This window comes from Lacerta agilis, chromosome 13 (assembly GCF_009819535.1).
Source record: "Lacerta agilis isolate rLacAgi1 chromosome 13, rLacAgi1.pri, whole genome shotgun sequence".
Lineage (NCBI taxonomy): Eukaryota > Metazoa > Chordata > Lepidosauria > Squamata > Lacertidae > Lacerta > Lacerta agilis.
The window spans coordinates 43,581,121-43,867,190 of record NC_046324.1 but is presented as its reverse complement, the minus strand read 5'-3'; the positions used below and the strand labels follow the sequence as shown (position 1 = coordinate 43,867,190).

Sequence of the window (286,070 nt, the reverse complement as noted above, 5' to 3'; positions counted from 1 at the left end):
CAACAATCAATTGTCACTGTTTTTGTTGTTGTTGTTGTCGGATATATGCTGTATGGTAATTTATGGACCTAATAGGTATCTAAAGACATTTGCACATAACAGTCCATGCAGAATGTAGGCACCCTATATATAGAAATGAGCAAACCAGTGATATTTTAGGGAGCAGCCTAGCAAGCGGGGCCCAATACTTACACCATAAAGGTAAAGGGACCCCTGACCATCAGGTCCAGTCGTGTCCAACTCTGGGGTTGCAGCGCTCATCTCGCTCTTATAGGCCGAGGGAGCCGGCGTTTGTCCACAGACAGCTTCCGGAGGTCATGTGGCCAGCATGACAAAGCCACTTCTAGTGAACCAGAGCAGCGCACGGAAACACCGTTTACCTTCCCGCTGGAGTGGTCCCTATTTATCTACTTGCACTTTGACATGCTTTTGAACTGCTAGGTGGGCAGGAGCTGGGACCGAGCAACGGGAGCTCACCCCGTCTCGGGGATTCGAACCGCCGACCTTCTGATCGGCAAGCCCTAGGCTCTGTGGTTTAACCCACAGCGCCACCTGGGTCCCTTACACCATAGGAGCCTACAAAACACAAAACACTCTTGCTGTATGAAGGTTTTATTTTATTTGTTTTTATCTTATATTTTGGAAATGTACTGTACATCCAGGTTTTTTTCCTTTAATTTTTTTGGGGGCCCCCCAAGAGAGTGGGGCCCTAAGCTATAGCTTGTTTAGCTTATACACAAATCCAGCACTGTCTTGCACCCTGGGGAGGTCACCTCAGTGCTGCTAATACAGCGGTATGACTTCACACCCAGAGGTGCACTCCATTGTCTCTCCAGAAAGACGGGTGTCAACATTTGGCTAGTTTCTACACACAGAGACCTTTCCATCCTGCATCCAGACAGGTAAGAGGCATTATCCGAGTTCAAGGATGCGACACAGCGAGACAAAAACACTCGTGGAGGGTGAAGAGCAGAACTGGTAAGGGGTTTGGCCTGAGAAAAAGGTTGTGTGCGACTGGGGAGGTTCTCAAGGGCTGGATAATAAGAGGCTTGGCTCCTGTGCGCCTGAGGTCCCCCACCCTGGAATAAATGATGCCACACTCCCTTATTACGTATATAACAACTGGCCAGAGGCTCTTAGGCGGTGCACAAATCATACATTTAAAATGCATGACTTTCCCCCCAAATAATCCTGGGTACCGTAGTTTAAGGGTGCTGGGAACTGTAGCTCTTTGTGGGGGCAAGCTACAATTTCCAGGATTCTTTGGGGGAAAGGCAAGTGCTTTAAGGAAGATTTAAATCTGTGTATATACAGGATTGGTTCAAAATTGGGAAAGGAGTACGACAAGGCTGTATATTGTCTCCCTGTTTATTTAACTTATATGCAGAATTCATCATGCAAAAGGCTGGACTGGATGAATCCCAAACCGGAATTAAGATTGCCGGAAAAAATATCAACAACCTCAGATATGCTGATGATACTACCTTGATGGCAGAAAGTGAGGAGGAATTAAAGAACCCTTTAATGAGGGTGAAACAGGAGAGCGCAAAATATGGTCTGAAGCTCAACATCAAAAAAACTAAGATCATGGCCACTGGTCCCATCACCTCCTGGCAAATAGAAGGGGGGGAAATGGAGGCAGTGAGAGATTTCACTTTCTTGGGTTCCATGATCACTGCAGATGGTGACAGCAGTCACGAAATTAGAAGATGCCTGCTTCTTGGGAGAAAAGCAATGACAAACCTAGACAGCATCTTAAAAAGCAAAGACATCACCTTGCCGACAAAGGTCCGTATAGTTAAAGCTATGGTTTTCCCAGTAGTAATGTACGGAAGTGAGAGCTGGACCATAAAGAAGGCTGATCGCCGAAGAATTGATGCTTTCGAATTATGGTGCTGGAGGAGACTCTTGAGAGTCCCATGGACTGCAAGAAGATCAAACCTATCCATTCTCAAAGAAATCAGCCCTGAGTGCTCACTAGGACAGATCCTGAAGTTGAGGCTCCAGTACTTTGGCCACCTCATGAGAAGAGAAGACTCCCTAGAAAAGACCCTGATGTTGGGAAAGATGGAGGGCACAAGGAGAAGGGGACGACAGAGGATGAGATGGTTGGACAGTGTTCTCGAAGCTACTAACATGAGTTTGGCCAAACTGCGAGAGGCAGTGAAGGATAGGCGTACCTGGCATGCTCTGGTCCATGGGGTCACAAAGAGTCGGACACGACTGAACGACTGAACAACAACAAATATACAGGATATATATAGTATAGTTAAAGCTATGGTTTTCCCAGTAGTAATGTATGGAAGTGAGAGCTGGACCATCAAGAAGGCTGATCGCCAAAAAATTGATGCTTTTGAATTATGGTGCTGGAGGAGACTCTTGAGAGTCCCATGGACTGCAAGAAGATCAAACTTATCCATCCTTAAAGAAATCAGCCCTGAGTGCTCACTAGAAGGACAGATCCTGAAGTTGAGGCTCCAATACTTTGGCCACTTCATGAGAAGAGAAGACTCCCTGGAAAAGACCCTGATGTTGGGAAAGATGGAGGGCGCAAGGAGAAGGGGACGACAGAGGATGAGATGGTTGGACAGTGTTCTCGAAGCTATCAACATGAGTCTGACCGAACTGCGGGAGGCAGTGGAGGATAGGGGTGCCTGCCGTGCTGTGGTCCATGGGGTCACGAAGAGTCGGACACGACTGAACGACAACAATATACAGGAGCAATTGGTTTTTTTTTTTAAAAAAAAAATGGCTTCTGTAAAGTTCTGAAACAATATACCTATGTGGAGGCTACATCTGCAATTACGTACAAAGTACCAGCCCAAGACATCTTACATCTCACCCAAGACTGATCAAGTTACTTATTTTACCTGAGGCAGAAAATCCCATACTGTATGTGGCCTCCCTGGCAGTAAAAATGCTGTGGCAATAAATTGAATGACTATCAATTTGCTTTTTTATTTTGTGACAAGCAGCTGCCTGAGCCCATCTGCCTAATGACAGGGCAGACCCTGAATAGAGGCCTACCTTGCAGGGTTGTTGTGAGGCTTACTGAATAATGCATGAGTTTTTCTTTTTATGTAAAATACTGTTGTGAGTTGCCAGGGTGTGTGTGTATGTGTGTCTACATGACGCCCGAGTCCCTTCTAATTCCTGCGGCCCAAGATCCAGCAAGGGGTAAAATCAACGTCCCGCACGCGTTTACTCAGAATCAAGGCCTGCTATGTTCAATGAGGCTTACTCCCGTGTAATCTGTCTTGAAGTGTGTGCAGTGCAGCCAAGTTGGGCTGGAGGTCATTCGCATTCTGTCGGGTACACGACGCTTTAGAACCGCTCGACTAACATCAGCACTTTTGATCTAGAAAAGTAAGGCGGCAGAAGGACAGAATTCGGATTACTGCCCCCGGTTCCACCTTCTCCTTTCTGCTTTGATCTGGGCCGTTTCCCAAGCCCCGCCCCCCCACACGTCAGTCAAAACATTCCATTGAGAGGGAGGGAAGGAGGGAGGAATCAAAGGGGGAGAGAAGAGGCACAAAAGTTTCAACGTTCCAAGAGCCGCGTTCCACCGGCGCTGATTGGAGGAGCCCGGCGGAGCCGCGTGACACGGCAGCCAATGGGAGTCCGCGCAGAGCCTGGTTGTAATGTTTCGGATCGGGCAAACGGGGCGAGCCGGTGCGAGGACTTTGCAGCCTGTTTTTTTTTTTTGATCCAGAGCGGAACCGGAGCAGGAAGGCGGGCGGAGGCTGTTGCTGCCGGCGCGACTCTGCTTAAGTGGAAAAAAGAGAGAAAAGACAAGGTGAGCCAAGGGCTGGCTGGAGCTTTTGCCCGCAGTCGCTTGGACCCCCGAAAGAGCAGGAGGAAAGGGAAGTTTGGAGTGGAACAGAAACCCCCGCGGGGGGGTGGGGGAGAGCTGAGACGCTCTGAAGGGGGCGCGGGTCCCTTAAAGATCGAGAGGAAGCCAGCAGATCTGCTCCCCCCCCCGCCTTTTACTATGGATCCACTTTCTGAGCCACTTTTGTAGCCTCTGAGAGCTCCCAGTTGTTTTCGGGGTGGGTGGGAGGGAGGTCATTTAAACATACAAGAAAGAAGCTTAGCTTTCACCCCCTCCCCTCCTCCTCCACACTCGCGGCGGGGGGGGGGGGTTGTTTCCCCACTGCCATTTGTACTCCCCGGTGGACAGAAATACATAATTCTTATTTTTTTGCATTTATTTTTCACTATTTTTTTTCCTTCCAAGAAGCCCAAGGGTGGCGTACGTGATCCCTCCCCACAATATCTATTCCCCCACAACAGCCCTGCGAGGTAGATTAGGCTGAGAGGCAGATGCTGGTCACACAAGCCAGAGAGAACTTCATGGCCAGGGAAGGATTGGACCCTGAGGAGTCCCACCCACACTCTAAACCCTGCCTTTCTCAACCTTGAATCCTCGGGTGGGTTTTTTGGGGGGACTACAATTCCCATCATGACCTAGTGAGAAGAGCCAGCGGTCAGGGATGATGGGAGTTGTAGTCCCAACAACACCTGGGGGCTCTGGGCGGAGAAAGACTGCTCTAACCACTACACCACACTGCTGTAGAGCAGCTTTCTCTGTGGTCGTTTGCACTTGGAGAGGATCGGTACACTACCTCTCCCCATAAGCGTGTAGTTTTGCTCGTAAGTGGTTTCCTTTACTCTTCTCCTCCTGCATTTAATAATAATAATACTTTATCGCTATCCCAGAAATAGCTTTGATCGGTGCATAGTTAAAATAAGGGCTCTTCCCTCCCACCAAAAAACCCCCCGTCCAGTTACGTCTAGCAAAAAGTTCTGTATAACTGGAGAGTCTTTTCATCAGATATCAACAATATCCTCCCCAGATCATCTTTTAATATTGCATGCTGGGCTTCCTCTGATGAAGTGCAAAGTAGATTTTTGGCCTGGTCTGCCCTGTATGCTTAAAGCAGAATCATGCCATTTTAAGCAGCCCTGGCATCCCCCAAAGGATTCTGGGAGTTGTAGTTTGTTATGGGCGCTGGAAGTTGAGAGACCCTTGTTCCCCTCCCAAGAGTTTCCTAGGAAGAGGAATGGACTGGGAGTTGTAGTTTTGGGAAGGGGACAGGGGTCTCCTAATACTTCTCGGCATCCATACCAAACTACAGCTCCCAGGATTATTATTTGGGGGGCGGGGGGCAGCCACGAGTGTTTAAAGTGGTGTGATACCACTTTGCATGTATTGAGGCATTAAAGTAAAAGTGGGTCTCATTTTGGGGACGACGACAAGGGACCCCATAACCTGTTGGTGGGCTTCTGAACGAAAATTATTATAGACTACCCTTTTAAGCACCTCACGGGGATTGAAGCTGGCAGATTGACAAGGAAATGCAAATTCCCTCACAGTGCAAAACTACCCCACGCTGCCGGAGGGCTCTAAATATCAATTTTGGGGGTCGCAGGTGAGAAAGATGCTCCGCTCTGCTTGCAGACTTCCACTGTGAGAACAGAACGCTTGGCCTGCTGGGCTGATCTCATCTAATCCTCTGTTGTCCCCTTCTCCTTGTGCCCTCCATCTTTCCCAACATCAGGGTCTTTTCCAGGGAGTCTTCTCTTCTCATGAGGTGGCCAAAGTATTGGAGCCTCAGCTTCAGGATCTGTCCTTCCAGTGAGCACTCAGGGCTGATTTCCTTCAGAATAGAGAGGTTTGATTTTCTTGCAGTCCATGGGACTCTCAAGAGTCTCCTCCAGCACCATAATTCAAAAGCATCAATTCTCCGGCGATCAGACTTCTTTATGGTCCAGCTCTCACTTCCATACAAGCAAGGTGTTGTCTCTGCTTTTTAAGATGCTGTCTAGGTTTGTCATCGCTTTTCTCCCAAGAAGCAGGCGTCTTCTAATTTCGTGACTGCTGTCACCATCTGCAGTGATCATGGAGCCCAAGAAAGCAAAATCTCTCACTGCCTCCATTTCTTCCCCTTCTATTTGCCAGGAGGTGATGGGACCAGTGGCCGTGATCTTAGTTTTTTTTATGTTGAGCTTGTACAACCTTACATTTGTCCCTATTGAAATTCATTTTGCTCATTTGGGCCCAGTTTGAAATAATACAGAAGAGAGGAGAAAGGAGACTGGAGCGGCAAGATCCATTTTAAACTGGTTACGCTTCCTGAATCAGAGTCCTTCAACTCCTGCAACTGTATGCTGTTATTTTCATCTGTTTATCTTAAAGAAGTATAGGCCATCCTATTAAAAAAAATAATCTGAGCAACTTAACACACTAACTAGGAATATACAGGTAGAAACAAATAATAGACTTTTAAAAATGTTGGGGTGGGATTTGCTCGTCCGATGCCGTCTGTCACTAAACCAGCTACGACTCGGATCAGACCCGTAGAATTTAATGAGCCTATGTTGAGTATGTTCATTAGCTTCAATGAGTCTACGGTGAGTAGGGCTAGCATTGGCTCCAATCCTAAACATCCCTGCAGCTGTTGCGTTGGGTGCTTTTAAAAAGCGCTCTGCAAATATTTAAAAAGTAATTGTTTTGGATAGGAAGTTGGTTTGGAGAAGTCCAGAGTATGCTTAGTGGGATGTAGAAAGCAAGCTGACGTTGTTTCTCTCCCTGCAACCTTCTGGCTTGCGGTCTCCACCCACCAAAACTCCCAGTTCCTCTGTGACTCAGGCTTTGTTTTGTAATGTTTACGACCAGCTGTTCTACTTAAAGAAAGGAAGTGTCTCCTGGCTGTCTGCCTCCTGGATCCATCTGTGTCTGAGTCTCTTTACGTCGATGTCAATAGCAGAAGTTACTTGGTGTTAGTTGTGGGTCGGTCGCCATTTTTATTTGGAACATTTTGTCACGTTCACACCCTACAGAGGTACCTTGGTTCTCAAACGCCTTGGTACTCAAACACCTTGGAACCCAAACACCGCAAACCCAGAAGTAAGTGTTCCAGTTTGCGAACTTTTTTCGGAAGCCAAACATGCTCTATTTTGAGTGGTACGCTTCCGTTTTGAGTGTTACACTGAGGTCTGTCTTTTTGCTATTTATTTTGCGTTTTTGTGGCTCTCGTTGTTGTTGTGACTGTGTGGAACCCAGTTCAGCTGCTGATTAATTGATTGATTGTGCGTGTGGCTGCAGTACATAGTTTATTGCTTTCATTTTATGGTCTCGTTAGAGAGTAAAATCCATGTTAAATTGCTGTTCTAGGGGTTGTTTTTAAAAGTCTGGAACGGATCAGCCCAGTTTGCATTACTTTCTATGGGAAAGCGCGCCTTGGTTTTGGAACGCTTTGGTTTTGGAACGGACTTCCGGAACGGATTAAGTTTGGGAACCAAGGTTCCACTGTACATTTGAAGCAGGTGGAGGATAAATTTACTAAATAAATGCATTTGTAGAGAATGGTCCTGTTCCCGCCAAGGATTTTCGCCACTGCTGTGCCGCGTTACCTTTGCAACAACCCTGCGAGGTGGCCCAGGCTGAGTGGGGATTTGCAGCAGTGCCTTAATGTAGCTGCTTCTGCCTGGATTAGCACGAAGCCTCTGCCAACTAATTACAAAGGGAGCTTGTAATCGGATTTGGGAGAGTCCATGGAAGGTAACGAGCTTCGTGGATAATGAAGGGCTCCCGCTGTCACCCCAGGTTAGACAGGTGTCACCCACGGTGCCCGGGTAGCAAACAGCAAAAGCTGGTGTCCTGGCTCATTTTGATGCAGTTTGTTAAGACTCTTGCCAGCACTGCTGGGTTGGCGTTGGTTGAGTTGGGCCTCTAATAAACAAAAAATCTCGATATTATTACAACAGGCCCATTGCACTCTCTCCGCGGTCCTTCTGTATGTACGTGGCAGCCACATGTTCTCGCTTTCTATTTTTAACCTATGATGTTTATTTTAAGTGTTGTTTTTTTTTAAAAAAAAAAACACTTATTTTTAGAAATATCCAAGTTGTCCTTTAATCTTGCAATGCAGCGACTTTGGGCAGGGGGTATTGTTACTGTGTTTGTTATTGTGGTACGTATTCTTGTGTTTTTATGCTGCGATCCTCGGGATATAAATTTAGGAAATAAAATGAGCACCTAGATCAGGTTAAATGGCCAAAAATGAATATAGTGTTGTTTTTTAATATGCTTTTTTTTACTTAACGAACACGCACAAGAAATTAACAATAATAACAGAATAATAACAGCAGAAAAAAACATACATGCATCCACAGGTCCCTAAGTTGAATGGCAAAAAATAAATTTAGCTTCGTGGCTTTTTCCCCACTCTGAAGTTTATTTGGAAATAACATAGCTATACGGGGGTAGCTCAGTCGGTAGAGCATGAGATTCTTAATCTCAGGACCATGGGTTCGAGCCCCACGTTGGGCAAAAGATTCCTGCATTGCGGCGGGGTTGGACTAGATGACCCTCAGGGGTCCCTTTCAATACTACTATTCTGTGATTTTATAGCAACAGAGGAAGCTGCTTTATATAGAGGCAAATCATTGGTCCATCAGCGCGCCGGGGTTTCAGACCGAAGTCTCTCCCAGCCCAACTTTGAGATGTCAGAGATTTGAACCCGGGGGCTTTGGCATGCAAGGCAGATTCTCTGCCCCTGAGCTACGGACCTCCCCCAAGAAGCCTCCTTCAGTTCAGTGGGTCTTGCTCCTTTTGGGGTTGCTGCATGAAGCTCTGCAATGATTATCTGCACGCATAATTTTTTTAAAAAAACCAGCATCTTTCATTTATGCCTGCAACTGGACATTGCATGAAGATTCGGTCGGCTATAGAAAAGTCTTTGGGTGGGGGGAAATTCTCATTCCTATCTTGTACCCCTGCACCCCCCCTTTGTAGGAAACGATGCTAGAGAACCTCTACGATGAACGACGCTGAAAAGAAACAGTTTGGCTCAGTGGAAGAAGAAAGGAACTACTGGAAGGAGCTGGCTGTGAAATACAAGCAGTGGTAATGCATTCAGATGTCCTTCTGTGATATGGGCAGGGTGGGGGACTTTGCAGGCCCGAAATGCTCACTTCTGTGGCATTGCTGTGATTGTAAGCCCCTCAGGGCAGGGACCAGTTTCATTATTATCACCTGATTCCCTATCCACAGCAGCTCAGGCCCCATCTGAATTATACATTTATTATACCGCTTTAAGCAATCATGGCTTCCCACATAGAATTTTGGGAACCGTAGTTTGCTCAGGGTGCAAAGAGTTGTTAAGGAGAACCCCCTGTTCCTCCTCATAGTGCTACAGTTCCCAGAGTGTTTAGCAATCAATCCCTCTTTTCCAGACCAATGGCTAGAGCCAAATTGAACTTGGCCTTTGTATACATCAGGAACCCAGAGGGGAGTGAAGCCTTTAAATTTGAAATTAGCAAGTTGTCCCCGTCTCCCGTCCCCCCATGGCTGTGGGTATGTGTTTTGAAAGCGGTGTGAGGCGCTGTCCTCGAAATCTCCGGAGCCAAGCAAGATTCGCAGCGGTTATGGGTGGGGACCATTTTGCGAAACACAGCCGGGCTCCTTGATTTAGCCGGTCGCGGAATCCCATCTGCTCTCGGCGCGGAATCTGGGTTGCGGAATTTGTAACGGCGAGGAGGGCGCTGACTCTGAGCCTGGCTTTGTCCCCCCCCCCCGTTCCCCTCCAGCGCAGAGAACGCCCAGGAGGAGCTTCGCGAGTTTCAGGAAGGGAGCCGGGAGTATGAGGCGGAGCTCGAGGCGCAGCTGCAGCAGGTGGAGTCGCGGAACAAAGACCTCCTCTCGGAAAACAGCAGGCTGAGGATGGAGATCGAGTCGGTCAAGGTGAGACACCGGGAGCCTCCAGGCTCAGCAGCAGTATACCACTGGTACCGGTTTTCTAGTGGGCAGAAACGGTGGTGGAGGAACCGTCTCCGGCGCCCAGGGTGGGGACGCCGAGGGGCGGGGCAAACCGCCCAGTGACACATGCGCGACGTCCGTATGGACTGCGCATGTGCGGCGTCCCGTATGGACGGCGCACGAGAGTGGCAGCCCGTACGGTCGCCGTGCGAGAGCGGTCCCCTTACGGACTGTGTGTGCCCTTGGCCGCTCTACAGCTGGGGGGAGGCAGGGGCCATCTTGTCACACACACCCCCAGAGTGTTACCCGGGACGGCCTGCCCCACACTTCGTACGCCCCTGGGCACGAGGGGTGTGTGTGTGTGGATTCCTGCCTTCCTGCGGACATCCGGGTGGCATCAGATATCGTTTTACACTGGGGAGCACGATGCTGGTCTAGCCAGACCTTCAGTCTGGATTCTGTTAGCTCAGCTGGTTAGATAGTGCCAAGGTTGCAGGTTCGATCCCTACACGGGGCAATATTCCTGCATTGCAGGGGGCGATGATTCTGCAGGGATGTTATGTTATACTTTCATGGGGGGCAGAAATTGGGCAATGCCCAGTTTGGTATTGGAGGCTAAAATAAACTGTACCTTTAAAATTCAACGGGGGAGGGGGGAGAGAGAGAGAGAGAGAAAGACAATACCCGAACATAAGCCGCTCCCTTAAAATTCTGCAGGCTCTCGCACCCAAAAATGGCAAATGTAGAAGAAAATCCTACAGCGATATCGTAAAGCCAGTTTTTGTGAGGTCGTGAATTTAAGCTGCACTTTAAATTTTGCAAAAAAAAAAAAGTGTGGCTTTAATTCGGGACAATATGGTGTGTGTGTGTGTGTGTGTGTGTGTATAGTCATTCTTTTTCTTCTTACTTATTTGATTTCTTTTTTTTTTTAAATTAATTTGGTTTTTCAAATTAGTTTTACCATCCCATATCCAACATATAACTTAAAAACAAGATTCCCTAGGATAGCCTGGACTTTGCTCCTCCCCTTTGTGGTTCCTATTCATTTCCTCCTGCATCTTTTATAATAATCCAGATCTTTCATATCTCTATTATATCCAAAATTCACCATTAAACCACAAGTGATATTCCATCCCCACTAAAAATTGTAACTTGTTTACAATGGTGTTTTTTTTAAAAAAAAATATGAATTATAAATTTCCCCCAGAAATCAGGAAAACCAAAATTTTAATAAAGGGGGGGGAGGCAGATCTTTCCTTCAAGACCTTAATCTGTAAGCTTCCCAGAGACAGTTGTGCTTTTCACTACAGCTCACGCTTTCGTGAATGAGAGCCTGCTTTGGCACATGAGTGAAGTCGCTTGCACGGGGCCTCTGGACGTGCGTACGCACATGAATGCCGAAGGAGGAAGTGCTGGGAAGCGGGGAAATACCTTTACAGAGGGATGCTTTCGTTGAGGTTCCTGCTCTGCCGGGGGTTGGACTGGATGACCTTTGGGGTTCCCTTCCTGCCTTAGCGATCTGGTTGGCTGCTTTTGAAAATGGGGTTCGTGGGCTGTTGGGCCTTTCAGACTGGTCCAGGAGAACCCCGGGACATTTCTTGCAGGCGGGCCAGTTGGCGGCTACAAACCACCGCTGCGAGGAATGGAACTTCCATGTTCAGAGGCAGTCTACCACTTGAGCGCCAGTTTCTAGAGGACAAACAGTGGGGGTGGGGGTGGGTGGGCAGCAGGGGTGCTGCTTTCTTCCAGCCCTGTTTGTGGAGTTCCCATTGGACACCTTCTTTGGAGAGAGACAATATGGGCGAGATTAGTGAATGCAGATATTTTTTTAGACGGGCTGAGTTCTGTGTGGGGTTCAGAGTGTGGGTTTGGTCCAGCCAGGTCCCTAACCCTCCTGCTTTGCAGCTGGCAGTCCGACCTGCTATAAAAAGAGACAGTATGGCGTAGTGGTTAGAGTGTTGGACTAGGACCCAGGAGGGACCAGGGTTCAGATTCTCTCTTAGCCTTGGGCCAGTCGCTGCCTCTCAGCCTGATCTACCTCGCAGGGTTAAATCCTGCACACCCCCTTGAGCTCCTTGGAGAAAAACAGTGGGGCAGGAATGCAATAAATAAATGAAATCCTAGGGGGTGGGTGGGGTGGGGGATGGATGTGGCTTATCCCCGCCTTGCCCCAAGGCCTTTTGGCAGAAATGCATTTCCCGCGGGAGGCATAACTCTCCTGACAATTGGCCCATTCATCCATCCGAGCCAAAGAACAGCATCATCGCCCAGGAAGGGAAAGGACAGAGGGGCTATTGATGCTCCGACCAGCTGGTGGCCGGCTCCAGCTGGGTGGCAGAGCAGGCCAGGTGCCGGGTGCGAATCCCGAGTTCAAGGGTCGGCCTCCTCCAGCAACGGGCACCGAGGAAGCGAGCCAAAATCTGGGTAGCCACCCGAGAGCCTGCCAGGCCACCCAAGTGTGTGTGTTTCTCAGGACTGACCGCAGAGTTTGCGACCTCTGAAGAGTAGCAGCTAGAGGAGTATGGGGCAAAGGAGTGTTTTTCCTGCAGAAACCCCATTGTCACCACGTAGGGACTCGCTGTTGAGCAGGGGCCCAAAACAGACAGCCTTCCCTACTTCGTTTTTCTCTCTTGTTTCTGTGAGGCTGAGGGTTTTGGGGTTTTTGACTTGGAAGAGACTGTAAATTCCTTTTTTGGTGATAAAAATTCATTTGCCCGTTGCTCATTACCTTACGTTTTGTACTGGCGTTGCAAAAGGCGTTGCATTTGGCTCAATCTAAAAAGCACGAAGGGTTGAAAACGCTGTCAGCGTTAAGATAACTTCCAACAGTGTAAATAAGTTTTGGTGCATGTAATAATGGAACACCGAATGGTTCGGTTTTGTGAAATACAGTGGTAACTCGGTTTATGAACTTAATCCATTCCAGAAGTCCGTTCTTAAACTGAAACCGTTCATAAACCGAGGCGCACTTTCCCTAATGAAACCTCCCGCCGCCGGTGCCCTTCCACTGTTCGGATTCCGTTCTTAAACCGAGGTAAATTTCTCAAACCGGGACACTACTTCCAGTTTTGCAGAGTTCGTAAACCGAATCGTTCGTAAACAGGGCTGTTCTTAAACCGAGGCACTACTGTATGCAGGGATTTATGATATGTAAAATCATGGGTAGACAAAGTAAGGCCCAGGGGCCGGATCCGGCCCATTCGCCTTCTAAATCCGGCCCCCGGACAGTCCAGGAATCAGCATGTTTTTACATTAGTAGAATGTGTCCTTTTATTTAAAATGCATCTCTGGGTTATTTGTGGGGCATAGGAATTCGTTCATTCCCCCCCCCCAAAAAAAAACATATAGTCCGGCCCTCCACAAGGTCTGAGGGACAGTGGACCGGCCCCCTGCTGAAAAAAGTTTGCTGACCCCTGTGTAAAATGAACCATGGAATGAGAAGAAGGGAAGTCATTGCTGTATAAGGAGAAGAAGAGAAGAAGAGTTTGGATTTGATATCCCGCTTTATCACTACCCGAAGGAGTCTCAAAGCGGCTAACATTCTCCTTTCCCTTCCTCCCCCACAACAAACACTCTGTGAGGTGAGTGGGGCTGAGAGACTTCAGAGAAGTGTGACTGGCCCAAGGTCACCCAACAACTGCATGTGGAGGAGCGGGGAAGCGAACCCGGTTCACCAGATTACGAGTCCACTGCTCTTAACCACTACACCACATATAAAGGATACTTTCAATTGTAAAACAGAAAATTTAATTAAAAACTATCTATCTATCTATCTATCTATCTATCTATCTATCTATCTATCTATCTATGAAATTCCCTCTGCATTTTCCCGCAGAGGACTTTCTGGGAGCTAGCAAGGGCCGCGCTGGAGGCCAGGTTCCTGCAGTGAACGGGATGCCCTTACATTTGCTAAAGCTAAGCAGGGTCTGGCGTGGTTTCAGATTAGAAGGGGGAGCCACGCGTTGAAATTCCTCCGTCGCAGGGGGTTGGGCTAGATGACCCTCGGGTCCCTTCCCAACTCTGCCAATTCTGTGATTCTGCCATTAGGAAAAGATCACGACCCAGCACTCCGAAGGCTACCAGCAGATCTCCACCCTGGAGGAAGAGCTCGCCCAGACAAGGGCTGTCAAAGAACAGCTGCAGAAGTACATCCGGGAGCTGGAGCAATCCAACGACGACCTGGAAAGAGCCAAGAGGTGCTGACCCAAAGGGGGGTTCCCTTGTGGTGGGTGGCGAAGCCCAGCCCCCCCCCCCAACAGGGTTTGGACTGGAGTGGGGCTAGGGGACCTTCTGGGGGCCGGATGCGAGGTGGTTCAAAGTGAAAGCTGGCGGCTTACCGGATTGGAATTTGAACCCAAGTCTACTCGGCCTGACCTCTGTTGCTTTATTAGTTTGCTGAGTTTTTTCCGTTCCAGCACAGTCTTTCTCCTCCCTTGCAGAGCCACAATAATGTCTCTGGAAGACTTTGAGCAGCGCATGAACCAGGCCATTGAGCGTAACGCCTTCCTGGAGAGCGAGCTGGACGAGAAGGAAAACCTCTTGGAATCGGTGCAGCGGCTGAAAGATGAAGCCAGAGGTTAGGAAAGGGCTGCGTGGTCTTTCGCCTCCTCTCTTTTTCTTTATTAAAAAAAAAAGAAATTTATTTATTTGGTTTTTCAGATTGAAATTTTGCAATCACATATCCAACATACAGCATAAAAACTAGATTCCAAGGAATCTCCTCCCCTTTGTGGGTCCTGCTGTTATTCATTTCCTCCTGCATCTTTTATAATAATCCAGATCTTTTATCTCTCCATTGTATCCAAGATTCACCGTAAAACTACAAGTGATATTCCAACCCTACTAACGATTTTAACTGTTTACAATGGTCTTTAGCAGGGGTGGCCAACTCCCAAGAGACTGAGATCTACTCACAGAGTTAAAAACTGGCAGTGATCTACCCCCCTTTTTGGGGTTCAGGTCAAAGTTGTTGAGCTTATTTTAGGAAGGAGGAAGGCCCATTTTAGAGGGGTTTGGGTCAAAGTTGTTTAGTTTTTTCAGGGAGGAGGTGAAATGTTGAGCTTTTTTAAGGAGAGCCACAGTTGTTCAGCATCTTTGGGGGGAGCCAATGATCTACCAGTGATCTACTGCAGACGTCCAGTGATCTACCGGTAGATCACGATCTACCTGTTGGACGTGCCTGGTCTTTAGGATAAGTTAAAAATTTTCCCCAACCCTCTCTTTGGCTTAAGGCAAAAAATTCGTCTCAAGCCCCTTTCTCCCGAGTCGCGCCATTGGTCTGTCCAGCTCAGGGTTGCCTGCACTGACTCGCAGCCTCTCTCCCTGCTTCCAGGCAGGGAGTCTCTTCCCAGCCCTGCTGGGAGTCGAACCTCCTGCCTCCAAAGCGGACTCTCGGCCTGCAGTTCCGTTTTTATCCAACCTTTTCTTGCTGCCAAGGAGCTCAAGGGGGCGGACGTGGTTCTCCCCTACCCGCCCTGCCCCCATTTCATCATCACAACAACCCTAGGCTGAGAAGACTGTGTCAGCCCAAGGTCACAAGGCGACCTGTGCAGCCAAGCAGGGATTCGAACTCGGGTCCTAGTCCGACACTCGAACCCTTTGCTGGCTCTCCTTTGCGCTAGGAGGGAAGAGGCTCCTGGGGACTCCTTTCCAACGTAGAGGGATGGATCCCTCAAAAAGAACTGCCGTTGCTGTTCATTTCCCCCCTTACAAGAGAGAAAAGGGAAGGTGGGTCTCCCCCCAGGTGCAACCATCACATTTGTGATTTCGGGGTGTCCTCCGTTTTTTAACCTAACGGTGCCGAACGAATGGGAAGGGAACAGTGGCTATCGCTGTCCGTCATGCCCCTCTCCCCTTCCCTTCCAGATTTACGCCAAGAGCTGGCTGTGCAGCAGAAGGAGAAACCCCGGGCCGCTGTAGAGGATTCGCTGGAAGTAGATCGGATGGACACAGCCGTCCAGGCCACTTCCTCTGTGCCTTCAACTCCTGTAAGCCATCGGGGCCTTAGCTCTGGGATGAGCACCCCAGGAACACCCAGAAGAGGTATGTTTTTATTTATTTATTCATTTATTTTATATACCCTGTTTTAAGACGTAACTCCCTTTTTTAGCCATCGGTTCTTCTAATATCAGGGCCGAATTGTGCAACAGCTCCCCCTTGTGGGCACTTGAAGCAGCAGCCGCCCACAGTGCGTTTCAGTATACTTTAATGTGGACCAATTAACTCTACAGTCGTACCTTGGAAGTCGAACGGAATCCGTTCCGGAAGTCCGTTCGACTTCCGAAACGTTTGGAAACCAAAGCGCGGCTTCCGATGGGCTGCAGGAAACTCCTGCAGCCAACCGGGACCCGCGCCGGCTTCCGAAAACCCATCGGAAACCGTAACGCTCACTTCTGGGCTTCGATCGTTTGGGAGCCGATTTGTTTGGGAGCCGAAGGAGTTTGAGATCCGAGGTACGGCTGTAATAAGACTGGGAATTAGGCCAGGGTGTAAACGGTTGCTGAAGAAGCACTGCAAGTTAAGGAGTGGAAAGGAATTAAGATTTCACCTGGATGTGGCCCTTCAACTCCGTCTAAGGATGCTGTGGCCCTCCAGATTCTGTTGGAGGTCCACTGGTGCTTCAACATCTTCTGAAAATAGGATTCTTGGTGTGTTAGTGGTCAGCAAGAGTAGAATGGCTTCTGAGCCTTCTTACACTTGAAAACCTATACCTGTACACCCTTGTGCAAATTAATTGAAACAAACCATGTATTTTATTGTACAAAACTCACATATACGTATATTAGCAATGGATATGACCTCCGCTATTTTTAAGCAGCATTTGAACACGGTTTGGCATGGAGTCTACTAGTTTCGAACAGTCACTGTTGATTTTCGGGTCCCTGTATCACACTTGAATCAGCGCCTGAAGGAGCTTCTCCATAGTCGTACAGTCTACAGCACGGAGGCGACTTTTGCATATAGCCCACAATTTCTCAATGGGATTTACGTCCTGGGAATTCCCTGGCCAATCAAGTACCTGTATTTGCTGCTCTGTCATGAATTTCTTCACCACTTTCGATGTGTGACGGGGGCTGGGTCCTGCTGCAATATCCCAGTACCATCAGGATACAATATCCCAGTACCATCTTTTCCAGCTCTGGAATAACTCTTTCGTAGAACCTCAGCACCGTATTTTTCGTTCCATAAGACGCACCTGAACATAAGACGTGCCTAGTTTTTAGAGGAGGAAAGGGGGAAAGCCCTGTTTTTTTTGAGGATCAGCTGAAAGTGGTGCACCTTTTTTTTGCAAAGGGAAGATCCCTGCTTTTTTGAGGATCAGCTGAAAGTGGTGCACCTTTTTTGCAAAGGGAAGATCCCTGCTTTTTTGAGGATCAGCTGAAAGTGGTGCAGCTTCTTTTTCAAAGAGGAAAAGCCCTGTTTTTATGGGGTTCAACTCACAGTTCTGCAGCTTCTAGTCCTACAGCCATTTCTACAGTTTCCAGGCAGATAATCTAATCAGCCAGTCACATGTCGCTGGGGAAACAAACAGCCTCCCTCTGCATTCAACAATGGAGGCCTGGGCAAGGGGGCGGGGCTGGAAAGGGAGCCTTATCTCTCTCCCGATCACTTGCTGAACAGCTGTTCAGCGGCTTCCTTTCAACACCCCCTTCTCTCTTTGTAAAAAAAAAAAGAGCACGATCTGCTTTCGGCCCCTAGGCAATTCGGATCCAGGGACCATGCATCCGCTCCATAAGACGCACAGACATTTCCCCTGACTTTTTAGGAAGAAAAAAGTGCGTCTTATGGAGCGAAAAATACGGTATATTGTGGCGAGCGCATCATTCCTCCTCTTGGCTGCAGGCTTCCGACACCATAATGATCAACTGACTTTTCACGTTTGTTTTGGGTAGGGGATTCCGGGTAAGATAGAAAACATCCTTTGTTTCGATTAATTTGCACAAGGGTGTAGCATTGAGGGCTAGTCACTTGCTGAGCCAGCTTACGTTCCAAGGGTGCGGAATTTCTGCCTGGCGCTATTTGTACCTTGTGAATGAAGATATCCTCTCCTAAAGGTCTTGAGGACGGCTACAGCACAACTCCGCTTACACCAGCTGCCCGAATATCTGTGCTCAACATTGTGGGAGATCTCCTCCGGAAAGTTGGGGTGAGTACTCTGGGCCTTGTTCGCCCTGGCCCCGTGTGGAATACAGAGCCAAGTGAAGGCCGTAGAATGAAGGACATGCTAAGAAATCAACTCGGCCCTTCCAAGATCACTATGTATTTATTTCTGGCAATTATATCGCACCTTTTGTGCCCTGCAGGGAGCTCAAGGTAGCACTCCCTGGCCCCTACATCCCTTGTCAGCAACTAGATTTGCACCAACAGCTTTCTTCTGGCCTTTTTTAAAAATAAGAATGTTGCTGGGACAGCCACGGGTCTGTTTTGTGGGGCGAAAGCTGGCAGATCCCCCCCCCACACACACACACAGGTGTGAGTTTCCAATGTACAGGTGAAACTCAAAAAATCAGAATATCGTGGAAAGGTTGATTTCTTTCAGTAATTCAACTTAAAAGGTGAAACTAATATATGAGATAGACTCATGACGTGCAAAGCGAGATATGTGTCAAGCCTTTATTTGTTATCATTGTGATGATTATGGCATACAGCTGATGAGAACCCCAAATTAACAATTTCAACTTTGGGGTTCTCATCAGCTGTACGCCATAATCATCACAATTATAACAAGCAAAGGCTTGACATATCTCGCTTTGCATGTCATGAGTCTATCTCATATATTAAACTCCGGTAGCCACTGAAAACAATTGCTTACATAAATGGACTTTTCCACCATATTCTAATTTTTCGAGTTTCACCTGTACTCTCCTTCCATGTACCCCCCCCCCCCAAAAAAACCCAGTGTGCTCAGATAGTTCATTCAAGTGTCGTGGGTTCGAGCCCCACTTTGGGCAAAAGTTTCCTTCATTGTCAGGAGTCCCTTCCAACTCTACAATTCTGTGAAAACTGATTTGCTCATGAGCCATTCAGACCTGTAACCCTGTTTCCCCAACTGACCTGGTCCGTGCCGGATAACGGATATGCTCTCTGTCTCCCCCTCTCTCTTTCGTTGGGCTTCCGAACTGAAACTTAACTTTGCATTTGCTTCTAGGCTCTGGAATCCAAGCTGGCTTCGTGTCAGAACTTGGTGTACGACCGGGCTCCGTACCGAAGCCCCGCACCCCCCCAGGTCCACATGGTACATGATAGGCGGCTGAGTGGCCCCTACGGCCCCCCGGGGTGAGTGTTTGCTTTCATGTCTTCGGAGAGTCTTAAGTCAGGGCTTGACCGGGGGGTCGGGTTCGAGAGAGGAGGTCGACGTGATTTTTCCGGTTGTGGCGTCGAGGTTACAGGGAAACGGCCGAGAGCTCGATGAGCTGGGAGGGGAAACCTTGGAAGGTTCAAGACAGGCAGAAGGAAGTCCTCCGTGCAGCGTGGAGTTAAGCCGTGGAACTCCCTGCCACAGGAGGCCGCAATGGCCGCCAACCTTGAGAAGAGGATTAGACAGATTAACGGCGGGAAGGCTCTCAGACTATGCTCTGCCTCGGTTGCTGGAGGCAGCAGTGCTCCTGAATATCAGTTGCTAGAAGCCACAGGAGCAGGATCTTGTGTTCAAATCCTGCTTGCCTGCATCGCAGGAGCATCTGGTTGGCCGCTGTGAGAGCAGCATGTTGGGACTAGATGGGTGGGATCCAGCAGGCGGCTCTTAAGTTCCTCGGGTTTAGCAGAGCATCTATTGTGTTCACAAGTGGAAGCTGGCACCCATTAGGGACCAGTAAGGTGGCAGGCAGGGACGCCCTGGTCTCCCAGTTCTCCCAGTACATGGCAACCACAGTGGTGCTCACGCAGGGGAGAGAGAAAAGGGAAGACTGTGTTTTCAGCCAGTCTGCACAAAGGCTTTCTAAAGCCCTTTTAAATGTGTTGTGGAAGCGGGAATTAATTGGGTTGCTTTTGTTTGTATTCTGTATTTTGTCTTTTGTATACAGTCGACGCTCGGGTTGCGAACGCCATCTGTGTGGGAGGCGCGTTCTCAACCCGCAGTGTCCGTAACCCGCAGCATCGCGTCTGTGCACACGCGGGTTGCGATTTGCCACTTCTGCGCATGCGCGAAGAGCGATTTAGTGCTTTTGCGCATGCACAGAGCGCCAAACCTGGAAGTAACCTGTTCCGGTACTTCCGGGTTCGGCGCGTTCGTATGACTGTATTTTATGTTGTGAACTGCCCTGAGATTTACGGGTATAGGGCGGTATACAGAATATTATTATTATTACTATTATTATTTATTAATATGCTGTGGAAGTGCCAAATATGGTAGCTGGTGAGATAAAACTGCCCCTTAGATGTGTAACAAAATAGAAAATTCTTTCCAGTAGCACCTTAGAGACCAACTGAGTTTGTTCTTGGTATGAGCTTTCGTGTGCATGCACACTTCTTCAGATACACTGAAACGGAAGTCACCAGATCCTTAAATATAGTGAGGGAGTGGGGAGGGGTATTACTCAGAAGGGTGGTGGGAATGGGTGATCAGCTGATAGGTGTGGAAAACCTGTTGACGACTCTTAAAGGCTGCAATTAGTCTTGCAGGGAAAGGCAAGGGGTGAGATGGCTAAAGATAGCTTTGTTATGTATAATGAGATAAGAATCCAATGTCTTTGTTCAGACCAGGTTTCTCCATGGTTTTAAGTTTGGTGATTAGTTGCAATTCAGCCACTTCTCTTTCCGGTCTATTTCTGAAATTTCTTTGTATTAAGACAGCTACTTTGAGATCTTTTATAGAATGTCCTGGGAGATTCCTTAGAGGTGTGTTTGCTGTGGCAGCTTATTCCTGGAACTACCTCTACAGAGGTGTGGGGTCATCTGGTGTTTGAGCTTTAGCCAGCGATACTTTACTATTTTAACTTGCTTTCGGATGAGCCGAGGTTCACAGCTGTGGCCCCCTCGGCTCAGGTGGGGAGGGGAATATACCATGCGTAGGATTCTGGGACAGGTTGCCTCTCCTTCTCCGCAGCTGGAATTTGGAAGTGGTCAGCCAAAAAGCTTTAAACTTGCTTGCTTGCCTTTGAATAATGTTCACTCTTCCCAGCGCAAGCCTTGGGCCTGGATCTGCCCAGCAGAGTGTGTCCATCCGGGTGATGCAGGCTGAGAGTTTCCTATTTTGCTCGCTTGCTCGTTATGTCAGCAGGAAGAGAAGGCAGTGTTGTGTAACTGGGCTGGGCCCGTTTTTAAATGTTTTCAGCGCATTATATAACCTAAATTGCCCAGGCTTCCTCTCCTGTTCGGCTGAGATCTCCAATACATCTACAGGTGAAACTCGAAAAATTAGAATATCGTGGAAAAGTCCATTTATGTAAGCAATTGTTTTCATTAGCTGCTGGAGTTTAATATATGAGATAGACTCATGACATGCAAAGCGAGATATGTCAAGCTGATGAAAACCCCAAAAGTTGAAATTGTTAATTAGGGGTTCTCATCAGCCGTACGCCATAATCATCACAATTATAACAAATAAAGGCTTGGCATATCTCGCTTTGCGTGTCATGAGTCTTATCTCATATATTAGTTTCACCTTTTAAGTTGAATTACTGAAATAAATGAACCTTTCCACAATATTCTAATTTTTCGAGTTTCACCAGTGTGGTGTAGTGGTTAAGAGCGGTGGACTCGTAATCTGGTGAACCGGGTTCGCGTCTCCGCTCCTCCACATGCAGCTGCTGGGTGACCTTGGGCTAGTCACACTTCTTTGAAGTCTCTCAGCCCCACTCACTTCACAGAGTGTTTGTTGTGGGGGAGGAAGAGAAAGGAGAATGTTAGCCGCTTTGAGACTCCTTTGGGTAGTGAAAAGCGGGGTATCAAATCCAAACTCTTCTTCTTCTTCTTCTTCACCTGTACTTGCCTGAATACTTTAATTTAGGCAAGGGGGTCAGATGGCACCTGTGGGTGCAATGACGGTTTTAAGGTCTTCTCCTGGTGCCCATAACACATTTGGGGTGCCTGCCCCTTTGGCCACAGGGTAGCAAGTTCGTGAAGGGCCCCTTTTCTCCCTTGGAAAGGACATAGAGCCGAAGGAGTTAGAAGAGGGACGCTCTTTCCCACTTCCTTCTTCAGCTCTATGTCCTTGTCGAGGTTCAGTTTGCTTCTTCTGGATTCAACCTCCCCCCAGATTCCTTGGGGAAGCCTAATTTGTGTGCATGCTTTTCTCTCTCTCTGATTCTTGGGGAAAGGAAGAGAGGAAAGTGACCCGAGACTGCCCACAGCACTCACTCAAAAAATACAAATGTGCCCATGGACCTAAAAGGGTTGGTGGCGGCCCCTGACGTGGGGCAATTCCAACATTTAATATTGGACATTTAATATGGAGCCTCCATGTCGGGGTGCAGTCTACCAGCGAAAGAGCAAACCTGTTGGCGCACAGCAGAACTGGGGGCTCTTTCCTTCAGGTTCTGGCTGGTAATGGGATGCTAGATTAGATGGGACCTCCGATGAAGCCGAGCCTTTCCCAGGCTCTGTTCCCCTCCAAATATTTGGTGGACGACACTTCCCATCATCGCTGACCACTGGCCATGCGGGCTGCCGTTTCTGGGAGTTGGAAGTCCAAAATATCTGGAGGTCCACAGGTTGGGAAGAGTTGCTGGGCTGCTTCAGTGTGGTGTGTGTTCGTGAAGCAAGCCACTAGAACATGGGTAGACAAACTAAGGCCCGGTGGCCGGATCCGGCCCATTTGCCTTCTAAAGCTGGCCCCCGGACAGTCTGGGAATCAGCGTGTTTTTACATGAGTAGAATGTGCCCTTTTATTTAAAATGCATCTCTGGGTTATTTGTGGGGCATAGGAATTCATTCACCCCCCTCCAAAAAATAGTCCAGCCTTCCCACAAGGTCTTAGGGACAGTGGACCGGCCCCCTGCTGAAAAAGTTTGCTGACCCCTGCACTAGAAGCATGGGTAAAACCCATTCCTGCTTGATCAGTCACTTTTGCCATCAAAACAATGAGACTGGCAGCTTGGCTGTTGAAACCTAATTATTTCCTCCTACCTGTCACAAATTCTGGTGCTTCCTTGCTGTATTTCCCCCCCGGCTGCTATAAGTCATAACCCCTCTTGTGTTTGTATGCTTAATGCCTTTTCCACCCCACCCCACCCCTGTTTCAACAGGATGGTTAAGAGGCTGGATTTAGGGACGCGGCCATCAAATCTCGCAAGGCCAATAGGCCTTCCTCCGCAAGGAGTAGTTCAGATGCTTCTCTGAGGAACCACCAGCCCAGAGTGCCCTCCTCCTGCGTGGTGGAAACCTTGGTCCCCCCCCCTTGTGTTTAATGGGAATACTAACACTCGCTTTTGGCCACTTACTTGGGATAGGAGACTTGTAGAAACACAGGTGTACCCAGAGACCATTAACCGCATCTTGTTCCACCAGACTGGGGCTCGTCCCCACCACACAAGCCTGGCGGTTTCTGTGATGCAGTAGATCCCTAGATCCACACACAGAAGACTTCCTTGGAAGATCCATCACAAAGACCCGAGCTGAGGCCCTGGCTGGGACGAATGACACCAGGAACTGCAAGTCCCAGAACGTTAGATGGAGCCACATCCCATTGCACCAATGGAAAGATGAACTGAACTTCTTCAGTCTAGCACATAATGCTGTGTCTTCTGCTAGAAGATGATGGATAGTACCCGTGTCGCATCAGAGCCAATTTTCCACCGGAACGCAGCATTGCTGGGCCACAAATCTTAATAACAAATCCAGCTGGTGAAGGAAAACGGCTGCTTAGGAGAAGATTTCTGAAGGGGGCAAGATGTTTCCATCCCTTTTTGTCTGCCCATACTTGGACCTGGTGTAATGTGAGGCTGTGCTCAGCTGGGAGAGCCCCGCCAGGAACCATTTCCCTTGACTAGAGGATTTAAAACTTGGTTTGACAGCCGAGCCATCTCAGCTCGTCAAACGCCTTTTGTTAAGTGCTTTCTGCCATTGGAGCAAAGTCACACCACCTCTTACTTTGCCAGTGGTGTTTGGGGACGATGGTATTTTTTTTTTAAAAAAAAAACCACACACCTACAAACAGCCCTTAAAGCCAGCTGCACGTTTGGAAGAGGAAATAAGAGGTCCTGCATTTTTAGGGGGGAAATGTGCTTAAGAATTTGAAATCTGATACATTGATGTTGCATCGTTGTTTATAAAGTTTGGGAATTCAAGGTCTCAGTTGTGTTTGTAAAGAAGCAGTGTTTGCATTGCATGGAATCTAGGGGGGGGACCAACATTGTTGGGTTACAATTTCCCATTAGTTTTTGTTCCAGTAACTGAACTCGTTGACAGATGTGCAACCCACATCTTTTCAGAAGCCTTGGGATTTGGGGCTGTGGAGAGAAATCTCAGATTGTACCCTTGGAGTATGCAATATTGTTGACTGCATAATTTAAATGTGTCGGAAAGCTATTTGGGTGATGGGAACTGGCTGTATGAGGAGGGTGGTGTTTTATGGCATTGGAGGGGTACAAATTTAACAACTTTTTGCCCCCTGTGTGTTCCCAGCCCTCCCCTGCCATAACGGCATTCCACCACCAGTTAGAGCCTCTTAAATCTTTTAAAAACTTACTTTTGGAAACGTGTTATTTTTTGAGTACACATTTTACAGCTTAGTGTTCAGTAGGCAACACTGCGCTGTCAGAAGCACACCCAAATAAACACCAGTCAGAAGTGGATTCCATATTGGGAGCACGCTTGCCCCATGAGGTTTCCTGTGACTGTTTTAAAACGGAGCAAGTTTCTAGTCCTCTTTGCAGGCGGGCTAAAGTTTCCTGCCCTTTCCCTCTGCTCACACCTGGCTGACAAAACTCGAGAGCAGCCCCAGTGATTTTATAAACCTTTATTAGTGTGTATTTAAGCACAGAATTCATCTAGAACAATAACAGTTTATTTTTAGTACTCTTCATTCCTCCCACCCCCCCACCCCCCCAAAAAAAGTGATGAAGAAAGGCACTTTGATCTTGTGAACTGGGTGGAGGGAGCTGGAAAAGGGGGGGTGCACAATCTGAGTGGGGGAAACAGTACCAGAAACTTGACCAAGGGGAAGAAGGAAGTGGGCAGCGAGATTAGGAAAGAGGCCAGAGGCCCAATAGATTTTTTGTCTTGCTGTTGTTCTATAATAAAGGGGGGGACGTTTTCGGTCACCCCACCCTGTTGCATTAGTCCCTCGGTGAAGTACATTCGCTCTGGGATGGTGCCTGGCAGCGGGCAAAAGAACAGCAATTCTGCAACAGCTAGGAGGGTTGGTGTGTACATTGGAGTAAAAGGCAGCTGTGCTCTCATCAAGGCCTCGAGGGAGGTGTCCTCTCTTTATACCCCCCCCCCTTTTTGGTGCAGAGTTAAAATCAGCAAGCGTGTCTTTTAAAACATTTTTTTTTAAAAAAAAATCGTTATTATTCACTGGCTTTCGTTCCGTTGAAATCCCCATCCCGGGCGTCTGCTTCATCCTCCGAACCTTCGGCGTTTTCGATCACACGCCGGCCGCCGCCGCCACCCCCAGATCGGCGCGAGGGGCCGAAGGAGGACGGCTCGTTTCCACGCCTGCGGTTAAAGGAAAGCGGGGAAGAAAAAAAGAGGGAGGAAGAAATGGGAATCCAGCAGCTCGTTGAACTTTTCCACCACCCCTGGCCCTTAGAAGCAGGGAAAGGTTGGAGGTATAAGCCAGGGGTTGCCAACATGGCCGTGCGCGAACAATATGTCTGCAAGGATGCCCTTCTCTCCCCCCCCCCCCCCACTGTAAGGATTCTTGAAAGCAGCAGTCTGTGATGGTGTGTCTCCCCCCGCCCCGGTTTGCAAGTGCACCACAAAAAAGTTGGCAACCCCTGCTTTTAGCAGGCTGTAATTTGCAAGGCAGCTCTACCCACTAGGTCGTTCTGCTCCCTGGGGGGGTGGAGGGTTAGTTGGTTGGCTGCGAACAGGATTAAAAAAGCATCGTTCTTGGATCAGGTGTGGGGCTACGTGCTCAACTTTTATTCTGACACAGACAGGTGGGCTGCAGCAATGCAGGTAAAGAACGTTATATACAAGACCATGAGGTCTAGCAACTTTCTGCTTGGAGCGATGGTGCCAGATGACTAGGCGAAGCCGGGAATGGGGTGGGGCTGGGGCTGAAGGCAAGACTATACCTTCGCTTTCTGGTGGCAGGCCACCACCTCTGACTCCAGAGACTTGCCTAACCTTTCTCAGCTTCAAAACAAAGCTGACCCCCAACATCTCGAGGTGGGGTTTTAAGCAGCGGTTGGACGGCCGTTTGTCATTGATGCTCAAGTTAAGATTCCTGCATTGCAGGGGTTTGGAAGGGACCCCCCCCCACCCTCCAATTCTGCCATCTTGCAGCAGACAGTTCCATAAATTCATTATGCGTTACGTGAATCTACCGCAAGCCGGTTTAATTTAGCTGACCCACGCTTTCCTAGCATTGCTCTTTCATCTGCTTTCTCCCAGATACTCCTCATTCTTCAAAACCTCCACTGAGTCACCCCTTTGTCAACTTCCCCCCACTGCAAAAAAAAAACCAACCTACAAGACCCCAAATGTTCTTAGGTTGGGGCAAGCCTGTTCTTAGGTTGGGGCAAGTTTTCCAATGCCCTGATCATTTCGGTTACGTTTTGTCCCATCCCTGCAATATATACAGGAAGGGGGGTATGGGTGCGAATGAATGGTCGTGTCCACACCCCTGTGCCTATCGGGAAGAGGAAGAGGACGGGGACCAGACAGCTAAGCAAAGCATGACATGTTTCCTTGCAAAAAGAGAGTCTACAAATATTACAGAATGCAAGCGGTTTTCCCGGGCTGTCCGTCAGTGATTGGCATCGGAAGGAGCTCGGCGCACCTGAGCAAGTTCCAGCACTGAGCAATTGAGCGGATCAATACTGCTAGGAAGGTCCCTAGCTGTGGTTGGGGGTGTGCATATCCCTAGCTCAGCGCTTCACCGTTTTCTGTGCAGAAAGGGTGCAGGTGACACAGAACTCAGCGGCGAGTTTCTAGTCTTTAAGGCGGGGCAGTGCGTTTTGTTTTGGTGCCAAGTGAATGCACACGGTGGTCGGTTAACAGTACAGGTGAAACTTGAAAAATCAGAATATCATGGAAAAGTCCATTTATGTAAGCAATTGTTTTCATTAGCTACTGGAGTTTAATATATGAGATAGACTCATGACATGCAAAGCGAGGTATGTCAAGCCTTTGTTTGTTATGATTGTGATGATTATGGCGTACAGCTGATGAAAACCCCAAAGTTGAAATTGTTAATTTGGGGTTCTCATCAGCTGTACACCACAATCATCACAATGATAACAAATAAAGGCTTGACTTATCTTGCTTTGCATGTCATGAGTCTATCTCCTATATTAGTTTCACCTTTTAAGTTGAATTACTGAAAGAAATGAACCTTTCCATGATATTCTAATTTTTCGAGTTTCACCTGTACTGCACCCCCAGATTCTCAGGCAACCAAATTCCTACAGAAAGGGAGCCCAGAGGCAGGAAGCTCTGGCATCGCAATACGTGACTGTTGCCTGGAATGCAGTGTGCCACTCTCCTCACACCCGGAAGATGGCTGGCGCTTGTGGTTTTGCAAAGGCGGCAAGCGTTAAACGTGATCGTCTGAGAGAGGAGAAAGTAGGGAAGGAAGGCTAGGCCAGACTGGCATTTTGTGAAACGGAGCACAGATTTGCAGATGTTCACGAAAGAAGGGAAGTAGGCAACAAAGCAAAAAAAAAAATCTGTAATATTTGTCTCTTTTGCTACAAGACATTGACATCTAGATATCCAAGCCTTCAGAGTTTGCAGAAATCTCACATGGGTTTTATTGGGGACAAAAAGAAAAGAAGCTGGGGGACTGGGATTTGATTTGTTTGATTTGATTTGATTTTTTTTACAAAACACAAGGGGACTGCAAAGATGAAGGCATGGTACCTGCTCAGTCACTGCGAAGGTTCTGGGTTCCCTCTGAAAGAGAGAGAAGGCATCCCAAGCAGTTAGCTGAAGGAGACACTCAACATCTGTTTGCAGGAAGGGTTATTTTCAAGTCACTGGTTTTTGTTTTTGTTTCTTTAAAAAAAATCACTCTGTTCATGCTATGCCGGAACAGCAGTCGGAGCCTCTGGTCCACAGGCCTAATTAGCCTTATTAGGAATCTAGTTTGGGCCTCGTGGTTGAAACCATGGAGCCTAGGGCTTGCCGATCAGGTGGTTGGCGGTTTGAGTCCCCATGACGGGGTGAGCTCCCGTTGCTCGGTCCCTGCTCCTAGCAGTTCGAAAGCACGTCAAAGTGCAAGTAGATAAATGGGTACCGCTCCGGCGGAAAGGTAAACGGCGTTTCCGTGCACTGCTCTGGTTTCGCCAGAAGCGGCTTAGTCATGCTGTCCACATGACCCGGAAGCTGTACGCCAGCTCCCTCAGCCAGTAAAGCGAGATGAGCACCACAACCCCGGAGTCTACCGCTCTTAACCACTACACCACACTGGTGCACAGCTGCAGGCTGTGGCAGCTATGGCATCCTAACTGAGCCTTATGGGCCAGCTCTCTCATATGTGCCAGGCTCCATCTGTGGGCAGGGAACAGAGCACACAAATGGGAGTTGACAAACACTATAAGTGGGCGATTCCACTTCATACCCCACAGTCAACACCCATCAGAGAGGCAGGACCTTTTTCCGGCAGAGGGCCGCGTTCCCACATGGGCAACCTTGGGGGGGGGGTGTATGTCAATGGTGCATTCTCCATGGTGGTGTAGTGGTTAAGAGTGATAGACTTGTAATCTGGTGAACCGGGTTCGCGTCTCTGCTCCTCCACATGCAGCTGCTGGGTGACCTTGGGCTAGTCACACTTCTCTGAAGTCTCTCAGCCCCACTCACCTCACAGAGTGTTTGTTGTGGGGGGAGGAGGGGAAAGGAGAATGTTAGCCGCTTTGGGACTCCTTCGGGTAGTGATAAAACGGGATATCAAATCCAAACTCCTCTTCTTACCCTCTGCTCTATGGTGCTACTGCAAACGGGAGGAGGTTGTGGAAGGAAGCACTCACCTGAGTTTGCTCTTCAAGGCGGTCACCTCCCGCCCCATGGCCTCGTTGCTTTCGGTGGCTTCGTCCAGCTCCCGCTGCAGCTTCCTGCGGTTTGCGTTGATGCGCTGGGACTCCTCCTCGGCCTCCTCCAGCTGCCTTTTCAGCTGCTTGACGCGAGAGTTGGCCTTGTCAGCCTAAAAGGAAGACAGCAAGGCAAGGAGGGTGTGGGATGGAAGCCCAGAGTTTGTGGCGCCCTCGGCCAGCCTTCTGGGTGCTCAAGCTTTCCTGTATACCTGAAGCCCTATATACCTGAAGGAGCATCTCCACCCCCATCGTTCAGCCCCGATGCTGAGGTCCAGCTCCGAGGGACTTCTGGCGGCTCCCTCACTGGGAGAAGTGAGGTTACTGGGAACCAGGCAAAGGGCCTTCTCGGTGGTGGCGCCCGCCCTGTGGAACGCCCTCCCGTCAGACGTTAAACAGATAAATAACTATATGACTTTCAGAAGACATATGAAAGCAGCCCTGTATCAGGAAGTTTTTTAAGGGTTGGTATTTTGCCGTGTTTTTGTATTCTGCTGGAAGCTGCCCAGAGTGGCTGGGGCCACACAGTCGGGTAGGGTACAAATAATAACATTAATTATTATCATCATCATATTTACTCTAATGTAACGTGCACCTTTTTGGGCCTAATTACGTCATGAAAATTTTTATTTTGTTTTGACTATGGCAGACCAACACTGCTACCCACCTGTAAATGAAAATTAGGGTGCATTTACACTTGCCAGAAAACGCTTTTTGTTTGTTTGTTTGTTTCAGGGTTTTGAAAATTGAGATGCGCTTGGAAATTGAGATGCAGGAGGAAAAGGTTAATTTATAAGGACCCACAAAGTGGAGGAGGGAAGTTCAGGAGATTCTTTGGAATGTTGTTTTTATGGTGGTTGTTGGATAATCTATTGTAAAATTTTAAAGCCTGAAAAACTAAATTTTCCAAAAAAATTAGAAAAAAAATTGAGATGCGCATTAGATTTGGAAAAATATGGTATTTTTCCCTTTCAACCTTCCAGCAAATCCTTCAGATCAAGCCCTCTTCCCACACCGCCTTCCAGTTTGACTTCTCAGCTAGCCCATGCCACCTGACACATCGACACACCTGGTCTTTGTACTGTTCTGCTTGCTTCCTCTCATCCTCAACCTGCAGCAGGACTTCCTTGAGCTTCTTGTCTTTCTGGCGGAGGGTCTTTGTTGCTGTTTGCTTTTCTCTGTGGAGCAACGGAATTGAACGGGAAGGTTAAAGGTACTAGTCCCCATGGAGGAAAGTTGTGGCTGGGAAGATGCACACGTGGGAAGGGAGTCAGAGGGAAACTGAGCAGGATTCAAGGGCAGAAAATGCAGTTAAAATCTTTTTGGCTTCCATTAGGGATGAAATTGCTTTGGATTTTTCTGCAATATCAGTAACTGATTCTGCAAATGAGCCCTCCCAATAATGCCTAAAAGGAAAAGGGGGAAAGGCACACCACAATTCGCACTCCTGCAGGAATATTTTTTTTAAAATAATAATAAATGGTGGAAAACCCCCACAAAGTATGTTTATGTATGTGTGTGCACACATATATGGTAATGCACAAAGAATTTCTTTTTTTAACCATTTTGGATATATTTATAAAACCGTTCAAAAGTATTTCCCAGAAGTTAAAGCAGTTCGTGTTGTTTAAAAGCACGCTGCTTATATTTGCATAGAACTGTGTCTTTTAAATTTCATTCAGACATTCACAAACACACCTGCTGAGCGGTAACATATTATGACATATTTACATCCAAATTCCAGCACACACACCTCCTGTCAGCAATCTGCTGGGAACTTTTGTCCCTCTACAACAGGGAAGGGGGAGCCTAGTTTTAGCTAGACTACAACTCCCCTCATCCCGGAGTACTGGGCCAAGCTGGCTGGGGCTGATGTGAACTGGCATCTGACTAACCTCGGCTGCTTGTGTCCAGAAACAGCCCAGAAACCTGTATTCTCCAATATGTGGCTGAGCCTATTCTCTTTGAGCATGTGCTCTGGGACGGGATTTGGGATGCAGAATCCCACAGACGTCCTTCTTTCTGAAGCACGTGGATAACCCCCAGCTGCCAGTACCTAGATTCCTGTTCCAGCTGTTCTTCCAGCTGCCCGATCTTGGCTTCCAGGGCTGTGATCGTGGCCTTGAACTTGGATTTGACTGCTCCCTCCATCTCCTGCAGTTTGGACTTCAGCTCCTTGTTCTGCCTCTCCAGCTGCTGCCGGGCGCTCTCGTTCTTCTGCGCCGCTGTGCGCTCGGAGGCCAGCTCGTTGTTCACCTGTTCCGACTGGAACCAATCGATGGGGAAGATCAATCAAAGCGGGGCAGGGAAAACAAGACTGATTCGGGGTGGCCACGCCTGTCCTGTACAGTTGCTCTCTGGCCCCGTCTGCGCCAAACATTTCAAGCAGTGTCACACCACTTTAAGCAGCCACCAAAGAACCCTGGGAACTGTAGTTTGTTGACGGTACTGAGAGCCATGAGGAGACCCAGAGCTACAGTTCCCGAACTTCCCAGGGAAAAGGGATTGTCTGAGAACTGTAACTCTGTGAGGGGAATATAGGGGCCTCCTAACAACTCTCAGCACCCTTTAAAAAAAAAACTACATCTCCCAGGATTCCTAGAGGGGAAACTGGTTGCTTAAAGTAGTATGATTCCGCTTTAAATGTATCGTGCAGATGAGAACTCAGTTTCCCATTTTCCCAATCTTTTGCTCCATTTCCAAAATCAGGTTGCTTTCTCTTTTTTCATAAGAGACCGCATGAAATTCCCTAGCAATCTTTGCGTGCCTTTGTCCAAACACACCTGTTTTTGCAAGCAAGTGAGCAAAACTGCATGCATTGGGGTAAGTGCACACACCAAAATGCTTACAAATATTCAGGGGGCCTCCCTTATATCATTAACCCCAGTTGGTGCGCATACAGGCATACCCTGGGAGATCACTGTGAGTCCAGTTCCAGACCGTTGCAATAAAGCGAGTTGCATAATTCTTTTTTTGTTTCCCAGTGCATAATCAAAGTTATGTCTGCGCTATACTATAGCCTGTTAACCCGCATCCTCACAAGGAGCAATATCTGTGGGGTGCAATAAAGCAAAGCACAACAAAACGGTATGCCTGTATTGGGTTTGAACTACATAATCATAGAATCATAGAGTTGGAAGAGACCACAAGGGCCATCCAGTCCAACCCCCTGCCAAGCAGGAAACACCATCAAAGCATTCCTGACAGATGGCTGTCAAGCCTCCGCTTAAAGACCTCCAAAGAAGGAGACTCCACCACACTCCTTGGCAGCAAATTCCACTGCCGAACAGCTCTCACTGTCAGGAAGTTCTTCCTAATGTTTAGGTGGAATCTTCTTTCTTGTAGTTTGAATCCATTGCCCCGTGTCCGCTTCTCTGGAGCAGCAGAAAACAACCTTTCTCCCTCCTCTATATGACATCCTTTGATATATTTGAACATGGCTATCATATCACCCCTTAACCTTCTCTTCTCCAGGCTAAACATACCCAGCTCCCTAAGCCGTTCCTCATAAGGCATCGTTTCCAGGCCTTTGACCATTTTGGTTGCCCTCTTCTGGACACGTTCCAGCTTTTAACTGTCTACAGGTGAAACTCGAAAAATTAGAATATCGTGGGGAAAGGTTCATTTCTTTCAGTAATTCAACTTAAAAGGTGAAACTAATATGAGATAGACTCATGACATGCAAAGCGAGATATGTCCAGCCTTTATTTGTTATAATTGTGATGATTATGGCGTACAGCTGATGAGAACCCCAAATTAACAATCTCAACTTTGGGGTTTTCATCAGCTGTACGCCATAATCATCACAATTATAACAAGCAAAGGCTTGACGTATCTCGCTTTGCATGTCATGAGTCTATCTCATATATTAAACTCCAGTAGCTAATGAAAACAATTGCTTACATAAATGAACTTTTCCACGATATTCTAATTTTTCAAGTTTCACCTGTATATGATTGCAATATTCATATGTATGTTTTTTTTATTGAGTTGTGAAATCGTTTTTGGGATGCTTCATGGGAAGCAGTTCACAAATGAAATAAATAAAAATGTGGGCCTGTTTTGGCTTAAAGGCTTTTACAAAGAAAACACCCCGTCGTCTGGATTAATACTACAAGAAATGGTTCAAAACTTTTCCCGCAATTGGATAGTAATCCATCAAGTCATCCATTTTATAAGTAGCACAGAAATCCGCAAACAAGGGACAAAGTCACCAACTGCATTTGAAAACATTTTATATGCCACAGACCCAAGAGGTAAAGGTCTAATTGCTTTAATCTATATAGCGATTGTAAATTTCTCAACCTCAAAGCCCTCCATGTTGAAGACTAGATGGGAGAAGAAATGGGTGATGGTTTGTGGGAAGGAATGTGGCATAAAGCGCCCTTTTGAGCTGTTTCTGCCCGAATAAGAGAAAACACCTTAAAGCAAACCCACAGGTGATACTTGCATCCCACAAAAATATTTCTCCACATTGCTGGAGAAATTGTGGGAATGAAGGAACATTTATACACATGTGGTGGAAATGCCCATTGATTAAAAACTTCTGGTTAAAAATATTTCAGGAAATGGAACAAATTACATCTCAATCGATCAATTTAGATCCCAAAATAGCATTGCTTTCTCTATTTGCAGATGAAGCACAAAATCTTAAGAGACAAAGTCTTAATTGTGCATCTTATTACTGCAGCACGTCTTGCTGTTGCTAGACACTGGAGGACATTAAACGTGAACCTATATGAAGTTCGGTATGCTTATGTCTGGGAATTAATTTTGATGGAAAAGTTAACAGAAAGGGTACGTGAAAGAAAACAACGTGAGAAACTACATAATTTTTACATAACGTGGTCCTCCTTTATTACATATGCATCAAAGGAAGAACATGCATTTAAACCACCTATAACACATGGGAGCATGTGGAATGATACTTTTTAAACCAGCAACTGTAGAAATATTTTTTCAGTTGATTACATTACTAATGTAATTACCTGGATGTAAGTTGGGGCTGGTTTTTTTGGGGGGGGTAGGGGAAAACTGTCTTTGATTGCTTGTATTTGATTATATGTTGTTCTTATATTCAACAAATAAAATATTTAAAAAACAAATTAAATAAATGTCTATAGATTATATTTTAAGACATTTTTTGGTACGTCATTTTCAACAATCCGCACATTTTTGTGCACGCTTTCCTCTCCTATGTGCTTTATTATAGTATGCATTATTTTGGTTGGAGAAATGCACTGCAAAATTTGGAGAGAAGCGTGGATTTTGAAGGATAGCTGCATTTTGGTTTGGGAAGTTGCTGAGTGGGGAATCTCTTCTATTTCTCATTTGAAGGAGCTGCGAATAGCATGCAAAATTATTTTTTGCTTTACTTGCAACTCCCATCCTCCTTGCAGAAATCAAGGTGTCTGCAACGTACCTGCTGGACAGCCTTGCGGAAGCGGTCGCTCATAGCTTCCATGTTGCTCTGCTCCTCTTCCAGCTCCTCCTCTAGCTGGGAGATCCTTGCTTCAAGGCGCCTCTTCTCATCCTGGAGGCTGGTCCTACAATCATACGATGTCAGGGGCTGGTCAGAATCGGATGCCAGAGACTGCTCTGACTCCAAAGATGGGGGAATGCAGACACAGACAGAGCAGTCTCTAATAGAGAGGGGAGAATTCGCCCCCCCCTTCCTTCAGTGTTCCCAGCAGCCGATTCAGAGGCAGACCGCACAGTCAGGGGAAGAGTTGGACAGCTTTGAGATAGCAGCTAGGCAACCAGGAGGGAGGGAGCGTTTGAGAGACACTTCATTCGAGAGCGGCGGGGAATTCCCCCCCTCCCCTCGAACTCTGAGGTCTGAAAGGGTTAAGAAACAACGGAAGCACAGGGGAGGGAGAGCTGGATGTGGGTGCGCTTCTTGCTGCGGAAGGGAATTCAGAGTGAACAACTGATATCCTTGTGGAGGGTGGCCCAATGCTGCTCTCTGTATGTTGTTGTAAATAAAACGGACTATAAACCTGTCAGAAGCTTGTTAATTCTTATCGGAAGCTCCCAGAGAGAAGGGGAAACTCCTGTGCCAGCCAAAAGATGCACCAAGTCCTCTATTTAATTTTCATTTCTTTGAAATTTTGACACCAACTTTTCATCCCCAAAAAGAGGATGACAAAAACCCAGTCAAATGAGCAGGGTATCATCATCATCATCATCTTTGGAGAAGGTACTGTGTAAGGCACCTTTTATACTTCTTGTTTGTTTGGACAAAATAGCAGCAGTGAGTGGAATTGGGCAAATGGTTCTAGTAGCCTCCGAATCCCGGCCGGGAACTCTTACCTCCCAGTAGCAGTACTTGCCAGCTCTTCAGCCAGATCGTCCTTCTCCTGCTCGGCTTGTTTCCGTGCCCGTTCCGCAGCTGCCAAATCCTGCCAAAGGAGGCAAAATTGAGCCCCTCACTCGACAAAACAAACACAGCCACTCTAGATCCAAGGCTGGGCGGAAGTTAGATCTACTCATAGACCTCTGGGAGATTTGCAGTAGATCGGCAAGAGCTTCCAACTTGCAAATAGCAACTAGCAATAGCAAAAACTAAAATAAATTATACCCACCTTAGATTAGGTTGTTGAAAAAGAACACCTGGCGGGGGACAGAAACCAGGAGTGGCTTTTTATTGTGGTACGGGTCACAAATTCCCTGGCTGAACAAGGGCTCCCCTGTTCCTTGGAGCAGGAGAGGTCACACGTGTAACAAATGGTTGTCCTCATAACTTGAGTTTTGTGTTTTTTTTACATGTGGTGAACTCTGGCTGAACACATGAAACACAGTTCCTTGGGCCGCATCAAATGTTCTCTGCCCACTAGCGCAAGGGCCCCATCTACTAGTGGATGGCAGTGCTTAAACGTTTGCAACGGAGAAATAAAGTGCAACGCTTGTGTTAGTGGAAGTCTGCTGGTTCCTGTTTTGCAATCTGTTGCACAACCTTCGGCATAGCTGTCAAGTTTCGGATTTGAAAATAAGGGATCAGCAGCCTCACCTATCCTGGGGACAATCACATGGCAGTGGTGGGCGGAGCCAGAAGCAAAAGTGGGCGGCACTGGTGTGAACGCGCGCAGTAGGCTTACTGTATTTTGGAAACGCTGCCCGTGGGCTACGACGCCTGTAAGCGCAGGAAATGGCTCCCGCTTGCTTTGAGGCTGCAAGGAGGCGAGGTCTTCCCAGTCCCTGGCCAGCAGGGGGAGGGAGAGGAGCTGCTTCCTTTGAAAAAATGGGAAATTAAAGGGATATAAAAAATAAGGGATAGCAGCGGGAAACTGCTTGAAATAAGGGAGATTCCCAGGGAAAACGGGATACTTGACAGCACTGACCTTCGGTAATGCACTTGTGTTTTCCCTTCCACAAGTGCAAGTTTAAAGGGCCTTTAACTTAGCAGCGCTACATTGGATACACCCCGTGTTTTGAGAGTAAACCACCCTTAACTGTAGCCCTTGGGCCAGGGCGTAGGCAACCTAAGGCCCGTGGGCCGGATGCGGCCCAATTGCCTTCTTAATGCAGCCTGCGGACGGTTCGGGAATCTGTGTTTTTACATGAGTAGAATGTGTGCTTTTATTTAAAATGCATCTCTGGGTTATTTGTGGGGCATAGGAATTCATTCATCCCCCCCCCAAAAAAATATATAGTCCAGCCCACTACACGGTCTGAGGGATAGTGGACCGACCCACGGCTGAAAAAGGTTGCTGACCCCTGCCTTGGGCAGACGCTGAACTACACCATCGCTTGAGGGCTAGCCAGGACCCAGATTCTCCAATTTACCTCTTGAACCTGCATCAGCTCAGCCTCCAGATTTTTGGCTTTCTTCTCGTTTTCTCGGGCTGTTGCAAATACTTCTTCCCGGGCAGCCCGGGCATCGTCCAGTTCACGCTGGAAGTCCTTCATCTGAGCCTGGGTGAAAGTAAGAAACTGATTTAGGATGGAGCCTCATCCGCATTCAGGTTCAAATCTTTCTCAGCATCGCCCTCCACCTGATGGGATGTTTCAAGGATCAAAGAAAAGAGTCTGAAGTTTAAGAAAAAGGTGACTAGGGCATGATAATGGTTTATAATAGGATGTGCGGTGTTGAGTAGGGATCACACCGATCTATCCAGTTCTCTCAGTTTCTGCACAAACAGACAGAGGGCCTTCTCGGTAGTGGCACCCGCCCTGTGGAACACTCTCCCACCAGATGTCATAGAGAAAACCAACTACCAGACTTTTAGGAGACACCTGAAGGCAGCCCTGTTTAGGGAAGCTTTTAATGTTTAATAGATTATTGTATTTTAACATTCTGTTGGAAGCTGCCCAGAGTGGCTGGGGAATAAATTAATTATTATTATTATTATTATTATTATTATTATTATTATTATTATTATTATTATTTTATTAAATATGCATTTTTTAAAAAAAAAGTCCTCATGAAAATCCACCATTTTGGATACAATTTCTTTTAAAATATGCATTTGTGTGCTATTTCCCCTCCAGATCTACAAATTTTTCGCAAAGGGATCTCTCCTAATATAACACTCCTTTAGTACTGTTGTACCTCAGATTCCGAACGCCTTGCCTCCCGAACAATCGAAACCCAGAAGTGAGTGTTCCGGTTTTTGAACGATTTTCGGAAGCTGAACGTCCGGCACAGCTTCCGATTGCTACCAGAAGCCGTGCATTAGTTTCCAAACGTTTTGGAAGTCAAACGGACTTCTGGAACGGATTCCATTCGACTTCCAAGGTACGACCGTATATTATTTCTACTAATATGTGCGTTTTGATGCACACTTCATCCTAGCACATGCATTTGTGGCACACATTACTTGGCTGAAGAAGTGCATTGCAAAAAATTGGAGAAATGAGAATTTAATAGGGTGGCTCCGTTTCGGTCCATGGATCGTTTCAGAAAGCAAGAATTAGACATGCTTGATTTTAAAGGCGAACCGAACTGAAATTATCCATCTCACTGGGTTTGGAGGTCCCTTGGGCAAGAAGAAGAAGAAGAGTTTGGATTTGATATCCCGCTTTATCACTACCCGAAGGAGTCTCAAAGCGGCTAACATTCTCCTTTCCCTTCCTCCCCCACAACAAACACTCTGTGAGGTGAGTGGGGCTGAGAGACTTCCAAGAAGTGTGACTAGCCCAAGGTCACCCAGCAGCTGCATGTGGAGGAGCGGAGACACGAACCCGGTTCACCAGATTACAAGTCTACTGCTCTTAACCACTGCACGACACTGGCTCTCAAGACACCCTCCACCCGCCCACCCGCCTCAGAGAGTCTCTCTCGCCTCACTGCAGTGGATCTAGGAGGCTCTTGTCCTTTGGGCTCCTGGCAGATGCCCAACCCTCCTGGGTGAAAGCAAGTGGGTTGCCCTGACCTGGAGCTTCCGCAGCTGCTTGATGGCTTCGTCCCGGGACTTGTTGGCGAAGTCCAGCTGGCCCTCCATGTCCTTGATGTCCACCTCCAGCTTCTTCTTGGAGGCGGCGGCCAAGCCCCGTTGCTTGCGCTCGTCTTCCAGTTCCACTTCCATCTCATGGAGCTAAGTAGCAGCAGGGAAGCAATTGGGAAAAGGTTCAGACGTGCGCAGCGGGTTGGACTAGATGACCCTCGGGGTCCCTTCCAACTCTACGATTCTGTGAAAGGCATTGCTCAGTGACTAGCGGCTAAATTTGTGGACTGCTCACAGCACTTTCTCAAACGGTAAACATGCTAGGGGGAGAGAGCGGGGGCAGTCTTTGACAAGGTCCTATTCTTCAACTATTTTTCGGGAATATCTATTTATTTAAGAGCTGTACAATGGAGAGGTGGTTGTGAGCGATTAGGTTTCCCCCAAAGGCCTTTGGGTTGTAGTTGCTGTCCAGCTAAGTTCATTCATTCATTCGTTCGTTCGTTCTTTCTTTCAGAAGCATTTATAACATGCTCTTTAGCCAGAAAAGCTCACAAGCAGTTTTACACATCAAGAGAAAATAACATGGTCCTTGCCCTCAGGTCTACATCTGATAAAGGAGATGACACAAAAGGAAACAAGTATGGGGAGGGAAGAGGAAATGAGCACAGGCAGGCCCCAAATATCTTAACATTTAAGCGGCTTTTATAATGCTGAGCTTGGATGGAAACAGTTTTTTAAAAAGCAGTTCACCGGAGCTGCAAAACTGCAGCCACCTGTTCGTTTTGCTGGTTAAGTCCATGCTGAAGAACTATGTTGTCCTCCCCTGTCCACACACACATCCATATTGAGTTCTGCTCAGTAGGTAGTAGCTGTCAGAAGCCATTCATGTTCGCATATCTTCCAGCCATCAAATGGAGGAGGCGTGTTTAGGTATTGGACAGCCCAACGCCTAGATTCTATGCTGGCCATCCTCAAGCTGGTGCCCTCCAGCTGTGGTCCAAAACAGCTGGAGGGCACAAGGTTGAGGAAGGCTGTTCTAGAACACTCCAGGCCCTGTGGGGGAAAGGTCTCCTTACTCTCTGAAGCTACAAGAAGATAGGAGGTGAAATGGAAGCTCATACCTGCTTCTGCAACTGCCTCCTCTTCTCTTCGTTCTGCTCATCCCTGGCTTGCAGGTCTCTTTCGAACTGTCCTTTCAGTGCTTGCATGTTCACCTCCAGCCTCAGCTTTGCGTCCTCCGTCGCCTGGAGCTCGTCCTCCAGCTCCTCCAACTGGGTCTTCATCTCTTCCACCTGCTGCTCCAGCGCCCGTTTGGATTTCTCCAGGTCATGGACCTGTTCGGAGGAGGAGGCGAAAAGGCAGGCTGAGTGACTAGAGAGGATTGAGGGAGGGAAACTCACCAGCGGTGAATGAATGAATAAATAAATAAGGCTGAAGCAAAACCTGAATATGTGATTGCTGGGCTCACTTGGAAAGAAAAGTCGCTGCAAACCGACAATCAACTGGCAAAACAACAGCTTGCATGTAAACGAATTGGATCAGGAGACCCTTCGAGGGAACTTACGTTCTTGCCGACGTCATCTTTGGAGCTCACGAGATCTTCCATCTCCGCTTTCAACAGCTTGTTGGTTCGCTCAAGTTCCTCCTTTGCTTCCAGGGCCTCCTCCAGAGCCCGGGAAAGCGACAGAGCCTTCGTCTCCTTCTCCCGAGCTTCAGCCTCCGCGCGGTCTCTTTCTTCGGCGTATTTGGAAGAGATGGTCTTCTCCTCTGCTAGCATCTGCCAAGGAACAAGATGCTGGTGAGCTTCGGGTCTCGGCAAGGAGGCCATCGCTTCGAATCAGTGGCAAGAGGGGGGTTTCCAACAGCAAAACGGCTCAGAGAAGCTGACTGCTTAAGGGGTAATATAAAGGAGGAAATCATCATCAAAGCCCAAGCTGCACTGGACAGGAAGCAATAAAGGAAAGCTGCAAGGAGGAAGCATTTAATTAACATTGCAGGGGGGATTTCCTAAACAGGACCTATTTGTCAAGTGAATAACATGGAAGGGTTTCTTGTCTTAGGAACAGGCATTGCTGGCTAAGATAGCACTATATTAATCTTAAGATTTAGTGTCAGGAGTATAACGTATTCCTGGACACCGCAGAGTTAGACGCAGACTTTTCTGGAAGCTTCTGGCTGTTGTGAAATTGACTAGACAGCTCAACGCAGGAACTCAGCAACTCACTGGATAACTATATACAGTATTTATTGATTGAAGCAACTAGCATCCATAAGTTACTATTTTCAGACTTTACAAAACAAAAGAAACAAAACATAAAATCTTTCCTCTCTGTCTCTCTCTCTCTCTACACTGACCACTTTCTCTGCTCCACACACTAACCACACAGCTCTCACACAGAGCTCACCTTATCAGGAACTCATTGACCAATCACAGGTCGTTGCTAAGGGTCTGAGAGAGAGCAGATCTGGGCTTTCTGCCAACTAGCTAATTGCTTAATTGCTTGGAGATAGACAGCTGCATTTCTGCACGTAGGCAACTCTGAAATCTCAAACAATTAAGTGCTGTGCAAAACTTCAGTAAGCAATAAAGGAAACGAAAGCTGCGAGGAAGAAGCATTTAATTAACATCACAGGTGTCCCTTTCCTAAACAGGACCTGTTTGTGAGTGAGCAACATGGGAGGGAGTTTGCCGTGGGAAAGGTTATTGCTGGATAAGGGCCACTCCAATGGCAACCCAATCCTATTAATGTTTCGGTCATGCTGGGCACAGTGGACAGCCTAGAAAGAGAGCATGCAGGGAGCTGGGCTCTTGCCTGGTCGAACTTCTTCTGCTTCTTCTCCAAGTTGGAGACCATCTGGCGCTGGTTGTCCAAGTCAACCACCAGGTCGTCCAGCTCCTGCTGAAGCCGGTTCTTTGTTTTTTCCAGTTTGTCGTACGAAGCTGCTTTCTCCTCGAACTGCTGCGTCAGGCCTTCGATTTCCTTCTGCAGCTTCTTCTTCCCTTCCTCCATGCCCTCGATGGTGCTGACGTACTCCTGGAGCTTCCGCTTGGAGTCGGAGAGCTGCAGGTTGGGGGTTGAGAGAAAGGTAAGCCCTTGAGGCAGCCAGCGCCCCAACCAACGCAGGTGCAAGCACCTACCCCGCGAATCAGCTGATCCAACAGTATTGTGGGAATGTAGAGATGGGTCCATGTCACCCACCCAGCTCCCTCCTATTGGGCCTTTGTTTGGGGTTTCTAACAAAGATGGGGAAGTTGTGGCTCTCCAGAAGTTGTTGGGACTACAATTCCCATCATCCCTGATCACTGGGCTCCCATTATCCCTGAGAGCATGATCAAAGTCATGGATCCTGGGAGTTGTCGTCAGGGGCGCGTACCCAGAGCTTAGGCTGTGGGCGACGTGAATGTGAGCCCAACCTTGCCTTGGGTTTTCTGGGCAGTGAGCCATGATCTTTCAGTCTGGAAAATGGGAATTTAAAACAGCCTGCCGCACAGCGGGTAAGAAACCAAAAGGGTTCTGTTTTGGTCTTTAACGCCCAAAGGGGATAAATTCAATCGCAATTATCAGCAATGGTCAGAACCTGCACGGTCAACGTTGAAATGTGCCTCTCCAGGTTCTGCTTCGCTTCCATCTCTTCATCCAGCTGGTCCTGGATGCTGTTCTTCTCGTCCTCCATCTGGCGAAGCTTTGTGGACAAGTTGAGCTTCTGGCGGGTCTCCTCCTGGAGCAGCTCCTGCGGGGGGGGGGCGGCAAGAAAGCAGAAGACTTTGCTGGTGTGTCTTCCCCCAAGAACCTCCCTGAAAGCCTCAGTTTTGGCTTTGCGGTGGTACTTACCTGAGTGTCCTGCAGCTGAGACCCCAGAGTCGCCACGTCCTTCGTCAACTTGATGGTCTTGCTCTCTGCTTCGTTCAGTAGCCCTGTCACGTTCTCAACCTCCACCTGGAAGGGAGAGGAAGATCAAAACAAAGCAGTGTTTGGATCCACACTCTTCTCACAGGAAATAAATAAATAAATAATAATAATAATAATAATAATAATAATAATAATAATAATAATTTGCAGAAATGAAAAAGGGACACTGCTTTGTCACCTGCAGCTTGTGGACTTTTTCGTTCAGTTCTGTCCGGACCCGCTCCCCGTCTGAAAACCTGGACTGCAGCTCCTGCAGCTGCACTTCCAGCTTCTTCTTCTTGTTCTCCACCTCCTGCTTGGCCTGGTTGAGCGACCGGACCTCGATGCTCAGGTCGGCGTTGTCCTTCTCCAGAGTCTGCTTGGTCTTGTCCAGGTTCACTTTGGCCTGAAAGCACAGAGGACATTCGGCGTTTACGTACGCAAGAAGGGACCCAGAGTTGACAAGTCTCCCAGCAGTGTGGCAGCCATTGATCTCTTGTATTGGTCAATTTCACCGCCATCCGATCACACGTCTTTAATCTGACCTTTGACACACCGGGTCAGTGCGTCTGGCTATAAAGCAGAAGGTTGGTGGTTCAATCCCGTCCTGTGGGCAGGATTCTTGCAGGGGTCCTTTCAAATGCTACAATTCTCTGCTTCTATGATTTTATGAATGTTTTGGGGACCCGTCCTATTCTTGTGACCGGGGTTTGCTTTAGACTGTTTAAATACAGTCATATCTTGGTTCCGGAATGCCATGTGACTCGAATGTTTGAACACCGCGAACCCGGAAGTGAGTGTTCGGGTTTGCTAACATTTTTCGGAAGCCGAATGTACGATGCGGCTTCCACGGCTTCTGCTTGAGTGCGGGAAGCTCCTGCAGCCAATTGGAAGCCATGCGTTGGTTTTCAAACATTTTCAGAAGTCGAAGAGACTTCTGGAACGGATACTGTTCAATAACCAAGGAACGACTGTACAGTGGTACCTCAGGTTAAGAATTTAATTCGTTCTGTAGTTCCGTTCTTAACCTGAAACTGTTCTTAACCTGAGGTACCACTTTAGCTAATGGGGCCTCCCACTGCCGCCGCACAATTTCTGTTCTCATCCTGAGGTAAAGTTCTTAACCTGAAGCGTTATTTCTGGGTTAGCGGAGTCTGTAACCTGAAGCGTCTATAACCCGAGGTACTACTGTATTGTGCTTTAAATTGTTCTAACCTTCCTGGGGATTATAAGAAAGGGTATGGAAATAATATGTCAGCAGCAGCTTTTTAATTATTTTTTACTCTTTGACATCCAATATCATTAACTCTCACACTTGAGACAAAAATGTGCAGGGTAAGGTAAACTAAAGCATGCGTAGATTATGTTGTTATCAAACCTGTGACCAGAAAACACTTAGGAATTATGTCTGCCTATTCATTCTGCCTGTCCTGAATTTTGCAACATTCAGGCCACTTCTGCATTTATAAAACTATGCCCAGAATGCCTAGATTTGCAGCGGGTGCTGAGAGTTGTTAGGAGACGCCCACCCACACCCCTCACAGAACTACAATTCCCAGAGTTCCATGGGAGGGAAAGGGTTGATTGCTAAACCACTCTAGTATAAAAGGGTGCTTTGAAATGCACAGCACGGGCGTGACCTCCGCTGCATCGGGTGGCCCCGAGTTCTAGTCTCCTCATAGGAGTCCCAGCGGTTCGCAAATTCTGGCTCTGAAAGGGCACAGCCACCCCCCAAAGCAATGCCCTGCATTTATTTATATATTCGCACGCTGGCTTGTTACCCGTTTGAATTGTTCCAGCTGCTCCGTGAGCTCCTCCACGGCCTGCGTGTGTTTCTGCCTCATTTCCTGGACCTGAGCCTCGTGGGTGCGGGTCTCCTCGTCCAGAGCTCTCTTCAAGATGGTGACCTCCTGCTCACGCTTTGCTCTGAAAACAACAGCACAGGCGTGTTTTTTTTGGGGGGGGGGGGTCCTTATTCGTCTTTTGCCATCCCAAACCACATTATTTGGGGATACAGCCGGCTCTGCCGTCGCTGGGACGTTGCAAATGCATTCCAGGAAATTTAAAGAGGATTTGAAGTGCTCTTGCACCCTATTGCATGGAGGAAGAACCATACGCGGCCCTCAAGTCCCTTCTATGTGGCCCTCAGAAGCTCCACCCAGCTATACATGTCGCTGGTCTCACTTTGCTCCTAGAATGCTTTCGTAAATAAAGGTGAGTCACTTTGGACTCACAGCTTGTTCATGGAGGCGCAGGTCAATTCTGTGTCCAGGGCAGCTGTCTACCAGCTCCATCTGGTATGCAGGATGAGACCCTACCTGCCCACGGACTGTCTCACCAGAGTGGGGCATGCTCTGGTTATCTCCCGCTTGGACTACTGCATCGTACTCAACGTGGGGCTACATTTGAAGGTGACCCGGAAACTGCAATTAATCCAGAACGCGGCAGCTAGACTGGTGACTGGGAGCGGCCGCTGAGAACACATAACACCGGTCCTGAAAGACCTACATTGGCTCCCAGTACGTTTCCGAGCACAATTCAAAGTGTTGATGTTGACCTTTAAAGCCCTAAACGGCCTTGGCCTGGTATACCTGAAGGAGCGTCTCCACCCCCATCGTTCTGCCCGGACACTGAGGTCCAGCTCCGAGGGCCTTCTGGCGGTTCCCTCATAGAGAGAAGTGAGGTTACAGGGAACCAGGCAGAGGGCCTTCTCGGTAGTGGCACCCACCCTGTGGAACGCATCAGATGTCAAGGAAATAAACAGCTATCTGACTTTTAGAAGACATCTGAAGGCAGCCCTGTTTTGGGAAGTTTTAATGTTTGATGTTTTATTGTGTTTCTAATGTTGTTGTTCAGTCGTTCAGTCGTGTCCGACTCTTCGTGACCCCATGGACCAGAGCACGCCAGGCACGCCTATCCTTCACTGCCTCCCGCAGTTTGGCCAAACTCATGTTAGTAGCTTCGAGAACACTGTCCAACCATCTCATCCTCTGTCGTCCCCTTCTCCTTGTTTTTAATATTCTGTTGGAAACCCAGCTGGATGGGCGGGGTATTAGTAATAAAATTATTATTATTATTATTATTATTATTAATAATAATAATAATTATGGTGAGCTGGCAGAAGGCAGACTGAACTTGGCGGGGCAGCACCCCATCCACTGCAGGGATGGCGTCCACTGGCCGCTCCTCTTCCGTCCTAACCTGAGCTCCTGCTGGGTGGCAGTGCTGTCCAGGGTGTCTTCCAGCTCTGTCTTGAGAGCCTCCAGCTCCTCGCCCAAGTCCCGCTTCTGCTTCTCGGCTTTGTTCCTTGCGGCTCGCTCAGAATCCAGGTCCTCCTGGAGGTCGGAGATGTGCGCTTCCAGCTCGCGGATTTTCTTCAGGGCGTTGTTTTTCTGGCCCGTTTCGTCTTCAAGCCTGGGAGGATGGGATTTTTAGAAGACTTTTTTTTAAAACAAAAATAATAATAAAGGAACCAACTTACTTAGCGGCAGATATAGTTTGTCATTAAGGCACAGGTTGCTCAATCCGGTCACTACAAACTCCCACGTGTCTCCCAGAACAAGAAGAGGCATGAAAAGGGAAGAGAAGAGGTTGGCAATGTGCAGGCCCAGTCTCCAATTGCTGGGGGGGTGGGGGGTTGAACGTGGAGAGGCAGGGATTAGTCTTGGCAACTGATTAATGGGGCAAGACCTACCAGAGATGAGTTGCTGTGTTCATTAGGCCCGACACTCCTGTGCAGAACATGTTTTTGCTAATACAGTGGTACCTTGGTTCTCAAACGCCTTGGTACTCAAACAACTTGGAACCCGAACACTGCAAACCTGGAACTAAGTGTTCCAGTTTGCGAACTTTTTTCGGAAGCTGAACGTGCTCCGTTTTGAGTGTTACGCTGAAGTCTGTCTGTTTTTGTTACTTATTTTGCGTTTTTGTTTTTGCCGCTCTTTTTGTTTTGTTTTTGTGACTGTGTGGAACCCAGTTCAGCTACTGACTGATTGAATGTGTGACTGCAGTACGTTGCTTATTGCTTTCATTTTATGGATCGATGGTCTCGTTACCTAGTAAAATCCATGATAAAATTGCTATTTTTGGGGTTGTTTTCAGAAGTCTGGAACAGATTAATCCATTTTGTATTACTTTCTATGGGAAAGCGCGCCTTGGTTTTGGAACGCTTTGGTTTTGGAACGGACTTCCAGAACGGATTAAGTTTGAGAACCAAGGTAGAAGAAGAAGAAGAAGAAGAAGAAGAAGAGTTTGGATTTGATATCCCGCTTTTCACTACCCGAAGGAGTCTCAAAGCGGCTAACATTCTCCTTTCCCTTCCTCCCCCACAACAAACACTCTGTGAGGCGAGTGGGGCTGAGAGACTTCAGAGAAGTGTGACTAGCCCAAGGTCACCCAGCAGCTGCATGTGGAGGAGTGGAGACGCGAACCCAGTTCACCAGATAACGAGTCTACCGCTCTTAACCACTACACCACACTGGCACCATACAGGTACCACTGTAAAGGGCTAACTCCAGCTTGCACGGTGTGGTTTACTGCTGGCTTGCTCCTGACAATGTGGCCTTTGGGATGAATAAAATATTTCCCACCCCAGGTTTAACTACAGACACCAGCGATCTAACCTGGGACTTTCTAGGTGCTCCGCTACCACTGGGCTATTGCAGGAGTGTGAATCACGCTCCTGGGGGCTCGTTTTTTGGCTTTCCCCAGGAGGGTAACAGAAGCATGCAGTGGTTTCAGCAGAGAGGACGGTGTCCCACTAGCAACATTGCCAGCTCTTTAGCAAATCCGTTCAGTCCTAAATTAGCAGCCGTCAGCTGGGGTGCCTCAGGGACTTGTCCCCACCTGGCCAGGGCTGCCTGGAGCTCCTCTTCCTTTTTGGCCAGCTGCATCTTCAGCTCCGCAATCTGGGCTTGGAGATCGGCGATCTGCTCGTGGAGGTCGCTCGAGTCGCCCTCCAGCTTCCTTTTCATCTTCTCCAGTTCTTGCCGGCACTTCTCTTCTTTCTTCAGGCGGACTTCCAGTTCCGAGATCATCGACTCGTGCTTGTTCTTCAGCTTGGTCAGGTTCTTGGCTTTCTCTTCCTCTTCTGCAAGGTTGGTGGTCAAGTCGCTTATCCTCTCCTCGAGAAGTTTCCTTTCCTATGAAGAAGAAGAAGAAAGGGAGGCACAATGACAAAAAATAAATAAATCTGGAATTGCATTTACCGTATTTTTTGCTCCATAACACGCACCTTTTTCCTCCTAAAAAGTAAGGGGAAATATCTGTGCGTCTTATGGAGCAAATGGTGGTCCCTGGAGCCGAATTGCCCAGGTGCCAAAAGAGGATCGTGCTTTTTATTTTACAAAGAGAAAAGGGGGTGTTGAAAGGACCCCGCTCAGCAGCTGATCAGCAAGAGATTGGGAGAGAGATAAGAGTCCCCGGCTCCCTTTCAGCCCCGCCCTCCTTTGTTGAATGTGCTGCAGAGGGAGATTGTTTGTTTCCCCAGCGACATGTGACTGGCTGATTAGATTATCTGTCTGGACACTGTAGAAAAAGGCTCCCTTTCCTTCAGAAGCTGCAGAAATGTGAGTTGAACCCCATAAAAACGGGGCTTTTCCCTCTTTGCTTTTCTCCCTTTGCAAAAGGAGCTTTGCTTTTCCCCCTTAGCAAAAAAAGCTGCAAAACTTTTAGTTGATCCTCAAAAAAACAGAGCTTTTAGAGGAGGAAAACCAGAAAAATATTTTTTTCCTTGTTTCCTCCTCTAAAAACGAGGTGCGCCCTATGGTCCGGTGCGCCCTATGGAGCGAAAAATACGGTAGTTTGCATGAACTTACTAAGAAAAAAAACTGGCATTGCTAAATATTACTCGTTCTGCATTTGTGAGATACAGTAAGACCTCCACGAATGTGTGCCCCATCGAGCATCCATTTTAGCGAACGTCTGCAGCAAACCCAGAAGTACCAGAACAGGTTACTTCCGGGTTTGCCTCTCATGCATGCACAGAAGCGCTAAATCGCACTTCGCGCATGCACAGAAGTGCAAACCACCCCACGCACATGCGCAGAGCGGTGCTTTGTCAAGCATCCCTTTCGTTGAGTGTCTGGGGCTCCGGAACAGATCCCGGACCCAAAACAAGGCATCACTGTACTGTTGAACTCCCTGCCTATTGACATCAGGTAGCCACTTCCACTGCACTCTTCAGTGCCTGCTTAAAACCATTTTGTTTAGGCAAGTCTACCCAGACATGGATGCCTCTATCCATCCATTAGTCCTTTATTTAAGATATTGTCTCACTCGCCTTCCCTTCACCACAAGATCCCAGGGTGGGTTGCAGCCAGACGTATCGCACAAGGTTAAAATCCCCATTTCAATCAAACCAAAGAACATTGTGTGCGACAGCGGAGGTGCGCTGGCAAAAACGACACGCAAGTCTTAATCGTCAAATGCCAAAGAGGAGCTTCTTCAGCAAAGGGCGGGAACTATGAGGGGTATTCAACGAATCCGTACTTCTGGCTGTGCGACAGAACATCGCCGCCTTCTCCTCCCCCCCCCTAAATCTTCTATCAAAGGTTGGGGGGGGGAACCCTCTACAAATTTAGGAGGTTCACAGGGAAGAGTTCAGCTGGGCAGCCCAGAGTGCTTGCACTTGCAGAACCTTTTAGCTGGATACAGCTCTTTGTAATGAAGGTGCTTGGCGAGCCTCTGCGGGGAGGGAGTTCCACGTTTTGGGAGCTGCCATGGAGAATGCCCTCTCCCAGTCTGCCAGCCCCCATGTTTCCGTGGCTGGCAGAGCCACCAAGAGGGCACCCTCTGCCCCTCTCGGCAGCCGAGAGGGGTTGCTTAGGATTGCAGCGGGTCTTTCCCTCACTGCTGCCTTTGCACTGGCTTTGAAGAACAGGGCATGGTTTGCTCAGCAGCACGGACCTTGGTGAGTTTGTTGTTCTGATCGTCCATCACCAGGATATCGTCCTCCATCTTTTTGATCTTGGCCTCCGCGGTTACTTTCTCCAGCTGCAGCTTCTGTCTGGCAGCTTCCTCTTCTTCCAGCTGATCCTCAAGTTCCTGTTTGGGGGTTCATGGGAGGTGGGTGGTAAAAAAAAGGGGGGGTGCGTGTGTTAAGATTATGTATTCATTTGCTTCTGCAGATATTTTAAGCAAGCATGTGAAATGTATGGCAATTGGGGCTGGATTGCATTGAAAATATTAGGGTGCCCCCCTCAATATGTAATCCTCTCTCCCTCTCCCTCTCCCTCCCCCCCCCCCTCTCTCTCTCTATATATATATATATACACAGATGAAACTCGAAAAATTAGAATATCTTGGAAGGTTCATTTCTTTCAGTAATTCAACTTAAAAGGTGAAACTAACATATGAGATAGACTCATGACATGCAAAGCGAGATATGTCAAGCCTTTATTTGTTATAATTGTGATGATTGTGGCGTACAGCTGATGAGAACCCCAAATTAACAATTTCAACTTTGCAAGTAGATAAATAGGTACCGCTCCGGCGGGAAGGTAAACGGCGTTTCCGTGCGCTGCTCTGGTTCGCCAGAAGCGGCTTAGTCATGCTGGCCACATGACCCGGAAGCTGTACGCCGGCTCCCTCGGCCAGTAACGCGAGATGAGCACCACAACCCCAAAGTCGTCCATGACTGGACCTAACGGTCAGGGGTCCCTTTACCTTTACCTTTAAAGTTTCTACATCTCTCCCTTCCCTGCCCCTCAGCAGCCCGCTCTTCCTCTCCATTCTCCAGCCAAGCCCATTTCTTTGGAGCAATGCTTTTAAGTCTCCCTCTGATCTCCCAGGATGAGAACCCAGTGGTGGTATAATGGTTAGAGTGCCAGACTAGGACCTGGGAGAGACCAGGGTTCAAATCCCTGCTCAATTCAGTCACTACAAACTCACCCCTCCCCACGTCTCCCAGAACCAGAAGAGGCATGAAAAGGGCAGAGGTTGGCAATGAGCAGGCCCAGTCTCCAATTGCTTGGGGGGGGGAGAGAACGTGGAGAGGAGGGACTTAGGCAGCTGTGGGGAGGCTGCCTCTCAACCTAACCTACCTCACAGGGTTGTTGTGGGGGATTAAATGAGGAGGGGAGGTCCATGTATACCACCCTTGAGCTTCTTGGAAAGGGGAAACGGTGTGATATAAATAAATATATAAATGATGCTGATGATAATAAATTATAAGCTTGGGTACCAGCATTTGCTGCTGCATCTTCTTCTTCTCGGCCTGCAGCTGCTGCCCGCGTTCTTCCTCCTCCTCGATCCTGGCCTCCATCTCATGGAGGATCTCCTCCAGCTCCTGCTTCTTGGCAGCCAGTCGGATACGCATCTCCTCAGCTTCTGCGTAGAGCTCTGTCTCGGCCTGGAGCTGCTCCTGAAGCTGGTTCTTTTCTTCAGACAGCTGGCAAAGGACAACAGCAAATGTTAAAATTCGGGCAAAGTGGTTTCTTTACCCGAGGGCGAACTCGTTTTATCCCGAACTGGCAGTCATGCACCCAGCGTTGCTCAGGAATTTGAAGGGATGGGGGGAAATTAGCGGAGTTTTGAAAGAAGTGGTTGAAATCAGTGCAATTTTGGAAGCCTCAGGGCACTATCTTGCTTGAAAATGGCTATCCAGGAATAGCCAAAAATGGCTCCTTGATCTCAAAAGCCATCACACCACAACTGGGCTGAAATCAGCGCAGGTGTGAAAGGTTCAATCCATCGTCTTGATTCGAACCTCTGCTTGCATTTGCCTGTCCTGGAGCAGCACCAGTTCTGGGGACCACAATTTAAGAAGGATATTGATAAGCTAGAATGGGCGCAAAGGAGGGTGGCCAAGAAAACCAAAGGCCTGCAAACCAAGCCTTATGATGGACAGCCTAGGGAGTCGGGTTTGTTTAGCCTGGATAAGAGGAGACTGAGAGCAGGTATGTTAGCCACCTTCAAATATCCAAAGGGCTGTCCCAAGGAAGATGGAGCAAGCTTGTTTTCTCCTACTCCGGAGGGTAGGGTCAGAACCAATGACTTCCAGTTACAAGAAAGGAGATTCTCACTAAATACCTGGAAGAACTTTATGATGCTAGGAGCCGTTCAACAGTGGCACTGTCTCTCTCGAGAGGCAATGGACTCTCCCTCCCTGGAGGTTTTTAAGCAGAGGGTGCTTTAGCTGAGATTCCTACATTGCAGTGGGTTGGACTAGATGACACTCGGGGTCCCTTCCAAAACTTTGATGATGTGAGCACCTAACCTGGCAAGGAAGGATCCGGGCCCTTTGGGTTGAAAGGTCAAGAAACCCTGCAAACTCTATTTGAAGCAGAATCAGTGTATACAAGTGGCTTTAGTTATAAGATGTTAGGTAAAAATGGTATATTAGAATTAATGTTTATGAAAGATTTATGTTAATAAATGCAGCAATAAGATATATGAGATAAGTTAGTTATTTGAAATTGTAATAAGAATAATGATGAATGATGGGAAAATAGTTACAAAGTTACTAAAGTAAATTAGTATTGAATGCAGTTGAGAGAACGGGGGAAGTCCCCATATAAGATTTGAAACTAGATTTTAACATTAAGCCTATATTGTTCCAGTGTTCGTGTTTTAGGTATGTATAAGTTTTCTTTCTTTTAAATGTTTATTTTTTATTTTTAGTTTTTTATTGTATTTGTCGTGTCTGTGTGATTTATTGTGATTGTTGTTTAATGTGGAAAACTAATAAATTCTTTATAAAAAAGAAAGAAAGAAAGAAACCCTGCAAGCTCACCTGGCTGTGCTTTTGTTCCAGTTCTTTCAATTCGCTCTCGGCCTTGATCTGCCTTTCCTTCACCGACTTGAGCTCTTCATCTTTCGCCTGCATCTCTTCCTCTTGGCGGGTGACCTGTAGCAGCGGCTTCACCTGAAAGCCGAGAATTTCTACGGTCACTTCAGGAAACACCCTGCCTGACCCCTCCACACAAACACCCGAAAAAGAACACAGCCTGCCTTTCCTAGCCTCTCCTCCAGGGAACCTTTTAATGGGAGCAGGCTGGGAGGGCTATAGTCCTCAGAGAGCAGCCTTTTGGAGGAAGGCTGTTCTAGAGCATAGCTGTCAACTTTTCCCTTTTTTAAAAGGGAAATCCCCTTATTCCGAATAGGATTCCTCGCAAAAAAAGGGAAAAGTTGACAGCTATGTTCTAGAGCACTTGGCGAGGGCAGCCCCAGCAAGGGGCTGTTAGGAGTCACTTTCTGCAAAGAAACAGAAAAGATGGTTGTAACTTTTAAGAACTGCTTCTGTGAGTTCTGGGTGCGAGTTCTGGGCTTCTGGGCTGATTAGATACAACTGGCGATGAGTACAAAAGGAGGAGAAGTTGCAGTTTGAATTTGCCTGCCGAGGAGAACAACACCCACATGCTTTTATGTTTTCAGGGTTGTAAATAAAACTCTTGCTTGAGTATTTTACACTTGTCTCGCGGTTCTGTCGCCTGCTGCCAGGAAGATGCAGCTCCAATGGGGGCAGCCCAGGAAGGCACCTACTTTGGTGAAGAGTCTCCACCACTGCCAGTTCCTCAGCTTCAGGTAAGCGGCACAATTCCTTTGGATGACCTTCATGGCGGTTAACTGCTGCTGCCTCTTGGCAAAAGCCCTGGTCAGAAAGAGAAATACACAGTCAAACCTCAGTTTTTGAACTCATCCGCTGACATACATTTCGGTTTCCGAACGTCGCAAACCCGGAAGTAAATGCTTCGGTTTTCGAACGTTTCTCAGAACCCGAACGTGTGACGCAGCTTCCGCTAATCTCAGGAGCTTCTGCTGAATGCAAGATCCCAAGGCCTAGCAGGGCACCTGCGCGTCACGGAGGTGATATTTGGGCTTATTTGGGCTAGATTTTTTTGGTTTTATTTTGGTTTATTTGGAGATCTCTTACAACCAATTTGATTTTGTGACTGTGTGGAACCCAGTGCTGAGTGAAATGGATACAAGCTGCAAAGCCAAGAGAATTGTTAACAGAACAACATTAGATAGTATCATTAGATAGTAAAAAATTATGTCAAGTTGCTGTTTTAGGGGTTGATTTTAAAGGCCTGGAACCGATTAATCCATTTTGCGTTACTTTATATGGGAAATCGCACCTCGGTTTTCAAATGTTTCAGAACTCAAACGTTCTTCCGGAACTGATTACGTTCAAAAACCAAGGTTCCACTGAATATATTTATTAAAGCACAAAGCAGCTGTCACAGTTGCACATGGCTTGCCTGTAAAAATATGAGCACCATTTTCCAGACACCTGTATGTCACCTGCAATTTATCCGGCAAGACCTGTATTTGTGTGTGTGTTTTTTAGAGGAAAGGGAACCTCACTAGGACAGCAGCTGGATGGTTTGGGGGGGGGGCAGAAGATACTTAATGCTTTGCACAGCAAAATACTAGGCCAAGCCAGAATTGACTGCCTCAAGAGGTGATGGACCATATTTTAAGGCAGCACCCAGCACTGCAGCATAGAACACCTCGTTTACAGGATTCGCCCTGGGTGCCCCTTCACTAGACGGCCAAGTTCAAGGTTTCAGGTACTAACAGATAAAGCTCAGATCCAGGTTACTTGAGGGGACGCAGGTGGCGCTGTGGGTTAAACCACAGAGCCTAGGGCTTGCTGATCAGAAGGTCGGCGGTTCGAATCCCCGTGACGGGGTGAGCTCCCGTTGCTTGATCCCTGCTCCTGCCAACCTAGCAGTTCGAAAGCACATCAAAGTGCAAGTAGATAAATAGGTACCACTCCAGCGGGAAGGTAAACGGCGTTTCCGTGTGCTGCTCTGGTTTGCCAGAAGCAGCTTAGTCATGCTGGCCACGTGACCCGGAAGCTGTACGCCGGCTCCCTTGGACAGTAACGCAAGATGAGCGCCGCAACCCCAAAGTCGTCTGCGACTGGACCTAATGGTCAGGGGTCCCTTTACCTTTACCTTTAGATTACTTGAAAGACCTCGCTACCCGCTACATAACCAATAGGGCACTGAAGTCTGCAGGTTGGGATAATTTATCCTGCAAGTTCCAAAGACCTCAGAAACCTGCTCTGCAGTAACTCGGAACAGGACTTTTGGTGTGGCTGCCCCTGTTTTGTGGAACAGCATCCCTATTGAGATATATGACAGGCACTGTCTTCACTTTTTGGAAACAGCTGCAGACATTTTTGCTGCAGCAAGTTTTCCCAGCTGGATGGATAGGTGTCTGCAACGAGTGCCTGCTTTCATTTTCAGTTCAATTGCTGTTATTTTCTGTGCTGCTTTTAACAGTTTTTTTTTTATTTTTAAAATGTTTCTTATTATATTGTGGAAAGTGAATCATAGCAGCAACGATAACCAAGAGTTTGACAAACAACCAGCCAGCCATCTGCAAGTAGCAACTGGTACGACACGTGGACGCCAGATATATTATACCCTCACAAAATATGTTGGCATGGGGCAGTCTTAGCATTGTGTCCAATGCAGTCCTGCTCAAAGGAAACTCCCCAAATTAATGGGCCAATGCCCATTCATTTCAGTGGGTCTGCTCTGAAGATGACTAGCACTGAATACAACCCTTAATCATCCATGTAAAACACCCTACCCAGCTTCGTATAGGGAAGGGCAATTTTGATCAGCAAAATGACCAGTAAAGGGGACTTGACTTGGGACTTCTGGTTACAGGAACACACCCATCAGGAGTCTGCAAATGCATTTTGCAAATAGTCTGCCCTGGAGCAGGAGCTGAAGTGGGAGGAGCCTGGTAGTTTTGCAGACTCTCCCTTCTAACAATGCCCTGCTCCTTGCAGACTGGCTCGCTTGCATGAGCTGTTCAAAAGCTCTCTGTCCTTTCGGAGGGCCCATTACACAGGGCACCTGGTCCAGCAAAGTCACACCACTTGTGGGAGTGACCATGCTTGATGCTTCTGATTCCACACCTACCACCCATCTTAAGCTCCCCCCTTTTTTTGGGTTGCCCCTTGGGAAACAACCGTACTTTCTTGCCAGGTAGCCTCGGGATTGAGCCTGGAAAGTAATGATGACGTCTGTGATCTTCAGGTCCCTCTCCTCCTCCAAATGAGCCAAGACGCCGGTTCTGAAGAAGATCTTGCTCTGCCCGATCCTGTACAGGTTGGGGTCAAGTTCCAAGGCTTTGATCTATAGGGGAGGGAGGAGACACCAACTTGTAATGTTCGATTAAAAACCAGATATAAGCTAACAATCCACGGAAGCTTTGTGTAAGCGAATCAGGACGAATGTTCAATAATCGGATCATCTGGGGGAGGCTGCAGAGCAACTCAGTGTGTATTTTCTTAAATGGCATGTATTTATTAATACAGCATTAGAGCACCACTGTATAAATGAATTCTGGAATACGGGGTGTATTTAAAAGATACGTCCCAAAACACAGAATTGGTCCGCAGTGGAGAAAATAAAACATCTTAAGGGAAACCCTGGAATGCAGAGAAAAAGAAGGAAGAAGAGAGGTGAAAGGAAGTCTGGTCATGTTGGAATGTGGAACAGGAAAACAAGAGTCATGCAAACAGGGACATATTGCAAAAGGTGAAAAGGCTTTGCTCACCATAAGTATACATGCTTGCTTTCCATCCATAAATCCTTTCGGAATGGCATTTGCAGCAAGAATTTCATAGCTATGGGCAAAGCATATTGAAAATAGCATTGAATTCTGCAACATCTGAATATAGGCATGATCCAAATCATGTCCATCCTCGGGTATGAATTGTGTGCCATCGAATAAAATGTATAGTCTCTCTCGCTTCTGAATTACAATTTATCCGTGAATCTATTAATGTCCATATTTCGATATTTATTTATTTATTTATTGGCACATTTTTTGGGAAGAATCCCTGCTAATTTACTTCTTCCATTAGCTTACGATTTATCTAATTTGGGTTTTGCAACTCCATTCATATATCCAGCCGATATAAGAGAAATACAGATTAGGTAAAAATTTAATCAAAGTATATTAGACAAAAATGGGTAAATTGGGAGAAAAGCACACTAAAATGCTGATGAATTCTTAATAAAGTAAAAAAAAAAAGTAAAAACGTGGCGAACTGGAAGAAGGAGAAATTGAGGGAAATAAAAACTGACGGATTTGCTCATTCCTATTTAAACCCTTCGATAACAATCCTGAGCTCCGATCCATGGAACAAACTGATAGCAACAGTGCTCTTGCACAATTCCCATTCCTTTCAAAAGAGATGAACTTGGTAAATTGGAGCCTACAGTTTCATTTTGTGACCATCCATACTCCTGTAGCTCCTGTAAGCCAAGCAACTTGCTCCTGCTCATGTTCAAATCATGCAGCCCAGTCACTGAGATGCCTAGACTCAGGCCTGATTTGGGGGGACTCTTGCACAACATTTCCCCCCCCCCTGCAAAATCCCTATCGCTCCTTGCAAACCTCTTACCGCTGGCGGAATTCCTGGAAGACGATTCTGTTAGGGAAACCCTGGCGACAGATCCGGATCCCTTCCAAAACACCGTTGCACCTCAGTTGCTCCAAGACCAAGTGAGCATCTAGCTTCCCGGACTGTAAAACAGGGAGACGTAAATAGTTTGCACCAATAAAACTATTTAAAAAGAAGCAACGGAATCGGCCGATTACTCATGGGCAACTAACCGAGAACCTTACAATTGTTGTTGTTGTTATTATTTTATTAGGCTTCAGGTTTCATTTTTATTTTGGCAGATTACATGGCTGCTTTCTAGTTGCCATCTTTTCTATTTTGAAAATCATTTGGTTTAATATTAGCGTTGTGGTTTGAGTTTCTTGCTATGGGGGCTTCTCTGAAGCATAAACAAATACAGTGGAACCTCTGTTTTCGAATGTCTCCGTTGATGAACATTTTGGTTTTTGAATGCCGTAAGCCCGGAAGTAAATGCTTCGGTTTTCGTACACACCTCAGAAGTTGAACATGCCATGCGGCTTCTGCTGAGTGCAAGATCCTGAGGCCCAGTTGTTGGCTATTGAGTTTTCGGTTTTCAAACGTTTCAGAACTCCAATGGTCTTCCAGAACGGATTACAGCGGTACCTTGGTTCTTAAACTTAATCCATTCCGGGAGTCCATCCGACTCCCAAAACTGTTCGAAAACCAAGGCACGGCTTCCAATTGGCTGCAGGAGCTTCCTGCACTCAAGCAAGAAGCCGCATCGGACATTCGGCTTCCGAAAAACATTCGCAAACCGGAACACTCACTTCCAGGTTTGCAGCGTTCAGGAGCTGATTTGTTCGGGAGCCAGACCGTTCAAGTACCAAAGTACCAGTGTACATTCGAAAACCGAGCTACCACTGTACTTGGAAAAGGAGTGGATGTGCTCACTCTCGGTGCCGGCGGAGTACAGTGGTACCTCTGGTTACAAACGGGATCCGTTCCAGAGCCCCGTTCATAACCCGTGGTGTCCGTATCATGAAGTGCCGCATCTGTGCATGCGCGTGATGTGATTCGGTGCTTCTGTGCATGCGTGTGATGTCATTTGACACATTTGCGCATGCGCGAACTGCAGAACCCAGAAGTAACTCATTCTGGGTCACCACGGTGCATAACCCGATCGTACGCATCTTGCAGCGTACGTAACATGAGGTATGACTGTACTCACCCTTTTTTCATGATTCGGGATGATGCAGCGGACAAAGTTGGGGCTCGTGTTCCTCAAGGTGGTCATGAGCTTCGTCAGCTGCTCCTTGTATAGCTGCCCAACTGTCCGGAACATGCCCTTCTTCGTCTTGGAAGCACTTGGGAGGGAACTCTCCGTCATCTTGGCCATCTGGTCCAGCCCCACGATGCGGTCCACTGAAACAAAGCCGAGACTATAAATTCAGCCTTTAGGGGCACAGCAGCTGCTTGGCATGAAGAACGGCCTATGCTCAATAGACAGGGTTGCATGCTTCATGTCCTTACCATCTTTCCAGAGATCTGCCACAAACTTCTCGGAGGATTGGTTTAGTAAGGACGTCACGTTGTCGTTCAAGGGATCCATGTTCTTGGTCAGCCAGGCGGTGGCATTGTAGTTAACCTTCCAGGAAAAACAAAAAACCCAGCATGTGTGAGTCACTGCAAGTTGTCACATGGCAAATTCCAGCAGGGGCAGATCTGGGTAATATGGCACCCTGTAAAATGCGAAAAATTGATGCTCCCCCCAGCCCTTCCCTCTGTGAGTCTACCTCAGAGGTTGGCAACCTAAGGCCCATGGGCCGTAAGCGGCCCATGAGGGTCACTTAACCTGTACATGAGCCACCCCCAAATTGAGCCACCTGCTCAGCGAGTCCCCACGCACTGCGCCGGAAATAGCTATTGCGCATGGCCAGATGCCAGAAATTGCTTGTACGCAGGTGCAATTTCCGGTGCCGCGGTGCGCCAGTCCGGCCCATGGAAGATCTCCACAGGAGTGATCTGGCCCATGTCCGATAAGCTTTGCTGACCCCTGGTCTATCTCCTCTCTGCCACTGTTGCCAACTGCGGATGCTCCTCTGCCCCATCACTGCTACCAGACAGAGTCATTGAGCAAGCAGGCAGCAGGAGCTGACTCTTCCGCCTTCTCACCTCTGCCGTTCTTTGCTTGCTCATTACCCTCCAGGCCAGAGCAAGAGGTAGGTGAACAAGCAAGTTGCAACAGTGAAGAGGAAGAGCAGGTATAGGGGAATCGTAGGGGGGTGGGCCCACAGCAATGGCCTGCCCATGCCAACCCTTTGCGCTGTCCCCGAGTGCTTCAGCCTGCAGGCAGGGAGGGTGCAGCATGTGTAGGGCTGCCATATGCTAAAAAACCTGAAGCCTTTTTACTAGGTATTATAGGTACAGACATTGAAAAACAGGATGTTAAACTTTTCCAATACGCAGTGACTGCAGCTAGGATTTTGCTAGCACAAAGGTGGAAACAAGAAGAAATACCGACAAAAGAAGAGTGGACAGTGAAATTAATGGAATATGCAGAACCGGACAAAATGACGGGAAGAGTGGGACCAGAAATTCATCAAAGACTGGTTAAAGTTTACAAACTATTTGAGAAATAATTCGCAGTTGAATACGCTAATAGGACTTCAGGAAGCTTTGTAGTTAATGTGTAGAAATATTATTGTAATTATGGTAGATAGAGTGAGTAAGAGACTTATGATAATGTAAGCAATGGTAGATCAAAGAAGTATAATATTAAGATATAATTCTGAATGCCATGTGGAAGGTCTGAGGGAAGTCACGGCTATGATAGCCAAAACTGGAAAAAGAATGTGAATGTATATTTTATTTTTTGTAGTAATGTAGTATAAAATAATAATAAAAATATTTTTTTTTTAAAAAAGAAATTAATAAAAATTATATGGGGGGGAGGCAATATTCAAATTTGAACCAAAGGAAGTCGAATAGTGGTAGAGGGAAGTCATGGGGGTATGTAGGGTTTGTGTTTGTAGTATAGGGGGTACATGTATTTTTTTTCTTTTTGTATCAGTATATGTTAGCTTATTATATTTTCATTTTTTGTATCATTTATTAAGAATAAATAAAAAATTATTTTAAAAAAAGGAAGGAAGAAATTGTCTATTCGGATGCCCCTGTGCTGCTCCTTACCTTTCCTGCGTAATGGATGATAGAGAACTCTGTTTTGTCCTTGAGTTGCTTCTGCTTTTGGAACTTGGGGTGGTTGCCTTGTTCGTTACCCAACTTCTCCACGAAGGAGGTGTCCGTGGCCTTGGGGAACCAGCACTCCTCATCCAGCAAAGCCAGGACGCCAGGGGGGTTATTCTGAAATGGAGAAGAACAGAACGCCATCAAATCACCTCTCGGAAGAAACCTTTCTAACATACTGGGTGTTGACTGCTGAAATTTACTGCCGTGCTGGTATCCATTTGGTAAAGAGCTGGAAAGAAAATGGTGTTCATTTGTTTAGAGGAGGAGTGGGGAGTCTTGGGGGGGACAGATCATTGTATCCTCAAGCCCGGTCAAATTTGACTGGTGGGCAGCGTCGCCATCTATCATTAATGATATCAGGTGATGCTGCGCTTTGAAGGACCGATTCTTGGGACCTCAAAGTGCAGCGCAGGGCTGTTGGAAAGCCCTTTTGCAAACAGCCCTGCACTGCTCTTTGAACCTCCTAAACCAGCTGGTTTTAGGGTGGTTAAAGAGCAGCGTGGGGTTGCTTGCAAAGGGGCTTTCAAACAGGCCCACACTGGGCCTAGAAACTCCAGTTTTAGAGGTTCAAAGAGCAGCATAGGGCTCTTAGATACTCCTTTTGCAGACAGCCCTGCGCTGCTCTTTAAACTCGTTTTCTGTTAATTCGTGGCCACAGAGATAAAAATTAACCTAGGAAATTAAGAGCAGCCCTCCTGGGTCAGGCGAAAGGCCCATCTAGTCCAGCATTCTGTTCTCACCACTGCCAAACAGATGGCTCTGGAAAGTTTGCCATAACTGATTAAAATTAGCCTCTGGTTGCCAAACGCTTCCAGTGATCAATTGATGGATTATACCAGGGGTAGCCAATCCTCTGTGATACAATGCTAAGGTGTCAGTGTGGTATAGTGGTTAGAGGGGTGGAATAGTGCCTGGAGAGCAGCACCATTCCTTAGCCCAACCTACCTCAAAGGGCTGTTGTGAGGACAAAATGGGGAGAGGGTAAGAACTTTGTATCCCACCTTAAGCACCTTGAAGGAAACTACCGTATATACATTTTGTGTGTATGTTAAAAATAAGAAGTCAGAATTCAATACTGAGAAATTTAGCAAGTCACACTTGATGCAATAGTTTAAACTTAATGAATTGCTTCATGTAATTTAGACCTGACCAGAAGCCTGACCAGACTGTAAGAAATTCTGAAGATGGTTATATTGGGTGACTAGCCAACCAGATGTTCTAGACAAAGCAATCTTACTGGTCTTTCGATCAGCTCAATGCAGGGCTGCAGATCCAGTCCAAAATCAATGAAGTTCCACTCGATGCCCTCCCTCTGGTACTCTTCTTGCTCAAGGATGAACATTGTGTGGTTGAAGAGCTGCTGGAGCTTCTCGTTGGTGTAATTGATGCACAGCTGCTCAAAAGAATTGACCTGCCGGGGGTGGGGGGGGTGGAGAGTGTTAGGATCTCCTACACATGAGTAGGACCCTGGCAGAGACACATGCCCAGCTGGCATGTTCTCTCCCTCCTGGTCTGTCGTTCGGGAGCTTCAAAAGCTTTCTTCAGCCCAAACATCACAATGACTGATGCCAAGAAACATCAGCACACTTAGGGATCCGCAGTGTTTGCGCAATTGCGTACAGACCTCAGCAACTCAGCATTTTGGCTAATCTACTTTATTTATGTATAAATGGAGCACTGCAACATGACTCCCTCTCTCTCTAGTATCAGACAGCAAAGAGAAAGGACAAAGGACAATAGTCCCTCTTCAGGAAACACAGTAACACAAACTTCCTGTCTTTGTCACATCCCACTGTGAAATGAAAACACTGTCATGTGATAGATAATAATCCCATGACAGCAGACACGGGGAATGAATCTCCAACAGAGAGAAGGCAGGGGTGAAGCAGCGGCCATATGCAGGGTTAATCTTCTTAAATCAAGATAAGACCAAAACATTTGGGGCTTTTTAACCTTAATAAACAAGGACTACTTGTCTCTCTATAAACCTACAAGTTCATAAACTTTATAAAACTGACAAGCTTATAAACCCACAAACGGTATGGACAGGACCAGCCCTATCATTAGGCAGAGTGAGGCGCACGCCTCAGGGTTGCTGGAGGATGGCAGTGAAGTGTTGGAGGGCAGAGCGGCCTGCCTGCCCCCCTCTGAGTGAAGCCCACCGCCATCATCTGCTGCAGACGATGCTGCCCCATTGGACCAGCATCGAACAAGGTTCAGCTCCAGTCCAGTTGGCTTCTGTACAGGAAACTGGGGACAATACATCATGCCCTTCACCTCAGGTGGCAAAATGCCTTGGACCACATTCAGGGCCAGATTTAGGTTTGATGAGGCCCTAAGCGACTGAAGTTAATGGGGCCCTTTATATGTCCAGCAGTCCTTTGTCAACAACAAATTGTTGCTGTTTTTGGTGTTGAATATATGCTATCTGGTAATTATGGAACTAATAGGTATCTAAATGCAGAATGTAGGCACCCTATATATAGAAAGGAGCAAACCAGTGATATTTTAGGGAGCAGGCTAGCAGGCGGGGCCCATTACTTCCATCATAGGAGCCTACACAACACAAAACACTGTTGCTGGATGTAGGTTTTATTTGTTTTTTATCTTATATTTTGGAAATGTACATCCAGTTTTTTCCCTTTAAATTTTTTGGGGGCCCCCAAGAGAGTGGGGCCCTAAGCTTTAGCTTGTTTAGCTTATATGTAAATCTAGCACTGACCATGGAACACAAGAAAATGAGCTGGCCTTGATTGAGGTCAGCTGTTGGAGTTACCTTGGGCTGAATAAAGGGGGCATACCTCAAAAATCTCAAACCCAGCAATGTCGAGGATTCCCAGGAAGGATGCTCCTTGCCTCTTGGTCTTGTCGAGGGCTTTGTTCACCCGGCTCAGAATCCAAAGGAAGAGGCGTTCATACGTTGCTTTGGCTAAGGCCTCTATTGCAAAATCAGCCTGTTGAAAAAGTTAAAACGGAAGCAAGACCATAATAAATGAAGGAACCACAGCCAGCTTTTATTACATGGCAATCATTGGTGTCTGGGGGAAATTTCCATTGTCTGGGTGTCGGATTTTTTGGAGAGCATGACCAGAACTGAGGAAACAAGAGAAAGAAGGCCATTACCTGTTCCTTGGTCTGAGCTTTCTGAACAACATCTCGTCCAACCTTGATTCTTGGGGTGAGTATTGCCCGGGTGAAATCTGTCACATTGATACCCATAAGGTGACACACTTTTTGTGCAGCTGGAATAGAAGAGATTTGAAATGTCATTTTATACTAGGGACCATGGAGAAATTCAATTTTGGTTGCATTTTAATGAGAAGCTACCCAATTTGCACTTTTCGGACCAAACGGGACGAAAACACAACTACCCGTCAAAATTCGCCGTCCCCTGAATTTTGCAATGCAGTCCCTCCAATCAACGTGTACAAAAAAAATGCACATATTGGTGAAAACAATATACCAAGATGCATTATATTAGGAAAACCCGTTTGTGAAAATGTGTAGGTCGGTCAAAACTCCATACAAAAATGTGTTTGTTAGGGAGAGTTCTCACCCAAATGCTGGCGAATTTTCAGGGGGGTTCTTTAAAAACAAACCCCCCCCCACACCAAAACCGCTGCAGAAATGTGGAGAAAGGAATTTAAGACAGGGGGGATGGGAAATGTGGAGAAACCAAAACCGACTGATTTCTGCACCCACTATTTCATACAGCATCTTCCCCCCCCATTTGAGTCACAAGTAAGAGAAGTCAGATGTACTATCAGAAAGGCAGAGTTTCGTTTTCCATGAGCAGCTGCTGCTGAATATTGATATACAAGTTTCTGCTGTTGGATACTGGCCATGTGCACATGACTGCTAGTAAGCTGCACATGGTCCATTTTTGCAAGGGGGGGGGGGCGGGACTCACAACGAGGGCAGAAATCTGAATGCTGCACAGTTCTCTGTCCTACCTGTGTTGTCTGGCATTGAAGCTTGGTCTGTGTTCCTCTCCTTCTTGAAGACGATATTACCAAGCTGGAGAACGGATGAGACGACTCTCAGCATCGCTGTGCGGGTGTAAAGGAGACATCTTTAAGAAGCTTGAACATATACACAGATTCATACAAGAAAAGAGTTTTAGCTACACCACAGTCTGATGGAAAGGTCCGTTTTACACTTCGTACCCAGGATGAATCCCTAAGCTTCCAAGTCCCAAAGATGAGCAAGTATCAATTGGGTTAATCTCTCTCATACTCAGAATTCCAGGTTACAACCCTATGGCCTGTTAAATGCTGTGCATTATGTTTTCATTATTATACAGCGTGAATCAGGTTCATAATGTTATACACCATCCTGGGATCTTTGGATAAAGGGTGGTCTATAAACTGAATAAATAATTAATAATAATACTAATAATACGTTCACAAGTAAAATTAGTTTATGTTAGGGTTGTTATATTTCAAAAAGTAAAAGCCAGGACACCCCAAAAGTTGCTGAACTCTTTTCAGACAGCCCCCAAATTTGTTGAGCTTACCCAGAGTTCGCCCTGCCCACAATTTATTTTTGAGTTGTTTACTCTCGCATCTTTTATCTCAAGATGGGTTAAAGGTAACCCCTGACTGTTAGGTCCAGTCGCGGACGAATCTGGGGTTGTGGTGCTCATCTCGCTCTATAGGCTGAGGGAGCTGGCATTTGTCTGCAGACAGCTTCCGGGTCATGTGGCCAGCATGACAAAGCCGCTTCTGGCAAACCAGAGCAGCGCACGGAAACGCCGTTTACCTTCCCGCCAGAGCGATACCTATTTATCTACTCACACTTTGACGCGCTTTCGAACTGCTAGGTTGGCAGGAGCAGGGACAGAGCAATGGGAGCTCACTCCGTCACGGGGATTCGAACCGCCAACCTTCTGATCGGCAAGCCCTAAGCTCAGTGGTTTAGACCACAGTGCCACCCGCGTCCCCAAGATGGGTTACACACACTTTAAAGTCTGTCTGGAGGATACTGCAGACAGCAGTAAAATTTCTGGGCCAGTAGGTGTCACCAGACTGAAAAACTATAGACACCCTCTTCCCTTAGGCACCAAATGCTGTCAGAGACCCTTAAAGAAAAGAGGAAGAGCATTTGGAAAACAACCACGGCAAACAATTCATCTGACTGATGTGTCCTCTTCTTCCAGTCATAAAACATTTTCAACACAGCTGCTGCTTCTCTTTATTTACAAAAATAAAAAAAATTAAATCCCAATCCGAAACTCCCATGTCCCGATCTCCTTGCAGAGCTCTCTGCTTGGACGTCAGTGCTAGGAGGCCCCCTAAATCCTAGCTTTAAATGGTCATCTGTCTGGTACTTCCTGGCTGAAGTTCAAATCCCTTCTGCTGAGTTTGTGCAGAGTCCTGTCACAGGAATGCTTAAAAAGTTTATCTTTCCCTCTCCGCATCTCAAACATTCAGAGCCCAGGTTTCCAGCTACTGCTCTGTGCTGAAAAATTTATCAACGGTGTTGAATCTGCAGAAAAACTGCCTTTAAAAAACAACAATACTAATTCATCCTCGATGGTGATCGTACATGATCCGGGTAGGGCTGGGAGAGGCTCCAAACCCTGCAGGAGCTGCTGCCAGTCTGTGTAGACAGTACCAAGTTAGATGGATCAACAGTCCGACATGTTCTGTTCAAAAAACCCATTCATTCAGGACAAGTTACCGGTCAGAGCTGCGCAAATGATCCGCAGTGGACGAGAAATCAATGGCAATCAAATCCATTTCTCAGTTGCAATCTAATGCACAGGTGCAGATCATAAGTTTCTGATGTGACTGGGCGGTAATGGAAACAGTTTCTGAGTTCTAGACGTTTGAAGCTTGGCGCTGTGGTCTAAACCACTGAGCCTCTTGGGCTTGTTGATCAGAAGGTCGGAGGTTTGAATCCCCCCGATGGGGTGAGCTCCCGTTGCTCTGTCCCAGCTCCTGCCAACCTAGCAGTTCGAAAGCATGCCAGTGCGAATAGATAAATAGGTACCGTTACGACACAAAGGTAAACGGTGTTTCCGTGCGCACTGGCACTCGTCACGGTCCTCCGTGCGCCAGTAGCGATTTAGTCATGCTGGCCACATGACCCGGAAAACTGTCTGTGGACAAATGCCGGCTCCCTCGGCCCAAAAGTGAGATGAGCGCCTCAACCCCATAGTCGCCTTTGACTGGACTTAAACGTCCAGGGGTCCTTTACCTTTTACCTTAGGCCATCAGTTCATCTAGCACAGGGATGGGGAATGGGGTAGCCGTCCAGACCAGTGGCGTAGCATGAGGGAGAAGGGGTGGTTGCCCGAGGCACAAAATTTCAATGCCTAGTGCTGCCTCAATACAGCTGCATGCTTGTGTCACTGGGCTCCATTGAAAGCGGCTTCTCCATACGAACCAGGAAATGACCTCTCCAGACAACGGAACAACTCTTATTTTCTTAACTCTGTGGCTGCAATCTCTTGGGTGATGCAGACACCATTAGGCAGTTGAATGCATTGCACATGCGTACTATGTCTGTTTCCCTCCCATGCAGCCCTGGGTGCTGGCAACCCATGCTACGACACTGCTCCAGATATTGTTGACCTTCAGGTCCCATCAACCCTAGCCAGTGTTGTGGATGGACAGGGATGATGGGAGTTGGTGTCTGATAACATCTGGAGAGCCACATAATTCCCATCCCTGATCTAACCCAGTATTTTCTGTACCAGATATAGCCAACCTGGTGCCCTCCCAATGTGAATGGGACCACAGGTCCTATCCCCCCCCCCCGCCTTTGGTCATGCTCACGGGAGCTGTAGTTCAACAATGTCTGAAAGAAGAGAAGAAGAGGAGTTTGGATTTGATATCCCACTTTATCACTACCTGAAGGAGTCTCAAAGCGGCTAACATTCTCCTTTCCCTTCCTCCCCCACAACAAACACTCTGTGAGGTGAGTGGGGCTGAGAGACTTCAGAGAAGTGTGACGAGCCCAAGGTCACCCAGCAGCTGCATGTGGAAGAGCGGGGACGCGAACCCAGTTCCCCAGATAACGAGTCTACCGCTCTTAACCACTACACCACACTGGCACTATGTCCTTGGTCCTCAACCTTCAACTGATATGAGCTGGGTTGTGACAGCGGCACTATCACCAAGTGAATAGATGGTAAAATATAGAGAAGCCGGTTTCCAAATCTGGGTTAAAGCTGGGTCCCATATCTGAAAAGGATGGAGACTGGTCTAGGTTGACCTCTTCAGGAGAAGTCTTTAAAATCACTACTTAAAACTTTTTCAGCTTTTTCAAGCAGCATGTGTCTGCCGAGGCAATTCCCCTTCTGCTTTCAGCTTCTTAAAGCAGGCCTTTCTGCAGAAGGCACTGCAATTGCACACTTCGCACAACATCTATGCCCCTTTCCCTTCCTTCTAAATAGCTGATAATCAGTAAGAAGAAACCCAGAGGCTCCGTGGAATCTAGTTGCAGACCCCAAATCTGTGGGTTGGCGGTTCCTCCCCTCCTCAATCTAGGCCTCCATTAACAAAACAAATCTCCCATATTGCACACAATTCCCCGCTACCTGCAAACTACCCAACATTTCGCAGGTGAAAACAAGGACATGGTCATAATAGAGAAGACAGTAAATTGCGAGCATAATTCTGGTGAACAAAAATCCCCCCCAACGGTTACTAGGATAGTTGCTAAAATAAACACTCTCGGGCATTGAAGGAGTGCAGAGGAAGCTTGAGAAGGCAAAGATAAATACTGCAAACCTAACGTTGGAAAACACTATCCTTTCCTCTTCAATTTTGCTTCAAGGTATCTGAAACTAATCTTGCACCAAAGCTAATTTAAGCCTGGACGCTCAATGCATATAACTGGACCGCTCTCAATGCCAGCTTTGCTAGAAGGCTCTTTTTCAAATGCCTTCCTGCAAAACCTGGATCCAAATGCCACTATTCCTAGGAAATCCAAGACCAAAAACAAAAAGATGCAATTCACCAGACTAAATCAGGATAGTTTTAAACATCCACCACCACTCACTTAAATATTCGTCCTGCACTGGGTGACAGATTGTTGTTGTTTTCGGGATACAGAAAGAAAAGAAATGGATAAAGCACATTTGCTTTTTTCCTTACCAACTTGCTCTTCCTCATTGAAGCCCATAATACCCATAGCTTCCAGGGTCTCCTGGAACATCTCATCGTCCTGCTGAGAGGGAATGGGCACGTAGCCATTCGACAGGAAAGTGTAGTTGTTGAAACCTTCGAGCAGCAGCTCATCTAGAGAGTGAACAGTAGCAGAATCGAGATGTGTCAGTGCTAGGAAAGAAAACTGCAGGTTTTTATGCCTCTTATAACAAATTCTGCGTGTTTTAATGTAATTTATGTCCTCCTCGTCATACTGCAAGCGGCTTTGTGTGGGTTATAACCTCAAAAGGCAGCCCATGAAGTACTTTCAGGAAGAAGAAGAAGAAGAAGAAGAAGAAGAAGAAGAAGAAGAAGAAGAAGAAGAAGAAGAAGTAGTAGTAGTAGTTTGGATTTGATATCCCGCTTTATCACTACCCAAAGAAGTCTCCAAGCGGCTAACATTCTCCTGTGAGGTGAGTGGGGCTGAGAGACTTCAGAGAAGTGTGACTGGCCCAAGGTCACCCAGCAGCTGCATGTGGAGGAGCGGAGACGCGAACCCGGTTCACCAGATTACAAGTCTATCGCTCTTAACCACTACACCACACTAGCTCTCAAGGTAGGGCTGTAGCCAACTCAGTCCAGCTCAGAGTAGAGCCATTGAAATGAATGAACCGAACACGGTCCTTTTGGCCCCATATATGCTCCTGTAACATTCACCCTGTAGCCCAACCTTTTCCAACCAGGTAGCCCCCACCCCAAAGCCCACCCTGCCCCCATTATGCCCTTGCCCTGCCCCTTCTGGGTTGCCGCAATGCGTGCATGTGCGGTTTCACATCAATTGGATGTGTGTTAATCAGTCGTTGCCTGCACCAAGTCAGAACCAATCTTCCACCCAGCTCAGTTATTTCTGCACTGGCCATAGCTGTCAACTTTCCCCCCTTTTTAAGGGAAATTCCCTTATTCCAAATAGGATTCCTCGCAAGAAATGGGAAAAGTTGACAGCTATGCACTGACTGGCAGAGGCTCTCCAGGGGTTCAGGCAGGGAGTTTTCCCCAGTCTTGCTTACAGATGCCACTGGGAACTTCTACAAAGCTACAGCCCCTGCCCTGCTCCCCGACGGTTCAAAACAGAAGCTGTCACTGCCAGTGCCTTACTCTTCATGTGTTCCGTGGCTCCAGCGAGCAGATAATAAAATATGTGGAAGGTCCTTTCATCTCGGGCTTGCCGGATAGCCCGGGACTTTTCCAGCAAATCTGTCGGCAAGTGTTAAGCAAGCAAATAAGCAAGAAAGAAAGAAAGCAAAACGTCGGGAGCTTTTAAATATTGGCTCTGATGTTTTCACTACTTGCCGTAGTATCTCTTGCATAGGTTCTAAATGGTTTTAATTGTGCACAATTGATTGTTGTTGTTGTTGCTGTCATCATTAGATCTCCACCTTAAGTGCTAATTTCATACAGTGGTACCTTGGTTCTCAAACTTAATCCGTTCCGGAAGTCCGTTCCAAAACCAAAGCGTTCCAAAACCAAGTTGCGCTTTCCCATAGAAAGTAATGCAAAATGGATTGATCTGCTCCAGGCTTTTGAAAACAAGGCCTAAAACAGCAATTTAACATGTACGGGTGAAACTCGAAAAATTAGAATATCGTGGAAAAGTCCATTTATGTAAGCAATTGTTTTCATTAGCTACTGGAGTTTAATATATGAGATAGACTCACGACATGCAAAGCGAGATATGTCAAGCCTTTGCTTGTTATAATTGTGGTGATTATGGCGCACTGCTGATGAAAACCCCAAAGTTGAAATTGTTAATTTGGGGTTCTCATCAGCTGTATGCCATAATCAATACAATTATAACAAATAAAGGCTTGATATATCTCGCTTTGCATGTCATGAGTCTATCTCATATATTAGTTTCACCTTTTAAGTTGAATCACTGAAAGAAATGAACCTTTCCACGATATTCTAATTTTTCGAGTTTCTCCTGTATTTTACTCTCTCACGAGACTACTGACCCATAAAATGAAAGCAATAAACAATGTACTGCAGTCACACAACCAACCAACCAATCAATCAGTAGCTGAACTGGGTTCCACACAGTCACAAAAACCACAAAAAATGAGCCACAAAAACGCAAAATAAATAGCAAAAATAGACAGACCTCAGCGTAACACTCAAAACGGAAGTGTGACACTCAAAATGGAGCACGTTCGGCTTCTGAAAAAAGTTCGCAAACCGGAACACTTTCTTCCGGGTTTGCAGTGTTTGGGTTCCAAGTTGTTTGAGTACCAAGGTGTTTGAGAACCAAGGGGCCACTGTAGTGGAAAGCTGGGGTATGTTACCTAATAAAATTATTTTAATAAAGAGCCCCATGGAAGGCCAGCTGTATCTGGCCTCCTGTCCCCTCAGCTGTCAACTGGGGGCAGCCATTCCATCAGACCATCTCAGTGGGAGAGATGGGAATCAGAAGACTCACTCCATCACTTCCCCCCCCCCCCCGAAAGCCCATCTCCATCTGGCACCTCCCGGTCCCTGAACTGTGACAGCTGTTTCATTCATTATAAGAACTGCTTAAGAATCGCTGGCCGAGTTTGATTTCTCTACCTCCCCTTTCCTCCCTGACCCTTTCCCTTGTGCGTCATGTTTATTTAGACCAGGCTTTTCCCAAACTTGGCCCTCCAGCTGTTTGGGGACTACAACTCCCATCATCCATAGGTAGCAGGACCAGTGGTCAAGGATGATGGGAACTGTAGTCCAAAAACAGTTTGGGAAACTCTGGTCTAGACTGTGGGCAAGGACTGTATTAATAGGTTCTATGTGGGAGCTCTATAAATGCTCTATATTTATATATTACAGCAGCATCTTTCAGAATCTAAGCCAGAGAGAAAGATTTCCCATTCGTGCCAACCTGAATTTATTTTAATTGAATGTCCCTGGAGCAGAACACAGGACCATCTGTATGGGAAGAGGAAGTCTTTCCCCAGCGACATTACCCCTCCTCTTTCGAAGACATACCCTGCATGGGTTTAGGAAGACCACTTAAAAGTCCTTTCTGGGGATGTCATTGGCAGGAGTGGAGAACCTCGATATATGGCCCTTGGGACTTTCCCAAAACCATCTCCCTCATCGACTCTGCTCCACGCCCTCCTTAAGCACTTTTGCCTTGCTGGGATGTGCCTCTTTCTTGCCAGGATAGTGGATGGAGAGGGTGGGGGTGAGCTTATCTGGTTTTTACATGGCTGGAGTCTCATCTAGTGACCTCCTACATTTGTCTCTGGCCATGCCCAGCACCCATAAGTTTCCCCGTGACAGAATGCAGCCCTCAGGTTCCCTGGTCTATTGCAATATCTTGTAGCAATGAGTTCCACAGGTAAGATGTTGGTCCCGCTTCTGGCTTTCTGCTTCGCTTCAGCTGCGATGAAGTTAGTGAGTTTCTTCCTGGTGTTCCTCATTTTCTTCCGTCTTCCCCCTGCAGATATTTAAGCCTTCCTGTATAAGGGAGATGCTCCTTTCCTGTGTCTCTCTCCTCCAGCTCTGCAGAAGTTTCGGCTTTGCCAACGACTTCACTCATTTGCTTTCGATATTTATGCAGAGGATGACTACGGGGATGAATCCGCTCATTTGTTTGTTTCTCTGTTTAAACAAAGCGCTTTTGCACAAACACCGCCCCAAGGAAAACAGCTGCTGGCAGCCACTTGTGCACGAAAAGCAAATTTTTACTGGAAATGTTGACATTTCAGCTTGGAGACTGGGAGCGACCGCCGAGACCACACAACACCGCTCTTGAAAGACCTACATTGGCTCCCAGTACATTTTCGGGCACAATTCAAAGTGTTGGTGCGGACCTTGAAAGCCCTAAACGGCCTCGGTCCAGTATACCTGAAGGAGCGTCTCCACCCCCCTCGTTCTGCCTGGACACTGAAGTCCAGCTCCAAGGGCCTTCTGGCGGTTCCCTCACTGTGTGAAGTGAAGTTACTGGGAACCAGGCAGAGGGCCTTCTCAGTAGTGGCGCCCACCCTGTGGAACACTCTCCCATCTGATGTTTAGAAGACATCTGGGGAAGTTTTTAATGACTGATGTTTTAATGTATTTTTAATCTCCTGTTGGAAATATAGTTCGCCCCCCCCCAAGGTCTGAGGGACAGTGGACCGGCCCCCTGCTGAAAAGGTTTGCTGACCCCTGTCCTAGCCTATTCTCTCCTGTGGCTTAGTGCCCCCACTCTGGGTGGCCAGAAGGAGCTATTGCTGCTCCTCTGGAGCCAGCTGACCTGAGGAACCACGCTGGGTCCAACACATGGGCCTAAAAATCTGCTGCTTCTGGGGTGCCTCCTCTTCCTGACCTGGGGATGAGGAAGAAATATCGGTGTTTCGATTCACACTTTAATGAGAACCTAGCTAATTCTCGCCCTCCCCAAAGCGACGCACAAACCCAAGCGGCAGCCATTCAACATCTGCACCAGGGCCGTCTTAAGCTTATCTGGCGCCGTGGTGCAAAGATCCCTTCGGTGCCCTACACCCCCACGTTTCCCTCCAGGTGGCTCTTCCGGCGGGACGGAGGCTCCAGCCACGGTGCAGCATGGTGGAGGTGGGCAAGGGCGGAGCTGCCGGAGGGGCTGGAGGGTGGCTCCTCTGGCAGGGAGGAGACTCCGGGCGCAGCATGGCATGGTGGAGGTGGATGAGGGCGGCGAGTTGATGCCAGGAGGTGCCACATCCAACCTCTGCCTCTTCCCTGGCGCCCTCCAGAACGTGGCACTGTGGTTCCCGCACCACTAGCCTCTGTGGCTAAGACGGCCCTGATCTGCACCATGAACGAAGGCCGGGATCAGCCCCAAACAGAGACACCCACATCATCCTCCTGCCTCCTCTCGCCACCCGGCCTTGGAAATGTTTGCCTTTCTCAAGCACAACTCTGAGCTCTGAGTACAACTTTCTCGTACTCCTCCAAGTTCCATCCCACGTGCCGAAAAAGGATACAGGTTTCTATGTTTGCTCCCACGATGTAGCCAGTTACGTCAAAGTTGATGCGGATGAATTTGCCCTGTCGGTGATAAGAGAAGACGGCTTTTGATACCTGCTAGCACACCATGAGAATTAATAGGCTTCCCCAGTCAACAACCAGAATGGAATTGGACGGGGGTTAGTTGGAAGGGACTCTGCGCAGAGATATAGTTAAAAAACCATTTTTAGACACATGGGTAGATCTGAATTTTTGAGGGCCACCCCCTCCGGTCACTCAGCTTGCCCCTCTCCTAGATCAGGTCCCCCAGGGATCTGTGTATAAAAGTTGGATCCAGTGGAACTGAGCCTCGAAAAGAGCACAGAGCTGAAAGAGGAAGTCGGAAAGAGCATCATTCTTCCAACTTGCTCCTCCGGCTCTATGTACTTTCCGAGCGAGAAATTAGTAGCTCTCACCACCTCATGACCAAGGGGGCAGTGAAGGGGGCTCACTGGTTTCGTGGGTACCAAAGGAAGACCTTAAGGGAGCACCAAGGAGCGGGCACACTGGTAACCCCTCTCGTAGCTGATGAGAATTGTGATTGCAGCTGTTTTCTGGATTCAAGCAGGGATCTCCTGCTCCAATTGTGCCTATTTTCCAGAGGCCGTCCCAGATTTACAGAAGCCATCCCGATTTCTGATTTGAGTCAGGGACGTCCTACTTTTCCTTAGGACATCCCTATTTTCATCGGAGACATGCCGGAGGGTATGGGACAATGGATATGCTTTAAAGCACTGTGTCGTTGAGATCCATACACCTCGTAGCTTAGTTTCCCCAGAGGCAAATGAATGCACTGGGCCTAGAAAATCCTGTTGGCACCCCATAGCTCATAGTCAGGTCCCACTTGGTCTATACATTTAAAGCAGCATTCTGCCACTTTCAACTTACGAATCGGGAAGAGTTGTCGTTCTTCACGGTTTTGGCATTCCCGAAAGCTTCGAGGATGGGGTTTGCCTGCAGCAGCTGTTTCTCCAGCTCACCCTAAAACGGATTCAAACGCCATTATCCTCAGGAAGCGGACAAGTCTCTCCGCCGTAAACAGTCACGCGTAAGATGCATACAGAGGCTTCGGTCAAGGCGGGTCCAGCCTTGATTCCCTCCCCTGCAGATAAATAATCTCTGTCTTTTTTTAAAATGCATGTATATTGTAATGCATAACGGGCAGGGCTTTCTTTTGCTATGGGCACCGCAATCAGGATTCTACTACAATGCACACAGCGTAGAGGGGGTGTGAAACACAACACAGGGTATTTTATACCGGGGGACAGACATCTAGCCCTCCTTACATTGCTGGACTCCAACTCCCATCATCCCTGGCTATTGGGACTGATGGGAGTTGGAGTCCAAGAACATCTGGGGAGGCCACAGGTGTCCCATCACCCGTGCCTCGCACATTCCAGTCTACATGCATTTTGGAGATTATCTCTGCAAGGGATGGAAATGAGAAGCCTGAAGCGGCCCACAGTAAATGTTGAGCTCTCTGTTTCTTCCTGCCCCTTGTTTAGCCTGCCGCTATCCACCAGCGATCCTTTGGATGTACAAGGCAGCTGGTTGCTGCAGATGAAATCATTTCTTCGGGTGGCCGCAACAGAGGGCAACGCATCTCTTTTCACTGTGTGTCCACTGCTCCATCAAAGGCTGGTGGCGATTTTTTCTGGAACTACCTGCTAAGAACCCCTCCCTCTCCCTCAAACCCCAGACCTAGAGTGTTGAAGCGTTTACTTAGCGAGGGGACAACGCTGTAAATTAGGCAAGGGGAAGAAATGGCCAAAAAAATAAAAATCTGTATGGTAATGCAGCACAAAGCAGATTACGCCACATCTATTAATCATGTTAAATGCAGGGCTTTTGGAAAGGTTGAATATGACAATGCATTATTTTGGGGTTTTTTAAAAAATATCCAGATTCCCCACCCCCTGTGCAAATGCATGCATGCAGTTACACACGGTTGATGATGATGATGATGAAGAGCACACACACACACACACACACACAAGCCATGCAATGCATCCAGGCAGACACTAATTAAGCAAATTCCGAAAGCAGTGACAACAGGCCAGTAAACGGATTTAGGTCAAAGAAAGAGGAAGGCGGAATATCGGAGGCGAATATCTTTCCACAAGAGGAATACTTTGCTTTGGGCTTCTAAACAGTCTCCTCCACTGATCACCTGTGGTGATTATGCATCAGCTCCAGGCGACTAGATAGCAAAACGTCCGTGAACTGGAAGAGAACGGTTTCCTTTTTTTTTTTTCCTTTCAAGCTGTCAATATGGGCAAATAACTACGTTTCATTTCTTCGCCACTAGGCCAGTTGTTTGGGGAGGGGTGGACAGAGGGACTAGTAGCATCTGTAGACTCAGCCGCCAAGCTATGTTGCGCCTAACAGCTGTTCAACTGGCACTTCGCTTCTGGAGTTTTATTCCAGTCGTTCTCTGCCAAGAGCTGAAGGAATACTGGATCCTTTTTGAAACCGGAACTGGACTTTCAAAATTCCTGATGGACAAGGAGCCCCACATGTGAGGTTTCCATTGTCCTTGGGGGGTGGGGGTGGGGTGGACAGCATCAATCAAAAAGGAGAAAAGGCTTCTGAAACCTTGGAGATCAGAATCAGAACCCAAAAAAGGATTCAGGGAACTGTAGTTTGTTGAGGATGCAAAGAGCTACCATTTCTAGAACCCTTAACGGACTCCCATTCTCAGGGTCCTTTTGCAGGAGAGGGAATGCGATCCAAATGTATGGTTTGTACGCAGGCTAGAGGTCTCTGCCGTGTCTCACTCAGCTACTCTTTCCTGCACAACTGGTGCCTATCGCTGCTGCGAAACTGCCCAGTCTGTATTAAATAAATTCCCAAAGTTTAACGCTTAATTCTTTTTTTTCATGGCGATGGTTATAACCTGGCCACTCTGAAGGCATGCAGAAGGAGGTCTGTTGCAGGCGTAGCACAGGGCAGGCAGCAAGCAATGTAAAAAAAAAAACGACCAGCATGCAAGCAAACCGGGATGAACTCAATCGGCTACCACACTGTGATCCTTGGCACACTTTCAAAAGCGGTCCAGTTTGAAGCGCATCACTGCTCGGGGCTACTTCCTCTCGAAACGACACCTCTGGCCACAAGTTTGCTCTTCCGAGATGTGTTGGAAAGAGGAAATTATTCCAGTGCGTGGAACTGAGCAGTGCTACTGGGAAAAGCAACTCTCGTGGCCTCAGTTCTCATGAAGACTGTGATCCCAAGCACACTTTTTTTTCCTGGGAGCAAGACCTGCTGAAATCCGGACCGCTGACTCCCGACGATGGTGCGTTTGAGATCAGGGCATTGGGGGAACGTACACGTGAACACTGGGTGCTATTGTTGCCCTGGGCCATGTGGGATCTTGTCACATCGAACCATTGGGTGACTTCTTCTAGAAGGTGGAGTGCAACAACACCATGCAGATCTACACTCCGTGCCTTTGTAGATATATATATACACACACAACACACACACACACACCAAATAATCCAGTTTACTCACGTAAGCAAAAGATGGACCTTGCTGCAGTCAGATAACACGGCATAAAACAGTTGTCAGTATCATTCCCGTCACATCCCAAAGTACTTTTTTAAAAAAAGGTGTTTCCACCTGAATTCACAATCCATGGCGGCAGGTGTTTATATGTATGTATGCATGTATATTATACATGCAAATAGACACACAACACACCTCCTCAAGGAAAATAAAGGCAGAAGGGCCAACCTGTGGATCTGCACTGGTAGGTTTAGAAATGACCTAAATCCAAACAAATAAATGTTTTGCTCGGGGGCGTGGGGGGGGGGGGAGAGATAGGTGATAGATTAGTCTTAAATTGAGTTCTCCGCTTTTCCACATCAATCTGCCACTGTTCTTTTAAGTCCTCGTGAAAATTCATCAGAATCTGAGTGCGGATTTCTTCTAACAGGTGCATTTTTTTAAAAAACACTTCTGCCAAATACAACATATGCTGGGATCTTACTGTCACCAATATAGGCACTTATATGCATGTTTTACGTTTACAGAACGCATTGCGGCACACGGGAGTTGGCTAGAGAGCTGCACTGCGAAATTTGGGGAAGTGCAGATTTCGGAGGGCGTCTGGTTCGCATATTGTTTTGGGAAATGACGATTGGGCGGGTCCACGTTAAAATATGTAAGCTGAATTGAATTTCTACCTGGTCCCTAACTCCCAACCACTGACCACTGGCCTGACCACTGGCCATATTGGCTGGGGGCTGATGGGAGATGGAGTCCCGCATCATCTGGAGAGCCACAGGTTCCCCCGCAGGCCAGGTGTAAGGAAAGGATCCAGCCCAGGCTCACCCATAGGCTTTAAAGATGGGGAGGGGACTTCCAGATTTCCCCAGCATCAGCAACTCCCCGGGGGGGGGCGCATATGGAAAGCTATGCGCTCTTCTCATGCCTGCTTGCGCTTAAGGAGGGGGTGTCAAACAAAGAGCCCATTTTCCATAAACACACAGGGGTTGTGACATAACTGCGTCTTCTCAGTAATATGTCAGCAATCTGGCAACGAAAGGGGTGCAGAAAATGGCCTGAGCTGCAAAGCGGCCGGCCTGGTCTAGGTACCATAGTTCGCTAAAGACTATATCGGTGCTCCCTAGGAGATACCGTATTTTCCGGCGTATAGGACGACTGGGCGTATAAGACGACCCCCAACTTTTCCAGTTAAAATACAGAGTTTGAGATATACTCGACCGCAGATTCTCCACCCAGCGTATAAGACGACCCCAAACTTTTGAGAAGATTTTCCTGAATTAAAAAGTAGTCTTATACGCCAGAATATACAGTAATTCATGTTGTTTTTGTTTGTCGAAACATAACAGGCTGCTCCATAGAATGCTTACCGTGATGCTGGTGTCCTTCTTGCCCTTGTGAGAGGAGGCCACGACAGCCAGATACTGAATGACTTTCTTGGTGTTTTCCGTTTTGCCAGCACCAGATTCCCCTCTAAGAAGAAGAAGAAGAGTTTGGATTTGATATCCCGCTTTATCACTACCCGAAGGAGTCTCAAAGCGACTCACATTCTCCATTCCCTTCCTCCCCTACAACGAACACTCTGTGAGGTGAGTGGGGCTGAGAGACTTAAAAAAAGTGTGACTAGCCCAAGGGTCACCCAGCAGCTGCATGTGGAGGAGCGGAGACGCGAACCCGGTTCCCCAGATTACGAGTCTACTGCTCTTAACCACTACACCACACTGGAGGAAAGGAGAGGAGAGGGGAAGATAGCATTGCATTTCTCTCCCACCACTTAGCAATCAGGGAAAGGGAAAAGGGAAAGGAACCCTAGATGTTTAAGTCCAGTCAAAGGTGACTATGGGGTTGCAGCGCTCATCTCACTTTCAGGCCAAGGGAGCCGGTGTTTGTCCACAGACAGCTTTCCGGGTCATGTGGCCAGCATGACTAAACTACTTCTGGCACAACAGGACACTGTGATGGAAGCCAGAGCACACCGAAACACCATTTCCCTTCCCGCCACGGCGGTACCTATTTATCTACTTGCACTGGTGTGCTTTTGAACTGCTAGGTTGGCAGGAGCTGGGACAGGGCAATGGGCTTGTGCATTGAAGGGATTCGAACCGCCGACCTTCTGATCGGCAAGCCCAAGAGGCTCAGTGGTTTAGACCATAGCGCCACAAGCTGAGTGTTATTCTGCTTCCACTAGGGGAGAGGGAAGGAGGGAGGGAGGGAGAGACTAGACCCAGCCAAAACAAAGCCCATTCATTCTGACCTCTGCTGGCCTCCAGAGAAATACTAGATTAAACTTCCTACAACATACTCCATAAATTTGCACAGCAATGGACCTACTGCCTTTCTGCTCTGCCTCTGAGAACTCATGCGACACCACGCACGCCAAACTGTGAGACCTAGCAACAAACCTTTCTAGGTCCCGTGCAACATGCGTGTGGAAGCTCAGGCCCATGTGCAGAAACTGCCTTCTTGACCACTGGACCCACTCTCGGTCTCATCCGCTCACTCCGCCAGAGCCTGTCTTCGCATGCAGGTAAAAGGTAAAGGTAAAGGGACCCCTGACCATTAGGTCCAGTCGCGGGCGACTCTGTGGTTGTGGCACTCATCTTGCTTTATTGGCCAAGGGAGCCGGCGTACAGCTTCTGGGTCATTTGGCCAGCATGACAAAGCCGCTCCTGGAGAACCAGAACAGCGCACGGAAACGCAATTTTCCTTCCTGCCGGAGCGGCACCTATTTATCTACTTGCACTTTGTCGTGCTTTCGAACTGGTAGGTTGGCAGGAGCAGGGACTGAGCAACAGCTCACCCCGTTGTGGGGATTCGAACCGCCGACCTTCTGATCGGCAAGCCCTAGGGCCTAGGCTCTGTGGTTTAACCCACAGCGCCACCTGCTGTTGTTTAACCCACAGCGTCTTCGCATGCAGGGGAAGTCCCTAACTCATTGAGGGTTTGAGACCCATCGGCTACCCTCACCTGGTTCAGCCGGCCAGTCGAAGCCGTTCCCTGGGATTGTGGCTGCTGTCACCTGCTGACAGCTTCTAGGAGCCACAGGTGAGAGCTGAGTTTTGTGTTCCATTCCACCTTTTGTCCAAGGAGCTCAAGCAACACTTCTGCTGCTCTCCATTTTATCCTCTCAGCAACCCTGCGAGGTAGGCTAGACTGAGAGACAGCAGCTGCCCCAGAGTCACCCAGTAGACTTTTGTGGCTAAGCAAAGGACCTAGTTTAGCACTCTAACCACTATTCCACACAGGCTTTCATGCTGCTTGCCACCTATCCAATATTAAACTGAGAGGTGTCAGGAGTCCTTAAGGGCTGAAGAGCTTTCTGCCTTGATTCCAAGTTCCTTTAGACTTGAACGCACATCTTTAAAAAAAAATTGGGGGAAGGTTGTGGAAACAACACGAAGAGATAGATAGCTATCGCAGGAGTGCATAACCAAGCCTTAAAACTTACTCATTTGTCTGGGATGCCGTCCAGGGGTTTGGAAATATCCACCGCTGGGCGTTTGGGCTTTTAAACTTCCAAATATTATTTCGCATTCTCTCCAACCTGGCCCTCAGTCCCTGTCTGGCCCTTGATTCTCTCCCTAGGGCTACATATCCTTCGCAAGCCCTGCTTTGCACCTTCCTTGAATGTTTTTGCCTGACTGGAATGTGCCCTTCAACTCTGAAAATGTCTCTCGCTTGCCTGGATGGAGGACCGAGGGGACAGGGTGTATAGAAAGTAGCCAACTGAACAAAGGCAATATTTACATCTGTTGCTGTCCCTGTTCTCGCCTCTGCCCCCGCCCACCATTGTCATATGGCCCCCAGAAGCTTTCACAGAAGGGAACGTGGTCCTCAGGCTGGGAAAAAAAGTTCCCCGTTCCTGTCATAAAAGCAGGGGCAAGACGGTTGCATCCGGGATAACGGTCCCCAATTAATTTGCCTCCCAAACATCCTCTTGTATTCCTGAAGTGAAGACACAAACACATGAAGAAGAAAAAGAAGAAGAAGAAGAAGAAGAAGAAGAGTTTGGATTTGATATCCCGCTTTTCACTACCCGAAGGAGTCTCAAAGCGGCTAACATTCTCCTTTCCCTTCCTCCCCCACAACAAACACTAGCCCAAGGTCACCCAGCAGCTGCATGTGGAGGAGTGGGGACACGAACCCGGTTCCCCAGATTACGAGTATACCACTCTTAACCACTACACCACACTTGGAAGCAAGTCCTTTATGTGTAGGGTGACAGGGAGAGTGCTAAGGGAATTGATGCATTTTCTTTTTTAAAAAAGAAAAAGAAAAAGGAAGGACATTTGCAAAGGAGTTAAGAGTGGATCTGCCTGAGGTTCCTTTGATCTTGGAGCCGTTCCACCAACTTCGCTCTGCTCAATTCCTTTTCCTAATTAGGAGGTGCCTTTTCTTCAAACGCCAGCCCGCAGATAAATGTCCATGCGACAGCCCCACATGCGCACCCAAGAGGAGGGTGCTTTGCGTTGGCACCAAGCCTTAAGAAGACTAGGCGCTGTTTCTTCCTAGGGTGCTGCTCCTTGGGGGAAGCCACGACTGTTCAAAGTGCTACAAGCCTACTTTAAGTTCGGTTTGTTAAGGGTGCTGTGAGCTGTCCGGAGACCCTCCACGGAGCTACAATTCCCAGAGCTCCCAGGGAAGGAGGGCTGACTGTTAAACCACTGTGGGAATTGTAGCTCTGTAGCAAACTACTGCCCCTAGTAGGAAAGCTGTGGCTTCTAAATATATGGTGAGTATGTTGCTTAACTGGTGCCTGGCTACAGCATAGCCATTCCTCCCAAACAAACTAAGGGAAAACCCCACAAGACTAAACAGGTTCACACAGACCATGCTTAAAGCATCGAAAGGAGAAGTAAGTCAACTGTCCCCCGTCCCCACTAATTCCCCTGGCATACCACCCAACCATTCCACCACGTACCACAAAACCTCCAGATAAAAACCTGGCAAGCCAAAGGCCTTATACCGCCTAGCAGACTTCTACAAAAATACCAAAGCCATATCAACACAAAGAAATACAAGACAAACTAGGGGGGCACCCAAACGCCCTGGCTAACACACCACCAACTGGTGCCTGGCCGTCGCTGTTAATGAGGCCAGATGGACCATCGGTCAGATCCGGCAAGCCAATGCTCCTGTGTTCTTAAGGGTGGATGTGTGAGCTCTCTGTCCAAGCCCCAGTGAAGTGAACAGCTCTGGTGCAGGATAAACTCTGCCTAAGGACCCAGCCTCTTTCTTCTTCTTCTTCTTCTTCTTCTTCTTCTTCTTCGTTAATAATTTTTGTTGATTAATTTTGTTTAACAAAAAAGAACATCTTAATCCAACTGTTATTGTGTAACGTCACACAATAAAATTTACATACAGCATTATCTTGTCTGTGTTTTGTTTTTACTATCTTGAATATTATCAAAATTTTATATATATATATATATATATATATATATATGTGTGTGTGTGTGTGTGTGTGTGATGGAAAGTTGGGAAATGTTGGGAAAGATGGAGGGCACAAGGAGAAGGGGATGACAGAGGATGAGATGGTTGGACAGTGTCAAAAGCTGGCATGGAAGCAAAGCTGTTATTATATGTTTGCACATATAATCTCGTGTATATATATCCCATTTTCCGACAAATTTCTGCTTGGAATTTCCTCTAAGATTATTAGTTAATAGGGCCATTTCAGCGAATTCTTGTAATTTACTCTGCCATTCTGAAATTTTTAGCAGTTCCTGATCTTTCCATCCTTTTGCTACCAATGTTCGGGCCGCTGCTATTGCATACAGAAACACTTCTCTTGATTTGTTTGGGATTTCTTTGCCCACCATACTTAACAGAAATATCTCAGGTCTTTTAGCCTCTTTCTTCAAATGGATTCTTTGGGCGGAATGATGAACCCTGATCTCGCACAGTTTCAAGTCGGCCTGCAGCTTCGCATGGGGCCCGAAGCTGAAATATGTGCATGTTTTATTGATAAAAATTAAGTGTTCTGGGAACGGCTCCAGACTAAACATGCCAGTTTGAAGACATTTGCGTAAAAGGCTTTCGCATAAATCTACTTTACATCCTTGCTTTTTGGGAAGACCAAAAGCGTGCTTTTTAAAAAATACATTAACTTCACTTATCATACTTTAGCCATCCTCCTTCTTCCACTGAATTTCCTTTGCCCGAGGGCAGGGAAGTTTGCCGGAGACCCTATTCCCCCCCCCCCACTCCCCAGTTCTGAAATCAGAAATCTGCTAGGCAGACTGAACTGCCTACCCTGCAACATCACAGCAAGGATCCCCTTGTTGGATCCCGCTGCAAAAGCCCATCTAATCCAGTATCCTGTTTCTTAAAGGGGGGGTGGAGAACAACTAGATACCTCTAGCAAAGCCAAAAAGCATGGCACGAGAGCATGCATTTTAATATTCTGCTGGAAGCTGCCCAGAGTGGCTGGGGAAACCCAGCCATGTGGGCGGGTGTAAATAAATTATTATTATTATTATTATTATTATTATTATTATTATTAAAGACAGCCAAGCAACTGCTGCTCAGATATACACTGCCTTTAAACATGGAGGCTCCACAGCCAATCCTTTCTGCTGTGTCATGGGGGTGTCTTGGCTGTCTGCCCTCGCAGACTACGCAGTTTGGAAGGGCGTCAAATGTGGGCGCTTACAGACCGCTGCTATTTCCGAGTGACAGCCAATCGCATGATGGCCTATTTAAATTGCACAATCACGGTTGACAAGCCAACATTCCCACTCCCCCCCCCCAAAAAAACCCCAGACTTTTTGCAGTAAGGAAAGTGATGCAGAAAATGCACTGGAATGTGTGGAATGAGGCTTACCGGTACTTTGCACAGTGCCCTCCTGCCTCCCAGCAAACAAATCAAGGTGAATGTTTAGCAAACAGGTAATCTGGAAGAGGCTGGCATCTTAAAATCTCCATGCGGTTAGCCCCACCCCCACCCCCACCCCAAGGGCTGCCAATAATATTTAAATATTGCATCGTAAATGTCACAGCTCTGTGCCATTGCCCAGACTTCGCATGAAAAAGATCTCTGGTTTGATCCTCAGCGTCTGCATTGAAAGGGGCAGGTGGAAGTTGATGCTACCGGAGAGCTGGGGAGATCTGCTGCCCATCAGTCAGCAGTACAGGACTCAACGGACAACTAACCTGCTCTAAAGCAACTGTCAGGAGTGCCTGCAGGAGCCAGGCCCCGTGACCAGCAGGGCTTCGCAGGACTGGGGCCTTCCTAAGTTTGTTCTGGAGAGGCAAGGCGCGGCCGCACAGGTGAGGCCACTTGGTAACTCACTGCACCTGGTGTCAAGAGCCGGGAAGGGATATTTCCCTTCAGCTCTTTGCCACAGCAACACGCTTCTTGCCTTGCTGCGTCTGGCCTCTTGATTCCTGCCTCCTGCTTCCTGATCCTCGGACCTCGGCTTCTGGACTCCTTGCTTCTCGACCCTCGGACCTTCGCCTTCGTGACTCCTTGCTTCTCGACCCCCAGACCTTTGACTTTCTGCTTCCTGGCCCTCGGACCCCTGGTTTCTGGACTCGCATTCCTGCTCCCACCCCGCCATCTTGCCCCCGGGTCCTGATGTCCTCTGCCGGGACTTCGTTCACCCGTAGACCGGACCGTGACAGCAACTTCCTCCATTCCTAAGTTAATTAACCGAAGTGTTCTGTGAGCCCGAAGTAGCCACTTGCTAGAGAGGTTGGCCACTGTCCCTCTGGGTGAGTCAGTACTCTGGCCTATCCAAAAGCACACCCAGACTCGGCGCTTCTTTTCTGGGGGGTATGCAGGCAGGGGTATGCATACCCCTAAACATTTTGTCAATCTTTGTACTTTGGTCCATTTACTGTATTTATTTTTCCCAATTTGAACTATAAAATGGTGATTTTCTTGAGTAGCTCTAAACATTTTTTCTAGGGGGAAAAAAGCACTGCCCAGACAAGAGACTCACAGAGAAAACACTCCTTTGAAAGCAGATGTTTCCTTTAAAACAAAAAACCAACCTATTACTGCTAGCGAATCTACTTTTAGCTGCAAGAGTGAGGAAGTGGAGGTGTCTCCCATTTTAGTTCCCAAACATCAAAGCACCTTGGAGTTTGGAGCAGCTGGCGCCGAGCATTTCTGGCAAGCTATACCTGGAGCTTGTGGTCAATCACTTGGCAGCAAAGGGTTTGCTATCCAACATGTAATAAAATCTTCCCTGGCTCACTGATAATGCCCCAGACCGCAGCGTCACCCTGCACACCTCCCGTTCGCACCAGTCCATTAAAACGGAAGGTAAATACAGGGCATGGGTGAATCTGTCAATACTGGTTTCTCAATTTTTCAGTCTTAAATTCAATTATCCATGTTTCCACATCAGCTTGCATTTTTAAAATAAAAAAGTCCCCATGAAAATTCATCAGTGTGATTTTCTCCTAATATCTTCCTATAGAAATAAAAACGTAATGCTGTCATCAGGCAGCCTGCCCTGGAGGATGTGTAGGGCCGCATCACAGTCTTGGATTAGCAGGAAGTCAGAGCACAGCCACCGTTGGAGGATTTGTAATGCAGCTCCCAGAGTGGTTTAACAGTCAATCCCTCTCCCCATGGAACTCTGGGAATTGTAGCTCAGTGATGTGGAGAATAGGGGTCTCCTGACAACTCTCAGCACAAACTACAGCTCCCAGAACCCTTTGGGGGAAGCCACAGCTGCCTAAAGTAAGGTTACTAGACGTCCCCGTTTCCCGGGGACAGTCCCTGGATTTACAAATCAGTCCCCTGACAAAATCCATCTATTTAGTAGGAGGTTGAAAAGTGTCCCCAGATTCATTGAAAAAAATCTGGTAACCTTAGCCTAAAGTGGCCTGATACTTTGAACGTATAGTGCAAATACAAACATATTTCAGTTACAGGTGGGTAGCCGTGTTGGTCTGCCATAGTCAAAACAAAATAGAAAATTCTTTCCAGTAGCACCTTAGAGACCAACTAAGTTTGTTCTTGGTATGAGCTTTCATGTGCATGCACACTTCTTCAGATACACTGAATATATCTTTCCAGTCTATTTCTGAAATTTCTTTGTATTAAGACAGCTACTTTGAGATCTTTTATAGAATGTCTATAAAAGAAAGAGAAGTGGCTGAATTGCAACTAATCACCAAACTTAAAACCATGGAGAAACCTGGTCTGAACAAAGACATCGGATTCTTATCTCATTATACATGACAAAGCTATCTTTAGCCATCTCACCCCTTGCCTTTCCCTGCAAGACTAATTGCAGCCGTTAGGAGTCGTCAACAGGTTTTCCACGCCTATCAGCTGATCACCCATTCCCACCACCCTTCTGAGTAATACCCCTCCCCACTCCCTCACTGTATATAAGGGTCTGGTGACTTCTGTTTCAGTGTATCTGAAGAAGTGTGCATGCACACGAAAGCTCATACCAAGAACAAACTCAGTTGGTCTCTAAGGTGCTACTGGAAAGAATTTTTTATTTTGTTTTGACACATATTTCAATCATCCATCCAGGCAAGCCAGGGGGCAATATCACAGTTCGGCGACAAATTCCAGCCAGGCAAAAGTATTCAAGGATGGCGAGAAGTGCCTGGGGAGAATCCTGACGACGATTCAGAGAAGACGGAAGGACAACGTTTGGTAACTGACCTGCAGTTCCCCACCCGTCTCAGTGCCATGAGAGTGCACAGTGCTACACACATAGCAGCTATACAAAAAAGGAAGCAATTTTTCAAAAGGGGGGGATTAACAAGCTCCCACAAAATGGAGCTTACAAGCTTAAAATGGGAAGGACAACAAAGGGAGGTGAGTTGGGTAGACAGGGCTGCCTTTAAAAACAATTCCGAACCTACAGGTTTTGGTCCAGAACACGGTATTCAGTCTAAGGGCTACACATACGTCAACTGATAATATCAGTTGTAGCTACTCTCCGCAAGTGAAAATGTAAGCAGAAATAGAGAGGTGTGCACGATCAAACGGGTTCTACTTACGTGCAAAGAATGGACTGGTCTTCTCGATCTGTAGATAAAGAGAAAACAGGTATTAAGTCTGGGGTATTCAAGAGTATGGTGAGTTATTTGGGCTTGGTGTATACGGACCTATCATTTCATATAGAAACGAGATCTGAATGTCACAGAATCCCAGTAATGCAGGAATCTTCAGAAGAGTTTATTAAACATCTACTAGCAACCTCATACTGGGCATTGCTTAGGAATTCAAAGGAACTTCCAAAAAAAAGTGCATTTTTGAAAGGTTCAGCCCACCATCTTCATTCAAAATGGCATCCCACTGTATCCAAGCACAGGCCAAATCCTGCTCCTTGATCTCAAGAGCCGCCACACCAAACTTGACAGCAATGTCTTAAGAGGTGCCAAAATGTGTAGCGAGCAAACACCTTTTCCAAAATATAACGTTGGTTATTTATTGCACAGAAGCAGGAAGGAAGCCATTTTGGCCAAACCATGCCCATGTGTCCTATATGGAACATCATATACGATGTGAGGTGTGGTGCAAGTAAAGAGACGGCTGGGCTAAAGGGATTTACAGGTACACCGATCAGCTGGTTGCTGGCACTTTAAAAAAATCAACTCTGGCGATCAATGGGGAGCAGCCAGATCGCCCACACATCTCCTAGGCGCCGTGGCTTTCCCAATCACCAAAGTCATGTTAAAAACTAGGTTATGGGACATAGAGCGTCAGGAACTAATTTTAGCTGCGGAAAAAACATTTTGCCCTCTTTATTTTCGACTCTCTTGGGCGCAAGAACCTAATCCCAATTATCTACAATTTCTGTTTAACCCGCAAGAAAGAAGGGCTTTTTCACTGGCTAGGTTCAATTCTAATCCCTCTAAACTCCTCTGGGGTAGGTTCGCGGGGAAGGCAGAAGGAGATAGGATCTGCCCATGTGATGCCCACCTGGTGGAAACTCCAGCTCACATGGTCCTCAAATGCAAAATGTATGATGATCTCTGCCAACAATACCTAGACCAACTACAGGTGAAACTCGAAAAATTAGAATATCGTGGAAAAGTCCATTTATATAAGCAATTGTTTTCATTAGCTACTGGAGTTTAATATATGAGATAGACTCATGACATGCAAAGCGAGATATGTCAAGCCTTTGCTTGTTATCATTGTGATGATTATGGCGCGCAGCTGGTGAAATTGTTAATTTGGGGTTTTCATCAGCTGTACGCCATAATCATCACAATTATAACAAATAAAAGCTTGACATATCTCGCTTTGCATGTCATGAGTCTATCTCATATATTAGTTTCACCTTTTAAGTTGAATTACTGAAAGAAATGAACCTTTCCACGATATTCTAATTTTTTGAGTTTCACCTGTATGTATCCCAAAATAGAAACTGGAGATAGAGGTTATACGCTTCCTATTACAGGAGAGAGACCAGGAGCTCACCAAGACAGTAGCTAAGTTCCTCTATTTGATCTTTTGCAGCCAAAGTACATTACAGGACCCTGCCCTTGTTGGAGACCCACAGAGCTGAAATAGATTGCTGGCCTCCTCTTCCCTTTGGCAAGTGACTCTACTGATAATATGGCGACGAGATTGTACTGGCCTATTTATTTTGAATGTTTGTAAGTGATGCCAATAAAGGCTTTGATACGGATACTTTTAAAAAAATCTCCCTGCGCTGCGCTTTGTAAGCAACAATCAACTGAGTGGCCATGCGGGGACACCTGATGTCATTTGTGGCATCTGGTGATTGGCATGTGGGCAGCCACGCCCACCTGTCAATCTTGGCCTATGGGGGACGGATGGGAGAGATAAGGATTCCGATCCAATCCCCCGCCCCTGTGCTAAGTGGAGATGCCAACAGTGGAACTGAAGACCTCCTGGCACCCATTGGGACTGTTAGGGCAAAAAGCAGGGAGGCCAACGGTAGGTGGCACCAGAGAGCCCATGACGAGCAGAGGCGTCTGATTCTAGTTCTGTTCCCACCCTCCTCTCTGCTGAGTTCTACAAGTGGCAACACTGAGACTAAAGAGGAAGAGGAGGATGCTGAGAAGCAGGGGCACTCCCTGGACCAGTTGGAAGTCAGGTGGCAGGCGAGAGGGAGCTTTTCGTGGGACAGTGACACATTTGTCCTAATGGACCAGTCATCACGGGCAAAGCCAGTGACCTAGCACTGAATTTCTGCTTCCCATGACTTCTGAACATCTGGACAAGTCTCTGTGTCACTTGCCAATCCTGTGCACCGGGGGATCAGCAGAAAACCGGAGGCGCCCACAATGCACGCACAATACTTTAATTTTTATCACACTCCCTAGGTTAGCAACAATGGACATCTTGTTTTTTGTCCTCCGGGACAACTCTGAAGACAAAAGGTTAAAGATTCAAGTTGTTTCTATTTCAAAAATAGAAACGGACAAGTTCCCAATAGAACGGTGGTTCTTTAAACGGGGGTCCACAGCGGATGTGATGTTTTTGGACAGTTCCCGGCGCTGCCACAAAAAGCAAGAGGGAGGAAACTTAACGTTGGCAGAGATTTAGGCCAGACCGCAATCCCTCTCTCCTTCTACACTCTGGGGTTGCATATACACAGCACATTCTCCCCTGCCCCCAAGGATCCTGGGAACTGTAGTTTACTTCTCACACAATCCCCAGCATCTTCATTTTAATTTAAAAAAAAACTACAGTTCCCAGGATTCTTTGCAGGTGTGTTCTAAAAGTATGCAGCTGGAATGGCCATGCATGGAACAGAGAGCAAAAGGGGAAGCATCGTTTTGTAGCAGAAAGGTATACACCACATCTATCAACTGACAAACCTCATAGGAGCATGGAGCACACACAGATCTGGTTATATATCTTCGGGGCGCATCCGAAGCTCTGTATGCTTCTGGAAGGAAATCTCTGTGATCAAACTACAGTCGTACCTTGGTTTTCGAACAGCTCAGCTCTCAAACGTTTTGGCTCCCGAATGCCGCACTATTTTTGTTTGCGAACTATTTTTGGAAGCCGAACATCTGACGGGGCTTCCGATCGGCTGCAGGACCTTCCTGCAGCCCATCCGAAGCAGCGCTTTGGTTTCCGAATGTTTTGGAAGTTGAATGGACTTCCAGAACAGATTCCGTTTGACTACCAAGGTACGACTGCATACGTTTTTGCACACACTTGAATTTACTCCAGTTGGCAACCTCGGAGAGAGTCCTCATTAAGTTTTTTCCTCAGCTCCAGGCTCAAAGTTCTGCTCTCTTCCTTTTAATCCTGCTAATCACCCCTGCTGACAAATTTAATTGGGTGCACTTAGCAGAGAACGAATTCCACTCGGGCTGAGCTATGCCGATGGTCAACACTAGAAAGGAGAACGGCCCGGGAAATTAAACAGGGGCATGTCAAAACTTCCGACAACACAGTTGGAGGACGGGGACAAAAGCCATGGCCATCCCTTCTCCTCCACAGTCTCGTTCCCAGGTGCCCCCCGAGTGTTTTATGCACCCCATGATCCAGGGTCTGCTTGCCGCTTGCTCCATCATATGACATCATTGGGTGGACATTTTTTTGGGGGGGGGGGGTCCTGGGCTGGACCTCAGCCCCAAATGACTATCTATACAGCAGAGGAGACATCCAACACAGTCTCTTTTTCCTCCCCAGGTGAAGACTGGGCTAAATGGGGCCGCTTTGAAAGCACACAAGCTTTCCCCCAGCATCCCAGGCTTCCTTCTTCGAAAACAACATCGTTCTTTTGGACCACCCCCCCTTCCTCCTCCTCCTCCAGCCTCTGTTTGCGCCCCCGCTTCCCTCCCAGAGGACCAGCTTGCTCTGCTTAATCGCAGCCTTGAATCGGATGGTTTATCACAAGGAAGCGACTCTGAGCTGGCAGCTTGACCATAAAAGGAGAAAGCAACTGAATCGGGCATCCTGGCCTGCAGCTTCTTGACATTTTATTATGAGCTGGTCTCCCTGCAGGGTTTGTGCATGTTTCCAGCACAGTCGGGGGGGGGGGGAGAGAGAGAGGACGGCAGGAAGAAGACCTCTTACAGCTGCTGCCATTTGACTACCAACCAGGGATAGATGAACCCATCAATTTTGGTCCCTACTAGCCTCTCCAATCTTAAGCTTGGCTCTCCACGTTTCCCCAGCTAGAAGCTTCTGCATTTTGTGAAAAGTCGTTATGAAAAATTCACGAGCATTTAGTCAGATTTACCCAAGCTTATCCATCCTTAAGGGACCCAGGTGGCGTTGTGAGTTAAACCACTGAGCCTAGGGCTTGCTGATCAGAAGGTCGCCGGTTCAAATCCCTGCCACGGGGTGAGCTCCCGTTGCTCGGTCCCAGCTCCTGCCCACCTAGCAGTTCGAAAGCATGTCAAAGTGCAAGTAGATAAATAGGGACCGCTCCAGCGGGAAGGTAAACGGCGTTTCCGTGCGCTGCCCTGGTTCGCCAGAAGCAGCTTTGTCATGCTGGCCACATGACCCGGAAGCTGTCTACGGACAAACGCCGGCTCCCTCGGCCTATAGAGCGAGATGAGCGCCGCAACCCCAGAGTCGGACACGACTGGACCTGATGGTCAGGGGTCCCTTTACCTTTACCTTTATCCATCCTTAAAGAAATCAGGCCTGAGTGCTCACTGGAAGGACAGATCCTAAAGCTGAGGCTCCAAGACTTTGGCCACCTCATGAGAAGAGAAGACTCCCTAGAAAAGACCCTGATGTTGGGAAAGATGGAGGGCACAAGGAGAAGGGGACGACAGAGGACGAGATGGTTGGACAGTGTTCTCGAAGCTACCAACATGAGTTTGACCAAACTGCAGGAGGCAGTGGAGGACAGGAGTGCCTGGCGTGCTCTGGTCCATGGGGTCATGAAGAGTCGGACATGACTGAACGACTGAACAACAACAACAACAACCCAAGTATACAGACGTTTGTAAGCAACTTTGTCTCATATACAAATGCATGCAAAGCCATTATACCAGCCCCAATGCATTTTTTTTTGTACGTTACCTTCGCTAATACAGGTTTATGCTTTTTTAGGCACACTGCGGGATGTGCACTTTTACACCCCCTTACTTGGCCGGAGAGCCACATTAGAACGTTCAAAAAAAGTGTCCATTTCGAAGGATGGCTGTTTCTTGAGTCCACATATCGTTTTGTGAAGTTCAATTAGGTCAGGTTCACCTTTAAATTGAATTTCTGCCGCATCCCAACTTACCATGTCAACAGCGGGATGGAGAGGGAAGAAGGAAAGGGACACAAGGGAGTTTTCCAGGCTCTTTCTGTTTTCAGGTGGGATTCAATCGCACAGCTGCGTTTCAGGTTGCCCAATAAAAGCTGAGCGGTCTCTTGAGCAAGAATTCCACTTCCCCTCCTCACCCTCTCCCAAAAATCATTTCCCCCCCCCAAATAAAGAAAGTGATGGGAAAATGCACTAGGAAAAAGGTGGTCACAACTGTGTGGCACAATGTCTCATAATTTTCCTGTAAACAAATCAGAATGAATGCTCCATAGATGGCCAAAGTTGTCTAATCTCCCAACAAACTCCGAGCAAATGAATCAGGACGAGCAGGCCATCACTATATGAGCACACCAGGCAGATATTTTTATGAGAGGGAAATACATCTATAAATAAATAAATCTGGAAGGTCATCTAAAATGGCCCTGGAAACACTGGGCAGTGGCTGGGTGCGGGATTCAAGGGCATACCATAAATTTTGGGTTGGGCAAATAAAATCTGTGCTCTTTTGAGCCTGTATGACAAATCCCCCTTGTTGTGGTTTGGAAAGTGACAGGTATAGGCATTGCAAAGCATGGCATGGAAGATTAACAGAAAGACATTATAAACTCTGCACAAGCAAATCAGGACGGATGTTTGTTGTTGCATGACCTCCCCCGGAAAGAAATCTGAATGAATAAAGGCCATAGTCTAACCTCTGCATAAGCTTTGTGCAGGCAAATCAGGATGAACCCTCAATAAACAATCTGCCTGGAGAAAGACAGCCTTATCCTCCTCTATAAATCCGTCTAATCCCCTCTTAAAGCCGTTCGAATTGTTGGCATTCAAAACATTTTGTGAGAGAAAATCCCATAGTTTAACTACGCCCTGGGTGAAGATGTCTGTCCCAAGTCTCCCAATCATTCCGTTTTCACAGGATAGCCCCACTGGGTACTGGTATCACGAGAGAGTGAGGGTCTGGAGGCAGTTGGCTAACAGATTGAGGTTGAATCCTGACAAGACAGAAGTACTGTTTTGGGGGGGACAGGAGGTGGGTGAGTGTGGAGGACTCCCTGGTCCTGAATGGTGTAACTGTGCCCCTGAAGGACCAGGTGCGTAGCCTGGGAGTCATTTTGGACTCACAGCTGTCCATGAAGGCGCAGGTCAATTCTGTGTTCAGGGCAGCTGTCTACCAGCTCCATCTGGTATGCAGGCTGAGACCCTACCTGCCGATGGACTGTCTCGCCAGAGCGGTGCATGCTCTGGTTATCTCCCGCTTGGACTACTGTAATGTGCTCTACATGCAACTACCTTTGAAGGTGACCTGCAAATTGCAACTAATCCAGAATGTGGCAGCTAGACTGGTGACTGGGAGCGGCTGCCGAGACCACATAACACCGGTCCTAAAGGATCTTCACTGGCTCCCAGTACATTTCTGAGCACAATTCAAAGTGTTGGTGCTGACCTTTAAAACGGCCTCGGCCCAGTATACCTGAAAGAGTGTCTCCACCACCATCGTTCAGCCCGGACACTGAGGTTCAGCTCCGAGGGCCTTCTGGCGGTTTCCTCAGTGCGAGAAGCGAAGTTACAGGGAACCAGGCAGAGGGCCTTCTTGGTAGTGGCACCCTCCCTTCAGATGTCAAGGAGATAAAGAACTATGCAACTTTTAGAAGACATCTGAAGGCAGCCCTGTATCAGGAGGTTTTCAATACTTGATGTTTTTATTATGTTTTTAGATATGCTGTAAGCCGCCAAGAGTGGCTGGGGAAACCCAACCAGATGGGCGGGGTATAATTATCATCATCATCATCATCATCATTCCCCTTTCCCTGTCCCCTTTCTCTACACCTAAGGTAATTTTAGACACCTCTACATGTCCATGTCCATTGTTCACTCCCCCCCCCCAAAAAAACCCCAAGTGATTTCCCCATAAGGCAGCTTTTCTAGACCAGTGGCGTAGCATGGGGCGTGGGTCACAGGCCACGCTACGCCACTGCTCCAGACCCCTGATCCTTTGTATCTAAGCATTTCCTGTATTCTACAGGATCCTTTTCTGAGCAGAACTGTACCCAGTATTCCAAATGTGGTCACATCATATAGGTAAAAAGGTAAAGGACCCCTGGGCGGCTAAGTCCAGTCAAAGCCGACTATGGGGTTGTGGCGCTCATCTCGCTTTCAGGCCGAGGGAGCCGGCATTTGTCCACAGAAAGCTTTCCAGGTCATGTGGCCAGCAGGACTAAACCGCTTCTGGCACAACTGAACACCGTGACGGAAACTAGAGCGCACGGAAACGCCGTTTACCTTCCCGCCACAGCGGTACCTATTTATCTACTTGTGCTGGTGTGCTTTTGAACTGCTAGGTTGGCCGGAGCTGGGACAAAGCAACGGGAGCTTACTCCGTCGCAGGTATTGGAACCGCTGACTTTCTGATCGGCAAGCCCAAGAGGCTCAGTGGTTTAGACCACAGCGCCACCCACATCCCATCATTTATTACATCCAGGGCAATAGTCCCCATTTGCCTGGATCCCTCTCTTCCTGCACTTCCATATTAAGAACATGCAGATATAGAAAGCTGCCTTGTGCTTGGCTAGGACATTGGTGAATTTAGCTCAGTACTGTTTACACTGACTGGCAGCAATGGCTGTCCAGGGTTTCAGGCAGGGGACGTTCCCAACCCTATCTGGAGATGTTGGGGATTGAACCTGGGACATGCAAGGAAGATACAGTACTCTACAGTTGAGCTACACTCCTTCCCCAACTGCTCTCTGGAGGCAAAGAGGCTGCATTCAACACACAAACTCCGGAGACCACTTCAACTAGGAGGAAGTTATGTGTTTACTCACGGAGCAGCAACATTTGCTTCGTCTGAACAAAAAGACCTAACTTTAAAACAATGCTTCTGAGCATCGTGCTGGAGACTCACACAGCTGTATATTTTTAGCTGTTTAATTAGACTTCTGTGTTTTATACTCATTCGGATCCTTTAAAACCTTCCAGTTGTATATAGCGGTTGTTAGTATATCTTGGCAGTAAATCTATGTGAAGGATATATTAAAAAAAATTAAACCGAGTGAAAATTACAACCGTAATTCCGACACGCATAGGAGGGAGCTGGGCAGAGGAAGCAAAACAGCCCCAGTTCGGAAGCTCAAATGTGCTCAACCTGTTTGTCCGTTTTGAAGCACCCAAATGATGACAAAATGATGAAACAATCCAGATGTAGGCAGGGAAAGAAGGGACAATGCAGAGAGGATGGGGGGGGGAGAGTGGAAGATGGAGATGGACAGGCAGAAGCAAAACAGAGACTGCCCATTTTCTGGCAAGTTTATTTCCTCTTGGCCAAATCAAGACCCATTCTACAGGAGCAAGCTTCCCAAACATCCAAAAGATGAAACGCATTTGCTATTGTGAAAGTTGCCCTGCACTTGGAGGTGGGGTTGGGGGAGAAATTCGGTTTCGATCGCATTTTAACGAGAAACGGCCTAATTTGCACTTCTTGAACCAATACGTGAGCTGAAACACAGCTCTCCTTTGACATTCACAATTCTCCAGCCAAACAACGTGCATTATATCAGGCGGGAAGTATGTATAAAAACACATGGGTTAGTGAAGGTGACACAGAGATGCATTAGGGGAAATTCGCTCCACCAAAAAAAAAAACCCATGCATCTCAGTTAAAATTGCATGCAATGTCTTTATCGGGAGAAACACGCAAGAAAACTCTGACAATTTATCATGAAGATGTTTTTGATTTTTAAAAACAAATTGCATACTGCTGCAGAAATGTGGAGAACTAGATTTAAGGTGGGGGGGGGATCAGAGAAACTGAAATGGGCAACTTCATCCTTCCCCAGTTGGAAGGGGAATTACTTGAAGAAATATCTACATTAGTCAAAATGGAATAGGAGAAATTTGTCATTTTTCTAAACTGAAAAAGGCCCATATGCTGTAGCATAGGGGTAGGCAACCTGAGGCCCGTGGGCTGGATGCGGCCCAATCGCCTTCTAAATCCAGCCCACGGATGGTCCGGGAATCAGCTTGTTTTTACCTGAGTAGAATGTGTCCTTTTATTTAAAATGCATCTCTGGGTTATTTGTGGGGCATAGGAATTTGTTCATATATTTTTTTCAAAATATAGTCCCACCCCCCCCCCAAAAGGTCTGAGGGACGGTGGACCGGCCCATGGCTGAAAAATTTTGCTGACCCCTGTGTGTGGCATTTCCTAGATGGGGAGTGGCTCCACCCCCCACCCCACCGATCGTTTTGGCTGCCCTTTCCCGAACATTATTCCAGCTCTGCGGCATCCCTTTTGAGATGAGGCCGTATGCAGCATTCCAAATGTGGCCACCCAATAGATTTGTACATGAGGGTGGCAACTTTCAGTTTGAGTTAAGGGCTCCAAAAGAATTTCTGAAGAGATCCTTACAAAAGATTCGGCTGCATTTTAAATTATAAGCCCCTCCGCAGATGAGCACCACCGGAAGGGAACCGTTTCTGTACGCACAAAGGCTACGGCCTCATCTGCACCATTTATTTAAAGCAGAATCATACCCGCTTCGAGCAGTTTTTTACGGCTTCCCCCAAAGCATCCTGGGAACTGAAGTTTGTTAAGTAAGTGCTGGGAGGTGTTTGGAGACACACACACCCCCCTCTTCCCCTCACAGAGCTATAGTTCTCAGAGTGGTAAAACAAGTCCATCCGTTCCAGCGGAAAAACAACACAATCCCAACAAAGGATGAATGGTTATTAAAAAATAAGAGAATCCCTTGAATTGGCGAAACTAACAGAAATAGTAAGACATCAACCAAGTGAAAAAAAATCAGGAGAGGATGCGACGTTTTTACAAATTATATGAAGGAGGTCAGCTCCCGAAATTATGATCATGACTGGCTTAGTCTAGATTAAAACTCCACGGGTAAACAAACTGCATCTCCACAAAGTTCAAAATGATTACAGATAACCAAAGACAAAAGAATAAAAGAACAGACTTCCGGAACGGATGATGTTTGAGAACCAAGGTACCACTGTATAGCAAGCCTTTCCAGTTTAAGGGTGGGGGGGGGGTGTAAACACAGTAAATAAAAAATAAAATAAAATAACTTTTGCAATTCATCAGGGAGTCACATAAGGAGGAAACACTTGCTTGGTAACCTCAGCAGCAACCTGGGTGCCAGATGCAGGGGCGTAGCAAGGGGGCGGGGGGGGCCGCCCCGGGTTCCATAATGGAGGGGGTGACAAATTATCAAGGAACATTTTTTTTTAAATTGCCTGCTCCGAAGGTCTTATCTTCCTATACTAGGGATGATATAGCTATATATGAAATTCCATGCATATTGGTTAATATCTTGACCCTCCTCCACCAAAATAGCTGTTCACTTGTCTGTTTTCCTATGTCATGAAGACTGAAATTTCAGTTCAGAGAACACTTACTGTTCCCAGCCCTAACCCTGTGGAAAGCCATCTAATTAGACTTTAATTCGATTCTGAGATGTTTTTAGGAGGTAATTTAATTATTGTTTGATTTTATACCAATGTTATGTATCTGATGTTAGGCACCCTGAGCCCGACTTCGGCCAGGGAGGGAGGGATATAAATAAAAGTTTATTATTATTATTATTATTACTTGTTATTATTCCTTTGTAAGAAAATGTGAAATAACGTAAAACCATTTTTCGGGGGGGGGGGGATCAATGGGGAGGTTGACAAGAAATTTTCCGCACCGGGTACCACCTGACCTTCCCATGCCTGGGGGGGGGAACAAAAAATTTTTTGCCCCCGGGTACCAATATACCTTGCTACGCCCCTGGCCAGATGCCACAGTCCCAATGGCTCAAGTTCTGAACTTTGTCATCCCTGCAGTCCAGCACGGGCAGCTCTGACTGGCAGCAGCTGCCTTATATGTTAGGCAGGAGTCTAGAAAGATGAAATTCACAAATGCACCAGAGGGGAGGCCGGCAAATGTGAGTATTCTGCGGACTTCTAGCCACTGGGAAAGGCCGTAGTTCAGTGGCAGAGCATCTGGTTTGCATGCAGAAGATCCCAGGTTCAGTCCCTGACATCTCTGGTCTGAAACCCCGGATAATTGCTGCCAGTCAGAGTGGACAATATGGAGCTTGATGGACCAATGGTCTCAACTCAGTATAAGGCAGCGTCTGATACTCCCATGTTCCCAGACAGCGGAGTGGCTGCCTCCAACAGTCCACAGGGAGCACCTCTCCATGCCCCTATTTGCCAAAACTATTTGTAACGCATTAGACCCTGCCCACACGCCTGGCCCAGATGGGCAAAGGAAGAGGAGCGTTCCCTTTTTGAGTCAGATTGTGGGTGGCAGACAGTGCCAAAGGATTCCTAGGAATGTTTTTGCAAGCCCGCCTAGCCCCCAAGTCATGAAGCAAAGACAGGAGCTAGGGCTGGCCCATTACGGTGCTCTTAGGCAAACCTCAGGAACTGGCACAAGGACTAGGAACAGACGGATCTGGCAATTTCAGTTTCTCATTTTTCCAGTCCTAAATTAAGTTCTCCACATTGCTACACCTGCTTCCAGTTTCTTTTTTTAATAAACCACAGGAAAAATTCTCATTTTCTCTAATATTCACATTTATGCAAGCAATTTCTGCTAATATAGAGCATTTCCTGTGTTACTATCAATAATATATGCACTTTCCAAGAATACACACATTTTGCTCACTTTACCAGTACAGTCGGACCTTGGAAGTCGAATGGAATCTGTTCCAGAAGTCCATTCGATTTCCAAAACGTTTGAAAACCAAATCGCCGCTTCTGATTGGCTGCAGGAAGCTCCTGCAGCCAATCAGAAGCCACAGAAGCCCATCGGACGCTCGGGTTCCAAAAGAACGTCCGCGAACCGGAACACTCACTTCCGGATTTGCAGCATTCGGGAGCCAAAACGTCCAAGTTCAAGGGCGTTCAGGATCCAAGGTACGACTGTATTGTTTACTCCAATTGGCAACAGGCTGAGAGAGATCCTTTCCCACTCTGCTACCTCCTGAGATCCCTTTCAATGTGATCATCATCAGAGGCCATTCCCCATGTGCTACCTCCAAGGGAGGTCTGGAGAGTGGCAATTTGTGCATGGGCTTTTTAGTGGTGGCTCCCCATTTGTGGATTGCTCTACCCAGGGAAGCATACCTGGCACCATCATAGTCAGCTTTTAGGGATGAAACTAAGACATTCTTGTCTGTCCAGGCTTTTCCTCCTTACCTTGGACCACACTGTAGTGTGATTTCTGGCCTGTTTTATGGCGGTTATCTACCTAAGCGCAGGATTTGTCCTTGTTATTGTTGGATGAGCGCTTTTCAAGAATTTTGCTCCGCTGTATTTTTCCAATGTATTTCAGGGTTCTTTTTTTTTTTTGGCATGCTGTTCCGTATTTCATGGGCTCGTAAGTCCCTTTGAAATATCATCTTGCAGAAAGCGAGGAATAAATGCAAATAATCATGGGACCTGGAACTTTCTGAATGTAAGACATGTTCTCTATGACTATGCTATGGGTCCATCGGTGTCAGAGACCTTATACCACAGCCAGACCACTGCTCCATGTAGCCCAGTGCTGTCTGCTCTGACTGGCAGCGTCTCCCTTGAAGAGAAGGACCTCTGGCGAATGCCAAAAACCGAATCTAAGACCCTCTGCAGGGGCTCCACCGAAGTCCCATCACTTTCTGTGGCCTACTTTTGGCCAGAGAAAACTGGCACAACATTTTCCACATGGTTTTTTTGTGTGACTGCTCAAGTTACCCAGCTGTTGTAACGTGGGGGTCGTGATTCAGCAAGTGATTTCAGCTCTGACAGAGCAGGCAGGAGACAGCTTCTTCATGTAACACTCTTTATTCAGACAAACAAGACTGGGGAACTGAGGAGAGGGATGCTACATTTATAGGGACAGAAAGAATGGCTAGAAAGGATACATTTTGCAGGGAACAATCTCAAGCAATCACAAAGCTGCCTTTTGGTGGAAACCAATAAGACTGAGGATCCGAATGAACCAATAGTAGCTGTTCCTTCTGGAACAGGAAGGCATTTACTTTCCCCTAATGTGAATACAGACAATAGTAATACAGATATTATAACCCTTGAATCAATACACAACACCAGCCTTACCTTGCATCATACTCCTGTAGGCTGTGTCAGCGATGGCATAAATATGTGGGGGCATCTCGTGACGTTTCTTCCCTTTGTACATGTCGATAATCTTCTCTGAATAGATCGGCAGTTGCTTGTACGGGTTTACCACCACGCAGAAGAGACCTGAGTAAGTCTGTAAAGGGGGTAAACGTACCAAGAATGTGACGTGGGGTTTTGTTTTTTTAGAAGCCCCCTACATTCCCTTAACAGTCCTTTCCTCTCCCCCCCCCCAACAGAGCTGCAGTTCTGTGAGGGGAGGTAAAGAATCGCTAGCAATATTCGCCACCAAATTACAGTACCCAGAATCCTTTGGGGGGAGCCATGACAGTTATGGGGATATGAAATTGGTCTAAGTTAAGAGTTTGTGTGGGAGAAAAGCAATGAAAAACCTAGACAGCATCTTAAAAAGCAAAGACATCACCTTGCCGACAAAGGTCCATATACCGTAATTAAAGCTATAGTTTTCCCAGTAGTAATGTACGGAAGTGAGAGCTGGACCATAAAGAAGGCTGATCGTCGAAGAATTGATGCTTTTGAATTATGGTGCTGGAGGAGACTCTTGAGAGTCCCATGGACTGCAAGAAGATCAAACCTATCCATTCTTAAAGAAATCAGCCCCGGGTGCTCACTAGAAGGACAGATCCTGAAGTTGAGGTTACAGTACTTTGGCCACCTCATGAGAAGAGAAGACTCCCTAGAAAAAACCCTGATGTTGGGAAAGATGGAGGGCACAAGGAGAAGGGGACGACAGAGGACGAGATGGTTGGACAATGTTCTCGAAGCTACCGACATGAGTTTGGCCAAACTGCGGGAGGCAGTGAAGGATAGGTGTGCCTGGCGTGCTCTGGTCCATGGGGTCACGAAGAGTTGGACACAACTGAACGACTGAACAACAACAACAAAGAGTTTGTGGGGTCAACCAAAATGATCAAGAGGATGGAACAACTGCTCCCCTACAAGCGAAGGCTGCAGTGTTGGGGACATTTTAGTTTAGAGGAAAGGTGTGTAAGATGTGACATGAAAGCAGACCCTCCAAGCGTCCCTATTTTCCAAGGACAATCCCGGATTTACAGAAGCCATCCCGGTTTCTGATTTGATCGCGGAATGTCCCGCTTTTCCTTAGGACGTCCCTGTTTTCATTGGAGAAATGTTGAAGAGCATGGGGCTATGAAACCCCCGAGCCAAGGAGATAAGTAACTCTACAACCTTTAGGAGACATCCAAAGGCAGCCCTGTGTAGAGGGAAGTTTCTTAATGTTTAATGTTTTATTGTGTTTTCATATACGTTGGAAGCCGCCCAGAGTGGCTGCGGCAATCCAGTCAGATGGGAGGGGAAGAAGGAAGAAGGAAGGAAGGAAGGGAAGAAGAAGGAGAAGGAGAAGGAGGAGGAGGAGGAGGAGGAGGAGGAGGAGGAGGAGGAGAAGGAGAAGAAGAAGAAGAAGAAGAAGAAGAAGAAGAAGAAGAAGAAGAAGAAGAAGAAGTCCTTATTTTCATCGGAGAAACTTTGGAGGGAATGTTATAGAAATTTATAAAATTACTCATGATGCAAAGAAAAGAAAGTTTTCTCCCTCTCTCATAACACTAGAACCAGAATGTTAGAAGATTTGGGACAGACAAAAAGTACATTTTCACACACTGCATAGTTAAACGATGGTGGGGTTGCCATATATCCAGGAAAACCTGATCATGTCCTCCTTTGGGGAGGCAACACGCCCATCCAGGCAGATTTTTACATTTTAAAGGAAATGTCCATTTTGGGGAGCTCAAGCTCGGCCTGCGCACCCACACCTGCATATACACGCCTTTTTCCACAGCTCAAGCTGGCAGCGGTTCGGGCTGTCCTACTTTTTGCTCTTCAAGATAGGGCAACCCTATTTGTGGAACTCTCACCCGCAGGAGGCAACCATGGCTGGCCACGAACCTGGCTGACGTTGAAAAAGGATTGGACAAATTTGTGGAGAATAAGCAATCGGTGGCTAGTAGCCAGGATGGCTAAACCCTGCCTCCGCCATCAGAGGTGTGATGCTTCTGAATGGCAGTTGTTGGAAACCACAGGAGGGGAGACTTCGTCTTGTGTTCGAATCCTGCCTGTGGGTTTCCACACTGGCCACTGTGGGAACAGGATGCTGGACCAGATGGGCCATTGGCCTGATCCAGCAAACCTCTTCACGTGTGTGTATTTGACTGAGTCAATCTGTATAGTATCTCAAATTTTAAACTTTTAGGTTCTCACGTGTTTAGGCATTTAACTTAATTTTAAGTCTTAAGCTGTTTGCTGTATATTGTTTAAAATGCATATTTTACTTCTGTGGAAGCTGTCCTGGATGTGCCTTTTGAGCTGGTTTATAACCGTAATAAACAAATGAATGAATGAGTTGACAATCGCATTGTCGCCCACTTACTGCAGTTCAGTCAGCAAAGGGCTCTTGCAGGTGGAGGCTCAATAAACCTCTTTCGTTTTTTTCATATCGCAGCAATTATGCACAGCGGCAAATAACTTGATACCTGCACCTACAAGACATAGGGGTAGCGAAGCAGTGGCCCCTCCAAAGGTTCTTGGGCTCAAACTCCCAGCAGCTCCAGCCAGCAGTGTCAATGGTCAGGGGTGATGGGAACCGTAGCCTAACAATGTCTAGAGTGCACAGGTTAGCCAACAAAGGCCTGTCCCATTCCCCTCAACGGCCAACTGTTCAAGCAGAATGTGAGGGCTACGGTTCTCTTTTCCCATGGCTCCATTTAGACACGATGGCTAGCCTTGCCCTCTGCGAATCTGTCTGATCCCCCTAATAAAATGGGCTGCCGCCATCACTTATTTCTTGTGGCAGGGAGTTCCATAGTTCAACTACATGAAGCAGCGTCTGCCCTGAATTTCCTATCGTTCAGCTTCGTTGGAGGACCCTGGTTGGTTCCAGGGAGGGAGTTCTATCATGTCTTTCTCCCACAGTAGAATTTTACCATCACACATGTCAGGAACAACACAGGCCTGTGTCTCAATGTGGGATGCTTAAGATCATTGCCAACTGTAAGAGCACGGATACTGTTCTAGGATAACCATGCAGGTTTTTTATTGTGTACTACTTCACACATTTTTTTTCAGGGATGACCCCTGCCATTTCTCTCCCCCCCCCCTCAATCTTCCTCCCTTCTCCCTCTCTTCTTCACCAAGCATCTGTGCAAAATTTGGGATCAGAGCACCTGGTTCATGCACCCACCTAGGGCGTTTCTGCAAAAAACTTCCAATTCCCTCCACCACCACCACCCCCAGTTTCCTAATCTCTTATTAAAGCTCCCAAGTATGTAATTATACAAAAACCATCCGAGGCTGACCTTTTAAATCACCTCGCTATGTCCTTGAGCACAGATTTGAAGCCTGGGGTATCCCTTTCTTGACCATATTAGGAGACGGCCCAAACTTTTCACACAAACTAAACACTTTATATGGCATGAAAGCAAATGCAGAAATATCTGTTGGCAGAGCTGAGGACCAGAACAGCTCAGATGCCCTGGGCTGAACTGCATAGGTTCAGTAAGTCCGTAGCAACTCATTCTTCAAGGCTCTGTTTTGGCACTGAATGGGGGTTTGCTTTTTTCTCTCTCCAGAGGATCAGAGCACATCCTACCCCCCCCCCCCCAAGGGCTGTCAGCCTACCCTGGGCCGCACAGCCTGTTTACAGAATCAATCCAGCCTGGGCAATCGTCACAGCTAAATCCACAATGGCAGGTGATGAGGGCTTTAGCTCGCCTTACTTGCAAACATCCCAGAAATATCTTGCTGGCTGCTCCGACTACACTAGACAGACCTCTTGGTCCAATCCACAGGGGGTTGGACTAGATGATCCTCAGGTCCCTTCCAATTCTACAATTCTATGATGGTTGGATACTCCCATTCTATGTGTACATTCTATGTGTATAATAATAAATTATTAGACAGCACCTTAAAAAGAGATACAGGTGGGTAGCCGTGTTGGTCTGCCATAGTCAAAACAAAATAAAAAATTCTTTCCAGTAGCACCTTAGAGACCAACTAAGTTTGTTCTTGGTATGAGCTTTCGTGTGCATGCACACTTCTTCAGATACACTCATGTACATGCACACTATCTGAAGAAGTGTGCATGCACACGAAAGCTCATACCAAGAACAAACTTAGTTGGTCTCTAAGGTGCTACTGGAAAGAATTTTTTATTTTGTTTTGACTATGGCAGAGACATCACCTTGCCGACAAAGGTCCGTATAGTTAAAGCTATAGTTTTCCCAGTAGTGATGTATGGAAGTGAGAGCTGGACCATGAAGAAGGCTGATCGCCGAAGAATTGATGCTTTTGAATTATGGTGCTGGAGGAGACTCTTGAGAGTCCCATGGACTGCAAGAAGATCAAACCTATCCGTTCTGAAGGAAATCAGCCCTGAGTGCTCACTGGAAGGACAGATCCTGAAGCTCAGGCTCCAGTACTTTGGCCACCTCATGAGAAGAGAAGACTCCCTGGAAAAGACCCCGATGCTGGGAAAGATGGAGGGCACAAGGAGAAGGGGACGACAGAGGATGAGGTGGTTGGACAGTGTTCTCAAAGCTACCAACACCTCTTTTGAGACCAACTGAGTTTGTTCCTGGTATGAGCTTTCGTGTGCATGCACACTTCTATCTGAAGAAGTGTGCATGCACACAAAAGCTCATACCAGGAACAAACTCAGTTGGTCTCTAAGGTGCTACTGGAAAGAATTTTTGATTTTGTTTTGACTATGGCAGACCAACACGGCTACCCACCTGTAACCAACACCTCTTTTGGACACTTGAGATCTGTATTTTCAGGACCCACCTTACCATTATGATTTAAAGCAGTCATTAACAGTCGTCAACAGGTTTTCCACACCTATCAGCTGATCACCCATTCCCACCACCCTTCTGAGTAATACCCCTCCCCACTCCCTCACTATATTTAAGGGTCTGGTGACTTCCATTTCAGTGTATCTGAAGAAGTGTGCATGCACACGAAAGCTCATACCAAGAACAAACTTAGTTGGTCTCTAAGGTGCTACTGGAAGGAATTTCTTAATTTTATTTTGTTTTGACTGTGGCAGACCAACACGGCTACCTACCTGTAACTGTTTTAAACTGTTTTAGATACCTTGTTGTGACCCACCTCAAGGCGAAGGGCAAGTGACAATTCGCCACCACGGTAGGCGGAGCATGCAGCCCACGGACCAAAAGCAGACTTACGTAAATGAGGCCGGAGAAGTATCTCTCTCTGAGGTTGTGCAGGACGGAGGCTTCGTTGAGGCAGGTCAGCTCGGCCATGTCTTCCACCTTGGAGAACTTGGGGGGGTTCATCTTCTGGATGTCGTCCTTACTGCAAGTCACCTTCCTCCCATTCTCCGCCAGCTCCACCAGCACCTCGTCCCCTTTCTCCTCCTTGATGCTCGCCGCCTCGAACCCATGCTTCTCTGACGGGATCCACACGAGCTTTTTGGCCGACCAGTCCGCCTGGGCCACCGTGCTGTTGAGGACGTTCTTGTCCACAAAGAGGAACTTCTCGTCATCGCTCAGCTGGCCTTTCTGTGCCATTTTGACTTAATGGGCACCTGAGAGAAAGGTTGTTTAAAAAAATGTTTTAAAATTATTATTATTATTATTATTATTATTATTATTATTATTATTATTATTATTATTTGAATTTATATACCACCCTATACCCGGGGGTTTCAAGGCAGTTCACAGAATAAAATCAAGATATAAAACCACAAAATACATAATAAAAACGACAACCCAATAGCCCCCCCCCCAAAAAAGAAAACCATATTTTAAAAAGGGCATAGGATGTAAATCAGATCAACCCAAAGGCCTGGTTAATTTTTGCCTGGTGCCTAAAGGTGTATAATGAAGGAGCCAGGTGAACTTCCCTGGGGAGAGCATTCCACAGATGGGGAGCCACTGCAGAGAAGGCCCCGTTCTCGTGTTGCCAGCCTCCAGACCTCTCAAGGAGGGGGCACACGAAGGAGGGCTTCAGGAGGCGATCTCAGGGTCCGGGTAGGCTCATATGGAAAGAGGCGGTTCTTGAGGTATTGAGGTCCTGGTTTGTTTAAGGCTTTATAGGTCAAAACCAGCACTTTGAATTGGGGCCCAGAAACAAATTGGTAGCCGGCGCAATCGGACCAGGATTGGCGCAATAGGCTCAAACTGTCTTGCTCCAGCAACAAAAAATAATTTTGCACAACTTAGTTCACCAACCGGGTGCACCCTCCAGGTGCTTATGACTACAACTCCCACTACTGTAGCTGGGATGGCTCAATCGGCAGAGCATGAGTCTCTTAATCTCAGGGTCATGGGTTTGAGCCCCGTGTTGGGCAAAAGATTCCTGCATTACAGGAGGGGTTGGTCCAGATGACCCTGGTGCATAGCTGTTAACTTTTCCCTTTTTTAAAGGGAAATTCCCTTATTCCGAATAGGATTCCTTGCAAGAAAAGGGAAAAGTTGACAGCTATGCCCTGGTGGTCCCTTCCAATTCTATGATATTCTTATTTTATGTTTATTACGTGTTTGGAGGAAAAAAACCTGATAGACATTTCAGCCCATCGGGACTGAAAACAATCACAATGAACTACGGAGGAGCATTAAGACATTTAACACGGAAGAGCCTACCCATTTCAAACCATTCAATCTCTCCAAAGGTTTCTGTGTATTTGTGAGTTCGGTCCTCCCTAAGAGGAAAAGGTTGCCAAGAGGCAACAGAAGGATAATGGGTTGGATTTCTCTTTGGCGGCACGTAATTGAGACGTCTGCTTTTCTGCTAGTCCAACAGTTCAAACACAGGCATACCCATCTTAAGTCTTTATGGGGTACCCCCTTCTTTTTGAGATAGCAGCACATTGTTGAGAGGGAGGGTGCCTTATGTGATGTGGCCTTCACGGCCACGAGCGCCCTTCAGTATATTTTGAAATTTATTTGCTTCATTAATTAAATCCGCAGCCTGCGCATGGGCTTTCCTCTCTTGAAAGTAGGACCTACACCACACAAACTGTCGCCGAACGAAGTGGGAAGGGGGGGGTGGCCGAAAGAGATCGTCCGACCTCCTTCCTTTTAAGCTGACCGAGCTTCAAAGGCGAACCCAGATCCCCGTAGCTAAAGAGTCCAAGGCGTTTGCAAAGCTCCCTGGATCTGTTTGCAAGAGGTCCATGTAGGCTACCATATATGGGCACGTTCTGCTCATTACTAGCCGATCGGCCAAAAAAGAAAAAAGGAAGAAAAAAAAGGAAATCCAATGATAACAAGTTCAAAACAAATACCTTTTAGGGAATAACGAAAGTCCTTTGCCATGTCGGACAATTAAAAAAAATGGTACCGTTCGTGTCTGAGAGAGCGTGGCTGCGGCAGCAGCATCCGAGCCAGCTGATGAGTCTAATCAGACAAGTCGATATTTTGAGGAGGACAGGACCTGAGGGGGCCACCGTCAAAAAGACACTGGGAATTTATGCATCACCTCGACTTGCATATTTGGCACCGAGTTAGTGAAAGAGAGGCATCTTTCGGGCGGATGGTTTTTGCCCTCTTCCCATGGTTTTTTGAGGTTCTTTTCTCTCACAGATCTGTCCTCCCTTGCAGGGTGGGTGTTGCCAGGTGCTTCAAGCAAGCGCCCGGAGCGGGTGGGGTGATCCTGAGGCAAATTTGCATATGCTAAGGTATGCTAATTCGCCTCTGGGCAAATTAAGATGGCGGACAGCTGGGGACTCGCCAGCACGGGGCTTTGCAAGTGCACCCAGCCGCCCCGTAAACAAAGTATTAAAAAAGAGAGAGAGAGTTTTTACAAAAGAGAGGAGAAAGAGAAGGAGAACATGCCTTGGCCCTCTGAGTAAGTGCTCTGAGGCACTGTTTAATAAAGGGCACATCAGCCGTTATGGAATTTATTTAAAGGAATATCCTAGCATTTAAATAGTTATGGTTTCCCCAGCCCAAAGGATCCTGTAGTTTGTTGTGGGTGCTGAGAGTTGATCGGAGGCCCCTATTCCATACACATCCCGGCTACAAATCCCACAGTGTTTTCACAATTAATCACTCTTCGAGGGGAACCCGGGGAACTGTAGCACTGTGGGAGGAACAGGAATCTCCCGACAATTCTCAGCGCCCTTAACAAACTACGGCTCCCAGGTTTCTTTGTGGGAAGCCATGACAGTTAAAGTGGCATCACAGAGCTTCAAATTTTTAGTGTGGATGTAGCGGAGGATTACACAAAATGAATCTTTTAGGTGTGCGTCAGGTGCTATACTTTTCAGGTGTTCAACCTAAAAAGAATATAATGAACGAAGGAGAAAAACACACACTAGTTTGTTTCCGGGCCCCAATCCAAGGTGCTCACGTTAACATTTAAAGCCCCAAGCAGCTCAGGCCCTGAATACCTGAAAGACATACCCTCCAACATTTCTCTGATGAAAATAGGGACGTCCCATTCCCTAATGATAATTTATACCCCGCACATATTACTGGGTTGCCCCAAGCCACTCTGGTCAGCTTCCAACATATATAAAAGCATAAAACATTATTATTATTATTATTATTATTATTAATAATAATAATAATAATAATAACTTCCCTAAACAGGGCTGCCTTCAGACGGCTCAGGGGTTAGATAACTCCACACCCTCCAACATTTCTCCAATTTCTCTAATGAAAATAGGGACTCCCAGTAGTAATGTATGGAAGTGAGAGCTGGACCATAAAGAAGACTGATCGCCAAAGAATTGATGCTTTTGAATTATGGTGCTGGAGGAGACTCTGGAGAGTCCCATGGACAGCAAAAAGATCAAACTTATCCATCCTTAAAGAAATCAGCCCTGAGTGCTCACTGGAAGGGCAGATCCTGAAGTTGAGGCTCCAGTACTTTAGCCACCTCATGAGAAGAGAAGACTCCCTGGAAAAGACCCTGATGTTGGGAAAGATGGAGGACACAAGGAGAAGGGGACGAGAGAGGACGAGATGGTTGGACAGTGTTCTCGAAGCGACTGGCATGAGTTTGGCCAAACTGCGGGAGGCAGTGGAGGATAGGGGTGCCTGGCGTGCTCTGGTCCATGGGGTCACGAAGAGTCGGACACGACTGAACGACTGAACAACAACAAGGAAAAGCGGGACATTCCAGGGTCAAATCAGACACCAGGACTTCTTCTCTAAATCAGGGACATCTCTGGGAAATAGGGATACTTGGAGGGTATGCCCGAAAGACCACCTCCTTCCCTACAGACCCTCTTGGGTATTAAGATTGGCAGAGCTGGGTAGTTCAGGAGGGGTAGCAGCATCCAGCACCATTACACAGCTTTCAACACAAACTGAAGGTGCACCTCTGGCTTTTGACACCTGACACCTGAAATGCACATTTTTAGGGCCCACCCCTAGTCCGATTGTAAATGGCTTTATCTGATTTTAATCTCGCATTTTCACATTGCTGTAAGCTGATTGTGGAGGAGGAGGAGGAGGATGGTGATGATAAGAATAAGAATATAGCCACAGAGCTAAGAGGGAGACCTGGGTTCAAATCCCTGCTCAGCCATGAAGCTCCCTGGGTGACCAGTCACTGTGCCTCTCAGCCTGCCCTGCCTCACAGGGTTGTTGTGGGGGTTATATGAGGAGGGGGAGAACCACATAGGCCACCTTGGGGGCCCCACTGAGCAAAAGGAGAGCTATCCATGCAGTAAATATATAACAAAGAATGGCTGCGGCTTCCTGTCAACGGGGAGCTCGTCCCCGCTGTGGCCATGTAACAGCGTGTGGAATCGCCCTTGTGTCGAGCTAGCGCATCGAAGGCTTGTGAGCATCATCCAGCTACGACCCCCCCAACGCTGTCGCTTTCCTTTACTGCCATCTACTGACTTTCCCCTTACTTTGATTTGAAGCTTTAAAATTCTCCTTCGCCTTATTTGTCCTTCTGAGGATGAAACAAAACAAACCAGTAACCAAATGTCGCCAGAAAAAAAAAGGACGCCCTCGGAGCTGCCCCGCCAGCTGCTTCGGGACAGATCTGACTTTTTTAACCTTTTGAAAACCAAAAAAGAAAAAAGAAGAAGCCGGTTTTTGCTTGATTACGACCACCTCTCCTGTAAGGTAGGGCCTTATCATGCATGACAATGAAGGGATGGGGAGCAGGGAGAGAAAGCCAATTCAGTTTACATTTAAAGGCGACCTTAAATGCACATTTTCCTAAACCAAAAGCAAACAGAGGGACAGCCACTGATCAAAACCCTCACCCTTCTGAGTTTTGCAGTGCAGTCTTCCAACCAAGCAGTGTTAGGATAAAGTATGCACCTATTAGTGAATATTATGTCGGAAAGGTGTATATTTGTCAACGCTGCATGCAAGAAATCTGTTTATTCTGAAAAATCGGCACTAAAAGGCTGGGGGTTTGGTTTTTTTAAGGCTGCAAATTGTTGCAGAGGCTCAGAGAACTGAATTTAGGGGGGGAATGAGAAACTGAGAAAACTGAAAATTGAAGCTCTCATGCCTGCTGACAGCCTTCCCCAACTTGTTGCCTGCCAGATTTTATTGGACTCCAACTCCCACCGGTCCCAGCCTTCATGTCCGATGGTTAAGGAGGCTGGGAGTTGTAGTCCAACAACCTCTGGAGAGCAACAGGTCAAGGAAAAGCTGGTATTTATCCCGCAATCCAAGATCAAACGAGTAGATGGCTTGAGTACATTTGCACCAACATCTCCAATTCATTAGGGGAATTGAACCATCCGTGGGACTCATTCATCACTGTAATAACCGGCAACAAATCCTTTCTCATGTCAGTCGCTTGTTAAAAGGCAATTTGCCGAGATGAAAAATGTCAGAATTCAGTTACCTGCCACGAATGATTTCTCACCGTAATTTTCAACAAAGCTGCAGCTGAATCTCTGCTTCTTAAAGCCTCGCATAACATACTGTAATTAACTCCGCAAAGATTTTCATTCTTAAGCTTGTTCCTATACATGAAAGGCACACTTTACACACCTTGCCTCTGAGTGGTTTTGGTAAGAACAATTTTACTTAGCCATTTAAGAATATTACATCCTTCCTCCTTACAAACTGCAGTATCAAATCTCCAGGAAGCTCAGCACACTGGGAATCCCACCTGCTAAAGAAAGTTCTTATATGCCCAAGCCATGGCGGTTTCTACATCTGCCCCAAAGGAAACCTCCTAACTGCATCTTACAAAGAGGAGCAATTAATTCAGACTGATAGCACAGCTCGCTCTGAACTCACAGCAGCGCCGGCTTGAGCCGGAGAATTACTTTTCTGTCCAAAAAGTACTTACAGGGGTCCAATTGGGAAAGCAGAAAAATGTCTTGGGAGAGTCCGGAACTGATGCTGCTAGCAGCTGGGGTCAGACCAAGGCTGCTCTCCCTTTGCAACCTCCCTATATAGAGGCGGACTGACTCCCATGGGGAGGGTCCCAAGAGACCGCCCCCTGCTGGAAAACCCTGACACTACCGGGGGGGGGGGGAAGATAACAAATAAAGAAACTCTCTGTACGTTCTTAGGTTCAGTTTTAAGCTGTGGCTAGAAGACCTCTCACACTACCACCTACCTGATGCTGTAAATTGGGGTTTCTGTCTTCTTTTGTTTGTCAAGTTTGTGTGATGTCTCAGAAATTATCAAGAGTCCTCTTTCACGCAAACTTTTTAATAAGCCATTTCCCAGAAATGGAAGGGGGTTTATTTGGTCTGCAAAGCAGGAATATGACCCTTCTTAACCCCTTCCTGATTTCTCATGTCTCTGGGTTTACAGCGAGAGAGAGAGAGAGAGAGAGAGAGAGAGAGAGAGAGAGAGAAGTTAGGAAGGATTAAGAGTGGAGACTCCCAAAAATTTTCCCTTGCCATAAAAACGGTGTTATCTCTAATCAGCCTTTTGATGTCCGGCTCAAAACATAAGATCTTGCAAAGTACAGTATGCTCATTTCCATGAGAAGGGTCTTTTGCATGGAACTGGGAGGGGGGGATGAAAGGTCCCTCTTCCCAAGCCAAACCGAGCCCTGGAAGGAGAGGTCCCCTCCACATCTCCCACGTGTTTATGTAACATTTGGGAACCTTGGGCCGTTTTAAGCCCGGCCTGTCTCTGGGGAGCGAAAGGGTCGTTTTCTTCCCAGCTCCTGCCCCAGCCAACTCTCCGCCGAAGCGGCTGCTTTGCAGGGAATCCCAGCCTCCTGAGAAAGCACTGCACATAATTTATATATATAAATACCTCCCTCTGTCCTTAAATGGGAAAAGATAACTGTTAAATGGCTTGTGGCATTAAAGCGCGGGGTGGGGTGGGGGGAGAGCAGGAGGGGAAGAGGGAGGGAGGGAGGATGGAAATGGGTGCCTGTGGTCTTGTGGATAGAAGAGGCAGGTCCACCAGCTGGCAGAGAGGGGACGAAGGACAGAGGTGCCTGCAGCCAGCTTTGGGGAGGGAGCAATCTGGTCCTCATCAAGGCCGGCAGAAGTTTCAAAAACAAAACAAAATTCTATGCATTCAGACTTCCATACTCTCTCTCTCTCTCTCTCTCTCTCTGCATCTCCCTTGCCTGGGCCTGGGCTTCTCAGACATCCCAAAAAGGGAACGCGAGGATCCTCCAGGAATTCCCATCAACATACCGGATACAAAATGCCCCACATGCTGCAGCAGAAGCCTAAATATGGAGCCCCATGTCAAAAGCAGAGGACCGATGGACGGTGAGGGGGGTGGTGGATGGGCAAGGAGACGGCAGAGAGTTTTGCAGGAACCAAAGGTGGAGGAGTTCTTGAGACGCAGCAAAGCTTGCTAACTTATGCAGGAAGTTGCCGTGGACCACCAGGCCAGGACCGCGTCTACACTAAGCAGAAGCGGTTCCTGAGTTTTCACAGCAAAGGATCTTTCCAAAGTCCTACTTGCAGGTAATTCCTTGGTGCATCTGGGGCAAGTCACTTGCCCTATACTCATCTGGGCCCAAAGAAACAACCCTTCTCTCCCCCCATTTGACCCTGAACTTCTTCTCAACATCACCACAGCGATCCTTTATTTAATAGCACAGCAATGTTATCGACAACCGCCACGGTCCTATCCCTTTGCTTTTCTGTTAATGCATTTGCGAAATATTTGTTCGTAAAAAGTATTTTTTGAAAGAGTCCATCTAGCTCAGTACTGTCCACACGCACCGGCAGCAGCTCTCCAGGCAGAGAATCTTAGCCTCAGCTGGAGAGATCAGGGAACGAAGATGGTACTATGGGCATGCAAAGCAGGGGCTCTGCCACTCCCTGCCAAAATAAAGTTAAGATTCTAGTCTAGATTCATAGAGTTGTAAAGGGACCCCCCGAGGGTCATCTAGTCCAACCCCCCTGCAATGCAGGAATCACAACTAAAGAATCCGTGACAGATGGCCATCCAACTTCTGCTTAAAAACCGCCAAGGAAGGAGAGCCTACCATCTCCTGAGGGACTTTGTTCCACTGTCAAACGGCTCTTACTGTCAGAAAGATGGTTAGCCGGAGCCTCCTTCCTTGTAACTTGAATCCATTGTTTTTCGGGTCCAACCCTGGTCCAAAGAGACCAGGGTTATGTAGACCTGGATTGGCAGCATGGTGCCTAGAGACACCACAAGGTGTTCCCAGTGCCCCTTCCCCTCTACACATACAGACACTGAAATTAGGCATGGGGGAAAGCCTTCTATTGTCTCCAACTCAAGGCTTTTCTCAAGCCTAACAGATGCGGAGGGGGGACTGGCCTTCCTGCAATTCTCGCCTCTCCCCTACTCTTTCCAAGTAGATCATTCCCCCCGCCCCCAACCTTAGGGTTTTGAAAACTTGAAACACTTTTTTCAAACTAAATAGCTGGCTGGGGATGGAGTGTGAGCATGTAAATCAGGGGTCAGCAAACTTTTTTCAGCAGGGGGCCGGTCGACTGTCCCTCAGACCTTGTGGGGGGCCAGACTATATTTTGAAAAAAAAAAAATGAATGAATTCCTATGCCCCACAAATAACCCAGAGATGCATTTTAAATAAAAGGGCACATTCTACTCATGTAAAAACACGCTGATTCCCGGACTGTGCACGGGCTGGATTTAGAAGGTGATTGGGCCGCATCCAGCCCCCGGGCCTTAGTTTGGGGACCCCTGATGTACATGAACGATGCCCACAACACTCCCTTTGGTTTTCAGGTGTGTTCACGGGCCCTGCAAAAGGTTGAAGACCCCTAATCCACACTGACCCACTTCAACCCTCCGGGTTTTCAGACTGAAGTTTTTCCCTGGAGATAGCAGGGCTCTGGACCCAATGTTCTCTGCTACTGAGCTATGGGCCATTCCATTCTGTGGTGCTACCCTCAACGATGGCTAATGGAAGGTCCTTCCCAAGGCCAGAGAGCTCTGCTGTCCTGGTCTTCTCTTCCTAAAAGAGGCCAGGTGTTTAGAGGTGATGGACATCACCGCTGAGACACGCTGCCAGGAAGGATGTACAAAACTGGGCTGGGTGGAATCACAGAATTGTAGAGTGGGAAGGGACCCCGAAGGTCATCTGGTCCAACACCCTACAATGCAGGAATATGCAGGTGGCCCATATGGGAATCGAACCCGTGACCTTGGGGTTATCAGCACCACGCTTTCACCAACTGAGCTAACTGGCTCCACACTGCATCTTCTGAAGCAGTATTGGATGTCGCCAAAGCCCGGAACTGCAAAGAGAAACGAGGGACTCAAAAAACAAAACAAAACACCCTCCATTTATGCAAACTAGGAGAAAGCACCTTATGGCCAAGTTTTCAAGTTATTGCTTTGTAAAGCTGAATACCCCCTTCGAAAAAGCACGCAGCCAGACTGTAACAGCCACCTAGAAAACCAACAACAACAAAAAAAGGCTCTGTGGTGCTCTCCCTGGAAGAGTTTATAAAGCTTGTTTCGTAACTATCTGCACCTCTCAATGGTCGTAGCTTAAAAAGGAGTGGAAATTCTTTCCCATTCTTTGCGTTCACGTACATCCAGAGGCTGCTGGCAGACATGTACGCCTAACAGAACAAAGAGTGGCAGATGATTTATAGGGCGATACGGAGCTGAGCTGGAAAGCTTGAGGACGATTCATCGCAGGGCAGGGGCTGAGGGCATGCAGGTCCACAGTGAAGGAGAAGTGGAACGCAAGTGCGCTAAATTAAAAAAACCAATGCATTCAGCTGTGGCCTGGAAGCTGAGCTCACTTACCTGTGTGTGGACCGTCTAGTTGATGCTGGAGTCTATGGGACTAGGACAGTCTATGGAACTAGGACAGTCAGGCAGCTTAGGGAGATGGCAAGCTGTGCCATCGGAGCAGAACACCAAGCAGAGCCGAGTAGCAATTGCCAAGGTCAAGCGATTCCGCCCTCAGATGCCAGCTCTTGTTCAGACGGGCAGCTGAAAAGTGCGGCTGGGCGATTTGAAAGCATCAAGTGTCAATGCTTTACTGAGGCTTGCTGCTGCTAACGGGGCCTGAAATCTCTCAGAAGAGGGCCTCTCACTGCTGGCATCAGAGGGGAAACCCCTTGCCCAGTTCTGCAGACAGGATGGTGCATAGAACAGGCAGAGGACATTCCTCCTCACCATGTCTGCACAGATCCAAGATGGGTGGGCAGTACAAGGGGCTTCTGCAGACCAGTGTTCTTCAGCAGATGCTCTTGGTCTAAACCAAAAGTATTGTTCTGCTTCCCTTTGGGCCACACCAGTGTGGCCAAGGGAGGGTCTTCTCTTCTGGGCAGCCCAGGACCTCCAGACGCACTGCCCAGGCTTGTGCCCTGGGGAGGTCACTTCAGTGCTGCTAACACAGCGCTTTGACTGTCTCAAGACAGACAGATGCCAACAGCAATTCCCATCAGCCCCAGCCAGCTTAGCCATTGATCAGGGATGATGGGAGTTGTAGTCCAACAGCATCTGACTGCAGATCCAAGGTTGAAGAACCCTAAAACCACAACTACTCATGACATCAGCTACTGTAGCATAGGATGGCTCCTCCTGAACAACCGCCTCCTGGCAATTATGACATTGATATCACATCTTTCCTCCCAAGGAGCCAAGGCTGGCACACGTGGTCCTTGTCCTCCCACCTGATTTTATCCTTGCAACAAACCAGGGAGGCCAAGATACAGGGGAGCCAGCCTCCTGGGGAGCTTCATGGCTGAGGGGGGATTTGAATCCAGATCTCCCAGTTTGCAACGTGTTCAGTGTGCAGAAGCCAGCCTGACTGGCAGCTGAAACTTAACTTTTGCTACTGGCAATAGGACAGTGTCCTACATGGCATCTGAGGGCAGCAGGCTAGCTTAGGGGGCAAGGGGCAAGATGCAGAGTTTCCCTTTGGCAGACAGGCTCCACTAGGCCTCCTTTCCCTCAACAGCCATTCCTTCAGACTGCCACTGGGGGGGGGGGAATGGGAAGCAGAAGGCTCCACCAGGCATCTCCTACCCATGCACTATGCAAGTTGGTTGTTATAGGAACAACTGCTTAAGAATTGGTGCCCGAGTTTGCATTTCCCCCTCTCCTCTTCCCTCCCAGTCCCTTTTCCCTTGTGTGTCGTTGGGTTTTTTTTAGATTGGAAGCCTGTATCCCGCAGGCATCCACGGGATCAGAGAAGTCTCAAAGGAGGATTCCTAATGAAATGGAACAGCGTCTTGAGCAGCTGGCTGAACTGGAGTGATCGCTCCCCACATCAAATGGGGGGGGCCGACGTTTGCGTGGTCGCACGCAGCCCCTTGAGCTCCTGGGTGACACCTGGTAGTTCGGACTGTCTTTCCCTTCCCCCAGGAGGGATACCTGGGGTCTCCGCCTACCCCAGCTAAGCACCCAATCCCGCCTGGGGGAGGCGTTGCCAGGGGATTGGCCAGATAAGGGGAGGGACTACCTAGCCCACACAATAGAAGGTGTAGCTTACCAGTCGGGCTCCAGAGCTTCTCCCACCCTCCACTCCCTCAATGCTTATTTTGCAGGTTAACCTCTTCTCCACAGGTATGGAGGCACTGCTATGTCAAGGCTGCTGTTGAAGGGCCATTTCCCTGCATTGGCAGGTTTCGCCTTTCCTGTAGCAATTCGTCACAACTTTGGCAATTTCAGGCCTTGGGCGGAATCCTTTAGTCATCTTCCTAAATGGGGGGGGGGGCGTGGGGTGGTGACTCCAGCAATACCAGGGTTCCCGTTAAAGGGGTATTGGGGGGAGGCATTGACCATACACCGAGAGGTTGTCACTGCTCTCCCCCACCAGTGGCGGCAAACGGGGGGTGGGCTATCTGCTTGAACATATGTTCTCCAAAGCTAGCCCAATCCCCACACTTTTTGGATAACCCTGAAGTTTCCCAGATCCCCGGCTGGGGGCTGGGAAGGATAAACGCCCAGTGCATGAGCCAAGGTCTCCCTACATCTGAATCTTAATAAAGTTGTGGCCAATTTTAATCCCATAGCACGTTGTCTTGTGTCATTATTCCGCTCGGAGGTCGCCTGGGGGTTGGGGGACTCCGCCTGTCCACGCAAACCATCACAGAGCAGTCTTGATGGAGCTGGTAAAACACCTTGGCAGAAGACCGATCCAAGGAAGGACTGGGGGGCAGGGGTGTCCAGTTATGGGAAAGAATCTTCCAGATGAGCATTAGCTCTGACACCAAAGGGTGCTCTCTTTAAAGAAAGTGCTGGGCAGAAGGAACAGTAAAACATTAATTCAAGTAGCAAGTTGTTACACACATATCAATGCAGGGTTTCCTGCCAGAGAGTGGCAGGGAGGTCACGAGCCATTTCTGGAAAATCAGGACTTGCCATCAGGTGACTAAGGTGTTCCTCCTAAGGAAAGATGGAGAGGTTTCTCAGGAAATGAACGTTAATCCAATTCCTTGGGGGAAATGCTTGCTGGAGGCTGCCTCCACTCCTGTCTCAAGTTCATTAATGCTAAATAAGGTTGTCTGCTTGCATTAGATGTGGTTGGGAGTTCTGGAGACCAATTAGGCTTGTACTTATCAATCTGCATAACAGGGTCATATTACTGTGAGGACATTCCCCTGAACCGCAGCTACTATGCAAGAGGATATTTGGCACGGACCAGTGAGGTTTCCTCTGACACTTAGGTTGAACTACTGTAGCTTTCTCCAATTCCTTGCAATGGTGCTGCCCTCACTGCTTGAAGAAAAGCAAAAGCAAAATATATTGGGGCATGTGCAGAGTGCCAGTTGAAACAGAGATTCTTGGTAACACGAGGGGGCCTGGTGTTACCCACAACATAGAGAACCGATACCATTGCTAGCGGAGACTTGCAGCAATGCTTACACATGAAATAGTAGAATCTAACCAGAGTTTCTGTGCCCCTGCCTCCCAGAAAAATACAGCAGTGTCAAGTGGAATGCCCGCTTCATTTGTTCAGCAAAACAGACATCATAACTTTGTTGCAGGCTCAAGTTTCTATCTAGCCACTGAACTTCAACCATCTGAGCACTGAAGGTCAGTTTCCCCAGCCATTCAGACCCAAAAGCACATCTCATGAAAGAGGCTTTTGTAAAGCAATAAATGATATCGGGGGACAATCATCCTTCAGCCTGGCAAGCAGAAAAGAAGAAGAAGGAAGAAAGATTACTACATGTTCAGTGTTATTGCTTAAAAGCAGAACTGATGCAATATGAAGCACAGTATGCCAACTTTCTAGCCTCTTAAGGGAAAAAAAGTGTATGTGTAAGAAAAAGAAACTATTGTGCCTAAAACTGGACAGATGCTTGTGGGGCCAGGGAGGGGGCACACTTTCCTAGAAAGTAAGTGACAACATAGTTTTGGGCCTCAATCCTAGACAGCCATAGCCTGGGTGGGAGGAAAAGCATGTATGCAGGGCAGAAGTTTTTTGTAAGTTCCAGCTTCATGGGAATGGCAAGCTGCTTTTCCATTTTGAAGCGGGTGAGCTTGATGATGATGATGATGATAAATAATAATAATTTATCTGTACCCTGCCCATCTCACACACCTTAATTTTTCTTTAAATATCACAAACGCACTTGGAGTCACCTAACTCTAAACAACCAGTACACGTCGACTTTAAGACTCTATTTGCTGAAGAAGAAACACCGAAACAGGGCCTTGTCCTGGCACATTAATTTCACCTGGTATATAAACTTTAAGAAATAAATCTATTCATAAGAGACTTGAAAAACTTGAATCAATTGATCCAGTTACAGGTAGGTAGCCATGTTGGTCTGCCATAGTCAAAACAAAACAAAAAATAAAAAAAATTCCTTCCAGTAGCACCTTAGAGACCAACTAAGTTTGTTCTTGGTATGAGCTTTCGTGTGCATGCACACTTCTTCAGATACACTGAAACAGAAGTCACCAGACTCTTATATATAGAGAGAGACCTATCAGCCAATCGCCCATTCCCACCACCCTTCTGAGTAATACCCCTCCCCACTCTCTCTGGGTTGGATTTGATCTGGTTAGCCATCATTAATCTACACCCTGCCTGAGGGCATTTCCTAACCCAACCTTACATTTTACTCCCCTCTAAAGTGACAAATCCCCCCCCCCAAAGAAGCCTGAATGTTTGTGAGCATTCCATGACATCACAGCGGTTGCTCAGCCAAGGGTGGCTTGGGAGAGCTGCTAGCTGAACACTGTATTCTTCCTATTCTACATACAGATCTTAATTTTTATCCTCGTTTCTGATTGCTAATTTCGTCAAATGAGAGACCAGGGAGAGCAACCTGCCCTCAATCATAACACTGCAGTGCTGCTCCAATGAGGAGCAGCAGCTAGGAGCTCGTCTTTTATCCTACTGCACCCAAAATTGCTATCTTGGCTTGTAGGCAGTGCTTAAACTAGTTTGGATGTCACAGGAAACAGTGGTTAGGAAATCAGTAAGTCTCTACTCAATCAGGGCATGTGAGAAGAGGAAGGAAAGGCAGAGCACATAAGCTCAACAGCATTACATCTGCACCATACCCATCACTTGGTCCTAAATCTATATAATATCCTTAGCTGAGGCTTAACACTGTTCTTTGCTGAACACTGGAAAACACTTCAAGCTTGCAGGGAAGGCCGAAACATTTCCTAAAATAACATGATCCCATTTCTGTAATTGTTGACATCAATTATTGTGGAAAGTCCCTATCATTGTTGTGAAAAGTCCGTATTTCCACCACATAAGGATTCAATTATCGGACACCCTCGCAAGTCAAAGTTTAAGGCAAATTATCTTTTATTCATGTACAAAGAACCAAGAATAGAATTCAGTATGACACTGAGCTAAAACACTGGATCCTTTTAATTTTTAGACCCCGGACCCGCCTATAGCACAAACCTGCTTCCCCCCCCCCCACACTTTATTTACCATTTATCACACCATGAAAATAAATGGATTCTGACCCACCAAGAGAAGATTGATGCTGTAAAACTGTGACAGTTTCTTATGTTTCCACACTAACATATCCCTCCTTTTACCAACAATATACCTTGGACTAGAACTATAGAGGAAACCACAGCACAAAGATGATTAGAAATGTCACATCTACAAAATAGTCCTTACCCATTTTTTACCAATCAATCTTGAGAACTTTGCACAGTAACAAATAAACACCTGCTCTGCATGAAAAGACACGTGATGGTTTATTTCATCTGTTTAGGCCCCGTGAACTCAACGTATCTTCAAGCTTTGGGCCGGCTATGCATCCTGGCTCCGCAGCGGTGCCTGAGAATTAAAACAAACACAATGTGTTGCATTTCAACATGGACGACCATGTGGCAGGGAGAAAGGTAAGCAATGCCAGCTGTTGAGTGGATTGTTCACAGTAATCATATTTTCTTATGAGATCTACTTGGGATGAGCTGAAGCTACAGATCACATCACTGGCCAACTAGTTTTCCTGCATGGAGGCCAAAAACCTGCTTGGCAGGGGGTTGGACTGGATGGCCCTTGTGGTCTCTTCCAACTCTATGATTCTACGAAAATTGCTTTCAAGTTGCAGAAGAGTCATACTATGCTCTTGCACAACTTCTGCTCATTTAAGCTAGGCTTATGCAAGTTATCTTTCCAGTGAATGGCACCTCTCACCCACTATTTCCAGACAGAATAAAGGCAAGTCTTGTGCCTTTGCTTCTGCAGTCCTGTGCACACTTACTTGAATACAAGTCCCACTGAATTCAGGAGGACTCACTTTTGAGTACGGAATCCCGCTGCCAGCAGCTCTTGCAATACTAAGTTGGGTGAACCACATAGCAGATCTCCTCTGTGACCAATGTTACCCAAACAACCCAATCAATAATATGCTACTCTTCAGTACAGATTCTCAGAGCCAATATAAACAAAAGAAGTAACTACAGCAGCAAGACACAAAAGCAACTTGCACAGGTTAAAAACCAAAGTAAGAGAGGAAATCCAGAATGCACTTAAAAGATAACAAATTGCCACCAGGCAAACCATTCAAGGGAGGAAGTTGCAAAGCCCAGAAGGCACCGCAATGAAAGCGCTCTCTCCAGTCGCCATCAACATTGACTCCAACAATGATGGGACCCAGTTGAGAACCTCCAAAGCAAATCTTAACAGCATGGCTAATTCATGTAGGACTGGGGTGTTTATGTCCCTCCATACATTGCTGGACTACAACTCCCATTGTCCTTTGCTGGCTGGGCTGATGGGAGTTAAAATCCAACAACATCTGGAGAGCATCAGATTCTCCATCTTAATTCAGGAGGAAGTAGTCCCCAAGGTGGCCAGATTTTATGTTTGGTTATGTCTCAGTACCAATGACGATGTGTGCCAGTGTCAGAACAGTTACTTCCCCTTTCCTTGAAAGTAAAGCTTATTTGCAAGACCCTCTCAAGGGTGGCAAACCAACTCCAATCAGACTTTGCTGGCACAGCCCAGGGATTATGGGAGTTGTAGTCCCAACAACATTTGGAGGACTATAGGTTAAACACTCCTGCATTATATACACTCCCACACACTCTAACCAAACCATACCCATTTGACTCCTTTCGTTGGTTGGTTTGAAACCTGTAACGAAGGTGCCCTGGGGAATGTATTGCAGACCTTTTCTTCATTACCATGTAACAGCTGGTTTATAATTCCATACAGAAGTGGCCTGTTAAAAAAATGGGGGGGAAATGTTGAGCAGAGAGAGCTGAAGATACAAGGGGCAAAGGATCATTAGCCACTCCCATTTACTTCAGTGGAACTTGCACAGGGGGGACTCTTTGCTGGACTTTGCTTGCAGATTTTCAGCAAAGAACAAACAATTGCCATAGGATCATAACTCAGAAGCACAAACAAGGGGTCCAAGGAAACTGACTTCTATTTAAGCACTCTTTGGAGGCACACTTGCAGTATAATCTTATCTACTCAGAAGTAGGCCTATTGAACTCCACGGGGCTTTATTCCTAAGTAACTATGCATAAGATTATAGCTTTAGTAATTTACCATAGAGCCCCTAAAGTGTAGGGAAAACATATGTGTCATCCTGCACATATATGATTAAGAATGTATTCATCATATATTAACACTTAAGGCATTCAAAATCCAGAGGGAACTTATAGAACCAGAATATATGGACTATGTTATCTTACACTGATCTGCTGTTTGGATCTTCAACTATATTTAGTTCATTAACAAGAAATTCTCTGTCCAATGGAACTTCAGGCTGGCCAGATTCTGAAAAACAGAACATGTGAACATTAAGTCTTCCCAATCCTTTCTGCACTTGGATTCATAGAAACATAGAATTGTAAAAATTAAAGGGTACCCCAAGGGTCATCTAGTCCAACCCCCTGCAATGCAGGAATTGTATGTACCTAGCTATTTTAGTAACCCCCCATCACGCGTGGCTCGCAAACAAATCACTATTCTCCAGCCACCCAGAGACACGTTTCTGTAGGACTGTAACTTCTGTGATTTCCATTTCCATAGTCATTATTTTTTGGATAGTATCCATGCAACGGAGAAAAGGAAATAGGAAAAAGGCTCACCTGCTGTTAAAACAGATGAAGCATATTTGTATTTGTTGAACTCCAAGTATTCACGGATCAGTTCATTGATTAAAAGGTTCTCATGGGACAACGATGGCCGTGGTTCGCTTTGGTCATCCAGCGCATTGAAAACTTCAGCTCTGATCCTTGCTTTGATCTGTCCCAGTGTACCTCTCTTCTCCAGCGTGTCTGTTAAAACTAGGGAGCACAAAACCAGGCAGCTTTTCTATTAACTATAAACCCAGCCGTAGCTGTTCCAAGTGCGAAAACAAACAAACACATTCCCCCCAAAAAGAACAACCGAAACAATTAAGCCTTTAGTTCTCATGAGCTGCGTTGGACGGAAGCTAAGTTTCATTAGAAATGCTGGACTTAAAAAAAAAATGCAAATTAACAAAGTAGAATGAGATTGTCGTATTTTTGTAAAGCAGACAGAATTAAATATGCTTCCTTGTTGGCATGATAAAACGTATCCCCATCAAGTCCATGACAGGCAGCCAGGCAACAGGTGCAGCACCCCACAATAGAACAGCAGCTGCACCAGGTGAACTTCCACCTGCCATGCAGCTCTTAAAGGCTTAGGAGCAGAGCTGGGGGAGGGCAGACACACACACCCAGTGAAAAATAAGTTCTAAACAAGTGCCCCCCCTCCTCGCACCAGGACAAATGAAAAAGAATATTCCAGCTTCTCTTTACCTGCTTTCAACTCTGTTATGGTCGCCATCTTGGTAGGGGCAACCGGAGGCGGAAGTGGGAAGGGAGAAATAACCGAAAGTTCCCGGATATAAACAAAGCGGCTTCTCGGGCTCTAAGGCAACCGCAGGCGCAAAGCACGCATGCGCATTAGAGACGGAGGAGCCTCCCTCCACCCGGCGACGTTATCTGTTCCTTATTGGCTGCGCACTCAGCCAATAAGGTCATCTGGGACCGTTAACCCTTTCCTTTCCCCTAGCTTGGACTTTTTCCTTGGCGTGGAAAAAAAATTGCTGGCTTACTAGTGAATGCTAATTTAGATTTATTTATATGGGGTTATTTATACACGAATAGATTCTTCCCTCCTTGCCCAACAGCATCCGTTGCTGCATGGAAGGCAGATACTCAACAGGTGATGTTGTGCCCAACTTCCTTGCAGTTCCACGCTGGAAATAAATTCTCTACCTGTTGGACTTATTTAACTTGTTCTGCAACCATTAAGGCTTAGATGTCCCACTAAGAAAGAGGTGAGATGGGTCTACAAATTGTTTTTCTTCTCCCTTTTTTGTTCAGTGAAACGTCAGGACTTCTGAAGATACTGTACAATCCTGTTTGGTATACATTCAAAATGAAATAAAAAATAGTGCAGTAGCACCTTAGAGAACAACTACTTTAGTTCTGGGTATAAGCTTTCGTGTGCATGCACACTTTCTTCAGCTAGTATCTGAAGAAGTGTGGTATCTTGGTATCTGAAGAAGTGTGCATGTACACGAAAGCTTATGCCCAGAACTAAAGAAGTTGGTCTCTAAGGTGCTACTGGACTATTTTTTAATTTTTCATTTCACTTCAACTGCATCAGACCAACACGGCTACCTACCTGAATCTGGTATACATTCAGTGAGCCAAAAATGCATATACAAATAAGCATGTCTTTAGTTTATAAATTATTTGTTGTTGTTGTTTAGTCACTTAATCGTGTCCGACTCTTCATGACCCCATGGACCAGAGCATGCCAGGCACTCCTGTCTTCCACTGCCTCCCGCAGTTTGGTCAGACTCATGTTGATAGCTTTGAGAACACTGTCCAACCATCTCATCCTCTGTCATCCCCTTCTCCTTGTGCCCTCCATCTTTCCCAACATCAGTGAAATATACTAGGAGTCAAGTGTGGATTTCATGCTCTTTATTCAGCTTATAGTAGCGAGGAATGCAAGTCCCCCCCCCCAAAAAAAAATCTGCTTTATATACATTATTTACACAATGGGCCCCACGTCATTGGCTAATTCTGGGATACTCCTGTATGCCAATTGGGTTGCGGATTCACTTCCACCTGGAGCTGGATTGGGTGGCTCCTGCGGACCAATCAGACTGCTGCATTCTGAATCCTATTGTTCTAGGACCAATCAGTCTGCTGCATTTTGGATCCTATTCAACTCAGTACATAACAATCAGGGTCTTTTCCAGGGAGTCTTCTCTTCTCATTAGGTGGTTGTTGCTTGTATTTTATTAATTGGAGGGGCTGTAGCAACCATGGATCACACTGTCGAGATCACATCGAACTTGGTTATATGGGTTAATAGTTGTCACAGATTTGTAGAATTTTTACCCCGCCTTTAATTATGCACGCCCTCCAGGCATAATACATTGAGGAAATGGGAAGCTAACTTATACTAGGTCAGACCCACTGATCTCAGAACTGTCTACACTGGCTGGAAGAGATTCTTCTGGGGTTCAGGCAACCAATGTCTCCAGACCTACCCTGATATGCTGAGGGATTGAACCTGCAACCTTGTGCCTATCTTTTCAGAGGATTAATACCCTGCCTTTTTATAAGAATTCCCTCCAGGTGCAAGTGGCCTGTGAGCACTCTATTTTAAAAGAATAAAATGGAACCCCAAAGAAACTGGCTAAGAATCAAACAATGGTTTTCAGACACCGTGAAAAGTCCTGAATGCACCTGAACAGAGAATTCCTTTTCACAATTATAGGGACAGAACTACCCAAACTGTATAGAAATTTATTCATGTATGCAACTACAACGGCAAGAACGTTATTTGCCCAAAAATGGAAAGAAGAAGAAGTCCTGGCGAAAGAAGAATGGATACAGAAACATATGGAACACGCAGAAATGGCAAAACTTCCTGGAAAAATAATAAATCAATATAACAAACTTTTTATAAAAGAATGGAAATGGTTTATGGAATATTTACAAACAAACTGTAAACAGAAAAGAACATTTGGCAGGATTATTGTAATAACCTGCAGTTTTATAAGAGTATGCATTTAAAGTAGATGAATAAATGATTAAGTTAATTTGGAATATGCAGAAGATATTTAAAAAATTAAGAAAGGGGGGAAGGAAGTCGAGTTTCAAAATGTTAAAATGATTGTAAAATTATTGAAATATATATATAATTATTTTTAATAAATAAATAAATAAATAAATAATCCCACTGTTAGGGGACACCACCGAAAAGGCCTTCTATCAGGTAGCCGCTTGAGTGTCCTCAGAGGTACACAGTTAAGGGAAGACTTTGTTTCTGGCAGGGCTGGAAAAGTACAAAGTGCAACTGGTGCAGATTCTTCCACCCCAAGCCCAGCATGGAAATGCCAAGAGGAGCTGCTGCCCATTATATGTGGTAGAGCAGAAAGGCAGGGAACCCAAACAATAAGTTACAGGCCAGCAGTAAGAATAGAAAACACATGTTTCATCCAAAAAGTTGTTCTGGAACACATACTTCTCTGCCTACGTGTTCAGAAGCACTTGATGGGGAGCTGAACAGTAGCTCTCATCAACCTTTCCAAACTGAACACACCTTTAGCCCACAAACATGCAGCCCTTAATTTTTTTGTCACCTTATGTTGCATGGTGGTTGTGCTGCTGTTGTGACCTGCCTTAGGTCAGGCTGTGACCCAGTACGGTGGTACCTTGGTCTGCATTCGTCTTGGTTTGCATACGTTTTGGATTACAAGCACGTCAAACCCGGAAGGGCGCATCCTGGTTTGCAACCTTTTTTTGGATTACAACGCATTATTTTTATTTTTATTTTTATTTTTACGAACAAGAAAAAATTTGGAGGCCCCACTGGCGAAAGCGCACCTTGGATTAACAATCTATTTTGGTTTACAAACGGACCTCCAGAACGGATTATGGTTGTAAACCAAGGTACCACTGTAGTGGGTCAAGACCCACCAGTTGAATGCTGATGAGTTTAATTATTAACTTTTGACAGTTCCCAGTTCACATCTACGTTAGATAGCCATAGGCCAGTGGTTTTCAACCAGTGCACTGTGGCACCCTGGGGTGCCTTACATGATAGTCAGGAGTGCTGCAGGCAACACTGCCCTCGGTCCCTGTTTCCTTCCTTCCCTCCTCGGATGCCCTCTCACATCTCTGCCTCCCAAAGGTTTGTGTGGTTGCTTGCTTCATGTTCACATTTGGGCAGTCGGGCCACTAAGTCTGGGGGCATCCTTTTTCCAGGTCCCTGTGGGGTGGCGTGAGGAGGCATTTCTCTTTGGGGCGGGGCAGTGGATCAGAGACTCTGTTGTCGGCAGCTGCTGCCTGGAGAGCTCCCAAGAAGAGGGGGAAGAGGAGAGGAGGCTGAGGGAACACTTCACAAGGGAGGGTGTTCTGCAGGCAAGGGGTGACATAACTGGGATTCTGAGGCTTTCCCCACAGGGGAGCTACAGAAAGGGTGTAGTTGGTCAAGGGAGCCATGCACTCAAAGAGGTTGAAAACCTCTGCCCATGGCAGCTGTTTTCTATGTTGTACACTAGAGGGCAATGGTACATGCATGTGTTTATTATTGGCATGTTTTTATTGTTAGACATAGTCTTGAACGATCCCATCTTCTACCTGTAACTATATCTGCTTCTTCTTCTTCTTCTTCTTCTTCTTCTTCTTCTTCTTCTTCTTCTTCTTCTTCTTCAGCTGTAGATGTCAGGCAGGGGAATTACAATTACAAGAGCTCGGGACCAAAAAACGAGCATCCTAATTTAGATCAGCAGGATGTTGGCAGGTATGCACTATTACAGTGTGATCCTAGGTAATGACCAAAAGCCTGGACAAACAAGAATGTCTTGGTCTCCTGACTAAAAGTTGACTATGATGGTACCAGGTGTGCTTTCCTGGGAAAAGCATTCCACAAACAGTATGATCTCTGAGTCGGGACCAGACAGCCCTGCTGAAGGGATGCAAAAGGTCACTTTGAGTGTAATCTTAAAGGTGTGCCAATTTTTTAAAATCCCTTTTAAAAGCTTATGGAGGTGCTACATTTTTTCTTTATTGTGCCAATTTAGCAGGGGCAGCTTTTCCTACTTTTCCCTGCAGGCATCCCTGCATTAAGAATGCTTGCATGAGGACAGTTCAAGAAGCATCTGGGAAGCCTATGGTCCTCCAGAGATTGTGGACTCCAATCCCCATCATCCCTGCTCATTGGTGATGCTAGTTTGGTTTGATGGGAGTTGGAGTTCTGGAGGGCCATGGGTTGCCCGCCTCTGCCCTATACCAAGGAACCTAGCAAATTGTCTTAGTTTAAGCAGGAGAGCTTCAGCTGTTTTCCTCTACTCATAGAATCATAGAATTGAAGAGTTGGAAGGGACCCCAAGGGTCATCTAGTCCAATGCAGGAAACTACAGCATCCATGACAGGTGGCCAGCCATCCTCTGCTTCAAATCCTCCAAGGAAGGAGAGTCCACCACAATCTCCCAAGGGAGACCATTCCACCGTCAAACTGCTCTTACTGTCAGAATGTTCTTCCTGATGTATAGTCGGAATCTCCTTTTTTGTAACTTTTGTTTGACTCCTCTCCAGAGCAGAAGAAAACAAGCTTGTTCCCTCTTCCATGTGACAGCCCTTGAGATATCTGATGGATATCCTATCTCCTCTCAGTCTCCTTTTTTTCCAGGCTAAACATACCCAGCTCCTTCAACCGTTCCTCATGAGACTTGGTTTCCAGATCCTTGATCATCCTGGTTGCCCTCCTCTGCACACGTTCCAGCTTGTTAACAACCTTCTTAAATTGTGGCGCCCAGGATTGGACACAGTATTCCAGCAAATTTGGACTCTCCAAGTCCAAATTTGCAGCAAGGGTATCTTGAAAAAGAAGGAAGTGATCATCTTGCATATGTCCAAGAGAGTGAAAGTTACTGATTAACCACATATGCAATTCTGGTTTGTCAGAAGCTGCCTTAACATCCGGGTTCAGATACGTAACATCTATTGCTAAGCGGGGGGGGGGGGGGGGGGGTGGGACATTTATATATGATACTGTTCCAAATCTGGGGTAGCAAAGTTTGTATTTATAAATTAATACATGGTAGAGTTTAGATAAGATTTGGGGTAATGAAGGGAAGATGCTGGGCCAGTGAAAAATACAGGATGAACCAGTTCTCCTGTTCAGATCACTGATCATGATGCAATTAAAATCACAAGGAGAACCAAGTATTGGGTCATTAAGAACAACTGACCATGCAAATGCTGCCCTTCCCTCTGGCCAGCTTGGTGTTAGTTAAAGGTAAAGGTAAAGGAGGGACCCCTGACAATTAAGCCCAGTCGCGAACGACTCTGGGGTTGCGGGGTTGCGGCGCTCATCTCGCTTTACAAGCCACAGACAGTTTTTCCAGGTCATGTGGCCAGCATGACTAAGCCGCTTCTGGCGAAGACAGAGCAGCGCACGGAAATGCCTTTTACCTTCCCGCCGGAGCGGTACCTATTCATCTACTTGCACTGCGTGCTTTCAAACTGCTAGGTTGGCAGGAGCTGGAACTGAACAACGGGAGCTCACCCTGTGGTGGGGATTCGAACCGCCGACCTTTCGATCGGCAAGCCCAAGCGGCACAGTGGTTAGCAGAAGACAACAGCAGAATTGAGAGGGGGTGGGGTTGCTAGGGTAATGGAGGGGCATGATGAAACACGGGGGGGGGATGTGCCCTTTGGAAATTTAGAGATTGGGGAAGAATGAGGATGACTGGTTGAGCTGCTGTGAAGGCTAGAACCATCTTGACAGGCTAGGAGAGTGTCATGGAAATAATAGTGTGCCGTTTGCCCTGGACTCCAGTGCTCCCCTGCTGTGGGGAACAAGCTCCTCTTCATAGGGGTGCCAACTTTAATACAATATTGGGGGGACCCAAGTAAGCTCTGCATAATCAATCAAATGGTGCATAGACACCATTTGAATGGCGATGCTCATCAACTCTGAGGGGAGGGCAGCCTCCTCAAATATTTTATGGGGGGGAATGAAACCCCCTCCGACAGCTCCCAAGCCTCTTAAGATGTCATGCTCTGAACTCTCTCCAAACTTAGACCAAGGTGTAAACACGGGTACAATAAATCATATTTCTTAAAGACACTAGCCTCCACAGTGCCTTGATTTCCCAATGGATACTCAACCCTTGGTGAGCACCTGGAACCCCTTGGAATCTTGCTACTCCTAGGCAGAGGTTGGGGTGCCGTGCAATCTCTGTAACAATACTTAGTGAGCATGGAAAGATGGCAGGAAAAATGAGCATTCCTTGTAAATTAGTGGTGGACCAGCAGCCCAATGAAATTATCCAGGTTTCTCCCTCTCTCTCAGAAGTCTCTCCAAGTCACAAACACCTGCTAGCCGTGCTTCGCATCCCATTTTTTCGTGTGTTTTTTTTCTTGGCTGAAATGTGTCCTTGAACTCTTGCTTGCCTGGAAAGAGAGGGGTATTAGAGTGTAGAAACGAGCCTACTGTACAAAGGTAACATCTGCATTCATTGTATTGCCCACTTTTGCCTCTGGCCCTTGGGCCACAGAAGATTGCCAGAGCAAGAGAAAACAAGCTTGCTCCCTATTCCATGTGACAGCCCTTGCGATATCTGGTAGATGGCTATCATTCCTCCTGTTTCCTTGTTTCCAGGCTAAACATACCCTACTCCCTCAAGCGTTCTTCATAAGGCTTGGCTTCCAGGCCCTTGATCACCTTAGCCATCCACCTCTGCACATCTTTCGACTTGCCAATATCCTTCTTAAATTGTGGCGCCCAGAACTGGACACCACATCCCCACAGTATTCCTGATGAGCCACAACCATTCCCCATTACTGTTACTATGCATTTTAATTTGCTTAATCTCTTTAAAGCCATTGAAGCTAGTGGCCATCAACACATAAGATGTTCCATAGAGTAAACCTATGCCATGTCAAATGCTGTCTGCCCTGAATCTGCTGCCAAATTATTTCACTAAGGGATACTAAATTAGCATAGGGCAGAATGCTTCTCTTTCTTTCTTTTTTAAAGTATTTTTTTATTAAAGATTTTCTTGATTTACAAAGGTATGTGCAATGTCTCTCTCGTATTTTTTCCATGTAACATTTTTACAAATCCGAAGAAAAGGGGGAAAGAGGTGGGATGGGGAGATGGGTGGGGTGGGGTGACGATGTTTCTATTTCACTTAATATATGTAGGGTTTGGTGTCAGCGTTGTTCATGCAAGTTCTCTGTTGTTCGCTGGTGCTCCTTTGGTTGTGAGAGAATTAGGGCAGAATGCTTTTCACACACATTTGTGTCTACACTGATCTCCTCAGCATGTGTTGCCTAATAATAGGGCTGGCCAGTGCCTTTTTTTTGTAAAAACAAAAATGTAGTGCTGGTACTCATATCTTGATAAAAGATATTGCCAAAATGGCTGCCATGGGCAACAAAAAAGAGAGGGCAGTACTTTGCACTGGTGAGTACCATCGAGGAAAATAAACCTAGGGGTTGGCTCGGCATATTTTAATGGCTTGTCATGAATTCCAAGTCTGTGTTATTTTACTGGTATGCTGGAAATTGCTTTGTGATGAAAAGCTGTCAGAAACATAAAACAAGCCACTCAAATCTAAATAACTCTTTTCTGAGAAATTTATGCTAAGAGGTGACATTTGGTCTCTAAGGTGCTACTAGAAAGAATTTTCGATTTATTAAATGTGTTGAGGATTGAGGTGGACACTTGCGTGTCCACCTCAGGAACCCAAAGCAGCGTATGAAAGCCAGCCTGTGGAAAATTTGTTTTCCCCGTAAATGGTGCCCTGTGGAAGCTCCGTGAGCCATGTTTGTCGGAAAATGTCAGAGAATGGATGGCTTTGTTTGGGAGTCTTGATCCGTTTGATGTTAATCGCACTTGATCCATTCCCGCCGCTCTGACTCTGTTCCTCAGCTTTCCCTTGGAAAAGCCGTTATTGTTCGTCAAGTTTATTGTTGAATTGGCAGCTGGCCTCCTTGGCGTAATGGTTTCCTTGTAAAAGTTGTTTTCTGTGAGCACTGAGTTCATCCTCGGATTGAATTTGGCTTGTATAACTTATTGTATTGGCAGAGTTGGTAAGGTGAGGCAGAGGTGTGCCTCAGGCGGCCGATTTGGGGGAAAGGGTGGTGGATAGAACTGGACTGTGAATGCGGGTGGCGGTTCTCCTCTGTAACCCCACAGATATGGATGAGAGGTGCGCAAAAGGAAAACTGGGCTATATTCAACGTAGCTACACTGGAGCCTGGCAACACTCCTGGCTGCAGTTAAATTCTTACCAAGCCTGTTTAGGGTTTTAGAAATTGGCATATTATGGGGCACAATCCCCACTGAAACTAAGAGGATTCTGCTCTGTGTATCCATCTCCCACGTCACTGGCTTTAATGGTTCCCTGAGGTTTATTATGATGTTCATATTGTTCACCAGCCATACTGAAGCCTTGGGTGATGCCTTCCTAGAGCAGATTAGCAAACATACAAGAAGGAGAGATATAGTAGTCATGGGAGACTTCAACTTCTCCGATATCTGCTGGAACTCAAACTCTGCCAAGGGTGTAAGGTCCCACAAATTCCTCAATTGCTTTGCTGACAATTTCATTTCCCAGAAGGTGGAAGAAGCAACAAGGGGATGGATCATCTATCTTGGACCTGGTCCTCACCAACAGGAAGGAACTGATTGAAAAACGTGGAAGTACTCAGAAACTTGAGAGGAAGGGATCGTGTCCTCCTGGGTTTCATGATACAGAGGCAAGGGAAAGCAGAGTGTAGTCAGACATGCACTCTGGACTTTAAGAAGGGCAATTTCAAAAAGCTTAAGGAGCTACTAGGAGAGATCCCATGGTCAGAAATACTCAGAGAGAAGAGAGTCCAAAATGGATGAGAGTTCCTTAAAGGTGAAATACTGAAGGCAAAAATTCAGCAGACATTTCCAACAAGAAGGGGGTGGCGTCTAAAGAAAGCAGTGTGGCTGCATTAGGAGCTTTCAGATGAACTGATATTTAAGAAGGGAATGTATAAGAAATGGAAGAAAGGAGAAATCACAAAGGAGGAGTATACACAAGTAGCCAACAGTTGCGGGGAGAAGGTCAGGAGGGCTAAAGCTCAGAATGGGCTCGGGTTTGCAAGTGAGGTTAAAAATAATAATAATGATAATTTATTTGCCTATGTTCGAAGCAAGAGGAAGAACAAGCAAATAGTAGGTCCTCTGCGTGGAGAAGATGGATAAATGCTATTGAGTGACAGAGAGAAGGCAGAACTACTCAACATCTACTTTGCCTGTCTTTATTGAAAAAGAAAGCAGTGCTGAACCTGGCGATAACAAAATGAGGGAGCTGCAGCTCAAGATAGGAAAAGAGGTGGTAAGGGAATACCTAGCTGCTTTAAATTAATATAGATCTCCAGGGCCTGGTGAGCTACCCTCAAGGATACCGGCGGTCCGAATCCCCGTGACGGGTTGAGCTCCCATTGTTTGGTCCCTGCTCCTGCCCACCTAGCAGTTCGAAAGCACATCAAAGTGCAAGTAGATAAATAGGTACCGCTCCGGCGGGAAGGTAAATGGCGTTTCTGTGCGCTGCTCTGGTTCGCCAGAAGCGGCTGTCATGCTGGCCACGTGACCCAGAAGCTGTACGCCGGCTCCCTCGGCCACTAAAGCAAGATGAGCGTCGCAACCCGTTGTCTGCGACTGGCCCTAATGGTCAGGGGTTCCTTTACCTCAACCTCAAGAATAACATTCAGTGCCACAAGATGCAGGGGATACTTGGTTGAAACTTGATCTTCTAAGCACTCTTATTCAAGCAAGACCCAATAATTTTAATGACACTTTCAATCAGTGCTATTTTTCTGGAAAAAGGGTTGTTGGAAGAACTCACCATAAACATCCCCCTTGTTCTCTTATAATAGCAATGGCATCCACCTGAGAGGTGCTGGAACTGAGTTCCGACAAGTTCCGGCTGAAAAAAGCCCTGCTTTCAAATATTATTATTACAGTATTAGTAGTAGTAATAGTGATAGTGATAGTATCATTTTAATGCTACAGTACTTTCCCAGATGCACCTGAAACACCTCACACAACACAAGGGTAGCAATACACACTCAAGTCATTGTATGCATACTTGGGAATAAGCCCTGTTGAACAAGGTTTTTTTTAAAACTACTGTATTCTATTTCAATATAAACAGACATATATGAGGAAAAATGCAAATAATGGATCAAAACATGTATAAAAGGGGTTGGAAATTAATGCTACTGTAGAAAGCAGAACAACGATAAGGAAAGGAAGTGCAACCATTATTTGCAATTCACATGTGGGGGTATGTGAGCAATGTAATGGTGCCATAAACCAATAAAATAATTTCTTTATTACTCTGTGCCTGTTAACTCAGAAAGCCCAGCGGTGTCAGTGGAAGTTACTTGTCCCAAGGCAGTGTGGGTGGAATTGCTGCTTTAAAATGCAAATCTCTCAGCACCGTTCCTCGGAAGTCTAGCTCTGCATCCATTGGGGCTGCCTGCAGAAAAATGTATTTAGGGTTGCAGCCTGAAACTGTTTTAATATTACATTAATTCATTTCAAAGCATTTAGATATCTCCTTTCAGTACAGTTTACCAACCTCCTATTACTGTGTTTATTGAGTTGTAATCTTAGAAGATTGCAAAAGGGGTGGAGATAGGGAAGTGATGATCATAATGATGGTGTGGTTTGGCCAGTATTAACCTTATTATTTAGACAGGCTTTGGTTGCAGTGACGCAATTTCTTCTTCCCCCCACCCTGCTGTGCATTTGGGGTTGTTCCCCACTACAGATGCTGTTCGTCTGAGGTTGTATTTACCTAATTCTAAGACCTGCTAAGCAACAGATGGTTGTTATTACGTCCTCAATATGTAAAACCACAAAATTCAAAGAGGGAGTACTTTCTCTTTACTGTGACTGTATGCATATGCAGACGGTTTACATCCGTCTGTCTCAGGAGACAATGGAAGTGTGTGACCCTGGGGGAGAAGTCAAACTTTTGGAAGGTTGCATTGCCTGCCTAGGCTGTAGACACTGATATATGTGGCTGATAAACATATATATCATGTGCATATACTGCATGTTTGTGTAGGGTTGCCATATTTCAAAAAGTTACATTTCTGCAAAGTTGTTGAGCTTTTTTGGGGGGGGAAATCCAAATATATAAAATATATATGCTGTTGCTGTAGAGACTGAAATATGCAGCTGATAAATGTATATATCATGTGCATATGTATATAGTCATACATTGGGTTATGGCTGCTTCAGGTTGCGCGATTTCGGTTTGTGCACCGTGCCGAAGCCAGAAGTAATGGAATAGGTTACTTCCGGGTTTCAGCACTCGCACATGCGCAGAAGCACTAAATCACGCTTTGCACGTGCGCAGAAGCGCCAAATTGCGTCACACCTGTGCGCAGATGCAGCAGTGCAGGTTGCAAATGCTGTGGGTTGCGAACGTGGCTCCTGCACAGGTCGCGTTTGCAACCTGAGCGTCCACTGTATATACATCATCTGAAGAATTTTTATTTGCATCAGCCACTAGCCATAGCAATAAAATAAAATATACAGTGGTACCTCTGGATACACACACCTCTGGTTGCGTATCCTTCAGGATGCGTACGCGGCAAACCCAGAAGTATTTTTCCAGGATTCGCCCCGTGTGCATGTGCAAAGCACTCTACCATGCCACGCGCATGCGCAGAACAGGCACCTCCAGTTGCGAATTCCTCGGGATCCGACCGGAGTTCTGAAACGGATCCCGTACGCAACCTGAGTCACCACTGTACTGAAGGTAGAGTTAAAAACATAACTATACAAAATACATTCTCGAGGTTTACATCAATAATCAAAGAATAGATCTTATTCTAATTGCCCCTGCTCAAATGTTAGCAGTTTTTTTGCTGTCACCTGATTATCTTGATCTGCTGGAAGAAAGGACACAGTAGCAATGGTTGAGTGACGTGGTATGGATAGCAGTAGAGGGGCAAGAACCTCAAATCTTTATAAAGAGTGTATGCTAGAAGCACACGAGCTACTGATTCATTACTGCCATCTCCACACGGACATAAGCATTTTCGTGGCGGGATTTTTTGAAACCTTCAAGCACAGCCGAAGGCAGTCTGTCCAATCCAGTCAAGGGGGCCATGTCAAAATGACTAGATGGGAGATAATCCATACCATGGGCAAAATGTCCTTAAACTCCATATTAACGTGGCCAAATTAGTCTGTCGCTCGATATCATATAGGTGCTGTCTAATTGAATTATTATTATTATTATTGAATTATTATACACACACATTTATATATTTCGTAAAGCAAATAATTCAATTAGACAGCGCCTATTATTATTATTATTATTGAATTATTATATACACACACCTATCCACACACATTTATATATTCAGTAAAGCAATAATTCAATTACACAGTGCCTATTATTATTATTGAATTATTATACACACACATTTATATATTTCGTAAAGCAAATAATTCAATTAGACAGTGCCTATTATTATTATTGAATTATTATACACACACATTTATATATTTCGTAAAGCAAATAATTCAATTAGACAGTGCCTATTATTATTATTGAATTATTATACACACACATTTATATATTTCGTAAAGCAAATAATTCAATTAGACAGTGCCTATTATTATTATTATTATTATTATTGAATTATTATACACACACATATCCACACACATTTATATATTTCGTAAAGCAAATAATTCAATTAGACAGCGCCTATTATTATTACTATTGAATTATTATACACATACACATATCCACACACATTTATATATTCAGTAAAGCAAATAATTCAATTACACAGTGCCTATTATTATTATTATTGAATTATTATACTCACACATTTATATATTTCGCAAAGCAAATAATTCAATTAGACATCGCCTATTATTATTATTATTATTATTATTGAATTATTATACACACACACATATCCACACACATTTATATATTCAGTAAAGCAAATAATTCAATTACACAGTGCCTATTATTGCAGTTACAGGTGGGTAGCCGTGTTGGTCTGCCATAGTCAAAATAAAATAAAATAAAATAAAAAATTCCTTCCAGTAACACCTTAGAGACCAACTAAGTTTGTTCTTGGTATGAGCTTTCGTGTGCATGCACACTTCTTCAGATATTGCAGTATGATTATTGAATTATTATACACACACACACATATACACACACACACACACACACACACATTTATATATTCAGTAAAGCAAATAATTCAATTAGACAGCGCCGATATGATATCGAAAGACAGAATAATATATAGAGAGAGAGAGTATATATACAGAAGCGATGACTGTTTAAACCGGCATCGTCGCGCTTTCCCCGCACTGTGCAGACGGGCCCCTATCCAAGAGCAGACCAACGGGGCCTGCAGGCAGCCCAGGGGGCCTACCTACTCTGAGCAAGGCGCCCGCGGACCACTACGTGGCCTCCTCCTCCCCCGGCTCTCCCCGTCTGTCAGACTCTCTCTGTCTCTCTCGCGGGCAGAGAGGCGGGCGAGGGCCGGGGAGGAGTAGGAGGAGGGCGCGCCTAGGCCGTCGCTGTGAGGCGGCTCCTCCCGGGGCCGGAGGGGAGCCTCTCCCTCGCCACCCCCGGCCGCTCCGCCCAATCAGCGCTGGCCCGGCTCGGCCGGCGGCTCCTCCTCCTCCTCCCCGGCAGACTCTTCCTTTCCCTCGAGCGAGGCAGAGCTTTCGCCGGCCAGGCTGGGCAAGCCCCGACGCCGACGCCCGCCATGGACGTCCAGCGGCTTTGCAGGGGCCCGGCCGGCTCCGAGCCCTTCTGGGTGAGAGGGTGGGGTGGGGTGAGAGAGAAATGGGGCAGCATCCCTGGTCCCAGGGGCAGGCTTTGTGGGGCGGGAGGGGGGTCCCCCCTCGCCCGGCAGCGGCGAGGCAAAGCCCCTTTGTGTGCGCGCCGCCTCCACCCTCAGCAACCGGGATTCAGTGGGGAAACTGGGAGGGTGGGGACGACGACAAAGACACCCGCCCCCTATATCTTTCCCTTTCATCCCCCTTTTCGAGGTGCATCTCTCCCTCCCTCTTTCTCATTTGGTTTTATTACAGAGCTTGGAAAAGGTGCAGGGTTTTGGGGTGTGTGTGTGTGTGTGTTTTCCTGATGAATTTTTATTTTATTGGTGGGGGTGTTTAAGGGCAAGCAGAAGCGAGGAGGAAAAGCTGCAATGTTTGGGGCATTTTTAGCCTTCGACGCAAAGAGTTGGGGAGAGGTGATTTTTTTTTTTGTGCGTGAACTCTGTGCATGGTCTGGGGAAAGGGATGCCTTTCTCCTGGCAGCTGTGAACTGCCCCCCAAGACCTACAGAGGAGAGGCGGTATGCAGATTGAACAGGCCAATAGAGAATCGGGAGGTCCACTTCTTTTGCCCGTCTGCACAGTTAAACTATGGAACTCGCTGCCACAAGCTGTGGCAAATGGGGATTGGAAAAATTCGGGGGGGGGGGTAAAGCTGCCAAGAATGGTGGCTGGTGCTGCTTCAAGGCTCGGAGGCGCCATGCGTCTGAATATTACTCCCTTGGGTTACAGAAGGCCAGTTGCAGTTATGTCCTGCTTGTGGGCTGTTGGGGTTTCTGGTTGATCCCTGTGGTAAATGGGATGCTGGACTTGGGATGTTCTTACCCCGAGCACACAGCAGGGCCTGCTTATGAGTAAGCATATTTAGGATTTGCGCTGCTAGGCAGCCACCCTTCACACCCTTTAACCTGGGAGTAAGCACAGTTGCATATGCTTCTGAGTCAGTCTGTGCATGTCGGGCTCCTATATTGTTTTTCTTCTGTCTGCTCTAGTCTGTAATTTACAGAGTACAGTATGTCTGCACAGTGGAACGCTAAGCATGTTTACTTGGAAGCAAGTCCCATGGAGCTCAGTGGGGCTTACTCCCAGGTGAGTGTGCATGGGATCATAGTCTTTCAAATAAGTGGGCTTAACAAATTATGTTTAAAATTGCATTAGAACAGTCAGCAGTCCCCCACTTCCCTTCATTGCCATTAATAGACTCCGTTAAACTCATTCGAAGATCCCTGCATTGCAGGGGGTTGGACTACATGACCCTCGTGGCCCCTTCCAACTCTGCAATTCCATGATGTTGCCAAATGCCCACTGAATGCAACCTGGAGCAAAGAAATCAGGTTTGCACCTGCTCTGCTTTTGCCTGCACGCATTCAGGATCCTCAGGTGTTCCCCCTGGCCTGCTTCTAAACGTGGAACGGTTTTCATAAAGCAGAAAAAGGGAGAAGCCTTTGTAACGTGTCTGTTTTTTTTAAAATATCTGTTGGATCTGCTTTCCTGTGACTGGCCGCCTGGCAGTTGCTATTGTGGCTAATCTCTCGTTCATCTTTTGTAGAAGTGCTTGCTTTTGTGCTGGTGTCATGTTTAACACGTCACGTGGAAGCTGTGCATTTCAGATGGCATGTTTTACCCTCTTGCAAAACTTCAGAAGACGCCCTGAACTTGTTTTGCGTTCCAATTTCTTTTTCTTGTTCTTCTTCTGAAGTGGCTTCTATCCTTAATGTGGTTAGGGCTGCGTTTGTTACGATGCGATCTAATATGTTACACGCACACACACGACTGTGCGCACCAACAGCTTACATAACAGGCCCACACCTAAGAGATTCTAATATTGGAGTACAGGGCAAGGAAGTGGTAAAAGCTGCTGTCTTAACTCCTGTTGCTTTTCTAAAAACAAAAACGTGTTTTTGCTGACTTCTGGATCTGTTTGTTTGGATTTAATTTCTGTGTGCAGAAGCTACTTAGGCTGCAATCTTGTGTACACTTAACAAGAAATAAGCCTTGTGTACACTTAACAAGAAATGAACGCGTTAACTCAGACTTTCTTCTGAGTAGACAAGTAGGTTTGCATTGCTCGTGGAAGTTGCTTTATTTCTGACATATATTTGTTGGCGCACGTGTTTTAGAGAGTATCTGACACTTGGGGGCAAATACTTTTACTTTTCTGCTCTGTACTGCAATAATGAGCCGTAATGCTCTTTAGTGATTCAGGTATGTGAAGAGGCATGACTCCAGTGCGGTGAAAGTTTCCATGGAGAAATTATGTCTCCTCATGACTTTCTCTTTAGAATTTCATAACCATTGAAAGCTGGAGGTAGTTGGTTTTACCTGGTTCTTGTCATTTGTGTATTGTCCATTAATAAAGTGGCTTTATTATTAAATAAAGAGGGCCTTAATTGCTTAAAAGAATTTATGCTGCATAATTTTTGTAAGCTGCTTTGAGGATTATCTTTTTTAAACAAGCAAGCAGCGGTATATAAATTGCATTAAAAAATGAGTAAAAAAAGAATTTTCAGAAATCTCTAAGCAATGTACAGTCTAATATAATAAAACTCTGCAATTAAAACAAAAAAGCAACTTAAAACCAGTAAGCAGCAGTATGAAAAGGAAGTAAAACAGAAATTCAGAAGATTCAAACACATGAAACAGAGTCCTATCTTATGGGCCAGGGAAAACCTGAAAATAAATATTCCCGTAATATGCCATTTGATCCTTTTTAAAAAACAAAACTGGAAAATCCATGTGTTTAATTTGGCACCTCCACTGTCTAAACCAGCTGTTCCCAAACTCTGGATAATTTTGGCCTACAACTCCCATTGTCCCCTGCCACCAGTATAAGCTGCATGAGAGGACTGCAGCTTTTAGTTTAGCCTTCCCCAACCTGGTGCCCTTCGGGTGTGGTTGGACTTTGTTGTTGTTCAGTCGTTCAGTCATGTCCGACTCTTCGTGACCCCATGGACCAGAGCACGCCAGGCACGCCTATCCTTCACTGCCTCTCGCAGTTTGGCCAAACTCATGTTAGTAGCTTCGAGGACACTGTCCAACCATCTCATCCTCTGTCGTCCCCTTCTCCTTGTGCCCTCCATCTTTCCCAACATCAGGGTCTTTTCCAGGGAGTCTTCTCTTCTCATGAGGTGGCCAAAGTATTGGAGCCTCAGCTTCAGGATCTGTCCTTCCAGTGAGCACTCAGGGTTGATTTCCTTCAGAATGGATAGGTTTGACCTTCTTGGGTTGGACTAAGGTAAAGGTAAAGTGACCCCTGACCATTAGGTCCAGTCGTGTCCGACTCTGGGGTTGCGGCGCTCATCTCGCGTTAGTGGCCGAGGGAGCCGGCATACAGCTCTCATTATCCCTTCCCATTGGCCAAGTTGTCTGGGGCGCATGGGAGTTGTCGGCCAAAACCATTGGCGGGCGCCATGTTGGATGAGACTGGTCTAACTTTGGAATTGGAGCAGAGGCACCTCTCGCACCTTATCTGTGTGGCTCTGTAACTCCCATACGCTAATTGCACCATGTAAAAAAGCAGCAACAGCCTCACACCACCAGGAAGTCTGGCGCTAATTTGCATGCACCCATTTGATCAGAAATAACGCTGGGTGTGGGAAACTGCCTGCTCCTTTAGATCAGCTTCTGATGCCTTTCCCCGAGTGCACAAATCCATTCTTTGAAAGAGATCAAGTTAGCTTTCGTCAACCTGGTTCCTTCCAGATGTTTTAGACCAGGGGTCAGCAACCTTTTCCAGCCGTGGGCCGGTCTACCGTCCCTCAGACCATGCGGTGGGCCGGACTATATTTTGGAAAAAAAGAATGAACGAATTCCTATGCCCCACAAATAACCCAGAGATGCATTTTAAATAAAAGGACACAATCTACTCATGTAAAAACACGATGATTCCCGGACCGTCCGTGGGCCGGATTGAGAAGGCGATTGGGCTGCATCCGGCCCCCGGGCCTTAGGTTGCCTACCCCTGTTTTAGATTTAAAAGTTTTCAAATCATTGGGGAAGGCTGGGTTAGGTTACCAGAGTGGAGCCTTGTCCTGTGTGGCAACACCCTGTTTATGAAACTCCCCTGGGGCATGGCAGTAAATTGATTGCCTGATGTTTTTATGGATCCATTTAAAGCATCTGTTGGCAAGGATTCCTACTTTTTCACACCTCCAGAGGTTGGCTCAATGTCTGTTTTTTCTCCTTTGCTGTTCTTGCGTCAGACTTTGGGTGGGTGTTTGATATTCTGCATCAGATTTAAATTACTTGGATGGAATATTTTTTGATGGGAAAGTTGTGATATAAAGGAGTTAAATACAACATTTTATAGCTTACCATTGGTGGCTACCATTTTTATGCTTAAGCAAGAACAAAAAAAGTATTCCGCTGTTAGTAAGATATTGGTAGGAAATTTGAGAGAGTGATTAAAATGGGCATCTCTGTCAGCCACTTTTTTTTTTTACCCTATGTAAAAACTTCCTCCATGCTGAAATTTTAATAATGCCTTTGTGGGTCATAAGCAGGGTAGATAAAAATCAAAGATTTTTTTAAAATAAAAAATGGATTTTTTATTTAAATCAATTTTTTTATTTAAATCGGATTTTTAAAATAAAATGTTTTTGGAGGAAAAAAATCTTTCCAAAGATAGTGTTCTATTTAAGTTACATTATAGTCCAAAGGCTATTTATCAGGAAATAAGAATTTGTTTTAAGTTTCTCATGTGTGCTGAAACTCAGTCTAAGTTGGGTGTTGTTGTTTTTTTAAAGTTTAACCACATCAGTTAACAAACATGGATACATATGCTATAATGTTATTGTTTTAGTTAAATAAATTGTTTTTCTCCTTCCAATAAAGTACAGCAGAAAAGTTGTCCAAATATAAACAGTTAACGTATTAAACCTCACAGATAATTTCATAAATATCTGTCTATGTATTTCTAATAGTATAACCAAATCGGTAATTTTTGATACAACTGTAAAAACTGCTCTGAATTTTTTTATTATTCTAAAAAATGAAACCTTCATCTGGTTGTAATGTAAATATTAAGATTATACCAGCAGGAATGTCTTTCTGTAAAATATATATATATATATTTAAATCAAGTCTTACTGACTAGTGATTTAAATTGTGATTTAAATCAAATCCACCCTGGTCATAAGGGAATTTGAGAATATGCCCAACACTGTGAGTTACTTGCATAGGTAACAAGTTTGTCTGTCGTCAGATTTGTGCAAGGGTGTGTACAATGGGGTTCCTCTCCCTCATCCAAATATTATGACTTACCACTTGCTATCTACCTACATCTGAAAATTGCACAGAAGATGCCATATATAAGTGATCTGTCGCCACATTATGTTGGCTGATTGAGCATTCAGAGCGTCATGTGCAACAAGGAGGGGGAGAGGCCTGACTTACTTGGATCTCAGTGCCCCCAGTGTGTGTGTGTGTGTGTGTGTGTGTGTGTGTGTATGTGTTCATGGGGGTGCGTACCTGCCCTGAGGTGCTTACAACCGCTAAGCCAACAAATACGTAGGTTCTTGTTCTCCTTGACTGGGTAAAGAACCTGCAGCTTTGAAGTCTCACTTACCTCCCCTTGTAAAGCCAGGATAAGTTGTAGCTTGCTATTTTTGCCAAAGGTTTGGGACTAATGAAGGACTTCTGAAGGTTGGAACGCGTTGATAGCTGGGCTCACTGGCTGTGAAATAGTTATTGCACAAGCCCAAAGTAGCAGTGGAGACTTGCTGAAAGGGAGGTTCCCTATGGAGACTCAGATTTTCCTAGAAGGCATTTCTTGTGTGTTCTGCCTTGCTTGCTATGGCAGTGTTGGTACTACTCTGGAGGGAAGCGTGCCTTAAATCAGATTCCAGATGTGTGCGGCTAAACGAAATTGGTAAGGGTGTGTGCGTGCGATGCTAGAAATTAGCCCGGCACCAGGTGTGTTTCGCGACAGAAGTGGGTCCAGTTGCGACCACATGGAGATCTCTGGGTGCCAGGTCGGCGACTGACATTTCCATCCTCGAGCCTTTTTAAGCTGGTCAGCAGAAGAGCTTATTTATACTGTATCCCACCTTTTTCTCCAAGGAGTATATGGTTCACCCCCCCCCCCCCCCAGTTAATCCCTCCAACGGCCCTGCAAGGTAGGTTAAGAGCAGGCTTCCTCAAACTCGGCCCGCCAGATGTTTTTGGCCTAGAACTCCCATGATCCCTAGCTAGCAGGACCAGTGGTCAGGGATGATGGGAATTGTAGTCTCAAAACATCTGGAGGGCCGAGTTTGAGGAAGCCTGGTTAAGAGGCTGCGGCTGGCCCAAGGTCACCCAGTGAACTTCAGGACTCAGTGGGGATTTGAAACCTGATCTCTCAGGTCCTGGTCCGACACTGTAACCCAGTGATGGCCAAACTTGGCCCTCCAGCTGTTTTGGGACTACAACTCCCATCATGCCTAGCTAATAGGACCAGTGGTCAGGGATGGTGGGAACTGTAGTCCCAAAACAGCTGGAGGGCCAGGTTTGGCCATCACTGCTCTAACCACTGCACCACACTGGCTTCCTAGAATACTATGAGGCAGCTCTATAAATTAAGTAGGTAAATGGATATGGGGGGAAACAAAATGTCACGTAGAGAAGAATCTGAAATATTTTCCTTGAAGCTTGAATTTGTTTTACAGTTGTACCTTGATTGCCGAACGCCTTGGAACTCGTTCTTTTCGGCTCCCGGACGATTGAAAACCAGAAGTGAGTGTTCCGGTTTTTCAATGATTTTCGGAAGCCAAACATCCGGCGTGGCTTCCGATTGCAGCCAATTGGAAGCTGTGCCTTGGTTTTCGAACAGTTCCGGGAGTCAAACGGCTTCAGGATTTTTTTTCTTTAAAATATAAAGCGGAATAGAAATGAAATGAATAAGAATAAGAAATTTCATTGAGGGGGAAACAGTGCCTATACATTCCATTGCGGCACCAGTAAGTCAGGTTTAAGTTGGCCTGGCGCCTGGGGAATTTCTGACAATGCTCCCCACTAAAGTCATACCTCTGGTTACTATTGCTTCAGGTTGCATTCATCACGGGATACGAACGCGCCGAACTCGGAAGTACTGGAACGGGTTACTTCCGCGTTCGGCAATTCGCGCATGCGCAGACCCGCAAAATGACGGCATGCGCAGAAGCGCCGAATCACGCCGTGCACATGTGCAGATGCGCCGCTTCAGGTTGCGGACCTTTCAGGTTGCGAAAGGGGCCACTGTAGTAATTTGCTGTTTGCATTCTTGTACCTGCTGTGATTTTGGTGGGGATTTGTGGGTTCCTAGTTCAACTGTAGAGCTGCAGTATTATGTACTCTGTAGACTAGAAAATATAGGCCTACTTAAGCCAGTTAGATGGGCATGGTGTGGCACAAGTTTTATCATCCTCAGTGTTTTTTCTTCTTCTAAAAAATAATGTTTAGGGGTACTCTCATTTTCCTACTCATATTGAAATACTGCCCCTCAATGAGGCCAAACTTAGATTCACAAAATGTTTAGGGGTATGTGTACCCCTGCGTCCCCCAAGAAGAAAGCACTGATCAGGGTAACTATTAGTGTGCCAAGAGCCCAAATCATTCATAGACAGAGGGGGCTGCCTGGTGTGCCTCTGTGTGACTCACTGCTCTGGTTTTCCTTTCTGTGTGCCTCCATTTACGACTGGTAATTCTGCCTCCAGCCTACATCCCATGTGTTTGGATAATTCAGTCACTGCTGATGCACACAGCGAAATGATCTGTTCTCCGTGGAGGCTACCTGTTGCCTCTCTGTAGCAATTGCTGATTTCAGATTGCCTCCATCTGGTTAGAAGGCATCCTTCAGGCGGGTGACTCTTGCAGAGACAGGGAAGGTGGGCCTATCTTAGTCTTCCACACAAGTCAATTGTTTCAGGTGTAAGAGCATGTCTCTAACATTGATTCGCAAAACACATGGAGGCTTCAAAGTTTCAAGAATGCAGTCATTGGAAGAAGCCTTTCAACACTGAGTTGGCTGTGGGCAGAAAGAAAGGGAGTTTATTGTTTGTTGAAGGTCATGCTAACTCCCTGTTAAGTTTCCTTTCCACAGTTTTTAGCAAATGTTTCCATTGGTGCCGTATGCAAAGTCCAGTGTGTCTAATTTTCAATGTGTATGGATGTCCCTTTCCTTATCCTGTAGTAACTGACTGAACATCATGGACTCTCCATCTCGTTTCTGCTTTTGGCTTTTTTCCAGAGTTTGACAAGAAAGCCGAAACCTTTACCCCGTTCCATTTAAGTCCTGCCTTGGTGGCCTTAATTAAAAGAGCAATTACTGTTTTCTGATTCTGCTGTTTTGCCAGCTAACTTGTAGTCGTTCTAGTAATGGTTGAAAAGAGAATGGCTTTGTCCTGTTCCTCTTTAGGAATGGAGCTGCATGGCTGATAGTAACAGCCTGAGTTTCCAGTGCAAACGGATAATTCACCTAAACAGGCTCCATTGAAACAAATTTGAGCTGCAAAAGAGCAAAACTCAAGCCTCTTAGTGCTCTTCCCTTCCTACTAGAGTATCTCCCCACGTCTCATGGGTTGCCATCACAGTTTTGGAAATTATATCTGAACTGCTGGGATTAGGAATAGGGCCAATAAACACCTCTTCTTTAATAAAACTGAAAGTTAATATACATAAGGCGATATGTGCCAGGCATGTAGGATTATTATAAGTTATGCAAGTATATTGGAGGCTGAACAGTAGTTATGACTGGGATTTATTTATGGCGAGAAAGATGAATAATTGGAGCGAATGTGCCATTTCTCTAGAACAGGGCATTCCAACTTTTCATACCAAGTGGGCCACAAGAGTTATTCAACACAGAACTCTCAGGCCACACGCTGAATTTAATTTCCCCATCGTAAATTAAAAGTGTTCGCAGTATACACAGTATATTTAAATATATGAATTTTTAAAATATTAAACAGATGGTAAGGGGAGAGAGACGTTAAGCTGGCCACATAGCCGGGATAGCCCAGTTTGTTATAGCGTGGTGCTGATACACCGGGGTTGCAGGTTTGATTCCCCACATGGGACAGCTGCGTATTCCAGCATTGTACGCGGTTGGACTAGATGCTCCTCAGGGTCCCTTCCAATTCAACAATTCTGTGATTCAAGCAATGGCTTTTTCCACCTGCCTTGCCCCACCCTCTAGCCCTAGGAGCCTGCAGAAGGGAACTGCTGCCGCAGGCATAATAATGTATATGTGTTGTATATGTGCTCTTTTTATTGATTTAGCACCCTCTTTACAACCTGTGCATGGGACGCAGGGTGTTAAACCACGCTGTGGGTTAAACCACAGAGCCTATAGGGCTTGCTGATCAGAAGGTCAGCAGTTTGAATCCACGTGACAGGGTGAGCTCCCGTTGCTTGGTCTCAGCTCCTGCCCACCTAGCAGTTCGAAAGCATGTCTAAGTGCAAGTAGATAAATAGGGACCGCTCCAGCAGGAAGGTAAGCGGCGTTTTCCGTGCGCTGCTCTGGTTCACCAGGAGCGGCTTAGTCATGCTGGCCACATGTCCCGGAAGCTGTACACCAGCTTGACCTCTAAGCTCCCTCGGCCAGTAACACGAGATGAGCGCCGCAACCCCAGAGTCGGACACAACTGGACCTAATGGTCAGGGATCCCTTTACCTTTTCCTTACAACCTGTGCAGCCATTCTCCTGCATTTTACCTTATGTTCAGATAAGGTGCTGAACTTTTGTGTGCTTTTCTCCCTCTGCCCCACAAGGAGATTGGAAGCTTTTGCTTCCATTTTCAATAAGCAGCAGTTTAGTGTTTTCTCTGAACCCTAAACTGTGGTTAATCTTAACTATGGTTTGTTGTTAGCTGGTTTCAATAAAACATACTTAAGAATAGCCGCATTTGTCTGGGTTTGGATATAGTAGTAAACTTCAGTTAGTTTAAAGATAGAAGAGAGTTTTTTCTGATCTTCCCATGACTCTGATCTTCCTTCTGTGCAGCATCAGACTTTCTACACAACTCATCTTTTTGTTTGTTTCCATGGCTTAGTCAGTGCTTTTTTCTGCAGATATTCATGACCCATGATTATGATGAATGCTGTGCAAGGAGAAATGAAGTTTGGAACTGTTACTGCACAGTACTTTTTTAAAAAAAAATTTTTTTAAAGTCATGCAGGAAACATCTCTTCCTGCCACGTGAAACTGCGCGTAGCAAAATTCTACCTTTTGCACAGCTGTTCAGGAAGGAAAACGTGGCCCTCCTGTCTTGCTTGACATCCCTGAAAAGAGACCGCTGTCTAAAGGGCTGCAGTTTGTTCCAGTAACCCGCTGAAATAAAACGGGAAAGAAAATCTGTTTACTCTGCATTTGTGTGACCGACGCTGGAGCAATCTGTTTGAGGACTGCTGCTTCTCTGGGTTTTTAAATGCTGAGAGGGTGCCTTCCTTGCTCGCTGGTGGGCCCTGTAGCCTTCTGACTCTGGCTAATCAATAGCACCGCTGTCAAAGCTGATCTGGACATTTCTCGTGTGTTTCTGTGCTGCTGATCCGGTGCTCTCCACCTGAATGCCGTTTGCAGGAGGGGAAACGAGAGGGGTGGGGGGAAATTCATTGTTTGAAAAGGCCAGTGCTTTTAATACGTGGCACTACACACGGTAGAGGCAACTCCGCTGTAAGTTACATTTGAGGAAAGTTTATTGTCCGCATTCCCCTTGCAACTTAACAGTTTTTGTTTTGTGGGGTTTTCCCCTCCCGCCCCCATGCCTTTCATACACCCAGTAAATCTCGCCCTTAAAACAAGCTGTTGTTCCATCAGTTGCTTGGCTTTTACAACTAGCTCGCTCTTGGGTTCACAACTCCCAATACAGCATGACCCTTTCTCTAGGTATTTCCCATTTTTTATTTCCCAAGAGGTGCCATCAATCAGGACACTTGGCAGAATTTCCTTTCTGCTCAGAAGAGAGGAACTGTGTTCACTGTTTTGTACTTACCCGTACAGCCCATGTGTCAGTATCGTTATTACTGACACATTTATGGATTTCCTCTGAATAGCTGCTCTTGTGCCTGTTGGTTTTATTTTGGTGCCAGTATTATTTCCACCTGTGGAACTCAGTGCAGCATTTACAAGGGGCCCCAAGGGGTCTGTTGAGATAGAATCATAGAATCATAGAGTTGGAAGAGACCACAAGGGCCATCCAGTCCAACCCCCTGCCAAGCAGGAAACACCACCAAAGCAGATGGCTGTCAAGCCTCCGCTTAAAGACCTCCAAAGAAGGAGACTCCACCACACTCCTTGGCAGCAAATTCCACTGCCGAACAGCTCTCACTGTCAGGAAGTTCTTCCTAATGTTTAGGTGGAATCTTCTTTCTTGTAGTTTGAATCCATTGCCCCGTGTCCGCTTCTCTGGAGCAGCAGAAAACAACCTTTCTCCCTCCTCTATATGACATCCTTTTATATATTTGAACACGGCTATCATATCACCCCTTAACCTTCTCTTCTCCAGGCTAAACATACCCAGCTCCCTAAGCCGTTCCTCACAAGGCATCGTTTCCAGGCCTTTGACCATTTTGGTTGCCCTGCTCTGGACACGTTCTAGCTTGTCAGTATCCTTCTTGAACTGTGGTGCCCAGAACTGGGCACAGTATTCCAGGTGAGGTCTGACCAGAGCAGAATACAGTGGTACTATTACTTCTCTTGATCTAGACGCTATACTCCTATTGATGCAGCCCAGAATTGCATTGGCTTTTTTAGCTGCTGCATAACTGAGCCAAACCCAGAGTAGCTTAGCTTTAGCATAGTGGCTGCATCATGTACCTTCAGACTGTTTTTCACAATTTCTTTTACTTGTTTTCTCCAGTAAGCAAATTCCCTTGTGCTTCTGAATTGGGCAGGCTGGTTTCAAATCTGTTTTATAATATAACTGCAGGGCTTAATGAGGCACGATGCGGATATCAGTGTGATTGCTCTTATTCTGAGATAAGTGAGTTGCTCTGTTAATATGTCCTAATAACCTTGCAGAAACGGATCTGGCCAGATCAGATCAGATAATAATGTTTGCCTACGTAGTCGATGGTCGCTGCAAAGTACATAACATGCATGCTTTCTGATAGTGACTTTTCTGTGCCTGGTGTCTGATAGGCAAAAAAAAAAAAAGGTAGCTTACTAATTCAGGTTATATTTGTCTTCAAAGGATTAAAATTCTAGAAATACCTGTTGCGGTCTCCAGTGGTGCACACTTCTGTGGGCGGGTGAACAGTAATATTAATTGACTGTTAAGTGTTTTGAACTCAGAACAGGCTGCTTTGCTTTGCCCTCCTTTTGGCTTGGAGTTTTCACCCGACCTTGCTCATCTTTTCGAGCCTCTTTGTAGCAACTTGATTGCTCTTTACTCTTTCCTTTAGTTAAAACTGCGGATTGCCGGGATCTTTCAGTTTGGTGCTAGGAACACAGCAAACCTCTGTGTGCAGTTAACCAGTGTAAAAGCAAAATAACAGTGGCAAAGGTTGTTTTGAGGTGCTGTTTGAAGTAAAATGCATGCAGCAGATGTTCATTTCAGGATTTTTGCAGGGAGGGGGCGGTACTGTTTGGCATAGGGATGGCACACCCTGCCATGAAGTAACAGCAGCATATTGCAGTAATTTCATTTTCGATGCGTTGCATCTCGTTGCACAGTTAAGTCATAGGAAATACCTGTGGAGGAAGTTGGTGGGAAGGTGTGTATGGTTTTCTCAAGGTGGTCAAGGTTTTTTGGATGTGCCCTCAGATGACCTTTAAGATGACTTGGTTCGGCTGAGGATTCCTCCTTGGGGAACCTTTCCACAAGTCACCCACCTGTTACTTGTTGCTTCTGTCCGCCCCCCAAATATAAAGGGGGTCAGAAGGGACCTGCTTTAAGAGCTGGTGTTTGTTTAGCTCCCAGGGTCCATCCCAGGTCGTGGTATTTTAATAGTTCGCAGAGTCAGAGGTGGAGAGAAATATACCAAGCTCATCCCACTTGCATAATCTGCTTTGTATCCTTTGCCAAATAAAAAACATTAGTGCCTAGCAAAGCACCGCTAATTAAGGCCACGCTTGCACAAGCAGCAGGTAAGGTGGCAAGTCTGTTTCTGGGAAGTTGTTGCTTCAGGCTGCAAGTGGGAGTATGTGTGGCTGGATGTTTCCATTTGAAGAAAATTCCCTTTACGTAGATAATCAGCTTGTTGAGAAAGCTAATCTAGAACTGTCCTCCATCTTATTTCCTCTCTCTGGGATTTTTCTTTCCTTTTAATATACTGTATATATATATATATTTCCCTCCCGCCCAGATTTTGGATGAAGCAACATTGCCGTGTGATTTCCGCTGCCATGAACCTCAGTCTGAAGCAGCAGAGCAGAGAAATGGGCTTCCCAGGTTGATGAGCTCCATGTGCCCCTCACTTTCCCGCTAGATCATGTGCAGAAACTGCCTTCTTGACCGTTGGCCTTGAGGCCCATTGGGACCCCTCCCCTGGTTTTGCCGGCCAGTCAAAGCCGTTTCCCAGAACGTAAATCAGTATACAACAAAGCAGCACAAAAACGGCGCACACAAATCTACCAAATCACTCCACGTATTGAATTCTATATTGGTAGTCCAATCAAAAAGTGAGCAATACAAGAAGTCAAACAAAGAAGCCACAAACAGGAAACTCATTCAAGTTAGTACAACAGGACAATTTCAGTCTATAAATGTTTTTAGCCAGGCTCCTGTAGATATTGATGAAAATAGGTCCAGTCAGATGATATGCACAGATGTTAATAGATGAAAGCAAGTCCAATCAGATGGAATATTGAAGATGTGATGCACAAAAATTAGACAGGGTGCCGGCGTTTGTCCCCTGTTTCGCCCATGGACGTGGCTGCTGTCGCATGCTGACAGCTCCTAGGAGCCACAGATGAGAGCTGAGTGCAGGGTGGGGACCAAAGATGGACAAACTACCCCAAAAGGAGCACAACATGTCCCCCCCCCCAGAGATACTACCCCCCTAACACCCCATACACAAAATGTTCATGGACTGAGGCTCTACTCTACTCCAACTCTCATCAACCCAGCCAACATGGCCAATAGTCATGGACCATGGGTAGCCAATATTCCCTCTAGATGTTGCTGAACTTCAACTCCCATCAGCCCCAGCCAGCTTAGCCAATGGCCAGTGATGTTGGGAGCTGTGGTCCAGCAACACCTTGCAGGGCCCATCCTTGTACTAGCCCTTGAAAGCTTCTGCCGTAATGAGTCTGTTGCGACCAGACTGCAGCTGTTTTTTGATGTCTTTCCAAGGGATGAAGAAGCAGGTGTTGACCCTAAGATCATCCTTTAAATGTGGTGTGAGTTACCGGATTATGGCGGGATTGACGGTGCGTGCAACTGCCCTAAAAGGCCGAAGTACTGATAATGCTAGCGGTGCAAAAGCTTCAGTATTTCTGCAGGGCACAGGAAAAGGCAGGAAGGGTGCCTGCTTCGTCTTCCTTACGTTATTTTTAAAAGTAAGATCTGGGGTGTGTGTGTGTGCATCCTTTTGCATGCTCAATAAGCTTCCCAGATTGAAAAGGCAGGTGCTCAAACGTCAGGCATAGGCTGGGGTTGAAAGATGCCTGGCTATATTCAGCCCCTGGGAAGGTTACGCGAGGCCAGGTTCACCCAGGGTCACCCACCACCAAAAAAAAAAAAGTGAGCTGTCATGTCATGCCTTCACCCCTCCTCTACTTTCCAGAGGCTCCTGTTAACATCTGCAGAGCTGTCAACAAAGGAGTGCAGATTCAGGTCATGCAAAAACGGCTTCCCCATCTCTTATCTTTCCATTGCCCCGTTGTGCAAATATAGTCCCTTGCATTTGGCCTGCATTTTTTTTTTTAAAGCTCTGAGCATTCCTGTCTTTAAAAACCTTCCCCCGCCTCCTCATTCAACAAAGTCTTCCGTTTCCCCCTCCCCTTTTATATAATTGCTGCAATCACGTAAGCTGGGGCGTGCTTATTCTGTGAGAAGGGAGCTCACATTCTGGGCTTAATCCTGCCGTGGATGAATTCTAAGCAGGTTGCTGGGTGACATGGTGGGGTATAAACTTATTATTTTTAATGGGTTGTATCCTATCTTGGTCCTACTCAGTGGACCTGTTGAACATGGCTAACTTAGGCCTGTTGACTTCAGTGAATCAAAACAAAATAGAAAATTCTTTCCAGTAGCACCTTAGAGACCAACTGAGTTTGTTCTTCGTATGAGCTTTCGTGTATCTGAAGAAGTGTGCATGCACACGAAAGCTCATACCAAGAAAAAACTCAGTTGGTCTCTAAGGTGCTACTGGAAAGAATTTTCTATTTTGTTTCGACTATGGCAGACCAACACGGCTACCCACCTGTTCAGTGAATCAGTTGAACTTGGTGGGGCAAACCAGTTTTATTCTCTTACTTGATCGCTGGAATTTTTGTTCAGACCAGGATTTCCTTTTCCCAATAGGGCAAGGGGGGGGGGAGAGAGAGAGAGAGAGAGAGAGAGAGAGAGAGAGAGAGAGAGAGAGAGAGCTTGATGGCAAGAGGGTGAAATTGGTACACAACAGAACCAACTGTCTACACCAGGGATCAGCAACCTTTTTCAGCCATGGGCTGACCATGTTGTGGGCCGCACTATATTTCATGGGGAAAATTGAACGAATTCCTATGCCCCCCCCCAAATAACCCAGAGATGCGTTTTAAATAAAAGCACACATTCTACTCGTGTAAAAATATACCAGGCAGGCCCCACAAATAACCCAGAGATGCGTTTTAAATAAAAGGACACATTCTACTCCTGTAAAAACACGCTGATTCCCAGACCGCCCGCAGGCCGGATTTAGAAGACGATTGGGCCACATCCGGCCCCTGGGCCTTAGGTTGCCTACCCCTGGTCTTAAAGCTATGTGTTGATATGCTCCGTAATGTAAGCTCTGTGTTGCATCACAAATCCTGCAAGGAATGCTGTAGGCGTGGGATAGCAGTAGCCAAGCGGCCTTCGCTGCAAAAGACATGCGGTTAGGGGAGTGAAATTCTATACACGCTTGTAAGTCCTGTTGAACACGATGGGATTTATTTCAGTGTATGCATTCTTGGGATCAGGCTGCAAAGCTTGTGAGCACAGCACCCACCATGCAGTGCAGACTTAACAAAAGCCGCAAGGTACTTTGTACTCCTCGTCCGATCTCTGAACTACAACTCTCCACTTTAACCAAAAGCGAAGCTGTCACCCAAAACCTGTGTGTTTGTATAGAGATTAGGAAAGTTGCCAGGCTGTATGAGTCTCTGAAAAGGTGGAGATATCAGCCCTGATATTTCTGAGAAGAATAAACTCTGTCCTCATTGCAGAGAGTTGATCCTTAAATGCCTTTTGCTAGATGTACAATGAAATTGTTTTAGAGTTGTTGTGTGTGTTTTGTAATGGTGCTGAAATAGCGCCCTGTTATTTTGCGTCATTTATATACTCCCCTCCTCAGGTTCCCCAAGAATTTGGAATTTCTAAGCAGGGGAATGGAGGAGTTAGGTGGGCTGAAGTGATGGGAACTTGCAGAATATGTACCTCTTCACGCAGGCTTTTCAGGGTGGCTGATTTTGTTTTTACCACCTGAAATTGATGAGTTGCCACCACCTGTGCTGTCCTTTGGCCTGATTTTAATTTTTAATTTTTCAGACATTGTTTTCTTTGTGTTCAACCCTGGGATTGCACACAATAAAAAAATCAAATAGATATGGACAGACCAGGAGTTGCACCGGGCACTGAATCCCTTGCCTTCTGCCAGTACATCTTAGTCCCTATCTTTGGGCACCAAATTCCATGCATGGGATGGGACAGGAGACCATTCCACACTGCAGACACAGACATCATGGCCAGAACCCTTGTCTTTTTTTCATATTCGGGAAGGTTTCGTGTACCTTGTTTACCCTGGCTTATAGAAGCCTCGGAAGGTGTCTCCATGAGAAACAAGAGTGTGTGTCGTGAACTGCCCTTTGGTCTTCGGATGTAGGGTGGTAAGCACATAGAATAAATAAATGAATAAATCTCTGTTGAATTTTGATACAACTTCCCATTTCCTTTGGAAGGTACTTTCTCTATTCTCACCCCCCTCCTTCAGTTACGGTTGGCTTGCTGCTGCTCAATTGGGTGGGAGCTTTTTAATCTTTTGTTTTTACCATTAAAATAGCTTTCCCTTTGCCCACGCTCTGCTCATAATTAAAAATAGCCATCAAATCTCTCTCACAGGGTTTTGGAGGGGCTACCGGGAGAGCTAAGCTAATCTCGTTAGGGCATTTCTGGCATTGCTGTGAAGTAATCGGATGCTGTGTCATTACAAGCGCCAAAAACTCAGTGGGTGCGATCTGGAAGGCGCTTTTTTTGCTGGGCTTCCTACCCTTGCTGAAATCAGGCTGGTGCTGTGAAATGCCTTGCAGCCTCTTGGAATGTTTGAATTTGATAGGCTTCATAGAGAGCAGAGCTGCTTACAGTGAAATCTTTCAGGGTAGGAAGCAATTGTATTATTACAGGGTTGCTGAACTGAGTTGGCTAAAATCTTGATAAGAAGTGTGCATGCACACGAAAGCTCATACCAAGAACAAACTTTGTTGGTCTCTAAGGTGCTACTGGAAGGATTATTTTATTTTATTTTGTTTTGATAATATCTGTTACTGCCAATTTGATTAGCACTCTGACGCGGCTTCTAGGTGTGCTTTTGAAGACGTCAGTGTACATTTGAAGATGGGATGCGGGTGGCGCTGTGGTCTAAACCACTGAGCCTCTTGAGCTTGACAATCAGAAGGTCGGAGGTTCCAGTCCCTGCAACGGGGTGAGCTCCCGTTGCTCTGTCCCAGCTCCTGCCAACCTAGCAGTTTGAAAGCATGCCAGTGCAAGTAGATGAATAGGTACCACTGCGGTGGGAAGGTAAACAGCATTTTCATGTGCTCTGGCTTCTGTCATGATGTCCCGTTGCGCCAGAAGCAGTTTAGTCATGCTGGCCACATGACCCAGAAAGCTGTCTGTGGGGAGCCGCTCTATCCCCTTGATCTCTTTGGTTGCCCTTCTCCGAACCTTTTCCAACTCTTACAAATATCCTTTTTGAGGCGAGGCAACCAGGGAAATGGTGTGAATTGCCATTTGCCCGAGTAGCTGCGACAAGTCAGGATCGCTCTGTAGATTACCTAGGAGGAAAGCTTTGCAAAACTCGGTGTTTTGTTTTTTTCCTTTTTTGGAGAAGGGCTGTAGATCAACAACAGAGCACCTGCTTTGCATGCAGAACAGCACAAGTTTCCCCCCCGGCAACCCTACGTAGGGCTGGGAGAGATTGCTGCCTGAAACCCTGGCGAGATGCTGCCAGTCAGTGTTGACTGTACTGACTGTACTGAGCTAGATGGGCCAATAAGCCCACTTGTGTTGTTGATTGTTGTTGCTGTTTTTAAGCGACAAAAAAACTCGCTTTATGAGTGGCGCAGTAAACTTTTAGGTCAGTGTTTGGAGACTTGACTTGCACATGACTGGAGGAGCATAATGTTTCTGAGTTGGCATGAGCCAGACAGACAGGAAAACCACCAAGCAAAGGGCTTGGTACAAGCACCGTCTCAACAATACAGCGGGTGACCCTGTTGCACCCAGTTTGTCTGGCCTCAGGCTAATGAGACGGAGGAACAGGAAGTGAGCAGAGGAGCCTCCCTTAAAGGTTTTCTTGCCCAAAGTAACTTCGCCTTTCTTGCCCTGGTCTCAGTAACTTTGCCTTGATGCTCCTTGCCTGTTATGTCAGAAACACGAGAGTTAAGAACTGGCTTTCAGAAACGGAAAACAAGTGTGGCTTCCAAATTCTTCCTCTGTTTCCCGAGCAGAAGTGATAGCACCGGTCCCGAGTAAAATTGCTGCATCTCAGTAAAATCTAATCTCTAGGGGTTGGATCTTGCTATCTGTTGACAAGAGTATTGCAGGCAGTACAAAGCAGCAAACGGCATACATAGATAACCATTGGTCCAGCAGTATCAGTAAACAGTAAGCGATATAAATTTGTCAATCGATAGAAGCAAAAGCCGTAGCAGACAAAAGTAGCAGTGTGCCACAATAACAGTGAAGGTATAAGCAGCGCATGAAATGCAGATATAGTTTCAAGTATAAATAGAAAAGCAGTAAACACCTCCCCAGAAACACACAGCCACCCACTTGCAAGGAAACGTAGTCCCATGTCTCCAGCGAAGGCCCAGGCAAGGAAGTAAAAACCTCCCCTCCGATTGAAATAGAAAGGAAAGAAACATAGGAAGCTGGCTTGCAAGAGCTCATTGGTGCATTTAGCTTATCTATACACTGACAGGCAGTGGCTCTCTGGGGTTTCAGACAGGGAGGAAGCATGCCGATGCTAACTTACTTACATAAATATATCTGCAAACGAGATTCACCTTCTCCTGACAGCATCTTTTTTTACCTTCATCACCTACAAGGAAGGTCTTCAATGGGTGCAGCTCGCTCACTTCCTCGCGTTTCCATGCTGGGAAGAAAATCTTCACTGCTTTTGGGGCTTCCTCTTTGCCCTTCAGCCGTTAAAGGCATACGTGCCCCACCAAGTAACATTGCTTATCAGGAGGACCCAATCCTCAGTGTATTTACTTTCATTGACCTTTCAGTGTCACCACAAGGGAATAATGCTACTGATTTGTATTACTGTTGCTGTTGTTTATTTGGCGGCGATTGATCGATCGATTCATAAAACTTTTGTCCAAATAGCATTCCTGAGATAGCTCAGTCGGTAGAGCGTGAGACTCTTAATCTCAGGGTCGTGGGTTCGAGTCCCACATTGGGCAAAAGATTCTTGCGTTGCAGGGGGTTGGACCAGATGACCCTCACGGTCCCTTCCAAGTCTTATGATTCTATCCTGCCTTTTGATGTGAAGGCCCTCCAGGTGGCCTGCAAGGAACAGGAACAGAGGAAAGTGTCTTATGCAGAGGCAAACCACAGGCCCATGTGGCTTAGTGTTGTCTGCGCTGACTGGCAGCAGCTCTCCAGGGTTTCAGGCAGGGAACATTCACAGCCCCACCTGGAGATGCTGAGGATTAAACCCGGGGCCTCCTGCAATACCCTACAGCGTGCTAACCCTTTCCCTTCTTTTCTCAGGACCTGAATGTAACATGGCACACCGAGAACCCAGACTTCACCAAGTGCTTTCAGAAAACCGTCCTCACCTGGATCCCTTGCATTTACCTCTGGGCTTGCTTCCCAATCTACTTCCTGTACCTCCACCGCCATGACAGGGGATACATCCAAATGTCGCATCTCAACAAAGCCAAAACAGTAAGTGCCGCATGCATGCTCCGATGAAAGTAGGGACATCCCTTTCCATAATGATAATTTTATCATTTATACCCCACACATCTTAAGTGGGTTGCCACAGCCACTCTGGGCAGCTTCCAACATATATAAAAACATAGAAAGAAATGTAGAGTAAATTAGATTAGAAGATGATTGGAAAACTGGGAAATAGGTTTTTACTTTGAGGTCAACGGGGGATGGGGGGGTTGAGGAAGTCAATTTAAAGATGAAATTGAAAGGAGTAGGAATCTGGCCCAGGAAAAGGGTCAGGACTAAGCAATGATTTATGCAAAATGATGGGTTAAATGTGAAATGATATTATATGTGCTCCTGTGAAGGGGGGGCGGGTTTGGACATTTTGCTCTCCTCGGTGGGAGAGGGGGGAGTATGAAAAATTTAACCATGTAATGATTTGTGCTTTTAATTGAAAAAGCACAATTTTTAATAAAAATTTTAATAAAAATAAAAAACAACATATATAAAAACATAATAAAACATTAAACATTTTAATTCCTTATACAGGAATGCTTTCAGATGGCTTGGCGGGGGGGTCGGATAACTTCATACCCGCCAACATTTCGCCAATGAAAATAGGGACATCCTAAGGAAAAGCAGGACATTCCGGAATCAAATCAGAAACTGGGGTGGCTTCTCTTAAAGTCCCTGGAAAATAGGGACACTTGGAGGGTCTGCATGAGATATATGAAAGCTAAAGTCTTCAGAATCTAGCCAGCCCAGTCCTTGTTTCATGAGGACTATTTATCTGAAAATAATCTTTTTTTTTCCTGTTTCAGGCCTTGGGCCTCTTATTGTGGATAGTCTGCTGGGCAGACCTTTTCTACTCTTTCTGGGAAAGAAGTCACAACATTTTCCGAGCTCCTGTTTTTTTAGTCAGCCCTACAATTTTGGGCATAACAATGGTGAGTGAAAATGATGCTTTATTCTTCTGCAGCTTCATTTTAGCAGCAGAACTTGTTTTGTTTGTAACCGAGGACAATGGGAACAGCTAAAACGAGCCGTTTCCACCAGTAGGAAACCTCGTTATGCTTGTGTCCTGGTTGTAAATCCCGACACTAGCTTGTTGCTGCCTTGGTGCAGCCTTACCAGATCAGATTCCTGCACAATTCCTGATCAGAGAACCAAGGAGGAATGTCTTCAAAAGTTAATGGACTATGCGGAAATGGCGAAATCCAATGGACTACAGCGGAAATGGTGAAATCTCCAGTGATAAAGAGACAAACTGTTTATGGAAGAGCGGAGACCCTTTTCGGACTATTTGAAATACTGCTATAGTCAAATGAAAACACGGGCAGGGTTCGAATCACGAGCGCAGAATGAAAACAATGATAAGTGAAATAGAGGATAATTGTATTGGATTAAAGTATGTCATATAAAGCAGTAGGTATAAAGTGGAAATAAAAATATCACGGGAGTAAGGGTGGGAAGTCAAAATTTTAAGAAAAACATATGTTGAAATATAAGTGAATTTTTAAAACCTGTGAAAATCAATAAAAATTATGTCTAAATAAATAAATAAGTACAGTCGTACCTTGGAAGTTGAATGGAATCGGTTGCAGAAGTCCATTCGACTTCTAAAACATTCGGAAACCAAAGCAGGCTTCTGATTGGCTGCAGGAAGCTCCTGCAGCCAATCAGAAGCCGTGGAAACCCCATCAGACGTTCGGCTTCCAAAAATAGTTTACAAAACAGAACAGTCACTTCTGGGTTTGTGGCGTTCAGGAGCCAAAACGTTCAGGAACTAAGCTGTTCGAAAACCAAGGTATGACTGTAGACAAATAAATATAAAGTTGGAAGGTACCCTGAGAATCATCTAGTCCAATCCTTTGCAATGCAAGAGTATACGGCTGTCTCATACGGGGATTGAACCTGCAACCTTGTCATTTTCAGCCCCATGCTCCAACAAACTGAGCTACGCCCAAGGGGAGCATTTGTAGCCTTGTTTTCGTTTTGCTTTGCCATAATCGTTCTGATGGAGCAGTAATCTCCTGCCCTTTGATTTCTCCACAGCTGCTTGCCACATTTTTGATACAGTACGAGAGGATGAAAGGAGCCCAGTCTTCAGGAGTCATGTTGCTCTTCTGGCTTATTGCGCTCCTGTGCGCCACCGTAACTTTTAGATCCAAAATTATGCACGCCTCGAGTACGGTAAGCAGCCTCCGCTAAGCACCGGTGACTCTTTGGAAACGCGAAGGGAATCGGTTGCTTGTTTAATGATTGAACTCGGGATTCTTCTTGGCAATCTCTGTGCAGCCACACAAGTGAGTTAATGACCCATTAAACCTCATTCCGAATCGTTAAAGGCCACTAAAGTGTGCTGGCTTTCCTTTTTTCCTTTTTGTTTGAAACTCAAATCAAAGCCTGGATGAACTTGTCAAGGGACTATCCAAACAGCCCTGCAGCCTCCTTGGAAATGCAGTTCAGAGATACCCCCACCCCACCCCAGAACAAAGCTCTGGGCGGCTGCTGTTGAAAGTGCTGGGGAAATGTTTTGTTCTTTCCCTTGATAATTATGCAGAGAATATTCTGTCTTTTTCTTTTTTTAAGATGTGGTAACTAGTGTGTGCATGTGCAATTGCGCATGTACATTCTAGCTTGCTGTAAAATGCAAACACTTCCATTTGCTACAGCTTTTTTGCATTATTATTATTACGATTTCTATACCACCCTTCATCATAAGCTCTCAGGGCAGTTCACAGAATATAATGCAGCATAAAAACAAGTAAATAATTAAAAACCAAGCAACCCTTGAGGAAATGGTTCGTTCTCAGGTGTGTCCAGAGCTGCCTCTGAACATGGCCAGTCTATAGATCAGGGGTCAGCAAACTTTTTCAGCAGGGGACCAGTCCACTGTCCCTCAGACCTTGTGGGGGGCCGGACTATATTTTTTGGGGGAGAAATGAACGAATTCCTATGCCTCACAAATAACCCAGAGATGCATTTTAAATAAAAGGACACATTCTACTCATGTCAAAACACGCTCGATTCCCAGACCCCCTGCGGGCCGGATTTAGAAGGCGATTGGGCCAGATCCGGCCCCCGGGCCTTAATTTGCCTACCCAAGCTATAGATTGTCATGGAATAATAGCCATTGGAATCCCCTTCTCTTCCTCCTGCTTGGACTTCTCTAACCCCCCTTTAAAACCTTCTAAAACTGTGGCAGTCAGCACATTTTATGGCGTACCATATTCCACAAATTAGTTACACCCTGTGTGAAGACACCCTTCTTTATCTCTGTCCTGAATCTCCTGCTGATCAGTTTCGTTGGATGCACCCAAATATTGATGAGAGAGTTTTCTCCATCTCCTTTCTCTACGACGCACGTTATTTTGCTGGTTTCTGTCCGTCCGCTAACCACAGCATTCAATGTCTTCTTTTAGGATTCTGAAGTTGATGTTTTTCGTTATATTACATTCTACATCTATTTCACTTTGGTGCTAATCCAGCTGATACTATCCTGTTTCCCAGAGAGGCCACCTTTGTTTTCGGAAACAATTCATGTCCCTGTAAGTAATTTTGCCATGGGAAGTGCCTCTCTGAGGGACGCCTGGGAATTTGTAGCTTTTGCTTGAGTAGATTGCTTCTAATAATTCTGTTATTGATTGATTGATTGATTGATTTTTCAATTTTATACATTCCAATAATTTTATACTCATTTTAACATTTGAAAACTTGACTTCCTTCCCCTTTTTTCTGAGGTTCCTTAAATGCATTTATAAAAAATATATTCTGCATATCCAAAGTAACTTAATTTGCTCATTTATTCATCCACTTTAAATATATACTCCTATAAAACTGCAGGTTATTACAGTAATCCTGCCAATGTTCTTACCTGTTATGCTTCTAATAATTTTGTTTGACTGTATTATATGCAAACAGATTCTTAAAATAAGAATTCTTGAACCCTCTCCTTAGAGTTTCCAGAAAGAAGCAAGTTTATTGGCCGAATTGTTGGTGGTGGTTTTGTTTCTTAAAGGTCATTTTCTTCCTATTTTTCTGGTCCTATAAATACTGCAGTGTGGAAACTTTTGTGTGTGTATCCTAAGCTGTTGTTCAAAAATCTCTGCGAAGAGGCTCACGAACCAAGGAGGGGTCATTTCTGGTATCTTGTTTGTGCACAGGCCTTCTCTCTGTTTTGTGGGATTAGCACCATTTCCCTGGCTTGACAGTTGTGATTTAGCTCTTAATTAGGTCCATAGTTGCGAGTTCTTATTTTTAGACGGTGATGTACCTTGTGGACTTAAATGGCCTCTGGTGGTTTATGTATTTGCTCAGCCAGACCATGATACTGAGTTTAGTGAACAGGTGAGCTGGTTTGGGAGTTTGAGCTGGTACCGAGCAGTGGGATAAAACTGGAAAAAGAGGAGCAGTCGGCGCTATTCAGCTTGCTTTTCCCAATAGTGGATTAGCTGAAATCAATGTACCTAACTTAGTCATTATTTTCAGCAGGTACCTTGGTTTTTGAACAGCTTAGTTCCCAAACGTTTTGGCTCCTGGACGCCGCAAACCTGGAAGTGACTCTTCCAGTTTGCAAACTATTTTTGGAAGCCAAAAGTCCCCACGGGGCTTCCACTGCTTCTGATTGGCTGCAGGAGATTTCTACAGCCAATCAGAAGCCCGCTTTGGTTTGCGAACATTTTGGAAGTCGAACGGACTTCCAGAACGGTTCTTGTTTGACTTCCAAGGTATGACTGTACTTTGAGTTACTTGCAGACCACCCATAAGAATCTGATTTATACCAAGTCAGGTGCCTTGGGTCCATTTAGCTCAGAATTCTCTACACTGACTGGCAGCAGCAGCAGCTCTTCAGGGTTTCAGGAAGGAATTATTTAAGACACAGCCCTACCAGGAGATGCCATTGAGGGTTGAAGTTGGGACCTTCAGCATGCAAAGCAGATGCTTTGGCTCTGAGCTGCAGCCAGCAGGGGCATTCAGACACACACGAGAACAAGCTTTGGGCTTGCATTCACTCCTCCTCCCTTGCACTCAGTGGCTCTGTTCAGACGATAATTCTCCTTCCCACTGCATGCTGGTTTCAGCACACTGTCACTGGGTAGCTCAGTTGGTTAGAGCATGGTGCTCATAACGTCAAGGTTGGAGGTTCAATTCCCATACGGGACAGCTGCATATTCCTGCATTGCAGGGGGTTGGACTAGAGGACCCTTCCAACTCTCCCAATTCTATGGTTCTGTGATAACTGGCTTTTATTAAGCCAGAGTTCCCTGTTGCATTTGAAAAAGGGGAACTGTGGATTAATGTAATAGGAATAGGAATAGGAATAATTTATTATTGGCCAAGTACATTTTCCAACATACTTGGAATTTGTTTCGGCTACATTGCAATGTAAATATACAGACACTGTTCCTCTCACAATAAAAGAAGTAAAGAAACCCCACCCATATTTTACCTCCCCTTAAGCTATACAACTACGAATTTAACAATTTAATGGCACAAGGGAAAAAACTATTCTTGTGCCTGGCCGATTTTGTATATGAAGTCCTGTAGCGACGTCCAGATGGAAGTAAATCAAGCAGATGATGACCGGGATGTAAAGGATCTGCTACAATTCTCTCTGCTCTCTTCCTTACTCGGGTAGCATAAATTGTCTCTATTGAAGGCAAGCTAACACCAATTACCCTTTCTGCAATTCTTACAGCTCGTTGGAGCTTTTTCTTGTCTCTCTTGGAGGCTGTACCGTACCAAGCTGTTATAGAATTACAGAGAACAGTTTCAATGATGCCTCTGTAGAATTGAATCAACACTTCCTGGGACAATTTAAATTTCCTTAGTTGAAGCAGGAAATACAGGAAATAATGTAGGTTAACGAATTAGGAGAAATAAACCAGGATACCCTGGAATGATTGCCCAACCCACCCACCAATCGGTGACTTCCTGGTTCGGAGGCAAGATATACTTTCCCAGTTCATTCAGTTAGTAAACTATGAAACCGGGTTTGAGAAGTTGCTAATCTCGGTGTGCCACGGGAGAACAGAATATGTGAGCCCAAGATTCCTTTGGTCTTATTTCTGTTAGCCCAACCACGACTTGATGTAGTGCTTGAACAACCCCTGTAATGGGTGTGAATTCTTACGGTAATCTTGTCCCTGTAGCACCGCTGGCTGATTGCACACTGCGGTAGAACACTCTTCCTAAATGGAAACTATGGCGAACGATACTCTTTAACAGGTAAACAGAACAAGTTAGCAGTTATTCCGGTTAAAAACTGGATATGACTTCTAGGTTAGAAATGTTCCTCAGAAGGAGAGGCCTGAGTTCAAATCCTACCTACGCTATGGACTTGCTTTCAGTTCCCTGTTTGTGAGTAGAAAGCTACCTCACCGAGTGGTTGCAAACCTGAAGGTATCTGAAGAAGTGTGCATGCACACGAAAGCTCATACCAAGAACAAACACAGTTGGTCTCTAAGGTGCTACTGAAAATAATTTTCTATTTTGTTTCGACTATGGCATACCAACACGGCTACCCACCTGTAACTGAAACCTGAAGAGATTATGGTACTTGCTGCTGCTGCTGCTGCCGCCCATTTAGAATTATATTGTTTGAGTAATATATCTTAATGAAGACTCTAATGAATGGTAACGTAATCCAAGGCAGAATTTGCTTGGAATCTGAACTCTGGTCTTTTTGGTTACAGCGACTGTTTTGCCGTGAATTGATTCAAAGGGGGGGCATTTCTTCCTAATAGGAATGCAATCAGTTCAGAAAGAGCACTCAAAGCCCTTCATCGTGTTTGACCTGTTGCCACTGACTTCTGCCAACATAAATATTTGTCTTCAGCCTATTCTCTGCCTCTTTTGATCCCTGGGGCAGATAAAATCTTGCTCTTTGGCTCTTGCAAGTAGCTTAGTTTTGATAGCCGGCAAAATGGGGGCTGGTGGCCCAGGCTCCCCTTCCCCGTTGTGCACCAGCCTGTTCATTCTTTCCCCCCCAGATCCAGGAATGAGAATCTCATTGCCTTTAAGCCATATTCATCAATGGCTACTGGCTGTTCTGGTAGTTCAGAGGGGTTTCCGTGTAGATCTGCTTTCTATTATTTTTGGGAGTTGTTCGTACGCTGTGCTTCCATGGAAAACTTGAGCACACGAAGGAATGCGATAATGCGGGGAAGTGCTTGGCTTCTATACTTCATAACAACGCTCTCTGTAACCAAGAGGTGGTTGTGCCGGCTGTGCCAAAGTTAGGAGAGGAATCGGGGAGATCCTTACCTCGCCCACTTGCCATTCCTTTGGAAATATAATCATGGTAGGGTGGGTGGTAGCGGCTGCTGTTTCCCCCCGCTTTTAAATCAAAACATAACTTGTGCCTGGTTTCATCCATCTGAGATGATACATAAGAGCATAATTGGCTTTTGTTTTTTTAGCTGCTGCTTTCCCCCTTAACCAGAGGGTGGGGACCACCATGCCTCGATGCGTTGCTTGTGACCTCGCAAGCCCTGCCATAAGTAAACAGCCTTCCAGACGCAGATGATTAATAGGGCAGTTGGGGCTCCAGCGGCTGTTTGATAAGTTAGGGACACTCTGGACTGGTTCAGCGGAAAGGAAGGACAGAGGGTGCCTGTCTCCGGCCGGAGAAATAACTTTATAATGTGTTGTGTCGCTGGGCTAGGAGCAGCGAGTTCTCGCTCGGCTTGGGTCTGTGTGGCCAGAGCAGCCCTCTTCCCTTTCCCGGACCCAGCCGAATTCCTGCAGGTGGTGGTGGTGATAAGAACAGGCCAAGTGAGGTAGTTGTGAAGCCAAGAGGCCGAGACAGGTTCATGGTTGCTGGGATTGGGGTGTTGGTGGAAGCTGGCAGGGTGTCTCAGCTTTTGCAGAACAGGCAGCTTTTGCAGAACAAAAAGTATAAGCTTTCTCATTCCCGGGGAAAGGAACTCGAGCAGTGCCACCACTCCAGGAAGGGAGCGCCAACCAGGGTTGGTGTAAGGGGCTCTCCTCCTTGGCAATGTGCTTTTTGTTGAAGTTGGCAGCTGCTTTTCAGCTCTGCGGTTGGGCGTTGAGCTAGAATGGAAGTGAGGGACTGAGCGATGTCTCACCACCCGGGAGACTGCCCTTTTCGTAACCCTGACTGCATGTTGTATAATTGGCCAGGCCTTTAATCTGTTGGGAGGTACTGAGACGCCGAATATTTTTTACTTTGGCTGCGGGCTTCTGACGCTGGGGAAGGGAAAGTTTTCCCCGATATCTCTAATAAAACCGCTGACGTTCTTGCCATATGTGTGCTAAGGTGCTTTTGGAGCCAAGTGGCACTGATTCCGTATAGTTAAAGCTATGGTTTTCCCAGTAGTGATGTATGGAAGTGAGAGCCGGACCATAAAGAAGGCTGATCGCCGAAGAATTGATGCTTTTGAATTCTGGTGCTGGAGGAGACTCTTGAGAGTCGCATGGACTGCAAGAAGATCAAACCTATCCACTCTGAAGGAAATCAGCCCTGAGTGCTCACTGGAAGGACAGATCCTGAAGTTGAGGCTCCAGTACTTTGGCCACCTCATGAGAAGAGAAGACTCCCTGAGAAAGACCCTGATGTTGGGAAAGATGGAGGGCACAAGGAGAAGGGGACGGCAGATGACAATATGGTTGGACAGTGTTCTCGAAGCTACCAACATGAATCTGGCCAAACTGCAGGAGGCAGTGGAAGACAGGAGTGCCTGGCGTGCTCTGGTCCATGAGGTCACGAAATGTCGGCCATGACTAAATAAGTAAACAACAACAACATCTGAAGAAGTGTGCAAGCTTAGTTGGTCTCTTAGGTGCTACTGGAAGGATTTTTTTATTTTTTATTTTGTTTTAACAACAACAAAGCACTGATTCCAATTGATCCGAATATTTTTCAGTTTGTGGCAGGAGGATTTGAGTGAAGGGCAGTATAGCTCAGTGACAGATCGACTGCATTGCATGTAGAAGATCTCAAGTTCGACCTCTGGCCTCTCCAGCTAAAGGACCCTGCCTGAAATCCTGGAGGAGTCCTTTTATTTATACCTTTTGGCATAAATAATACTAACACCATCCAGGATTTCAATCGGGGGCCTTTAGCTGGAGATGTGAGGGTCAGCCTTGGGACATGGTACAGGCAAAGGAGGTGCTCTGACTTGGTCTGAGGCAGCTTCCTGTGTTCTCGAACATTTTGTTTAAAACTTAGAGTCTAATTGCAGAGGCCTTGCAGCTGAGAATTAGCTAGTGGCTCCACTCAGGGGTTTCAGCATGATAAAACCTCACCTTCCCCTCACCCCCCACCCCAATCTGGTACTTCTCCCTATCGCTGTTAGAGAGCTCCGAGTCTAAATTTTATTAGTTATATCTATGCTTAATCAATGATTTTAAGGACATGGTTTAAGTCGGGCTGGATATGATGAGTATGCCCTCATCATGTAATGAGTACCCGTTTCAACATATATTTTCTATATTGTTTTTATAAATGCAAATATCCTGTTTTATGCTGGTCTGTGACCGAATAAAGTATATTCATTCATAGAGAGCTCCGTTTGAAAATGTTTCTCATGTGTTATATACAAACACACGCTGGGGTTTTGTGAGACGTGCCATCTACGCGCTTGGTTTTAATTTGGCACGCATTATTGAACTGAATTCATAATGTTAAATGGGAATCCTTAGTGTTTGTGTGCAAGTTAGTGTGTATAATACGACTAAAATTCAGAATGGAAATGAGAAAGTAGGTTTGGCAAGCTTCGTTGGGATTTTTAAAAAAAGCACTTGGGTGTTGCGTTCTGCAGAAAAGCAGAAATATTAATTCATATTTGTAACAGGTTGTATATCTTTCACTCCTTAGAATCCCTGCCCAGAATCCAGCGCTTCTTTTCTGTCCAGGATCACATTCTGGTGGATCACTGGGTAAGAGAACAAATGGTTCACAGCAGAGCTCCATCAACCTACTTTCCCTTTGCCTGTTTAAGGTTTGCTCGAGGCTCTGTTATCCTTGGCAGTTGGACATATAAGTCACATTGGGTGCTGGCTCCTCCTTAGAAAGAAATGAGAAACAAAAATGGCTGTGTGTCAAGAATTCCAAGTGAAATAAACCAACGACCGTATGAATAATAGCATATTTGAGGGGTGAATATTAATTAATTTATACCCCACCTATCTGGCTGGGTTTCCCCAGCCACTCTGGGCGGCTCCCAACAGAACACAAAAATGCAATAATCTATTAAACATTAAAAGCTTCCCTAAACAGGGCTGCCTTATTTCTGGTAGTTGTTTTATCTCTTTGACATCTGGTGGGAGAGAATTCCACAGAGTGGGTGCCACTACCAAGAAGGCCCTCTCTCTGGTTCCCTGTAACTTGGCTTCTCGCAGCGAGGGAACCGCCATAAGGCCCTCGGCACTGGACCTCAGTGTCCAGGCAGAACAATGGGGGTGGAGACGCTCCTTCAGGTCTACTGGACTGAGGCGGTTTAGGGCTTTAAAGGTCAGCACCAACAATTTGAATTGTGCTCGGAAACGTACTGGGAGCCAATGTAGGTCTTTCAAGACCGGTGTTATATGGTCTCGGTGGCTGCTCCCAGTCACCAGCCTAGCTGCCGCATTCTGGATTAGTTGTAGTTTCCGGGTCACCTTCAAAGGTAGCCCCATATAGAGCACATTGCAGTAGTCCAAGCAAGAGATAACTAGAGCATGCACCACTCTGGCGAGACAGTCTGCGGGCAGGGCCTGCGTACCAGATGGAGCTGGTAGACAGCTGCCCTGGATACAGAATTAACCTGCGCCTCCATGGACAGCTGTGAGTCCAAAATGACTCCCAGACTGTGCACCTGGTCCTTCAGGGGCACAGTTACACCATTCATGACCATGGAGTCCTCCACACCTGCCCGCCTCCTGTGGCCCCAAAAACAGTACTTCTGTCTTGTCAGGATTCAACCTCAATCTGTTGGCCGCCATTCATTGAAATTCTCAAAGACAGTGGGTTGGCTGTTTTCTTTATTTCTCTTTCATTCTCTCTCTGTTTTCCTTCCTTCCTTCCTTCCTTCCTTCCTTCCTTCCTTCCTTCCTTCCTCTTTTCTTATCTAAGGCATGGGTGGGGATGTCCTTGACCACTCCCATCAGCCTCAGCCACAATGGCCAATGATCCAGGATGATGGGAATTGTAGTCCAGCACCCATCTAGTGGAGCTTAAGTTCCCTGCTGCTGGTCTAAGGCATGCGCTTGTGCACCTTGTGGCTTATTAGTCCCATGTCTCTGCTACAGAAATACTGATTATATATACTTTCAGTTCTCTGTAAGTGGCTTTGCCACTGGACATTGCCCAAAGCAATGTGTATTATTATTATTATTATTATTATTATTATTATTAAAAAGCAGCATGAAAACAAATACAGTGGTAACTCTAGTTGCGTTCACCTCCGGTTACATATCCTTCAGGATACGTATGCGGCAGACCCGGAAGTATTTTTCCGGGTTTCGCTGCGTGCGCATGCACAAAAATGCTGCGCCATGCACAGAAGCAGCACCTCCGGTTGCGAATTCCTTGGGATCTGACCGGAGCTCCAGAACAGATCCCGTGTGCAACCGGAGGTACCGCTGTACTTAAAAAACAGCAGCAGCATAAATAGAATAGAATTTGATATAAATACAGTTGTGTAAAACAGCAGTAACCAGGTAAAAAGAGTTCAACTGAAGATAGCAAAAAAAAAAGCTTTCTTATTTTTGTAAAAAGCTTTCTTATTTTTGTAAAATAGACACAAGCAGCAAAAAAGTTCCACTCTAAGGCCAAGCAGACCTTGTTTCAAGGATAGAAGGGACCCTGAGCCACAAGCTACCCATGACTGGAGAAGAATGGAGAGCTTTTGAGGGAGGCCGTATCGTTCTAGGGAGAGGGATTATATCACAGTATAAAACCATGATGCCAATTGGTGTGCTATTCAATGGAGGAGAAATTGCAGCTGTTTCCATAACTTTTGGCTTGCCGGAGCGAGGGGGGGAGGTCCTCATTTCTCTGAATTTCTATGCGCTGTTTGACTAGCTGCTGCATTTTACAGACACACGAATTGTTCCAGGTGAGACCTTGACAGCAGCTGTACATGCATGCCTCTGAGATGTGCTTCATTGTTCAGTCACCTGAAAGTTGTGCCTTTTCTAACGTAGGTTGATGGTTCATGGATATCGGCAGCCACTGGAAGCGAAAGACTTGTGGTCGTTAAACAAGGAGGATACGTCTGAAGAAGTGGTGCCAGATATGGTTCAGAACTGGGCAAAGGAGTATGCAAAGGCAAAAACGTGAGTGTTTTAAGTTTACTGTCAGTGTTAAACTACTAAGAATCCGAAGGTGGGGAGCCTGTGGCTGCCAGATGTTGCTGGACTATCGTTCCTTGTGTTGGCAAGAAGATTTTCCTGGATTAAAAAGTAGTCTTATACGCCAGAATATACAGTAAAAAGCAGCATGAAAACAAATACAGTGGTAACTCTAGTTGCGTTCACCTCCGGTTACATATCCTTCAGGATACATATGCAGCAGACCCGGAAGTAGTAGTGTTAAACTACTAGTGTTAAAGTAGTAGTGTTAAACTTAGTAGTGTTAAACTACTAAGAATCCGAAGGTGGGGAGCCTGTGGCTGCCAGATGTTGCTGGACTATCATTCCTTGTGTTGGCAAGGGCTTGTAGGGATTAATGCACTGAGGCAGGCGCAGAGGAAGCCTCCTCGCTACCCGGGGTGGCGAACGGAGGCACCCCTGGGGGCGGGGTGTCCTGACGTTGTGTCGTGATGTCACGACGCAACGTCAGGACAGAGTGAGCATGTGCCAAATCCGGCGCATGCTCACTCCACCGCCGGGCCGCTGCTGCTCCCGCAGTGACCTTGCGAGCCGCTGAATGATCGGCGGCTTGTGGGGCTGCTGAGCGCGAGTGGCGGGTGTAAGGCGGCTCGCACGGGGCAGCGGTGGCGGCCCACGAGCCGCGCATAGGGGCGCTGGCGGGCAGGCCCCAGGCGGGCCATGGGGCAGCGCAGCCTTGCTCCGCGGCTTGCTCACAGGCCGCCGAGCAGGTTTGCAAACAGGCTGCGGGGCAAGGCTGCCTCGCTCCACGCCTTGCTTGGGGCCCGCCCCTCCCCTGGAACCCGGGGCGCCCCGCCCCCTACGCCCTGCCCTCAGTACGCCACTGCACTGAGGTTTCACCTTTCATTTTCTCGGTAGTTTTTCTTTCTAAAACAAAGCCTGTAAAACAGAAAGAATGAAGAAGGTTGGGGTGGGGGGGAAGCTCCTCAACAGTTTCTGCCCTGGCTTTGCAAAAGACGGGAAGCGCTTGGTGAGTCCAGGAGAGGGGAGAAGGCAAAAAAAGTCAATGAGTAGCTGAATTGCAAGCCCTGCCATGCAGCTATTCAAAGCCTCAGACTCCGAAACACAGTTGCACGCAGGCAATTCCAAAATGAAGGGATGATTTACAGCAGGGGTTGGCAAAGTTTTTGTGGCTTGGGCCGGTTTATGGTCCTGCAGACGCCGCGGTGGGCCGGAGCTTCCTGCAGCCAATGGGAAGCCGGGCAGCGTCGCGGAAGGCGGTCCCCGCTCTGCTCCATGCCAGTTTAGTGCGGCGCATGGGAGCCGACCGAGCAGGCAGCGGGGGTCCATGGGCCGGTTAAACGACCCCCATGGGCTGCTTGTGGCCCATGTTCCTTAGGTTGCCAACCGCTGATTTACAGCGTATTTGCAAGGAACGCAGGCATTTCCCGCCTCTTCTTTGACCTTCTTGCAGATGCAAGACTTTGCATAACTTCGAAACCCATTTCCCTCTCATTTAAAGCAGCCCTATGCAAAAGAAGCCAAGGTGTGTGCACCTTTAACAGATTATTATTATTATTATTATTAATTGAATTTATATACTGCCCTATACCTGGGGCGTCTCAGAGGGTATTTCAGCGAGCCTAGCCTGTCACGCAAGGTAAAGCTGCTGCAATTCTCTCTTCTATACGGCTACTAAACATGCAGACAGCTTGGCTCCTTTTGCATGTGGCCACCGCCCTCGTCTCTCCCTCCACCCCTCACAAAAAGCAGCCGCTAATGGCCAGGAGGAGAACCGCACCTGACCTGCCACCTGCATCTGGGGTTAGAAACTTGCTCACATCCAGGTGATGTTGGGCTGCCAATTCCTGGCCAGCGTTCAAGGGATGTTAGGTGCTGTAGGCCAGCAATATCTGGAGTGGGCGGCGGCGATGAGTTCTACACCATTTTTTTTCCACAGTTGTAATAAAGAAATATGAAAGTACCATAAGTACATGTTGTGTGCAAATGAAGTATGCGAGTGAATGCAGAATCTCTGGACGCTTCTTTTTCGGTAGGCTCTCGACGCCAATGATGTACTCGCCCAAGAAACCCACAAAATCCAGTGGCTCGAACGGGGATGTGACGGAAGAAGCTGAAGCTCTGATCATTAAACCTTCTCAACGGGACAAGGAGCCGTCTCTTGCTAAGGTGTTATACAAGTCGTTTGGGCCGTACTTCCTCATGAGCTTCCTGTTCAAGGCCATCCATGACCTTATGATGTTTGCAGGACCTGAAATCTTAAAGTAAGCATAGCGCTGTCTTGCTCCCATCACTGTAGAGTGCATGGATAGTTGCTGCCGGTATCAAACTTTTCCATGGGTGGTTGTTGATTGCTTTTGATGCTCCTCTTTCCTTTATAAAGCAGAGAGTGGTTTACTTGGGTCTCCCAGCCATTTCCTACCTTCACACTCATCAGGACCAGAAGTGGATGTCCCCAGACTAGGGTTTCTGTAGTTCATACAGTGAAAATCCAGACACTAAAAGTTGTGTTGTTGTTTTTAAGTTTTCCCAAAGTTGTTGAGCTTTTTTGGCAAATCCACACACAAAAACCAGACATTTTAGCGATTTTCGCCCAGAGACTGCTTCCGACTGCGGTATTCTGGATATGTCTGGGGATTTCCATGACATATGGCAACCCTACCCCAGACTATTCACCACCTGGAGAAGTGCTGTCGTCTGGGGCCTCCAGAGGTGTGAGAAATGGTTCAAACAGGTCCTGACCTGGAACAGGTGGTTGACTTACTTGCATGACTGCTGGAATGGTGACAACACTTTGCAGGCACTTCTAGGACTGAATAGTTGAGATGGCTTTAGACAACTAGTTGGGGTATTTTTTGCAACACCGAGTGGCGATAATCCAGTGCGACTAGAAGATCCAAAGATGGTGAGCTCTGGGGCGCCAAGCATAATTTCATCCCTGCATTGCCAGGGGGTTGGACTAGATGACTCTTTGAGTCCCTTCCAGCTTTACAATTTTATAATCCTTAGACCAGTGATGGCCAAACTTGGCCCCTCCAGCTGTTTTGGGACTACAGTTCCCATCATCCCTGACCACTGGTCCTGTTAGCTAGGGATGATGGGAGTTGTAGTCCAAAAACAGTTTGGCCATCACTGCCCTAGACAGTCGATAAATTACGACTATTGTTGAAAAGAAACCCTGGTGTTAGCTGGGGACAAATTTCATGCAATATGGTGGGATTTTATTTCCTATGTGAACAAACCCTCAGTTACAAGAAGGGCTGCCAGCTGCTTCTCTGGAAATCTGGAACTTGTAAATGCGGGCTGCTTCTCTACAAAGTTATAGGAGCTGGGCTAACATTTGCTGTGAACCCTTCTTTCTTCAGCACCATCTGTGTAAGGACGCTTAGTGGTTGCTTATGAGTAACGCGCCAAAACAAAGAACTTCTAAAAACTAAGTTCTTTATTGTGAAAGCTATGCACAGTGGAGTAAAGTTTCAAGCGTCCATCTCAATGCTCAGCAGAGTGCAGGAATGAAGTCTTCCGGTTCTTCTTCCAGCAAAAAAGCCGCGGGATTCTAAATCCCCTCCTCCTTCTCCCATGTCCTTCCTGTAACCGACCACGGAGCGTGGGAACCTGACCCCTATCCCCGCTTTCCCTGCGGTGGTGCTGAGGCTCTCTGACCCCTTCCAAGCCCCTGCATCGCCTTCCTGGCTCCACCTCTCCTTCCCCGCTTGAGGAATGGTCGCTTCCGCTTGAGGAAGGGGAGGGGGAGCTCGTAAACAACGGACGAGGATCCCTGTACTCTAAATGCTCCCGCGACGCCGCCCGCCGCGGGGAGGGGGTTTTCCTGACAATCTGTATCTTGAACTTGGGCCATTCTTTAAGATACTTTGGGATTCCAATGCCATCATTCCTCTTCTCCTTTTAACTTTCAGGGATTTCGGTTAGTTTGCTTTGTTTATTGTCTGCAAAAGCAATTTAAAAATTATTTCGAAAAAGAACATCAGTACGTCAGTGCAGATGCGGGCAGGGAGGATGGTTTAGGTTCTGTGTTTTTCGGTTTAGCTGAAATGAAATGGGCAAGGTAAGGGTGATGACCGGCTCGATTAAAGTTATAGCAAGATCCTCTGCTCTCCCTCGCAAGTCTGGCACGCTTAGGAAAACTGCTGTCTAGGAGTTTACTTGGTGTTTCTGTTCCTCCACTTACGACAGCGGTTTTCACAGCATTTGGAGGCACTCTTGGCAATCCCATGAAAGGTTTTCAAACATTCCTTGGTGAGAAGGTACAGAACATCTTCCCTGAAGATGGCTTTCTAACCCTCTCCTGACCTTCCCGTCCACTGCAAAGTGGCTCTGTTTGAACAGGAACACTTTGTTCACATAAAACGGCGATTGAACTCTTAGTACATTTGCTCAGCAGTCCACGTAAAGGGGCTGTGCCTCATATGACAGTCAAGCGGTTTGTTCATCTTGTTCAAAATGAACTTCCCTGGTGCATAATAGCTCTCCGGGATCTTCAGCAGATAGATGCCTTTCGTATTGCCTTCCGCCTTCTACTTTTAGCCAGAGCTGTCTGGGATTGATCCTTATAAATGCAACATTTTTGCTCTTCCGTCAAACTCCGGTGCTTCTCTCCTAACATTGCACCCCGGAGTTTTAGATAGAGAACATGGGCAATGCGATTTTTAAGGAAATATTTGGGAAGGATGTGCTGAAATCTCAGTGGCAAGCCCACACTGTGCTTACTTTGGAACGAACATTGTTTTAACTGATTCTAATCTTATGGTGGTGAAGGGAGGGGTAAGAAAGCCAAATAAAGAAATCCACAAAAACCTCCCTTACGCATGACATGCTTGGAAGTCTGTCCGGTCTCGTAAGTTATGTATCTTTCTCACTTTAAATCTCCCTGGCTGGGTTATTGCATAGCAAAGGCAGCACTCTGAAATAATCAAGCGTCGCCAGTGGCCTCTTTAGTGGTGTCTCTGCAGAACGCTTTCCCCAAGCTGCTTGCCTGGTCCATACTTAGGCCTATTTTTCCCACTTTAAATCTCTGGCTGGGTAGCAAAGGCAGCACTCTGAAATAATCAAGCATCGCCTCTTTAGTGGTGTCTCTGCAGAACGCTTTTCCCAAGCTGCTTGCCTGGTCCATACCATTAAGTGTCATGCGAGGATTTTTTTTTTTTAAACCGCTTTTAATTTGCCCATGCGTTCAAGTATATTTTTTAGCAGCTATTTAATTGGATTTTAGGGGACTTTACAGCTGTAAAAATGTATTGTCGTCTGTTTCTTTCGTTAGCCACTTCAGAAATGTTTGCACTTAAGAGCTGGTTGGAACTCCCCCTACTCTCCTTAATTGGCCTGTTTCACGGCCAGAGTGTTTTCAGTCTCGTTTCCTTGCAGGCACACGCCGTCTTTGGACCTGTAGGGAACTGGAGATGGTGAACGTCCCTTGCTCACTGTCTAACCAGGGCTTTTTGCTGGCTTCCTTTCAAATGTCCCCCCCCCCCCGGCTTGCTTTGTTTGCAGGTTGCTCATCCACTTTGTGAATGACAAGGACGCCCCCAATTGGCAAGGCTACCTGTACACGGTGCTCCTCTTCGTTTCCGCCGGCCTGCAGACTCTGGTCCTCCACCAGTACTTCCACATCTGCTTCGTGACGGGGATGAGGCTTAAAACAGCTGTGATCGGCGCAGTCTATCGGAAGGTAGAGACCTGCAAGTGTATAATACCCTAACTCCGCCTGACATCACTTCATCCACGGGGATTGGCACCCGCAGTGAACTAGACTAAATGTCTCTCCCAATAAGCTTTCATCCTAAACCCCCGCAGTTGGCTTTTACTTTAGGCTGGGGTAGCATTGCTGCATTTGTCCCCAGCTGCATAGGGAGCTGCGGCGGTCCTCGCCCACATCTCGAGACGCAGCCCTGGCTGCAGCTGCTTACAAATGACTTCCACCGTAGAAGCGTAGCTTAGCAACGCCGCTCCTTATCCTTTTGGGGGATGCCTTACTCCAGATGGCAAATGCAGCCGATGTGCTCTAATTACTCACTTGGAAGAAGGGCTGTGGCTTCTTTGCGTGAAGGTCCCGACCAGTTAGGGCTGAGAACGTTCCCTGTCTGAATCCCTGGAGAGCGGCTGCCAGTCAGTGTGGACAGTACTGAGCTCAATGGATAGATAGTCTGGCTCCATATTAAGCCAGCTTCCTATGCTCTCAGTGGCGCTTTCATTCCTTTCTCCTTGGTGATGTTTGTGTTGAAAGGGATCCAGATTCCCCTTAGAGACACTGCCTACTTCTATCAGAAACGATGACAGGACAGTCTTACACGAGTTCACGCCAGCTCTTCATCTCCCCCAGTATCGCCTGTCCTGATTAGTAGTAGCTCCTCAGGGTCCGTGGCTAAAAGAGATCTTTCCAGTCACCTGCTTCGTGATTCTTATTAGTCGGAGGTGCCAGGGGTTCGTAGTGGGAGCTCCTCCTTGCAAAGGAATGTGCTCTACCACCAAACACCGTCTGCATACCATCTAGCAAGTTAATAAACTCAACTTGTTTGATGATATACGCTTATTTAGTTAACCTCTCACTATTTAATTGATGTTTCTGGATTATAGGTATGACCTATCCAAAACCTTTGGAGGTTATTTTTTAAAGAGAGAAATAAAAATTATTTTCTAAAGCTCTAGGCATGACGACATTCTGTCCCAAACTTTAAGCCCACGCTTGGCTTCTCTTTAGTTCATGTGTTTATATATACTGTATGTGTGTGTGTGTTTATCCAGCACCTTCGCTGCTAAACTCCTGCATCTAAGGAAGTAGGATTTTGCCAATCAAAGTTCTTTATGCCCCAGCAAACCTTCCAATCTCTGGACTTGTCATTTTGTCTTCCTCTCCTCTCCACTGCCAAGGCCTTGGTCATCACAAATTCAGCAAGGAAGACTTCTACAGTTGGAGAAATTGTCAACTTGATGTCGGTGGATGCCCAGAGGTTCATGGACTTAGCTACCTACATCAACATGGTCTGGTCTGCGCCTTTGCAAGTCATACTGGCTCTCTATTTGCTTTGGCAGGTAAAAGTACTGTGTGTCCATTGTTTCCTTTACTGTAGTTAAACAATGGTGCTTATTTTACTCAAGGGAAAGCCAGAATCCTGTCATTAAAGGATTAGGGCTTCAGAGTCCAGGATGGGATAGCAGGGAAGGGAATCAAGTGCCAACAGCTCTCTGTCTTGGACTGGTAGGATGCAGAGGAATAGTGGAAGGAACCAGCTGGGGAACCATCAAAAGAAGAAGGCGCAGAGCCCGGGGAGTGGTGGTGGGACAATGATGAGTGGTCACAGGGAGAAGACTGGGGGGAGGAGGTGTGAGAAGCCGAAGGGTTTAGTGAGCAGGGAGAATCTGTGGCAGAGATAAGTCCAGAATCAGAGGCAGAAACTGAAGCAAGAGAGGAGGGAGGCCAAGAAGCAGAGATGAGTCAGGCTTGACGCAGAGTCATGGATGTCTCCCCCTCCTCCTGTGTTAAGCTCCCCTCCCCGCTAGTCTCTCAGAACCAGAAGAGAGCTGAAATGGGCAGAGCAGTGGCAGGCTGCACGTAGGCACAGTCTCTTAATTGTTTGGGGAAAGCCCTGGGGAGACAGGGACTTTCAGTCTTGGCAACTGATTCATGGGGTCAGACCTGCTGGGGATGAGCTGCTGTGCTCTTAAGGCCTGACAATCAACCATTAATGAGCTAGCTCCAACTTTGAATGGTGTGATTTACTGGCAGCTCGCTCTTTGACACTCTCATCTAATGACTGGAATCTGAATATGCAAAGCTACCCTACGGTGAAGCCGAACACTTGGTCCATGCAGGCCAGTGCTGTCTCCTCTGAGTGGCCGTGGCTCACCAGGCTCTCGGGAAGAGAAATGTTTCTCCCACCCTCTTTTACTTGACCCTCTTAACTGGAAGTGGCAGGGATTGAATCGGGGGACTCTGTGCCTTCAAGGCAGGTGCTCTCCCACTCAGCACTCTTCCCCGGTGTCCTCTGGCTAGAAGGCAGGAGAGTGTTTCAGTACCTGCTCATTCCTGCAATGGTTCACCTTCAAGGTTACTATTTGGACCGCAGGTTTTTTATGCCGCATTCTAAACATGCTCTCTTTAGAATTTAGGTGCCTCGGTGTTGGCCGGTGTGGCTGTCATGCTGCTCCTGGTTCCAGTCAATGCTGTGATAGCAATGAAAACAAAGACCTATCAGGTAAGAGACTTCCTTTCTGCACAAGAATGATTGATTCCGTCTCTAAGGCACGTGCTGAGACTTCCTGTCTATCGTGCCGCACAGAAGAATGTTGCAAATTACCATACCAGCCAGTAATAGCAAGATCAGTATCTTGTGGTCTGATGTGACAGTCAACCATGCTTGTAAATCGCTGTGCACCTCCGGTGAGAAAGAACCTTCTCTAAGTGATCTTGCAAATGAGGGTTCCTCATTTTTCTTCCTGCTTAAACACATATGTTTAGTGTACAGTACTCAAGGGCTAATGACTCCTGGACCTGTTTTGCAAGGTTGGGCAAATCACATTGTTAACTAAGATGCTGCTGCAAAACTAAGATGCTGCTAAAACATCTATCAATGGTGTTTTCAACCTTCCTGTCTTGTGAAGGAGCTACTCAAGCCAGTCAAACGCTTTCACCTGCAACCATCTCTTTGTTCCTTTCCTATTGATGGCTTGCCGGCACGTGTCAGTTGTAGGCTTTGCAAAACACAGTTTCCATTTCTTAAAGCCGCCTCATTTTATAGCTCAGAGCTACAAAGAAACCCGACAACAACGTTTTAAAAAATGACGGCTACCGTTTGGAAGTTTTGTCGCAGGCCGACTTGGGAGAGAGAGCTGCCTCGACTTGCTTTTGTTGGGTCGTTTCAGGTTGCTCACATGAATTGCAAGGACAACAGGATTAAGCTGATGAATGAAATTCTCAATGGGATCAAAGTGCTAAAACTTTATGCCTGGGAATTAGCCTTCAAAGAGAAAGTCCTGGGGATCAGACGGGAAGAGCTGAAGGTGCTCAAAAAGTCCGCTTACCTTGCTGCAGTGGGGACGTTCACGTGGGTGTGTGCCCCGTTCTTGGTGAGTAAAGCAATGCTTTCGAAAAGCTGCTAGTAGATGGTATTTTTACACACTGCTGTTTTCTGTGCATAGAACTCTGCTTGTTGCTTGCCACACATCTGGGCGCTCATTCAAAGAGGGAATGCTACAAGAATATTAACATTCCTTGTATTTTTGTCATGCTGCCGTCGTTCAAGCTAGGAGATTCTTGTTGCCCAGTGTTTATTTCATTTTATGCAGCATGCAGTCCTGTGGCCTGGGGGATCCCTGTCCACTGTGGGAAACTTCAGACACCTTTGCCCAATTGGCATCAGCAGGACCAAAAAAGGTTGCATGCTGGGGGAGGGGGCAGTGGGACATGGTTTGTGTCCAAAAGATCCAAAGTTCTCCTGGTCCCCCAGAACATCACCAAACCAGAGAGGGATTTAGACCAGCTTAGAAGCTGGCCCAAATCTTTCCCAGGGATTTTCCTCCCCCTTTTCCTGCTGTCAAAAAAAAGAAAAAGGGGGAAGCAGAGCATACAAGGAGCACAAGTGCTGCCTTCTGACCTTACTTCCTCCGTGCTCCCTTCTTTTTGTAAACTGCTTTGAGGTTTTATTACAACCAGGCTGTATATAAGTCTTGTGAAATAAACGACGGCCCAGCAAGGGCGTTGGATGGGTGTTCAGAACAGAACACCAACTTTCCCAGCCCTGCCACCACCAGCCTTAGGATTGCAGCCATGGTACATGTTTATGCCATCCTTCAGCTTAAACAAATCCTACAGGTGAAACTCGAAAAATTAGAATATTGTGCAAAGGTTCATTTCTTTCAGTAATTCAACTTAAAAGGTAAAACTAATATATGAGATAGACTCATGACATGCAAAGCGAGATATGTCAAGCCTTTGTTTGTTATAATTGTGATGATTATGGCGTACAGCTGATGAGAACCCCAAATTAACAATTTCAACTTTGGGGTCCTCATCAGCTGTACGCCATAATCATCACAATTATAACAAGCGAAGGCTTGACATATCTTGCTTTGCGTGTCATGAGTCTATCTCATATATTAAACTCTGGTAGCTAATGAAAACAATTGCTTACATAAATGGACTTTTCCACGATATTCTAATTTTTCAAGTTTCACCTGTAGAGCAACTGCTACTAAAAAAGAAAGGATGTAAAATAACCCAATAGCAAGAAGAAAAAGCATTAATGCTGCAGGAGCAGCAAAAAAAGAAAACAAACAAACACAAGCAAACAAACAAAAACATACGCACACAGTTGGAGCAATAAAACCAACAGAATTTAATAAAACTGCTCTTGTCTGAAAGACTTGGGCAGTTTCAGAAGGTCTTGCATTGAAAAGGAAGTGTTTTAGGTTTAGTGCCAGGCAAGCCTCCCTGGGGAGGACATTCCATGTGCCACCACCAAGAAAAAATCTCCTTGCCTGGTCATCAACCACCTAACTTCTTGACAGCATCCGTTGTTGGGGCAGGGTGTTGGCAAAAAAACACCTTATGGTCTTTTCCAGCCTTATCTGTCGCTCGGAGCCGATTTGAGTCTGGCACCATCTTTGCCAACCTGCTCAGGGCACCACAGGAACCTCCTATACGAAGCTTACTTTCACCAGCTGTATTGGGTTCTGATTGCATGAAAATGGTTTGCTGCGCTGGGCTCAAACAAAGGGCGCCACTTGCCTGCCTGGAGGTGGCAAATAAGCCACAGCTACATATTAGGATAAAATGTGCGCCGTTCGGAGGTGTCAAGTGTTCTCTCCACTCAAGGATTCCTTTCCTTGAGTTGCTGCTTATGTTTACATTGCAGCAAAGCTATGAGGACCTGCAGAAGCACATCGCTCAGCCTTAGGAGACTTCAAAGGCGTGTCTAGAAATATTTTCACATGAAAAGCAACATTAAAATAGTTGGAGCTGAACTTGGGCCTGTCCCATCTCATGAAAGTCTCTGGGAGGTCACTTAAATTCCCCATGGGGCTTGAAAGCAACTGGTAATTTTAAAGCGCTGCACGAATTGGCGTTTTCTTACACCTGATTTTGTGCTTTGATGACTGCGGTTCATTGAGTTGTCCGTGGAGCATCCAGGCAAGGAGTCAGGCTGCTCAAATGTGAGTTTGGCAATCCCAATAGGAGTGTGACCAGTGTGTGTTTATGCTTAGGGTTAAGAAGAACCTAAAATTGCCTTAAAAATAATAGAATTGTAGAGTTGGAAGAGACCACAAGGGTCATTTAGTGTGACCCCCTGCAGTGCAGGAATCTTTGGCCCAATGTGGGGCTCGAACCCACGACCCTGAGATCAAGAGTCTCATTCTCTACCAACTGAGCTATCCTTACTGGATAAGAGTAATCTAAGCAAAGAGTGGCCAAACCTGCATGGTTCATCATGCCAGCACAAAATTCAGTAGCTTTCACAGTGCTTGATGCTCAAATTATCTTTCATTTGGAGGAAATTATTTTTTCTAGTCCTCATTGTTAGTACAGAGGAGCTTTTAGAAGCTGGCTGCAAGTTGATAGGGGTTGGCTTTCCACTTCCTAGTGGCTGCATCACCTTCACCCTCTCACCCCCCCCCCCAAAAAAAACACTGCCAAGATTTGGATAGCTTGAACTGTGTGCTGGATTTGGGTTTCTTCAAGAACTTCGATCCTGTTGCCATATTCCCATCCGTCTGGTGTTGTTGCAGGAGCATGGAACAGAGCAGAGTAAATAAATCCGTTTACATCAGGCGTACTGTTGGTCAATGGTGCTTTTGTGTGTCTTTGTAGATGCTGGGAGTAGAACAGGAGGAGCGGTATTGAATGAGCAATGGGGTATATTGCATGATTTGCATTTATGCACCAAGGTGAGCGCAGGCTTATTGTAAGCTGGCATGCGCCTTGTTGTTATTTGTACCCCTCCCATCTGGCTGGGTCTCCCCAGCCACTCTGGGCAGCTTCCATCAAATATTAAAATACATTTAAAATATCACAGTTTTAAAACTTCCCTAAACAGGGCTGCCTTCAGGTATTTTCTGAATGTCAGGTAGTTGTTTATACCCTTGACTTCTGATGGGAGGGCGTTCCACAGGGCGGGCGCCACTACCGAGAAGGCCCTCTGCTTGGTTCCCTGTAGCTTTGCTTCTCGCAGTGAGGGAACCGCCAGAAGGCCCTTGGTGCTGGATCTCAATGTCAGGGCTGAACGGTGGGGGTGGAGATGCTCCTTCAGGTATACAGGACCGAGGCCGTTTAGGGCTTTAAAGGTCAGCACCAACACTTTGAATTGTGCTCGGAAACGTACTGGGAGCCAATGCAGATCTCTCAGGACCAGTGTTATGTGGTCCCGGCGGCCACTCCCAGACATGTTTCCAAAATGAGCTTATTGCTTGATTTGTAGTTTTCCCACTGTCATTGCTTGTGGGTTGTTCATTGCTTTTGCAAACTGCTTAGAGACTATCCTGGTATTGAGTGTTCTGTATAAATATGTGGGCCATTTGATTATGGTGAGCCATTTAATTAAAAGAGAGTAGGGAGAGGTTGTAGGTGGATCACCTGCTTTGCTTGCAGAGGGACCCAAGTTCAGTCCCAGTTTAAAAACAGAAGAACAGGTGATGGGGGAATTCCCTCTGCTTGAAAAAATGGAGAGTTCCTGCCAATCCAAGTAGAAGGCCTGGAGTGGGGAACATTTAGCCCTCGAAATGTTGCTGGACCACAACTCCCGTCATCCTGGGCCATTGGCCACATTTGCTAGGGCTGATGGGAGTTGTGGTTCAGCGGTGTCTGGAGGACCAGAGTTTCCCCACTCCTGCAGTAGATGATACTGGGCTGGAGAGGCAAATAGACCAGGTCAGACTAAGGCAGCTTCCTGAAATCTTTGAAAACCCGCTTAAGCTGGACTCCAGTCATGGTTCACTGTTTGCAGTGTGAAACGCCCTTCTGCACGTTCTTTACACAACGATAATATTTGCGCAGTCCTGAGGACAATGAGTGACCCAGCCACGGCCATGTACAGGAAGCCTGTTAAGTCCACCTGGGTGTTCTTATGAACAGCAAAATAATCAAGAGCTGTTTTGAAAAGGAACCCTTTGATTTGAGTGCTTTGTTGCTGAAAGGTCCTCCTAAGATGTAGGCTGAAAGCATCTTCTCGAGAGCACCAAAGAGCAGGGCATAGAGCCCATTGCAAGTGTCTCCATCCTGTAGCTTTTCGAAAGACTTTATTCCAAATATTTATACCTGCTTATCCATCTGCATTGTCTATGCCATGGGGCTGTCATGCCCCAACTGAGGGCTTATCCACACTTTCTCTTGCCTATGCAAGGGGTCTGGCCTCATGGAGATATGGCAGAAGAAACATGTCTCAACGGAGAGTCTCTTCCCTGGGGCTAAACATTTTTCTGAAGACACTGGTTCAGAATACCAAAGTCTAATCTCTCTCCACCCCCAACCCCCCCCCAAAAAACCCCCACAGACATTCTTTTTACTGGAAAAATACAGCCTTCCCAAACATGGCACCCTCCAAGATGCTTTGGACTACAACTCCCATAAGCCACGGGTCTGATGGGAGTTGTAGTCCAAAACATAGAGGATATCAAGTTGGACAAAGGCTGCAATAAAAAACCAGGTGCAGATTGTCATTGATCTCTCTTTTTTCCAGGTTGCTCTGTCAACATTTGCTGTTTTTGTGACAGTTTCCGACCAGAATGTCCTGGATGCTGAGAGGGCCTTTGTGTCGCTGGCGTTGTTTAACATCCTCCGGTTCCCCCTGAACATCCTTCCCATGGTCATCAGCAGCATCGTGCAAGTAAGAGTTTCTTTGCAGGCAGTTGCCTTGGGCTGGTGGCAAGCGGGGGGGGGGGCGGGCTGCACCCAGCTGTACACAGTTAAGAGTCTCATGCATATTCTTTGGCTTCTGTCCCTGCTCATAACTGGAACGTGGCCCCGGGTAGACTGGCCACAAGGAAACGCAACTCCTGGGCTGGAAAACAAGCGGAAGCACTCGAGAGTGCAGAACAAGCCAGCGAGCGTTGTAGCCTTGGGGGGATTCCTAAAGGCCAAATAAGGAGGCGGGAAGCGGGCTGTGTTTTCCACATTGGCCAACCAGATGCTTCTGGGCAGCCCTTAAGCGGGGCACGAAAGCAACAGCTCCCTCCCATGGTTGTCCCAGAGCAGCTGGGATTCGATGGCCTCCTGCCTGGAGGTTCCGCTTGGTTATCACAGTTATTAGTGTTTGATAGATCACACCATAGATTTGAATTCTACTGCTTGGCATCTGTCTTGTCCCAGGAGACAATGGAAGAGTGCGCCTTCGGGGGTGAAGTCAAACTGTTGGAAGAGTTACAGCGCCTGCTGTGGCCGTAGAGACCGATAACAGGAGGGCTATAATTTGTTCCAGCTGGGGCAGACGAAGGCGTCCAGTTGTGCTGCTGCAGGTGCACCATGGCGTTTCTTCTCTGTGTGCTCCGCCCAGTGGTCATTCCACCTCTGGTTGCTGCTATGGATGCCCGACCTGTCTGTCTCCAAGTGCTGCAGTCATCTGCAAGGGATTCCCCACAGGGCAGTGTTGATGTTGCCAGCCTTCATGTCCTGTTTGCTTTGTAACATAGAGTTTGTGGGCCTGGTGCCTAGTGTATTGTACTAGTGCTTTAGCATTAAAGTATTGAGAGATGGGGGTTGTACAATGCCTGGAGAATTCATTTTATAAGGTGTCTTGTAAGACGCAGGTGGCGCTGTGGTCTAAACCACAGAGCCTAGGGCTTGCCGATCAGAAGGTCGGTGGTTCGAATCCCTGTGACGGGGTGAGCTCCCGTTGCTTGGTCCATGTTCCTGCCAACCTAGCAGTTCGAAAGATAAATAGGTACCGCTCCAGCGGGAAGGTAAACGTCGTTTCCGTGTGCTGCTCTGGTTCGCCAGAAGCGGCTTAGTCATGCTGGCCACATGACCTGGAAGCTGTACGCCGGCTCCCTCGGCCAGTAAAGCGAGATGAGCGCCACAACCCCAGAGTCGTCCGCGACTGGACCTAATGGTCAGGGGTCCCTTTACCTTTTTAAGTGCAAATGAGAAACTTAATAATATCTTTGCCTCATGCCAAAATGACGAATAAGATTGTTGCCAGGTGGGTCCATGTGGGAAGAGCAATTCCACAAAAGGAGGGAATTCCAACGGAATACACCTAATCCGCTTCTTAAAGCCACCTAAACTAGTGGCAGCAAGCACATCCTGTGCTAGCAGATGCCATGTGTTCGTTTTGCGTCGTCTGGCCAAAATTTTGTGAGAGCAAAATTGGCGGACGCTCAAAAAAGGAAATGCAAGAGGCATGCTTCATTCGAGCAACCTCTCGGCTTTGTTGCCTAGGCTAGCGTGTCTCTGAAGCGTCTCCGAGTCTTCCTGTCTCATGAGGAGTTGGATCCAGACAGCATCGTCAGAGGTTCCATCAAAGACTGTAAGTTCAAGGTTTACTAGGGGCCAGGGATGGATGGGGTGGAGTTTCCCACTTCATTTGCCTCTGCCACTTCCCACCACCAGATTATCCAGTCAGCATTGCTCAGGCTTCAAGGTGGCTTCTTCTAAGGCAGGGGTGGCCAACTCCCAAGAGTCTGCGATCTACTCACAGAATTAAAAACTGGCAGTGTTCTACCCCCATTTTGGGGGGTTCAAGTCAAAATTGTTGAGCTTTTTTAAGGGAGGAGAAAAGCCCCGTTTAAGAGGAATAGTGTTTAGCCTCCCTTGCCCGGCTCAGCTCTTTGATGCTGAATGGAACTTGTGACAAAGTCTAGTTTGCATCCAGGTATAGATGGACCACAAAGTTCTCCAAGTCTTCCTTTCCCTGCCCTATGCAGAGTAGTAGTTTTAAGCCTTGGACCATGACCTGGGAGGTGAAGGTGCATATTTCCCCCAACGCAGCCAAGAAGCTCACTGGAAGACTCCTAGGAACACAGGAACCTGCCTTACATGGAGTCAGACTCAGTATTGTCCACCCTGACAGGTTGGAGCTCTCCGGAGCTTCAGGCAGGAGTCTCTCCAAGCCCTCCATGGAGATTCCAGGGTTTAAATCTGTCGTTTTTGTATGCATGTAACCTATTTTCGGTTGTGTTGGTGTTTTGACCTGCATGAAAACAACCTCTTTCATTATTTGCTAGCTGATGGAAACAGCATTATTGTGAAGAGCGCCACCTTCAGCTGGTCAAGAAGTGATCCTCCATCATTGAACAAGTGAGAGTTGCGGCTTTCTTCCCCCTCCTCTCCCATTAAATAGTTTTAATTGCACTAATGCCAGGACGGGGAGCCTGTGACCCTCCAGCTTCTGTCGGACTACAACTCCCATCGTTTCCTTACCACTGTTTGTGCTGACTGGGGCTGATGGGATGACGGGTCTGCAGTGGCACACTTCCCATTGGCCGCTCCCAGATACAAACTTTTTTCCAGGGAGTGTCTTCCCTTTCGATTGCATTTCCAATGCCCTTTGCTCGATCCAAATGCATTCTCTATCACTGCCTCTCCGTGTCGCATCTCAGTCCAGCGGCGCTGAAGCTGTGTTCTCTTCCCACCCTCCCCTGCCCTTCATTCCAGCATCAGTCTTGTGATCCCAGAACACCGCTTGGTCGCCGTTGTCGGTCAGGTTGGTTGCGGCAAATCCTCGCTGTTGTCTGCTCTGCTGGGGGAAATGGAAAAGAGAGAAGGGCACGTCTCTCTCAAGGTACGACAGCTCCCCTGCAAAACATACGAGATGTAAAATTATAAGAAGAGAATATGCCTGCCCTCGATGAAATCTGTAAAGAACATGTGCGGGCTGTTTGGTGGTACGGCCAGGAAATAGACTCTCTTTTTTAAAAAAGTTCAGCAGCCCATATCTTTGAGACAGCTGGCGGCTGAGTCCTGCTGCTTGCTCAGGGGTCACCCTGGCTGCAATTAGGAAGGAATTTCCTCCTGGTTGACTAGTGGTTTTGGCTTTAAACGCAGTGTAAGGCAGTTGTGGGGCATCAGAGTTTTTAGGGGGCTAATCAGGTAGGGTATTAAAGTTTAGGAGGTTAATTATGCATAGGCAGGATGGGGAATGAGTCGACAGGCATTTTCAGGATAGTAGGTAGGCTTGTCGGTTTTTGCATGTCTGATGTAGATTTTTCAATTTCATTGTTCTGTATGGGACAATGACAATAAAGATGATCGTATCATATCGTAGTGACCCCACAGGTTTCCTGCTTCCCCTGTGAGCATGTGACACTGCCTGAGTTCCCTGGATGGTTATACTAATTTGTTCCATACACAATATCACTGCATCCATGGTGGAGCACCTTACTGGCTCCTGTTCTCTCCTTGCAGCGTGGGGTTGTTCTGTTAGGGGCTTCATGTGTCATGTGAATGTGGTGTCGTCCCAAAGAAGATTAGGGTAGTTTGGGATGAGCCGGCCAGCTAACTGAATGAGCTAGCATTGTGAGATGTCAGAATTGACTTGGGAGAGTGATGGGGGAACAAACAGAGAACATCATGGAGAGACAGTTCTAGGGGTTGATGTATCCTACAGGGTTTTGTTCTGTTTTAACACCTCTCAACATGGACCAGAACCTTGCACCCCTCAACCTCTCTTCTCTGCAGGGGTCCATCGCCTACGTCCCTCAGCAAGCTTGGATCCAAAACGCGACTCTGAAGGAAAACATTATATTTGGAAGTGAAGTGAAGGAGAGCTACTACAAGCGTGTGATTGAGGCATGTGCCCTTTTGCAGGATCTAGAGATCTTCCCATCAGGAGACCAGACCGAAATTGGAGAAAAGGTATTTAACATGTCATAGTGGTCATGGGCTCCAAAAAAAAAAAAATCCCTGCATTTGCTCCTGGGGTGTGAGAACAGATCCTGAATATGTGTAGGACTGTGAGAATAACTCCCAGGGCTCACCTGCAGGGGCGTAGCAAGGTAAATTGGTACCCGGGGGCAAAAAAAAAATTGCCACACACCCCCGCCCCCCGAGGCATGGGAAGGTCAGGTGGTACCCGGTGCAAAAATTTCTTGTCACCCCCCACCCCACCCCACCCCGCAAAAATGGTTTTACGTTATTTCATATTTTCTTACAAAGGAATAATAACAAGTAATAATAATAAAAAACTTTTATTTATATCCCACCCTCCCTGGCCAAAGTCGGGCTCAGGGTGGCTAACATCAGATACATAACATTGGTATAAGATCAAACAATAATTAAATTACCTCCTAAAAGCATCTCAAAATCAAATTAAAGTCTCATTAGATGGCTTTCCACAGGGTTAGGGTTGGGAACAGTAAGTGTTCTCTGAACTGAAATTCCAGCCTTCATGACATAGGAAAACAGCCAAGTGAACAGCTATTTTGGTGGAGGAAGGTCAAGATATTAACCAATATGCATGAAATTTCATATATAGCTATATAATCCCTAGTATAGTAAGACAAGACCTTCGGAGCAGGCATTTTCAAAAAAAATAAATCAGATTTATTTATTTTTTAAAAAAATTGTTCCTTGATCATTTGTCACCCCCTCCATTATGGAACACGGGGTGGCCTGCCCCCCTTGCCCCCCCTGGCTACGCCCCTGCTCACCTGTCCCATTTTCTTTGTGCCTGCCTCTTAGGTGAGTGCTGCATGGACCGAGACCTGTGTGTGCGCACATCTTTATTCCATTTCTTCCCTTCCCCCGTGAAACTGCTTTTTAAAAGTGTCCTTGTAGAAATGGAAATCCAGCCTTTCGCAAAACAGAATCCCTTTCCGCTGGACAGTTGCAGAGTCTCATTCCCACCCCCTCTTCTCTCCCCCAGGGTGTAAACCTGTCTGGTGGCCAGAAACAAAGGGTCAGCCTGGCCCGAGCCGTCTATTGTAACGCTGATGTCTACTTGCTGGACGACCCCTTGTCAGCTGTCGATGCTCATGTTGGGAAGCACATCTTTGAGAAAGTCATTGGACCAAAGGGGATCCTCAAAAACAAAGTATGCTTGGAATGCAGGTGGCTTCGTTCTGTTCGGTGCGGGGGGGGGGAGGAGATGCTTTGCAAAGTCCAGGAAAGCTGTTTGGAGATGTTTCCATGCCAGTCATAGAATCACAGAATTGTAGAGTTGGAAAGGGACCGCAAGGGTCTTCTAGTCCAACCTCCTGCAATGAAGGAATCTTCTGCCCAACTCCACTGGTCCTGCTAGCTAGGGATGATGGGAGTTGTAGTCCAACAACAGCTGGAGACCCAAGTTTGGGAAACCTTGAGTTAGACAATCTAAACCAGGGGTCCCCAGACTAAGGCCCGCGGGCCAGATGCGGCCCGAGGGGCTCATTTATCCGGCATCCAGTGACTGCCGCCACCGGCACGGCACGGTTGCCCACTTTCGGGTCAGCAGAGCCCTGAAAATAGCTTGTGGGCATGCGCAAGCGTCTTTTCCGGCGCACTTCTGTGTCTCCGGAGGCACAAGCTATTTCCGGCGTTCCGCCGACTCAAAAGTGCACTGGAAATGGCACTTGCGCATGCACACAAGCTATTTCCAGCGCTCCATCGACCCGAAAGTGCGCCGGAAATAGCGTGTGGGTGCGCGCTCCCCCACCCTCTGGCCTGCCACGCGATCGGTGCTGGAGGAAGCGGCCTGAGGTCCGGTAAGTCTGGGGACCCCTGATCTAAGCAGAGGAGCAGCACAGTGTAGCATGTTCAACAAATATGCAAGTTTCCAGGTCCCCACCCTGGCTCTCTTAACTGCCCTTTCTTTTCTTTGGGCACCTAGACTCGAGTGTTGGTAACCCACGGCGTTGGTTATCTGCCCTTTATGGATACAATCGTAGTAATGACAGAAGGAAAAATCTCTGAGATGGGATCGTACCAAGAGCTGCTAAAGCAAGACGGGGCCTTTGCAGAGTTCCTGCGCACATACGCCAGTGCGGAACAGAATGTGGACAAGGAAGGTAAGGGTCTCTCTCTCTGTATGCGTGCTTAAAGCTAAATGGACTGCCTGGGGAGACCTTGGGAACCTACCCAGCATGCCTTGCTCCCTAGATGATGCTGATCAAAGAATGGTAGAGTTGTAGGGTTGGGATGCATAATGGGGATGATGATATGGGAAACAGCAACAAGGTTAACCTCTTCCATCTCCAGAGGAGGAGGAGGCTGTTGTTGTTGTTATTGTTGACTTTTTACTTGCTTGCTACTCTAAGGTAAAACACATTTAAAAGCTCAATGGCAAATCTGCTCATAGGTTGGTGAAAACGTTAATCTTGGAGCAGATTAACTTTCAGGCTGATGTAACCGCGTGGAGTAATTTGCCCTGGTTGGGAAGAGGACTTGTTCAGTTTCATAACTTCCTCTCATGTAATCGGCTCCCCCCCCCCCTGTGTTGCTTCTGCCTCAGCTTTGACTGAAATTGGGTTTGTTGTGGCCGTCGTTTTGAGCGTTAAGCTCTGTGGGATGCTTTTGGGTAACAGGGTAAACCTCGTAAAACATTCTAGATAAGTTTAGAACCCATTGTTATCACTGCAGGCCTTCAGCTGTTTCTTAATAAAACAACCAGGGTTCGCTTTTTCCTTCCATTTGGAGAGGGGGGCAAAGCTCAGTGGTAGAGCATCTGCTTTCCATGTGCAGGGTTTCGCAACATTGGGTCCCCAGCTGTCGTTGGGACTACAACTCCCATCATCCCTGACCACTGGCCCTGCTTGCTAGGGATGATGGGAGTTGCAGTCCAACAACAGCTGGGGACCCAATGTTGAGAAACGCTGATGTAGAAGGTCTCAGGTTCAATCCCAGCAACCCCAGGTTGGGCAAACAGAGAGAGATCTCTGTGAAATCCTGGAGAGCCACTGCCAGTCAATCTAGATCAGGGATGGGGAACCTCAGATCTGGGGACAGAACGCAGCCCTCCAGGCCTCTCTGTCTGGCGCCTCAAAACTCTACCCAGGCCACACCCCTCCCTGGCACTGCTCCATTCCAAATATCTCTGCCTGGCTGGAATATGTTATTGAACACTGACAATGCCTCTTCCTTCTCCAGATGGAGAATAGAGTTGCGAGTATGTGTAGAAGCTAGTTTACAACTGCAAAATCTGCATGAATTGCTCTGTCCCCTTTTGGCCCGGCCCTCCGCTGGCATGCGGCCCTCGGATGATTGCCCAGTGGTTGATGTGGCCCTCAGGCAGGAAATGGTTCCCCACCGCTGAGCTAGGTGGGTGGATCAGTGGCCTGGCTCTGTGTGCTGCGCCGTGTTTCTGCAGTGACATTGGTGCAGTATTCTTTTGAATAGCAAAGCTTAGCCCTCGTTCATTTCAGCGGTGCTTGTGCAGCAGAGCTACCTGATGCCTTGGTACCCTTCCATAACAAGTACCGTATTTTTCGCTCCATAGGGGGCACCGGACCATAGGGCGCACCTCGTTTTTAGAGGAGGAAACAAGAAAAAAAAATATTTTTCTGGTTTTCCTCCTCTAAAAGCCCTCTTTTTTTGAGGATCAGCTCAAATTTGTGCAGCTTTTCTTGCAAAGGGAAAAGCCCTGTTTTTTGAGGATCAGCTCAAAGTTTTGCAGCTTTTTGCAAAGGGAAAAGCCCTGTTTCTTTGAGGATCAGCTCAGATTTCTGCAGCTTTTTTGCAAAGGGGAAAAGCAAAGCTTCTTTTGCAAAGGGGGGAAAGCAAAGAGGAAAAGCCCCGTTTTAATGGGGTTCAACTCACATTTCTACAGCTTCTTAAGGAAAGGGGGCCGTTTCTAGTTTCCAGACAGATAATCTAATCAGACAGTCACATGTCGCTGGGGAAACAAACAACCTCCCTCTGCAGCACATTCAACAATGGAGGCCTGGGCAAGGGGGGGGGGGTCTGAAAGGGAGCCGGGACTCTTATCTCTCCCAATCTCTTGCTGATCAGCTGCTGAGCGGAGTCCTTTCAACACCCCCTTTTCTCTTTGTAAAATAAAAAGCACGATTCTCTTTTGGCCCCTAGACCACCATTTGCTCCATAAGACGCACAGATATTTCCCCTTACTTTTTAGGAGGAAAAAAGTGTGTCTTATGGAGTGAAAAATACGGTACTTGCCGTCCAAAAGCTACAATTTGCTTTCCCAATCTCTCTCTTCTTTCTTCTTTCTGCTCACTGTTGCATAAACCACACAGCCTCAGGGAGAGAAGAAGGTTTGTCTCTCTTTACCTTAATGGAACAGTTTTCTCTTGAATTCACTCTGCCTTCATTTTTATTTTTGCTAATTTCTCCTTCTGACACGAATCTGCAGGTACCAGGTCAGATGAGGACGAAGGTTTGTGGTCCTGGAAAGGTTTCCGTGCATGTTGTTAGAAGCTGTAGTTCTAAAAAAAAAACCCGCTTTGTCTGAGATGAAAGCAAGCATGGTTTGGCAAATCCAATACAGTGGTACCTCGGGTTACATACGCTTCAGTTTCCAGACTCCGCTAACCCAGAAATAACGCTTCAGGTTAAGAACTTTGCTTCAGGGTAAGAACAGAAATCGTGCTCTGGTGGCGCAGCGGCAGCGGGAGGCCCCATTAGCTAAAGCGGTGCTTCAGGTTAAGAACGGACCTCCAGAATGAATTAAGTATGTAACCAGAGGTACCACTGTATGTGTGAATGATGAAATGGTTCTTTTTGGAACTGGCTATTCTTCCTTTGCCAACTCCTATTACCTAATTGTGTATTGTTGTTGTTGTCAAGTTTCAACCACTTAGGGTCACTTCAGAATTTGGGCGCACCCTCTTGAGACTTTAGACTTTTTTTGCGTTTGGAGATCGGCCCTCCCAGGTCATATCACAGTTTGCTTTTGGAAAGTCCTCTCAGCCTCGACCACGGCTTGCCACGTGACATGGGGATGTTGCTGTTTGAGAAACTCAAGCCCAAGGTCTCCTTGGGAACATGGAGCAACGTTGTGTGTTCCTTTGGATCCCGGCCATCTTCTCTGAGCTGTGAATTCTACAAGGGACTCAGATGCTATTAACAGAAACCTTGCACGCTTGGAAGAATGGCTCCCTTGCTTGCTTGCTTGCTTGCTTGCTTGCTTGCTTAATAGAAGTAGGCAGTGAGTTTGCTTCTTGCTGGTCTGACATCTGCGGAACTGGCCGTTTGCGAAGCTAATTTTTTTTTATCTAAAAAAAAAATGGCAAATGAGATGCATGAAAAGTGATAAGATGACCTCAGCAGTATTAAACTGTTTCCTATCCCCGCAGGGTTTGTGACTGTGTTGGTGAGGTTTATAAGAGAGAAATCTCTGCACTCTGAACCTCCGTCCCCCAGAAAATCCCACATGGGAGATTCCTGGCAGTGTGAATGGTTCAAATCTGACTTAAGTGGGCTGTGTAATTAGACCTCGGACTCTTGTCTTAATCATGAAAGGTTCAGTTTTAGATCTCATATTCGTGGAAGAGTTATAGGCTTCAGCTTGTGAGTCAGTGTCTAACCACTCAGATGAAATGTAGTCAGCTGACAAGTTTAAGTTTTATAGAATATTTATAAGGTAAAGGGACCCCTGACCGTTAGGTCCAGTCGCGGACGACTCTGGGGTTGTGGCGCTCATCTCGCTTTACTGGCCGAGGGAGCCAGCGTACAGCTTCCGGGTCTTGTCGCCAGCATGACCAAGCCGCTTCTGGCGAACCAGAGTAGCACACGGAAATGCCGTTTACCTTCCCGCTGGAGCGGTACTTATTTATCTACTTGCATTTCGTGCTTTAGAACTGCTAGGTTGGCAGGAGCTGGGACCGAGCAACGGGAGCTCACCCCATTGCAGGGATTTGAACCACCAACCTTCTGATCAGCAAGCCCTAGGCTCTGTGGTTTAACCCACAGCGCCACCCGCGTATAGAGGCCTGCTTTTTAAGACGTACTTCCTTCACGTACAGCTCTGGAAAGCTATTGCTTGCAGTGCGACTGGATCTGATTTAGGCAACGTTCATCCTCCTTTCCTGAAATTCCCTGTTTAACTTTTCCACTACCTCCGTTGCCATCTTGATTCTTGAAGTGTTAGAGACACCTGGAGTTTGAGATGAAACCAGTGTCCATTTAGTGGTTTCTGAGTTTTTATAGAGGTGGGGGAAATGGTCGTTAGGAATTCCTAAGCAGAACCCCTCTTTTTGTGTTTGTTTGCTTGTTGAGAAAAGTACCCCAGATTCTGTCACTTGTATTCCTTCGCAGGGATGATACTCAACTGTACAGAAGTCTAAATGGGTGTTCATTGATTAGGTTGAGATTGGCATCTATCGTGGGGAACCTGTGGCCCTTCAAAGGTTGTTTGGACTCAAACGCCCATCATCTGCATAGGTATGCAGATGCAGCCTTAAATAACAGGCATTTATACGTGTAGAGGTTGTTGCACAAGTGTCTGCTGGGTTGGGGCATAATATCACCATTTATTCCCTCATGGACTCTACAGCATAGTTATTTGTACGTGTGAAAAGGTTCTAGGGGCCTTAAAGGACCACAAGGTTAACCCGAGTCAGCTGTGTGATGCAGCAGCAAAAAATGGTGGTTCGATTCTGGGCTGCATCAACAGAAGTCAGCGTCCAGATCAAAGGAAGTCCTTGAGTCGTTCGGTCGTGTCCGACTCTACGTGACCCCATGGACCAGAGCACGCCAGGCACGCCTATCCTTCACTGCCTCCCGCAGTTTGGCCAAACTCATGTTAGTAGCTTCAAGAACACTGTCCAACCATCTCATCCTCTGTCGTCCCCTTCTCCTTGTGCCCTCCATCTTTCCCAACACCAGGGTCTTTTCCAGGGAGTCTTCTCTTCTCATGAGGTGGCCAAAGTACTGGAGCCTCAACTTCAGGGAAGTCCTAGTACTGTTCTATTCTGCATTGGTCAGACCCCACCTGGAGCACTGTGTCCTGGCTGGGCACCACAGTTTTAAGAAGGATGTTGACAAGCTGCAACATATGCAGAGGAGGGTCTAGAAGATGATCAAGGGTCTAGAAACCAAGCCTTATGAGGAACAGTTGAGGGCATTGGGTATGTTTAGCCTGGAGAAGAGGAGACTGGGAGGAGATAGGAGAGCCATCTTCAAATATCTAAAGGGTTGTCACATGGAAGATGGTGCAAGCTTGTTTTCTGCTGCTCTGGGGAGTAGGACTTGATACAGTGGATTCAAGTTACAAGAAAGGAGATTCCATCTAAATGCTTTCTGACAGTAAGAGCTGTTTGACAGTGGAATGGACTCCCTCGGGTGGTTGTGGACTCTCCTTCCTTGGAGTTTTTTAAGCAGAGGTTCGATTGTCATCTGTTTTGGATGCTTTAGCTGAGATTCCTGCATTGCAGGAGGTTGAATCAGATGACCCTTTGGGTCCCTTCCAACTCTTCAGTCCTATGAGTTGCTTGAAACAGTATTTTTTTCAGCAAGAACACCAAGATGTGAGTTGTAAGCTGGAATTATGCCACCCAAATGCACATTTGCCATTAACCGCTTGGACCGTGGTTCTGAGGGTCCTGATTCCCCATGCGAAAGTTTTCTTTCATCTGCATGAACGTTCCTTCGAATCCCAAACTTGGCATTAGAAGAATTTATGCACAGAGAGACACACTGTGCCCCCATGCCTGACAAGGGTATGCAAAGAATCGGCGGCGGGGGGGTGGGCTTTTTAGAGGAGAAGGCTCCGTATGTTGAAATGCTTGGGAGCTGTGTGAGAACGCTGCAGAGTGCAGCCCCAACTGCTCCACATCCCTTTCCCAAACCTTTGTTTCTCTCCTGAAATCAATAGGGCCTGAAGAAGCACTGTAAATTTAATCCTCTTCCTTGGGGCTGAGATTTTGGACTTCTGTCCCCGTCTCCCGGCCCCCGCCTCAAGTTTTTAAAATGAGGTTGTTAAAGGTGTCAGAGATGGAGGGGGGGGTGCTGCTGGCTGTTTCTCGAACTGCCTAAGATTAGAAGTACCGTAAGCACTTCTGCTCACTCAAGGAAGGGATAAGCCTCTCCTCAATTGGCTTTAATAATATTTGAAAAGGGTCTGCTGCACCCGGCATGCTTTTAAGGAGAAAACAATGCGTTCGACATTCCTCTCCGTCAGCTTTCTGCAGTTGAATTAAAACACTTGGTAGACTGGGTGGTCTCGTGGATTTCCTCACTCGCTTCTAACAAAAACAGACATTTTCTTGATGAATAAAGACGCTAGCCGTGAGATCTAACCTGGACTTCGGCTGGCTACGGAGCAAACGTTCTCTGTTCCATGCATCTCATATCGGGGGCAGGTAGTTGATGGACCTGCGTATGACGCTTAAACCAAATGCATGTGTTTAGATGCTAATCCTAGTTGGGGGCGGCAGGTCTAATTTGGGGGGTAGCCTTCTGGCACTGGGAACTAGGAATTTGCTCTCACCCTTTTCATGCTGTTGCTCATCTCGCTTCTGCAGATGCAAACAGCCCAACCGCAAAGGATGGGAAGCACATGGAAAACGGGGTTCTTGTGAATGAAGCCTCTGGAAAAGAAGTCATGAGGTATGGAAGCTTCTTGGATCTTCATTGAAGTTGCTTTGACGTGGTCTTCCTGGTGGCTTTGTGGGGAAAGAAACCTCTGCTGAAAAAAGCACCCTTCCCAGTCCACTACTGTCATCAAAAGAAGCCCTCTTGGCTGTGATGTGACCTGCAGGTATCCATCTCATGACCACCTTGAAGATGGGCTTTCTCTGTGATTGCACCCACTTCGTGGGATGGCCTCTCTCACCCCCCCTCACCCAAATATTTAGCAGGCGCCAACAGTACTGATGTTCTGTCAGCTAGTAAAAACACATCCGTTCACTCAGGGTTCCAGAACGGCAGAAAGAGGTTAATGTCGTAACTCAGTGTTACTCAGACTCGGGTCTCCAGCTGGTTTTTTGGACTACAAATCCCATCATCCCTGACCACTGGTCCTGCTAGCTGGGGGGGGGGGGTGATGGGAGTTGTAGTCCAGAAACAGCTGGAGACCCAAGTCTGGGAAACACTGCTTTAAATGAATAATATGCTCTGATAATGTTTCTGATCTGAAACAGGAATGGCCCAACACCTGTCTTCTTGGGAGCTGCTCTGACAGTGACCGGAGGACCAGAAGTGTGTGGCCTCTGCAGACTGACACCTCATGAGCCCTTAAGTCTCCTTTGCTAAAGTTGTCATTGCCTGGCAGAAAGAGGCTCACATGTGGCACTGCAATTCCTTATAACTTGGAAAACGACTTGGAGGTTTTATTCCAAACTGTTTTAAAATCAATGGGGGTATGGTTATCAGAAGACCAGATGAAATTGCCAGGATGGTCAGTTGAACACCCTCAATCTAAAACTGAAAATGCTAAACTAGCAGGTCAAGGTTCTCTCCCTCTCCTTAGGGAAAGGTAAAGGGACCCCTGACCATCAGGTCCAGTCATGTCCGACTCTGGGGTTGCGGTGCTCATCTCGCTCTATAGGCCGAGGGAGCCGGCGTTTGTCCGCAGACAGCTTCCGGGTCATATGGCCAGCATGACAAAGCCGCTTCTGGCGAACCAGAGCAGCGCACGGAACCAGAGCAGCCATTTACCTTTCCGTCGGAGCGGTCCCTATTTATCTACTTGCACTTTGATGTGCTTTCGAACTGCTAGGTGGGCAGGAGCTGGGACCAAACAATGGGAGCTCACCCCGTCACAGGGATTCGAACCGCCAACCTTCTGATCAGCAAGCCCTAGGCTCTGTGGTTTAACCCACAGCGCCACCTGGGTCCCTCTCCTTAATCCCTCTTTAATCCTCCACTCTGAGCAACGCTACTAAGGTTTCTCTGCGTGGCAGGTGGGGAAGAATGGTGCTCTTTTCTTACTTTCTGGTGCAAGGTCTGCCATTTCTCCTCCCTGCCCCAGGTAGAATTATTTCTTTACCGGCTTAAATAGCGATATGGCATGCATTTTGCATAGCCTGGAAAGAAGAGTACGCCTGAGAAAATAGAGTTTAGCATATGTTGTCTTCCCTGTGTAAGTTTTCACTTTGTGGTCTAAATTTGGGAAACTGATTGCCAGACGTTCACCCGCCTCCAAATGACATGCGTGATATGTGTTAGAACCGCACTCATGGTTTAGGCCTAAGAAGAAACACGGGGTCTTCAAGACCTCGATTAAGCTCTGGAGAAACTTTTATGAAAGGCTTCAAATATACTCGGAACCAGAGCAGACTTTTGTTCCTTGCAGGAGGCTGGAGAGGTGAAAGTGGCTGTTTTTAAAAGTGCAAATTCTTGACTCCCAGATTTTGCAGGGAGTGCAGTGGATTTCCCAGCCTTGACGTTGATTTTATTTAAAGTATTTATATAATTCGTTTCAGCCCTCCATAAACAGGCATCTTAATACAATGAAACTAATGAAACCACCATCAGTTTACTACGGTTAATTGTCCAGAAATATATCAGCACAGTACACCTAAGTCTTAAACGCTGGTGTGGTTGTGGTTGTTTTAAAAAGTCATAGAATCATAGAATTGTAGAGTTGGAAGGGACCTTGAGAGTCATCTAGTCCAACCCCTTGCAACGCAGGAATATTTTGCCCAATGTGGGGCTCGAACCCGCAACCCTGAGATTAAGGGTCTCATGCTCAACGGGCAGCATCTTGAGCTTGTGGATAAAAGTAACTGGCATGCCTTGATTTCTAAGCCGCCGCGCATTTTCTAACAGGCAGCTCAGTAACTCTTCCATGCACAGCGGGGAAACTGGGAAGTCCTTGAAACAGAACAGCACAGCTGAGCTTCAGAAGACGCCGGTGGAAAAAGGTGCCTGGAAATTAACAGAAGCGGACACTGCCAAGACTGGGAAGGTGAGAGGTGAATTGATTATTTTCCTCATTTGTGAAAAATCTCTCGGTTTCCAGCAGCAAACGATGTCGGCTTTGTCACCGAGCCACACCTTGCCTGCGTATTGTCTACACCAAGAGTAGCTAACATGGAGCTGCTCCCTCCAGCCACCCAACTTCCTTCAGCCTAAGCCAGCATGGCAAGTGGTGTCCCAGGAATAATGTGCGTTGGATGGGCACAAAACGGGCTGCCCTTGGCCTACACTGCTCTGCAGAGGCTCTTGAGCAGGGGGTCGGCAAGGTTTACCTTGTCTGGGCCGGTTCACTCCCCGGAGATCACTCCGTGGGCCGGATTGCGTCTGTGCAGACGCAATTTCCGGCGTCTGCGCAGACACGGTTTCTGGCGTCTGCGCATAGAATCCTAGAGTTGGAAGAGACCACAAGGGCCATCCAGTCCAACCCCCTGCCAAGCAGGAAACACCATCAAAGCATTCCTGACAGATGGCTGTCAAGCCTCCGCTTAAAGACCTCCAAAGAAGGAGACTCCACCACACTCCTTGGCAGCAAATTCCACTGTCGAACAGCTCTCACTGTCAGGAAGTTCTTCCTAATGTTTAGGTGGAATCTTCTTTCTTGTAGTTTGAATCCATTGCCCCGTGTCCGCTTCTCTGGAGCAGCAGAAAACAACCTTTCTCCCTCCTCTATATGACATCCTTTTATATATTTGAACATGATTTCCGGCACGGCGGAAGCGAGTTCCCACTCTGCGTTGCGCCGGTTTAGCGCAGCATGTGGGGACTCAACGAGCAGCCAGCTCGGTTCGGGGCAGCTCGCGGGCCATTTAAACGAACCCCATGGGCCACAGGTTGCCAGCCCCTTCTCTTGATGGTTTCAGCCAGGGGTTGAGACTGGGACACTTGGAATGCAGAGCGTGTTTTCTGCCATTGCGTGTCCAGCTCTTCCCCCAAAGGGAACAGCAATCTTTCAATCTTGCAAACTGGTGATGAGAGTAGCTTCAATTAAAAAAACAACATCAAAATTTTAACCCTCCTCCATTGTTTTGCTGTAAGAGACAAGCATTGCTGTTTGGAGTCTCTGTTTGGGGGACCGTTTTTAAAGCTCCTAGCCTCTGCTCATCCCGTTTCAAGCCCAGCTAAGTTAAACTGAGAGTAGACCCACTGGTATTAATGAACCTAAATCAGCCGTGCCCAATGATTTCTGTGGGTCTACTCTGAGTAGGGCTAGTATTGGACACCACTGGAAGGGGTGGGTGGAAGGGGAAGAAGTGCTGCCCAGCTCATCTGTGGCACCCTTTTAATTAAAGAGACTTTTCAGCAAACCAATTAATCAATCGAACAGTGCCGCCTTCATTATATGAGTGCAACTACTTTGAATCCGTTTCGAGGGTTGTCTGACCCCAGAAATGTTTTAACTCTCCGGGTTGTTTTTGTGTTTTGTTTCGTTTCTTTAAAAGATGCCATGAGCTTCTAGCTTGGCTCATGGAGCCTGAAAGACCTCGAATCCACACATCTGGCCCCACTCCAAGTTTCCACTGTCAAGCACAGGTCCTTAATTCCTGCGGGCCAAGGGCATGTGTATGTTTGTCTTTCCCTGATGGGAGGCCTGCGAACCAGGCTGCTGCTGCTGTTGCTGCTGCTGCTTCTAAAGAAACACTCTTCTTCAGCAGCCTAAATTTTTACAGTGGTACCTTGGTTTTCAAACAGAATGCGTTCCAGGAGTCCGTTCGAATCCTGGAACCATTCAAAAACCAAAGTGTGGCTTTCGATTGGCTGCAGGAGTGTCCTGCAGCCAATCGGAAGCCGCACCGGACGTTCGGCTTCGGAAAATTGTTTGAAAACTGGAACACTCACTTCCAGTTTTCGATTGTTTGGGAGCCCAAGGCATTTGGCTTCCAAGGTACAACTGTACATTTAGTTGCACCTCAGCTCTGGAGCTGCAGCCCAGTAGTAATAATAATAATAATAATAATAATAATAATAATAATAATAATAATAATAATAATAATAATAATAATAATTTATTATTTATACCCCGCCCATCTGGCCGGGTCTCCCCAGCCACTCTGGGCGGCCTCCAACAAATACCAAAATACAATACAAAGTCACAGTTTAAAAACTTCCCTAAACAGGGCTGCCTTTAGGTATTTTCTGAATGTCAGGTAGTTGTTTATCGGAGTGGTGAGTCGCGTCCCAAGAGTGGTGTGCTAAGTCCGATCCCTTTTCTGTATTTTAGGTGAAGCCAGCTGTCTACTGGGAGTACATGAAAGCCATTGGGCTATCCATCACCTTCATGAGCGTCTTCCTTTTTCTCTGCAACCACGTGGCCTCGCTGGCTTCCAACTACTGGCTAAGCCTATGGACGGACGATCCTGTTATCAATGGGACGCAGCAGCACACAAACCTCCGGCTGGGAGTGTACGGAGCGCTGGGAATGTCTCAAGGTCTGCTTGCAATCTCTCTCGGTGCTCGTCGCCTTACTCAGTTTATCCGACTCCTCTGAAGGAGTTCCTCCACCTCCGGCCTTTCCTTTCACCTTCTCTCCATCGCTTCCCGTCGAGGTGCACTAGCGTGTCTGCCGCGGCGTCGTTCATTTCTTCCCATGTCTAGCGTAGACACGGCAAATGGCCGTGCAGCTGTAGGGTTCAGATGCTTAAGGCTTCTGAATGCTGAAAGGCAGGGACTTGAGATGTTAATTGGGTAGGGAGGAGAATAATTCTGCGTTAATTCTGTGCTGCTGTACTGGCCCAGAATCCAGCAAGCCAAGAATCTCCACTTCTTAACTGTTTTTTTTGGAAAAAGGAGTTTCTAGTCCTCATGGCTGAAAAGAAGTTTGAAAATGCATGGAATAGACACCACATGAAAGGTGAACAGCGATTTCCACTTCTGTGCTCTCTGAAATCAAACTAATGGTGGGAAATCAGCAAATTTCTTTATTCTGGCCTTCCTCTAAGGAGCTCATGGCAGTGCACATGGCTCCCCACCCCATCATTGTCCTCACAACGACCCTGCAATGTAGATTAGGCTAAGAGTGTGTGGCCCAGGGCTTACCCCCCTGAGCTTCATTGGCAAAGTGGGAATTTGAACCCGGGCCACCTAGACTTAGTCTAGCGCTTTAAAACATCCCACCACCTTTGAGGGAGTCGCAGCCCTCAATACGCTCAAACTGTTTCCCTGCTTCTAATTGCGACAAAGTGCAATATTTGCAGGCAGGGATTGGGTAGCTTCGGAAAAAGGATTTTGAAGTTCATAAACAGAATTGGGGGGGGGGGGAGAGAGTCATAGAATTGTAGAGTTGGAAGGGACCTCAAGGGTCCTCTAGTCCAACCCCCTGCAATGCAGGAATATCAGCTAAAGCGTCCATGGCAGATGGCCATCCAAATCTCTGCATCTGTGTGATGCAGCAGCTAAAAAAGCCAATGCAATTCTGGGCTGCATCAATAGGAGTATAGCGTCTAGATCAAGAGAGGTAATAGTACCACTATATTCTGCTCTGGTCAGACCTCACCTGGAATACTGTGTCCAGTTCTGGGCACCACAGTTCAAGAAAGATACTGACAAGCTGGAACGTGTCCAGAAGAGGGCAACCAAAATGGTCAAAGGCCTGGAAACGATGCCTTATGAGGAACGGCTTAGGGAGCTGGGTATGTTTAGCCTGGAGAAGAGAAGGTTAAGGGGTGATATGATAGCCATGTTCAAATATATAAAAGGATGTCATATAGAGGAGGGTGAAAGGTTGTTTTCTGCTGCTCTAGAGTAGCGGACACTGAGCAATGGATTCAAACTACAAGAAAGAAGATTCCACCTAAACATTAGGAAGAACTTCCTGACAGTAAGAGCTGTCCAACAGTGGAATTTGCTGCCAAGGAGTGTGGTGGATTCTCCTTCTTTGGTGGTCTTTAAGCAGAGGCTTGACAGCCATCTGTCAGGAATGCTTTGATGGTGTTTCCTGCTTGGCAGGGGGTTGGACTGGATGGCCCTTGTGGTCTCTTCCAACTCTAGGATTCTATGATTCTATGCTTAAAAACCTCCAAGGAAGGGATACCACCACCTCCCAAGGGAGACCGTTCCACTGTCAAACAGCTCTTACTGTTACAGAGTTCTTCCTAATGTTGAGTCAGAATCTCCTTTCTTGGAAGTCCCGGGATCCTTGTGCTGGGGATGAAGTGGGCAGAGAGAAAGGGGACCTGAAATCTTTCCACCTCTACCTGCCCTTTCATCCAGGGGCAGGATCTTTCCATCGTCTCAGCTGCACACAAACACACCACGCGATTTCCCTACTTGCACGTCAAAAACACCTCCCTGCAGGCAAAGCCATGTTGCAAAGCCTGTGACTCAAGCTACAGTATTTTTCACTCCATAAGACACACCTGAACATAAGATGCACCTAGTTTTTAGAGGAGGAAAGGGGAAAAGCCCTGCTTTTTTGAGCATCAGCTGAAAGTGGTGCAGCTTTTTTTGCAAAGAGAAAAAGCTCCGTTTTTATGGGGTCCAACTCACAGTTCTGCAGTTTCTAGTCCTACAGCCATTTCTACAGTTTCCAGACAGATAATCTAATCAGCAAGTCACATGTCGCTGGGGAAACAAACAGCCTCCCACTGCATTCAACAATGGAGGCCTGGGCAAGGCTGGAAAGGGAGCCTTACCTCTCTCCCGATCACTTGCTGAACAGCTGTTCAGCGGCTTCCTTTCAACACTCCCTTCTCTCTTTGTAAAAAAAGAAAGAGCACGATCTGCTTTTGGCCCCAAGGCAATTCGGCTCCAGGGACCATGCATTCGCTCCATAAGACGCACAGACATTTCCCCTTACTTTTTAGTAGGAAAAAAGTGCGTCTTATGGAGTGAAAAATGCGGTAAGTGCTGACACCGCACCCAGACCCTCTGTTTTCTGAGCCTGCCTTTTCCAGCTCTGCTTCTCGAGTGCCTCCTCCTGAAGGGTGAGTTTGGGCCCGGCTTGCAGTCCTGCTTTGGGGGTTCTCATAGGTGTAGGGATGCAGGAAGCTGCCTTAAGACAAGCAGACCACGGGTCCATCAAGCTCCGTTCAATACTGCCTGGCAGCTGCATTCCAGGGACCTCCTGCTAAGAATCGGATGCTCAACCCCTGAACTACGGCCGTTCCCTTATCTGGCTGGCCACGGTGAGAACAGGAGGCAGGGCTGGATGGACCTTTGGCCTGATCCAGAAGGGCTCCTGTTACGTCCTCATGTTCACTGCCTGCAGTGGTGACCCTGCCGGTTTCCTCCTTTTCCCCTTGTTTGTGGGGCCTGGAATAGGGTGCCTTTGCACACAAGTCAGCAGCCTCAAATAGGCGTCCAGGGAGTTGCCCTGGGCCTCCTGGCAGGAGCACCCTTTGCTTGAGGACACAGCGACACTTGATTCTGTTTGGCAACATTTCTCCAAGCTTATCCAAGAGCTCAGTGGCTGGGAAGGGTTCAGTCCAGGTCGTGGCTCCAAAAGATCACAGACAGGAGGGAAGCTGGGGTCGGGCTTCTTCTGCAGAGAATGGTAAACCCTTTAGAAATAAGTGCATTCTGGGTTGGGGATTCCAGTGGTCTGGGAGGCGGAAGGGCTTAGCCCACATTCTAGCTCCTCCTCAAGGCACAACCGATTTGCTGGCACTGGGCGCTAAGCCGAGGGGCACCACAAGAATAACAGAACGGAAGGCAACAGATGGGTGCCCCCCCCCCGTTTAGGGCCTGCGCCTCTTTCCTCTCCCCACCCCCCTCACTCCTTAAACCTTAGACCACCCCACAGTCTCTCAGGACACCCCCGCCTTTATTCAGCTCCTTGCAGAAAAGAAATTTAAGGCCAACACAAAATGTGAAACCCTGCAGAAGAAAACCCTTCATGGGAATTGTGGAGCTGTGCAAGTAGTTTTCGACAGCGGTAGGCTCCGTTCGCAGGCCCGCTGTGTTAATAAGGTCTTCAGTCCGTTCGTTCATAAGCGAAGTTGAAAGGAATGACGCCGTCACTTAGGGGTGTTTTTGTGCCCGTCTCCCTGAAGGTATTGCCGTGTTTGGCTACTCCATGGCCGTTTCGATCGGAGGGATATTTGCTTCCCGCCGTCTCCACGTCAACTTGCTCCACAACGTTCTGCGGTGCCCGATGAGCTTCTTTGAGCGGACGCCCAGCGGGAATTTGGTGAACCGGTTTTCCAAAGAAATCGACACCATTGACTCCACCATCCCCCAGATCATCAAGATGTTCATGGGCTCCATGTTTAACGTCATCGGGGCCTGCATCATCATCCTGTTGGCCACGCCAGTGGCTGCTGTGGTCATCCCTCCCCTGGGATTCGTCTACTTCTTTGTACAGGTACGCAAAGCTCTTGTCCCTGGTTCCAGCTGTGCCTCAGACTTCGCTTTAGCCAAGCTGGTTCCTGGTGAGACCGTGTTAGCTTCAAACCGGAATCTTCATTCAGTCCTTCAAGCCAGTGTTTCTCAAATGTGTTGTTGGACTACAACCCCCAGCATCCATGACCACTGTTCTTGCTAGCTAGGGATAATGGGAGTTGTAGTCCAGAGCATCATGAAGACACCAGGTTGGGGAAGGCTATGTGGCATAGCGGTGGGTGCCACTCCTTCTAATAGAATCATAGCCCCCTCTTGTGTGCTATAGCCTCTTCCATCAAAGAATAAGCTGGCCACACTTAGTCCAGACATTCGCTGTGTGTCTTTCTCCGTCACCCCTTTTAGGAGGTTTTCTGCTCCTTAGCCAAGTAACCAAAGCTTCTCAGATTGCTTATATGATGAAGGAACCAAATAAGAAGTCTACTGGGCAGGCACAAGGTACTTCTTGGCAGCACCAATCTTGGATCAACTTAAATATACAAAGCAGGATATACCGCTTCAAAAATAGATGGACTGATGTCAAAATGCTGCAAGCAAATAAAATTAACTGCAGTGGTACCTCGGTTTTCGAAGGTAATCCGTTCCGGAAGACCGTTCAAGTTCTGAAATGTTCAAAAACCGAACACTCAGTAGCCAACAGCTAGGCCTCAGGATCTTGCACTCGGCGGAGGCCGTGTTGCATGTTTGACTTCCGAGGTGTGTTCGAAAACAGAAGCATTTACTTCTGGGTTTACGGCGTTCAGAAACCGAAATGTTCGTCAGTGGAGACGTTAGAAAACCGAGGTACCACTGTATAATAAAAATTCATAGTTCCCAGAGTCAATTTAATTATGATGATGATTTTCTTGCATAATCATATAACCAGTGCTTTTTTTCCTTTAAAAAAATGTTTAGGGGTACTCTCATTTTGACTCAAGAAGATCACCATTTTATAGTTCAAATCAGGAAAAATAAATACAGTAAATGGACAAAAGTACAAGGATTCACAAAATGTTTAGGGGTATGCACTGCATATAACTAATATAACCTCATTGCCCTTCCTTGAGGGTGCCTTTGTTAGGACCTTTTAAAGCTCTAAACGGCCTCGGCCCTGTAGACCTGAAGGAGCGTCTCCACCCCCATCGTCTAGCCCAGACACTGAGGTCCAGTTCCAAGGGCCTTCTGGCGGTTCCCTCACTGTGAGAAGCAAAGCTACAGGGAACCAGGCAGAGGGTCTTCTCGGTGGTGGCACCAGCCCTGTGGAACGCCCTCTTGTCAGATGTCAAGGAAATAAACAAGTATCTGACTTTTAGAAGACATCTGAAGGCAGCTCTGTATTGGGACATTTTTAAATTTTCATGTTTTACAGGTAAGGTCAGGAGAGTCAGTGTTTATATATAGTTTATGGACTGAAAAGCAGCAGCGGCGGCAGCTAACAGGGATCATATTCCCTGGAATGATTCCATCCCATACACAGGACAATTTCCACTCCTGTTTCCGCCATAATTCCCTGACATCCCCATCCTACAGCTCCCAATCATCCCTGAGCATTGGCCACACCAGGAGGGGCTGATGGGAGTTGTAGTTTACATTGGCTATCCCTGGGCTAGAAGCAAATAATAATAATAATTTATTATTTATACCCCGCCCATCTGGCTGGGTTTCCCCAGCCACTCTGGGCAGCTTCCAACAGAATGTTAAAATACAATAATCTATTGAAACATTAAAAGCTTCCCTAAATAGGGCTGTCTTCAAATGTCTCCTAAAAGTCTGGTAGTTGGTTTTCTCTTTGACATCTGGTGGGAGGGTGTTCCACAGGGCGGGTGCCACTACCGAGAAGGCCCTCTGCCTGGTTCCCTGTAACTTGGCTTCTTGCAGCAAGGGAATCGCCAGAAGGCCCTCAGCACTGGACCTCAGTGTCCGGGCAGAACGATGGGGGTGCGAGGCGGCCTCTTACCGTCGCCTTGATTTCTCTGACCTGGCCCTTTCCAGCGCTTCTACGTAGCCACTTCCCAATCATCCCTGAGCATTGGCCACACCGGGAGGGGCTGATGGGAGTTGTAGTTTGGCTATCCCTGGGCTAGAAGCAAAGTGGGTGCGAGGCGGCCTCTTACCGTCGCCTTGATTTCTCCGACCTGGCCCTTTCCAGCGCTTCTACGTAGCCACTTCCCGCCAGCTGAAGCGCCTCGAGTCGGTCAGCCGCTCCCCGGTCTACTCCCACTTCAACGAGACGCTGCTGGGGGTCAGCGTTATCCGAGCCTTCGAGGAGCAAAAGCGCTTCATAAAGCAGAGCGACGTGAAGGTGGACGAAAACCAAAAAGCTTACTACCCAAGCATCGTCGCCAACAGGTAGGTGGACGACCCAAGGAGCGTTGGGTTTGAGTTACAGAAATCTTTTCCCTGCTACCAGTCTGTATGAATACACGTCGGTCCTTCAGCACCAACAACACTCCAGTGGAATTGGTTCAGAACTGGAGGCCCTCTGCTGGACATTTCTGGAGGCGAGCAGAATCGTTCCTGAGTCCCAGACTCCAATCCCTAGTTAAACCTGGGGCACCTTGAACATGTCAGGTGGTCCTGAGAATCTGTTTCCTAAGTTTCGACCAGCTTTTAATTTCCTTTGCAAACTTTTCATGATCAACTACCAGCCTATATACTGTTCACTAGTGGCCAAAATTGTGGAAACCTTTTGGGGAAAGTGTATTTCCGAGGTTTGATGGCTCATAACACCACTTTTTTTGGAGTAATACCATAAAATTATATATCAACGGAAAGATAATTCAATGAAGAATGTAATGTAAGAATGTTTGTTCAATTATCTGTATTCTATCAAACGTTATAGCCAAATAACCAGAAAAAGGAGTGTTTAAGAGGGCCAATCAGGCGTCATTTTGTTCTGGCAATGATGGCTCATAACACCACTTTTTTAAACTTCACTTTCCCCATGTGATTTACTGCTGGTTGGCTCCTGACACCCATCATCTGAAGACCACTGCCTGTCCTCACATGATGCACCAAATACAGTAAAGCAGGTTTTTGCCTACAGGAGCTCATGCCACTGTAAAACCCCTGGCCTCTTTAAACCAGAAAGACTAATATGGCTGCATTTGCAGAATGATCAATTCCAAAGGGCATTGATGGGCTTTAAAATTCTGTCCTTATCTGCTGGATGACCACCAGGAAATGCTTGATCCGAGCCTGCATTACATTCTTCATTAAATTATCTTTCCGTTGATATATAATTTTATGGTATTACTAAAAAAAAAAGTGGTGTTATGAGCCACCAAACCTCGGAAATACACTTTTTCCAAAAGGTTTCCACAATTTTGGCCGCTAGTGTGTACTGCTTTCCCTGTTTCTCTCTTCCCTCCACCCTACAAAGCTCTCTCTCCCCCCCACCCTGCCCTCATGCAGTTGGCCTGCAAGGGCCTGGTGGCTATTAAAAGAAGCCCCCTCTTTCCTTCCAGGTGGCTCGCAGTCCGGCTGGAGTACGTTGGGAACTTCATCGTCCTCTTTGCCGCTCTCTTCGCCGTCATCGCCCGCGACAGTCTGAGCCCAGGGCTGGTTGGGCTCTCCATCTCCTATTCGCTGCAGGTAGCTCACGGAAAACAGGCTGGGTTTGCTTTTGGAGCGGAAGCCTAATAATCTTTTTAAGAAAAAGGGGTGCAGTTCTTCGTCTTTGGTGGCTAAGCATTTTGTAAAGCTATAAAGAGAGCCAGGGTGGTGGGTGTAGTGGTTAAGAGCGGTAGACGTGTAATCTGGTGAACCGGGTTCGCTTCCCCGCTCCTCCACATGCAGCTGCTGGGTGACCTTGGGCTAGTCACACTTCTCTCTGAAGTCTCTCAGCCCCACTCACCTCACAGAGTGTTTGTTATGGGGGAGGAAGCGAAAGAAGATTGTTAGCCGCTTTGAGACTCCTTAGGGTAGTGATAAAGCGGGATATCAAATCCAAACTCTTCTTCTATATAGATAATTCAGCAAGGTGAGAATTGTGCTTTTTAGGTAGCTTTTAGCGAAAGGTTAGGAGGTATTAGGGAGCAATCCTGTTGCTCTCTGAGAAGGCGACTGAGGGTGCTGCAGGCCCCCCTCTTCTCCTGCAAGAAAGCAAGGTCAATCGCTGTAGGGCAGTCTCAGTGTGATGGAGGGAGTGTGTATACAAGGAGGCAGTGGACCCATAGATTCTATGCAGTCTCGTTCCCCTGGCCCTAGTACGGGAGGTGGCCCCCCAGATGTTGCTAGGACTACAACTCCCATCATCCCCCACCAGCGTGGTCAGGGATGATGGATTCTGTCGTCCATAACATCTGAAGGTTCTCCACCCCTGTCCTAAAACCATTCCACTCCTCGAGCTGGCATGGTTAATCTGTGGGCAGGGGTGAGGAAAAATAAGCCACCAGACATCCACCACCACCACCTGACCAGGCAGGGGGGGGGGGCTTTGGATGCAACAGTAGCTCCACTGTGGAACTTCTCTCCTTCATCCCCAGCCGCCCAGGTAAGATGCTTGTGTTAAAAAGAAAGTACTTGCAATAAAACAACTCCAGCTCCCAAACGAGGAGCTGTTCTGTCTATGCTCGGCGTCTGGGAATTAACATTCAGACGTGAGGTCCTTCCTCTTGCAGTTCTGAAAATCTGCTTGATCCGAGCCTTTCCCTCTTGCTTTTTCTGCATGCGCACATTGGCTCTTAACTCTATAAACAAAGACAGCATGCCTGAGACCACCTCAGCCCTCCTTATTAAACAAGGCAGCGCTTCATGAAGACGTAGACTTTTTAATGGTTTGCCAAAACCTCCCTGGCTTCAAAATTTTGAACCTGAAGATAGAGAAGGAGATAACGCCTGAAACAAATACACGAGTCCCCCAAGCATGTTCAGCGGGCAGAACTTGAACTGGCAGCTTGCTGGCATGTATGCAAAACACATATTTGGGGCTTCGGTTTGTTTTTTTGTTAGATTACCACTTACTTGAATTGGTTGGTTCGCATGTCGTCCGAGATGGAGACAAACATCGTTGCTGTGGAAAGAGTCAAAGAATACTCTGAGAAGGAGAAAGAGGTAAGTTCAAGACCGCTCCTCTAGCTGCAGTTTTGAGGGCGCATTGTAAGTCTGTAGGTTGCGCAGGTACGGTACAGGGATCTGCATTTCCTGCTGGTCACCCAACAGATGAGGGCAGAATTTTAAAGCCCATCGATGCCCTTTAGAATTTATCATTGCAGCCATATTGGTCCTTCTGCTTTAAAGAGGCTGCGACGAATCCTACCTCTCCATTACTAAAAATTGTGTCAACAAGGGTACAGGGGTGAAACCAACCCCCCCTCAGCTCGGTTCACCTCAAAACAAACCCCTCTTACTTCAAGGGCTTATTAGTAATGAGAGTCTATTTCCAGCTTTCGTGGCCTGGTATCCTCACTACTCTGGGTTACTTAAATGAACAACCTCTTGCCTACAGTAAAGGGCCTCCCTCAGCTCGGATCCCCACTGTCTCGATTTGCCTCAACACTCTGGCAACTTCGTGGCACTCTAGGTTTCCACCATCTAACCCTTTTCTGTGTGACTCTAGGACACAAACTGTCACCTCCCTTTCCTCAGGTAAGTTTTGCCCTTTCTTGAGTCCACACCTCTGTGAGATTTGATACCCTGCTGGACCAATAATGACGATTCCTCCCTTGCACAAAAGAACCGAACTTTATTTTCTTGGGAACATAGTTGTTTTAAAGATTCATGCGTTCACAATCTTAGTTGCATTAATACAGAAACTCTTTCACTCTATAGTTTCAAGTTAAACTAAACCTCACCTAAACCACCACTACCCTGGCCCCACACCCTTCTTCTTCCCTGTCTCCACACACACCCTCCCTCTTCTCCACTGCCAAAACGGCTCTTCTCTCCTTTTAAACCGGGGACCGCCCCGCCCCCAAAGGATGAACTGTCAGTCAGATGAAGGTGGATAACCCCTTCTGAGCCGGGAGGTAATAACTCCTCCACCCTAGGGCCAATCCGTCACAAGAGGCCATGAGATTTACAGTGGCATGAACTCCTGCAGGCAAAAACCTGCTTTATTTGGTGCATCAAGTGGGGGCCGTGCAGCCGTCTTCAGGTGATGGGTGTCAGGAGCCAGTCAGCAGTAAATCACATGGGGAAAGGGAAGTTAACTCTTTATTGGAAAAACAGGATCTGCACAGGGGTGAACTTTAGAAAGCATCTGAGGATATTAATGGTTGGTGCTTTATTGTGTTTTTTCAGTGGCTGGGGCAACCCAGTCAGATGAGCGGCATATAAATAATAAAATTATTATTATTACTACTATTACTGCTGCTATTATTACTATGCACAGCAGCTCTGTTTCTGAGGCCAAGAATGTAGCGTTTGGCTCCAGGTTGCTATGCCGGAAGACTGGGGGCAATATGGTGGTATAAAATGCTGGTAAATTGGTTGGGGATAATTCAAATGGAAATTCCCAGGTGTCAAAAGAAAAAAGGCTATTTATGTATGCCACTACTGCGGCCCGTGTTTTGTTAGACCAAAAATGGAAAACGAGCGAGGTCCCAACGAAAGAAGAACGGCAACTTAAGCTGATGGAATATGTACAGCTTGCAGACAATATATAATAGAAGAAAACAAGAAGAACGTGCGTTTAGAGAAGATTGCAAAATGTTTATATATTTTTTGGGGGGGAATTGTGTACACTTGAAAACGTTGGCAGCATTACGATCAATTCAACAGTGTAAATAAGTTTTGATGGATGCAATAATGGAATAATGAATGGTTTGGTTTATGCAAAATATGCAGGGATTTATGATATGCAGAATGAACCATGGAAAGAGAAGAAGGGAAGTCACTAAATAGTGGAATAGCTGCCCTGCTAAGTCAGACCAGAGGTCCATCTTGAGTAGCATCCTGGTTTTCTGCTGTGGCTCTGGGACGCTCACAAGCAGAGCAGGAAGCATAAGACTCTTAATCTCAGGGCCGTGGGTTCAAGCCCCACATTGAGCAAAAGATTCCTGCATTGGAGGGGTTTGGACTAGATGATTCTCATGGTCCCTTCCAACTGCATTCTACATTCTACGGTCATGGATGATGGGAGGTGGTGTCCTCCCACATCTGGAGGGCCGCAGATTTCTCCCCCATGCTATTGGGGTCTACTAGGTGGCACATCAGAAGCTAATAATGGAAGCTTCTGGCTTTTTTTCTTTCTCTCTCTCTCTCAGGCAGAGTGGACCATTAAGCAAACGGCCCCACCAAGCAACTGGCCCCATGAAGGCAAGGTGGAGTTCAAAGGCTATGGCCTTCGCTACAGGGACAACATGGATTTGGTCCTGAGGGACATCAACATCACCATAGATGGAGGAGAAAAAGTGAGTGCCGGGACCCATTAATGGACACTGAAGCAGGGGGGGAAGTTAAGAAGGCAGAGAAGGTGTTCTTGTAGGAAAGGGGAGGAGGGAGGGAAGTGGAACCTCTACAGAGCCTTAAATGGCTCAGGGCCGCAGTATCTCAAGAACCGCTTCTCCGCATATGAACAGTCCCTGACACTGCATTCATCATCTAAGGCCTTTCTTCCTGCGCCTCCTCCACGTGACGTCTGGAGGGTGGCAACACGAGAACAGGGCCTTCTCTGTAGTGGCTCTCCATTTGTGGAATGCTCGCCCCAGGGAAGTTTACCTGCCACCTTCGTTGCATATCTTTAGGTGCCAGGCAAAAACAGTTCCTCTTGGTCTGATTTAAAAATCTATGGCCTTTCAAAGGTGTTTGCGGGAGGGTTTTGTTTTACTGTAAATAATTTTGTGTTTTCATTCTGCATTTAATGTGGTAAACCGCCCTGTGACCTCCGGGCGACGTATATAAATTTAATAAATAAAGGAAGAGCTGAGGCTGAAAAGGAGCTGTGTGGATGGGAAAGCTGGAAAGGCAGAATTTGTGGGAGGTGAGAGGAGACAATAAAGGAGCCTTGATCAAGAAGAGTATCCAAGAGAGGGTGTTTTAGGGCTGCCTGGCATGTTACTTTCTGAAGACATGAAGGACACACACACCCTAGCCCATTGCCTTTCCGTGTCTTCAGGCAACTTGAAACTTAAAACAGCAGTTTCAAGGTTGCGCATTCTGTTTTCCAAGACTCCTCTGTGCCAAGACTGGTAGCTTTGTCCACAAAGCAGGGCTGGGGAACCCGTGGTCTTTTGGCTGTGTGTGGCACTTCTGCAGGGGCGTAGCGGGGGGGGGCGGTCCGCCCCAGGCAGCGCCCTGTTGGGGGTGACACTTTGGGCGGTGCCCCCCCCCCGGGCTTTTTTTTTTAAAGGCTATTTTCGGCACTGCCGGGGTGGAGCTGCAGGGGCGGCCAGCGAGGAGGGGTGGCCGGCGGCCAAAAAAAGCCTCTGAAAGGGAGGAAAGGAAGACAAAGCAGGCACTTTCAAGCGCCTGCTTTGCTTTCCTTCACCCCCCCTTTCAGCGGCTTTTCCCAACGCTGGCTGGCTTGCGGAGCTGGGGCATGGAGAGGGGTGGGCCAGCGAGGAGGGGTGACACCCCTCCTCACTGGCCCACCCCTCCCCCCTGCCGTCTCGCGCTCAGTCTAGGGAGCCCAGGCGGCGGCTTAGGGAGTCTCTGCGGGCCGCAGAGACTCCCAAAGCTGCCGCCCGGGGGCAGGGTGTTGCACTGTGCCCATGCGTCATGACGACATGACGCATGCACATGCCGCGATACCCCGCCCACAGGGGGTGCCTCTTGGCTTTCCACCCCGGGCAGCCAAGGGGCTAGAAACGCTCCTGCACCTCTGCTCCTATCAGCAGGGATGATGTGAACTGCATTTCAGCACCCGGCTCGGCTGCAGGTGTTCCCTAGCCGTGCCATAACAAAGGCAGCGTCTTTTCTGCTTTGCAGAGCCGCAGAGTTTCCCAAGCAGAGCTGCTACTTCAGCTTTCTTAAAAGAAGTCTCTTCCTTCCTCAGTCTGGAGGGCAGTGGGGCAGGAAGATCCCCTTCAGATACTGCTTTGTATCCTTCATCCCCTTGGCTCCAACCTTACTTTCCAGAACTAAGAGCTTCATGGCTCATTCCCCCCACCCCCCTTCTGCATAGGTGGGCATCGTTGGAAGAACGGGAGCTGGAAAGTCGTCCCTTACTCTCGGCTTGTTCCGCATCAACGAGGCAGCCGAAGGGGAGATTCTCATTGATGGGATTAACATTGCAAAGATTGGGCTCCACGACCTTCGCTTCAAGGTCACGATTATCCCCCAGGTAAGCGGGACTCTCTGCTCATGCCCACGATTTGACTATTTCGTTACGGGCCGTGCTTTCTAACTCCTTTGGCCATGTTCACTGCTGGTGCTGCCTTAATGTTACAGGCTGAGTCCATGGATCTTAATGGGTGCCCGGTTTTATTTGCTTCCTACACGCACATGCAGCTTCTCTGCCAAAGCATTTCAGACAGTGCTTGATAATGGCCAAGAGAGAGAATGAAAACGCAGAGAGGAAGCAAACATTTGCAAGGCCGTGTCAGATGGCCGATCAAGGCAGTTTCGGGACGGAGTTGGTCTTTGCTGGCATAAGCAAAGGGCAGGCGCAACTTTCTTGATGTTCTTGATGAATTTACTTTCAAATACTGTCTGAAGTTGCTCTGTAGATGGAGGGTGGAGCCCCGTTTTTTTGCACACACGTAAGCACCTAGCAGTTCGAAAGCACGTCAAAGTGCAAGTAGATAAACAGGTACCACTCCAGCGGGAAGGTAAACGGCGTTTCCGTGCGCTGCTCTGGTTTGCCAGAAGCGACTTAGTCATGCCGGCCACATGACCCGGAAGCTATCTGCGAACAAACGCCAGCTCCCTCGGCCTATAGAGCGAGATGAGCGTGCAACCCTAGAGTCGTCCGCGACTGGACCTAATGGACAGGGGTACCTTTACCTTTAAGGGGCAGGTGGGCCTCATCAACCTGGGAAGGAAGCCCATCTAAGAGAAGGAAAACTCTGATCCTAAACCCCTGCTGCCTTGCAGGATATATTTGGGGAAGAGAAGGCTAAGGAGTAAGCCCTACACAAATCTGGAGTTGGTTGGACAGCGCCTTGTACGCCTCCTTCTGGCAACTCCTGCATCCATGCTGGTGTCAAATGTCTTGCTCTGCTTTCCTTTGGACTGAGAGGGGAGTCTTGTCGTCTGGGCAGCCCAGGACCCCCCATGCACACTGCCCCAGGCTTGCATCATGGGGAGGTCACTTCGGTGCTGCAAGCGCAGCAGTTTGACTTCACTCCTAGAGGCGCCCTCCACATTCTTATCGAGACAGACGGATACCGTATTTTCCGGCGTATAAGACGACTGGGCGTATAAGACGACCCCCAACTTTTCCAGTTAAAATAGAGAGTTTGAGATATACTCGACCGCAGATTCTCCACCCGGCGTATAAGACGACCCCCGACTTTTGAGAAGATTTTCCTGGATTAAAAAGTACAGTGGTGCCTCGCAAGACGAAATTAATTCGTTCTGCGAGTGCTGCCGTCTAGCAAAAATTTCGTCTTGCGAAGCACGGACGGGGGAAGCGCGGTTTGACGGGGGGGAAAGCGAAAATTTTTCGTCTTGCGAGTCACCCTTTTGTTAGCGAATGCCTTTCGTCTAGCGAGTTTTTCGTCTAGTGAGGTATTCGTCTTGCGAGGTACCACTGTAGTCTTATACGCCAGAATATACAGTATATATCGCCTGCCTTGCCCAGTCCCTGCTTCTCAATTTGTATTGTTTTATTTTATGCACTGCGGCTTGCCGTCTGTTTTATTGATTGTAGTTTAGAAATAATTTATTGTAATGGTTAAGAGTGGGATTCTGTTTAATTTTTATATGCTGATATTATTCTACGCTATTCTAATGATTGCTGAATGTTACTTTATTTGATGTAGGTTGTTTATTCTAAAGCTATGTTTTATTATCACATTTTTGTATTGCATTAGATTGTTGTAAGGTGTACATTCTTTGTTTCTTCAGCTTGTAAACCGCCTTGAGTATTGTAAGATAGAAAGGGGGTATACAAATTAAAAGTGATGATGATGATGATACGTATGAACCTAAGAGGAGATTTAACTTGTGCCTACAAAGGCCTGCTCCAGCATCCGCTTGCTCACCTTGTTTCTTCTTAACGTAAGGTTACCAGATGTCCCCATTTCCCAGGGACTGGCCCTGGATTTACAAATCAGTCCCCATACAAAATCCATTGAAGTTTAAAAGTGTCCACGGATTCATTGAAAGAAGTCTGGTAACCTTATCTTAACGTGCAAATTAAAAATAAAAAAATCCTTCCAGTAGCATCTTAGAGACCAACTACGTTTGTTCTTGGTATGAACAAGAACAAACTTTGTTGTTCAGTCATTCAGTCGTGTCCGACTTCGTGACCCCATGGACCAGAGCACGCCAGGCACCCCTATCCTTCACTGCCTCTCGCAGTTTGGCCAAACTCATGTTAGTAGCTTCGAGAACACTGTCCAACCATCTCATCCTCTGTCGTCCCCTTCTCCTTGTGCCCTCCATCTTTCCCAACATCAGGGTCTTTTCCAGGGAGTCTTCTCTTCTCATGAGGTGGCCAAAGTACTGGAGCCTCAACTTCAGGATCCATCCTTCTAGTGAGCACTCAGGGCCGATTTCCTTGAGAATGGATAGGTTTGATCTTCTTGCAGTCCATGGGACTCTCAAGAGTCTCCTCCAGCACCATAATTCAAAAGCATTCAATTCTTCGGCGATCAGCCTTCTTTATGGTCCAGCTCTCACTTGCGTACATTACTACTGGGAAAACCATAGCTTTAACTATACGGACCTTTGTCGGCAAGATGATGTCTTTGCTTTTGAAGATGCTGTCTAGGTTTGTCATTGCTTTTCTCCCAAGAAGCAGGCGTCTTCTAATTTCGTGACTGCTGTCACTATCTGCAGTGATCATGGAACCCAAGAAAGTGAAATCTCTCACTGCCTCCATTTCTTTCCCTTCTATTTGCCAGGAGGTGATGAGACCAGTGGTCATGATCTTAGTTTTTTTAATGTTGAGCTTCAGACCATAGAGTTGGTCTCTAAGGTGCTACTGGAAGGAATCCCCCCCCACCCCGACTATGGCAGACCAACACGGCTACCTGCCTGTAACTGTTAACATGCGAATGTGCAAGGGCTTGGCTAGTGCACATTAATTTCTGAAAGGATTTAGATGCACAACCGGTACCCTCTGGTTCCTGCAGTACACTCATGTTGAATTCTTGTTAGTGTGTAACCTACTGGTCCCATGGACATGATCTCTGCTGAGATCTGCCCGGTCCTGCTGCTGAGACTGGTTTCTAGATACCCAGGCAGGAAGGAAGCCTCTTGGAGGGCACTTCACCTGTGGCTCAAGCGTTTCATGTTTCCTGCACTGGGAGCAGTTGCATGTAGGTGGAGAGAGGAAATTGGCCCTCCAGGTGCTGTGGGGTCCTGACTCCCATCAGCCCCTCTCCGCATGACCAGTGGTCAGGGAGCATGGGAGTTGCAGGCCAGCAGCGTTTTGAGGGCACCATGTTCTCTACCTCTGTTGTAGACTATTGCACACACCTGCCTTAGTAGAAATTGTTAGAGATTTCAAAGTGCCTGTGTGCAGAAAGTCAGCTATCCACCTCTGACAATTAAATGTTGGCTGAAACAGTCTCTCTCTAGACCCTTAGTAACGACCCTGTGATTGGTTAAGGAGTTCCTAAAGAGATGAGCTCTGTGTGGGGTTGGTGTGGTATTGTGTAGTGTGGTTTGGCTAATGAAGGTTGAGAGAGAGAAGAGAGGTTTAGCTTTTGTTTCTTTTCTTTTCCAAAGTCTGTACATAGTAACTTCTGGATACTTGTTGCTCCAATAAATACTGTATATAGTTATCCAAGTGAAGTTGTGAGTTCTTGCGTCGTGCTTTCCAGTCAATGCTCTACAGCCAGAAGCTTCCAGAAAACCTGCGTTCACTCTGCTCTGTCCAGGACTACGTTATTCCTGACACTAAATCTTAATAGAAATTTATGAAATGTGCAGCACAGACCTGCTTGATGGCTTTCTGTTCTCTAAACAGGACCCCATCTTGTTTTCTGGCTCCCTGCGCATGAATCTGGACCCTTTCGACCAATACTCCGATGAAGACGTCTGGATGGCTTTGGAACTCGCTCACTTGAAAAGCTTTGTCTCGGCACTTCCTGATAAACTCAACCACGAGTGCTCCGAAGGAGGCGAGAATCTGAGGTATCGTACAGTTTCTGCCCCTTTTTCTTTTCCTTTCAAATCCCGTTATCTTAAGTTTCCCCAGCCCTGACACCTCCTCAGTAGCTACACCTCATCAAGCGGGAAGAGCGGTACCTCCTCCAGCGGGGAGGAGCAAGCTGCAGGCCGCCCGATGAGGCAGGGGCTCGAGGATGTTACTGAGAGCCCCAGCACGCCTCGTGAGTTTTGCTCTGAGGGGAGCGCGCCACTTCCGTCACCCCAGTTGCGCAGAGGGGTTAAAAGGAGACAGGGGAGGAGGTGCCTCAATGTGCCTAAATTCCTATGTTGGGTCACAGCCGGAAACCGGCACTCCCGGATTTTGCAAGTGACTGAGACGGTCGTGTTTTCTTGTTCTCTGCACTGTAAGTAGTCTGCACCGATAAACTGTTTAAAAGACAGTTGGGACTCATGCTTGGTCACTCGTGAGCAACCGCCAGCAGATCTGACAGACTACAACTCCCATCATCCCTAACTAGCATAGATCAGTGGTCCAGGGATGATGGGAGTTGTAGTCCAACAACAGCTGGGGACCCAAGATTGAGAAACGCTGAGCTATGACATTAACCTCTTTGTTCCGTTCTGGAACCCTGAGCATCCGTGTGTGCAAGTCTGGCTGAGGGTAGCAATGTTTGAATACCCTTTTCACCCTCACTTCTTTTAAAACCAAGTCCCACACTGTAAAAGAAACCCTAACCTCTCAGTGCAAAACCCACATTTTGTCCACATAATAAGTTATAGGAGCACACTCCCTTGGGCTGTAAAAGTCCTCACTTTAGGAGCATTGGGTGAGGACACATAATTGCACAAAAAGCAATATTAGAAACAGAAACTCAAGCTGCCTTAGCGAGTCACATGGAACCCTTTACATGAGAGCTGACTCCTCATTTTGTGTGTCTGTGCTTAAGTCTAATACAGTCGTACCTCGGCTCCCGAACGCCTTAGGAGTTGAACGTTCCAGCTCCCAAGCGATCGAAAACCGGAAGTGAGTGTTCTGGTTTTCGAACGTTCTTTAGGAAGCCGAATGTCCGATGGGGCTTCCGCGGTTTCCGATTGGCTGCAGGAGTTTCCTACAGCCAATCAGAAGCCATGCTTTGGTTTCCGAACGTTTCAGAAGTCGAATGGAATTCCGGAACAGGACTTCCGGCGGCGACGCCATCGCCGGGTGGTCGAAGGCTGCTTCGGGTCCGAAGCGCCTTGTCCATCCCGGGGGTTAGGAGCCGCGCTACCGCAGCGCGCGGCTCCGGTTGGGGTGCGGGAAGAGCGTCCCGCACCCTGGGCTCCCCGGCTGCGCCCGCGGAGGCTCCGAACCCTTCCCCTGCCCCCCTGTAAAGGGGGAGTGGGGGTGAAGGGACAACGGAGCCGGGCTTACGGGGATATGCCCCAACCGGGATGCAAATGCGGCGGCAAAGCCCGCGGTGAGCGTCTAAGTTCTACCTGTGAAGAATGGAGCTAAAGGAACCCGGTGGTCGTGAGTAAATAATCTTGGCAGAAATCGTGTTTTTGGAACGATCCGGGGGGAAGGAGAAAGGCAGCCTGCCTCCCTCCCTTCGAGCCTAAGAAATTAACCAATTTGAGGGATTGCTGCCACAGAACTGGTTATAAAGTATTTAAAATCGATACATGAGACTGGCAAACTTTTTTCTTGGGAAGCTAACTAGCGGAAAATATCTCTATTTAAAGTTGCGGTGTTTGCGCTCCAGCTTAGGAAAATGGCGACGAACAAAGACAGGAGAAGAAATATGATACCCACTTCCTCCTCCTCTGCCAGTATGCTGGGTTTCGTCCTTGAACTGGTATTGAACTCTGGACTAACAGATGAACAAAGGCTCACTGCCTTGAAGGTGGAACTACTTTACAGAAAAGTTAAAGTCTTGTGTGGGGGTCTGAAATGGAACCAACTGCCCACAGAGGAGGCTAACAAAACTTTTGACACTTTGGAAGAAAATCTTGTCAAAGAGCTGAGAGGATGGATGGAAAGATGGAAAGAAACGAGTGAGCTACTTCGGAGAAGAAATTCGCTTGTTGGGGGTGGCAGCCCCAAGGCGATGTCAAGATTTGCTATATCCAGTCCCCGAGGTGTGAGTTCGGGGGCCAGGGACAGAGAATTAAGGTATTTACAAGAAGAAAAGGAATGCTACAAAGAACCGGAGAAGCTGAGAGAGGGAGAGTTGGACACCTCGGAGCTCGTGGCAAGGAGAGCTTTGGACTATGCCTGGATCTGTGGACGTTTGGAGAGGGAAGATGCATGGAAGTTCAGTGCTGATGCCATCAGGAGAAGAATGGACAGAGGGGGTGTGGGGTGATGTATTAAGCAAAATCTAAAAGTAATCTGTTATGGTACTTTGAAATTGGAGGGCGAACACTGTCAACAATAGTTTGTTTTATTATCTGTTTGAACATGAAAAGAGATATTTTAAGTTTTTATGTTATTAGCAGCAGTTCAAAGGACAGAAGAGATAGATTTGATGAGGATGATCTGTGAGGATTTATGAGGATGTAGTATAAATAAAGTCGATTTAAGTGGTTTAAGTTTATAGATTAAGACGATTAAGATTAAGATGAAGATTAAGATGAATGTTTTTCTTTATATATATAATTAAGTTTAAATTTTTAAATGAAGAGGTTAAAAAGTAGATTATGGATATAAACTCGAAGGTGAAAAGGCAGGGGAAGTCAACTGTCAAGATTGGAAAAAGAAATTTTTTTTTTTTTTTGAGATGTCTAATTAAGAAGGAAAATCATGGCAATTTTTGTATTAGATGTGTAATTGTATTTGTTTAGTATGTGTATAAATGTAGGTGTGGTTAAGGTTGTATGTGGTTATAAGTAAAAATGTCAATAAATTCTTATAAAAAAAAAAAAGGAATTCCGGAACAGATTCTGTTCAGCTTCCAAGGTACGACTGTACTGGAATCCAAATCAAAGCAAAATCCTGCAAAATCTGGTTCTTAGGGTTTTGCTCAGCTTTATAACAGATGATCTATTTCAGGGGTCAGCAAACTTGCCGGTTCCTCCAGTGCCAATTGCACGGAGGGCAGGGGAGCGTGCACCCATTCGCGTGCGCACACGCTATTTCCGGTGCACTTCCGGGTTGGAGGAGCACTGGAAATAGCTTGTGCACATGTGCACGGGCGTTCTCCGATCCGGAAGTGCACCGGAAATTACACTTGCGCAAGCGCACAAGCTATTTCTGGTGCTCCTCCGACCCGAATGCAGGTTTTTGCCTCCTCTTGACATAGAATAATAAGGAATGATGTTAGATATTTTTCGAAAGTGACTTGAATTGAGTTGTGCAGCAGCTTTTAAATAAGCTGTTTAGATTTTTTTTTAAAAAAAGGTTGGCCTTTTCTGGGTCCCACATCACGGGTGCACATTTGCAACTGCTTTTTCTTTTCAAAATAAAAGTGAAAGTGGCTAATTCAAGTATGATCTTTGAAAACATTATTAATTAGCTATTTGGCCCTGAAATGGACTGTTGTTAGAGATTCAATTTTTAAAGTTTGTGTGTGTGTGTGGTTTTTTATTTTTACTTTCTGTCTCAAGTGTTGGGCAGCGACAGCTGGTATGCCTTGCTCGAGCCTTGCTTCGGAAATCCAAAATCCTGGTTTTAGATGAAGCTACAGCGGCCGTAGATCTTGAAACAGATGACCTCATACAGTCAACAATCCGGACACAGTTTGAGGGCTGCACAGTCCTAACGATAGCACACCGGTTGAACACAGTTATGGACTATACACGGTAAAAGTGGACAAACCATGCGAGTATCTGAGAAGGGAGTTTGTAAAGGCTCTGTTGTGTTAGCTTCTGTGTTGTACACATCTCTCTTTCTCCTTTTTATATAAAAAACCCAACCCATTTGAGTTTTCATCCCTGCTTTACCTCTGCTGTTGTTTAAAAACTGCCATTTTTATCTGTGTGCCTCCAGGCTTGCTTTACTCAAAACTATTTATGTTGTTTTAAACAATCACCATTTTCCTCTCAGTGTTCTTCCCTTCCAGCTGTACTCAGACTTCTCCCTTTTTCGTTCCTCAGCTGCATCGTGTGAGAGGTATAGATGAAATGTTTGTTTGTTTGTTTATCCCAACCACCTGGGCTGGGTTTCCTCAGCCACTCCGGGCGGCTCCCTCGAATATTAAAAACACGATAAAACATCAAACATTAAAAACTTCCCTTTACAGGGTTGCCTTCAGATGTCTTCTGAATGTCAGATAGTTGTTTATTTCCTTGACATCTGATGGGCGGGGGCCACTACTGAGAAGGCCCTCTGCCTGGTTCCCTGTAACCTCACTTCTCGCAGTGGATGGGGTAGAGGTGAAAAGTGGGGCAAACGGGGCTGCAGAACAGAAGTGGCGGCTTAAGAAATAGGCTGGGGAAGGTGAAGAGCGAGCTCCATAGTTGCATAGGGCGTGGAGCGGAAGCTCTGCAGAGTTAATGTGAGGAGGGGAAACAGCAGGGAAGTTGGTGTGTGGAGTGATCAGAGGCACAGCTCTGCAGAATCAAGCCTGTGGCCCATCTAGTCCGGAATGGTGCCCTCGTAGCGGGCAACCAGATGCACGTGGGGTGCCTGCAAGCCGGGACCAGAGGGCTCCCCAATTGTGATTCCAGCATACTGCCTCTGACAGTGGAGGGAGAGCATAGCCATTGTGGCCGGCTTTCAGGGATAGCCTTACCTCTATATTTTTGTACATGTATTTGCAGGTTATCCCTGTGCGTGGCTAGCAGTGTCGAGTCAGGGATTATTAAGCCTCTGCCCCCTATTTGCCCTTGGCTCCCATTGATGGACTTCCCGCAGAGAATCAGAACAGACCCTGCATCTCTGGATTCTGACCCCCCACCCCCCTGGAACTGTAAATGTTGCTGACTACATTTCTGTTTTGTTTTAGGGTGATTGTCCTTGACAAGGGTGAAATTGTGGAATATGGCTCCCCTGCCAGCCTAATCCAAAGAGAGGCATTTTCTACAGCATGGCCAAAGACTCTGGCTTGGTTTAACACCGGTTTGTGGCTTCTCTCGCCGGGGGGTGCAGCTCAGAAGAAGACTGGCAAACCAAACACGGGCGAAGACGGCAGCATCTGCCGAAATCCATCGCCCAAGATACTCGAGCCAAATAATTCCACTCCTTGCAACGTAGTGGAGACACAACAGGCACAAAATCTGCTTCTCTCCCTCCTCTACACTTTCCTGACCTTTTAAAGGGTTAGTTTTCAAGCATAGGGATAGCGATGGACAGGTTGTATCTTTGAGCCCCAATCCCATCTGTTTACCTTAGAGCAGGGATGGCTATATTTTGACCCTTCGGATGCTGCTGGTCTGAGTTCCCTCTGACCCCGTTGGCCATGACCAAATTGAGTCCTTGGAGGAGGCTTGACTGAATTTGTGCATAAACATTGCTCAGCCATCCCTGTTTTCGTGGCAAGGAGCTCTTGGAGAGACTGGATAATTTCCTTTTGAAAACCCAGCATCTCAGTTGGAGAAACCTTTAGGGTGGCTGCTAGAGAGGATAGGAATAGCACAGTCCAAAACTTTAACACCATGAGCAGAATTGCCACGTGCCGGCATGCAGGGAGGAGCGAGGGATTTCCCTTCCATTCTGATAAAATATGCTTATTGCATACATTTATCTAGATGGAGGAAAAAATGAAAATGGAAGACAGGTGATTTTTGTTCTTGGCCATAGGAAGATGGGGATTTGTTTGATTATTCCCAAGAACTTTACCCTGTACTATAAGATATATATATTTAACCCTGTGGATGAAAGAATCACTCCCAGTTGTTGGCAAAATGCTTTTTTGTTGCGGTTCCAAAAAAGCAAAATTCAGCCTAATCGTTTCTGTCTGAGGTCCTTTCTCCTCTCCTCTCCCCTCCCCCCCCCCAAGCCGTCATGTTCTTTTAATTGGAAAGGATCTGCAACAAAAACCCACAATTCTTGTGTTCTCCACAGTCATTTTACCAAAGCGAAGCTGGAAGGAAAATCAAACTTATCAGTGCATCTAAATGCTCACTCCAGGAGCTTGGAACAGCAGACTTTGAATTATGTTGCTGACTTTTTTTTTTTTTTAAGACACGTCTTTTCTTAGAATAAAGTTATTTATTTTTTTTGTAATAAAGACTCATCGGAAAGAGCTTTCAGGAAAGAGCTTCAGTAAAAACCTTTTTGTTTGGAGAACTGTCCTCGGTCTAAGAGTTATTTGTAAAGCTGCTGAAAGTAACAGTAGAGTTGCTGTATACAGAGGTGGGAGGTTTTGTCTCCCCAACATGGGAATACTGGACTTATTGTAACTCCTTGGGTGTGTGGTTTGATTTGGGTTTTGCAAGGTGAAATATGTGGGTTTTGCGGACAATTGTAAGTTGCACATTTGTTTAGGAATAGGCTTCAATGACTCTGTGCTTTAATAATTTTAAGTGGCTGTGGGGCTGCAGATTAGATAGCTTTTTCTATGGTCTTCTGACAAAGGTAGCAAAGATAATTTGTTTTGAACCAAAGCTCTGAACTTTTGAGTGTCATGTGAGGAACAGTCCCATGATAGCTGGAACAAACAAAGAAAGCTAGAAAATCCCCTTCTGTGGCAACCCTGCGGCCAAACGTCACTTGATTTCAGGAGCATGTGGTCAGCATGGAAGATTCTAATCAAAGGGGAAACCCATTCTTCAAAGGGCAGCTGTTGGAAGGGGCCCTAAGCAGGGCACATGCTGCTCGTCCAAACCTGCTTTTCCCATTTGGGCCTGCATGAAACTTAAGGCTAAGGCTGGAGACACAGGGATGCAAATTGCAGCTTCCCAAGTGGAAGGCCGCATGAGTCACCGGTTTGTGTGTGTGGCAAGGAGAACGCTCCTCTGTTACCTCCATTGTTCCAGGTACGAGCACAATTCAAAGTGTTGGTGCTGACCTTTGAAGCCCTAAACGGCCTTGGCCCTGTAGACCTGAAGGAGCGTCTCCACCCCCATCGTTCAGCCCAGACACTGAGGTCCAGCGCCGAGGGCCTTCTGGCGGGTCCCTCCCTGCGAGAAGCAAGGTCACAGGGAACCAGGCAGAGGGCCTTCTTGGTAGTGGCACCCACCCTGCGGAACACATCAGATGTCAAGGAAATAAACATCTGCCTGACTTTTAGAAGGCGTCTGTAGGCAGCCCTTGTTTAGAGAAGTTTTTAATGTCTGTATTTTAAATATTTTGTTGGAAGCCGCCAAGAGTGGCTGGGAAAACCCAGCCAGATGGACGGGGTATAAATAATAAATTATTATTACTGCATTAAGACATGACAAAGGGGGTGGGGAGGTGGGCAGATGGAGGGGAGGGCCTTCCCCATCCTCTATACGAATGTGGCAAAGTAGCTTATATTCAGCAGCAGCAGAGAGAACCTGCCTTGCTGCATCAGACCAAAGGACCATCTGTTCCAGAATCACCACCACCCTATCCTTTCCATGCCAGTTCCTCTAGGACAGGGGTGGGGAACCCTTTTGGCTCCAGAGATCTTTATCCTGGTCCCAGCCCGGGTCCAGCATTGACAGGTGGGTGAGTCAACACACCTGCCAGTCACATGACATCACAATAAAACCGCATGGCTGGCAGGTGGGTCGTCCTGCCTGCCAAAATCCCTTTGCCCCCCCCCCAAGGGCCAGGTGGAAAAAACAACCTTTCTCCCTATCGACTGATAGGGGGCGGGGGGGGGGGAAGCCTGCATTTTGCAAGCAACAGCTGCTTGAGGGCAAAGTCCCGCTCATAGCAGATGTCTGCCACCCCCAAAGAAACGGCTGCTTGGCTTCGGCTGTGAGAGAGATCGCTGTAGAGCTGCCTTACTTAAGAGGAGATGGCAGAAAAAGTTTGCCACCTGCAGATCTCAAAAGCACACCATACCCCCAATTCAGAAAGTGAAATCTAAAGTAGGAAGAGCCTGCTGGATGAGGAAATCAGTCAGGCGTCTGTGAAAAGTTTCCATGTCAAGGCCTCAGGCCGGGGGTGGGGGGGGTCAGGAGTGGCTTTCCAGGCTGATTTATTGAGGTCTTGGGGCTCAGGAAGGCCACGAACCCTCCCCCCTCTAGACCTGCAATAATGCCAGAACGCAATAACAGAAAGCTGCTGGATCAGGCCAATGGCCCATCTCCTGCAGCGTCCTGTTTTCCCAGCGGCCAACTGGGTGCCTGTGGGAGCCTGCAAGGAGGACTGCGGTGCAACAGTGCTCTCTCCCCTCCTGCAAGTTGCAGCAACTCATTCTCCGAAGCATGCCGCCTCTCTGCAACACAGCCATCCGGGTTAGGAGCCACTGGTGGCTTCATCCTGCACGGAACCAGCATTAACAGCCAATTTACAAGGCGCACCGTTTTATTTAGAGGACGAAACAGCTGTTTAATTCAAACTAGATCACGTGTGTATAGACTGGGGGGAAAACACACACACATACACACAAAAAATGTTTGCATTTAAAAACCTCCAGCGGTCTGCTTTCTTTTCAGGCTTACGTGGGGCAAATCTGATGTAGATAAACTTGCCCAGATCTGCAGCGGCAGAGCTAAGAGTCTTTTTTTGCAAGCTGCATCCTGCTAGTTAAAAAAAGAAAGAAAAGCATATATCCAACGCTGCTACCCACAATTCCTGCAGGCAAGTCTTCAGCTCTCTACTGCATTGTACTTTTAGTTCAGAATAGAAGTAGGTTTCAAGTATTTCCATCATTGTTGCATCTGCTTCCAAAGGGTGCTTGCGATGAACTCATTTGGCAGCTGCTTGCCTGGCCTGCAACTTGCCCGTGGGGACGAAAGAAAAGCAGAGGTTTTCTCCTGTCGGGTCACTGGGGCAGGAAATTTTCGATAGCCACCCCAGCAGAATCTAGCCTCAACATTCACAAGCATTGGTTTATCTAGATAATCTCTTTGGACATTATTTTCTCTAGAATTTGCTCTACACTCTATGGATACATCAGAAACTGGTCCTGTTCTAGCCAAACATGTAAAGAGGAGGCAAGGATCGGATTGAGGCACTCAGTCCTCTTGAGATCTTTGACTCGTAGCAGAAAGATGATCATTTTGGTCAGAAAGGCAAAATTCTAGGCCTGGAACCTATTTCCTCACATTTACTTCTCAGCAGTAATTTAAAAATGCTTCAGAAATCTCTTGGCGATGCGCTTATATAAAGCTCCAATGAGTACAAAAACAGATTTTGGAGCATCCAAGTTTGGGTAGCAAACAAGGGTCCTACCAGGCGGTCTCTGAAGTTGAAGAGGCAACCTGAGGTTCTGAGGACCCCTGCAAAATAAAATTTAAAAAACCTGGCCACCAACTTGAAACCAGTTGCTACAGAAGCCCTGAAGTGCCTCATTTTTTAGAAGCAACCTTTAAAAAACAGGATTATTATTTTTAACAGGGATCTCATCAACATTCCCCAGGGAGAGAATTTTGGAGCCACGTGTCTTCAGGCTGCATAAAAGGCCTTAGCAATTTACACATACAAACGGAGAGAGAGAGAAAAATATCTTTGAGGTTTCCAATTGCAACGCCTCCTTCTCAATGCCAAAAAAGGAGGAGAATGTGGGACAGTGCCCGAGCGCAAAGATGCATTAAGACTGCACCAGTTCGATGCTTTTCCATGGACTGTGCAGGCATGCTTTTTGCCAGAAAGAACATGCACGTGTTGGACGTGAGGCTGGAGAGGTCCATCTCAATTCTTGGCCAAAGGCTGGTCTTCTTGCACCCAAATCTTCAGAGGCAAAAAAAAGGCACAGCGACAAAAATCATTTCCATGAACTCCAGAAAAGGGGAAAAAAAGCATAAATTTTAAAAAGCACGTGTCTAATGTTGCTCAGAGGCGCCTGTAGGTGCCGACAAGAGCGTTGCAGCTGGGACAGTAGTGGTCGACGTCTTGAAGCGAATCCATGCAAAAGGGGATGAGGCAGCAGCCAGCGACACACCTGTCGAGAGAAAGCAGGCAGCCTTCAGAACACAGACTCTCTTTTTTATATATATAAATAAATCTTTATTGAGAATTCTAACATTCATACATTAAAAACAGTACACAACAAAACAAACATCACACACACACAAAACCATAATACAGCAAAAGGAGAAAATTTTTAAACAAAACAAGTCATACATATTCATTCATTCTATTAATAAGATATCAATATTCACTACTTAAATAAATAAATCATAACCAAAATTAGTCATAAATCATAATACCTGATTGTAAACTTTACTTAGGCTTCCGCCTGCCCTCCCCTCGGGTTGCTTAATTTACTCGGTACTGCATTTCCCAACCGCTTAACCAAACTTCTTGTGAATTTATCGACTTCTTATCTTCCCTTCCCCTTATTACCAATACAGAAAATTAGAAATGGATCCAAGTTTTTATGTTCGGGCACTGTTTTTTCATATATATTCCAAATTTCTCCCAACTTTGGTTAAATTTTGATCTTATCTGGAAACGGCAGTCACGGAGTACCTGGGGCGAGAGTCTGTGTTCTGTTCTAATCAGAACACAGACTCTCGCCCCAGGTACTCCGTGACTGCCGCTTCCGGATAAGATCAGTAACACGGATGCAGGTTCTAAGATCAAGTGTAGTATCTGTTCTTATCAGTTTAATATCTATCTCATATATTAAACTCCAGTAGCTAATGAAAACAGTTGCTTACATAAATGGACTTTTCCACGATATTCTAATTTTTCGAGTTTCACCTGTACACTTTATCAAAGAACTCACACTCCCCAAACCTCTCAAAACTCCCAACAAGAAACTGCTTCCCAACAGAGCCTTATATACACAGAGTAACGCCCACGCTTCGGGCAATTAAGAACAAAACACGGCACCTGTTTCTTCTGTTTCTTAAACAGACAGTACTGACATCAGGCCGGCTCAGGTGCAATTTTGATCCCTCAAATAAAACCCAGCACTACTTACCCGATCAGGAAGAGGCCGCCACAAGCCAGCCAGGTCAGCGCCCCAGAGGTATGCGAGAGGCGCGTCAAAATGGTTTTTTGACACGCAGGGCAGTTCATCTGGACGGGACGGTCGTGAAAGACCAGCGGTGCCTGGACGTAAACTGCCTGAACAGCAACTGGGGCAGCAGAGGAGGCAAAGAGACAAGGGCGAGAGGGTCACACTCCCTTCCTGCTCAACCTCAGACTCCCTCTTCCTCCTCCTCCTCCTCTTCCTCACCCAATGGGAAATCAAAACGAACCACCTCAAGGAAGATGCAAGAGGCTTCCCTCTTCTGTCTCGGCTGCTGGCTTTCAGATGCATCTCCGAGAAGGGAACAGGGGGTGTTGCTGGGCTGCAGCTCAGCCTGGGCAAGGGTCAGAGACTGTGATGGGAGCTGCAGTCCAACCGTGTCTGGAGGGTTATGGGGCTCAGTCTGAGCGGCATATGCTGATGCTATAAAGGCCTGGGGTCTCGTTTGCACTGTGCGTTTAAAGCGCCACGTTACTGTCAGGCTTCAAGGAACCCAATCCCTCCCACGTTGGCAGCCAAGAAGAGTTCCTACCAAGTCTTTTACAGCGGTACCTTGGTACTCGAACGGCTTGGCTCCCAAACGGAAGTAAGTACAGTGGTACCTCGCAAGACGAATGCCTCGCTAGATGAAAAACTTGCTAGATGAAAGGGTTTTGTGATTTTTTAGGTGACTCGCAAGACGTAATTTTCTATGGCCGTGACTCGCAAAACGAAGGCGTTTTGTTCCGCGAGGCATTCATCCACGAGGCATTCGTATTGCGCGGTACCACTGTAAGAAGCAGCGGGGGAGCCTCAACTCTGCTGCGAGGAGAGCGGGCGGCGGCAGCGGGAGAGCGGGGAGAGTGGGCGGCGGGAGAGCAGCCTGCCCGGCAACAACACTCCCCCTCCTGCTTCCCCTCAGGCACAGCTCAAGCCCCGTCAGGATGACAGTGCCCAGCAGCCCGGCAGAGACGGAGCTGGGAGTCGCTGCTGCTGCTTCCCCCCCCCCATAGGAACGCATTAATTAAATTTCAATGCATTCCTATGGGAAACCGTGCTTCGCAAGACAAAATTATCGCAAAACGAAAGGACTCGTGGAATGAATTAATTTTGTCTTGCGAGGCACCACTGTGTTCCGGTTTTCGAACGTTTTTCAGAAGCCGAACATCCGACGCGGCTTCTGCTTGAGTGCAGGAAGCTCCTGCAGCCGGCCGGAAGCCGCACCTTGGTTTTCGAATGGTTTCGGGAGTCAAACGGATTAAGTTAGAGGACCAAGATACCACTGTATTCAATATTCACAGAGAGAGACGTAGAAATGTCATCTCTCTTAGACAATGGCGTTGCTCCGAGTAAAGTCCCACCCCCTCCGTCTCTCCTATTCTACATCACCCCTGTGCCGGCTGATCTGTGCTTTCTGCCTCTGAGCTTTCTGTTCTACTCTCAATGCTCACCGGGTCCTAGGAGGGGGGTGGTCAGGAATGCTTTCCAAAGACACTGAGTCTGTCAGCTGCCTCACCCCTGGTGTTGTTTCTTCTTCCTGCCCATCTCCCAATATTTCCCAGCTTCTCCCCTCTGCAGCCTCTGAAATGTGCCCTTCTGCAAACCACTGTTGTAAATCTATACCGTCCTCCTCTTCTCTGGAAGGTTCAGGAGGGGAGGGCGGTCTCCGCCATTCCTCCTCAGTCCAGTCCTTGACAGCTACCTCTTTAAAAAGCCACGACTCCCCCCAAGGAATCCTGGGAAGTGTAGTTTGTTGAGGCTGCTGGGAGTTGTTCAGAGGCCCTTGTTCCCCTCATGGAGCTACAGTTCCCAGAGTGCTTTAAACACCAATCCCCCTTCCCAGGGAACCGTAGCTCCGTGAGGGGAACACGGCTGTTTATTTCTATTTTTCCTTCATTGATTTTTATTGATTTTTTCCCCAAATACCTTATACACAATACAGCTTAACAATATTATTCTCCTTAAAATCTATACCTTATCCGAACTAACTTCCCTCCACCCCTCTTCTGGCTTCTCTATATTGCTCTTACTTAAGGGTGTTTACTATATATACTGTACATTCTATAAATGTCTATAATTCCTTAGTAAGTTTCTGTATTATACTTTAAACATACAATCCTTATTATGTTACCACATTATGTCTTTTGATCTCACCAAATGTTTACAATAAACATTATGAGTTTTATTTCAAATAAAATAAGAGTCGTGGCTGTTTAAAGAGGTATCGTAGTGCTGTAGATTTAGAAGAAGAAGAAGCAGAGTTTGGATTTGATATCCCGCTTTATCACTACCCGAAGGAGTCTCAAAGCGGCTAACATTCTCCTTTCCCTTTCTCCACCCCCCAACAAACACTCTGTGAGGTGAGTGGGGCTGAGAGACTTCAGAGAAGTGTGACTAGCCCAAGGTCACCCAGCAGCTGCATGTGGAGGAGCGGGGAAGTGAACCCGGTTCCCCAGATTACGAGTCTACCACTCTTAACCACTATACCACACTGGCTCTCAATCTCCCAGATGGAAGGAAAGTGGGGTATAAGTGGACCAAAATGGTGCAATTGAAGGCTTACCTGGTGGGGGACCTCCTATGACTCCAGGTTGCATGCCATATGGTGGCGCCTGTTGGCCTTCATAGTTGGTCCAGGCCCTGGGACGGGATAGGGCTGGGGGTACGGAGCAGAAGAATGGAAGCCGGTTGTTTCGGTGTAAGGAGGAGGCTGGGCCCCGAAGCCAGGAGCGGAATGGATCCATGTTTCTGGGAGACAGAAAATGAAAAAGCATGCATGTTAATATTTCTTCAATATCTCACCCCTTCGTCCCAAGGACCCAAAGGTTGCAAATGCATTAAGAAAAAAACACTTAAAAAAAAAGTATCCTAAAGGTAAGCGGGTGGCACTGTGGGTTAAACCACAGAGCCTAGGCCTGCCGATCAGAAGGTCAGCGGTTTCGAATCCCTGCAACGGAGTGAGCTCCCATTGCTCAGTCCCTGCTCTCTGCCAACCTAGCAGTTTCAAAAGCACAAAGTGCAAGTAGATAAATAGGTACCACTGCCGGCGGGAAGGTAAACGCCGTTTCCGTGCACTGCTCTGGTTTGCCAGAAGGCGGCTCTGTCATGCTGGCCACATGACCCAGAAGCTGTACGCCTGCTCCCTCGGCCAGTAAAGCGAGATGAGCGCCACAAACCCAGAGTCGGACACAACTGGACCTTTACCTTTTTAAAGATAAGCTAGTGTTAAAAGCTTGTATCTGTCCGCCTGGCCCTTTGGTTTGGACTCAGTCTGACCCTTATGTTTCCCTCCCCTTATGGTTTTGATTCATGGGCTACAACTAAATGAGGCTGCATTTAAAATTGTATTTTAACTCGTATTTTAATTAACTGTTTTTTCTTTCTTTTACATTTTTTTGTAATTTTATTGGTGTTAGCCGCCCTGAGCCCAGTTCTGGCTGGGGAGGGCGAGGTATAAATAATTTTTTATTAGTAGTAGTAGTAGTAGTTGCAGTAGTAGTAGTAGCCATTTGTCTAATCCTCCACTGATTGTCTTAATGGAAAGAAGGAACTTCAAAATTAAAGGGAGATACGGATAGAGGAAGGAGGTGGTCTTAAGAACATCCTTATGTCAGGAACCCCCCAAACTCGGCCTCCAGATGTTTTGAGACTACAATCCCATCATCCCTGACCACTGGTCCTGTTAGCTAGGGATGATGGGAGTTGTAGTCGCAAACATCTGGAGGGCCGAGTTTGCCTATGCCTGCTTTATGTGAACTGCCCTGAAACCTTTGGGTATAGGGAGGTATAGAAATTAATTAAATAAATAAAAATAAAACCAGACAAGCCATGGTGGACCAGGCCAAAGGCCGACCTGCTGTCAGAATGACCAGAAAAGATGCCCCAATGGGAAACCTACAAGCAGGAGCTTTACACAACCACAGTCTCCCCATTTGCAAATCCCAGGAACCTGGGTGTTCAGAGGCATCTGTCCTCCAACAAGACTCTGAATAATCAAAAGGAACACAGGTAGCAGCATTCATTTTAAGGCCAGCTAAAAATAGTCATGCTCTTAGCTGGCTTTTGACATCATTGTAATGCTGCTGCTGCCTCTGTTAATTCTGATAAACTAAACAGAGCTGTACTTTGTACAGTAGCTCTGCGGAAAGGCCGTAAACAAAGACGTTGGGTTTTTTTTTAACCGCATTCAAAAAAGCCACAGCCTAGAAACTGTGGGTGCCAACTTAAAGGAAGGAGGAGACGGGCTCACCGGGTGACCAGTCACAGTCTCCCAGCCTAATCTACCTCGCAGGGTTGTTTTGAGGATAAAGGGGGAGAGAACCACCTTGATCTGCCTGCTGGAAAGGCAATGCGTGAATGTACAAAAGTATCCCAAAAGGAATAGAAGAGATTTCTCCTGTTCTGACAACACTCTTAAAAGTGAATGCATTACTGGCCTACTGGACCCAGGAAAGGGAACCTGTGGCTCTCCAGATGTTGTCCCATCATCACTGGCCATGCTGACTGGGGCTGATGGGAGCTGGAGTCCAACAACATCTGGAGGGACACAACCAGGGCTACAAAGTCATACGCAGGCATCCCCAAACTCGCCCCCAGATGTTTTTGGCCTTCAACTCCCATCATCCCTAGCTAGCAGGACCAGTGGTCAGGGATGATGGCAATTGTAGTCCCAAAACATCTGGAGGGCCGAGTTTGGGGGTGCCTGGTCATATGTACAAGCTAATCGCCAAATGCCATCTTAAACCTAGGTTGTGCTCGCCACAACGGAATGCCCAGGCACCATGTTTTCCCTCCAGTGATGGTTGTTGCTGTTGATTTCATTTCTATGTCCCTTTATATTTTAAAGAAAAAAAATCTCAAAGCGCTTTACAACACACTAAAACATCAAAGGAAACAATCCAGAATAAAGCAAATTCAAGCTTCCGCGGAAAATATTTCAGATCCTTCTCTGAGTGACATTTGGCTTTCCCCATATTTATTTGCCTACTTTAATTTATAGAGCTGCCCCACAGCAGGAGGACTCTAGGGAGCCAGTGTGGTACAGTGGTTACTGTCTTGGAGCAGGACCCGGGAGATCGGGGTTCAAATCCCCACTCAGTCCTGAAGCTCACTGGGTGACCTTGGGCCAGTCACAGCCTCTTAACCTTCCTCACAGGGTTGTTGTAGGAGGGGAAGAGCCCTGAACTCCTTGGAGAGAAAGGTGGGGTCGAAATGCAATAAATAGCAGGCACTCGCTCTTGAGAACAGCCAGCTAGCTACAGGTAGGTAGCCGTGTTGGTCTGCCATAGTCAAAACAAAATAAATTAAAAATTAAAAAATTCCTTCCAGTAGCACCTTAAAGACCAACTAAGTTTGTTCTTGGTATGAGCTTTCATGTACATGCACACTTCTTCAGATACACTGAAACAGAAGTCTGTCTATGGGAAATTCAAAGCCAGAGGCACCTCCTAGCTGCTTCAACATCCAGTGGTTAACCCAGACAAAAATATGACTTTCCGCTTCCAGCTAGTAGCCAACCACAACCTTGGCGTGCGTGCCCCACATCCTGCGTCAATCCAGTCTTTCTCCAGAAAGACCAAACTTGCGGCAACGGATTTCCTCCATCCAGTTGTGCAATCTTTGGGATCAGCGGGTTGTTTTATTGCTCATCGGTTCACTGGTATTTTGTCTGCAAGTGTATCTTACCATCGCTACCCAACAGCTGCATTTGCAATATCTACCCAAAACCCACGTAGGGGGGGGGACCCCACAAGCTGCAAGATGGAGTGGGTTGGAGCCACCAACCTTCAGGAAATCAGATCACACTTATGGAAAAACCCTCTGTCAGCAGCACCAGAGTGACTTCCCCGGGGCACAAAGCAGGGCAATGCGTATGGCGGTCCTGGGCTACCCAGATGACGAGGCCCACCCACCTACCCCCTGCCTCGCCGATTATATAAATCAATCTACACACACAAAAATTATCTTAAAAGTTGTAATGTTTAACCAGCTGTATTAGTAACAGAGCTGTCTGTCGAACTTCCTTTTTTTTTTGGATTGGGAAACGGCCATAGCTGTCAATTTTCCCTTTTTTTGCAATGGGAAACGGCGCTGGAATAAGGGAATTTCCCACAAAAAAGGGGAAAGTTTACAGCTATGATTAGTAAACCAAAATGGGTTTCTTCCCACCAACCAAAGGACCCCACAATCAAATCAAGCAGCAGGTTTATTTTTAACAACTGAATCTTTTCAATACAAAAATGTAAAGGGTGCTGTTCCTTTCAGAACCATCGGCCTCACTCACATGTAACCAAATAAACACCAAATGTTTCTTTATCTGGGAAGCAGGCTCAGTCTTTTCCGGGAGGTGGAACAAAAAGAACAAGTCGGGGCAAGTGTGTCTCTCTCCACTTGGCCTGGCAAGCTGCCTGCAGGTGGTTTAAGTCATGGGTAGGCAAACTAAGGCCTGGGGGCTGGATCCGGCCCAATCGCCGGCCTGCAGGCGGTCCAGGAATCAGCAAGTTTTTACATGAGTACAATGTGTGCTTTTATTTAAAATGCATCTCTGGGTAATTTGTGGGGGATAGGAATCCATTCATTTCCTGCCCCCCTCAAAATATAGTCCAGCCCCCCACAAGGTCTGAGTGACAGTGGACCGGCCCCCTGCTGATAAAGTTTGCTGACCCCTGGTTTAAGTCCTCGCCCGTTCCGGCTTCCAAACGTGAAAAGCGGGTTTGCAGAGCACAGCGATGCGGAGCGAGGAATAAATAATGCAGGCTGCACCCAGATGCTTTCAACAACCCAAAGTACACAGCATAAGAGGATGCAGGCTTCCTGTCCAAGCTGGTGTGTTTGCTCAGGGAACAGCTCCATTATCTTTCCAAAGATACTCCTCTACCTACCTGCAATGAAGCATTAACTTCCGTGTTGTAGACAATGCATATATATAATTTATACATGCAGGCTGAAAAGGCCTTTTTTATTTATTTTTTTACAGTACGCATTTAGCATCTCTCTAAGAAATTGCCCAACGAGATGGCTGGACAGTGTTCTCGAAGCTACCAACATGAGTCTGAGCAAACTGCAGGAAGCAAAATAGAAAATTCTTTCCAGTAGCACCTTAGAGACCAACTGAGTTTGTTCTTGGTATGAGCTTTCGTGTGCATGCACACTTCTTCAGATACACGAAAGCTCATACCAAGAACAAACTCAGTTGGTCTCTAAGGTGCTACTGGAAAGAATTTTCTATTTTGTTTCGACTATGGCAGACCAACACGGCTACCCACCTGCAGGAAGCAGTGGAAGACAGGAGTGCCTGGCGTGCTCTGGTCCATCGGGTCACAAAGAGTCATAGAATCCTAGAGTTGGAAGAGACCACAAGGGCCATCCAGTCCAACCCCCTGCCAAGCAGGAAACACCATCAAAGCATTCCTGACAGATGGCTGTCAAGCCTCCATCTGTCGGACACAACTAAACGACTAAACAACAACAACAAGAAGAAATTGCCTGTAAAATCAAACTGCTTGATGGCACAAAAGCAGTCACTATTTTATTAAAAAGCATATGTCAGAGATACCAGCCTCACTTCTCTACAGGTGAAACTCGAAAAAATTAGAATATCGTGGAAAGGTTCATTTCTTTCAGTAATTCAACTTAAAAGGTGAAACTAATATATGAGATAGACTCATGACATGCAAAGCGAGATATGTCAAGCCTTTATTTGTTATAATTGTGATGCTGTGACTGTAATAGTGGTTCCATAGAATCCTTACAGCATATATATTTTTTGCTGTCCAATTCATTCGGCAGCTCGGTCCAAACTTTTGGTTCCACTTTTGAAGAAAACCCAAGATGGAACTCAGGATGCTAAATTAATTTACTTATTAAATGACGAGGAACCAAATAGAACCCATATGGTCGCTAGGTTTTTGACTAATGTGCTATTTACAAAGAAGAGGAATGGTTCTCTTCCCATTTATGACAATGCAGAAAATAATTAAGACCTAATATTGGGGCAATAAAATAGGTGATAAATTAATTTTAACAGATTTTTATTTTAATTAAAAAAACTAGTTCAGTTGGACTACTCAGATCTTAGTGTGACTTAGATGGAAGGGTGTAAATGGGTTGTTTTAAAATTGGTTTCATACTGTATGTTTAAATTCGTTAAATTGTTTTACTCTGTGTGTATTATGATGAATGTGCTTTGCGATGTGATATGGGCCACATGGCCGAAATAAACCTACCTACCTACCTATAATTGTGATGATTATGGCGTACAGCTGATGAGAACCCCAAATTAACAATTTCAGCTTTGGGGTTTTCGTCAGCTGTACGCCATAATCATCACAATGATAACAAATAAAGGCTTGACATATCTCGCTTTGCATGTCATGAGTCTATCTCATATATTAAACTCTGGTAGCTAATGAAAACAATTGCTTACATAAATACACTTTTCCACCATATTCTAATTTTTCGAGTTTCACCTGTAGGTTTCTTTTTTTAAAATTTATTTTCTTCCTCCAAACATCTAGGAGATACTATTGACAGAAACTCAGCCACCTCCAGGTTAGTATCAGACAGGCAGAATTTGATATCTTCATTGTCCCATGATGCTAAACTAACCCAAAAAGGGGAATAACGCGAGTTTACGTAGCTGGTTGTACTGTGGACAGTAGAAAAGACTATATTCTACTGTGTCCAGCACATTCAAATAGCTTCCACAATGTCTATCATTTCTAGGAATGTTTAAATTATCTGCCCTTAACAAAAGCTGAGGGAGAAACGTTCATTTGGGCTAACATAAATGCCCTGCGTTGGACTGGAATTACCGTACTTTTCCATGTATAAAACTAGGGTTTTTTTAATTTAAAAATTACGTTCAAAATTGTGGGTCGTCTTATACACGGATACAATCGCCCCCCATTTTCCCAATTTGGAGTCCCCCAAAATAGGGGGCATGTTATACACGGAAAAATACTCCATTAACTTTGAGGTATAAGTCATCCTGTTATCGGTTGTATTGAAAGCATAGAACTTGGAGGAGCAGATTTTATTTACGGCTGACTCAATGTTTTGTTTTTCAATATCCCTTAATCTAATTTGGAAATCCGATAAACGTATTGCTCACTAGAACTGCACAATAATTCCAAGTCAACGCCAATAAATTGAATTTTGCTGTGTATGAGTTGGAGCCATCTGGATTTATAGGAGTCCTTAAGTAAGTCAGAAGGCAGACTCGAAGGTTGGGAACGGAAATGGCAACGCAGTCAGTATTTTATAGTTGTATTCCACGCCCAATATTCCACCATGTGTATACCTAATTCTGTACACATCGTCTCATACAGTACTTGATTGAATTTGGGAGCCTGAGGACAGGTCTCAAGAAACTTGAGTGTATCTTATCTAAATCACTATTATATGCATCCATCCATGTTGAGATCCCAAAAAGTAGCTGGGAAAGCCCCTTCCGCCCCTTAGGAAGCAGGGGGGGGGGTTGCAGTCAGCACGAGCCCTACACGTGTGCAGGGGATGCTTCCATCCCCTGCCCCTATTGGCTGAGCCCTGGGCGCGGTGCCCGGCTAGCTGACCAATTGGTACAGCTGACGGGCGTGGCTGGCTGCATTTAAGCCAGAGCGCGGCCAGGGCTTAGCCTCTTGCTTCCTGCTCCCATCCTGCACGCTTTCCCACCCTCCCACCCTTTATTTAGGCAGCGTTTTCATGACCTTGCTATGGACCACGGTTGGTCGCCGTTGAGGGGCCTGGTAGGAATTTCCCCATTTGGCAAATTGGCTTCAGCCTGGTGGTTTTCGCCTACCTCGTAGCAACTCGTCACAACTTTGGTTTTGGCGGTTAGGCATTGGATTATCTCAGGAAGGTTGAAGGTGGGGGGGGGAGGTTGGGCCATCACCTCCCCCCAAGGTGCTGAAGGGTACTTCAGTAAATGAGTCCGGGGGGGCGTGTCCCTGTCCGAAGCCGTGGTAGGTGAGGGCCAAATGCACGCCCCAGATCGGTAATCACAGGGTGAGTCCCTAGCTGATGTGCAGCAGCAGGGCTCTCTCACCCATCGGTGGTTAACCCTTCCCGGACTGCCAGCACAACATGCTGGAGTCGGATATAGTCAGTTAGTTCCAATGCCTAAACCAATACCGCTCAACATCCGTAACCAATAAAGTTGTAGTTACAGGTGGGTAGCCGTGTTGGTCTGCCATAGTCGAAACAAAATAGAAAAATCCGTTGCCGCAAGTTTGGTCTTTCTGGAGAAAGACACTTGGTCTTTCTGGAGAAAGACTGGATTGACGCAGGATGTGGGGCACGCACGCCAAGGTTGTGGTTGGCTACTAGCTGGAAGCGGAAAGTCATATTCTTGTCTGGGTTAACCACTGGATGTTGAAGCAGCTAGGAGGTGCCTCTGGCTTTGAATTTCCCATAGACAGACTTCTGTTTCAGTGTATCTGAAGAAGTGTGCATGCACACGAAAGCTCATACCAAGAACAAACTCAGTTGGTCTCTAAGGTGCTACTGGAAAGAATTTTCTATTTTGTTTCAATAAAGTTGTGGCCTTTTCATGCCCATTAACCTTATTCATTGTGTCCTGTGTCTTTATTTCACCACGGGTGGGATCGGGATATTGACATGCAAGACACTTCAGCTTGAAAAATCTGAATGGCAGCTGGTATGAACCGATTTACATTTCTGAAAATAAAAGTGGGCTACTGTCTGCCTATTTTATAGCACTTGTGTGATGGTTTGACCAACCGGAGTTGCTCTGGAATAAAATTCTGATATATATCTGCATCTTTACTTGCTGGATTTCTTGCCCTCTTATTTTCCATTTCTCTAGTTTCCGGAAATTAGAGAAGACCAGATTTTTTTTTTTTTTGTCTTCTCATAATTTATAGAGAGTTTGTTAATTTCACAGTAAGAAAGAAACCAAGGAGAGTAGAAGACGATTCAAACCTATCCTCGTCAGTGATAATTAAGGTTGCATCATCTGCATACAGTAAAAGTGGGACCGGGTTTTGGTTGATTTGGGGGGCATGTGGTTCTATTTTTTGGATGTGCTCTGGAAGATCTGATGGGGATCTTCTGGGTTTTCAGCGTTCGAAGACCGAAATGTTTGACTTCCGAGATGTTCAAAAAACAAGGTACCACTGGATCTGAGTTTCTAGCGCTGACCAGGAGCCGTGCAAACTGCAACATTTTTTTTTTGCCAGCCTCACTTGTCAGGGATTCTGAACCCAAAGCTCTAAAACGAGCCTGCAGAATTTCATAGATGCGGCCCTCAAGTGCAACCACCGAATAGAGATGTTTTTCCAGGAGAAGCCAGATAAGCGATTAGCATCTAGCCAGCCGTGGCAGATGTGCACGCAATGATTTACTTGCGGTTTTATTCTTAGAACTGATGGAAGCCAGAGAACTCTCCCCTCTAATGAGTCTGCCTGCATCAGATTTTACGGTTATCTACGCTGCTTCCTTTCTTCCTCCCCCCCCCTTCCTTTGTTTTCCATAATATTTCCAGTGACACTTCCAGGAATTAAAACAAACACACCTGGGATCTTTCTCAGTTGTTCTGGGAATACATTTGCCAAAAATTAGGCAAGAAGAAACAAGGGCACAAACCACACACTCACCCCAGTGTTAAGCAACTTGACACCCTCCCATGCGATCTGACGCTCAATTTGTTATGTATTGAAGTTCTCACCCTAGGCCACTAGGGGTGTTGTGTATATAGTTTCCCTCTGCCAACCGTGGCTGCAGTTCTCACTCAGGTCCACCACATGCAAATGAAGGACTGAGAGTGCCGTACACGGATTGGGTAGCTAGAGAGAGTTGTTACTGTTGCATGTTACTGAGTACTATATAAACCGGCTGGCTCAGCCCTTCAGTTGAGTTCTGTTCCAGCCTGAGAATCAAGAGAGCTGCTTGGAGAATCACTGTGTCGTCTGCTATTTCCACCCACTACTTTATACAATTATTGTTTTAAAGATATGTTTACAGGTTTTTTGAAAATGCAGGTGCAAAAAGTCGGTAAGATGTATAGCTCGATAAAAAAGAAAAGTGTTAACTATAACTGTGACCAAGCAACATCTTCAGTACAGTTGTAGCTTGGAAGTCTAATGGAATCCGTTCCGGAAGTCCTTTCGACTTCCAAAACGTTCTGGAACCAAAGTGTGGTTTCTGATTGGAAGCCCCATCGGACGTTCGTCTTCCAAAAACAGTTCACAAACCGGAACAGTCAATTCTGGGTTTCCGGCGTTCGGGAGCCAAAATGTTCCAGAACTAAGCTGTTCGAAAACTAAGTTACGACTCTATCTATATATATATATGTGTGTTCCCATTGTGTGCGCGACGGACACCGATGTTCTCTGTAACCACCGCACCAAACAGCATCAAATTAGGACAAAGCGTAACTTGACCATCAAGGAAGGATCTGGCCACATAAAAATTCAAAAAAACCACACCTGCCATGCCTAAAATATAGAATAAAGGCAAAAAAGTGGCGTGCCTATTATACCTCACCAGCAAAAGGAATGAAGACTCCAACAGCATCCAATAGAAAGGCAGATCGCCCATCAACATCATCAGACCTGGCCAGAGCAACAATGCCCTGTCCATCATTTTATAACTGCCATTTGTAAGCACCTAAGGACTTTCTGACACAAACCATTTTATAACTGCCACCTGTAAGCACCTGAGGACTTTCTGACACAGTGGAAACGTGACGCAGGCGAACTTGCTTTTGTTGTTGGGGGTGGGGCTGGGGGTGGTCCCCAGTGCCCTCACCTAAAATGGCCGTCGCAGCTTCGCATGCGCAAAAAAAGGAGCATGAGGCATGTCTGAGAGGTCGCACTGAATAAGACCGACTCTGAGGGGATTGTGTCGCTGGGGTGCGTAATTTGGGGGGGGGGAGAATGCTCTTTAAGGTCCCCAGTGCCCTCACTTAAAATAGCCACCGTGCTGTTTTTACATGAGTAGAATGCAGAGCCGTCTTAAGGGGATCTGCCGCCCTGGCGCGGCTATCCCTCCGGCGCCCCCGCCATGCCGCCTCTCCGCCGCCTCCCTCCCGCGCTTGCCGCCCCTTGGGAGGGGGGTGGGCAAGCGGGGGGTGAGGGGCGTGGCGCTGGAGCGGCGCGGGGCTCTGCGCGCCCTTCCAGCGCTTCCGGGATGGGAGGCGAGGGCGGCCGGCTCGCGCTCCCGCGCAGCTGGACGGCGCGGCGCTGCTGGGCAGCTCGCGCTGCATTGGCCGGGCGGCCGGCTGCGCGCGGGAGCGCGAGCCGGCCGCCCTCGCCTCCCAGAGCCCCAGCTGGAGTGCTGGAAGGTCGCGCAAAGCCCCGCGCCGCTCCAGCTGGGGCTCTGGGAGGCGAGGGCGGGCGGCTTACAGCCCGCCCGCCGGCGCGCGAGTGCCCGCCTGCCCGTGGGGGCGGGGGCGGGGGCGGGTTGGGGAGGAGGAGCCCGGTATGCCGGCGGGCTCGCGGGGGCGCCCCTGGGGCGCCCAGCGCCCTGGCGCACCGCGCCACCGGCTTCTATGGATGAGACGGCTCTGGTAGAATGTGTTCTTTTATTTAAAATGCATCTCTGGGTTATTTGTGGGGCCTGCCTGGTGTTTTTACATGAGTAGAATGTGTTCTTTTATGTAAAATGCATCTCCGGGTTATTTGTGGGGCATAGGAATTAGTTCATTTCCCCCCCCCCCCAAAAAAAATAGTCCGGCCTACCACATGGTCTGAGGGAAAGTGGACCGGTCCACGGGTGAAAAAGGTTGCTGACCCCTGCTCTAAAGGGACAGGGAAGAATGAAAACAGGAGCTTCCAGAATACTCTTGGGGTCAGGAGAATTTTAAAAAGCAAAAAAGCTAGTTAGGAAATAATTCTTGGAGCAACAGGTCAGAGTGAGTCAGATCAAGAGCCATAAATGATTATTATTATTTTTTAAACCAATTGGTTGGGGAAGGGGACAATCTGAAACATGTGTAAGCCTGGCAAGAGGAGGTGAGTTGCACCCCCTCCATAGAGATGAGTGAGGTTTGTATAATACACTGCTGGTGGTTATAAAAGTCATAAATGGAAACCATGCTGTATCAAAACCATCTTGTTCAAACCTCCGCCAGCTCTGCGGTGGTGAGTCACATGCTCTGACAATGCGATTTCCCACACTCTCTCAAACCATCCACTATGGGAAGAATCGTAGATATGTGGAGTTGGAAGGGAACCCAGGGGGCATTTAGTCCAACCCTCTGCAATGCAAGGGGGTGGGGAGCCAACAGATCACCAGCGAGAATCCTGGTGGCCGTCAAAAAAACAACGCTGCTTTCATAGATCTGAAGGCGGCGTTCGACAGTATCCCGAGAAAAATACTATGGGATAAACCTGCCCGTTGGGGAATTGACAGAAGACTTTTGTGGCTTATTTCCCAACTTCATGATGGGTCCGTGGCCAGGGTGAGACTAACACCTGCCGGCGATCTAACTAACCTTGTGCCAATAAATAGGGGAGTACGCCAGGGTTGCATTTTAGCGCCATTTCTTTTTAACTTATTTATCAGTGACATGAGGAAGCCTCTAGCTGACTCACACAAATTCATTCACACTCCGCGCATAGCAGATTATCGTTGCCCACTACTTCTCTACGCAGATGATGCGGTGTTACTCTCCTACTCTAGGGTGGGTTTAAGGAGGGCACTTAAGATTCTTGTGACCTACTGCCATACAAACCACTTGTCTATTAACCACTCCAAGTCCAAAGTATTGATATTTTCAAGGAGTCGGAAACTCTATTCATGGAAACTGGAGGGTAGGAAAATTGAACAAGTGTATAAATTCAAGTATTTAGGAATTTATTTTCAGTATAATATGGGGTGGAAATCACAAGTTGAATTCTTATATAATAAGACAAAAGCCCTCACTCACCCACTCTCTCCTCCGTTTTTTCTTTTCTGAGGGGGCCTTATACATCCCTGCAGCTTTGAAAGTGTACAGCATTAAAGTGACGGCCACAATGGCCTACGCTGCCCCATTATGGGCCGCTTTTGCAAATCTCGCACCTTTAGAGTCGCTTCAAAGCCAATTCTTACGTCGACTCTTAAAATTACCATCATGCGTAAGTAATGCAGCCATTCGCCTAGAAATGAAGATCCCCTCAGTGGAGTCAGTTTTGTGGAGGCGAGTTTTGATTTACTGGCTAACCATTTGGCATAAACTCCCGAACCACTATCTTATTCAGTGCATGTGGCGGGATGATTTCACAAATCTGTGGGCTGGAAAAATCCATGCCAAATTGCTGACCTATGAGATCTCACCTTCTGAATTACTCAAATTGGATCTTACTGAATCAAAAAGGTGTATAAACCAAATTCTGGATGATGTGGAGCTATATCAAAATCTCTTAACTGGTGGGGGAGTTTGTTCGCCGTTAAATATCGGCATTACCCCTATCTACAGAGTTCCATCTTATTTAACATCACTCACGGTTGCTTCACATCGTTATGCCTTCATTAGAGCTAGGTTTAATGTTTTTCCATCGAACGTGATGAGTCATAGATTTACTAAGGGCCAAGTTTCTCCTAGGTGTGCCTGTGAAAACAAATCAACTGAATCTCTACAGCATGTAATGTTCAATTGCCCTATGTACAGATCGATACGTGCCAGTATATTAAATCCGATAGTTCAGTCCATTGCTGATAAGCCAGCTGACCAACGTCTTGCTTGGGTTCTCCAAGATGTGGACCCTTATATAACTCTACAGGTTGCTAGATTCCTAACAGCCGCCATCTTGCACAAGAGACAAAATGGGATGTCAGCCGATTACTGATTATTAGATATGTTTTTCAAAAATAGAATTAGACATTGGTTTTAGTTTTGGGTGCCTAAATTTTAACCTTAATTCTTTTTTAGATATGTTTTATCGAAGTGATAATATTGGTCCCTGTGAGTTGTGTTATTATATCCGCGGCCTGTATTGGGTTGTCGTTTTATTTGATTTTATCTGATTTTTGATTGACTGCTTGTTTTGTATTGTATGATTGTATTGTATGATGGGCGCAAATGCCGAATAAACATCTATCAACAACCCATTTTATTTTTTTTGCTGTGGGTATTGAAGAAAAGGGAAGTGATCTTAGATTCTGGGGTGAAAACCCCCCAGGGGCGAAGAAATGGACATGGCAAGCAGAAGAAAGAAAGAGGGGCCTCTTGATCATGCTGAGAATGGAGGAGAGGGTTAGGAGAGCTTTGCAAGGGCAGAGAGAAAGAAAGAAAGAAAGAGGAGGATGAGGAAGATGAAGAAGAAGAGGAGGAGGAGGAGGAAGGAATTTGAATACTGTACTTAGAATCATAGGGTTTGAAGGGCTCCCAATGGTCATCTAGTCCAACCCCCAGCAATGCAGGAATCGCAGCTAACTTGCCTTGTCTGGCAAAGCTGGGGTTCAATGTGTTGAAGATGATGGTACCTCCTTAGCAGCAAATTGATAGAGAGGAGAAGTGCATAGGAAAGAGTTCCTGGAGAAAGAAATGCCATTTCTCTCAGGTAGCCAAAAACCCATAGAGTTTTATGCTCAAGCAAAGCAAGGCCAGGCAATCATATTATTCCTGCATAATAATAATGATTAATAATAATAATAATACCCTGCCCATCTGGCTGGGTTTCCCCAGCCACTCTGGGAAGCTCCCAACAGAATATTAAAAACACGATAAAACATCAAACATTATAAACTTCCCTAAACAGGGGGTTGGACCACATGACCCATGGTGACATCCAAACTCTACAATTCCATGATTCTGTACTATGCACATCTGTCCTAGATGCTGCCTGGTTATTGGCAAGGCAATTGCTGCAGGAGTCAAGTTGTTAGAAGCCTTCAAGCACTTAACTTAAGGGTCTCCTCAAAGCCGAGCTGCTATGCCTCTGTCTAGCGACTGTCCTGAGCTCAGGGAAGGCAGTTTAATTGATTTAAGGGACAAAGGTTCATTCTGCTAATCGCAGCCAGCATCGTGCCATCTAAGCAATGTGCGTGATTCGTCAAAAGCACTCTCTGACTGCTCTGGAGTTCGAGTACAGCCTCGAGCCCCAAAGGATGGGTCACGGGGTGCAAAATGCGGGTGCCGCACAGAGAGAGGAATCGTGGGAAGCATCTGCCTTGTGAAAGGCAGGCATCTACAGACGAAAAGGTCGCTGCTTCCATCTCCAGCGTTTCCAGGAAGAGTTGGGAAGCTCTTGTGCCTGGAACTCTGGAGACCAGCTGCCAAGTCGGCGTAGGCCAGCCTTTGCGTGTTTGGACCTTTTAACCATTCCCTAGAAATAAATTCACACATGACTCAGATATTTGGTTTGGTTTTTGGCAGAATTTAGGCCACAACTTTATTGATTACAATCAAGTGAGTGGTTGCATAGGCTCTGGTTTGACTAGCTCCCTGCACCCTTGCAGGTAGCACTGACCCAGGGCTCTATCGTAGGATAGCCAAGGATGCCAGTCAGCCACCCTGATGTTGTGACGGACCTCCACTTCAGACTCTCCCCTTGTTACTAAGTGAATTTTTAATCAGGCGTTCTGGGTCAAATTACAATGCACCCCACCTGTCCCTCTGAGGTCCGTCTGTTATTGCCCTTCCCTTTGATTAATACTCTGGGAATTTCTTAGTAACGGGAGTTTTCCTGTCCAGCGGCCGTGGCCTGTTATATCCTCTGCTCTGGGCTTCAGGGGTTAACCTCTCCTTTGCCTACAGTTTGGGGCCTCTCTTTATTAGATCCCCTCACTATATCAGTTGGCTAAGCCCTCTTAGCAACTCTGTGGCAATACCAGGGTTTCTGCCCGCTAGCCCCTCCTGAGGGAACTCCAAGACACAAACTATCACCTTTCAGGTTAGTTTTGTCCTTTCCCTGAGTTCCCCTCCTCAAGAGCTTATATAACTTGCTGGACCAAAAGAACGACAATATTTTCTTGGCTCAACAACAAGAGATCTTTATTTATTACAGAGCATAACGGTTTCAGTATTGGTTCATAAGCTTAGTTTCTTAACAGTGTAGATTCTTCCTTTCAGTAACACATACACTGTATCTTCAACAATCCTAACCTAACCTAAACCTAACCTGGCCCCACACCCTCCTTCTTCAGTCACCACTCTCCCTCACACTCACACCCCTCTCTAAAGGCTGCTCCCTCCTTTTAAATAGCGGAATGTCCTGCCTTCCAAAGGGTATCTGCCACTCAAACTGGGGAGCCCATTAACTCCTAAAACACCGTGGGTCTCTGAACAGCCCCTAACCTACATCTGATTCATTACATTTGTCCCCTGGACTCGGGCACAACCCCTTTCAGGGTTTGCCAAACCAGTGAGTCCCTAGGATTCCTTTATCGGAACACCCTTCACATAGGAGTGGCCAGACTACTCTGCCACCCCTATCACATGAACCAGAGCCTATTCACAACCTTACAAGTTGTGACGATTTGCTACGCAGCAGGCGAAACCCAAGTGGCAACAGCCAATCAGCCAAATGGGGAAAATTCCTGCCGTGCCCCTGCCTCAACAGGTGACACACGGCGGCATAGCAAGGTCAAGCGCAAGTCTTAAATATAGGGAGAGGTGGGTGGGTGTTCCAATGCACTGGCCCAAAGAGGAAGCTCAGGTACCCTTGCATGGGCTTAAATAGGTCCCTCGATGCCCTTTCCTGGCGTCCCATTGGCCAGATTGCTCCCGGCATCGAGGGACCCACCAATAGGGGGTTGTGGCTATCCAAATGATCCCCACCCACAACACGGGTCTGGTTGCCAGGTCACACCTCTGTGAGTGAGGACCCGATTTCTCAATCTTGGGTTCCCAAATATTCTCAAACTACAACTCCCATCATCCCTCACTGCTGGCCATGCTGGAGAGGAGCGATGGGAGTTGTAGCTGCTTAGATACTAAAACCATCTTGGCTGTGAGTCCTGGGGGACCTGCTCCCTTCCTTGCAGGTCTTTTTCTACCTGGCCTGGGAGGGCGGGGCCTGGACTGACTCCAGCTACAAAAGCTGAAGCCAGAGACCATCTCTGCTGACATTTAGTGCAGACCCAGGTCACCAGGCCTGAGATTCCACAGCGGCAACTCACCATGAACCATCCTGGGCAGCAGCAGATATGCTCTATGCTTATGATAATATTTACTCTCTCATTGTGCTGTTTTAAATGTGCATTTTTTTATTTGACTTCCTTTATTAATGTTTTCTTTTAAAATTTCTGAGACCATCTTTCGGTGAACTTTGCTGCGTTGAATGTGCATTCTGTATTTGACCTGCTTTGCAATGTTTAATTTTAACATTTTTAAGCTAATGTTTCAAGTTTCCTGTTAATTATGTTGCTTTGAATGTATACTTGTACTTAGGCGGGCTCACAGTTTAAGCAACTGGTCTTGAGTGTGCTGCTTTTGAAAACGTGGGGAATTATTTCCATTTTTTAAAATTTTAATATATTAAATTTATGTATCGCCCTTCATCCAACAATCTCGGGGTGGTTCACAAAACAAAAATACAGGACAGGAGCACAAAATAAATTGTTATAACAAAAACAAAGCAAAACAGTAACACCCCTTCTCACAATACATTTAAAGGGGCATGGAGGGGGGGGTCAATCAGCCAAAGGCCTGGTTGAAGAGGAACGTTTTTGCCTGGCACCTAAAGATGTATAATGAAGGCAACAGGTGAACCTTGCTGGGGAGAGCTTTCCACAGATGGGGGGGGGGCACTGCAGAAAAGGCCCTTATTTCTTTTTTGAATCCATATATTGTGGGTTATTTTTATTTTTATTATTACTATTAAACAAAATAAACCAAAGATAACGAGCCTAAAGAAATACTGTTACAGCAGGTTGAAAGCAGCATAAAGTTAAAAGGTAAAGGTAGCGGGACCCCTGACCATTAGGTCCAGTCGTGTCCGACTCTGGGGTTGCGGTGCTCATCTCGCGTTACTGCCCGAGGGAGTACAGCTTCCGGGTCATGTGGCCGGCATGACTGAGCCGCTTCTGGCAAACCAGAGCAGCACACGGAAATGCCGTTGACCTTCCCGCTGGAGTGGTACCTATTTATCTACTTGCACTTTGACGTGCTTTTGAACTGCTAGGTGAGCAGGAGCTGGGACCGAGCAACGGGAGCTCACCCCATTGCGGGGATTCAAACCGCCGACCTTCTGATCAGCAAGCCCTAGGCTCTGTGGTTTAGACCACAGCGCCACCTGCGTCCCCTAGCATAAAGTTGGACATTATCATATTATTGTCCCAAAAACATTACAAAAAAGAATACAGTCATACCTCATGTTACGTTTGCTTCATGTTACGTTTTTTCAGATTGCGTCCTGCGGCGACCCAGAAATACCGGAAAGGGTAACTTACGGGTTTCGCCGCTCGCGCATGCGCAGAAGCGCCTAATCACGCCGCACACCTGCGAACGGGCCTCCAGAACGGATCCTGTTCACAACCGCAGGTACCACTCTACCTATTTTTCCATAAAGCTGTTAGGCTAATTTATATGTAAATACTTTTATTTCTGTTTTGTTTATCCCCCCCCTTCTTATATTTTACAGGCAAGCTGTATCAAGTGTGAGATTGTATCAGGCTGAAATGGTTGGAAGCATTTTGCTGATCTGGAGTACTTTATACACCCTATCCTGATTATAAATATAGATATGTGGGCCCCCAGATCATGTTGCAAAGATTCCCCCCCCCCAACAGAACCCACTGCCTGTCAAGACTAGACAAAAGTATGGAGACTAAGGGCAGGGCAAGGAAAATGGATTTTACAAGTTTCCAAAATACTGATTTGGATGGCGGAAGTTAATCTGTACGTGTAAATTAAGATGGATGCAGATTTATTGTACTCTGATATTTTGTTTGTCTTTCTTTCTTTCTTTCCTCAATAAATTTGCAATAAAAAAGAAGTAAATGAAAAGCTAGCCTAGCCCAGGGCAGTTTTGCACAACTTGACCTACCTTTACAGCTTTCTGGTGATGTCACATTCTGCAATTTAAACCAACCAGACCTCATGGAACATTTGAGAAGGCAAGTTTCCTACAGTCATGTTTCTGAGATTTTTATTAGCATGAAACTGTCCTTCCAAGGAAATAAGTGCAGAACTCTTAAGACAAGGCTGGCAGTGTATGATGCAATTCTGGAGCACCCAGTTTCCTGAATACTTCACCTTTCATTAAGTTGCTAGCTCTCACGGAAGTGTCAGAAGCCCAGTGCAGTGGCTGAACGACATTTCCGGCAATCGAGAGGAGAGGGAATTCCATGCTGCAGCTGAACCGGAATGAAACACACCTTCGATCGACTTGCAACGGACGAGCAAAGGCTGTGGAATAGCCTATGCCAACATGGTGCACGCCAGACATTTCGGATGACAAATCCCACCAGCCTGATGGGAGTTGTAGTCCAAAACACCTGCAAAGGCTGTTGCAGGATCCTCATGCATGCGCAGGCCAAACAACACCCAGCAGCAATTGCAGCCAACCCTCAAGTTCATACAAGAGTAAGGGCCAAACTAGAGTTGTGGGAATGCAATCACATTGGGTAGGAGACACTATTGTCATAGTGGACATGCGGTTGGGGGGGGGGAAGAGAGGGGAGAGGGAGAGAGGTGGGGGTAATGTTCTTTCGTTCTATTGCAGAGTGTTTGTGTAGGGTTTTGTGTCAGCATTACATGGGCAGGTCCTCTATCTATAGATCATATTTATTTTTATTGGCCTTACGAGAGATTGGAGGGTCCAGATCTTGGTCGGTTGCATTCGTTTGGTTGCAGTATGGTTTGTTTGTATGTAAGGGGGGTGGGGGTTTTGGGTCAGATTAGCTATATTGGTTCGTATGCTGTTGGGGGGGGTATAGGGTCTTGTTGTCCTGTATGTGATAAAGGGGAGCCACACTGGGGCGAAGGGATTCTCTTTTGCTTGCCCCTGAGCTAGTTTAAGTTTCTTGGTTAACTTTTCTAGTATGATGGTCTCCCATACATCATGGTACCAGTGGAAAAGACTATGAACTGAAAATGGAGACGCCATATGTACTTTAGGTGTTATATATTCAGTGATCTGTGTTTGCCTGAGCTTCAGTCTGGACTAAGAATTCTGAGCTCATGTGTTCCGATTCAATACATGATGCCCAATCACAGAACATTTCAGGATTTGGGCCTCTGCCATTGGCCCTTGAACTCTGAGTCGTGATTCGCAGCTTGGAAGTTCAGACAGCCAATCACGGTGGGAGTGGGAGTGGCCCAGGCTTCCAGGAATGTATATAAGCAGTTGCTTTGCCCATTTTCCAGTTATGTAGTTCAATAAAGGTTCTTGCTGTTATCGCTGTGTCTTGCCGCATAGGAACCAACCTACACTTCAATTAGTTCCTGGGTTTTTTTTTGTAATGTCAAAAAAGCATCTAAGGGCATCTCTGTGTTTGACTCTCTCCTTCTCTCCCTCCTGCAGTCCCCAACAAAAAGCAGTCCTATTTCACCAAAAGTCCCTGAACCAGGAAGTGCTAACTACAAGTATCAGCAATAGCGGCCATGACTCAGACCCAAAGAGGAAGGAGAAGTGGCAGAAAGGTGTGGTTTGTCGCACCTTCGTCAAACTTTGCAAAGCATGAGAACAGAGCTCACACCAAGACAGCCTTGTGAAAATTCTTGTGCAGGGGTGGGGAACAGGATCGAGCCAGACTGGTTACTGCCCTCCCCTCAGCTTGTGGTTCAAATCTGACAAGCGAACAGAGCTGTCAGTCACCTGAAATCACGATGACATCAGGCGACGTTTCTTTGCAAGAAAGCACTTGGCGTAGGATTTTGCTGTCTTGGCCGATCCACACCTTCCTTTGGCTGAGCCAGGTTTTCAGCCTGGCATCGACTATGACGTCAGGTGTTGGGCAGGCAGGTGTGGCTCAGGTGAAAGGGTGTCACAGGCCACACCTGGATGCACGGAATGCAGTTTGGTTATCAATGCGGTACAGAACAAGAAGGAAGCCGAAGAGAAAAGTGTCATTCATAAAGTGAAAACAAAATAAAAAATTCTTTCCAGTAGCACCTTAGAGACCAGCTAAGTTTGTTCTTGGTATTTGCTTTCGTGTGTATGCACACTTCTTCAGATGAAAAGTGGTGGGCATTTGCATGGTTATCTTAAAAGGAGAAACATTTCTGCTGGAGATCAATCCAGAGCCAGGCACAATTGTTTCCAGGTTCCCACATAGCTAAAGGAGCCTCCCAGAGGCAGCGTGTCCCAACAAGGAAAACAGAGAGCGAACTGGCAACAAGATATTGCCGGATGCTTCAAGGATGCAATCCATTTGGCATGCAAATACAACTACAGTACGATTGACAGGAACCCAACAGGGCAAATGGTCAGACACCTCCGCTGGCTCTTGCCTCTCTGAAGCAATTTATCAAGAAGCCGTAAAAGAATCACTTCTCCCAGTAAGTTACAAGGTAGAAGATTCGAGAAGGAAGCTGGAATTCCCCGAAGCGAAGTTTTAAAGAACGGGCCAAAGAAACAGGACACAAACCAAAGTCAAAATGAGCAACCCACCCACCCCAGAAATAAAAAAAAAACTGCCCCAGCCTCTCCTCGCCACCTGTTCCACAAAGTGAAAATCGTGGGTTTCGTTTTTGCTCCTCCAAATCAGGCTTTCACCAAGACAATCATTTCATTCAGGCAGAAGCCGATCACCCCCATCACCACCACCACACACACACACAGTAACTGCAAGGGCGAAATCTATTTTCTGTACAGTTCACACATTGCAACTTGCAGTTTCTGTTGCTCCATCTGCCTGCTTAGGGTGGAAAGTCCCTACACCTGTCCTCACTAACTTAAGAACATCATGTCAGAGGAAATAAAAAGAATGGTCAGACCAATATTTATGTATGCGACTACAGCGGGAAGATTATTGACTGCCAAAAATCGGAAAAGCAGCAGCGTCCCAACTAAAACAGACTGGCTATCTAAAATGATGGAAATATTGCTTCCATATTGCTGAACTAACAGGGAGGATAAGAGGAGATACGGTACAAAAAGTGAATAAGGAGTGGGCTATCTTTAAGGAATACATTGAAATTTATGTGGGGAAAAAGTAGAACTTCTGACAGATATTGAGTGAATCCAGAAAATGATCAGAGTGAAAGGAGAGTAAAGTCAAGACAGAAGAAGAGACTAAACAAATAATGGAATGCGTTTAAGCTAGTTGGAAAAATAAAGTAGCGTAACAAGAACGGCTGGCAGTCAAGTCTCTTGGTGGGTGCCCGTGTGGAGTAGCTGTGTAGGTATGCTGATAGGTATAGTATAGGTAAAGGGACCCCTGACCATTAGGTCCAGTCGTGTCCGACTCTGGGGTTGCGGCGCTCATCTCACTTTCAGGCCGAGGGAGCTGGCGTACAGCTTCTGGGTCATGTGAGCAGCATGACTAAGCCACTTCTGGTGAACCAGAGCAGCGCACGGAAACGCCGTTTACCTGCCCGCCGGAGTGGTACCTATTTATCTACTTGCACTTTGACGTGCTTTCGAACTGCTAGGTTGGCAGGAGCTGGGACCGAGCAACGGGAGCTCACCCCCGTGGTGGGGATTCAAACCGCAGACCTTCTGATCAGCAAGCCCTAAGCTCTGTGGTTTAACCCACAGCGCCACCCGCGTCCCTAGGTATAGTATAGCTAGGTATGTAGGTATCCTACAGAGGATGAGATGGTTGGACAGTGTTCTCGAAGCGACTGGTATGAGTTTGGCCAAACTGCGGGAGTCAGTGGAGGATTGCCTGGTGTGCTCTGGTCTATGAGGTCACGAAGAGTCGGACACGACTGAACAACAACAACAGGTATGTTTTATGTCATGAAAATAAGGTAGTGTGTTGTGTATGTGTATTGTGTAAATGTAAATGTATGTGTTTTATATACAGTGGTCCCTTGACTTACGAAATACTCGACATCTGAATTTTTCGACTTGCGAACTTTTCAACCTACGAATGTGTTTTCGGAACGGATTAAATTCGTAAGTCGAGGGACCACTGTATTAATAAAATGTATTTTAGACAACAACAAAAAAGAACATAAGAGCAGCCTGTTGGATCTGTCCAATGTCTACTTTAGAACTTCAGCATCCTCTTCTTGATGCGGCCAATCAGATGCCTCAATGGAAAGCCCAGCAGCAGGACCCAAGCACCAGAGCTCTCTCCCCTTCTGCGGTTTCCTGCAATTGGTATTCAGAGGTATTGATGCCTTCAGCTGTGGAGGCAGAGCTTAGCCATCCTGGGTAGCAGCCATCAATCGTTTTCTCCTCCATGAAACTGCCCAATCCTCTTTTGAAGCTATCCAAGTTGGTGACTACCACCATTTCTTATTGGAGCGAGGAGGAAAGGTGGGACATAAAGGAGAGCCAGCTGGAATAGCTCAGCTTGGGGAGAGCACAGGACTCCAAATCGCAGAGTCCTGGGTTTGAGCCACGCCTTGGGCCAAAATATTCCTGTGTTGCAGGGGGCTGGGCTAGATGATCCTGGGGGTCCCTTCCAACTGGATGATTCTGTGGTTCATAAGCAGACAATAACATAGGAAAATGGTACTCTGGGGGCTAGACGGGTGTCCAAAGCAGAGGCGCCTCTTCTCCATCCTGCCAAACAGACTTCACCAAGGACCTCAACAGGAAAGCAGCTCACATGGAAGAAGCAACCATCCTTTTTTTAAAACCATGGTTCCAAACGAAGTTATCATTTGTTGTATCGCTTAATTAAGAGGTACCTTAATCATTGCTGTCAAGTATCCCGTTTTCCCCGGGATTCTCCCTTATTTTAAGCAGTTTCCCGCTGCTCTCCCTTATTTTTTATTTCCCTTAAATTTCCTGTTTTTAATGGAAGCAGCTCCTCCCCTGCTGGCCAGGGACTGGGTGGGAAGACCTCGCCTACTTGGAGAGAAAAGCCTCAGCCCTCAAAGCAAGTGGGAGCCGTTTCCCGTGCTTACAGGGGGGTGTATTCCTCCCCCTGCATCAGCCCCTATCCGCTGCCGCCGAGCCCCTCAGCCGGCCAATAGGGTTAGCTGGTGGGCGGAGCCTGGCTGCCTTTGAGCAGCTGCTGCTTCCTGTCCTGTTTTGATGGGATCAGACAAGAAGACGATGGGGCTCCATCGCACAGAGCACATGGCTGCCCTCCTCTTTGCTGGCTGCCCTCCTATTTGCTCCAAGCCCTAGGCCGCTTGGAGTTTACATTGCTGCTCCACCCACTTTTGCTTCTGGCTCCGCCCACCACTGACATGTGACTGTCCCCGGGATAGGGGAGACTGCTGATCCCTTATTTTCAAATCCGAAACTTGACAGCTATGACCTTAATCAATCTGGGATCTCACAAATCTGTTAAAATGTAATAGATTTTAAAATCCAATCCTTCAAACCCTAGCAAACGCAGGAGTGAAAACACAAGGGAATAGCCTGTAGCTCACGGGCAGAGCAACCGCCCTGTGCCCATAAGGTCCCGGGTTCAATTCCCACAGGAATCATGAGGTGGGGCTCAGAGACGCCCTTATCTAAACCCCTGGAGAGCCGCCAGCAAGTCAACGTAGAAAGAGCTGAGATAAATGGATAAAGTGTCTGACGTGGCAAAGGCAGCTTCCTGAATACAGTAATTGTATTTAGATATCCTGCCCTTCTGTTTAACATAGAAAAATGAGAAATGTTACAATTAGTTTGGATTTGATACCCCGCTTTTCACTACCCGAAGGAGTCTCAAAGCAGCTAATATTCTCCTTTCCCTTTGTCCCCCACAACAAACACTATGTGAGGTGAGTGGGGCTGAGAGACTTCAGAGAAGTGTGACTAGCCCAAGGTCACCCAGCAGCTGCATGTGGAAGAGCGGGAACGCGAACCCGGTTCACCAGATTACGAGTCTACCGCTCTTAACCACTACACCACACTGGCTCTCCAATTAACTACAATTAACTACAAATACAATTACAGTACAGAACCAGACTGAAACAGCCCAAGTGTCAACAGGCCTAGAAGAATAAGGCAAAAGGTGCAGTTTGTAAGTAAAAGATTTTCCTCCCAACTGAGATTAGACAAGCCCCCTCCCTGATGGACCTTCCTCCAGGCATTTTAAAGGCAGCGTTCAGGCTTCCGTTGGGTTTTATGGAGATGTTTTTAATTGCTTCGTTCCCAGCACGGTTTATTGGCATGTAGGCCACTTAGAAACACCGATTATATAAACACCTTAAGTATCGGAGGAGGAGGAGAGGGACTTTGTACGGTATTGGAAGAGAATTCGACACCAAGCGAGAAATGAGGAGCCACCACTAAAAAGCCCCCCCCCCGTGCTCAACTCATCTCTGAAAGACTCGCTCAAATGAGGACTTGGAAAGAAGCAGCTCAACGCTTGGGGGAAGGGATAACACACCCATCAGCCAATGTCAGCCGATGGAGCGGGTTTAATCCTGCTGGGCGCTGTTCTGCCAGCATGTTCCGTGTGTGGAATCTGCCAGCAAACACAAATCACTGCAGGGACCAGGCCTGAAGCTTCCCTTCATCAGCTTGTGAGCAGAGTCCAAACCTGCTTGGTGTTGCTTCCCCCACCCACCCCCAGCTACCCCATGGATCAACTTATAATAGGTGGGGCGGGATCGCCCACCTATCAGTCACCTGACATCATCATGACAACCAGGTAATTGCCGGTAGGTGACTCATCCCCCCTGTCAAAGTTGGCCTGTGAGTGGGGGAAAGGTAAAGATCTGCCCGGCTGGGCCAAAAACATTTCCCACCCCTGAGATACATTTATTTATTTGGCAGTAATTTTTTAAAAAATTATTTTGATTAGGAAGGGAAAGGAGAATGTTAGCCGCTTTGAGACTCCTTCGGGTAGTGAAAAGCGGGGTATCAAATCCAAACTCCTCTTCTTCTTCTTCTTAAAGATTTTCTTGATTTACAAAAGCATGTGCAATGTCTCTCTCTCTCGTATCCCCCCCCCCATGTAACGTTTTTACAAATCAGTTTCATCGAACACGCCCGATCTCGTCTGATCTCGGAAGCTAAGCAGGGTCAGGCTTGGTTAGGACTTGGATGGGAGACGGGGAAAACTCTTCGGACGCGGAGCTGTTCCTTCGCCCTCGTCATGAGCAAAAGTCATGAGGGCGTCATATGATAACTTTGGCCCAGGTGAGCCACACCCAGGCCAGTAGCAAGGTGCAGGATCTGCCCCATCGATAAGGCGATTGATCATTAACCCATGCAGCTTTGCCCCAGCCTTGACAGCTGTGAAGGGGGAGGTTAAAGGAGAGCAAAGGTTCGTCTCCCAGAGCTGCTTAGAGACCTTGATCTTTAAGTGCCAGGCAAAAATGTCTCTCTATAACCAGAGCTTGAGATGACATCCTATGCCCTTTTAAATGTGTTTGTGGGAGGGGGGGTTATTGGTTTGCTTTATTTTATTGTGTATTTTGTGTTCTCATTCTGTATTTTTATGTTGTGAATCGCCCTGTGATCTTTAGGTGAAGGGCGGTATGCAAATTTAATAATAGCAGCTATTTTTCTATTAAAAAAAAATAGAGGTGTCGGAACTCACCATGAACACTTCCCTTGTTCTCTTATAATGGCAATGGTACCCACCTGAGAGGTGCCGGAACTGAGTTCCGGTGAGTTCCAGCTTTCGAAAAACCCTAATAATAAGACTAAAGTTCTCATCAGCCCCAGCCAGCACATTGGCAAAGGCTGCTTTTTTTGACATCTAAATCAGTGTGGTCTAAACCACAGAGCCTAGGGCTTGCTGATCAGAAGGTCGGCGGTTCGAATCCCCGCGATGGGTGAGCTCCCGTTGTTTGGTCCCAGCTCCTGCCAACCTGGCAGTTCGAAAGCACGTCAAAGCGCAAGTAGATAAACAGGTACCGCTCCGGCGGGAAGGTAAACGGCGTTTCCGTGCGCTGCTCTGGTTTGCCAGAAGGGGCTTAGTCCTGCTGGCCACATGACTCGGAAGCTGTACGCCGGTTCCCTCGGCCAGTAATGCAAGATGAGTGCCGCAACCCCAGAGTCGCCCGCGACTGCACCTAATGGTCAAGGGTCCCTTTACCTTTACCTTTAAAGTTCTTATGGGGTGTTAGGGGAGGGGTAGTACCTCTGGTGGGGGACACATCGTGCTCCTTCTGGGGTAGTTTGTCCACCTGTGGCCCCCACACTACACTCGGCTCTCACCTGTGGTTCCCGGAAGCCGTCAGCGGCCACACCCTGGGAATGGCTTCAACTAGCTGGCTAAACCAGGTGAGGGGTCCCGGTGGGTCTCAAACCCTCAGGGTGTTAGGGACTTCCCCTGCAAGCAAAGAGAGGCTCCAGCAGATTGAGCGGACAAGACCCATAGTGGGTCCGACGGTCAAGGAAGCTGTAAGCTCTTCTGTTCACCTGCTTAAGAAAGCTGGAGGAGCCAGCCAAATGGAGATGTCCATTGCCAACCTGGCATTCAGAGATCCCCGCATGGTCGCAACTGGACCCCCGCCAGTCTCAAAATGCACCTGGTGCTGGACAGTGAAATTAATGGAATATGCAGAATTGGATAAAATGACGGGAAGAATCCGAGAACAGCGGGACCAGAAATTCGTCAAAGACTGGTCTAAATTTACGAATTATTTGAGAGACAAACGATAACTCAATTGAATACACTTATAGGACTTCAAGAGGCTTTGTAGACAAATGTAGAAATATTATTGTAATTATGAATTTTACAGTGATTAATATACAGATGATATTTTAAGCAATGATAGATTTAAGAGGTATAGATTTAAAAGATAGAAATTTGAAAGCTATTTGGAAGGTCTGAGGGAAGTCACGGCTATGATAGCCAGAATGGATGAATATATGTGAATTTATTTTTTAGCCTATGTAGATGTTATAGATTAAAATAATAAAAAAATATTTTAAAAAACAAAAAAACCAAATGCACCTGGTGCCTGGCTAATTTCTAACACTGCCTGAGATGCCCCAAAAGGGATGACGGGTGTGGATGTGAACCCCAGCCCCTACTGATTAGTGGCAATACCCTCCTAACTGCGTCCCTCACAAACATGCTCAGCATCACTTGCATTTCCGGGAAAGCTCATTTTTGGGAAGTGGGGGTGGGAATCATTCTTGTTTTTAAAACACAGCATTAATAACCCAAGACACAAAAGGAGCTTTCATAGCAGCATGAATGCAGGCCTATCAACAAACGCAGAACTGGCACAAGCGCTGGGATAGCCTCCGCGTCTCAGATGACAGCAGATCCACTCGGGGCCAAGCTGGGCACAAGACAGAGCTTGCCTTTAGCTAGCTATGCCAATCTCAGCTCAGCAGCAAAAATACAAGCCCAAGGAGGAAAAGGAACAGGACTCCAGTGCAGGTTGTGTCCAGCTGTAGGTCTGCAGAGCATCTGTTTCCGATAAAACTGTAGAGTTGGAAGGGACCCCCAAGGGTCATCTAGCCCAACCCCCTGCAATGCAAGAATCTCAACTCAAGCATCCATGACAAAGTCCTAGGTTTAATCCCCGACATCTCCGGGAAGGGCTTGGAAGAGGCCCCTGCCAAAATCTCTGCACAGCTGCTGCCAGTCAGTGCGGACAATACTAAGATAGATGGGCCAATGGCATGACTCAGTTTCAAGCAGCACCCTATGTTCCTACCCTATGCCAACCTTACATCTCAGTCCCAAGCTCCTGCTCGCCCCCCCCTCCACCAAGAGCATTATAGAATCTGGCTAACCGGCTAAAGAAAATAATTACAGCTTGAAGGTTTCACAGTTCAGTGCTCTACAGTATCCAAGCTAAATTGGCTGCATTTTTAATTGTTGTAGCTTTTCATAGGCTGTGTTCTGTCCACACTCACTGTACTGGAAAAGTTCCACTCAAAAATAAAATTCGGAGAAGCAATCCTTTGGTGACAAATACAATCCGGGTACTGACGTCTCAGCTTTCTCAAACTGTTCTGTGCTTTGCAACACAGAAAATTGCCACATCCTTGAATATGCAACAGGAAGATTTGAATGTCCTTTTTTAAAAAAAGTTATTTAGAACAAACAACATTCATGACTGCTACTCACTACCAACCAATTCATTTTTCCTCCCTGGAATGTCTTCCAAGCTGCAAATTTTGGTGGAGGCGTCCCAATTTTGCATGGAGCCCCCATCAAGTCCTTCCTTCCTTCTTCTAAGCCAGTGGTTTCCAAACTGAGTAGTACCACCCCTTTGGGGGGGCAGCGGGAATACTTGTGGGGGGACAGACTAAGAGGCAAGTGGGTGGTGGTGGGGGCACTGGATGTGCAACTGACTACCAGACTCTGAAAAGCTGGTGTCACCGGATCAAGTTCATTAATTTCGTTGAATTAATTACAATAAACAGTTTGGATTTTGAATAAATGTGAAATTTATTTTTACTCGTGTTATTATCTGTCAGGGTGGGTGTCGGAAGCAGGTGAACGGTAACTCACAAAATGTCAGTGAACTTAATTCTTTATTCAAGGAAATAAAACAGCTCAGGCCTAGTAAGCACGGCAACTCTTCCCAGTAAATCTCAGCCTAATGAAACAGTTGTGAGGACTGACAGTCTCTGCCTTCCCATTGCTCCCTAAAGCCCCTCCTTCTCCCGGGTTTTCCCCCAAGCAATCTGAGACTATGCTAGCATGTCTGTCTTTGCTTCTCCCTCTTCATACCTCTGATGGTACAGTCATACCTCGTGTTGTGCTCCGCTCTTGTTACGGACTTTCAGCTTACAAACGCGGCAAAACCGGAAGTGTTTACTTCCGGGTTCGCCACCTGCGCATGCACAGAAGCGATCTGCACGCTTCGCGCACGCGCAAAAGCACTCAATCATGCCTCAAAAACACATGCACAGAAGAGGCACTCTAGTTGCGGACTTTTTGGGGTGTGAATGGCACCCTGAAACGGATTAAGTCCGCAACTAGAGGTACCACAGTACTGGGAGAGCTGGCCACAGCAGGGGTGGGGGGGACACCCCATGGCTTCTTCAGTAGCCTGCATCTTCTCAGCCTTTTGGCCTCCCTCCTCGCCAGCTTCGACTTCTGCTCTGTGCCACAGCCTCCTCCTACTCACTAAGCCCTGTTACCCTTTCAGCTTCCAAAACTTCCTCTCCCCCCCCCAAAGTCGGCTTCCTCTTCTTCCTCTTGTGATATTGTTGTCCCACCAACACTCCCTGGGCTCTGAGCCTTCTTCCCTTGGGGGGTGGGATTTTCCCCAGCTATTGCCTCCCACCCTCCTTCCGCATCCAACCAGTCCATAACATCACCTTCCTTAATGGGTCATGCAAACTCTAATTTCAATACTGCTTTTTATAGGGTAAGGGGGGCACTGGGGGTGAGTTTACAGGAACCGAGGGGGGTGGGGTGGCAGCATGAAAACATTTGGGAGCCACCGTCCTAAGCTGTTCAGCCTGTTTGGTAACCAGAGGCATTCAGATTTTGTTTCACCCTTGAACTGATGATCCCGCGGAATCTGGACATTTCTCAAGCCCAGGGCTGGACAAAACTGTCTTTCAGAAACACAAGGCACCTGCTCCCTACCTTGGTTACAAGAACAGGGTGGACGGAACTGGGATAATTCACAGCAGCACAACCGCTAATGCTCGGAAGAGGTTACAAGAGGCAGCTCAGCAGAGAAAAGGTTTCTGTTGCACAAGGCTCCTTCGGAAATTACATATGACTCAGCTTCCCTCTGCCCATACTTATTTGGGGGTTGGTTCTCCAAGGAGAAGGACCCTCCCAGCAGCCCACAAACTGGGGGGGGGGACACCAACAATTACAACAGGGAGGAGGCTTTGCTTAAAGAAAATGGGTCCCTTCGTTGCCCAGCTTCTGCTCATCAATGGGAATTTATAAGGCTCAACCTTGGGCTAAAGGCCATAGCAGGAGCGTTCGAAATTTTCCAGGCACATTTTGCCCCTGGCTATCGGCCGCTTGCAACCAAGTCGAGATGCCCGAGTGAAAGGATGGTGCCTGACGTCTCCGCCGTCTGGAGGCGCATGCCTGGGTATCCTTGGATCTGGACTATTTTCATACACTAATTCCTCATCCTGTAGAATTCTATAAGTTCCGTTTTATCTGCACAATCAGAACAGATTTCAGGAATCAAAAAGTCGCAATGCCCCAAAAATAGCACCTAGGCATTCAGTTTTGGCGACTGTAACCCTGGTTTCAGGAGCCATTTGGCACCCAGGTTATATATCCGAGTTTCTAAGACAGCATAGTACATACCATATTTTTCGCTCCATAGGGTGCACCAGACCATAGGGCGCACCTCGTTTTTAGAGGAGGAAATAATGGAAAAAATATTTTTCTGGTTTTCCTCCTCTAAAAGCCCTGTTTTTTTGAGGATCAGCTAAAAGTTTTGCAGCTTTTTTGCTAAGGGGGAAAAGCAAAGCTCCTTTTGCAAAGGGGGAAAAGCAAAGAGGAAAAGCCTCGTTTTTATGGGGTTCAACTCACATTTCTGCAGCTTCTAAAGGAAAGGGAGCCTTTTCTACAGTTTCCATACAGATAATCTAATCAGCCAGTCACATGTTGCTGGGGAAACAGACAACCTCCCTCTGCAGCACATTCAACAATGGAGGCCTGGGCAAGGGGGCGGGGCTGAAAGGGAGCCGGGGACTCTTATCTCTCTCCCGATCTCTTGCTGATCAGCGGCTGAGCGGGGTCCTTTCAACACCCCCTTTTCTCTTTGTAAAATAAAAAGCATGATCCTCTTTTGGCCCCTGGGCAATTCAGCTCCAGGGACCACCATTCGCTCCATAAGACGCACAGGTATTTCCCCTTACTTTTTAGGAGGAAAAAAGTGCGTCTTATGGAGCGAAAAATGCGGTAGGTAGGTTAGGACACAGAAGGTCCAAGGTGTGATCGCTGGACACCTATGTAAAAAGAGTCTGCTGGATCAGGCCAATGGTTCATCTAGCCCAGCATCCTGTTCTCGAAGTGGCCAACCAGATGCCCGTGGGAAACCCAAGGCAGGATCTGAGTTCAAGAGCAACTCTTCCCCCCTCTTGTGGTTTTCCACAGCTGGGATTCAGAAGCATTTCTGCCTCCAAGGGTGGAGGTAGAGCACAGGCACCATCATCTTTGTCATTTTCTTTGTAAGCCGCCTTTCCACAGTTAAAACAATGCTCAAGGCGGCTTACAATACGAAAAGATTTTCGTAGTTACAAACATAGCAGCCATAAGAATTAAATAAAACACATCAAAAACTACATAGCCAAACTGGACAATTTCCACATAAAAATAAAGATACAAAAAACACACAGCTAATATCAATAACAGCAAAAGCTCCCGACAAAACTTCCACCCAAAATACCCCGGTCCTTGTTGGACGGCAGCAGCAGTTCTTATGAAGCCTGCCAGGCCCCGCCCTGGGCTAGGTGGAGAGATGCAGGAATGGGGCCCTCAGGCTCCCAGCGGGTCAGGCATCCTGGCTAGTAGCCACCTCCTCCACGAATTTGTCTCTTTTTAAAGCCGTCTAGGTTGGTGGCCATCACTGCCTCCTGTGGGAAGGAGTTCCACAGGTTAACTCTGCCCATGAATTGCCTTGAAACACCAGGGAGCCGCTGTCAGCTGACAGTATGGAGTCAGGTGGATCAACAGTCCAATTAGACGGGTCAATGCGTACATTTCATACATTTAAAGCAGCTCCCTGCCCCCAAATCCTGGGAACTGCAGCTTACCCCTCCTAGAACTACAACTCCCAGTACCCTTAACAAACTACAGTTCCCATGGTTCTTTTCTTGGGGGTGTGTGTGCTTTAAATACGTGGTGCGTGGGCAGCCTTGGTTTCTAAACAGGCAGCTTCCTTTGCTCAGAAACATAAAGAGCATTAGCCAAGAGGAGAGTCACCCCTTGAGAAGAAGCCAAATGCACTCTTTGCACCACGTATTGCAACGCCACACGGGGCAAGGGCTGCCAAATCCAGCAGAGCCCCAGAGCTATTGTACATCAGCGCTTAGTTTCACAATCTCCCCCTTCCCCTTGTTGTTGGAGGGAAAGCAGAGCGTCTTCCAAAAGAAGAAGAGTTCACCTGCCAATCTTCGTTTCACTCCCCACCGCACCCCGCTGAAGATCCCAGAGCCTGTTCAAAGCACAGCCATTACAAGGTTGAGGCCGCCAGGCTCTCATTATTCCCCTTAATGAACTCCTCGCTTCCCCCAGAAGCTACCGTACTTGCAAACCGCCTGGCCATCTGGCATCCATGACCAGATGCAAAATTGGAAGGCATGGAGGAGGAGAGGCTAGCAGCCTAGACACACACACACACACACACACACACGACCCCATCTGCCACTGCTGGGCTTGGGAGGAGCCCCCAAAGTCGCCCCCCAACCGCCCTCCTAAGTTGGGAAACAAACAAACCACCTCGAGCTGCCTTTGCCAAACTGGGTCCCTCCGTGTCTTTTGGGCTAAAACCCCCAGCGGCCTCCTCAGCTTGGCAAAAGGGGGCCTTAAACTTCCAGGTGGGTCCCACTCCGCAGAAAGCTAGGAAAGGACCGAGTTTCTCTGCCCCAGCTCTGAAAAACCCGACGGGGGATGCTGCTTCGATTGAAGTACCCAAACGCGGAGTCCAACCCCGCTCTGGTCCGGGTGCGTGTACTTGTCTTGTGTTCCACATTTAGAGTCCGTGTCGGTGTCCCCCCCCCCAACATCCCCCTCTGTCAATTTCATTTCTGCAAGCCTCTTCTCCTCCGCCTCCCACCCACGTCCCCCTCACCCCCAAGCCTGGGACTACTCGACGCGCCTTGAGGCAAGTTCGGCGAAGAAGACTCCCTGACGCAGGTTGTTGCGGCCACTCCCGTCTAGGGGGGCTTTGTCGCTGAGGCTGCTCCGACCCACCTGCCCTAAACCTACGCGGGACCCCCAGGGACAGAACTTGGCAGAAAGCGAGCCCAGGAGGATCCCGCAGTTTCGTTATCGAGTGGCGAGAAAGGGACACAAAGCTGCGTTGGCGGCCGCCACGTCTGAACTTACCTGCCTTAGCTGGGTGGAGCTGCTCTGCGGTGTCCGCTGGGCTTGTTGGGCCGTCGAGGAAGCGCCGGGAGGTTTTGGGAGGCTTCGAGAGGGGGCGGTGCCCAGCCACACCCGGTGCTGAGACCGCCCCCTGCCCGCCCCTTCGGTGGAGAAGGAAAAGCGCAGCCGGTCGCCCGACGGCTTCCCCTTCGCTAGGCTCCGCGCGGGCGCATGGGCTGCCCGCTGCCTCGCGCACGATGGCAGCCGGTGTAGGGCGGGGTGGGGTCTTGCAAAGCTTGTCTACTCGGGAGTCAGGCCCGGGGAGAGCTGGCTTCTTTCTCGGATTGGGGCTGGCGGGGTCCTCGCGCAGTCTGCTGGCCCAGTGGAGGCGAAATCCCATGGGGCTCACTTTGGAGCCAGCCTGGCGCGCCCCTCGGACCAGGGCGCGTTGCCTCGGAATTCTGACCCGCTGTGGATCGGGTGAATATATACCCAAGCAAGCATCCGCACTTGCCAAGGGAAAGGAGCGCAAAGTGAGATGCTGGCGCCCCTGGAATTTTTAAGAGACTTAAATTTTAAGAAGACAACCTGCAGATCAGCCCATGACCCCCGATGATTTGTGTGCTGGAAACACTTGCTTTGGCTTTTGAGGTATCTACACTTCTGTTTCTAGCTGTACAGCTGGGAATATAAAGCTTTAAGTGCATTATACAAAGGTGACACTAGATGGCGATGGTGAGCTTATGGCAAATTCTACATACTTTTCAAAACTGTTTTGTTTTTTTTAAAGCATTTTCACAGCCAGCGCTTTTTAAAAATATGTGTCTAGATTCCACATGCGTTTGTTGTATTCCTTATGCTGGTCATTTAAAATAAGCCGAGAGGTTTCTACTTTTGTGCTTGCCGTTTTCCATAGAATCCAGTGCCGGATTACTGAGTAGGCAAAGCAGGCCCTGGCCTATGGGCCCCACACTTTTTAGCGGCCCTGCAACAATGGATCTAAATTGATTTATTGCAATTGTTGGTTGGTAAAATAAAAAATGTCTTGGGAGATAATTTGCGGGGGGGGGCAAGATTTTGACGGCCTAGGGGCCTCCCCAGGGTTTAATCCAGCGCTGATAGAATCATAGAATTGTAGAGTTTGAAGGGACCACGAGAGTCATCTAGTCCAACCCCCTGCAATGCAGGAATTTTTTGCCCAGCTTGGGGCTTGAACCCACGACCCTGAGATTAAGAGCCTTGTTAGCAATTGAGTGTGGATGTATAAGTAGTTAGCCTTGTCTAGGGTACAAAATCACTAATGAATTGGGGGGGGGGGGAATGTTTAAATGGAAATTCACAGGTGCCAAAAAAGGTTTTTTATGTATGCCACTACTGCAGCCCACGTTCTGTTAGCTCAAAAATGAAAAACGAGCGAGGTCCCAACTAAAGAAAAATGGCAACTTAAACTGATGGAATATGTGCAGCTTGTGGAACTAACATACAGAATAAGAGAACAAGAAGAACATACATTTAGAGAAGATTGGAAAATGTTTATTGAATATATGAGGGGGGGGAATTGTGTACACTTGAAAATGTTGGCAGCATTAAGATCAATTCAACAGTGTAAATAAGTTTTGGTGGATGTAATAAAGGAATACTGAATGGTTTAGTTTATATAAAATATGCAGGGATTTATGTTATGCAAAATGAACCATGGAAAGAGAAGAAGGGAAGTCAATGATATTTTAAGGTCGTTTCAACGAATAGTCTAAATTGTAAAACAGAAAATTTAATAAACATTATAAGAAACGAAACAAAATTGCCAAGCACCAGCACTGTGTATATGCAGTGTGTGCTGTGAGAACACAAGTCTCTGCCTGCAAGGAGCCTACAAACCAAACATTTAAAGCACATGTTTTCTCCCTCAAGGAATCTTGGACACTTTGGTTCTTTAAAGGCTGCCGGGGTTTGTAATTCTAAGGAGTAAACTACAGGGTCCAGAATAATTTGAGGAGGTTAGGCTGAGAGGCAGTGACTGGCCCAAGGTCACCCTGGCCTCTCTCTCTATTATCTTTACATTTTTCTCTTGCCCTTCCTCCAAGTTGCTCAGGACAGTCCAAGCACCCCAAGAAGAGAAGAGTTTGGATTTGATATCCCGCTTTATCACTACCTGAAGGAATCTCAAAGCGGCTAACATTCTCCTTCCCCTTCCTTCCCCACAACAAACACTCTGTGAGGTGAGTGGGGCTGAGATACTTCAGAGAAGTGTGACTAGCCCAAGGTCACCCAGCAGCTACATGTGGAGGAGTGGGGAAGCGAACCCGGTTCACCAGATTACGGGACTACAGCTCTTAACCACTACACCACACTGGCAGAACCTCACAGCAACCCTTGAGGTAGGAGAGGCAAAGAGATAAGTGGTTAAACCCAAGGACACCCAGTGAGCTTTGTGACTGTGCGATTTTGTTGTTGTTGTTCAGTCCCCTGCAATGCAGGAATCTCAACTGAAGCTTTCAAGGCAGATGCATGGCCCAACCTCTGCTTAAAAACCTGGGCTGCAAAGTGGATTGAAAAGAAGACTTGCGTAGGTGTCGGCCATGGGGCTCGGATTCTTCTAATACTTTCAGAGACCAGCAGAGGTCAGTTCGGCTCCAGAGATGAGGCGGAGGAGGACTTGCTTGCAAAGGGAGCAAGCTCTTGTGGAGCTGGCTGAAGCCCAGCCCTCATCCTTTGTGGATCTAGCAAAGGGTCGGCTTCATTTCAGCTCTAATCGTAACCTTCTTTACCTGGGAGTAAATCCCAGTGAGTAGACATGGTTAGGAATGCTCTGCACATGCGTTTTTATTTATTGCATCGTTCATTTCTTCCTTTGAGGCTCACTATGACCCTCCTGCTTTGGAGGCAGAAGATCCTAGGTTGCCCCCCCTAATGGCATCTCCTGGTGGGGTATCCTGCCTGGAATCCTGGAGAGCTGCTGCCATTCAGGGTAGGTGACACTGAGCTAGATCTGTGTGTAACACAGATTCCTCTGTTTCAGCTGGAACTTCCAAAGGGAAGCCTGGGACCTGAGTCTGGGACTTCGAAGGGAGACTGCAAAGGGAAATGGCTGAATTGAAATCCACCCTGAGGTTCTGTGCTGTCACTTGTGGACAGGGGCAAAGGAAGGCTAACCAGCACCCGGTGGTGCATGAATATGTGCCACATATACGGCACATGCACAGCGCTGCTACATACTGCACAGGGATCCTGCTGCTGTCCGTACAGCGCTCGAGCGGCGCCATCAGGAAACCACCTGGCGGCGCATGGGCACCGCTGCTATCTACTGCACATGTGCATGCGCAGTATGTAGCAACGCATGCGCCCACTTGAGCGCCATACAGATGGCAGTGGGATCCTCCGCACATGGCTGCTGTGGTGCAATGGCGGCAGGGCAAACCCCCTGCAGGGTGCCTTGTCACCCCCTCAGATATGGCACCCGGGGCGGACTGCCCCCCGCACCCTTCCTCTGCCACTGCTTGTGGATTGAATCAAGGCCAAAGCTGTTGTTGTATTTATCACGGTATACGTGTGAGCTGTAAACAAGCATATTGGCAAGGAGGTTCCGGCAATGGCTGGCCTCTCCAAAAGGGTATGGGGGAATGTGGTACTGGACGTGGTGCTAACGTCCAGTACCAAGATGAAGGTCTACGGGGCTTGTGTGTTGAGCTTGCTGCTTGAGTCATGGGGAACTTGCAGCCGTCAGGAGCGATGCCTCAACACCTTCCACCTGCGCTGTGTCAGGAAGATTTGGGGCACCACGTGGCAGGACAGAGTCTCAAACAGAGCTGTGTTCTCCCAAGCCCACATTCGCAGCATGTTCCCAGCAAGTCTAGGCTGGCTTGGTGATGCCCACAGAATGGAAGATGGCAGGATCGCCAAGGATGTCCTCTACGGGGAGCTGGCTTCAGGCACCAGACCTGCTGGCAGACCAACTCTGCGCTGCAAAGATGTCTGCAAACGTGACGTGAAGGCTGACATCCTCAACCCCGCCGTGTGGGAATCCCCTGCCGATGATGACAGTACATGGAGACAGACAGATTGTTCATTCATAGCAGTGACCAAAGGACGGATGACCACTGGGAGGAGCACAGAGAGAAAGAAGTGCCATAGTGCATCTGCAGCAGCCCATCCACCAGATGTCTTCAACTGCCCCAGCTGCAACAAAACATGTCTCTCCTGTATCGGTCCCTACAGCCACAGCAGACACTGCAACCCTCCAACGATTTGACTTCACCCCCAAAAGCGCACTCTGTCTCCCAAGACAGACAGATGCCAACAGCCTAGCTCAGCAAGGGGTGTATGCTTTGTACGTGGAAAACCCCAGGTTCAACAATCCCCAGTGGTGTTTCCAGGTAGGCCTGGGAACATCTCTAGTCTGAAATGCTGGAAACGGCTGCCAGTCAGTGTGGGTGAAAGATGAACCAGCAAAGTGGCCATCTAATTCAGTTTCCTATATTCCTGTTTTGACGGGAAGGGGAGCAGCTCGGTGGCAGAACATCTGCTCTTCATGCAGAAGGTCCCAGGTCCAACCTCCAATGGCATCTCTAAGTAGTGGCTGGGAAAGACTCCTTGCCATAAACCTGGAGAGCAGCTGCCAGTCAGTGTAGGCAACACTGAGCTCGATGCGCCAAAGGTTTGGCTGCGTATAACACAGCTTCGTAGGTTGCTAGGGAGGTTTGGGAAAACCTGTGCGTCTTTCTTTCCTGCAAAGCAAAGTCAGTATCCCAAGCAGTGCCATATTTATGTATAAGCTAAACAAGCTATATACCTTAGGGCTCCACTCTCTTGGGGGGGCCCCAAAAAAAAATCAAAGGAAAAAACTTGGATGTACATTTCCAAAATATAAGATAAAAAAACAAATAAAACCTACATACAGCAACTGTGTTTTGTAGGCTCCTATGATGTAAATAATGGGCTTGCCTGCTCCCTAAAATATCACTGGTTTGCTCATGTATGATAAAATACATATTTTGTTATGTGCAAATGGCTTTAGATACCTATTAGGTCCATAAATTACCATATAGCGTATGGTATCTGAAGAAGTGTGCATGCCCACGAAAGCTCATACCAAGAACAAACTTAGTTGGTCTCTAGGGTGCTACTGGAAAGAATTTTTTATTTTTTATTTTGTTTTGACATATAGCATATATTCAACACAAAAAACAGCGACCATTTGTTGTTGTCAAAGGACAGCTGGACATATAAAGGGCCCCTTTACCTTCAGTAGCTTAGGGCCTCATCAAACCTAAATCCGGCCCTGATCCTGAGCTGGTCTTACAGCTGACCCCTCTATATGCCTCTTTTTTGGCCCTGTGACAACATGAAGTCACCCTGCCCTCACCACTCTTTCTGGCGCCTCTGTTACCTGCACAAATTGTTAAGTGGAGAGGAGCCGCCTGCCTGTCTTTGAAAGAGAGAAGATTTCACCTCACACAAAAACAACCTTCCACGCCCACCTCCCTCGCAGTTCATTCACTTAGTAGCCCAGGGGGCCAACAGCAATTTCCTTTGTTATTGCTGATTGACACAAATGGCATGTTGGAGGGATAAATAAGATGTGTTTGTGCTCCACGCCTCTTCCCCCCCCCCCCCCGTCCCTCTGCCCAACACATTGCACGTATTCCTCTAAGTGGAAGCAATTGCAGCCGAAAACCTCGCTGTGAGGCTTAATGGACATCTGACTCGCAGCAAAAAATGGAGGTCTGTATGTCAATTGATCTTGGCTTTTTATGACTGAAAACAGGGTCAGAGACCTCCAGGTCTCTTTGCCTAGCCCTTCAGACTCTCACCAGGTGACACTGGGTTCTTGTTTTTTTGCTGTTTTGTTTGCTTGCAATAGTTTATTATTTATTTATTTATTTATTTATTTATTTATTTATTTATTTATTGCATTTATAGGCCACTTGTTTTCTCCAAGGGGCCTAAAGTGGCATACATGGTTCTCCCTCCCCTCATTTAGTCCCCACAACAACCCTGTGAGGTAGGTTAGGCTGAGAGGGAGTGGCTGGTCCAAGGTTTCACCCAGTGAGCTTAATGGCTACCGTATTTTTTGCTCCATAGGGCGCACCTCGTTTTTAGAGGAGGAAACAAAAAAAAACATTTTTCTGGGTTTCCTCCTCTAAAAGCCCTGCTTTTTTGAGGTTCAGCTAAAAGTTTTGCAGCTTTTTTGCAAAGGGAGAAAAGCAAAGCTCCTTTTGCAAAGGGGGAAAAGCAAAGAGGAAAGGCCCCATTTTTATGGAGTTCAACTCACATTTCTGCAGCTTCTGAAGGAAAGGGAGCCATTTCTACAGTTTCCAGACAGATAATCTAATCAGCCAGTCACATGTTGCTGGGGAAACAAACAACCTCCCTCTGTAGCACATTCAACAATGGAGGCCTGGGCAAGGGGGTGGGCCGAAAGGGAGCCGGGACTCTTATCTCTCTCCCGATCTCTTGCTGATGAGCTGATGAGCATGTCCTTTCAACATGCCCCTTTCTCTTTGTAAAATAAAAAGCACTATCTGCTTTTGGACCCTTGGCAATTCGGCTCCAGGGACCACCATTCGCTCCATAAGACACACAGATATTTCCCCTTACTTTTTAGGAGGAAAAAATTGCGTCTTATGGAGCGAAAAATACGGTAAGTGGGGAAGAAGAGGGGACCAAACTCTTCAAACTCTTCTACTGTGTGTTGGTGAGCGATTTTCAGCAATCCCCCGTAAAAAAGCTCAACAACCCTGTGCAACCCCCCCAAAAAAACTCCCAACAACTCTGAGCCACCTCCCCCCGTTTTCTTAAATTTGAGTCCCCCCAAAATAGGGGGCGTTTTATACGCAGAAAAATACGGTACTTCATGGGGGTAAGACCTGCCAGAGTTGAGCTGCTCTGCTCATTAGGCCTGGCACTCCTACGCAGATCCTGTTTTTGCTAATAAAGAGTTAATTCCAACTTGCTCGGTGTGATTTACTGCTGGCTCGCTCATGTCAGCAGCCCAGATCCACACCCTTCTTGGGTGTTTTTTCTGGCTGGGGATGTGTCCTTGAACTCTCTTCCTAATTCATTCATCTTGCATGGCAAAGGAAGCAGAGAAGCAATTATTCAGAGCTGTGGACAAATATCTCACTCGTCCAAGAGGCCAGCCGGCCTCAAGTAACAAAATTGCCATGCTTTGCAATAGCCATTGCTGGGCTCGTCTTGGCCTAGAGCAGAATTTTCCCCGGGGAAACAGTCAGTGACACAGCAGTCCTGGTGCGCATTTGAGGAGTGTTAATCTTCCTCAACGCGACTTTCAATTCCAATTCATGCAAAGAGGAGGACAAACAGAATGAAGAGGCTGAAGTAATCCCCAGGCATTCAGTCGCATAAAATATTCTGTGGAGGAAATTTGATTTATCCTCTGCGATGCTCGTGGAATCCAAATGATTGCTATGAATATAATTACCTTGATTAATCTAAGTGCCGTAGCTGATTTCTTGGAATCTGTGAGTTTGGAGGGTGTTGGGTAAATACTATCAACTGTCGTGACATGATTTAACTTGTCCCCGTCCCCTATCCACCCCCACCTGCACAACAAACCTCTCCCCTGCATTTACAGATCATAGATGGGTCTAGGGGCCTAGTCCAAAAACATCTGGAGGGCACCAGGTTGGGGAAACCTGATCTAACTCACTATAACTACATAATAAACAGCCTGAATAGCTCAGCTGGTTAGAGTGTGGTGCTGATAAAGCCAAGGTTACAGGTTCAATCCTAATAATAAAAATAAAAATAAAAATAAATAATACCACGCCCATCTGGCTGGGTTTCCCCAGCCGCGGCTCCCAACAGAAGACTAAAAACAGAATAAAACTTCAAACATTAAACACTTCCCTAAACAGGCCTGCCTTCAGATGTCTTCTAAAAGTCTGATAGTTGCTTATTTCCTTGACATCTGACGGGAGGGCGTTCCACAGGGCGGGTGCCACCACCAAGAAGGCCCTCAGCCTGGTTCCCTGTAACCTCATTTCTCGCAGTGAGGGAACCGCCAGAAGGCCCTCAGAGGTGGACCTCGGTGTCCGGGCTGAGCGATGGGACAACTGCATATTCCTGCATTGCAGGAGGTTGGACTAGATCAGGCTTCCTCATCTTCGGCCCCCCAGATGTTTTTGGCCTACAACTCCCATGATCCCTAGCTAGCAGGACCAGTGTTCAGGCATGAGGGCCGAGGTTGAAGAAGCCTGGACTAGATGATCCTCCTGGTCCCTTCCAACTCTAAAGTTCTATGATTCTAATAAGACTGCATAGAAAAGAGCTTGAGATGGCTCTGATTCTGCACTGTTTGGTTGGAGAACTGCATTGCAAAATTCAGAGATCTGCAAAATCTGAAAACATAGTTATGCTTCTATTCACATATTGGTTCAAGAAGTACAAGCTAGGTAATTTTCCATTAAAATATCCCATCCCAAATTGCTTGGGAGGAAGCTCCCATCCACTGGAAGCATGCACACACACACACACACGCACACACACGCAAGGGTCATGTTGGGATCACACTTATGACTCTTCCTTCACAGCCTTGAGAAACGCCAGTTTTGCTTCTCTCCTCCAGGCACGCCTCAGCAGCAGCTGCATCAGGCAATTAAAATAAAAAAATGAAAACCCTATTTACAGCTAAGGTATCTTAGCGTCATCAATGGGCTGGTTTCTGGCTGTTTTAATATGACAGCGGGAGCGTCGTGATTTGGCTAGGATTTGCAATGTTTTGTCTTGCATGCTAAAACATTCAAGCCGCAGCCTCCACTCTGTGGAAATTAGGCCACATGCATGCCCTGACGTGAAGGATTTGCTGCTGACCCGGAAAAGATTCCTTCCGTTCCCAGCCAGCCATCACCCTGGAGCCACTGAAACAGCTCCCTGCGCCTCTTCTGTATACAGAGCTGGCAAGACTGTCCGGGAAAATCTGAGACTAGCGAGACCAGGGGTCAGTAAACTCTTTCAGCAGGGGGAGGGGGGGCAGCGCTGGTCCACTGTCCCTCAGACCTTGTGGGGGGCCGGACTATATTTTGAAGAAAAAAAAGAACAAATTCTTATGCCCCACAAATAACCCAGAGGTGCATTTTAAATCAAAGGACACATTCTACTCATGTAAAAACACGCAAATTCCCGGACTGTCCACGGGCCGGATTTAGGAGGCGATTGGGCCGCATCCGGCCCCCGGGCCTTAGTTTGGGGACCTCTGAGCGAGACCAAGAGTTTGAAAAAGACTGGAGTAAATTTATTATTTATTTGAAAGAACATTGTAAACACTTAGCAACACTAACAGAACTGGCTCAAAGGTTTGACAGTTAAAATTAGAAACTTATTTACAATGATAAGGAATTTCAAAGTAAAAGGAAAGGTAGATGAGGGGAATGAGAGATGCGGATGAAATTATAATTGGAAGTCAGAAAGTCAGTTGGGAGAGATGGCGGGAAGACGTCGACTCAGAGTCAGAATATAGGTACAGTCATACCCTGGGTTGCACACACCCCGGGTTGCGAACGCTCGAGTTAAGAACGCCCGCAACCCGGAAGCGTTTCCGGAACGTGCACAACCCCTGGATGCGCAGAACACTTCTGCGCACTTCACGCATGCGCAGAAGCGCTCAAATCACGCTGCTTCCGGGTTTTTTCTTTTGGGGGCGTTCGTCTTAAGCATGCCCGTGTTACATAGCGCAATCCAGAACGGATTGGAATGCCAATAATAATAATAATAATATTAATAATAGAAACAGTTCCCTGTGCTTCATTTGGGCCTCCAAAGTTCAGGGTCAAAGCAGCAGCACCTCTTTCAATCCCATAAAGAGCAGGAAGCTGTGTCCTGTGGTATACCGAATGCTGGAGGTTCAGCTGCCTCTGTTAACTGATCTTGCTCGGTGTCCTTAACTGATTTATGCATAAATGTAGCCAGAGAAGCGCTCTGCACATAGAACAGGGGAACAGGGCAAGACCAGCCTAAGACATTTTGGCACTCGAGGCAAACTGCAAACCACAGCAGGGAATAAATTTCATTTGATGGTTTCTTATCATCTATATTTTGAATTAGATATATATGGGTGCACCAAAATCTTTTAAGGGTTATGGGGCTCTAAATGTCTTAATCTGGCCCTGGGAGAAGTTATAGGCTTTATTGGTACGAACACAGCCTTTGTGCCTTAGGACTGTGCCTTTTACATACCGATCTATGTCCCTGCCTGGGAGCCCTGGTGTCTTTGCAACAGGGTTTCTGTTAATGGTGTGGGTGTATTTATCAGGTGGTGAGATGAACAAGGAAAATTGGGCTTGCTGTGCAAGACGGCGGAGTGGTGGCGAGCGAGGAATTCGGGAGCCGCATGCCGGCTCATGTCGCAGGAAATGGAAGCCAAACGTGGCTTCGTCTCTGAGGGCTGGATTAGGCCGTCCTTAATTCCCTCATTAGCTTGACAGGCATGTGCCTGCCATCAGCCCCGTTCTGTCGTCTGTCAGAAGGCCTGCAGAAGAAGACAGCTGCTCCTGCTTTGCCATCTCAGTGGACCAGACATTCAGAGCACATCCAATGCACTTTGAGAGCACATGGCCCTCCTCCCCCCGAGAATCCTGGGAAATGTAGTTTGTTAAGGATGCTGGGAATTGTAGCTCTGGGAGGGGGGAAACTGTTACGTAGTCAGTGGTCTGTGTTTGCCTGAGCTTGAGTCTGGACTAAGGATTCTGAGCCCCTGTGTTCTGATTCAATATATGATATCCAATCACAGAACATTTCAGGATTTGGGCCTCTGCCACTGGCCCTTAAACTTGAGTCATGATTTGCAGCTTGGAAGTTTAGACAGCCAATCACGTTGGGAGTGGGAGTGGCCCAGGCCTCCAGAAATGTATATAAGCAGTTGCTTTGCCCCTGTTGTCCAGTTCTGTAGTTCAATAGAGGTTCTTGCTGTTATCGCTGTTTCTTGCCTTGTGGGAACCGACCTACACTTCAGAAACTGTTTGAATGCAACACAACTTGCAGAGAGTGGTTTGCATGGAGTTAAGACCAATGCAGTAACCTCCAGGTTTCCCGGCTATCTCTGCACATTGGACCTCTGTGCTGACCTTCCTATTTCTTTCAAGTGTGGACTGATACCTCTTAGGCTGAATCTTGTTGGCAACCTCCTCGTAATCTGGGGAACCGGGTTCGCGTCTCCGCTCCTCCACATGCAGCTGCTGGGTGACCTTGGGCTAGTCACACTTCTCTGATGTCTCTCAGCCCCGCTCACCTCACAGAGTGTTTGTTGTGGGGGGAGGAAGGGAAAGGAGAATGTTAGCCGCTTTGAGACTCCTTCGGGTAGTGATAAAGCGGGATATCAAATCCAAACTCTTCTTCTTCTTTTTCTTCAGGGCCAAAGGGGACACTGCCCCACCAACCTCCTGACCCCTATGAATGTCCCTTTTATTGTGCATCTGTAAAAACCAGCCAATTGCACAGAGGTGAATTGTACACCTGGTGCCCCGCTCACTTTTGTCCCCAGCCCCACCCACCACTGGCTTGGCGTATGTCCCTCGGGAGGCTCTTCTGAAGCTCTTTCCCTGCCTCAGATCTCCTCTTTTTGCAATTTGCAATAACACCCAGCTATATCAGCACCCCCATCCTTTCTCACGTAGGGCTGTCATTCTTAGCTCCTCCAGGCTCTCCTCCCCCTGCTCCTTTCACGCCGTCTGCGTTTGCTGAGTGCGGCATCTCAGAGGGAGGCAGCTTCCAAAAAAAGGAGCACCCTTCCAATTAAAGCTTGCTGGTTTGGCTCCAGCATCACTCCCTCGGCAACCGGCATTTTCTGACCCATTTCTCTCTCTCTCTCTCTCTCTCTCTCTCTCTCTCTTTTGCAGCATCTCACCCTGCAAGGACAGTTTCGATTGCTTGGTGGAAAGAGATGGGAATCTTCCAGCTGCTCTGCGTTGGAGACTGCATGCTGGGGAAGTCAGGTCTTTGGCCTGGCATTCCTTATACACGGAGGAATTCCACCTTGTCCTGAGTCGGACCATTGCGACCCTCCAGGCCTTCCCACCTGGCCCTTGAAACAGCATTTCCCCCCCCCCCCGCGCGGCCACATCTTTCGCTGACTCTGCTTTGCCTCCCAAGTGAATTTTCCTGTTTGGAATGTGTGCTTGAACTCTGAAAATGCTCCTTGCATGTCAAAGGTAGAAAGTAGCCTACCATACGAAATTTTAAATTTACATTTCTTGTCCCCACAACTGTCAAAAGCAGGTGTCAGGAATAACTCACACGGAGTAAGTGAATTTAACTCTTTCTTAGAAGAAACACAGTCAGCTCAGGAGTGCACAGCAACTCTTCATCGGTATGTCTTGCCACTATAAGGCAGTTGTGGAGACTAAAGGTCCCCCCCCCCGCTTCAGGGTTTTCTCCAAGCAATCTGAGACTCCTCCCTGCGTGTCAGGGACTGTGCTGAGGAGGGCTGCACTGAGGAGGAATGGTGGGAGCCCCCCCTCCCCCTGCTCCTGCTCCTGCTCCTGAGTCTTCCCAGTGGAACAGTGGTTTGCAGAGGGGCATAGTTCAGAAGGCAGAAGCTGGGAAATACAGCTAGAAGAAGAGTTAACAGATTCACAGTCTCTGGACAGCATTCCTCCACCCAGCCCAAGGTCGAGAAGAGCTCAGAAAGTCTCAGTGCAGGGGGTACAAGCTCAGATTAGGAGTGACATAGATTAATAGGGACCAAGGGGGTGTAAGCCTTAATTGGGAGCACTGCCATTCTGGGTTGAAGCTTTCTTTTTCCTTTTTGCTGTGTTTATTAAAGAAACTAACTGGTATGAATTTCTTTCATTTGATCTGCTCATTCACGGCCATGGAAGAGGAAGCCGATTCCCCGAAACCCCGAAACTGCATGTCTGCCTTTGCTCCTCCCACTTCATGCCTCTTCTGGTTCTGGGAGACCAGGAGGGAGGGGTCCCATGCCTCTTCACCAGCCTGACTCATCTCCGCCTCTTGGTTTCTCTCCTCCCCCTCTCCTGTTTCCACCTCTGATTCTGGACTTCTCTCTGCCACAGACTCGCCCTGCTCACTATGCCCTGCTACCGCTTCAGCTTCCAGCACCTCCTCCTCCCTGTCTTCTCCCTCTGACCACTCACCATTGTCCCACCACCACTCCCTGGGCTCTGAGTCTTCTACCCTTCGGGGTTCCCCAGCTGGTTCCTTCCACCATTTCCCCGCTTCCAACCAGTCCATGACACCCCCCTTTGCCTTTGTCCTACTATGGTGCCCTGTGTGAGGCCAAAATTTGGTGCCCTCCCCAGCCAGGCATGACAGGGGGAGGGGGAGAGTGCTCTTGTGCTCAATTTCTGCTTGCAAGTTTCCCATAAGGCAGGCTTCCTCAAACTCTGCCCTCCAGATGTTATGAGACTACATTTCCCATCATCCCTGACCACTGGTCCTGCTAGCTAGGGATCATGGGAGTTGTAGGCCAAAAACATCTGGCGGGCAGAGTTTGAGGAAGCCTGCCATAAGGGCATCTGGTTGGCCCTTGTAGGAACAGGGTGCTGGACCAGATGTGCCATGGGCCTGATCCAGCAGACCTCTTCTCATGTTCTTATGTTCTTATCCCTGCTGTGCATTTTGTTCCAGCCTTGACCAATCAGATCCCCTCCAGATGTTTTGGGCAAGAACTGCACGCCAACAGAGGCTGATGGGGAGTTGTAGATGGAAACAGATGGAGGACGCCAGGTTGGTGAATGATGCCTTAGTCCACGTGTGGCTGCATATGTATTGCAATTTCCCATAGAGGTGGTCACGTAAGTGTGGTGTGAGCGTCCAGCGAACTTGCAGCAGAGCTGAAAAAGCTTCCCTCCCACAAACAACTAATAAGTATTGTATTTAATTTTATTAATATGTTGTATTTATTAAAATGTTGTATTGGTTTGAGCTGGTTTGGTAAATCACTGGATATGATATTCATTTACATTTGATAGGCATTTGCTATTTTGTTAATTTGAAATTTATGCGGGAACAAAGTTATGCGTTTGTTGTTTGTTAACTTGAATTTTCTTGTAAAATAAAACTATGCAATAAAAAAGAAAAAGAAAAGAAAAAGCTTCCCTCCCTCAAATGTGGGAATTCAATGGAGCCAGCTTCCCGCATATGCGCTGTCGAACTGCCACACTCAATATTCATCATGCAAGTTTAACTTAATGAGGGTATAAGCACTGAGATGCTCATGACAAAGGAATACCTCTGGGCAAAGCTGATGAGTTTAGCATCTGTCATGCTTCGGGAGCAAAGCTAATAAGGAGATGGGGACAGGCATCCAATCTGTTTCCATGTTTTCGCTCGCCGCGGTTATGAGAGTCCCCAGATATTCCAAATTGCCGTGATCCGATTTGGCACTGTGCCAACTGCTTCCACGTAAAAGAGGCCACACTGTGCCAAATGGCGAGACTTGGCTTCAGTTTTTTTCTGGCTTTCTTGGCTTCAGTTTTTCTTCCAGCAAAAGTACACTACTGGTACTGCGGCCCTCTGGAAGTTTGCCTGGAAGGCAATGTGGCCCCCACGCTGAAAAAAGGTTCCCTACCACCCAGGGTATTAGGGCCTCGTTTTGGCTTCATGTTATCTGAAAGCGCACCCTGCTGGAATCACTCAAGCTGGCGTCTCTGCATAAAAGGATCTTGTAGCATGATGGCAACGGGATGAAGTCAAACCATTGCATTAGCAGCACAGAAGTGACCTTCCTACGGCACAAGCTTGGGCAAATCAAATCAAATCAAACTTTATTCACGTAGCCAACAGGCCATTGCGACTAAAAATACAGATAAAACAGATAAAAATACTGGGGAAAGACCAGTCAGGTACACAAATATATAAAAATACTAATAAATCATATGAAAACCCCAGGCTAAAAGGCCGTCCAAGCTTGGGCAGTGTGTACGGAGGTTCTGGACTGCCCAGACGATAGGACACCCCTCTTAGTCTCACTGATGTGGTCCAAAGGAAAGCAGAGCAATACATTTGGCACCAGCTTGGCTGCAGGAGTTGCAGGAAGGAGGCGTACAAGGTGTTGGGATATTTGTACATGCCGAGCTGCAAAAGCAACAGTGTGGCCACTGTAACATGTGTCTGTTTTTATCCTGTGAGAAAGCCAGCAGTCCTATCTGCTTTCTCACACATGTGATGTTATTGTACGTTACTTTCAGTTCTGGCTCGAGAGATGCTAGACGCTCTTATGCACAGCTCTGAGTATCTGAGCTGGCTAGCAGAGACATATTCTGCATTTACCTATAATAAATAGCTTAGCCTCATCAATGGCTTGTGTGTGTTGGTCTTCACACTGGGGAACAATCGCATATTGAATGTGCCACCGGTCTCGAGTAGCCGGGAATGTGCACAAGGCTTTGTTCCAGGTTCGGAGCAGTCTCACAACTGACCCCAGGCGGGACATTTGCCAACACAAGACGCCATCCAACCAACTTAGGGACTCCGCTCTGGATTTTTGTAGAGTTTACTCCTGAGCCTTTGTGTTTACTCCTGAGCCAGTGTGGTGTAGTGGTTAAGAGTAGTGGACCCGTAATCTGGTGAACCGGGTTCGTGTCTCCACTCCTCCACATGCAGCTGCTGGGTGACCTTGGGCTAGTCACACTTCTCTGAAGTCTCTCAGCCCCACTCACTTCACAGAGTGTTTGTTGTGAGGGAGGAAGGGAAAGGAGAATGTTAGCCGCTTTGAGACTCCTTCGGGTAGTGATAAAGCGGGATATCAAATCCAAACTCTACTCAACTCTACTCTTCTCCTGAAGATATCCCACGAGGCAGCAGAGGTTTAGCATCAGAGTTTTCCTTCTCCTAGATGGGCTTCCTTCCCAGGTTGATGAGCCCCATCTGCCCCTCACTCCCCTCTACAGCATGTGCAGAAACCATCCAAACAGCAACATTCACCCAGAGGCAAAAATGACATGGCTGGGAAACGGTATTGCAAAAATTCAGGGAAGTGTTAATTTCAAAGGAAGGCTTTGTTTCAGTTGCATCTTGTTTCTGAAAGTACAGATTTAAATGCAGACAGATTGGATTTCTCTCTGCACCCCCATTCCTACTTCTGAGTACAGGTAGGTAGCCGTGTTGGTCTGCCATAGTCAAAACAAAATAAAAAATAATAATAAATCCTTCCAGTAGCACCTTAGAGACCAACTACCGTAAGTTTGTTCTTGGTATGAGCTTTCGTGTGCATGCACACTTCTTCAGATACACTGAAACCAGAGCCGTCTCATCCATAGAAGCCGGTGGCGCGGTGCGCCAGGGCGCTGGGCGCCCCAGGGGCGCCCCCGCGAGCCCGCCGGCATACCGGGCTCCTCCTCCCCAACCCGCCCCCGCCCCCACGGGCAGGCGGGCACTCGCGCGCCGGCGGGAGGGCTGTAAGCCGCCCGCCCTCGCCTCCCAGAGCCCCAGCTGGAGCGGCGCGGGGCTTTGCGCGACCTTCCAGCACTCCAGCTGGGGCTCTGGGAGGCGAGGGCGGCCGGCTCGCGCTCCCGCGCGCAGCCGGCCGCCCGCCCGATGCAGCGCGAGCTGCCCAGCAGCGCCGCGCCGTCCAGCTGCGCGTGGAGCGCGAGCCGGCCGCCCTCGCCTCCCATCCCGGAAGCGCTGGAAGGGCGCGCAGAGCCCCGCGCCGCTCCAGCGCCACGCCCCTCACCCCCCGCTCGCCCACCCCCCTCCCAAGGGGCGGCAAGCGCGGGAGGGAGGCGGCGGAGAGGCGGCATGGCGGGGGCGCCGGAGGGATAGCCGCGCCAGGGCGGCAGATCCCCTGAAGACGGCTCTGACTGAAACAGAAGTCACCAGACCTTTATATATAGTGAGGGACAGAGAAAGACAAAGAAACCAGTAGGAGAACACTTCAGTCTCCCAGGACATTCTATACAAGATCTCAAAGTAGCTGTCTTAATACAAAAGAATTTCAGAAATAGACTGGAAAGAGAAGTGGCTGAATTGCAACTAATCACCAAACTTAAAACCATGGAGAGACCTGGTCTGAACAAAGACATTGGATTCTTATCTCATTATACATGACAAAGCTATCTTTAGCCATCTCACCCCTTGCTTTTTCCTGGTAGACCAATTGCAGCTGTTAACAGTCGCCAACAGGTTTTCTACACCTATCAGCCAATCTCCCATTCCTACCACCCTTCTGAGTAATACCCCTCCTCATTCCCTCACTATATATAAGGGTCTGGTGACTTCTGTTTCAGTGTATCTGAAGAAGTGTGCATGCACACGAAAGCTCATACCAAGAACAACTCAGTTGGTCTCTAAGGTGCTACTGGAAAGAATTTTTTTATTTTTTATTTTGTTTTAACATCAGGAGAGTCAGAGGTTCCTTCCTTAACCTTGTATTCAAAGCCCTTCTCATGCTCTTTCCCTCACCTTTGAGAACGGTGCAAGGTCTGCAGAAAGCCAATGCCCAGGGGTGATGGTAGCTGTAGTTCAGCCACCACTGGAGGGCCACAGGTCCACCACACCTGTTTGTAGATGCACCTGTGGTCTGACTCAGTGTAAGGCAGCACCCTGCGTTCCAACTATCGACTATTGCATAAGTGACAAATTCACCTTTGCACACGGCAGCAGCACAGGAACAACATTTGTGTGCACTGCCTTATTGCACACGTAGATCCACACCGTTAAACTTTCATGGCATCCAATGATTCTTCTTTAATGGAAAGTTTAAATTATTTATCTCCCCCCCCCCCCTTGGCAAGCCAGGCTGGGTATCGCTCCCCCTCCGATTCCATCTGCCTCTCGCTGCTGGCGATGTAAGTTATATAGAGAGGTGCAGGGGGAATCTCTTGTCTGGGAAACCGATAAGAAGGAAAGCTCGTGGGGTTTCGGGGGGGGGGGGAGATCACACATGTTTGAAAGGCTCCTTAGTCAGAGACAGTCTCCTTCAGAGCTGATTCCCAGATTTGCTTGCGAAGGCAAAATCCATCTGCCGAGAGCAGATTTCATGCACAGAAATGGGGATTCGGAATATTTTTAGAGCCTATTAATATGTAATGATTCTCACAGCCTAGACAACCTGTCTGAGCTTCTGCAAAGCAGAGCTTTTCATTTCCTTTTGATGTGGAAAAAGTCTAGAGCAGGCTCTTTACATGCCTTGGCCTGGTCTGGGAGTTGGAAAGGAAGCTTTGTTTCTTGGGCAAGCGTTTGCGTGCAACAGAGGTGGGAGAATCGGTCCATTTCGGTTTTCCCTCCTTAGCTCATTTCCCCAATCTTAAGTTCGGTTCTCCACATTTCCACGTCAGCTTGCAAATTCGTTTTTTTTTTTCTAAAAAGCCCCCCGTGAAAATCCACCACCGTTTTGGTGCGAATGTCTCCTAAGAAACACGTTATTGGCAAGCGATTTCCCCCTGATGTGCATTTTGAAATTTATCCATTGCCAAGAGCTGCAGTTCCCTAGATGCACACTTAAAACAACTTCAGTGCACAGAACAATGGCTGGAGAACTGGATTGCAAAATTCGGAGAAGTGTGGGTTTCGGAGAATGCCTACGTTTCAGCTCATCCATTGTTTCTGAAAAGGCAGATTTGCCTTCAAGAGCAAACTTACTTGAGTTTCTTCCCCCACTCCTAGTATAGTCTGCCAGTCCAAGTTTATTCTGCCACGTGTCACTTGTACAATAATGATGCATTAGTATTGGCCATCCACATATTTTTCCTCTTTATTATTTTTTTCTGCCATACTTCCCCAAGGTTACCATCTTATTGTAACCTGGTCGGGCACCTTTGCACTATAGCACAGCATAAGAGGAGGAATATATATATATATCTGTGGTATGAAAAGTTGCAGGACTTCAGCAGGAAAGTACGGAGCATGCACTAACTGGAAATTAGGCAGTATGGTCTCTCCAGAATTTTTGCTGGTGCAATCAGTATTGAAAGCGGAATTGCGTATAAATGCCCCAATAGCATCATGAAGAAGAGTTTGGATTTGATATCCCGCTTTATCACTACCCGAAGGAGTCTCAGAGCAGCTAACATTCTCCTTTCCCTTCCTCCCCAACAACAAACACTCTGTGAGGTGAGTGGGGCTGAGAGACTTCAGAGAAGTGTGATTAGCCCAAGGTCACCCAGCAGCTGCATGTGGAGGAGCGGGGACGCGAACCCGGTTCCCCAGATTACGAGTCTACCACTCTTAACCACTACACCACACTGGTCCTGTAGTCCAACCCATTTGCGATGCTGAAGCTTCCTACTGCTACAGCATCCCTGATGGGTTGCCGTCCAGCACCGCTGCAGAATTGTCTCGATGGACGAGAGACTGCCGCTTTCAGAGACGGCCCGTTCCGTTCTCGAACAGCTCATGGGGCTGAAAGATTCCTGCATTGCAGGAGGCTGGACTAGATGGGGTCCCTTCCAACTCTACTATTCTTCCAGATGCCAAGTCTTCCCTAAGTTACTTACTGGCTTTTGGGGAGAGAGAAAAAATTCCAACAGAACGTTTCGGTTTTAAAAATAAAAAACGTCTGCACACCTAAGTACGGAAGATGCTTCTTACTGAGTCACCCTCTGCAACAGAAATCTGCAACTCAATGGGGACCGATTAACGTCACCGCTTTTGGCTGGCAGCGAGTCGCGCATCTGCCAGAGTATTGGAAAGCGATTGATTTTGCAATGTTAGAGGCCTGGAGGGACCAAAGACTGTTATGTGATTGCGAAGCAAAAGTCAGCAGACGCCTTTGTGGAAGGAGGCGATGGATTTTTACCATGTTCAAAAGAGGACATGTAGGACATGTTGCTGTAAGGGGCATTGGTTTAATTATTAGCTCTCTTCCCCGTGCCTAGGATCAGGGGGATAAGGCCTCTGTGCAGGTGGGACTCCTTGAGACATCGAAATTGAGCTGGCTGTTGGTGGCAAGCTATGGGAGTGGCAATGGGCATACCCAGTTATTTCAATAAAAGAGGGGTGAGAATCCTCAGTCCTGTGGGCAAAATGCAGCTCTTTATCCCTTTCTATGCAACCTAAGATCATGGCCACTGGTCCCATCACCTCCTGGCAAATAGAAGGGGAACAAATGGAGGCAGTGAGAGATTTTACTTTCTTGGGCTCCATGATCACTGCAGATGGTGACAGCAGTCATGAAATTAAAAGACGCCTGCTTCTTGGGAGAAAAGCAATGACAAACCTAGACAGCATCTTCAAAAACAAAGACATCACCTTGCCGACAAAGGTCCGAATAGTTAACGCTATGGTTTTCCCAGTAGTAATGTACGGAAGTGAGAGCTGGACCATAAAGAAGGCTGATCGCCGAAGAATTGATGCTTTTGAATTCTGGTGCTGGAGGAGACTCTTGAGAGTCCCATGGACTGCAAGAAGATCAAACCTCTCCATTCTCAAAGAAATCAGCCCTGAGTGCTCACTAGAAGGACAGATCCTGAAGTTGAGGCTCCAGTACTTTGGCCACCTCATGAGAAGAGAAGACTCCCTAGAAAAGACCCTGATGTTGGGAAAGATGGAGGGCACAAGGAGAAGGGGACGACAGAGGATGAGATGGTTGGACGGTGTTCTCGAAGCTACTAACATGAGTTTGGCCAAACTGCGGGAGGCAGTGAAGGATAGGGGTGCCTGGCATGCTCTGATCCATGGGGTCACGAAGAGTCGGACACGACTGAACGACTGAACAACAACAACAATGCAACCCAGGTGTCAGGGTTGGAGTCAGACGCAGGTCGGCACAAAAGACGCAGGACTCTGTTGTCAGTGAAGTTAGTGCTGTGTTCAAGGAAGGTAAAAGTAAAGGCAAAGGACCCCATGGCAGTTAAGTCCAGTTGAAATCGACTGTGGGGTGCAGCACTCATCTCCGCTTTCAGGCCAAGGGAACCGGCGTTTGTCCACAGACAGCTTTCCGGGTCATGTGGCCAGCATGTCTAAACCACTTCTGGCGCAACGGGACACTGTGATGGAAACCAGAGCACATGGAAAGGCCGTTTACCTTCCCCCTATCGTCGCACCTATTTATCTACTCGCGCTGGTGTGCTTTTGAACTGCTAGGTTGGCTGGAGCTGGGACAAAGCAACGGGAACTGTCACGCGGATTTGACCTTCTGGTCGGCAAGCTCAAGAGGCTCAGTGGTATAGACCACAGAGCCACCCACGTCCCTGTTAAAGGAAACAGCGTA

General features: G+C 47.1%; 5 protein-coding genes and 2 non-coding genes across 9 annotated transcripts; 3 read left to right on the top strand and 4 right to left on the bottom strand.

Moving 5' to 3' along the window:
* The first annotated feature begins 3,683 nt into the window (after window positions 1–3,683).
* On the top strand, window positions 3,684–23,988 carry NDE1 (nudE neurodevelopment protein 1). 2 transcript variants are annotated; one of them, XM_033167477.1, is made up of 9 exons: window positions 3,684–3,796; window positions 8,801–8,911; window positions 9,595–9,748; window positions 13,811–13,959; window positions 14,203–14,339; window positions 15,629–15,805; window positions 17,818–17,909; window positions 18,912–19,039; window positions 22,948–23,097. In XM_033167477.1, the coding sequence occupies exons 2-9, from the start codon at window positions 8,826–8,828 to the stop codon at window positions 23,039–23,041; spliced, it is 1,017 nt and encodes a 338-aa protein (XP_033023368.1). In that variant the 5' UTR covers window positions 3,684–3,796; window positions 8,801–8,825; the 3' UTR covers window positions 23,042–23,097. The 2 variants fall into 2 exon arrangements, with proteins under 2 accessions (XP_033023368.1, XP_033023369.1); XM_033167478.1 differs by lacking the exon at window positions 22,948–23,097 and adding an exon at window positions 23,210–23,988 and having other exon boundaries at window positions 3,688–3,796.
* A 1,224-nt stretch (window positions 23,989–25,212) lies between these two features.
* MYH11 (myosin heavy chain 11) lies at window positions 25,213–111,054 on the bottom strand. 2 transcript variants are annotated; one of them, XM_033166682.1, is made up of 41 exons: window positions 110,929–111,054; window positions 104,871–105,232; window positions 99,634–99,790; window positions 86,336–86,363; window positions 77,728–77,830; window positions 76,364–76,384; window positions 73,739–73,831; window positions 72,829–72,892; window positions 69,014–69,112; window positions 67,868–68,011; window positions 63,716–63,811; window positions 62,886–63,004; window positions 62,564–62,716; window positions 61,000–61,173; window positions 59,703–59,876; window positions 58,044–58,158; window positions 57,742–57,935; window positions 56,553–56,674; window positions 55,700–55,769; window positions 55,115–55,275; window positions 52,658–52,766; window positions 51,909–52,040; window positions 50,358–50,564; window positions 49,082–49,219; window positions 47,021–47,316; window positions 45,377–45,589; window positions 43,957–44,101; window positions 42,375–42,581; window positions 42,119–42,223; window positions 41,865–42,017; window positions 41,099–41,347; window positions 39,850–40,062; window positions 39,407–39,619; window positions 38,274–38,435; window positions 36,685–36,813; window positions 35,212–35,300; window positions 34,322–34,445; window positions 30,956–31,164; window positions 29,969–30,077; window positions 28,840–29,012; window positions 25,213–25,360 (listed from the first exon to the last, which is right to left on the bottom strand). In XM_033166682.1, the coding sequence occupies exons 2-41, from the start codon at window positions 105,213–105,215 to the stop codon at window positions 25,213–25,215; spliced, it is 5,955 nt and encodes a 1,984-aa protein (XP_033022573.1). In that variant the 5' UTR covers window positions 105,216–105,232; window positions 110,929–111,054. The 2 variants fall into 2 exon arrangements, with proteins under 2 accessions (XP_033022573.1, XP_033022574.1); XM_033166683.1 differs by lacking the exon at window positions 76,364–76,384.
* Window positions 111,055–114,173: 3,119 nt separating this feature from the next.
* On the bottom strand, window positions 114,174–114,247 carry TRNAI-GAU. The gene has a single exon. It is a non-coding gene; the product is annotated as a tRNA-Ile (tRNA).
* Window positions 114,248–120,186: 5,939 nt separating this feature from the next.
* CEP20 (centrosomal protein 20) lies at window positions 120,187–123,370 on the bottom strand. Its single transcript, XM_033167726.1, has 5 exons — window positions 123,255–123,370; window positions 122,559–122,756; window positions 122,160–122,244; window positions 121,558–121,678; window positions 120,187–120,285 (listed from the first exon to the last, which is right to left on the bottom strand). Exons 1-5 carry the CDS (start codon window positions 123,280–123,282, stop codon window positions 120,259–120,261), a joined length of 459 nt encoding a protein of 152 aa, XP_033023617.1. The 5' UTR covers window positions 123,283–123,370; the 3' UTR covers window positions 120,187–120,258.
* A 13,843-nt stretch (window positions 123,371–137,213) lies between these two features.
* On the top strand, window positions 137,214–223,176 carry LOC117056344 (multidrug resistance-associated protein 1-like). The gene is given in 33 exon segments (XM_033166569.1): window positions 137,214–137,330; window positions 157,424–157,600; window positions 158,413–158,538; window positions 159,647–159,784; window positions 161,017–161,142; window positions 167,436–167,497; window positions 169,745–169,876; window positions 171,928–172,155; window positions 175,400–175,577; window positions 176,777–176,938; window positions 178,009–178,101; window positions 178,769–178,972; window positions 183,577–183,723; window positions 185,274–185,361; window positions 186,059–186,131; window positions 186,489–186,615; window positions 187,512–187,688; window positions 188,698–188,865; window positions 189,640–189,817; window positions 192,118–192,141; window positions 196,229–196,313; window positions 198,477–198,615; window positions 200,845–201,052; window positions 204,614–204,924; window positions 207,088–207,287; window positions 208,406–208,532; window positions 209,892–209,993; window positions 212,147–212,293; window positions 214,006–214,164; window positions 217,963–218,129; window positions 221,691–221,885; window positions 223,031–223,089; window positions 223,092–223,176. Coding segments are annotated over 33 exon segments (4,605 nt in total). The 5' UTR covers window positions 137,214–137,279; the 3' UTR covers window positions 223,139–223,176.
* On the top strand, window positions 157,041–157,113 carry TRNAK-CUU. Its single transcript has one exon. It is a non-coding gene; the product is annotated as a tRNA-Lys (tRNA).
* Window positions 223,177–226,476: 3,300 nt separating the features above from the next.
* On the bottom strand, window positions 226,477–265,346 carry LITAF (lipopolysaccharide induced TNF factor). The gene is given in 5 exon segments (XM_033166492.1): window positions 226,477–228,043; window positions 229,031–229,187; window positions 231,624–231,686; window positions 231,689–231,808; window positions 264,968–265,346. Coding segments are annotated over 5 exon segments (828 nt in total). The 3' UTR covers window positions 226,477–227,934.
* Window positions 265,347–286,070: the final 20,724 nt, after the last annotated feature.

What these genes read in the sequence shown, in the direction of transcription:
- NDE1 (XM_033167477.1), top strand. Translation starts at nt 8,826, where the DNA reads ATGAACGACGCTGAAAAGAAACAGTTTGGCTCAGTGGAAGAAGAAAGG. An exon ending in GCTGAAAGATGAAGCCAGAG is followed by an intron (nt 14,340 to 15,628) that starts GTTAGGAAAGGG and finishes CTTCCCTTCCAG; the next exon opens with ATTTACGCCAAGAGCTGGCT. An exon ending in GGCCCCTACGGCCCCCCGGG is followed by an intron (nt 19,040 to 22,947) that starts GTGAGTGTTTGC and finishes CTGTTTCAACAG; the next exon opens with GATGGTTAAGAGGCTGGATT.
- MYH11 (XM_033166682.1), bottom strand. Translation starts at nt 105,215, where the DNA reads ATGGCACAGAAAGGCCAGCTGAGCGATGACGAGAAGTTCCTCTTTGTG. An exon ending in CTGGGTTTGAGATTTTTGAG is followed by an intron (nt 61,174 to 62,563) that starts GTATGCCCCCTT and finishes CACCCCCGGCAG; the next exon opens with GTCAATTCTTTTGAGCAGCT. An exon ending in AGCTGATGCAGGTTCAAGAG is followed by an intron (nt 35,301 to 36,684) that starts GTAAATTGGAGA and finishes CTCCTTTGGCAG; the next exon opens with GATTTGGCAGCTGCGGAACG.
- CEP20 (XM_033167726.1), bottom strand. Translation starts at nt 123,282, where the DNA reads ATGGCGACCATAACAGAGTTGAAAGCAG. An exon ending in CATAACAGAGTTGAAAGCAG is followed by an intron (nt 122,757 to 123,254) that starts GTAAAGAGAAGC and finishes TGTGCTCCCTAG; the next exon opens with TTTTAACAGACACGCTGGAG. An exon ending in GATCCAAACAGCAGATCAGT is followed by an intron (nt 121,679 to 122,159) that starts GTAAGATAACAT and finishes TTTTTTTAACAG; the next exon opens with GCCACTTCTGTATGGAATTA.